Below are 263293 nucleotides of genomic sequence, written 5' to 3' on the forward strand. Positions count from 1 at the left end.
CACTGTGTATTATGAACATAAGTGTCGGTTACATCCTAGGAATGCAAGGTTGATTCAACATCAACAAATTAATAAGTGGTGCAGCACATAATTAGGCTTAAAGTCAGAGAGATCATGTGATCATCTCTGAATCATCAGTTGTGAATAAGCACTTGACAGAGTTCATTACCAATATGTAACAAAAATCCTGAAACACTGGGGCAGCAAGAACGTATCTCAACATAATAAAAACTATGTATAACTAATCTAGAGTCTACATCACATAAATGAAGAAAAACCAAAACCTTTCCTCTAAAATCAGAAATGAGATGAGGGTATTCATTTTCTCCATTGTATTCAATATAGCGTGTAAAATCGTAGCTAGAGAAATAAGACAAGAAACAGAAATGAAAGAAGCACAAGTAGAAGAGTATTTCAAGCTATTCTTATTTACAGATGAAAGGGTCCTCTATTTAAAATGCACTAAAGACCCCAACTAAAAGCTATCAGATAAAATAAATATAAAATTAATATACAAAATCAGATACTTTCCTGTAGATCATTCATGAAGGTGATAAGAAAGAAATTAGAAGAAGTTTCCCATTCAGAAGTCCTAAGAATAAACCTAGCCAAAAAGAAAGGTCTCATAAATTTTAAAACCCTGAAAAAGAAATTGAAAAAGAGATAGAAGAAGAAGAAAGAAAACATAGTCCTAGTAACTTAATGCAATCTCCCCAGAATCCTCAATTACATTCACCACAGAATTATAAGAGCCAATGCCCAAATTCATGTTAAGACATGAAAGATGCCAAATCAATTTTAGGCAGAAAGAATAATGTTAGAGATATCATGATACCCAATCTCAGTTGGCCATAGTAACTAAGACAGTATGATATTGGCACAAACAGACCCGCACACTAGTGGGATAGAATGGAACACACAAAATAAACCTATACAGCTATCACAATTGAATTTTACATTTCTATTATGTTTTTTTAAATTTCCATGTATGTGTTTTGGGACACAGCATGTGAATGTGAATGCAGAAGCCTGTGACTATCAGAGGTCCCTCTGGGGCTGTGGTAATAGGCAACAGCAAACTACCCAACTGAGCACACTGGGGGACAATTTGCCTAGCTGAACTAGGCAGAACTGGTATGTTCCAGGTTCCATGGAAAGAGGCTTTTTCAATCAATAAAATGGGAATCGATAAGGATGATACCCGATGTCAACTTTGGGCTTCTATGTATACAAGCAAATATACATGTATGTATTCACATTATATATGTGTTGTTGTGTGTGTGTGTCTAACCATACATAGACAATACATTTATGCATACAAAAAGAGAGAGGAAGGAAGGAAGGAGGAAGGAAGGGGAGGAATGAGGGGAGGAAGGGAGGAAAGAGAGAGGGAGGGAGGGAAGAGGATGGGAGGGAGGGAGGGAAGAGGACGTGAGATATAGAGGAATAGAGGAGAAAAAGAAAGAAGAAAGAAGTCCCCTTACTGGGAACTAATTCTACTGGACTCCGCTATGTTTTTCAAAAGTGTGAAGAAACACATTGCTGACTTGAGCCATATTTGTTGTTTCTGCAAAGGTTAATACAGGGATCTTCCAAAACCAACAATAGTTCACAAAACACTTACAAGTGAAACTTATGTCAGTCCCAGGGTCTTATTTCACGGTAAATGAGTTGCACAGTAGACACAAAGCCCAGGTATCCATCCATCTTTCCATAAACTGTGCCACTGGGAAGCATCTGGCCTGGCAGAATGATGGAGTGACCCATTAAATGTTCATCTAGGACACTGGCTGTGGACTCACAACCTGCTGAATTAAAGCATTTTCTCCCAGGATGTTGTATGTATTCTCTGAACCAAAAAAAAAAAAAAAATCAATATATGGTGTCATATTTTCAAGAGTTAAAATAAAACTAAATAAAAATAGAAGGAGGCCTGATTGACCTCACCTACTATAATGATCACAGTTACCCAACGACAGAATTTGTGCTTTCACAACTACAATTTGGGGTTTTGCTAGAACTTAGCTGTATGTGCAAAAAATTGCTTCTACCGCTAAAAGTTCCCACTAAACCTGAAGGCATGATTGGCATCCTAGCTTAGCCTGCTTGTTCTGATATAGCAAAATACCTAAAGTGGAGTAATTTAGAAAGAAGAGAAATTTCTATCTTGTAGTATTGGGATTGGAGATTCAAAGATGCAGGCACTGTGATATGGGTGGAGAGAACCTATCTGTTGCACATCACATGAGAGAAGGTAGAACCGCAAGTGAGCAAGTTAGCTAGATGTTGTTTGTGTGGTAATTTGATGTAGCAGGACCTCCTGCTAAGAGCAAATCAGCTCTCTTAGTGCTGCCTTCACCTCTGAGGAAGTTGGTGGCATTGCTACTGACTCCTGTGAGGATAGAGAGGGGGGTGTAGAAAAGGGAAGCTTTCAGTGAGCGATGCCCAGGAGAATAGTCACATGGATCTGGTGTCCATGGGTTTTTGATGAACAATGCCATACTATAATAGTCACATGAATTGGGTACCTATGGTAAAAGCCTAGGAGGATGTGGCACTTCTCAAGGAGAGATGGCTTTGAAGTGTCCCCCGGGGGGTTGAGAACAAACACTTGCTCTGAGTAAGGTTGCAAGAAGCAGATCCTAAGACAGCCTTTCAGTGCCGAGATGAACAGGAAAGAGAAATGTGGCTGTTTGAATAAGAATGGCCCCCACAGGCTCATAGATTTGAATATGTGGTCACCAGGGTGGGGCACTATTTGAAAGGATTAGGAGTGCGGTCTTATTAGAGGGAGTGTGTCACTGTGGGTGACCTTTGAGGTTGTAAGGATGCAAGCCCGGCCCAGAGTCTCTCTCTTCCTGCAGCCTTTGGATACTGATGTAGAACTCTCTGTTACTTCTCCAGCACCATGTCTACTTGCATGCCACCATGATAAGAATGGACTAAACCTCTAAAACTATAAGCAAGTCCCATTTTTGATTGTTTTTCTTTATAAGAGTTGCCATGGTTGTGGTGTCTCTTCGCAGCAGTGAACACCGGCTAAGACAAAAGGCAAGTAGAGATGTGCTCTGTTTCATTTTTAGAATGAGGGATTCTCCTTCAAAAATATGTTCCCAAGTGCTGAGCATAAAAACCAAAGACCAAAGTTCCTTCCTAAAGCTTTGTGTGTGGCAAGAGTGATGAAACCATATTCTGTTGGAATTAAAAAAGGAAATAGGAAAATCAATGGAGAAAAAGAGAGGAGAGACAGAGACAGAGACAGAGAAAGACTCACATGAACACAAGTGTAAGGAAATGGTGTTCCTCACTTGTGCCAGGTTATTCTTTGTGTTGTTATTGGTAACTGACATTTTACTTGAAAACAGAGTTGGATTTCACTTTATTCTTTCAACTAATTCTTAATAATTTATGGTACAAAAGCATTTTTCCTGTTTATTACTTTATTAGAACACAATGCTATATTATGCCAACATTTCATAATAACTTTAAGCTACTGATGATACTTCACAATTTTAAATATAGCCAGTGAACAACAGAATTATCTATAATCCTGACTATATCTATAAGATAACTCTTCAGTAGTTTAGATTGTGTCCAGTTTTTCGGGTTAAAAATATTTTTTTTTATTATATATCTGCGATTTTTTTAAGTAATATTCCTCATGTTTTCTATTTTCTTTTAATATTTTGCTTCTCTTTGGAATGTAGTGCCTTTCTTTCTTATGCTCCATTTGCTCTTTCTACTTATGGGTCCTTGTTCTTCTGTGTGCTTCTAAGTCTTCCTTGCTAACAAAAAAGGCCCCAGTGCTGAGAGTCAGGCCGGGTTTTCACTTTGAAAAGTAACTCTTCTCTTTTCTTCCTCTTTATTTTTCCTCAAGCAATCCTACTGTCGACTCTTGTAACTGCTTCGTGTGTTGTTGGAGTCCTCCTGAGAACACTCTTGCCCACGACTGTCTCTGGAGCTCTGTCCTCGCAGCTTCAGGGTGCCTGTCTTTACATACGGGCCTCTGAGCTATTTGAAATGGACTTTGTGGAGGGCAGAAGTTAAGATTTCCTTCCTTTTTGGTCTACAGACTTTTACTGGGGTTGGTTGGGGTTGGGTTTTCTCTATATTTTTACTAATTAATTTAGTCATAGTTATTGACAAGGGTCATACATGTATACCATGTTTTCTGGTCATTCAGTCCCGGACCACACTCATAATCTCTTCTCCCTTCACATCAATGTCCCCCACTCCCACCCCATCGCTGCTAGTTCCTTTCCCAAGATCCATCACCTTGGGTTCAATTTTGTGACCCATTTGATTTAATCAGGGCTGACAATTATATTGGAATGATCTATTGAAACCTGGTGGGTAATCAGTTTTTCCCCTCCTCATAGAATCTATCAGCAGCAAAGAATCCAACAGTGATGGGTAGGGTCCCTGGGCTCCTCCTGCATCCATGCTGACGTTGACAAGGTCATTTCTATGTAGACCTAGATCAGGCCTGTGCTTAAGTTGCTGTGTTTGTCTAGGAGATGACATTTCACAACTGTTCCTCCCTGTCTTCTAGGCCTTGTGTTCTTACAGCTCTCTCTCTCTCTTGCAACACTGCCTGTGCCTTTAAATAGTGGGTATAAATGGGTTTTTTTTAGGATTGATCAAAGACCTATTACTTATTCTCATCACCACACAAGCCATGAGTGTCTGTACCACCATCACTGTGAATAAAAAGCGGGGGACTTACCTGATTAATGCTGAGAATATCATGTACCTATGGGTATAAATGTAAGTATTTAAAAGACAACTACATATTATTTACATTTGCCAAAATTAAGATTAACTTCCCTGCTAAGCTTATGATTCCTTAAAACATGGGATTTTAAGCATGTTTACAAATACCAGTTGTGGATTCTTCCATTCCCTAAGGAGCAGACCTAAAATCCAATCAGAGAGCAATTGGTTACCTCCATGAAGAAATGCCCACTATCACACAAGTGAACATATCTTATCTGACAGGTTGATCTCATAGACTGTAAGATTCACAATTAGATAAGACATTTGAAACCATCCCTCTTCAAGCTGCTTCCACAGCACCTTCTAGAACTATGAGAGCTACCTAGCCGGGAGGTATGCTCCATCTCACTTCCAGCCTGATTTATATTTTTTAACTTTAAAAAAATCTATTCTCATTTTATATGCCAAATCAATTTTGACTCCCTCCCCTCCTCCTGCTCCAGCCTCCTTCCCCCCTCCCAACTCCCATCCCACTCCCCCATCTACTCCTCAGAGATGGTAAGGCTTCCCATGGGGAGTCAACAAGTCTAGCACATTGCTTTGAGGCAGGACCAAGGCCCTCCCCCCTATATCTAGGCTGAGCAAGGTATCCTCTAGATAGAATGGGTTCCAAAAAAGAACCAGAACAAGCAGGTAGAAATAAATCCTGGTCTCACTGCCAGTGGCCCCACAATCTGCCCCAGTCATGCAACTGTCACCCACATTCAGAGGGACTAGTTTTTGTCCTATGTGGATCCCTCGCCATCAGGCTGGAGTTGGAAGGCTTCCATTAGCTCACGTAAGCTATGTCAGTGGGTATCCCCCATGGTCCTGTCCTCTCTGCCCATATTCTCACTCCTCCCTCTCTTCAACAGGATTTTGGGAGCTCAGCCCAATGCTCCACTGTGGGTCTCTGCATCTGCTTTCATTGGTTCCTGTAGGTTCTATGCTGACATTTAAGATGTTCATCGATCTGACCATAGGGCAAGGCCAGTTAAGGCACCCTGTCTACTGTTGCTTAGGGTCTTAGCTGGGGCCATCCCAGCTTGATTTCTTATAAAGAGAAATGTTTGATAAACATGCATCCCAGATGTGTGGTATCTTCAGCATCAGCGTCTCATATTACTTTGGCAGGCATCCAAGAGGAATGACAAAGACATGTATTATTTGGGCGGCAGGGGAGCTTAGGTTTTATATATGAAAAAACTGTCTATCTGGGCATGATGCCACAAACTTTTAATTCTGACAGTCATGTGCAGAGGTCTGTGGGTTCAATGCCAGCCTGGTCCACATAGTGAGTTAGCACACTCAGGTTACAAAGTAAGACTCTAGCTCAGAAAACACAGGCCGGGGGGGGGGGGGGGCGCTAAAAAAGCCAGAGGAAGCAAGTCAGTAAGCACCGTCCCTCAGTCATCTTGCTTCAGTTGCTGACTCTGGTTTCCTACCTTGGTTTCTCTTGATTGTGTGATGGATGATAGCCTTTAAGCTAGAATGACCCTTTCCCCCCGCCAAGGTGCTTCTTGTCATGGGGTTTATCACTACAACAGAAAAGCAGCAGAAACAATATATATTCTACAGACAAGGCAGGACACAAGACGTATTTGCTTTTCTACTTTCCTTACTTTGTTGCGGTTTTCAATTGGTTGCCTTTGGTTTGCTTTGGGTTTGTTTGTAGAGAGAGTTTCACTATATAGCCTAGGCTGACCTCAAATTTGTCAATTTGCTTCGGTTTCCAGAGTGCTAGAATTGTACACATGCACAACCCACATGGCTTTTGGTGGTTGAGACGCTATTTTTATGCAAGAAGCAAAGCTTAGTATCAGTTTTACTTTTCAATACAATGTGCAATACCTTGCTAGGAGCTTTTGGCTGTGAAGGGACACCAGATTGGTAAGAGAAGAGAAAGTTTGTTTTTCAAAGTAAGACTAATATACTTTAGAAGAGTATATGTCAAGGTAGACAGGGAGGTGAAGGCATAAGTCACAAACAATCCCACACCAGTTTGGAATTATGATTAATAGAATGGTCTTTACACATCAAGCCATCTCACTGGTCCCACACTTCTTCTGTGTTTTTGCTTTTTAATTTGGTAGTTATCTCATTCACTTTCTTATTCATGTGATGTCTGGAGAAAATTTTTGTTGGTCAAATAGAGAAGAAAAAAAATTTTTGGAGGATTTTGTTGACTGGGATTTGGGTACATGGGAACAGTATACATATTTGCAATAATGAACCTTCTTTGCTTTGTGTTTTCTGATGTTGTTTTGTTGCTTTGTTTTGTTTTGTGCTGTTGTTTTGAGACAGTGTAGTCCAGACTAGCATTGAACTCTCAGTCTTCCTACCACAACCTCCATAGTACAGGATCTACAATCATAGGTTTCCATGCCCGGCTAATTGTGAGTCTTCATTTAAGTGTCATGGGACATAATTCCATTCTGTTGTGTTTTTGTAGAGCTATATTACTTTCTTCATAAATATATTGCTTATTTCATGTTAAGCCTATTCCTACTCATTTTATGGCTATTACTTCGAATTTTATGAGTGGGAATATTTTGGAAAAAAGGTGACCTATCTCAACCTACAGAGGAGGATAAATATCCCCTTTTGATTTTCCTAATAGTTATCAGATAGTTTCTAATGTATTTTAAGGATACAGTATTGATAAAATGCTCCTTTCTAGTTATCTTTTTCCCCAGTCATATACTTGCTAATTTGCAATGGATGATAACAAAATAGACCACTAGATGGCAGAGTAAGATACCTTTCTTGGATTTCACAAACTTCTGTAGACAAGAACATGATTCACAAACTCGTGTTGTTTTGTAGTTTCCAGCTTCCAAGATACACTAGTGTTGATCTTAAGATCAATAGAAAATAGAAAAATAACATGTCTGAAGTGATCATTGTGAATTATTACACTTTATTAACTTCACATCATAAAACGCAGTGGTTGTTCTCTAATTCTCTCCCTTACTTTACTCAGAGCAGTAGAGTGTTTCTTCTTTTAGTTTACTTTTTCCTCTCTAAATCAAGTATCTTCTCCAGATATCAAAACTGCATTTGTTGATTTAAATGCTCTTTCATCCTTAAGTTTAGCATTTTTCGTAACTGATCAAGGCGTTTGGGGACTGCCTATGTTCTTTCTTCCTCCTGAGCACATAGCTAACAGGTACTCACACCCCCTTCTAAAGACCATTTAGAAAGAGCTCTTCAAGCAGCACATTGTATTTCTACGCTGGCCTATTAAATAAAGCTGGTCAAATCCATCTATCTATCTGTCTGTCTGTCTGTCTGTCTGTCTATCGATTGATCGATCGATCGATCTATCTATCTATCTATCTATCTATCTACACATCCATCTATCGATCCATCTATCGTCTATCTAGTGCAGTAGAAAAATGCCAGAGTGCAAGCTTTAGGAAAAGGCAAAATTTTCTTTAGTAAATTATTTGTGTGTATTATATATGTACATTTATATGTCATGTATGTTAGGTTGTGACTTTTAAATGTATTTCTTACTGTGAGTCATGTCCCTAAAAAGTGCAAAAGTGAAAAACAAGCTGTTGAATTTCTCAGGGTGTGTCTCCTAGTGTATTGCGGATCCTAAGGCTCCACGTCCTAAACCATTCCTGAAACCCCACATGTCATCTCTTTAGGAGCTTTTGCAGTCTCCCCTGTTCTATATGCTTCCAGGGGTGTGGAGCTTTAAACAGCACCCAAAGTTATGCAGAAATCTGAGAAACCTCAGACACTCCAAAGGTGCTGAGCTGTCTCAAGTCCTTCTACTTCTCCCAAAATAGTGAGCTTCCAATTTTCACACGGCATCCCCCGAGATCCACGCCTGATGGTCTGAAAGTGTGGGTATGAAGTCTTGCTCTCCCACTGATGTCTACATAGATGACTCAGTCTCACTTGAGAGTGAGCACTGCTAACCTTAACTCATCCATATTCTTTGTCCCAAATCAATCCATATCTCAAATGTCACTGTAGCAACATCATCGTCTTTCTATTACCTGGAGTACACTTCTCAAAATGAGTCTTTAGATTTGAGGATATTACATTTATCTTAAGGGGAGTCTGACTTTGGAGACTGTGTTTCTCCGGTAGGTCTGTGTGAACATCTAAGACTTCCTTGTTTGTAAAGTAGGAATTATTATAGTAGAGGTCTATTAAATCAATGCTGGAAGACCATCTCAGGCTAATAGCAAAAGTATATCAAAATTAATGATTGATTCCAATAGTAGTAGCAAACTTATAGAAGTCAAGAGACTGCCCAGTTACCACTAATTTTCCATTTCCAATGTTCTCTAATTAAATATTTTAGGTGTTTTATCATTCTTCTAGTATTCTTAAGTATAAATATTTGAATTTTATATGAAATTATTTCTTTCTTCTTAAAGTGATGTTTCTCCTACAGTCTCCTATGGTATAGATTATAGTTAGTTGAGCAGTGTGGGTTTTTTTCTCCATCTCTCTTTTTACTAAAGAATAATTTACTTAAATACACTTCTACCAAGTAGTTCATGACTGTTGTGAAATGAGCAGGTGCAAAGTTTGAGTTTTTTGAAAACTACTCATGAAATGAATTCAGAACATATTTTCCAATACTTGATAGCCCTTGGAAAACTTAAGTGATCTTTCTTCTCTTGCTGTTCTGGCAGGTGAACTAGAAAATGAGCCAAGAACTTTGGAAACTCTGTCCCCACTGTAGAACTGTACATTGGTAATTATCTGACATGACTTGAAAAGTATTGATTGAAAAAAATAAAATTGAAAGGATCAAGCCTAAAATTTTTCAATTAATATTCCTACCTCAGTAAAGTTGACTCTGAAATTTAACTTTACTGTTCTCTAAATTGTGTGTAGAATGCCTTATATATTTATCATGATATAAAGTGTGAACTACATAAAATACAGGGCAGCTAGGAAGCCTGCTATTGGTTTGTGCTTCCACATGCTAATGGTCTAAGAAGATGTCAGTACACACTAGACTGACCCTATCGGTGGATGCACCCTGTTTACTATGGGGTTGGTTATGGTTGCTTTACATTTACTACTTCATACCTCTAACTCGCTCCAGGAAGGGATTTTAGGCCATGGCTAACACTGTTTCATTTTATGGATGTTCCAATCAAAACAAAGAAAGAAGTAAGATGCCCAAGTTCCCTCAGAAAGACAGCAGCAGGGTGGAAATGAATTCCAAATTTCTTCATCCTCAGAATGAGATACTTGCCATACTTGTCCTTTTCTTCCTCTTGCCTTTTCTTCTTCTCTCCTCTATCCCTCTTCCTTCCTTTCTCCTACTTTCTTTCTCTTATTGTGCTGTGTCCTCTTTCCTCCTTCTTTTATTCTACCAGGCAACTTTCCAAAGTTAGAGTCAAATGATCCTTGGCCAAGGGGTCCCAGTAGAGAAGACAGTAATACAGCAGCCAGTGAGAACTCAGCATCTGTTAATGCTTTGTTCTCATGTTCAACATCAACTAGAGACTTAGGATAAACTCTCTAGAATGGCCTGAGTTCTATGCAACACAGACAATAAATGCTATCCACCTTGGCTTTTCCAATACTTGGGCTTTGCTGAACAGCTGGGCAAAAATCAATACTTGGCAATGAATCACAGGGCAAAACTACAGTTCCATTAGAAATTGAGTATTTCTTCTGAACCAACATCCTCCTGGCCCTGGTTTTCCATGTCTCACCATCCCTGAGTTTAAGCAGGGTTTATGTCTTATCTTCATCTTGTACTTGTAGAGTTCAGTAGCCTTTTATTTTTATTTTACCCTTACTTCTGTTATAAATTCATGCATCCTTAGTATGGTAAAGGTATGAATTTGATAAATAAAATAGAGACTAAGAAGACATGTGTAATTGTTTCTATTCACTCAAAAAATTGCTTTTCTCTTTGTAGCTATATTTTAAAAGAAATAAGTTTTGTTCATTTAAACAAATCATCTTTTAAATTATTTCAGAAAAACTTTGACAACTTTATAGAAAATGTTTTTCCCTCTTTACAAGTTGCTTGTCAGTAGGGTTTCTTAGACAACTCCAAAATAGCTTATAGGTGTGACAGTTTGAATGAGATGTGCCCCATAGTCTCAGTCATTTGAATACCAACCAATTGGTGTTGTTGTTTGGTGACACTTGAGAAGCATGGTCCTACTGGGGGTAGGTGTGTTATTGGAGACGGGCTTTGAGAGTTTAAAGACCCATGCTCTTCTCATTGTGCTCTCTTTGCCTCCTGCTTGTGGCTTAAGATATGAGCTCTCAGCCTTCTGCTCCAGCTGCCATGACTGATGGTTGCCACTTCTCCTCACAGTGAGGGTGATGGACTCTTAACCACCTGGAACTTTAAGTTCAAACAAATCATTCCTTCTTTAAGTAGCTTTGCCATCGTACTTTAACACAGCTAAAGAAATGTTAATTAATACACTCAAGTATGCTCATTGTTTTTGGTTACCATCCAGAACATGAAAATAAGACCCTACTGCTAAAAACACCACATAGGATGTAGAGAAATCAAACGGATACCTACCTGGAAATTTCATCTCTACTGACTGGATTTCTTGGTGCTAAAGGATGCTAAGTGTGCTACTGAGGCTAAAAATCATCAAAAAGTCTTACTCAGCTGTGAAGATTGCAAGCTTCAATCATGACAAGCCTGGTGTAATAGTGGCATGTATAATATGGGAGAACCCAACTACTTTGAGACTTTTAAAGACTTCTAAGTTTTAGAAGGATTTTTAACATTTATAGATGTGGAGATTTTAGAGATACCAGAATACTTGAAGAAACCTTGGCTATTTTAGAGAGACTTGAACTTTAAAAGAAACTTTTGGATACTTTAGAGAGATTGGATCTTTTAGAATATTTGAATTTTTAATGACTGTGGAAACTTACAGCTTGGAATATATTTTATATATTGTGACTTTGATATTAATATTACATTTTGGAAATATCAAAAAGGGAACTATTAGAAATTAACACTGTGTCTGTGTGTCAGGTTAATGAGGGGTCAGTGGTGCTGGCTAGTTTTACACCAACTTGGTACAAATGTGAATCTTTTTGAAAGAGAGAACCACAATTGAGAAAATGACCCGCCAGATGAGCCTGTGAGCAATCCCGTGGTGTATTTTCCTGATAGATAATGCCTATGGGAGGGTACCATCTAACATGGGCAGTGTCACTCCTGGACTGGTGATTCCGGGTGCTATAAGAAAGAAGGCTGAGCAAGGCATGAGGGGAAAACCAGTAAGCAGCAGCCTTCTATGGCTTCTATGGCTTCTGTTTCAGCTCCTGCTTTGACTTCCCTGGATGACAGACTAAAACACTATATGATAAAATAAACTTTTTCCTTTCCAAGTTGCTTTTGGTTATCATGTTTATCACAGAAATACTAAAACATTAAAGTAATGAGGAAGAAAAGGAAACAAAAGAGATACAAATAGGAAAAGAAATCAATGTACCCTGTTTGCAAATAATACGATACTATATATGAGGCACTAAAAACTTCAGCACTTAGCTATAAGAATGAATAAATAGGTTCAGCAAAGTGGCAAGATACAAAATTAATATACAAAAATAAGTAGTCTTCCTGTTTATCAATTGCAGACATAAAAAAAAAAAAAGAATCAGTAACCCTTCCCTAAAAAGAAAGCTTGGAATAACTTAACAAAGGGAGTGGAAGACATCTACAACAAACCTTAGAGCAAGCGCTGAAGAAGCAAATTGATGACACTAATGGAAAGACTTCCCATGCTCATGGATGAGAAGATTAACATTGTGTAATGACCATCTGCCAAAAGTAATCTATACATCAAATGCAACTTCAATCTACATACCAGCAATATTCTTCATAGGCAATACAAAAATCTTAAAAAATTATATGGAAGCATAAAATGTACACATATAGCCAAAGTAATCTTAACAAAAATAATATAATAGAGGCATTATCATATTAGAGCCCAAGTTATAGTATAGAGCTATAGTAATAAAAACAGCATGGTACTGGCACAAAAAAAAAAAAAACCCTGACATATAGATCAATGAAGCTGAAAGAAGAACTAGATAGAAGTCCATTCAAACACAACTGCCTGGTTTTTGATTTTTAAAAAAACATAAGCTGGATAAAGCTTAGCATCTTCAACAAATGGTGCTGGAAATCCTGGATATTGACATATAGAAGAGCAAATCTAGATTCATATCATATATCTCATCTAATTATACAAGACTCTGAGTGGATTAAAGACCTTGGTGTAAGTCCTGGTGCCTTGAAACTGCTAGAGCACAGTGCACACTTCATCCCATAAGCTCACCTGAAGATTTTCTGATCAGAATGCTGGTAGTACAGACAATACGGCCAACAATCAAAAAAAAGTATCGCATGGAATAAAAGCTTCTGTCTAGCAAGAAAACTTGTCAGTCAGTGAAATGAGAGGCCACAGAATGCAGAGAATCTCTGCCAAATACCATCTGATAGCAAAAGTAACAGCTAGAATATACCAAGAATTAAACAAAAAAAAAAAAAAAAAAAAAACCTCCAAGAAAACAGCAACCCAGTTTTAAAAACAGACAATGTCACTAGACAGATAGTTTTGAAAAGAAGAGTCGGGCATGACTGAATAGCCCTTAAAAAGTGTTCAACATCTATAGCTTTCAGAGAAATGCATTAAAACTCTTAAGCTTCTATTTCTACTCAGTCAAGGTGGCGCAGAAGACAACAAACACTGGCATAGATGTGGGGAAAGGAAAAACTTTCTACAGAGTCACTGGGAGTTAAATGGATGCAGCCACTTTGAAAATCAGTCTAGTGTTCATAAAAAAAAAAAAAGTAAACCTAGAAATAGAACTACCAGGTGAACTAGTCATAAACTTCATAAGCCTGTACTCAAAAGAATTTATGTTACTGCAGACACGTTTGTATGTCCTTGTTCACTGCAGTTTCATTTGCAATAACTAAGAATTATAACCAGACTAGATATCTAGCAGGAATATACCTCAGTTTCAAAGAAAAATGAACTCATCAAACTTTCAGGTAAATGGATAGAGCTAAAGAAAAGTAATAGAGTAATGCAATGCATGTGAGGCTCAGAAAGACAAATGGCACATGACTATTTTAGTATCAACATTTTGAACCCAAAAACCAGAAAGGGGACAAAGAGGAAGGAGCTTTGTTAGGGGATGGAAAGCAGGAGTGCATAGGTAAAATGAAGGCGGGGAGAAAATATTAGTGGTGCAAAGATAATGGGGATGTGTGGGAGATGGGGCAGAAGAGAGAACGGGGAGGGGGTGATCAAAACAATAGGAGTGTGATAAGGCCACGTGGAAACTTAATATCTGGTAATCCAATTAAAAAACAAAAATGAGAGTTTAGAGGCAGACACCCTACGGGGCTAGATAATTTGGGTCCTAAAAACAAACGAGTCACTAAACAAAGACACACTTCCAGGTGAGTGCTAGTTCTCTAGAAGTGGAAGGACAAAGAAAACCTGGAAGTGCCCCAAACAAAATAGGATCTTTCCATTCCTCTTGTTCGCTCAGCAGAAGTAGTTGATACTGATGCTGAACCTCCCCTCAAAGACATACACCTTAGGGGTGAACTAGAGAAGTCAAGTCAGAGCTGTGCTAGAAGCTCCCTCTCCACTGACTAGCTTTCATACTACCTGATGGTGCTTTGCAGCTCGTTGGAGCAAAGTCATCAACAGTTTTATCCTGCTGTGAACTCTATTAACCCACCTGCCAGACAGGATGTGTCCACTAGGCCAATAATGGTACAACCGTTACAGGGATAACCAGTAATTCGCTGGTTGAATTTGAGGTACACTTCACATATTCCAACATTATTCATTAGTAATATGGGATCAAAATTCTCATTAATCTGAACCAGGAAAAAGTTGTTATTTTTCTACTAACCCTTAACTAAATTTTAACATGTAACTATGAGTAGTTACCAAAATATATAGTTATACTAAAAGATAAGGAGAGGAGTATATAAGAAAGTTAAGATGAAAAACCTACATTTCTCTACTGGCTTACAACATGGAATTAAATCTCTAACAAATGTTTTACAACAGGTTGCCCATAAGTTATCAGAAAGAACTATTAGTAGTGAACCGAGAGACATAGGAAAGAGGCAAAGGCACGAATGTCAATTATAGATAAAACGTTTAAATGCTTTAAATGGTGCAATAGAGAAGAGACAGAAGAGGGAGTTGCTACCACTCCCCAAGCAAACCATCAGGAATGGGAGTGTGACAAAAAGAGATATTTGAGCCCCCACCCCAAGTAAGAGAAAATCACCTTACAAACAGTTCAGGGCTAAGTGAGAAAACTTGGCAGGATCCACTTTGCACAAAAGTACTACGAATTGAAAGACAAGACACATTTGATGCTCTCCAAAGAGAAGTTGAGGACAAGTGGGCTGCCAAGGAGCAAAGTCTGAGGTCTATCAGGCGTTATTGGTCAGGGCAGAGCCAATAATGGGAAGTTTTTCAGTCTTTTTTCCCTCCCTTCCCCTCCTTTCCTTTCTCCACCTCCCTCCTTCATCCCTCCCTCATTTCCTTTCTCTTCTTTATTTTTTTTACTTTGTTTTTGATTTTATGTTTTTGAAACAAGGTCTCTCTCTCTCTCTCTCTCTCTCTCTCTCTCTCTCTCTCTCTCTCTCTCTCTCTCTCCCTCCCTCCCCAGCCTCAGCCCAGGGTAGCCTGGAAAACACCAGATTAACCTTAAATGCATGACAATAATACCCCTACCTGCTCCTCCCAAAGGCTGGGGTTACAGACCCAAGCCATTATTTCAGGATTTATAGAAATTTCAGAGCTTACAGGGCTTACAGGGCATGGGGGTGGGGGGCGTTGGGGGAGTGAAACTGAACTGTATCTTTCTCCTTAGGGGACTAGCAAGTGCTAGTTGGGTGTTAGGAACTGAATAGTAGTACTCTCTTTAGAATGCCCTGATATTAAGGACTAACTTGGGATTAAGTATGAGGTGGCTGATTTCTTGGAGGACCAGCTGTCACAGCTGGGGTTGACGGAGATGTCACAGGTCCCAGCCAGCAGAGCCTCTCAGTGTGGGGTCTTAATCTCTGGCATTCCAGCCATATGTTCTGACAGAGAGCATTTGTTTTCCTTCTAAACTGGTTCTCACTGTGTCTAGTGATAAAGACCCGTTAGACAGCTGAGCACAGATCTGGAAGCCAGAGAATTGGCTGGTCCTGGGGGACACAAAAGGAGAGAGATGAACCCCTTACCACTTCACAGCTTTGCTTTGTTCCAAAGATGACTGCAGATCGAAGCTGCTCCAAGAACACGTGATTCCTACAGAACACAAATGGTATTAATAGGGAGCAAAGATCATGTTTAGCTCAGTTATAGTACTTGGACCCTCTTTGTGTCAAGCACTATGTTCCACATTATAAAAACATTAGCTCATGCTTTCCTCAAAGCAGTCCCTGGAGGTAAGAATTGCTTTTCCTCTTTTACAACTTAGAAAGCTGTGGTAGCCAGACGAGGGGTCTTCTCAAGCTCAGCCCCCAGCCCACCTCTGAGGGAGCCAAGTTTTGCAGCTGGACATGACTAACACCAAAGTCAATGGTCTGAAGAGAGGAAGTATCGCACCCGGACAGAGCGCTGCATAAGGCGCCAGGCAGAGCCTACACCTCATTACAAAGTACACGCTGTGAAGTCTGTGGTGTCAGTGTCTCTTAGCTTCCGTAACCCAAAGGTGAGACACTATAAATGTATTTCTACCAATATTTCTTGTGGAAATAAATTAATTAATCCATGTATATGAAAGTCTGTCATGTTAGATTCTGTGTACAATTTGATGACTGTTTTGATTTTTTTCTTTGAACCTTTAATTTTCTTACCAGCATAAGATAGCTTTTTATCAGAATTCCCAATAATCTTGGGGGGGTGTTAGTTCATCTAGGGAAGCATTTTATAAACTGCAAAGCGCTGTACAAATGAGGTAATCTGTATGCAATCCCCTTATAATTCTAAGACACTGTAAGGGATTACAGCAGCTTCAGCCGGCTCCTGTGAGACTAGTAACCTGTACCACTATTTAAAATTGTTTAACTTTTATTAGCTTCCTGCAACAGCTATGGCATATATTTTCCAAGTAACTTGGCACAGACTTTCTCCTAGGCAGCACTCCCCTCACACCCTGGTGCCACTATAGAAAGAGATGATGTCATTCGGAAAGCAGCAGCAGCCTCAGCAGCAGCCTCAGCAGCAGCTCCCTCTGTGAATGAGCTGCTGAAGCCAGCACCTCATGCACTGAGTATCTTCAGCACTACACATGCATTGAAACTCTGAGAGCCTTCTGTGAGGGAGACAAACACAAACACATGAGGTCACTCCTTCCAGCGTGTAACAGGATGTAGACTCTTGGAAGACAAGAGCCGAAATGTCTTCTTGGAAAATTTTGTCTCCGAGTACAGAGCACATTATAAATTTTTCCAAATCTCTCCAACATACATCAGGCAGTGTGCCTTTTTGTTTAACTTTCTCTCCGTCCCTCTCTCCTGAAGTTGATCTTTTGAGGGTAAAGAAGAAAAGGGTGGCAACAGGTTCTGGTCACTAATGATTGCTTCTCTTAAGGTCAGCATCTCTTCAGAGAGATGAGCTTGAAAGCTGAGTCCCAAGGCTACTTCCTCAGCCAGGCCAATAGTTCAGTTTTTATCCATCTTTGTTTGACAAGAGGGCAGTATGACACTCAGTTAAAACACACCAAAATCAGGAGACCAGACTCAGTTAAGTAGTTCCACAAATAACTGTTACATCACAAAAGAACTACATCTACAAATGTCAAACATACTCAAACTAACAAAGTATGTGCTTATGTATGTGTATATGTGTGTATATATATATATGATACATACATACACACACACACACACACACACACACACACACACACACACACACACACTACACTTTCTCCTGTAGTTCTGCCCCTGAATTGCAGTGCATAACAACTGAAGAACTCTGCACAGGGAAAGAATTTTTAACTCTCAAAACAAAGCCCACATTCCAGAAGCTAATATCAAGCTCACAAAAAAATGTATTTCCCCCCTTAAAGACAGTAGTATGCTATTTCTTGAATGCCTTATTATAGGGGTTAGGTATTTGGTTACTGACTCTATATTAAATTAATCCATTAAATGTTCTCAGAGGATTGGCTGTGACGGGGTTGATCTGATGCTCCAGGTCCCTGCCAGAAGAGCTGGGAAACCGTTCACTCTCATCATTGTCCTCTTGGTAATTTATTAAGACCTTTAGGCTAGGGGGCTGGAGAGATGGCTCAGTGGTTAAGAGCATGGTCTGCTCTTCCAAAGGTCCTGAGTTCAATTCCCAGCAACCACATGGTGGCTCACAACCATCTGTAATGAGGTCTGGTGCCCTCTTCTAGCCTGTAGACATACACACAGACAGAATATTGTATACATAATAAATAAATAAATATTTTAAGACCTTTAGGCTAAAATTATTTATTTTACATGTTTTTCTTTGAGCCACGCTTATGTTTGACTACATATAAAGATCATCTGAGCATAAAAATGTCCAGACTCCCTTTTCTGCAATCCTGACTGAACTGGAGTGTAGTCTAGGCATTTTTAAACAGCTACTTAGAGCCTGGCTTGCTGCGGTGGGCCTGAAATAGTAGCTATGCATGAGGCTCAGGCAGGGGGATCACAAACGCCAAACCTGCCTTGGCAATACAGTAGGACCCTGTCTCGAAATGCCCAGGAAAGAGAAAACAGCAATGAAGTCAAATGGTAAAGTAATTGCTGTCTCCGTTAGGGTTTCTGTTGCTGTGAAGAGGCACTATGGTCATAGCAACTCTTACAAAGGGAAATATTTAAGGTGGCGGCTTACAGTGCCAGAGGTTTAGTCCCTTGTGATCATGGAGGAGAACATGGGAGGTGGGAATATGGCAGCATGCAGGCAGGCACAGTGCTGGAGAGAGAAAGCAGAGAGTTCTACATGTTGCCCAGGTAACAGGAAGTAGTCTGAGTGTCACACCAAGTGAAGCTTGAAAATATACAAGACCCCACAGTGACACACTTCCTCCAGCAAGGCCAACCTACTGCAACAAAGTCACACCTCCTAATAGTGCCACTCCCTTTGGGGCCCATTTTCTTTCAAAACCACCATAATTACCTAGCATGCATTTGGTCCTAGGTTCAATTTCCAGTTCTCCTAAACAGCTAAAGAAGGAAATTTTGGTGCTTGTGCTAGGCATAAGTGTTGGGGAGTTTTCTAGGGTAGAGATTAAAATTGCATCTGAAGACAGACCACTGTGGATCTTGGTAAATGGCAGAATCTGATTCAGTCGGTCTAAGGCAGGAGCTGACATCTTATAGTTCATCTTAAAAAAGTGTGATTTATTTATTTGTACATGAGTGTTTTTTCTGCTTGTCTATGTGAACCATGTTTCTGCCTGGAGCTTGGGGAAGCCATAAAAGGTAGATCCTGTAGAATTTAGAGTTGCATTGTAGTGAGGAGCGGCAGGCTGCATTCCCACCCTGCTCCCGGCAGCCTGGCTAGCTTATGCCCCGAAATAACAACACACAAATTGTATTCATTTAAACACTGCCTGGCGCACTAGTTTCAGCCTCCTATTAGCTAATTCTCACATTTTGCTTTAACCCATATCTAATAATCTGTGTGACACCACGAGTGGTGTTTTACCGTGAAAGATTCAGCATGCCTGACCTGGTGGCTGGCTTCATGAAGACACACCTACATCATTGCATAATTTATTGTATATAAATCTCAGGAGCCATACCAGAATTTCAAGATTAGACACAGGTCTTCAGAGAAAGAAAATCAACATGAGAGACAAACACACAGTCTATCCAGTAGATGGATAGATAGATAGATAGATAGATAGATAGATAGATAGATAGATAGATAGATAATAGATGATAGATAGATAGATAGATAGATAGATAGATAGATAGATGATAGATAGATAGATAGATAGATAGATAGATAGATAGATATAGAGATTTATTAAGATTAATTTGTTTGGATGATAGGTCTGAGTCATGAGTCTAACTGCTGGAACCAAGGGAGAGACACTTCTGCCTTGTGATTTCTTCATGAAAGCTTGCAAACCTGAGACCTGGGTGAGCTGAATTTACAGTTCAAAGGTTAGAAAAAAAATAGGATTTTGGCAGCTTAACCTACCCACAAGGCAAGTTACCATCTTGTGCAAAGGCTAAACATTTTGTTTTCTTTAGACATTCATTCGATTGGATGATACCAACCCACATTACAGAGGCCAGTTGCCTCTACTTAGTTAATATCTGGGGGTGGGGTGGGGTTTTTCTTTCCTTTTTTTCTTTTCTTATTTTTTATACACTTCTATTAAACTGGCATTGAGTCAGAGAGCTGCCTCCACACCTCAGTCCACTAAAAGGGAGACCAAAAGTCTTCATACATCTCAAGCTTGGGGGACCAAAAAGAGGGGTATGATAATTGACCAGCCAAAGATAGAAATGTATTAAGGCAGAATTTAAAAATAACATAGTACACAATTTACACAAAAGCTTTGCTTCAACTCCTCTACATGGAACCTGGTTGTGGACAGGGCCATCTTCCTTTGTGGAATGTGTGTGTGTATTGGGGGGGGGGGGTATCTTTGGGAAGCACATAGCAACAGTAGCACTGAGAAAGCTATACACACAGCTAGCATATTCAAGGTCTCCAGCATGACCAGTTCATCTGGGGCTCAGTGAGCAACAGCTGGTATTTCTTAGGAATCATATACAGACCACTGTAGGTATCTTGCCAGGTCTTCTTCATGTCATCTCAGGTGCTGACAAGACTATGCTCAATGGGGGTATTACACAGGCAAGATGTCTCCCTTTCTCTGAACTTCATTGTTAACATTGCCCATGTAGGAATCCTTCTGACTTATGCCCACCATCAAGCCCTGGTGCCATGGGGGTGGCTACTATGGAGGGAAAAATAGCCCAGAAATATCACTCCCTGAAATAGGTAGTGCTTTGCCCATGCAGAAGTCCCTTTAACAAGGGTAGTAATATTATCATCCATAGTGAATTGGGTGGTCATCAAGGATATGGATGGTCACCAAGGAGACCTATGCAGATACATGTGGACATGGACTCGATCATCTTGGTCAACTTCTTAAATGCTAATGTCGTCTGGAAATTTGCTCATGGCCCAAGAAAGAATAATATTTAGGCAAATGTTTGGACATCATCACAATCCTATCATGTTAACAAAACAAGCCATAGTACCCCTACCACACAGAGAGAGACACGCAAACACACACACACACACACACACATAAACAATCCAACTCATTATAATGAAGTATGCAAATGTATTCATATAAACATTAATGTCTGAGAAGAGTCATTCTGCAATCACAATTCTTGAACTTTCTTGACTCCTTTATATTCTTAAAAATTACTGAAAACCCCAAAGTGTCCTTCTTTGTATCAGGGGAATTGGTTTGGAGTATTATGAATGAATTGGGAGATTTTAGAATCATTTATTTATTTATGTACTACTCATTTAGCAACAAAAACATGATTTGATAATGTGGCATAACTACATAGTTTAATAAATTTATTTTATGTATCATTTAATAGCAAGAAGATGATGCTCACAGTCATCACTAAATTTACACTATCAGATATTACACTGACTCTGAAAACTCTACTCTCATAAAAGAATGAAAGTGAGAAAAGCAAATAACATTATTTAATGTGAAAACTCTTTATCTTCTTTATTTCCTTGTGCTCAGGGGTGAGGTGTCTCTGGTCTTGATCTTCGTGGTGCAGGGAGTCAGAGCAGTGACCTTCCACATCCTGTCTGTGATGGCTGGGTTCTGGTTTTCCCACCAGACCACACTGTGTTGACTAAGGAGTCTTTGATTATCTTAATGAACTATCTAAGGATCTTTGAAGCACACTTTGATATTTTTATGTTAGATAGAAGTTGGGAATTTCCTTCAAAAAAGGCTAATCTCAGTGCCCCCCCCCCAAAAAAAATGTGCCACAATTCACTGAATTAAGATGAGAATGGAAGGGATCAGACGCAGCTGCTTCTTGCTGCTGCCTGATTCTTATCAGTTCTTTACAGGATACTCCCAGAAGTCTTAAAGCCCAGTGTTAAGAACACCATTCTGAAAGTTTGTTCATCTCTCAGTAAAAGCAGGTTTCTCAGCCACAGTACCTAGACTTTCATTGCTGTAGGGAGATGCCCTTTGCATTATGGACTGTTAAGCAATTCCCTAATCTTACCCACTAATTACCAACCCCTTTCTGTAGTGGGAGGAAAAAACAAACAAACAAAACAGACAAACAAAAAGTACACGAATATCACCCAGTGTATTCTGTGTTTGGCTGAGAGCTCGTGTAATAGACTAAAGAGGTAATGAGAGTGGGTTCCATAGCAGGACTGTTTATTACATTTACAAGACTATGTAATGACATTGATGATAAGATCCTAATGACAATTTTTGCCCGGCGATCTTGTCTACTTCCAATATCTAGGAGGATAACTATATGTTTTTCTTTGGGTTCACCTTCTTATTATCTTCTCAAGGATCCTGAATTATAGGCTCGATGTCCTTTAATTATGGCTAGAAACCGATTATGAGTGAGTACATCCCATGTTCATCTTTTTGGGTCTGGGTAACCTCACTCAGAATAGTGTTTTCTATTTCCATCCATTTGCATGCAAAATTCAAGATGTCATTGTTTTTTACCACTGAGTAGTATTCTAACATGTATATATTCCACAATTTCTTCATCCATTCTTCCACTGAAGGGCATCTAGGTTGTTTCCAGGATCTGGCTATTACAAATAATGCTGCTATGAACATAGCTGAGCAGATGCTTTTGTAGTATGATTGGGCATCTCTTGGGTAAATTTCCAAGAGTGGAATTACTGGGTCCTGGGGTAGGTTGATCCAGAATTTCCTGAGAAGCCGCCACACTGCTTTCCAAAGTGGTTGCACAAGTGTGCATTCCCACCACAACCTCTCCAGCAAAGGTTATCATTGGTGTTTTTGATTTTAGCCAATCTGACAGGTGTAAGATGGTATCTCAAAGTTGTTTTGATTTGCAGAACTAATGGGAGATCACCAACTCCAGTTGGAATGGGACTGATGGAACATGCGACCAATCCGGACTCTCTGAATGTGGCCGACGGTGGAGGCTGACAGAGAAGCCAAGGACAATGGTGCTGGGCTTTGATTCTTCTGCATGGTTGGGCTCTGTGGGAACCTTGTCAGCTTGGTTGATCACCTTCCTGGACCTGGGGGGAGTTGGGAGGACCTTGGACTTAACATAGAGTAGGGAATCCTGATGGCTCCTTGGCCTGGAGAGGGAGTGGGGGTATGGGTGGAGGGGAGGGGAGGGAAGGGGGAGGAAGAGGAAAGGAGATGGAAATTTTTAAATAAAAAAAATAAACCATGAAAAAAAAAGATCCTAATGACAATGGAACATAGTGAAAGAGGGGGCAAAGGAATACTGTAGTCTGTGGCCTGATTTCTTGGGCTGTTGTGGAGACTTACTTGTTACTTGTTCTGAAACAGGAAAGCAAAGGAAGGAAAATTCTGGGAAGAGACAGAGAATCAAGGTTAATGTGGTATCACTTTTGAAATATCCAAGAGACAGCTGCATGGCAGGAACATAAATAGAGAAAGTAGATGAAGTGCCACACTGGATGACAAATGCAGCTTTTTGTTCTATGTATAACTGAGAAAAACCATAAAACTGTATCTCAAAAAGATGTAGAGATGATTTTCATTTATCCACTCTGTTCCAGCTTCTTCTAAAACAACAAAGAAGTAAACAAGCAGTGTGTGTGTGTGTGTGTGTGTGTGTGTGTGAGAGAGAGAGAGAGAGAGAGAAAGAGAGAGTCGAAGAAAAGCTAAGTAAGTACCCAAATAACACACTAACATCATCAAGAATTTTTTTTAAAAAAAAGGCAAGTGTGTTGATTCAGCAGATAAAAGTTTTTGCCACCCAAGTCATCTGATGCTAAATATCCACAGTGGAAGGACAGAACCAATTCCTGAAGGTTGTCCTCTGACCTCTACAAGGGTCTTAAAAACTCAGAGACATGGGCACACAAAACAAACCAACAAACAAAAACAAGTCCTCCGAGTGACAACATGTGCAGTGACACGGAAGTTCTCCCCACTACCTCTCCTTTCAGTCACTCGTCCTACACAGCTGACTCCTGTGTACCAAAAGCTGTGTGCAGTGCTGTCTTAGACTACGGAGAAGGAGAAGTATCTAAAACCATAAAGTTCTAAAATGCCAAAGCCACCAAAATGAACTGGAAATATAGTGTGTCACTTGCTATGACACAAGTCAATGTTTCTCAGGGTCCAAGACAAGATCATAATGAGCTGTTCCCCATCTCTGACATCCAATTGTTACTCAGGTCCAGGGCGATCATGCAGCTGGGCAGTGTGTTCAACAGCAGAGCCTACATGAGTTCCAGCCTGCTGAACACTACCCTGCGCCCTACTCAACAACGACATGGTGAAATTTTAGGCATATATTCAAATCCTAGCTCTGTACTTATCTAACAATGTGGCATCTCCCCCGTGACTTTCTTTTTCAAAATCATTTATGAAGTAGAAAGTAGTTGCAAAAAAGCATGGAGGGATGTGGGTATGGATGCCAGTTTTCATTAATAATCTATCTACTACCCTACCAAGACAAAGGATCAACAGGAATAAAGACAAAAATGTGCACACAAAGGACATATTTGAAATGGAGCAGAGAATCTGTATTAGTGGGAGCACCAGGACTGCAGGGGAAATAAATGGTTGAGCCGCATGCTTCAAGAGTTTGAAGTATCAGAAGGAAGAAGTTGGACTTAGTTTTTCAATTGAATAGGCAATTCATTTTATTGCCGATTATTGTTCTTTGCTACTTTACAGCAAAATCACAGTTCTGCAGAACTGCCTTTATAAACAAAATATTCGTGCTGTCATATTTGCTTCGACTTTATAGGCAGTCTACATGCCTCTGCTGTTTCCAAATGCACACAGTTTAAGCTAGGTTCCAAAAATATGTCTAGCATAGGAAACATTTGAAAGGCATGAAAAAGAAAAGTGAATATTAGGCTCCACTTCGAAATGTCTTATGATTTCCAAGAGTATGAAATGTGAAATGAGATTTTCCCAATAGTATGCCTGGGGAAAAGGGAAAGAGGCCACGTCAGCCAGAAAGATGATGGAGGAGGAAAAATGACATCGTAGTGCAGGAATGCTAGCATTGATCTTGAAAAAGTAATTGTGAATCAAGAGTCTGCAGAAAGGGGGCTCCTAGATGCCTTGGCATGTCAGACAGTCATCTGAGACCTCTTGAGAAAAAATGTACTGTTCAGAAGGCAGCCATAGAAAGGCTGTTCCTTATTTCCCAGTGCTTCTCCAGGAGAAGGTATCTAATGTCATCAAACACCCAGGATCCTGTCAGCAAAAGATGTGGTTCCAAGATCCAGCTTAGATTTGAGCTAAACTCTTCAGGTTATTTCACCTCGTTAAGATTCAGTTTTGTCTCAGAATAGAATTAAATTTCTTTTACTCTTACAGCTGCTTAGAGAAATAAATAATATAACTTCTTAAAATGTATTAAGTTATAGCCTAAGACATAATAGATAAATATAAATTAAATATACATAACATATAAAATATATATTAAAAATCTGAGAATTCAATTAAAATGTTATTAAAAGTGAGAAATTGGGGGAATGGTATTCAAGGTACATTTCACTCTGAAGCTTTGGCTAGTTTGAACCTTGGTATGTAGCCAAGGCTAGCCTTGAACTCTTCATCTTCCTACCCCCACTTCTTAAGTGCTGGAACTGCAGATGTGGCTCTTAGGTGGATTCACCTTTTGCAACAGGAGCTACTAAGTGATGCTTTGAACACTACTGGTGTTTAGAAAATATAGGACACTTACCCTCCAAGCTAAATACTCATCCTTTTTTTAAAAAAAAAAGTCTAAAGATTTCATCTGATAAATATAAACTCTCAAAGTTTAGAAAAATACAAGTATAAATCTATGACATCATTCATTAAAGGCACTCAGATGGGTTCAAGCACAAGGTCAACCATTGCCCAACTTTAGTTTTACAAAAAAGCATGATGTAGCATTTGGAACTCTAAGCATAAACAGTAAGTGCTTCTGGATAACAAAAGTAAAATTCAAAAACTACAAAAAATTGAATAGACATAAACATGTCTACTCTTCTATGTTTATCTTTTTATGTTTAGTTAGTTAAGCATAAATAAACTAATACCCAGAAGAATCCTGAAGGAAAGGAAGAATGCCAGAGGCATTATACCTGACCTCAAAGCTTACATAAGGTAACCAAAAAGCTACGTCGACGCATAGTCCTAGACAGAGCTGTGACCTCGTCAATATCCATTCGTATTTGTAGCTGTGATATTAAGTATTAGCTGTCAACTAAACAGGATCTGGAACTGGGGACAAGCCCAGGCACATGTGTGAGGAGTTCAACCTCTAGAAATGCCCGGGAGGGAGTGTGCAGATTAGAGCCACTGAAGAGGAAAATCTGTGCTAAAGCAGGTGCCACCATTCCCCGGGCTTGGGTCCCTGACTATATAAATATGAGAAAGTGAGCTAGACACTAACATTAGTTGCTCTTTTCTTTCTGATTACGGTTATGATTGTGGCTAACTGCTTCAAGTCCTTGCTGCCTTGAATTCCCAGCCGTCATGGGCTGTGCTCCAAACTGTGAGCACAAATAGACTTCTGCATTGAAGTCACTTTCACCAGAGTGTTTTCGTACAGCAACAGAAAAACAAGCCAGGGGAAAATATGATCAACTGATCTCCAAGCAGCAGCAAGTACGTGCATTGGAGAAATGAAACCTCTCATATAAATGATCCTAAGGAAACTGACTTTGCACAGGGAAAAAAGTGATATATAATAGTCAGGGTTCCAGGGATATGCATCACCTCAGATATCATTGATTTCATTCAAAAGTCTTCTTTATCAATTGTTTTTAAATATTTAATTGATTGTTAATTGTCATGGTTATTCCATGTACTATAGAAAATAAGAAAGTATACATATCAACTCCAAAAAGGTCAAAGACTCAAATGCAAAACTCAAAATTATAAATCCATTAGGAGACAATGTATAGGAAATAGTTAGGATATTGTCATGGCAAAGATATATAGATAATAGGTAGGTAGGTAGATAGATAGATAGATAGATAGATAGATAGATAGATAGATAGATAGATAACCCCACCGGCAGGGTCAGCTATTATTCAGGGTCCTCTGAAGGGGCACTACCTGGAATACATGGGCTGAAGAGAGGAAGGAGACTAAGCAAGATTCTATTTGTCAAGGTCTCGTTTATTAGGGTGAAGGTTACAGCTTATATAGCCCTTGAAAGGGGTAGAGGTAGGGGTAGGCAGGAACTTTGCCGGGGTAGTGGAAGGTCATCAGTCAGCACCTGGTGTAAGCCGAAACATGTGATCCATTAACATTTTTCAAGATAGTTGGAATAAGGGGCGGGTTCCGTTAACAGATAGTTCTCAAGATAGTTGGGATGTGGGGCGGGTTCTCCGTAAACATCCTTAGGGCAATGACCTCTGCTATCCTTTAGGACAATGGTCCCAGACAGACAGACAGACAGACAGACAGATAGATGATAGATAGACAGACAGACAGACGATAGATAGATAGATGATAGATAGATAAATAGATAGATAGATAGATAGATAGATAGATAGATAGATGATAGATAGATCAAGACCCCCAAATTACAAGAAACAAAAATAAATACGACAAGCAACACTGTATCTTTATTTCTAACAAAAAAGTTAAAACAAAACCTATAGAAGGGGAAAATATTTAAAAATTATTTATCCAACAAAGAATCCACTTCCAGAATATATAAGTGAATCAAACAACTAAACATTAAACCAAATTAGACAAAACTTATGATCAAAGAAAATAAGAAAACGAAATGAACAAACACCATTTACAAAAAGCCTATAAAATGGCCCAATGGCCTTAGTATACATTTTTCAAAAAGAAAATATACAAGTAACCAGAAAAATTATGAAAAAAATGCTTAGAGTAACTAATTATCACACAAATACACATTATAACCATGGCATCTTAATCCCACTTAGAACAGCTACTAGAAATAAGGGGGAAATAATAATGTCTGGTAAGAACGGGAATAAAATGGAACTGCTTAGATTGTGGAAAACAGCATGCATTTTCCTTTAAAATGTTAGAAATACAACTCCTTACAACCTACTACCTCTACTTTGCATGTCTGCCCAGAGAAAATGAAGCCAGTGGAATATTCTTTCAGTCATAAAGATGAGTTGAGATGCTGCCATTTGCAGCAACATGAGTGGAATTGGAGGATACCATCCTACGGGAAATAAGCAGCCAGAGAAGACAGCATAGCTTGATCACATGTAGAGAGGTTAAATCATTGGTCTTAAGGAACAGAAGGATCACCAGAGCCTAGGAAATGTGTGGTCAAGGAATCCCTGAAGGGATGCCATGTTGTTTAAACAGCACAGGGTGCAGGTGGGTAAGAATAACTTCTAATGTTCTGTACCACAGCAGCATAATTAAAACTAAGAAGAAAATCACAGTTCCACAAGGTTAATAAAGGATGTTATAGTCTCAATATAAAGAGATACATCTGAGGTGGCAGATGTGTGTGGTACATGGTTCTGATCTTGATACATTTGATAGTTATTGAAAGCCATATTGTACCTTATAAATATGTATGATTGCTATGCGATAAATAAAAACAAATATGCTTTTGCAAAAAGTGATACAGAATATTGGCAAAGAAAGAAGGATGGAAAAAAGAAAGAAGGGATGGAGGAAATGGAAGGAATGGGGAGAGGGAAAGAGAGGAAGGTTGTTTGAGTATTCTAGTACCAAATTCCAGGTTCTGTCTGTTGATCTAGTGCCATACCACCTTACAGCTAGCATTTAACCCTTGATTTCATCCCCATGGTATGGGCTTCTTTCTCCTGGAATTGGTATGCATACTTGGATCCATTAGCTTTGAGTAATGTTAATAAATGGTAGGGATTTGGCTCATGTCCATCATTCTGGTTCATTGCTTTTGGCTCCCTTAGGTAGCAAATATCCTTGGTGCCATAACCTTGTGCTTACTTCTGTCCTACAGAGTTGGTGTGCAACACTTCTCCTGCAGTATTATAAAGAAGCATGTGGATAGCTTAGGTAGATGATCCAGTGAAGAGTGATGGGATATGCCTCGCTCCAGGAAAATAGCATCTGAGCCTTGACTCTTCTTTTTCAATGGTATTCTAATAAACATATAAGATATAATTGCTCTACATAGCAATGATTTCTTCTCTATTATCTAAACATACCTCTGTTTAATTTCTATATATGATTCTAGTGGTATACAAAGCCTTTCCACCACCTCACTTTCCAACCTGATCCTTCCTTTAGACATTGTTGTCTGAAACGAAAAAGATTTACACTCCAGATTGAAGGTGAGGCTTCAGGATGAGATGGGATTTTGTCCCATCATCAAGTTCAATAAGCCAAAAGATTGAGGTCTCCATGTTTGAATTGTTCTAAAACCTCTCCCCACCAGTGATATTGGAGAGATATTAAGTTTCCTTAAGAAATTCCTGTTATGGGGCTGGAGAGATGGCTCAGAGGTTAAGAGCATTGCCTGCTCTTCCAAAGGTCCTGAGTTCAATTCCCAGCAACCACATGGTGGCTCACAACCATCCGTACTGGGGTCTGGTGCCCTCTTCTGGCCTGCAGACATACACACAGACAGAATATTGTACACATAATAAATAAATAAATATTTTTTAAAAAAAGAAATTCCTGTTAAACCTAATAGTTTTTTTTAATGTGAGCATGACCATGAAATGTACCAGTGAATTGCAAAACTCAGGAACGTTCTGCACTATGAAACTTTTTCACCAGTATAAAGCTTCATTGATGGTGTGTCCCCCTCCAACAAGATCAAAGAGAATACATCCTTTACCCAAGGGAAAACAAGTCATATGTTCACCAGACAGAGCTGTTCTCCGAGGCTAGGGACACTTCATGTACTTTGGTTGCATGTCCAGTCTTTGTCCTCCTTGTTGCCTGTAACTGGTCTATTTAAATGCTACGTTACCTATCTTAGTTTGAAGATGCATTGGAGGGAAAGAATTGCACAGTGAGGTTCAGATAATTTGTACGGAGCACCGGGCTGAGGACTCTTGGGCAGGCTAGCTGGTCTTTTATGCTTCAGTAACTTCCTTGTACATCTACAGGAGACAGTAGTAGGTGTCCTGCTTCCTGGGCTGACATCACTAAACTTTTGTATGTCAGGATGTCCTTAGTGCTTCTGTGTGTTTGGCAGTTCTCTAGGAGTGAGAAAGCAGAGGGAATGTGTAGTAATGTGGACATACATGCATTCTTGTATTTACACAGAAATACCATGGGTCATACAGGGCTGAGCTGGTCATCTCCACTGTACCCTTGAAGAGCAAGAGTCTTCTGGCTTCCAAGGGTCTCCCCAGGTCATGTTATCACTGCTCTTTGAGTCAATGCCTCAGCCTCAGGCTTGCCCTGCAACCCAGCTCTTCAGTCCACTGTCTCAGCAACCCATCTCTGTTACCCATCCCCAAGCTATCCCCTGCTACCACCATTGGGTAGTTCACCCCCGCTAACATCAGCTATTAAAGAAAGACAACAGGATTTTAACATTAATTCAAGCTTTCTATACCCGAAGCTTTGTTAACCGCCCCCCCCCCCCCATGTTTTGGTTTGGCTTCTGTGTCTGCAGTCTGGTTCCACTCCAAGTATCACACGTGGCGGAGCCAGACTAATCTTTCCAAACAGAAGCAAAACTGTGGCTGTTTCGCTGTCTTAAAACCCTTGACTTCTCTGGCTGACCTGTCCACCCCCAAAACAATCTAATCTCTCTCTCTTTCTTTAGAACACAGTTCAAATACTTGAGAGCGGCTTAACCAACTTTCAAAACTCTCCACCTTCTGTCTGAAGTAGTCATCATCTTCCTTCTCCCTGAATTGTACTCTGTGCCCCATCTGGACTAAACACCTTCCAGCCCACGATGACACTCTCGCTGGCCCCTCATACCACCACAATAGGCACAGTTCCTAACGCTTGTCTGTCTACTCTGCTCCCCATCCAGGTCTTCTTGCCCCTTTACCCTGATAAACCAGCCTCTGCTAACGCAGTAAGGCCTCCAGGAAACCTCGTAAAGCCCAGAAAAAGTGGGTTAGAGTTTATTTGGCTTTACAAACAACTGTGTGTACTCCTGACAGCACAGTTGTATTTCAGTGTGGGTTTCTCCATGACACGGCTGGAGATTTGAACGGAAAGACAGTGCTTTAGAAGACTTGGTGTAACTTCACAACAGTTAACGATAGTATTCCACAAAGCAGGGCCACAGCAACTACCAGCTAAAGACTAAGGCATCTAACTAGTGATGAAAGGTTGATGGCACGGTCGCTCTAAACTGGAGTATTGTCTACAGGGATTACACTCACTCCCCTACCCCTTGCCCGAACTACAGCAAAGGGGGTGGGTCCTTCTGTGTGACATCAGCGAGCGTTTGTTTTTGCTACTTGTCACTGGGAGTAGAGCAAGTGATTACAGATGGGGCCGTGATAAACAGGGCAACTTTAAAACCTTGGCATTTGCTTCCCCATTGCCTCTGCACTGGCTTCGTTTTAGGATTTTATCAACCAGTGGAGAGCCCAGCCCAAGTGTTTTGGCATTGGTTAAATAACCACATTTTTATTAAATGCACAATGAGTCAGTCTCTCCTAAGAGTCTATAAAGTAGCGTCTCGTAATGATTTGGACATGCTACTTTAGTATGTGTAAGAATTCTGAGAAGCCTAATCTCCCCCAGTCTCCATCCTCCGTGGTACTCGGGAGCTTTAAGAATCTGCATATCTACCAAGTTCTGTGGCTTAAGCAACAATCCACTGATATGCCCTGAGACGTTGCTGTGTGGGGTACTGCAGTTTACAACAGGGAAGGGGGATGTGTTGGAGTGTGTGCAGTCTCTTCTGCTCACTACTCCCCAGGTCCTGGCTCACACAGAACTCAGGCAAATAATGACACCTTTGCTCTCTGAGGGTCCCATTGTGCTGCTGCTGCACAGTCAGACTGTGACTCAGGCTATAGTCTTTGAGGTGAGTAACCTGACTCCTCTTAAATGTAGAACACAATTTAATATATATATATGAAATATGTAAATGTGTGTGTGTGTTTGTGTGTGTGTGTGTGTTCAGACAAGAAAGATAGTGAATGCAATCTTGAAAGGGAAATGATACCGACAACTCCCTGGAAGACTGAGAACAATATTTTTTTTAATTATAGCTTTCTTCATTCAATATATTTTAATTATGTTCCCCCTGTCCACCTCCTCCAACTCCGCTCCACCTCCCTACCCACCCAATGTCACGATCATATTCTCTCTCCTGCTCAGAACAAAACAATGCTGAAACAAAACAAACAAATAAAAAGCAAAAAAAAATGGAGTTTTTTTTTGGGGGGGTGGGGGTTGGTTGGGCAACTACTCCCGTGCATGGGGCCTGCCCTAGAAAGTGGTTGATGTGCCCAGTGAGACTTTCATGGTAATACAAATGGCCTCAGGATGGGGACAGGGAGCGTGGTCAAGATGTGATTGCTGTCACTCCCACAAGATACAATCAGCAGCATGTGGTTAAAAGGATCAGCGAAGTCATAATTTTAACACAAATATACAGTTCATCTTGGGCATAGCAGGACAGCTGTTGGGCACTCTTACTCCTCAGGATAGTGTCTGAGGTCATATGACTCCTAGGATAGGCTACTCCTTGAATTTTTTTTTTTTTTTGTGCTGAAATACAGGGATGGATCAAGTCAGTTTTATTTGCTGATGTGCTCCTAGCACATAATAAAGTTGCTGAGGCCTAATAGGTGTTAAGTAAATATATATTGATTGACTGCCAATCTGGAAAAAGCTATAGGCAACATATAGAATAATCTCTTCTTTATGAGTTCGTAAACACAGAAATTGGGGTCAAAGGAAGGACGGAATGAAACTGTGCATCTGCCTGGCAATGAGACTGGAAATGGACCCCACATGTCTGGACTTCCAACCCGTTCCTCTTGCTATCACACCACCTCGCGTTGTTAGGCTTCTATTTTTGAGCTCTGGATAATGAGGTACTTCTGTGTGACCTCATTGTTTTCTATTTGTCTGCCACAGGCTGTGATCTGCCAGACAGCAATTCAGTTAAGTTGTCTTCTTGCGGCCAGAGGCGCCCCTGATGAGAACGGCGAAGTGTGTTTTTTCTAGTCCATGTTCTGTTTAAAGTGGTTTGTTTCTGCTTAATTTGTGCTTCCTTACAAGTGAATCAGAGCTTAATTCTGCGGAGAAAAGAAGGGCCTGACAAACAGTGACTGCTGAGAGGCAGTCAAGTCTCCCCCTGCTACCGTGTTCATTGAAAAATGTATCACATGGAAAATACACTGAGGTCTGCTGGCCTGGCTTTATGAAGTAGCTGTGTGCAGTAAATGTTCCTGGCTGTGGCTGCAGTAAAGTTCATCAGTAAGTGTATTGTCTGGGTGTCAGAATATGGGTTCTGGGTAAAATAGAGAGGAGTGGAGCAGAAATACCAGAACTGGTAAAGGAACGTTGGCTAGACCCTTCTGATTGCATCTGTGCCTCCTCTGCATGTATGTTATAGTAACGGGGAGTGTCTTATCCCTAGACAAGGGAGAGCACCTGGTTACAATCCCACAGTCATACATGTTAGTCACTGCACACAGGGTGGTCTAGATAGGCACTCTCAGGATAGGCACATCATTTGAACACTTGGTCCCCAGCTAGTGGTGCTATTTGGGGGAAGTTTGGGGAAACTTCAGAGAAAGGATGTCACTGGAGAAAGTAGGTCAATGAGATTACATCACTGAGAGCATCTTGTCACTGGTCCTTCTTGTCTCTCTCTGTTTCTCTGTTTATGAAGAAGTGAAGATCAGCATCTGCCATGTACTTTTGCCATTCAGCTTCTACACAAGCATATATCCAAGCAAATATGAGCTCAGCCTTCTAAAACTGTAAGTTGAAAGAAATCCTCCTGCTTTTAAATGATTTTTGTTAACAATTATCTAGATACAGCAGCAAATAGCTAAGTAATGCACAGACTACACAAACTCAAAGTTACTTTGTATATCTGAGTTAATTTCTCCAAGTGTAAAGGGAAATAAAGCTTTGCTAATTTCTTAATTTCATTTAATGAGCAAACATGTAGGTAGCACTCGGGAATTCTGAGACATCATATACTTAAACATTTACAGAGAAACATGGTACCCCACCCAGATCTTTCTGTCTAGTTTTATAACTTTATTATAAGATATAAAGACAATGTCCAAGAGTATCAAGAGACAGCAGGATAAATGTTTATATTTCTATCCATAACCACTTGTATTTATAAGTACTTTCTGTATGAGATGGATGTTCATGAGTGTATGCAACTGTTAGGCAACGTTGGGATGGCTTCCATTTTGCAAACAAAGAAAACAGATTCCCAGGGGTCAATATCTAGCTCAACGGGCAATGCTAATCACAGAAGTCATAGCATTTTAAAACCATAGCCAAGTGCTAAGTGTGAGAAGCCTCCCTAGGAGCTGTTGGTCACAGGGACTAGAGTCCCTGTGCTAGTTAGTTAGTTTTCTATTGCTGAAATAAATTATTATGATCAGAAGCAACAAAAGGAAGAAAGTTTGTTTCGCCTTAGGGTTCCAGAGGCCTAGAGTCAATAGTGGTGAAGATGACATAGCAACAGGCAGTCACAAAGCCTTCGCGGCAGAAGCAGGAAGGTGAGTGCTCACATCTCAACCGTACACAGGAAGTGACGAAAACTAATGAGGCTGTCAACCCTGAAAACCTACTTTGTCCAGCAGGGCTACATTTCCTAAAGTTTCCATAGCAATCCCTGATAGTACCACCACCAACTGAAAACAAAGTATTCAAATACATGAGCCTATAAGTGACAGTTCTCATACAAACTACCATAGACCTTCAAAATTACACAGGTTACCACCATTATCTTTGTTGCCCTTCTACCGTAACTAGATAGTAATACCTAACCCATACTCCTATAAGTAATTCATTGGTTCATTAAGTTGGACTTTGGCACAGTCATTACCTTGGTCAGTCATGGGTTCCCTTACAGAGATGAATAGATGCATATGTGTCTTGTGGCTATCCAGTAAAAAGTCTCTCGTACAACACCATCAGTGAGCAATCATGCTCCAGTGGAAGGCTCCATACTCATGAGGAAAATATCTATTTTCAATAAAGGAAAAAAAAACTTCAGCTAAATGTGTTTTGCTCCTTGTGTTTCTATCAGCTTTCCAACGTCTTTCTTTTGCCAACTCTGCTGCAAATTATGGGTGTGTCTTCTTGAATAATTGAACCTTTTATTCCACAAAGTACCTTCATTATCCCTAAGGGTATTATTTGCTGTGAATGACACTTTATCCTGTTGTACTACAACTCTCAGCATTTCGTTCATAGTTGTTTCAGCTTTCATTCCTTTTCCTATCATTAAGGTTTAATCTGCAATTTAGATTTGAGTTTTATATATTAATACAATATGGAATAATTATATACAATATACAATAAATACATAATGTGGAGCATATATACTCCATGTGTACTGTAGCATGTAAATGCATATTATAATATATGTATTTCTATTCAATTTGAAAATCTCTTGTAACATCTCTGTACTTTCAGACCAATGACATTTAACATAACGACACTCGTACTTTGGTTTACATTTGCTTCATCTGGTTCTTTGCTTACTTCCTTTTCTTCTCCCTCCTCCTCTTTTCCCTAGATCTCTTCTTCATCTGAGATTGTTCTGATTTGATTGCACAGTCTTCATTCTCTTGAATGACCTCAATTCTGTTTTTCAGTAAGCTTTGACTTTACTGTATTCTGTGCTTTCAAGCACTTCAGAGATGTAAACACAAGACACTTTCCATCATATGCTTCTATTGGTTCTTTCCTGAATTTTTGTTAATGCTGTGTGTGTGTGTATGCAAAAATATGTGTTGCTTATACATATCATAAACATAAAGCTGTACTGGTATTTTTAATAGCTAAATTCTTTAAAATGAATTTAAATGATAATCTTGCAACTTCTTACATATTCAACCTGAATTATTTGAGTTTAATGTTCTTAATTCCTTTGTATTCAACTGGTATCATGTTTTTGTCATTCTGAACAGTTTTATTTACATTCCTTGTGCTGGTCTTCAGGAAAGGAAATTTTATTTTCCTGTCCTGTCTCTTTTAAAGTCTTTGTCTCCTTTTTTTAAAGGGAGACTTCATTCATATTGTACTTTGATAATTTTCTCCTTTAAATATCTTATCACATTAGGTTAATCATAGTAGATATTTGTGACCTTTTTCTTTTAGGACAAACAACTTTGCTTTTGTTAATTACTAATTCTCACTTTTACTTTCCTGGTGTTTGATTGTAATTGGTTTTCTAGATTCATAGGCTGCAAAATGAAGTCATTAATTGGACACCTTTCTTATTTTTCTAGTTGTTTACAGCCACCACATTTTAAGTGCAAACTTTGGAAATGTCATTGTAGTCACATGTTCTAGTCTTGTAAGCTTGAGTTGAAGGGTCTTCACAAGACGTGTTCTGTATCCTTTGGTTTTTGGTACAGACCTCATCATTTGTACTTGTCTGGTTTTTATGATTTTTTATTCTTAATTCCTGTTTTTGAGCAATTTGATCAGGGCAGTTGTTTTGTGACTATTATGTTTGAGACTTGTCCAACCTCTGGGATCTATAAGTTTTTAATTACAATCTCTGTAGTTTCTCTGCACATGACTGTCGGCTCTCTGACATCTTGCCACATACATTCTGTGGGCTTTTCTTTAAACTTGAAAAAAAAAACCTTGCCCATTTTTCTGCATGTCTTCCTTTCTTTTCTTTCCCATCAGGAATGTGTCTTTTATGCAAGCTCAGCTCCCTGGCATGCCCCTGCCATCAAGTCAGACATTTTTCAACACATATATCATAGTCATCTTTAAAATATCAATTTGAGCCATTTAAAATACCTTGCATTTATTTACTTAATATGATCCATGTTGACTTCAGCCTTTGAACATTTCAAATACATTTATCACAACTATTACAATTCCTTGTTTCAGGAATTTAAAGTATGCATCAATTCAGAGTTGGATCTGATGATGGGTTTTTTGTTTATCATTGATTATATATGCATTTTATTCTTGCAAGATAATTTTTGTTAAATGCCAGACATTGTGAAAATTTACAAAGTTGGATGTGTACTCTGAAGTGAATTGCCCTAGAGGTACAGAGGTACAAGTATAAAATTGAAAAACTCAAGGTGATCCTAGGGGATGCTGCCTAACCAAGATGATCAGCCCTTTTATAAGTGGGGGACTTTAGACAGTGATAGAAATACATAAGAAAGACCATCTGAAGACACAAACAGAGAAAAGCAGTAGTGGGGAAATGGGGATGGGAGTGGGGAGTCAGGGGGTGCCACATTAAAAGATGAGTCTCCAAGAAATGCACCTGTAATCCACTGAGTACCTGAGGCACCAGGAGTCAGACAAGATTACCTCCTGCCATGTACACACACACACACACACACACACACACACACACACACACGTGTGTGTGTGTGCACTGGGTAGGAACATACCCCCAACTGGACAAGACCACAAGACCCCCATCACCACCACACCAAGGAGCACAGAGTTTGAACTTCTGGCATCCAAATACTGTAACAAAATAAAATTCTCTTATTTGAATATGTCCAGTTTAGAGGTTTTGTTACGCGTTTGGGAGCCCAGCACACTGCGCGGAATGTTTACATTCTCATTTATAACAGAGCTTTGTCTTGGGGTTGCAGTTGAGCTCAGAAACAGCTTGGGCCTCGGGGGTTTTGCTATTAAACTTTTCTTAGAGGCAGTGGAATGCCTTTTGATTGATTTTACTCCCATCCTGAGGTAAAAAATCCCCAGCACTCAACATAATGCTGTATAAGTGAGGAGCTTTCTCTTGTGGACCCATATTTTTAGGTCCCACATTGAGGTACATTTCTTGAGATCCTGCTCAACTTATTCACCCATACTTGGGGGAAGTGAGGAGGATTAAGAAAGAAATAGACAAGAGACAACAGATGGAATTGGGAGGGCATTCAGTGAGCACTGTGATCAACCACAAGCTTATTATTTAAGGTTCTTTTTTATTTTTACTTAATTATTTATTTTTATTTTATTTTTGATTTTTCAAGACAGGGTTTCTCTGTAGCTCTGGAACTTGTCCTGGAACTAGCTCTTGTAGCTGGCCTCAAACTCACAAATATCTGCCTGGCCCTGCCTCCCCAGTGCTGAGATTAAAGGTTTGCACCACGACTGCCTAGCCTCAAGGTTCTTATAGACCCCAATCTAAAAAGAGGGGAAGGCAAAAGACTTTTTTGCCAATATTCCAAGATCAAACAAAGCAGTTTCCTCTTCACACTCCAAATATCAAGTAACCACACCCTAGGTCCAAATATCCTTTTGTCTAGGAAAAACATCTTGTAGCCACACCTTAGGTCAAGCAACCATCCTTTAACCTTGAAGGAACAAGAACAGGTCTGAACTCCCTGACCTTTAGTCAAGGTGGAATGGCTTCACTTCTGTGTTCTCCTACAGCTTTCCCAATCTGGTTATGCAAGAAAGGGCACTTTTTCCAGCCACTTATCAACTCCAAACTTTGTTACTAGAGATTCTGCCTCTCACCTTGACTGTGCTCTGCTGAATGAGCTAGGCTCTGCAGTTCCTGACACTTCTCTGTGCATGGCCATCTTCTGAAGGAGTCCTGTGACTTCTGACTTTCTTCAGTTCTCGGTCCAGGTTCTGGTGTTGATTGCTCTTCCTGGGGAGTCTGGAAGCTCTTCAGTCAACCACTTAGGTCCAGAGTCATTCTCTACAAGAACCCTCCTTCTGTGTTCATATTCTCTCCAGGTCCCTGCTCTAGTTGCTTGATAGCCATCTTGTTGAAAAGTATTGATTCAGGTGTACATGGTTGATAACAAAAAGGTAAATCCCTCCCCCAAACTTCACTGACTAAGTAGAACTGTGTGTGTATGTGTATGTGTGTTGTGTTGTGTTGTGTTCATATAATTGTTCCTGTTGAATAGGCTTAAAAAGAATGGCGTGACAACCAGTACTGGTACAACTCTGCCAGTGTCTAGACTGTAGTCTTTTCATAACACCAAAACATCCGATTTTAGAATTGGAGCAGAAAAATGCCCTATGCCACAAAAGCAACATCTGAGCCACCCAGCTTTATACCGTAGCAAGGCAGCTGAAAGGATATTGGGCTTATGACACAGGGGTATTCTTTCTGCAGTGACTCCAATTAACCAAAGGGGGCAACTGACAGTCAGTGAAATATTAACTCATGGCACAAGTTAATGATTGTTATCATCAGGAACGTATAGGCCACCTTGTGGAATGCTGTGGAAGTCCACGCATTTTTAGAAAGTTGAAAGAAAATGTAAAGAGTAAACATTTTTCCCTCAGCTTACGTGGTATGATCATAGCTGAAGGGGAGAACCTCCCTAGAACTCTTTTACTGATAAATGATGCTTCGGAGAATTCCAGTCCCCCAGATTTTCAGCCTAAAGAGGGAGAGATCGATGCTAGGATCTTTGGCTGCTCCTGACAATACAAAACGATAAAATGAGATAACGTACATCTGCCAGTGGAGAAAATGAATACCAGAAAAAAGGGTTGCAATTGAAGTTAACTCAGACTTGGCATGAGTATACACAGACACACACACAGACACACACACACACACACACACACACACACACAGGGGTGGAGGACACTAGAGGTTAATACACTCCCCCTTATTTTTGCAGTGGGTTTTTCAAGGAACATAAAGCTCACTGACTGGTTCATACATTTCAGAGATCTGCTTGTCTTAGTCTTCCACCCAGTGCTACAATTATGTTTAGTTGCCAAAAAGCTCAAATTCAGGTCTTAATGCATTCATGACAAACACTTTCCACAATGAGCCATGTCTGCAGCCCCCTACCATGTCACATGCTAGTGATGATTTTCATTATGCAGGAAAGATTGAGGGCTTGTTTGCAGTGAAATCCATGGAGTGCATCTCAGGGGGCCGGCTAAACATGCCCGTTACAAAGGTACACACGCTTCTCTTACTACAATGTCACCTTTCTTTCTTCCTTCCTTCCTTCCTTTCTTTTCCTTTCTTTCTTTCTTCCTTCCTTCCTTCCTTCCTTCCTTCCTTTCTTTTCCTTCCTTCCTTCCTTCCTTTCTTTCTTTCTTTCTTTCTTTCTTTCTTTCTTGTCTGTGAGAGAAATAAGATTTTATTTTGAATCATAATTTGAGTCCCTGGAGGGTGGGCACCCCTGTCTTGGGCCTGGGATAAATACAGCTACATGCTGATACATGGGGCAGTTGTTCACTCCATGGTAGCTGCTGGGGGGGGGAATCTCTTCATCATTTCAGGCTGGGGCTTCTGTGACTTATTTCTGCTCACTAAGCACAGCTCCTGTCTTAGGGTTTCTATTGCTGTGAAGAGACACCATGGCTACAGCAGCTCTTAATTAAATGAAAACATTTAATTGGGGCTGGCTTAAAGATCAGAGGATTAGTCCTTTGTCATTATGGCCCAAAGCATGGCAGCATGCAGGCAGACATAGAGCTGGAGAGGTAGCTGAGAGTTCTACATCTGGATCAGCAGGCAGCCAGAGAAGAGAGTGATAATATACCTGGTTTGAGTTTCTGAAATCTCAAAGTCCACCCCCAGTGACACACTTCCTCTGTCTTGTTTAAGTGGAAGGAAAATGCTCAGTCCCAAATATCCAGCAGTTGCTTCCCAAATTATCACACAGAGGCTTAATATTACTTATAAATGCTTGACCCATAGCTCAGGCTTATTAATTAGTTCTTACATTTTAAGCTAACCCATATTCCTTATTTATGCTCTGCTGTGTTGCAGTACTTTTTTCTCAGAATGGCATGCTTTTCTTGCTCTCTCCACATCTGACTGATTCTGCCCTTCTCCTTCCCATCATCCTTAGTTTAGTTACCCTGCCTATACTTCCTGCTTGGCTACTGGCCAATCAGTGTCTCATTACACCAATTTGACTGCAAAATCTTTACAGTGCACAAGATTATACTCCAACAAACATGGCCACACCTACTCCAGCAAAGCTATATCTCCAAATATTGGAGGTCATTTTCATTCAAACCACCAAATCTTCCAAAGTCCACTCATTTAGCTATGAACTCATTAATTCATTAGAACATCGAGGGAGATTATACCCACATATAATATACTCATATATAATAAACCCACATATAGTATATACTCTCATATAACTGCCATCAGCTGGGCACCCAGCCTTCTGCTTAGGAACCTTTGAGGAAGGAAAATCTACACCATAACATGTATCCAAGCATGTGCCTTTTTATTCTATTTTGCAATATCTTATGATAAAAGTGTCTTAGAAAAAGAATACACATCATTGAAGATGAAGTCGTATGCAAGCACAAATGCTTACTGAAAAAGAAATAAGTAATGGGACAGGGCAGATGTCTCAACAACTAAGAGCAACTAATGTTCCTTTGCAGGACCTGAGATCAATTCCCAGCACTCACATGAGTTGCCTTACAAATCATCTGTAAGTCCAACTCCAGGAAGATAAGATTCCTCTGGCCTCTGAGAGTGCATGCACATATCCACACAGAGACACATACACATAATTTAAAATAAGTAAAAGTAAAAATTGAAAAAAATGGTAATTTAATTTTTCAAGATACTCTGCATGCTAACAAAGAAAAAATGTAAACATCAACCCAGCTACAAACTCTTTAGTCTGTCATGGTGACCTGCCTGCAAGATACTCTGGTGCAAAAGAGGCACGAAATGTTGTGGGATTAACCAACTGCTATCTGATTTGATTTAAGGCCCACTCCATGAAATGGAATCCAGCCCAACATTGCCTGGGTGACCAAGAACCTAGTCAGACAGACTATGGATCTAGGGTAAAGCACAATACTCCTGTTCTGCCAAAGACACATAGCAATAAAAGACTCCTAATGACATTCTGCTACATTCACAGATCATGCTTTGCTCTGCTATCATTAGAGAAGCTTCCTCCTACAGTAGTTGGAAACAAATCTAGAGACTCAACACTGGAAATGTCCAGAGAGTAAGAGGCCTTAGAACAGTCAGTCCTACATGGAATGTCTCCATTAAATCCCTCACCTCGGGGCTTAGGGAACTCTGGAGAAGAGGATTCCGAAAGATTGTGAGAGCCTGGGGAGATGAAACACATCAAGGAAATGAGCCTTCTAGACACAACAGAGCCGACACACGTGTGAATTCTGAGAGACATCGTGTGAGCTCAGAGAGACTGTGGCAGCATGCACAGGGCCTGCACAGGTCTAAACTAGATGGGATCTTGGTGCTGAGAGCGGAGTAGATACAACCCAGAAGCTATCACCCAAATTGATAACTGGTTGGGAAAGTGAAATTAGTTTCACCAAACTGGGACTCACTGGGTATACAGCCACAGGGCAGGCACCGTGTCCAGCAGTAGATGGTTAGCCCAAAAGAAACTCAGTGGTATTTTTGGTGGTTCTTGGTCTCATAATGCCTTTCTTAAACTTTCCTTTTCATTTTGCTTAACTTACAACCCTTTTGCTTATATACTATAGTTTCAAAATTTTTGTTTGCCTGGAATTTCTGTTTGTGTGAATATGGGCCTCTGCATCTGAATATATGAATATATATTCTTGTGCTTTTTCTTTGACTCTTCTGGCTTCGAATTATTTTATTTTTTTTTAAATCTGTCTTACACATTGGATTTTATTCTTAACTTGAGTTTTCTGATGGTGACTGGACAGGTACCCAAATTTTAGTCTCTAGGAGCCCATTACATCCTTATGAAGTACTGATAGAGGCAGCCTGCTCTAGTGCAAAGAGTACTGGCTTGTTCACCAAAGGGCACCTGGCCACATCCTATCTATTAGCAGCCCTCACTAGGATGTTGAATGAGTCATTTTTCCCTCTGTGTTTTCTGGGCCAACTGGTGCCAGAACAGGGAGGGTAAGCGTGCTGCTCCAAGCACTTGTTGCCTGAGGGTATGAGAGTTCTTAACATCCCTGATACTGGGCTGCAATGCAATTACTAAATCTTATCAAACAGTTCACAACATTCTGCAGAAAATTTTATTTCTGCTAGACCTAAGGCACAAGTGCCTCATTTTCTATGTGCCTTTTCTAATAACTCACTTTCATTTTTCCGAAATTATCAGCATCTCACACATTAGGGACATACAATCCAATTCTGGCTCCATCTACAGAAACACGAGATGAATTGGTTCTCAAAGAGCATTTTTGTTCTAAATTACACAATTACGTTATCATTTCCAGAAAGCTCAGAGAGACGAACATCTGTCCAACCCTCACTTCCCTCTGCAGCAGGCGATTTATAACAGCATGGAAACATGGCTTCGGGCGAAGCTTTAGCCAAAGTTCTTTCCATTTGCCAAGCCCTTCGGTTAAGAAAGGGCATCAGAGCTCAGCGCACAGCAGCTAACTTGAACTTGTCCAGACAGAGTCAAGATGCAATGAAGCACTCTCTAGTGTCAAGAAATTGAGCAAAACACAGGCTCTTTCCAGCTATATTAAGAAAAGGTTTAGTTAATTCTAGTGCAGGCAGGAATCACACACTTCTAATCTATTTGGTAGTGTTTAATGCAAAAGTAAGAGAGATACTTTCTACCAAATATGTCAGACCAATGGTCTTATATGTTCTCATACTCTAGAAACAAGAATGTGTGGTAGGGATTTGTGCATGTACAGTGTTCACTTTGAAACTCGTCATCTTACGGTCAGAAACAGTGCATCAGTGTGGTTACTGTTTAAAGACAAAATCAGCATCCTGAAGTTTTTAAGGCTGATTCTGGCTTCATTTTTACCTCTCAAAGACAAAGGTAGACAGATAGTAAATGGTCTTTAGCAGATAATTTAAAAAAGGAACTATCTTCACTTTAGGATTACTTTGCTTTCTTGTTCTATAAATGAGACTCTCTGATCTTTATTTTTATCAGGCATAAAGCAATCATGAACCATTAAAAAGCCAGTAACTGCTCAAAACAAACAAAAATGTGTTATTCATCCATGTTAAAAGCTCTTGAAGCTGGGTGGCAGTGGCTCCCAGTACTTGGGAGGTAGAGGCAGGCAGATCTCTATGAGTTCAAGGCCAGCCTGGTCTACAGAGTGAGTTCCAGGACAGGCTCCAAAGCTACACAGAGAAACCCTGTAGCATTGAGACTCAAGACTAAAGCCTGAACAACCCAATTAGTGAATAATGATAATGACCTTTTTCATATTTGCTCTATTGTACTGCACTGGTAGCATGCACAGTCTACTGTCCTCGTGACCCTGGGGCCAGCTCTCTTGCCTACTGCAGGTAGCAAGGGGTGGGAGAGGGAAGCCATCTTTTCCTTACCCATGCCACCACATGGCAGATTGGGGGAAGGGATCAGCTGGTTTGTACTCATGCCCTCAGTGCCTCTCCCTACATCCCCCCAAAACAGGGTCAGCTCTAGTGTGCTGCCCAGCTGAGGCGCATGCCTGTGGTGAGGGGTGGGGAGGACCATCTTACCTGACTGTGGGGTCAGCTCTCCTTCTGCAAAATCCAGGGAAGGGCAGGACCAGCTATCCCAGGGTTAGGGAGGGGTAGGGCCAAGGCAACAGGGCCCTCAGATTTCAACACATTTGGTTCTTAAGATCCCCATGATAACACAGTGGTAACTCAAGACTTGAACATCATCTCAGACCCTAGCTGCAACAGGACCATGAACCCAGATGTGGCCCTTGGGAGCAACTGGGACTCAGGCATCACCATGATTCTGCTGGCAGCCTAGGCCACCCAGATCAGTATGGCCCTGGTAGCACATGGCCTTTGGACACAAGCATAGTCTCAGGTGCCTAACCAGATCTTGGATATCTATATGGTCCTTGCAGGTAATAGAAGTCACAGATGTCAACTCGGATCCTGTCTGCTGTAAAACCACAGACCCAGATATGGCCCTCAGCAGCATCCCTGGCCCAGGTGACACCATGGCCCCAGATGACAGTGCAGGCCATTCAGGTCAGCATGACCTTGGTGGCAGCATGGCCCCTGGACAGTCACATGATCACAGGTTGTGACCTAGACCCTGGGCATCCCTACGGTCTCTGGTGGCAACATGTGCCATGGACATCAACAAAGACACTGGCTGTGGCCGGACCAAGGACCCAGACATTGTCCTTGGCAGCAACCTGTAGTGAGGAGCTGCGGGCAGGCCTGCTTTTCATCCTGCCTGGCTCCTGCATAGTTAGCTTTACACCCGAAATAACAACACACAAACTGTATTCTTTTAAATACTTCCTGGCCCATTATTTTCTACCTCTTACTCACATCTTGATTAACCCATATCTAATAATCTGTGTAGCACCACAAAGTGGTGCCTTACCGGGAAGTTTCTAGCTTACGTCCATCTTGGGCTGGAGCTTCATCGCGTCTGTCTCCCTGAGGAGAGGCACAGTGGTCTGACTAACTTAGGAGAGGCGTGGCATCTGACTGAGCCATCTACCTCACTTCCTTCTTCCTGTTCTGTCTACTCCACCCACCTAAGGGCTGGCCAAGGCAGTTTCTTTATTAAAACAGAAGACCCTCCCACATCAGCAACCAGTACCGGGATGTCACCATGGCCCCAGGTGACAGTTTAGGCCACTCAGATTGACATGACCCTCAGATACCAACCTGGCTCCAGGTGGCAGCCCAAACCACAGGTCTCTGCAGAGCCTTTAGTGTTGACAGGATCCATAGATACCACCTCATACCCCCTCAGTTGCTTCAGGCCTTGCACCAAGATTGACCCTTGGCAGTAGCCCAGGTCCGGAAATGACCCTAGACTCAGGAGACTAGCAGGCCATTCACATTAACATGTTCCTCACCACCGTTACCTCTTCAGATCTGCCTCTCTCCCCAGCCCATGAACCGTTCCCCCCCGCCTCTCTCTCTCTCTCTCTTCCACCTCCCTACACTGTACCAGTTTACCACAACGGTGTCCTACTACCTGGTGCCGTAGGCGACAGGTGGTACTCGGTTGACACCTGCCCCGCCGGCCTCATGGCATGGCGCAGAGCTATTGCTGTTGCTATATCACAGCTGACGGCTAGAGTCCCAGGGTGGCTCCTGGTTGAGTCCTGCTACAGTCAACCCAATGGTATGGTGGATAACTTCCTGTGTCACAGCATTGAGTTAGAGACTGTGGATGGATTACCTTCACTTTTTAACTCTTAGATATCATGACTATTCTCCAAACACAGTCCTATTTTGAAAGGTTAGAGGTTAAAACTACAACACAAAAATATCACAATGGAGTAGCACAATTCAGTTCATAACCACATACATTGTGTATGCATTTTATCTACATAAGGTTCTAGAAAAGCCTATTTCCTGCATTTTAAAAATGTGTTCTTTATTCTTTAAACATACTCATATAACCAAATGCTGACCTTTTTCACCAATGCTTCATGGTAGGAATGGGTGTGGGGCGAACTAGCTATTTGTCCTTGTCTCTTCCTTTCTGCTATAATAGTTCACATTCAGACATGGGTTAGAACAGAAAAACTTCCATAACAGATAAACACACACTCACATGCACGCACACACACACACACACACACACACACACACACACACACACACACACACGGTTTACCTACACATTAGCTCTACTGAGAAATGATGGGTGGATACCATTTGACAAGATCTCTACTTCTTTCCCTTTCTTCTTCCCCTCCCCTTTTCCTCTGTCTCTTCCCTTCACTGGGCAAGGGTTTCTTCTTCCACTCTTGTACCTGGTATTACTATATTATTTCTGTTTATAAAAGTCTTAAGGGGGTTAGCATAATTCCTAAATGTTCAACTAATAATGATAATATTCATTTGTTTTATATGAAATGATCCTCTTAAAATAATTAAGTTCCCATATTTGAACAAACTAAGAGACCTTTCAACTCACTTTCTATTTGGTTAGTTCCTTGGGATTTTCCTGAATTAGGACTTAGAAAATATTAATCTCTTTCTCTCTGTAGCCTCTTTTGTTCACTTTCAAATTAACTGTTCTGAAGATGAAGAACTGGGCTCTATAAATCTGTGTTTTAACACACACTGCATACATCCTCTTGTTACGAGTTTATAGACCCCTGATTGAAGATCACTCCCCCTCTAGACTCTGCCCAGGCAGTGCACTAATAAAAGTGCTGTGCAGTCAGCAGCAGACTTCTCAGAGGATAGATAGCCAGTAGTATGGGAAGTGTCACTAAATACAAAAATGAAGGAAGGGAAAGGGGAGAAAAGCAGGGAAGCCGGAAGTTAACTAATGGAAGGAGATAAAACTGCCTCAAACCATTATACAAGACTGTCATTGCATTGCACTTTGCATTTTAGAAAGTTCCTTTTTCTCAAAACTTTGTAGATATTCTCCCTACTTTTATGCAAAAAAATAATTTCTAAAAATCATTTGAAACTTTGCATTTTCATGATGCATTTGTATCCATAAGTTTATTACAATATGATAAAATATCATGAGCATATATATATATATATATATATATTCAAAGGAAAATGTAAATTATTTGAAAACTGCTCAGAAATTAAAATATATTGCCCACGATCATACACAATCAGACAGTGCTATAGCTAAGGCCTGATAATTTCCTGCTGAAAGACTGCATCTCCCAGCTTCCCTTGAGAACTATGCTAGTCATTCCTTCCCTGATAAGGAGCCTCAGCCTATCTTCTTTAGGCTTTTGGTCTTCCACTCATGTGGGTGACAAGGTACACCCCTCTGTTGATGGATAAACAGGGTCCTGCCTAGGGTCAGATGAGGCCTCTCTTTCAAACTTGAGTCTATCTACAGCTGCCTTTAAAGAAAGTAGATCCATATCTATCACCATGCACAAAACTCAAGTCCAAATGGATTAAAGACCTCAATATTAATCTGAACACATTGAGCTTGATAGAGGAGAAAGTGGGAAGTACTCTACAACAAATGGGCACAGGGAACTGTTTCCTGCGCATAACCCCAGCTGCACAGACATTAAGGGCAACATTGAATAAATGGGACCTCCTGAAGTTGAGCATCTTCTGTAAAGCAAAGGACATTGTCACTAAGACACAAAGGCAGCCTACTGACTGGGAAAAGATCTTTACCAACCCTGCAACTGACAAAGGTCTGATCTCTAAAATATATAAGGAACTCAAGAGACTAGACGGTAAAATGCCAATTAACCCAATTAAAAAATGGGGCGCTGAACTGAACAGAGAATTCTCAACAGAAGAAGTTCGAATGGCCAAAAGACACTTAAGGTCATGCTCAACCTCCCTAGCTATCAGGGAAATGCAAATCAAAACAACTTTGAGATATCATCTTACACCTGTCAGATTGGCTAAAATCCAAAACACCAATAATAACCTTTGCTGGAGAGGTTGTGGGGTAAGGGGTACACTCATCCATTGCTTGTGGGAATGCACACTTGTGCAACCACTTTGAAAAGCAGTGTGGCGGTTTCTCAGGAAATTCGGGATCAACCTACCCCAGGACCCAGCAATTCCACTATTGGGAATCTACCCAAGAGATGCCCAATCATACAACAAAAGCATATGCTCATCTATGTTCATAGCAGCATTATTTGTAATAGCCAGATCCTGGAAACAACCTAGATGCCCTTCAGTGGAAGAATGGATGAAGAAACTGTGGAATATATACATGCTAGAATACTACTCAGCGGTAAAAAACAATGACATCTTGAATTTTGCAGGCAAATGGATGGAAATAGAAAACACTATTCTGAGTGCGGTAACCCAGACCCAAAAAGATGAACATGGGATGTACTCACTCATAATCGGTTTCTAGCCATAATTAAAGGACATCGAGCCTATAAATTTGGGATCCTTGAGAAGATAATAAGAAGGTGAACTCCCAAAAAAAGATATAGTAATCCTCCTGGATATTGGAAGTAGACACGATCGCCAGGCAAAATTGGGAACTTGAGGGTTGGGCGAGACTGGGCCAAGGGAAGATGGGGAGAGAAAAATGTGAAGGGGAGAATGGGGGGAGCTCGGAGGAATGGGATGCTTGGGATATAGGAAGGGTGGATATGGGAGCAGGGAAGCATATATCTTAATTTAAGGAGCTACCTGAGGGTTGTCAAGAGACTTGACCCTAGAGGGGTTCCCAGGTTTCCAGGGAGACGCCCCCAGTTAGTTCCTTGGGCAGCTGAGGAGAGGGAGCCTGAAAAGGCCAGTTCCTATAGCCATACTGATGAATTTCTTGCATATCACCATAGAACCTCCACCTGACGATAGATGAAGAAAATGACAGAGCCACACATTGGAGCACCGGACTGAGCTCCCAAGGTCCTGATGAGGAGCAGAAGGAGAGAGAACATGAGAAAGAAAGTCAGGACTGTGAGGGAAACTCCAGCTGGCGACAGATGGGGAAGGTGACTGAGCCCCACATTGGAGCACTGGACTGAGCTCCCAAGGTCCTGATGAGGAGCAGAAGGAGCGAGAACTTGAGGGAGAAAGTCAGGAACGAGAGGGGTGCGTTCACTCATGGAGACGGTGGGACAGAACTAATGGGAGATCACCAACTCCAGTTGGAATGGGACTGATGGATCATGAGACCAAACCCGTCTCTCTGAATGTGGCCAACAGCGGGGGCTGACTGAGAAGCAAAGGACAATGGCGCTGGGCTCTGATTCTTCTGCATGGATGGGCTCTGTGGGAGCCTTCTCAGCTTGGTCGATCACCTTCCTGGACCTGGGGGGAGTTGGGAGGACCTTGGACTTAGCATAGAGTGGGGAACCCTGATGGCTCCTTGGCCTTGAGAGGGAGGGAGGGGAGGTATGGGTGGAGGGAAGGGGAGGGAAGGGGGGGAAGGAGGGGAGGGAAGGGGGAGGAGGAGCGGAGGGAGGGGGGAGGAGGAGGGAAGGAGATGGAAATTTTTAAATATAAAAAAAAATAAACCATGAGAAAAAAAAAAAACTAGCAAGATCAGAAGGCCAACTGTCTTTCTAGTGACTAGAAGTGGCGTCTATGCTGTGTCATATTGCACACACTGACTTAAAGTACTGGTTACATGAATCTTCACAAGCCCAGGTGAGACAGAACTGTCTCTGCTGTTTTTCCTACCAGATGTCGTAGTGGTAAGGTTACTCACTTCTATGCCTGGGATGGTCTGACTCTCCCTGATGTATGAAGGATAGCTTTGTTCACAGTGATCTCAGTTGGCTGTCTGTTTAAAATCTGAGAGCTGAGTGTGCCATTTCACAACCTCCTTACTCAGGGCTTTCTGCTCAGAAGTCTGCTAGACATCTGTAAGGATTTTCTCTTTGTGTATAATAAACATCTTTCCTCTCATTTCTGTCTACATTCCTGTTTCCTTTGACTTTGACAACTTTAATGAATCTGGTGGTATCTTTTCAGTTAATATTTGTTTTCTGAGATTTGGGGTGTTTTTAGCAATTATTGCTTTATGAACTTTAAATAAGTCTTGTGCCCCTTTCTCTTCTTCTCCCTCCCTCCCCAGTCCATAGTCTTCTCCCTCTCCCTTTTAAAACTTCCGTCTCTCTCTGTCATCTCACTCTGCCCACTCCCTCTGGATTTCGTGTTATTATTTTTGTCTTGCTTTTTTTTTTTTTACTTATTGATGTCCCATTGTCCCTGAGGCTGCCTTAGCATCTTTTTTTTTCATTTTTTCCTTTCTCTTCCTCAGTTAAGTAACTTGAAATGACCTATCTTCAGGGTCACTGATTCTGTCTTCTGCTCTATCATGTCTGTCGTTAAAGGTATCTGTTTTCTTTTCTCATGCTCTTATGCAACTCCAAGACTTAGGTTATTGTTGGTCATTTAAATACTTTTCAATTTAAGTAAAACATCTTGCTTGTTTTATTGTTGTCCTAGACTCCTCCTTAGACTGATCTTCCAGGACCTAAGTGGATGGACCTATAAACTAGGGCATGGCTTGGCAAATGATTCTCCTGTTAGAACCAAGGTCATATAAGGTTGGATCTAAGTCCACAGAGGCTACAATCTATTTCTGACTCTGACCATGGTCAGCAAGACTGGTGTGTTGGATGTGAGCCCAACTTCCTAAAATATGCCTCTTCTTTCTAGGGCTACACAAGGATTTCACTACCTCCAGCTGGATCTCAAAGTCTCCAGCCACCCAGCCAACCCCCAACAAGCACTTTTTGTATGAATGGTTGTCAAATGTTTCTTACTGTGAGGATGCTTATCATCTTTTTGCCCCTGTTCTCAACCCCGTTGTTGATTAGTATAAACTCATATCTTATCAATTCACTTTTAAAAAATGTTTCTTTTTACAGCAAGAATGGCTATGCTTATATCTCAGTGTCTGATCATAGAAAAATCTAGCGTTGTTTTCTCTTCTCCCCCCAATCTTTTAGTTCCTCATAACCAAAGTCGATGGAATTTCCTTCAGCACAGTTCTCGTGAGCTTTGTGTTTTTCATGACACTAACTGAGCATCACTCTTGCCACGAAAGTCATAACTACAATATTTTTAAAAGAAATATCTATATTCCAATTTACTTGTGAAATTTGCATGGTATACTCCCCTCATGAACTTAGAATCCTTTGTTGAGTTGAGCATGTTGTAAAAATCCAAAGAAGCATTTCCAAACCGCCTCCATCAGCTCTTCTAACACCACTTTGTGTTGACTACTAGGCTGAGAGTGGATCATTGGACTTAGTTTATGAATTCTGTTGGTAAAGCTGATAATCTCTTTCTGTGGCGGGTTAGAATGGCGACCTGCTCATGGTACATTTAGAAGTAAACAGGAGGTAAGAGGGGGCCAAGCTTGTACAGGCTATTTTATAAAATAAAATAGAAAACATGGACTCCGTGTGAGTAGTTTTAAAGAGAAACTTTTCCATCTGATCAAGATTGATGAAAATGATTTTGAAAAAGTAAAATCTTTGAGACTAAAGAAATGTGATTCACCACACAGCCAGGACTTTAAATAGGAATAGGCAAGGGCAGGCGAGAACATGAGTTGTGGTATGCCCAGCTAGCCCAGCTATACTTTATTGGCTGTAAAATGACGGAGCCATATTCTAATTGCTTCTGCATTTTCAGGTGAATGCGGAAAGCAGTCTTACAGTATCAGAGAAGACTTGGGAATGTAGAAAAGGTACATAAGGGACTGAAGAGAGGTGGAGTGTGTATCCATTCACAAGTCTGGGTTGATAGCCTAGGATCCTTGAGGCATTCCTTTTCTAACCCTGATGCGAGCCAACATTCTCCAGGCAAGTTTGATCACTTAGCTGTGAACTTACAGTTATCTTAAAGCTTCTGTTTCCTCAGCCACTTCAGGGGCAAGACGAAGGTGCAGAGCATTGCTTTATGGTTGGTGATAGCTGTCTGCAGTACTGCCTTCAGTTAAAGAGGCCCGTGAGACCATAAGCCCTCCCCCGACTTCTTCTCTATCCTTACCTGTTACAATTCAGTCATGCAAGTTTTATTATTTGCCTTTAAAAGCTGGCATGCTCAGCTGTCCACTCTTAATTCTGGAATGTGAAGCTGTGGATGGAGGGCAGCAGCCTCTCCCCACGGCTATTACGCTGACTGTGACTCGCGGAGTGGCAGAGTGACCTGCACTGCTTCTCCATGAGGAGTTTCTTCTTCCCAGTTCTGCTGGGTGAGCCTCCACTAAACTGACACCTGCTATAAGCAGGATTTTAAAAGGCATTTTTGTTGTTGTTGTTGTTGTTGTTGTTTGGTTTTTTGAGACAGTGTTTCTCTGTCCGTCTTTAGGACAGCCCTGACTGTCTGAAAACTCATTCCATAGACCAGGCTCCCCTTGAACTCACAGAAATCGGCCTTGCTCTGCCTCCTGAGTGCTGGGGTTAAAGGTGTGTGCTACAACTGCCTGGCAAATGATTTTAATCATAAATTCAAAACACAGAGTTGAGAACTCTGTGGAAGACTGAAATTGCCTTTAAAAACTCCAAGGATTGATCCATTCCAAATGTCAACTTTGTAAAAAAAAGAAAAATGTCAATTCTTTGAATTTACTAGCAAAACTCAGAGGTGTAAAATAAACACAGCTCCCACCTCAGTATAAAACACAGAGGAACTTGATGAGATATCAGAACAGCAACAAGAACCATAAGAATAGTCCCAAGAGGTAAGGAGGATCCAAAAGGCCACAGACCACCTCTCCCTGCTAGAAGAGCCACCGAGGGCCAAGCCCTCAGTTTCTTCGGGATCAATAGGCTACACCGGTCTTCATTTGATCGTGTCTTCAACTTCCACCCTGTGTTTAATCTGCTAAAGACTGCTAACCACATTTTGGTCAGCCTTTTCTCAAAAGCTACAAACCACATAAGGGATTTTCAGGTCATCCCCAGCATTTCCTTTGCTTGAGTTAATGGAAACAACTTGAAACACAAGTGACTAACAAATTTCGCCAGCTCCTGAGTGATATAGCTATCATTGACTCTAAAGCCAATGTTAAGTTAACTAAGAAAAGGGACTTATTTTCATATAAAATACTTAGTTCCACGTAGATGAACCAAGAGTCTAACAGTGACATAGCAAGCTCATGTGTCAAACAGTGTCTACTGTAAATAGAGTAAGGTAGAGACAAGAATAAATTTTTTTTTAAAAAAAAATCAGTCATATTAATAACCTCACCTCAGACATTACTAATGTCTCTCAGACAAGTGATTTAGGATCCTTGGTGGTTTATTGAAAATCCCTAATTTCCCTGTGGAGGAGCCAGTTCGTCTCAGCACTCCAGCCAAGTTGTCCCGCCCATTGCAGACTCATTATCCCTTGAGGATGCACTGACAAAGGGCTCCTGTTTACACGATTGCTAGCTTCGCTGGACAAATAAAACTCTCTTCGCCAAAAGAATGTTGACCATATGTTTATTTATTCCTTACTATGAGTAGTAGGTGGTTGGCAGAAAGTTCTCTCTATGAGCACTGATGCTGTGCTCTCTCTTTCTGGTTCTTTCACTATGAACACTAGTTTCTTTTGAAGATTGCTCTCAGTACCAACTAGCCAATCCTTTCACTTCTGGCCATCGGTCTGTTTCTGAAACATTGATGCTAAGTTTTTAGAAAGTGGCGATCCTGCCAGTATCCCTCAATGTGGAGAGATTCATATGCGGAAGGAAAGTAGGGGACACTTCCCTGGTTCCTTCTTCCAGATGAACAGCTCTTCAATTTACCCTCCATGTTTCCTTTCATTGAATTCATTTCATTTTCTTTTAAAAGATTTGCTTTTATTTTGTCTGTGTGTCTGTATGTGTGTCTGTGTTTGTATGTGCACACGTGTGTTTTTGTGCCTGCGGAGGCCAGAAGTGGGTGTCGGTCCTCACGATGGAGCAGCAGACAAATTAACTTTCCCCCTCCATATTTCCAATGACAGCATTATTGAAGCTTACCCTTATACTTCAAACTTCTTAATATGACTTTCTAGTCCCTTTACCAACAATTTCCATTTCCATTTTCTGCTGCTCACCTCTATTGTTGCTATGATCCCATCTGTAATACTGAGCATTGTTATTAAAGGTGAATACTTCTTTTGTAATTCTATCCTTTATTTAGGGTGTTGCTTTCTGAACACCATTTGCCTGACAGCAAATAATTATTTCCAAGTTTCTCAGCTAATATATTCTATTTACTTTATAGGTTTTGTAGCTTTATTTTACTAACTAAAAACTTGATATCATATTTATAGGTCTTCCTATAAGTACTGATGTTTATCCACGTAACTGTGTGTCTGTGTGCATCTGTCCTTCAGGTGTTGTGAACGCCTTGAGCATGGACTAGCTGTTGTTGGCCTTTTGTTGCTATTAATGACCTACACAGTGCTTGGCAAATGGAAATCACCCAACTCCGAAAATACTGTGAAGAACATCATGCCTTGTTCTTTTCTCTTGTTGCTGTTTTTGGTTTCTTGTTATTATCTGCTCATTGAATTTTGCAAGGTTAGATTTAGGATCAATAAAGTCCAAAGAGGATATATACAATCATTTATTTTTAAAAAATGTGTTTATAAGTGATTATATTATTTAAAATAAGCTTCAGATTTAAAATTATAATGTGTATTGTTATAATATTTCAAAAGCCCACTGTCTATTCAGAATCAATTATTCTCATGGATATGATGAATACAGCTTGCATTTAAATACTTTTTAATAAATATGTATATATCAATGAATAAATTATGCTATTATTCTGTTTTTATAAATATTTAAATGCTATTATACTACCCTCCTTCTTTTAAACTTACATTTTGCTTATTATTTATAGTTGTCCATTCTTTTGCATGTGAATGTGTGGTTTATTCAGACATAATTTCTCTGTGTGGCCTTGGCTGTCCTGGAATTAGCTCCTATAGACCATGCTGGCTTCGAACTCCTATAGACCCGGCTGGCCTCGAACTCCCAAGCACTAAGATTAAAGGCATTCACCACCATTGCCCAACTTATAACTGTCAATTCTTATAGCCTGTTATTTATTCTAATTGCTATTACCTAATATAAGTTATATCTAATTTAGTCATTTGTCAGTCAGAGGATCTATTCTTAATCCCCACAATAAAATTTTAATAAACACAACTGTAAATATTTCTGACACATAGCTGAAAGGGTTTATCTCTATGTTATATTTATATGTTACAGATGTAACATTTTCTGATTTAGTAAATGAGGCTAGCTTGCTCTGCGTATTTGTCAATTTTGCATTGCTAGGGAAAATATACCAGAGTCAAGTTTGCTTTCTGTTTCTGTAGAAAAACAAACCAACAAACAAACACACAATGTGGGTGAAGGAACAGGTTTATTTGACTTAGAGTTCCCAGTCTATCATGGTAGAAATGCGAGGTAGGAACTGATAGACAGAAATTGAAGCAGAGACCATGGAGTAATTCTTCTTACCGGCTGTCTTTTCCTGTGACTTCCTCAGCTATCTCTCTGACATATCCCAGGCCCACCTTCCTAGAGATAGTATCCAGACTATGTTCAACCCTTCTCAATCATTAATCTAGAAAATGTCTCTCAGATATGGCCACAGACCAATTGGATGTAGGCAATTTCTCAGTTAAGGTTCCCTCTTCCCAGGTGACTCCAGATCAAGATGACAGAAACTAGTCACACAAAAAGAAAAGAAGCTCACTTGCTTACCAACTCTAGGTCAAAGGAATGGCCCTGACACCAGCTTGGCTCCAGCAAGGATCCTCTTGAGCTCATCACATTGCACAATGGCAGAAGCACTTTCCAGCAGAAGTGAGCACATTGTCAGATTTGGAGACTAAAAAAAAATATTCAGGACTCGGGCTCAGGTTTTTATAACAACTCACTTTCAAGAGTACTGAGGAATTCCACAAGAGCAGTGAGTGGTTCTCAACCTTCCTGATGCTGTGACCCTTTAATGTAGTTCCTCATGTGGTGACCCCCAACCATAAAGTCATTTTTTATTGCTACTTCATAACTGCAATTGTGCTACTGTTATGAATTATAATGTAAATATATTTAGAGATATAGGTTCGCCAAAGTGGTCCCAACCCACTGGTTCAGAACCATTGTAGTAGAGCCACATTAATCCTTTCTGAGAAACACTTTCTGAATTGCCCACAGACTTCCCATTGGGCGTCACTTCTCAATGCCTGCCCATGAAGAACCAAGAAGAGATAGCATTGGAGATTATGAAAACCATATCTACACCACAGCAAGCATCTTATAAACTACGAGAACATGAAGTAGTTATATCTCTGCAATATATAACTGATGGTTGGGCCACAATAGAATACCACTCACACCACTTCTATCAATCTATGCCAACCCACTCGCTGCCTGTCTCATCTTCTGGCTCATGACTGGTAACTGCATAGGCTTAAGACTATTTGAGCGAGACTTCCCAAAGAACAGCACTACTCTGAGGGATTTCTTTTAAATTTGGCCTCAGTCATTTTGGAATCATGTTTGGGGATCATCTAAACATTGGAGAGGATACTCTCACAGTTTTTGCTATTAACCCCTTCTTCTCTGTTCATCGTGGTTGGCTGTTGTATCTAATCGCAATGTTCTGCCATCTTAAAGTAACCAAACTGTGCCTAGACTGGATCTTGTCTCTTCTCTGTCAAAATGCAAGCAGATCCCTTGAGCTGTTCTTCCGGGGCCTTCGGATGCTCTTCCTGCCTAGCTCTCTCTCCTCCAGCAAGTATTTCCTATGAAGACAGTCTGAATTCCTAACAAGATTCTTTCAGACAAGAACAGACCTCAAGCTTGCCTGCTTCTGTATTTCCCCAGTGTTTCTCAGAGCTTCTTCTTAAGCATAGTCTGGCACTCCTGTACTGGTTAGCTGACTCATCACCGTCTCAGTGTTGGGAGCCCTGGGCCATAGACCTGGGAAAAGATTCCATCACTGCCTCCACCCTCCTTAGTCAGCAGCAGCAGCCCTGGCACCTGGGGCATCCCCCCCTCCACAGGTTCATCACAGACTCATGTCCTGGCAGCGTCTGTCCTCTTGACTTCCAGGGTGTTGGCCTTTTAACACCTGGATAGAAAATTTGGGTGGAGCGCATATACTATGAATCATCTCAGAACAGACACTCCCTAGAATGAGAAATACCACAGCCAGGCCAGGTTCCAGTTACCTGCTATGGCTACAAGCCCTTCAAAGAGCCACCACTATTTTACATGTTACAATAGCACGGCCACCATTGCCAGCACTATGCCTGGTAGCTCATGCTTGCGTGAGCAGACAGAAAATTGTCTAGCCTGGCTTCATATGAGGATCGTGGCTAGTGGTTTACTAACCTAGTTGACCATGAGAGTAATCCGGAAGGCTCACTAATGTTCAAGCATCTCTGTTAGAAAAAAAAACTAATGGCTGCAGGTAGGATGAGCTATGCTCTTTTTCCTCATTGAGGCGACCAGAGATACACTGTGAACTGAGAACAGAAAAACATGCATAAAATATGGATGACTACGCAACTTCAGGGAACTCTGGACAAGAATAGGAAATTCTAGAAGACCTGGTTTTATTCCAAATATCTGTCCCCTTAAATGCATCTATAACAGGGTATTGCTCAGCTCTCCTGACCCTGTGTGTGTGTGTGTACATGTTAGCCATAAGTGTGTTGTGTGTATGGGATGGACATGTATCTACAAATGTGTGTAGACATGTAGCTATGTGCATGTAGAGGCCACAGAACAAGCAGCTCTGGTGTGGTTCTTCAAGTTCCATCTTTTCCATCCATTTTTTTTTTTTTTTTTGAGGAAAAGTCTCTCCCTGACATGGAACTCACCACATAAGCCAGACTACCTGACTAGTGATCCCCAAGAACTGTCCCAGCCTCTCCATCACAGTTTCACATGCATGTGCTACCATGCCTAGATTGTTAAAGTGTGCTCTGAGGAGAAACCCAGGTCCTCATGCTTGCAATGCAAGCTCTTTGCCGGCTGAGCTGTCTCTCTGCAGGCCCTGGTTATTAATTTTTGCATAGCATGCAAAGTAATAGGTTTGAATGTGATGTTTTTATGAATCAGTGTCAATATACTTTATCTTTATTTGCTCTCCCACCACTGTCTTTCCCTGCTCCTCCTGTCCCACTTGTCCCCTGGTGACTCCCATAGTCTTGTTTTGCTTTCTTATCCACGTACTCAAATTGTTAGGTTTTTTTGCCCTTTCCTTCCCCTATCATCATTCCCTCCCCTCATATATTCTCCCTTACAATTTGATGATTTGATTTACAGATATATGCACATACTCTTGCACACCTGCATGTGCACTCTCTCTCTCTCTCTCTCTCTCTCTCACACACACACACACACACACACATTTAAATTTACATTCCGCATATGAGAGAAAACAGCAGATTTGTCCTTTTGAATCTGGTTTACAGAACTTAACGGTATCCAGTTCCATCCATTTCCCTATGAAGGTCATCGTTGAACGCAGCTCAGGATGTTTCAGAGGACTAACAAGAATCTGTGAGTAACTGGGCCTGCGGCTCCTACTGTTGTTCTTTATTAGCTCTTGCATTTCTTCTTTTGAGAATTCTCTATGCAGCTCATCGGCCTAATTATGGAGTGGATAATTTTTTTATTAAAACATAATTACTTCATTTCCTTTCTTTTCTTTACTTTTTCCAACAACTTAGAGGCTTTGGTGTTTAAGTTTTGATGATCTGCCAGGCAGTAGTGGCTCACACCTTTAATCCCAGAACTCAGGAGGCAGATACAAGCAGATCTCTATGAGTTTAAAGCCAGCCTGGTGTACAGAATGAGTTCTAGGACAGGCTTCAAAGTTACAAAGAAACCGTGTTTTGAAAAACCAGAAAAAAAAGTTTTGAAGATCTTTATAGACCCTCAATATTTATCGTCTGTCTGATGTCCATGCTCCAGTCCTCATCTGCAAATTCAGGGATGACCCACTGCCACTGTTACTTCCCTGACATAACATGCTAAACTTTGGAAGTGCAAATCCAAATACACTCTTTCTTAAGTTGTCTTTGCCATATATTTCATTACGGCAAAGAGAAAAGGAACCGCTGAAGGGATCTTGTGTGTGTGTGTCTGTCTTTATAAGGTTTGGGGACCAGGGTAATACTGAATTTATAGTGTGTTTGTTTGTTGTGTCCTTGCTGTTCTGTTTTGTGGAACAGTTTGAGGAACACTAATATGAACTCTTCTTTAAAGATTTATCTCAGCAATGGATTTGTCTGGGTTTTTCTTTGTGGGAAGACTTTACTACAACCCAAATAAGTCTTCCTGTTGAGGATCTATTTAATTTATTTCTCTATTGTTGATTCAATTTTCTTATGTTTCATATACCTGGGAATTTATTCATTTCTTCCAGATTTTCCAGAGGTTTTAATATAAATTTTCAAAATACTGTCCAGTGCTACTCTGGATTTCCCTGGTCCCTGACGTGGTGCCTTTTTCTTTCATCTGAAATTTTGTTGTCTTGGAACTTCTGTCTCTTTCTTTTGGTTAGTTTGATAGAAGTTTGTCAATATATTTTTTTTTTTACTCTTTTCAAAGAACCATCTTTCTTTTTAATTCCATAGATTGCTCATATGGTCTCCAGTTCACTAATTTCAGTCTTTAATATCTTTAATATTTCTTTCTTCTGATAGCTTTGGGCTTTGATTTGTTCTTGTGTTTCTAAGACCTTGTAATGAAAGATCTGGACATTTAATTGAGAACTTTCTGGTGTTTTAAATTTTTGTGCTTTATACTATAAACATTTATGTGCCAGAATAACTATGATTTGACATAGCTAGTTTCTACTTGCTTTATATCTTGACGCCCATCTTTGACTTTCATCTTTGGGTGCCTATGATCCTGATGAACCTTTCCTGGAAACAACACCACTTGGATCTTGATAATACAGCCAGTCTGCATCTTTCAAATGGTACACTGAGACCGTTTGCGCTTAATGCAGTTATTGAAGCTATTTGCTAATTACTCATTTTGTTAGCTGTTCCTACGCTGATTGGGTTACAGTTTGTTCTTTACTTTCTTCCCTGGTGGTAACAGGGATTGGCTGGTTTAATGTGTTAGAAGTGATAGGTTTCTTCCTGGTGTTTTCTTCATCTATTCCTCTTGTGAATTTAATTCTCTCATGTGTTTTCTTCTTCCTATGTGTACAGAGTTCCTTTATGTTTTTACTACAGTACTGTCTTGACTGTTAGAAATTTTCTTAGTTTGTAATCATTTTTGAAATAACCTTAGTTCTCCATCATTTATTTTTTTATTTATTTACTCTGTGTGTGTGCATGTGTGCTCATGTACATGTGTGCCATGACATCCTTAGGGCGATCAGCGACCAACATGAGGGCATCCTTCCACCATGTGGGTGCTTATGGGGGTCAGAGAACCACTTGAGGGCATCAATCCACCATACAGCTTCGGAGAATGGAATTCAGATTGTCAGAAATGGCAGTCAGCTTCTTTGCCCACGGAGCATTCATGTAGGTTCTCACATAGCTGCTGCCCAGGAATTCCCCCCAGGCAGGTAGGAAATTGCCACATCCAAGATGGAGCAAACAATGCCCTACAGCTAATCACCAGGTGGGGCAGAGGGAGCACAGGAACAAACAGGATGTTTTAGCTCTCTGACCAGAAACTGTCCTCAAGAGTACCCAGGAGCAGGGGTAGACCCACGGGCCCTACACTAGATACAGCACTCCTTTTTGGAAACTGCTTGGCTTGTGTTTTTTGTTAAAATTTTGTCCCTTTTATTGTTGTTTCTCTTGTATGTGTTAGTATGGGCACACATGATGGGCACACATGTCGTTTCAGGTACATAACATGTTCAGCATCCTTGTGGAGATCAAAGGACAAGTCAGGTTCTCTCTTTTAGGTAGGTTACAGGAATTTAACTAAGGTAATCCGGCCTGTGTGGAAAGTTCCTTTACATGCTGACTCATGTCCATTTGTTTACTTCTATAGCCTTAAATAAATTATGTCATACTTTCCTGATGTTTAGTTTGTTGATAAGAGATCTGTGTGATGGAGATCATGTCTTTTCCTTTGTAGTGAATTGTAATTTTTCACTTACAGTTTTTAATATTGTAGCCTTGTATTTTTAATATCTTGATGGTGCTGTCGTAGGCAGTTTTTTTGCTGGTTGTATTTTCTGGGTGCTTGTAAATGCTTCTTTTGCTTGGATATTCACTTTCTCTAGGTTTGGGTAATTCTCTGATATAATTTTTATTAAACAGATCCTCAGTGCTTTCATACTCTATCTCAACCCTCACCTTCTTCATTTACCTTGTAGATTCTCAGGTTGGGTCTCAAATGTATCCCAGAACGCTTGGAAGTTCTGATCATTCATATTTATTTATTTATTCTTTGAATGTAGCTGAATGTATTGTGGCCTGTGTTATTCTTTTGGCTGTCACTTTAGGAGGCAAGCCAAGCCCACTCCTGCTTCCTCTGACCTTCCTTCGACATCTTGAAATTCCTTCTTACTGTCCCCTCTCTCGTGTACACACATCTCTATCTATCCCTGTGTACTTCTCTCCCTCCCTCCCTCCCTCCCTCCCTCCCTCCCTCCCTCCCTCCCTCCCTCCCTCTCTCTCTCTCTCTCTCTCTCTCTCTCTCTCTCTCTCTCTCTCTCCTTCTCTCTTTTAATAAATGCTTAGCTTCATGCCTATTTTCTGTGTGTATGTGCCTTTTACCCGCTGCCTGTTTACACGTGCCTGCCTGCTGTTGGGAACCCGCTGCCGCTTGGCTCTCCCAACCACATGGCCCGCCACCGCTCTGGGACCGGCAGCTGTCTCTGCCTTGGGAATGGCTGCTCGCAGAGTCCGCAGAGTCCGCCACCTGCCTACAGCTGCCACCTGGGACTTTATAGCATTTGCTGCCTGCCTACAGCTGCCGCCTGGGACTTCATAGCATTTAGAAAAAGAACAACAGCCTGGATCTTGTCTTCCCTCCCTCAAATGATGTCTTCTGTTTGTGCTTCTCTTTTAATGATGCTTTCTCACTGTGTTTTTTACCAGGTTTGTCGACTTCCATTTTTAGCATTTCTGACTTTGGCGTTTGTTGTTGTTTCTTTGTTTTTGTTTGTTTTCATAATCTCAGTTTCCTTGATGAATATTTCTCCATGACTTTTTTCACTTCCATAATGGTTTACCTTTCCATCAACTTTGGCTGTCTTTTCTCATTTAGGTACCAACCTGATTTTCTTACTTCATTCATCTGCTCATTTGAATACTCTCTGTGATTGGTCACAGATCTCTTCACAAGTAGGATCCTCAGTGTTTATCTAGTATTTCAGTTAAGTCATTATCTTCAACCCCTCTCTCAACTTTCTTAAACAATTCACTTCAGTTAGCTCATCAGAGCATGACTTACTCTCGAGGTATTCCGCTTCACCATGTCGAAAAGCTTCAACTTCCTATGACACAAACTTCTCCAAAACAAATTTATCCCCATCATTGAAAGACTGACCTAAAATTAGACATCTATGACAGTTTGAATTAGAGTGACCCCATGTGTCCATATATTTGAATGCCTAGTCCCCAGGGAATGGAGGAACCCCTTGAAAGTATTAGAAGAATTAAGAGGCTGTGGTCTTGGAAGAAGTGAGTCATGGTTGGTGGGCTTTGAAGTTTCAAAAGCCAGGCCCAGTTTCTCTTTCTGCCTGCAGATTAGGATGCTCTCAACTACTTCTCCCGTGCAATGTGTGCTGCAATGCTCCCCACCATGATGATAATGGACTATCTCCGAAACTGTAAGCAAGCCCCCAATGAAATACTTTCTTTTATAAGGGTTGCCTTGGTTATGGTATCTCTGCACAGCAATAGAACAATAACTAAGAAAGAAGTTGATACCAGAAGTGAACCAAAGAAGCAATCAAGTAAAGAGCTCAGTGAGCTCTTCTGCAGGAGCTTACTGAATAAAATTCTTGAGAGCAGTGCAGACAATGGAGACTCCATTTGGGGAGTTTCAAAGTGAAGCAAGGACTCTACCCGGCCATTTGTGTGAAGAATCTGTGATGCCTGCCCAGCCAGAAATGAAAAATCAGCTGTGATTAACAAGCGATCACAATGACTGAAGCAAAACCTCTGCTTTGGTGGGAAAGTGGGCACTGATCAACAGGGACCGAAGAATCAGCTATGGTAAATAAAAAACATCACTGAGGTGAAATCTTCGGTCTGCCCCAAGACTGTATGTCTTCAGAGAGAAAACTTTTTAAAGTGTTTGAATATGTAAGGCTGTAAGAACTTTTAAGTTTATAAAATGTTTTATATTGTGATGTCTTTTTTAATGTGTGGTCTTGGGGATGAACAAAGGTTGTGGCTTGGCAGTGACGTGTTTGTGTGTCAAGTTGGCAAAGGTTCAGTTGTGCTGGCTAGTTTCATGTCAACTTGACACAAGCTAGAGTTGTCAGAGAGGAGGGAACCCCAACTAAGAAAATGTCACCCTAAAACTGGGCCGTAGGTAAGCATATATAGAGTGATGGATGGGGGAAGGTCCAATCAATTGTGGGTGGGGTCATCTACGGAATGGCAGTCTAAGAAAGGAAACTGAGCAAGCTACAGGGAAGAGGCCAGTAAGCAACACTCCCCCCATGGCCTCTGCATCAGCTCCTGCCTCCAGGTTCCTGTCTTGTTTGGTTTCCTGTCCTGACTTCCTTCAGTGACGAACAATGATATAGAAGCATAAGGCAAACACATTCTTTCTTCCACACTTGCTCTTGGTCACAGCCTTTCATCACTCTAACAGGAAATAACCCTAATTAAGACAGAAGTTGGTCCCAGGCACGAGGGTATTGCTGTGACATCCCTGACCACGCTGTTTGTTTCAGGACAATGGACGGTTTGGGACTTTGGGTAGAAAAGTGATTGGATGCTTTAAGTGAGGCTTAATTGGCTATCCTAGAAGGAGCATGGAAGATAGCCCTGAGGACTGTTTGAACTCTGGAGGCCCAGATTAAGAAGTTTTGAAGGTAAAGGATATTAGTGAGTGACCTAGAGACCATTCTTGTAGTATTTTGGCAAAGAATGTGACTGGTTTTTTGCCCTTGTCCTCAAGAATCTGCCTGAGGATAAATTGCAGCATTTGGCTTCATGGCATTGGCACCTCTGACGATAAGACAGCCTAGTATTGATTGTGACTGTGTTGTGTGACGACTAGTCACTCTTATGTAGGTCTCTAATGAGACGGAGCAAGCTGAGCAAGAAATAATTCAAATTATACAGTTTGAAGGGAAAAGGAGCACTAGAAAATATAATATTTGAGCCAAGTCCAGTGTTCAAGGAAGTAAGAAGATTAAAGAAAAGCCCGATGTTACATGGAATAAAGGGAGTGGTGACCTCAGGCCAAGACCCCACCCAGTTAAACTTCCATCTTGTGGAAAAGACTTAAGAAAAGCTTAAGCCGTGAAGGAAACCAGAAACAGGAAGCTGATGCAAAGGCAACTGAAAGAGGGGGTCATGGTCCAGCCCCATCAAGCAGTAGCACTTGGCAGTTTTGGCCACTTGGTTCTGGCGTTAGAGTCAAGGATACAAGAAGGGGTTGTGAAATCTCCCTCCATGTATAAGGAAAGCAGCTGAGGCCAGGTATGTGTCAGCAGTGTGCTTGCATGGAAGCCATCATTTATGCTTTCTCTTACAGGAGCTGCCTTGGTCATGGTGTCTCTTCACGGCAAGAGAATAGTGATGAAGACTGCATCCAAATCTTCTAATATGTCTTTTAAGATGCAATAGGGACTGGGGAAATACTCATTTCCGTCACTGCAGAAAGCAGTGGATCCTGCTGTTATTTATTAAGAGGTTATTTTGACAACCTACTGTGGGACATCCACTGGGAAAGACCAAAGATGGAGACTTAATTCCAATTTAGATTAAACCTACTTATTTTTACTGCTAGCAAAAGGGCAGCAGCCTTAGAGCCAAACAGCATGCTGTGCCAAAGGGAAAAGAAGATGGATATTTAAGGTGTACAATACAATCAATCCTCTATGGAATCCATAGCTGGCAAGAAAATTGTCTTACTCCCTTCTGTTTCTCTTTCCTGTTGTATAGTAATAAAAAGACCAATCAACCCAGACCCACAGTGATAAGGGAGTTTACAAAAGGAGAAAGCAAGTGGTTAAATCCCTCACAGCAGGAACACCATTATCCTATTTTTATCTGACCTGCCGGCCACTAGGATCTCACAGGCATTCCAGGGCAAAGTCAATGGCCCTAAGGAATGGCTAAGTTTCTTTAGCCATCGCAGGGGAATTATGTGTGAATTATTACACAGATCTGAGCACTCAAGGTGAACTGACCCTTATTGACTGTGATAGAACAGGCAGTAACACATTGCCACTAGGCTAGGACTGGCTGCCAGGTCCCCACACTATAAGTTACCCTGATGGTATTTTCAGGGAGTCTGTAATACAGAGAACCATTAATCTGAGTTAAATTGATTGAATCTCCTATTTCAAAGACGTAGAAATTGTTGTCAGCTGGAGGTAGATTCAGGCCCTTAGAAATCATGATGTAGCAGCCAACATCATCATGAGGTGTTTTGTATTTAAGAACAATGTTCAGAAGAAGTTGGATAGCATAGCAGATGAAGTAACAGTACGCAGGAGGGTAAAGTAGGGAATTAGTTTATTTTTCTTACAAGCAAAATGTTTCATTAGGATAATATTTTTGCGTATGGAAAGTTTCTAAGATAATCAACATCAAATATGTTAACTTTTGAAATTACCGTTGAAGACAAATGAGATCATTTCCAATTTATCTGTTTCTAAATGTATGTCCTATTTGATAGTAAAAGTCAAGGTTGAATAATTTGCTCAAATTCAGATAGTGTACCGAGGGCAGAATGAGCCTAACCCGCGTCTTTACAGAATAGAAGTTAGCAGTTATAGCTCCCACAGGAAAACGTTACTCACCGTTTCTGCAAATCTCCCTCCTTGTCTCCAAAGCCAAGCAATGGAGAAGAACCCATGAAGAATGATGGGGGTTAAGAACTTCTATTTTACACAAGATGAGCAATTGCTTCAGATCTTATGAAATTGAATAAATAGAGCATAGTTGCATGGAAAGAAAAACAATGATGATGACAGCCCCGCTCTAGGATTTGCTCTTAATGGCTCATAATGTTTTCTGGCAGTAGACTTCCTTAACTTGCAGAAGAAGCCCTTTGAAAAATAACAAGATCATCTCCGAATGCCAAAGACATCTATTTAGTTTTAGTTTGGGTGCTTTTCAGTGTGAATTAAGGCTTTATAATTCTCAAAGAAGAAGCTCGTTCTTAAGAGTTTGATACAAATCAACAGGAAAAATGCAGTTTTATGTTTAATTCTATGCTCTTTAGAAACTATAATTAAGGAGTATTATACATTTCTATGTAAAGACCCAACAGTTAATCACTTAGGTAACTGGCAGAATTAGAAGTTTCCAGTTCTTCTCTGTGAGTTCTAGACAAAAATGAACAGCTATCATTATCCAACAGCAATCCAGAGGCATTGACAAATAATATTTAGAATGATATTCTTTAAATAAACTGTCCTTGATTCCCGAGTGTGAGAATGAGTGTGTCTCTGCATCTACATTTATCTCTTGTGCCTTTTCTTGGGCTCTTTTTCTTCTCTTTGTTTTGTCTGATTTCATTGTTGTAGTTTTTGTTTTATCTTATCTTATTTTATTTTATTATTATCCCTTAGCAGCTTGTTTGCTTTGTAATGAGGAACAGAAAGAGGGTGGATACAGATGAGAAAGGAGGTGGAGAGAAACTGGGAAGAGCAGAGGAAGAGAAACCATAATCATGACAAATTACATGAGAAAAATTCTATTTTGAATAAAACGAAAAATTTTTAATAGAAGAAGAAGAAGAAATACTGCAGTTAGCATAGCTGGGAAAAAAGAATTTAGTTGTAATTTTAAAAAGTCACAACATATATATGTACAAAAATAATACACTCTGCCTTTAAAATTCTTTTCCCAATAAATGATTGCTTACAGAGGAAAAAATAAATTGCCCCTGTAAAATTATTATAAACACATTTGCTTTCCATTCTGAATGCAGCCTAGCATCATTAAACTAGCAGAATCAAATGTTGTTTTGGCCTGTTTTTGTTACACATTCTTTAGGCTTTATTAAGAAAATATTGGCACAGTCAATGGTAAATGGCATGTTTCTGGTTTTTTTTTTTTTTTTTTTTTAGAGTTTACAGGGACTTGTTTGCTATGTAGGGGTCAGTCATTTATTAAGCTACTACAAAAAAAAAAGTCGACCCTCCAGAGCCATGATTATGCAACTGGTCTGTTTCTGAGGACCTAATCATTCTACCTGCACTATTTGTTTAATTTTCAACCTTACTAAATGCTTAGAAAACAAAATTAAACAAACCAAAGTTCTTGTTTTGAGCAGTTTAAAAGGAAGACAGACATATAAATCCCTTTGCAGGAATGTCATGCATAAATCTGAAAACACAAAAACACAGGTTTCACCTCAGTGTCTTTGGAGGAAGTGGAGAACATATTTATTAACACAACATTAAGATGGTCAAGAAATACCATATATATGTCAGTGATCCTTTCTGCCACCAGAAACCATATGGATGTCAGTGGTCCTTTGAAGGAAACCATGTGGAAGTCCATAATCCATGCTGCTGCCAACTGCTATGGGTAGGGAATCTTCTTTTGCAGTGGTATCAGGGACTTGCAGACTCATAATTGAGAATGAGAAACATTGAAGGCTTCTGTGACACCTGCACCTCTAATGTGGCATGCCCCTCCATATGCTATGAATATTCTTTATTATTATTGGTTAATAAAGAAACTGCTTTGGCCTATGTTAGGGCAAAATATAGAAGGCAGAAAACTCAAACAGAGAAAGAGGAAGAAAGAAGATAGAGCCAGGCAGAAGCCACATAGCTGCCAAAGGAGATAGATGCCAGAAACTTACCAGTAAGTCACAGCCTCATGGCTATACACAGATTAATAGAAATGGGTTAATTTAAGATATAAGAGCTAGCTAGGAATATACCTGACCCTTTGGCCAAACAGTGTTGCAATTAATATAGTTTCTGTGTGCTTATTCGGGTCTGGGTGGCTAGGAAACCAAAGTGCAGTCTCAGTTAACACACCTTCAAAGAAGAAATAGTCTAGGCAAGAAGCTATTGAAGAGAGTCCTTAAAAGTTGTAACAAAGATGTAATAAAGATGCATGGTACTTCACAGTTGACGTCGTCTTATAGAGGACTCAGTTTACAGGGCTGGCCATTAGGAGTTTGACTGTGCTTCAATGAGTACAGGGGCAACACAAATTGGACCTGATGTGTTCCTTCTTTTTCTTTTCTTGTTTTTGGTAGGGGAAGTCACAAGGGTGGGCAGGTGGATCTGGTAGGAATGGGAAGTCAGTGTGATGGGGAGTGCATGGCATGAAAATCCCAAATAGTTATAAAAATATTATGTTCGAGAAAGAACAATAACCTGAGAAATGGAAAAACATGAATTTATTTTGAAAAAGGCAACTAGAGAAATGGCTGTGGCAGTTGGGAAGAAGTAATAAAAATGAACACTGAGTTCCTATAGCAAGACAGACATGTGTTAACTCATTTAATACGCCTCATATCCTGTTATCTCATCTAACCCTTGTTTTAAATGAGTGCCATTGGAGCGTGGTTAAGTCATCTACTTAGTATCACCTGGCCAGATAGTAGAGGAAATAGAGTAAGATTTCCCTTATCTCCAACCTAGTTACTAATAAGATAAACATTCGTTATCAAAACACTGCTGCAGTTTTGTCTTCAAAATGACATCTACTATGTATGAAATAGAACCCCAAGACTTGCAGGAAATTTTCTTTAGAAACAGATGGTGAGAGTCTAATTGTCCTTGTCTCTACCTGCCAAGGAAGACTATTAGCTTCTCACCTCTAACACAGGACAAAGAGATTTGAGGATATAACTAAAAGAACTATGGGTAACTTTTCCAGTAATTGGGACAGTGGTCATTTAATAAAAAAAATAAAAAAGAAAGAAACAAAAAGGAAGAAATAAAAAGGAAAGAAAATATCGATTGATCCCAGGTTTGGTGGAGGAAAAAAACTTATTATAGATAATGTGGGAGAGCATAGTCAGATGCAGGGACATTTGGGATAGTTATACTCAGACTGAACTGGCCTGTTGTACAAATTCTAATTAGTCTTAATAATAAAAACCTGGCGCTAGATAGCAGGGTAAATGCTGAAAGATCAGAGAGACAAAGGAGAAAGCCACAGCCAATTCTTATCTTGCTAACTTCTCAGATGAAAAACGATCAGCTCCTGTCTTCTCCTACCTTATATTCCTTTCTCCAACCAGTCATATCCCTGTCTGTACAGACCTCCAGACCTCTACGGTTAGCTATTGGCTAGCTATGTCCTCTGTCTTCAGAGAAGCTTTACTTGTCAGAGCATGAACAAAATATCACATTTCCCCTTTTTTGTCTAAAATAAAAAAGGTTATAACTAATATAAGAAAATCTATATACAATAAGTACAATAACTATATATAATATATATAGGCAATAAATACATCAATAATGGCTAGTCCATTAGCAATTGACAGATTCAGAGAAAATACTCCATATCTACTCTTTCTTGGTGAGTCCAAAAGGTTATACTTAATTCACTTTCTATTCTAACTTGCATTATCAAAACCATCTTTATATGTCTCTCAATCTTATATACTTTACAACTCTTTAGTGAATTACTTTTCCGAATCTGGTAACAAGGAAAACTATCACTACAAAGTCCATCAGAGACCTGAGAAGGGAATAATATTACCTGAGTAATAGGAGGTTCAAGCAAGTGCCTTTCAAAAATTGTGAGAAATGATAGAAACAGCTGGCTGCCTGGACAGTCATCCAAAGTTCCTTTGCAATGTTGGAGCATTTCTCTTTGGCCTAGAATATCTGACAGACTTTTCTGTGAAGCAGGATATTCTGAACAGCTGTCCTACCTTGTCTTGGCAGTTATTTCTTTTGTATCCTGCTTGTTCAATTTAGACAGCATTCTATCAGCAGTCAAGGCAAGGGCACTTTCTTTCCCAGTGCCTAATGTTTACCACAAAGAAAGCAAACTCCAAATGGAGTTTCTTTGATGCCCATCTTCTCTGAAGTAGATTGGTGTTGCCAGCAGCAGACATGCCTCATTGTCATTAAAAGAAAGGGAATCTATGTTATTAAAAAATCTTAAATGCCATATTATGTAGACCTCTGAAGTGTTTGAAGACAACCTGTGTACCTAAAATATATCTCTGCTTGACCTTAAAAACATGACCAAAAGTGACTAATTACTAACCTACATTTCCTTATTCCCCTAAATAGTTGGCAATAATAACTTTCAAGGACTAGAAATTTGCATTCCATTCTTAAATGAACTGTATAGGTACAATTCCTTGAACAAGATTAGAAAGGTAGGTAAAGAATGTTCTAACAAAATTAATCTCAAATTTTTATTAATATACAAAGATCCAGATCAATATAAAATATTTTAAACTAGTATTTGCTTTTTGATTTAAAAGTAGGCCCAGTAATCTACCTTTTTATCCTATTTTTATATCCCTGCTATTTCTTTTCAAAGTAGATTCAATGATCTACTCTTATATCTTATCATATCTATATCTCCATTTTTTCTTTTCCAAACAAGAACTCTAAATCTAATCTCCTTTGTTTAGCTCTTTTCCTGACCATTACCAATAAGAACTTGTAAACAACAACCCTAAACAATGATAAATATCCATTACTTACTAAATGACCAAAACCCACACACCCCAACTCTTGGGAATGTAGGCAATGTGTTCTTAAAATTACTCCCTGCTGTCTGGAAGTGACAGCATCTATAACAGATCCTGAAAGAAAATTTTTTTGTTAATTGTCAAGTCCTAGAAGAGGTAACTGTATCATTTGTTGTTCAGTCCCAGTGTAATGGAAAAGTGCAGGACTTGTTTCAAGTCCTGGGCAGAGTAATCTGTGAGACTGGATCATCTCAGCTAGTCACCTTGAAACTGTCCTGAGCAGTCGGTAGTCCAAAGCTGATCTTTAGGTGCTGTTTTTCAGTTTAGTGGTGTTATCAGTCCGGGTGCAATTGTCACTGTGGGGTCCCTTCACCGTTAGGCATGGTCATGGTTCACTACAGAAAACTTAAACATTTTCGATGTCATATGCAACAGATCTCAAAGAGGTTAAAGGATCAGACTTTGTTATTTATTCTTAAAACTTAATTCCTAGTTACCTAGAGACTCAAACCCAAAATCATACACAAAAAGCTAGAGGAAGCCTTTTTCTAGAGTTAGTGACCATTAATATCATGACAAAAAGTTAATATATGTGTGTGTGTGTATATATATATGTGTGTGTATATGTATGTATGTATGTATATATATATATATATATATATATTTGTATGTGTGTATAGACCTTATAAGTTTTGAGAAAATATTTATACCTTAAGAAAAGCAGTTAAAGAGTCAAAATAAAACCAAAAGTTTATGAGATTAATAGCAATAAAATAGTTCCTTAATTTTGGTTTTTCTTCTGTTCATATCAGGTGGCCCTTCTGATATGAGACAGAGATTTTTGATTTTAATTTAACAAACATCTTTGAGTTTAGAGAAGGAGAAATCCACACTCTAACTCCAAAGTCAACTTTAATTATAATTAGATTGTGATGGAAAATCTTTGCCAATCAATTATCTTTAAGAGGTGGGACCAAGTTAGGGTGTAGCTTTCTGGGTACCTGGAGAAAAATGCCACATGGCCAAGGTGTGCTCTCTCTCTGTGGTTCCTGCTCTACATAGCTGAGCTTAGACTTCTCATTCCTGTTTCGTGGGTTTGCCCCTTATAATAAAAATATAATTGCTCTATCTTTTAGCTAGCCTGGTTATTTCTCAATCTAAGATAATTCAACAAAACTAGGAGTACAAAAAGACTATTTGCTTTATATTTCTGGAGAGAACAGTAAAAAAAAAAATGGGGAAAGATTTATTCCTACTACTGGTCTTAGCTTCATCTTTCCAGCAGGACCTCCACTGTAATTGAGGACCAGACTCCAATACTTCTGTAACCAAGTCTCTCCAGTCTTGAGGGATAATTCTTTTATACGTTGACCACTAGTTTAACATCTGCTTTACAAAAGGTAAATACAAGCCATAGGAGACTATTGCTTCCTTAAATCTCCTTAAATCTAACATTTCCACAGGAGTCCATTCAGCTATTCTACAGCCTTGGGGATATCTACTATTTTGCAATTCCTGTAAGGTTACTGTGTAAATTAAAGTTGATTGTTTGAAAACTTTAGGTTGTTCCTCTCTAACATTAATGTGCAATGCTGAGATTGGTTCCTCTCTAAATTCCTGTCTGGGTTCTGAGTATCTCTATGATCTGTTTTAATAATTTTTCTAAAACTTGTATCTTAGCACTCATATTAACTGGCTTTTTTAGTGATAAAACAAAAATAATAAAACTGATGTTTATAATTGACTTTATATAAATCACATTTATATTAGTTATTTTCTTATTTAATCATTCCATTTCAAACTGCTCAGCATATTATCATACAGAGACCTAAATCTCTCATTTGTAATATTGTTTCCATTTTTTAATATAGGAAAAAAACTCTCTCTTTTAACTAATTCCTCCCTTTAATAATTCCCAATTTTCTCACCAAATCTGCCAACAATAATGGTGAAATGTGAGGTGTAGCATGGTCTCAGTGGAGAACACGGTGGGTGAACAGCCTGACTGAGGACAGCTGCAGCTGCTAGCCATGAGCCGAGAGTGGCATTCCGAGGAGAGTAGGCCTTAGGGGAAGCCAACAACCCATTGGGTAGAGGGAGCCAGCAATCTGAAAGAAAAAAAAACCACATAGAAGCATGTGTAGGGAGAGTCTCGGGAGGGTAAGTCTTCCAGCATTTGGAGCCCGGATGCTTCTGGGGTATGGGTGGCAGCTGGAGACTGTTGTAGAGAAACCGCAACAGGAAAATCCTAAACTCGTTCAGTGGCTTGAGGAAAAAAGAGAAGAAATCCTAGCTGGTGGTGACTCCGGCGGAAGTCCCCGCGTGCAGGGCTGGTGTGTGCCAGTGGCTGCAAAACCACAGGCAAGCAGCTTTTTCATGAATTTGTACCTTAAAGTTGAGCACCATTGTTGCATGAGTTCTAATTGGTCCTAATAATAAAAACCCGGAGCCAGATATCAGGGTAAATGCTGAAGGATCAGAGAGACAAAAGACCAAGACACAGCCAACTCTTATACTCTTACCTTGCTTACTCCTCAGCTGGAAAAAAAAAAAGACAGATGGAGTTTCTGTCATATCCTGCCTTAGATTCTTATCTTCCTGTCTATACAGACCTCCAGACCTCTATTGTTAACCAGCGCCTAGCTCTACCCTCTTATCTTCAAGCAAGTTTTATTTGTTACAGCACAAACTAAATATATAACCACACTGGCTCATGTGGAAGAAGGAGAAGAGAATGGAAAGGGGAGGAAGGAGAATCAGGTGCAGCAGCCAGCAGGCTAAAGGCCCAAGAGGGAAGTGTAACCAAAATATCTGGATTATAGGGGGACACGCTTCTTGGGGAAGGGCAACCCATCTTCTGGACTGGAGAGTTCAGGCTAGAGAGTGAAGTACACTTTGATCTGCAACCTGTAACATGTAGGAACTGAGGGATGCTGGGAGAAACCGGCAGCCAAGTCTGCTTTGATACGTTAAAAAAAAAGGCACCTCAACCTTTTGTCCCAGGCTGGAAATTTGACAGACATCCTGTTCTTCCCTATGTGAGTTAGCGTTTTTTAAGCAAAAAAATCAAAATAGTATAATCAAGAGATAGTGCCTGCATCCAAACTATCACTCCATTTAAGGGGTGCTTATGTTTTTTTTAAAGGGCCTGTTGAAGATGACAAGAGAAAATCGACACAAGTTTTTTTAAACTTGCCCGGTAGGGTTGTCTGGAAGGACAAGAGCTTTTTAAGAGCATCGCCAACAGAATGGTTGGAATTTTGTCATCTGCTTGCTCACACAAAAGCAGCAACTTCTCCCTCAGATTCCTGCAGAGCTGACACCATCCACCAGGCAAGCAGGGGAAGAATTCTTGTCTGCCTTTCTTTATCTGGCCAAACTCCCTCTAGAGAGTAGAACCTGAAATACAAGTGAGGGGCTGAAAAGAAAGTAGAAGGCAGAAAGGAAGGGTGTTGCCATGGAAACAGGACTGAGAGGCAGACATCGACACATACTTGACCAAGGCAGCAGAGGCTGGTATCTGAGAATCAAGATTCTGGCTAGTGTCTTAGGATATGATAGTTTCCAATTCAGACTGTGTCTTTGTTAGAGCGACTCTTGCTGCAATGAAACATGAAGACCAAAGCAGTTTGGAGAAGAAAGTATTTGTTTGGCTTACACTTCTATATCAGTGTTCATGATCTCCAGAAGTCAGGACGGGAACTCACACAGGGCTGGGACCTGGAGGCAGGAGCTGATACAGAGGCCAAGGAGGGGTCCTGCCTATTGGCTTGCTCCCCATGGCTTATTCAGCCTGCTTTCTTATAGAAAACAGGACCACCAGCCCAGGGGTTGCATCACTCACAGTGGCCTTGGCCCTCTCCCACCAATCGCTAATTTTAAAAATGTCCTATAGGCTTGCTCACAGCCTCATCTTATGGAGGTATTTTCTTAATTGAGGCTCCCTCCTCTCAGATGACTTTAGCTTGTGTCAAGTTGACATAAAACTGAGCAGCACAGATTGTCTTCACATGTAAAGTAAATAGAAGATTTTAATCTAAAAGCAATGGGTCTGTGAAGGGCTCATCATTGAACAGGGATATTTACTGCCACCAATTAAAGTGTAGCAGACAAGGAGAGGAATGCATGTTACATTAATTATACGTCTCAACCTTAGCTTTCAAGTTAGACCAGCAAAAGATGAAGTCATGGTGTCCAAATCTCTCTATCTCTCAAAAACAATCAGACCTCCAGATATTTTGTTGGGTTCCATCACCTGATAGCCCGAGATAATACCCCATGCATTATCTAATTTGCCTACATATAAATGATTTAGAGGGAACACAGCAGACAGAACTAGGGTTAGAGTAATTACAGTTAAGCCTGTGGTCATGAATCTTGGTAGTTCAGTTAACATTGCATCTGCAAAGGGCTATAAGCCCCTGTGCTGTTAGCTTTATATGGTTTTCTTTTCTTCTGTTTCTCTTCTTTCCTTTTTTGGGTATGATGCATATGTGGTGTAGTGTGTGTGTGTGTGTGTGTGTGTGTGTGTGTGTGTGTGTGTGGTTTTCCTGTGTTTGAACTCATATACGGGTCTGAGATAAATGTCTGAAATCTTCCTCCATTGCTCTTCTATATATTCTCCCATCAGGCACTAACTAGTCTTGACTCTAATTAGCTTCCACAATCAACTAAGATCAGCTACAAGCAGGGTGGTACGCCTGTAGATTCCCCTTTATTCTTTAAGGCCTGGCCTCTGTATTCAAACCTAGAGTTTAGAGATCAGGCTATTCTTAGTAGCCAGCTTGCTGTGGCGTTCCCTTCTCAGGCTGGAATAGGTGAACTATCATGCTCCCCAAACCTTATATATTTTCTGGGGATCTGAAACTCCAGTCCTCTTATTTGCATGCAAGTACTGACCACTGAGTCATCTCCCCACCCTGTATTTCCACCTGAAAATTATATGTTTAGAAAATGTGGTAGATAGTTGATAGAATGGAATAAAACATATGTGTAGTAGAACTTTCTTGGCCCGGAAACACCCAAATAATAACATGGAGACTTCTTATTAATTCTGAAAGCTTGGCCTTTAGCTTAGGCTTATTCCCAACTAGCTCTTATAACTCAAATTAACCCATTTCTATTAATCTACATTCTGCCATATGACCTTTTACCTCTCTTCAATTCCATATGTCTGACTCTCTAAGTATCTCACTGGTGTCTCTTGTGTGCCTCAGATTCTTCTCTAGCTCCTCTCTCTCCACGGAAGTCCTGCCTATTCTCTCTATTTAATTATTGGCCATTCAGCTCTTTGTTTGTTTGTTTTGTTTTGTTTTTTTCGAGACAGGGGTTTGCTGTGTAACAGTCCTAGCTGTCCTGGAACTTACTCTGTAGACCAGGCTGTCCTTAAACTCACAGAGATCTGCCTGCCTTTGTCTCCCTGAGTGCTAGGCTTAAATGCATGCACCACTACTGCTAGGCTTAGCTCTTTATTAAACCAATCAGAAAGTGCTTTAGGCAAAAACACATCTTCCCACAACACATATGTAATCTTAACATTAAAGAACCTAATGACATGGACAGTGGAAAACATCATAGAATTTAGAATATCACCCAAAATGCAACAGAATATTATGTAATGTTTATGGCAATATATGTATTATATATGTGTGTGCATTTATGTGTGTATGTATGTATGTGTGTATGAATATGTATGTACATATGTGCATGCTATTGAGTGTGAGGGGAGTAGACCTTAGGGATAATTTTAAAAATGTTTGATTTGAGCAATGGGGAGATTGTGGATAAATTTGATGATATGGGAAAGACTTTGAAAGTGTAAATAATTGCCAGCAAGATGGCTCAGTTGTTAAAGGTTCTACTCCCAAGTCTAACAATCTGAGTTTGAGCCTCTGAGCCCACATGGTAGATAGAACTGACTCCCACAGGTTGAACTTACTATGTATGCCCACACAGATATGCTTGCACACACACACACCACATCACACACACACACACACACACACACACACAAACTTTTAAAAATATGGTGGGTTTCGCTAGGCAAGGTGGCACATGCCTTTAGGAGGCAGAGGCTGGCAGATAGCAGATCTGCATGAGTTCAAGGCCAGCCTGGTCTACAAAGCAGTTTTAGGACAACCAGGGCTACAACAGAGAAACCCTGTCATAAAAAGCAAAACCAAACGAACAACAACAAAAAAAAGATGAGCTCTAAAGTAAGGATATGTGTCTGTGTTTCTCTGATGTCCAAGGCCATTAGGTTGGGACTGCCTCACAGGTCTGGTTTTGCTTTTGCAAGCCTGTTCCAGCTGTGCTTTGTATTTAAACGACTGTCTTGTGTCCTTCCCTGAGTCCTTACTGTACCGTACCACCACTGTATTTTTTCTTTTTAAACATCCTCCTGCAGACTCTGTTACTGGATCACAGTTGTTCTTTTTATTGTCTGTTTGTTTTTGCCTTTCTCATTCTTCTTGACTTACAGCCTAGAAGTGAGACTAGCCTATCCCTCGAAACTCAGAGCACAGCACACTCAAAAAGCAAAGTAAAAAACAAATATAAATTTAAAACTTTTCTCAAAAATTGTTGCTTTCAACTTTGGGGTCTTGGGAAGTGGTATATTCCTTCTTTGTCTGCAGGTGTGTTTTCTCCAGGGATTCTGCCTGCTCTTTCCTAAGGATAGATCGGCTGGGACGTGGTATGTTTTAAAATGAGAGGCTTTCAGAGCCTTCAAATAGGAGTAGCTTATCGCTTTTCTAACACAGAGTTGGCAAACAAAAGCCAAGTAGTCTGGTTGATGTGAGAGAGAAGATCCAAAGTGAAAGGTTTCCGTACCCTGATGTTAAGTCTCTCCATCAAGGCAATAAATCAGATCAGGCCAAATTAATAAGGCCAGGTTAATCTGTGCTAAGCAACTCCTGGGTGATAGATATCTAGGGGAATGAGAAAATACGTGACAGGTCCAGGAACCAGAGAATAATATCCTGTAGGCATGGTTTGAAGCATGCCAGGGGGAGGAGCCGCCTTTTGGCGGCTTTCTGAAGGTGGGACCAAAGTGGAATTCCCAGCTAAATATCTGGGCAAGGTTTAGAATGGGGGAGTGAAACCAGAGCCCTCAGGACTTTCAACAAACCTCTGAAAAGATCATACATCTTGCTCTCACCAAGATTTTAGGGAAACCAGTCAGTATTGTGTAGCAATTTCCTCTAAGATAAAATCTTCCATCTTGGAGGGCATCTCCATAAGAAAGGGGCCATCCCTTGCCCAAAAGGAAGTCAAAGTGCCCTACCCCTACTGTGCAGGGAAACTCCTTAAGCCTAGGAAGTAAATAACTCAAAGGCTTCAGAAAGACCTAAAATATAATCTGGTGGCTGGACTCCTCCATCCTTGACCAGACACCTGGAAGCAGCAGAGATTGGCCTAGCTGCCTGGGGAAAAGATAGATAGATAGATAGATAGATAGATAGATAGATAGATAGATAGATAGATAGATAGATAGATAGATAGATTAGATAAATAAAGACAATCTGCTTTGCTGCCTGAAAGTTGTACACTGAGATCCAGAGTTGCAGCTTTGGTGATGCAGCTGTCTTTGAGTCATTTCTGCTCCTGTAAATAAGCCCTCACCCATGTGCTTATAAGTAACCTCCATAATCCTTCCTCATTCACCAAATTTGACTTCCATAGTTGTTTTACTTTGGTCTGTTGTCAGTCTGCAGGAATAATGTCTCACACACTAGAAAGGGAGAGTGGTTTAGTCCCAATTAAGTTCATTCTTCTCCCCCACCTGAAGGACTCTAAAAACAACAATGGGCTTCCCATGTGTTAGTTCTGGTACCAAATCACCATATACTTGTCTGTTGAGAAGTCACCTTCCTACCTCAGCCTGGCGGCTTCCATTGGAGAATCATAAAGTGTCCTCGGGGACATCACAGACTTCTTCCTGTTGAGCTTCCTGTTCATGGTCCCACCTATTGAACAGCTCTTCTGAATGGCAAGTCAGAGACAGGGAGTCTAGCGGAAGGGGTCGCTGTGGTAGAAACGGACTGTGTCCTTGGCTAGAGGTTGTTAGAAAGGCAGCTCCTAGACCTCATTCACTGACAAGTCCAGATGCACTGTGACATGTCAGATATGCAGATGCTAATGTTGTGACATGCCGCCTTATCAGGAAATGGTTGAGAAGCTTCGATCTATACCCAAGGAAAAAAGCATGGACTATGAAAAACTATATAACCTGGTAGTGATGCTCCATTCTCAAAATATCAGATGAAAGATAGACACTCTTAAAAGGAAATCCACTGAAGAAAAAAGTTGAATAATAATTTATATTTGACTTTTAATGTTCTCATCAGAAATTCTTAGTTAATTTTGACACAATCTTTTTAAAGGGAAGGGCCATCAGTTTTGTCATTTAAAATGAGGGGGTGAATAAAATACAAGGATAAAAAGTCTTGTTTTTGTCTTTTATCCTTCAAAATTACAGAAGCAAGTCCCTGGGGAAATTTCACATTGTGACTCTGTAGTGGTCTACTGTACTATAGTCACACCATCTCACGGCCACTGCACTGTAGTCATGCCATCTCACGGCCACTGCACTAGAGTCACACCATCTCACGGCCACTGCAGTAGAGTCACACCATCTCACGGCCACTGCACTGTAGTCACACCATCTCACGGCCACTGCACTGTAGTCACGCCATCTCATGGCCACTGCACTAGAGTCATACCATCTCACGGCCACTGCACTGTAGTCATGCCATCTCACGGCCACTGCACTGTAGTCACTCCATCTCACGGCCACTACACTAGAGTCACACCATCTCATGGCCACTGCACTGTAGTCACGCCATCTCACAGCCACTGCACTGTAGTCACGCCATCTCACAGCCACTGCACTAGAGTCACACCATCTCACAGTCACTGCACTATAGTCACGCCATCTCACGGCCACTGCACTAGAGTCACGCCATCTTATAGAAGCATTTTTAGGAACAATTGAGTGAAACTTGTCTCTGGATGAGTCCCTAATTCCTACCATGAACTAGGTTCTAATTTTTAACCCTAAATTCCTACACAGTGTGACCCTGAGTTAAAGGTTAACTGACTGACCATTTAACTGTAATCTCTCCACGTCTTTAAACAATGCTTCCTTTCTATTTACATCACAACTATGGTTTTGCCCTTAAAAGCTCCAACTGGAGGTTAGACTGCTTTCTGCTAATCAGCTTGGACCCTCCCACTGGGGGTTAATGAAGACTCTAGTTGACTTCTTCAGGGATCTCCAGTGTTTTTCTCTTCAGTACCCTCTAACAGGACAGACTTGAAAGGCTTTTGGATGCACAGAGTGGAAGTTGATGTCTCTGACTCAATGGGCTATTGGGAATGAGGATGGAGACAGAGAAAGGAGACATTCTATGGTGACTCTTCTGTAGACACGAAATGTTATTCATTTAATTAAGTTTCTCTCTGAACATGGAGCAAACTCTAGAGAGCAGAGAATTTCTCCAAAACATGAAGAGCAATGCCTTAATGCGATTGTTTCCTCCTAGGTGGCTGTAGGTGTACTTAAGGAAGCCCACAAGAGCCCGGCATAAAGGATAATGAATACTTCTATAGGGAAAAACTCACAATAGGGGTAGAGAGCCGTGGTCCTCTGCCCTGTGGGTGCTGCGAACAGAATTCTGACCACTACCTAAAAGAGCAAGCACACTTCCCATCTGTGCTCAATTAGTCCAATCAGTTCACAGGTAGCACCTCAGACCACGCCCTAATGGGTCAGTGCCCCAAAAGCTATTGGTTGAAAGACTTCCAACCACAGGTGACAAATGATGTGGGGAGTTGGTGGGAGAAAGAGGAGACACAGACAAGAATTTCCCCAGCCTTACAAAGTAACCCAAGGGCTCTCTGCAGTAAATGCCCAGGAGGGCAGGAGATGACTGTCTAGGCAAGGACATGACTGTCTCCCTGTCATTTTGTGCATGCATGTGTATATGCTCTGATAACCGTCAAGTGTTCCAGAACCTGACGTGAGGCTATTGTTTACTAGACAGTATTCTTCCTGTATAGGGGATTATTATTCTGGAATCAAAGGGACAGCCTGTGACTTTTTAGAAGATTAGCTGTAATCATGCTTTAACGAGTAAGTCTGTATCTTTTGAAATGCATCCCAATTGAGGAAATATCTAAATGTCACCTAAACTTGGTTATGGGAAATAAGTTATGGAATATTTTTTTAAAAAAAATCAGTTTTGATTATAAATAACTGTATTAAAATTCTCTTGAAGTTCTTTCTAAAACATCAGTATCACCAGAGTTAGCATGCAATGTGTGAGTGGAAGGGAGAAAAGGTTAGAACCATCCACCTTCATTTTAACAAGCCCATTTACAACCAAGAGGCAGAGACGGGAGGACAGTGAATGCAGGACAGATGGAACTGGGAGGGTTTTAGGGTTCTGCAGATGGTGGTTTGCACACTGTAACTTGACTCAAAATAAGGACAGTTCCTTGCTCTGTTTTCGGAGGCTAGCTGAGATTTCCAAAGTCCTGTGCTCTGAGTAAACACGTCATAATGACTGTAGGGAAAGTCGAGAACTGGGCTTGGGAATCAGCATTCAGCTTCAGCATCTCAAAGCCCAGTATAGCAAGAACAGGGCAGTGCTTTGGCACTTCCGGGATCGTGATAATGTTGTTAGGATTCCCAGTGAAAGATCTGAGATCACAGAGAGTGGGGAGGCACTCGACTGTCAAGCTCCATTCATTCCTATGATACTGGTGAGGGGAGAAGGGGCCCAGAAGGAAACAGTCTACTGACCATATCAAAACTAATTTATGGCAGAACCAGTCAATCCAAAGTATTTTGACTTCCTGCCAGACTATTTATATAGGTATAGTTCTATAAAATGCTAAGTTTAATTTTAAAATTTGTGTGTATGTGTATGCGTGCATGCATGTAGACATGTTCAACTAGATGTGAATGCAATCGATGTATGTGTACAGGTACATGTATACGTGTGCACGCTGAGGCCAGAGCTTGGCATCAGAAGCATCATCGATTGCTTTCCAGTTCATTTATTGAGGTGTCAATAATCTGAGATTGATAATCCCACTAGTCTAGCTAGCTAGTTTATTATCCCTGCTTCTCAAACCCTTACAATGCAGTTTTACTGATACACACACTGGGCTATGGGTGCTTGATATGGGAACTTAGGTCCTCACACTTGTATGGAAAGTGTTTTACTTGTGTCTTATTCCCCAGCACCCCCAATTTTATTTTGTTTTCTTCTTACTTAGACACCACAGAATATAAACACTGTATTGAGATCTCAGCAGTCCCTTTTGTTCCAGGAGGTTATGGGGAGGACAATCATAAGTTTCTCTCTGAGTAGATTTCCAGTTGAATGAAATGCACTTGGCCAGATTATTGTTTAGATGCAGTCTGCAAGTAAGGGTAGAGGGAGTCCTTGGGAATGTCTGGGTAAAGAAGCCATAGGCCGGGTCCAATAGGTGGTCACGTGATCAGAAAGTTAGACTTTGTTTTCTAGAGGAGCCAAGAGAAGTATCAGAGTCAGAATTTAAAGCATCATGGATGAGTGAGTCTCATACTGGTGATGTTAATGAGTCCTAACATTTTTTAAAATGAATTCTCTGAAATCATGACATTAAGTAAAGTGCTAATTTTAAATACAGATATACATGGTACTTCAAATTTAACAAATTAATTTTGTTCCTAAGACTTTGTTGAATGGTTTAAAATTTTGCTAAATAAATTCAATGCCAATTTCTTTACTAAAAAGCAAAACAAAGCTGTTTTCTTTCTTCCTTTAGATTTTTCACCTGTATGTGTGTGTGTGTGTGTGTGTGTATGTTTGTATGTGTGTGCATGTGTGTGTGTGTGTTCTACTCTAATCTCATTACCTTTTATTCAAGCATTGATACTAAATCACACTCAAGGTTAATATTTGCAACAACAATAATATTTTGGCAAAATGTTAGGTAAGTAATTGAAATTATGCTTCTTCAAATAAATTTCTTCTAGGTTTTCATCAGACAAGGGTGTCTGTTAATGAGATACTGAGATTTCTAGAGGTGGAGAGGGACTTCTTGGGACTTGGAGAGTTTTATCCCGCGCGGACTGAGATGGGCCACTCAGACACTCAGCATTAAATGACAAAAGAGAAGAGAAAACTTAACAGCTGGAAAGGAGAGATGATAGAGCAAGTGCACCACGGGTTTCCTCATCTTTGTTGAGCAAAGTCAACAAGCTTGAATTGTTGACAAAGCCGTCTAGGAGGAGAGGCAGGTAGCTGGTGGTCCAGTTCAGGGTATCTTAGCAACTAAGGCTTCAGTGTCCTTGGCTCTTCCTAATTCTCTGTAATTCTACCATGTAGAAGTTTGGAGCCTTCCAAAAATGGTTAGAAAAGTTCCTAGACTTGATAGCTTGTGATTTGGAGGCATTCTTTCATTAGATTCTGGTACAGAAAGGAGACTCATATCCTCAGTCATGTGGGTTTAGGTTTAGATTAAAGCATAATTCTGCGACTGTTGTTTATAGAGTCTATCTGCTCTAGTTAATTTGTATTGCTTCTAGCAAAATGCTGATGCAAACCATTTTAGGGAGGGATTGATTTGGCCTGCACTTTCGCATTAGCATTCATTACTGAGGAAAGTCAGGGCAGGACCTCAGGCATTTCCTCAGGGATGAACTGAAGCAGAGACCATGGAGGAAGGCTGTTTATTGGCTTGCCTCCTCTGGCTTCCTTGATACCTTTGTAATATGGCCCAGACTCATTTGCTCAGGGGAAGCACCACTGACAGTGGCCTAGGCTCTTCCACATCAACCAGAGATCAAGAAGTGTCCCACAGACCACTCTGATGGAGAAAGGAAATTTTTTTGACTGAAGCTCCAGAAGACTCTAGTTTGTGTCAAGTTGACTGAAACTAGCTGGTACACTAGCTCTTCCTTTGTATACCTGGCTTAGCATCTAGAATCTCTATTCATCGTATCTGAACAAAGATGATAATTTAATACACCACAAGGGAACTTGATGGAAATTCTCCACAAATTGAGCGTTGGGACTATTCTAATGTGGTATGTTTGGATTTCTATCTAGATGCCGCCTCCCCCATGCAAAAACATTAAGCTTATTTATTTATTTATTTATTTATTTATTTATTTATTTATTTATTTATTTATTGGAAAAGGTTTCAAAACCTCATGATTTTGAAGTGGACTTCTCCATCCTTTTCCCACTGAGCCGAGACCAGAGAGGTACGTATTTCGGATTTGCTCTAGACAGACTCAGGACAGAGCCAGCCGGAAGTCCTGCCAGAGGAGGGCAGGCCAGCACCCGAGGGATGATTCTGACGTGGTTAGAAAAGCATGGGGCACCACACTTAGGCTACACCAGCAGCTGAAACCCAGGTGTCCAGGACAGAGATGTCCCTCTCAAGGTTGTCTTTTTCCTCCTTCTTTCCCTCTCTCCCTCTATATTTTCATCTCTTCTCTTTTCCCACTTAAAGTCCCTTCTCCCTTCCTCCCACTTCCCCTTTCACAGCCACCCCCCCCCCCGCATCTCCCTCTCTAGAGCTGCCTCACTCCATCCTTTTATGCTTCCTTAGTGTCTGCTCTGTCTCTGGGTTCTAATACTCACATGTAAGGATGCTCACAGCTGTGAGCCTCTTCCCCCTTGACTGGAGGTCAGAGAGAGAGAGAGTTTGAATTCATTTTTACTCTTTCAAAGTTGTTGCCAACAGCCGTGGCTACAAACAAGTTTCTGACCTAGGCTGTGGGTAATTCGTATTTTGGGTATAGAAATGGATCTTCTCCACCGGGACTGAAGGGCAGAGCATTCAAGTCTATTCCTTATATCCTGTTAATGAAATCTGTTGCCTCGCCCTGCCCCTTTTGGAGTGGGAGTATATAAGTGCATGTAAAATAAACACAGGTGGATTCAGTATGCACTGAATGTCCCTCCTGACGCTGTTCGATGTTTCTGCCTCTTGTTTCTCTCATATCTCTGTTCCTTTTGCTTAACAATTGTGATCTTCACGCTCCTGCCCCAGCATGTACGGATTTCGTTGAGGCTGGTCTTGAACATTACTACTTTGATTTTTATCATGTTTTATGACTGAAGGATGCAGTCTTCAGCAGTAGGTTCTTACCAGTAATTATACCCATTTTCTTTGTTCTTTGTTATTCCCATGAATCAGAACAGAAAGCTTTCTCAGTTTGCTTTCTTATACAATCCAGGACTTCCAACTCCAGGATGGCACTAACCACAGTGGGCTGTGCCATCAATCGTCAATTAATGAAGTGCATTTATTTACTTATTTATTTATTTATTTTTTAAACATCTCTCTCTTTTCTTCCTTTTGATTCATTTTACATTCCAACCACAGTTCTCCACCCCACCTTTTCCTCTGCCTCCCCTCCCTTTTCCCACAGCCCGTCCCCATCCACTCCTTTCAAAGAGTAAAAGGAAAAAAAATTCTCTTTAATTACAAATTAATTAATTAATTAAATGCCCTATAGACATGCCTACAGGCCAATCTGATGGAAGCAGTTTCTTAGTTTAAGTTCTCTTCTCAGGAAATGCTAGCTTGTGACAAACTGACCAAAAACAAAAAATAAAAACAATAAAAAAAGAACCCACGGAAAGTTACAGTAACAGTGTTTTGTTCAGAGACTCTTGAAAGTTAAGTGGCAAGGACTTGTACAAAGACTGCCCAGCTTTGCGGTCAGACTGCATTTCCCTGAGAGTCACGTTTGTTTTCAGCCCCTTACATTATCATGGGAATAATTAACATTGTTTATTTATACGCCTCCCTTTTTGCTGTTCAACAAAATATGAGTCCTCCCAAGGAAAGGGTTAGACTGTCTCCGTGACCTGAGCACAGAGGTGGAGTGTGTCCATGATTTGTTTAGTTTGGAATTTTAAAGTTCCATCAAGAATGAAGGTAAGCATAGAAAGGGAGTCACTAAAAAAACTGGAAAGAAACACTCAGTCTTGGAATGTGGCAGCCCTGTTTGATTTTAAATGTAGGTTAAATATTAATTTTTGCAAAAAAAAATGTCTCTCTTCCTCCTTGAGGAGGCCTTTTTCTTCTCCTTCTCTTATGCTGACAGACTGTTGACTGGCTTTTCACACTAAATTGGTTGGAGGAAAAAAAAGCTTCAGATGACCCTATTTGCGTAAGAAAAAAAAAAGTCTTCCAAACAACTCCCATGTCGCCAGCATCAACAGCAGCTGAACACGGGCTGAGTTGTTGCACAGTGAGAATTATTCCTTTCATTTCAAAGGCATCAGATGTTTGGGGCAAGTGAGAGCCCTGCCTGGTTAACCATGATCAAAACAAACTAGCATCCGCATTTGCTTATGGAACTCGTTGATTAAATCTCCTGCTGAGGTCTGAGGACACTTTTTGTTTCTTCAGAAAGGTTTTCTAAGAAGAAAGGACAGCTCAAACGTCTAAGTTGATTGGGAGAGACTAAGACGCATTTGAAGATCTTCTCTTTCCAGAATTCCTTTCTGCTGATGAAACCCTGCAGCAAGTGCGCCCAAGCTGTTGATGACTTATAAACAGAAGTCAAAGGGAGACGGAGCTTCTGTCAAGACCCATTCCAAATATAATAAAAAGGGAGATGATTGGATGTCTCTTCAAGGCTCTGGATGAGCTCTCTTGTGCTTTGGCTATTCTTTAAAATTGCAGGGAACAGGAATGAGGACTGAAGTTTCTGGCTCTATTTTGTTACCTATCTCGGCAGAAATGTCAACAGTTTGTGTTTGCGGTAGCTCTTGTCTCAAGCCATTGCTTTCTTTCTTTCTTTCTTTCTTTTCTTCCTTTCATGCATTTCTTAAAAAGAAGCAGTTCACAAAAGTACTATCACCCAATGTTCTGGGACACAGTATATTGTTATGCCCAAATCCATGGGTCCTCACAAAAGCCAACAAAGGAGACCGAGTCCCATATGTAAAAGCAAAGAGCCTTTATTTTAATCAAGTTTGCAAATTCTGTCTCTCCACATGTCCAACATATTGGAATATCCGGAGAGCCTCAAGCTCAGTTAGAATTGGGTTTTTATAGTAGTAAAGGTGTGGGTGAGGGGTCTCTGAGGTTCAGGACCCCTGATTGACTGACATTTGTCTAGAGTCTCCTAGTGAAGTGCTGGCAGGTGTTTCTATTTACAGTGCTTGGAATGCCAGGAATTTTCTTTGAATGGTCTGCTCTTGGGTGGGGTTCTTGTAAGATCGGCCTGGCAGGCGTTGTCTCAAGATAAACTATTGAGACTCCAGACTCCATTTAAATTTATCAATGGCCAGAGCCCCAGGTGATAATGGTTGGAAGTAAAGAACTTCCTTTGGATGACCTGCCCAGACTTAGCTTTCATGGCTGGCCCCCACATGTACATTTTATACTTTGTTATGTGTCATTAAGCATCGTTTTCCTGTCTGTGCCTGTGCTGTGACCTGCGGGTCTCATCTTCCTCATTTGTATATGGGAATTGGACAACGTTTGCAATGCTAAATTACTGTCCCAAGATTCCTGAAGTTTAGTTGTGGCCTTGATTCTTAAGGCCTATTACCCATTTTCTTTTTAAATGTGATACTAGTCCTGTACCTTACAAGACATTCAGCACCATTCTTTGCTTCTGCCTCCTAAACACCAACTGTATGATATTCTTTCTCACACTGCTGAGCTGACAGTGAAAACTGTCTCCATTGTCAAGTGCCCCTGGGTGGGGACATCATTCCAGGCTCTCAGAATTCATTGCGTATCAGAACATCCAGGATGTGAGTGCAAAGAAGGGGGGCCAGGCTTGATTCCACTTCAAAATGCTACGCATTTTTTTTTATTGTTGCTGTTAATTTCGTTTTTGGTAACACCATAAAGTTCAAAATCGATTCTTTATGAGAAATTAGATAATAAAGCATGGCATCCTGCATCGAAAGTTCCAGCATCAGCAAAGAAATTGACAGAAATGCAAATTTGAGGTCCTCTGGTAAGCCAGGAACTATCAAATGGGGTTCAAAACTTTTCATCCAACTTCAAAAGGTGAGTCAGATTGGGCTTGTTAGGGAAGCATATCATCAAAAATCCTGTTACTCCAGAGTCTCATGAAGGTAACACAAAATTCTGTTAGTCTCAGGAACATTCCTATACCACATGGAGCCCCACCTAATAGCCTTACTCCTCTGTGTGAGGCAACTTTCTTTTTTTCTTTCGAGACAGGGTTTCTCTGTAGCTTTGGAGCTTGTTGTGAAACTCGCTCTGTATACCAGGCTGGCCTCAAACTCACAGAGATCCACCTGCCTCTGCCTCCCGAGTGCTGGGATTAAAGGTGTGCGCCACTGCCACCTAGCACATGTGAGGCATCTCTAAAGACAGTGTTCTCAACCTTGGTTTGAGAATAGAAACATCAGAGCAACTTTGGCAAATCCCGTTGGTTAGGTGGTGCCATAGGTTAGGTTAGCTGTACCATACCAATTAAATTCAGAATCCCTCAGAACTGGGACCAGATAAAAATGTTTACATTAATCAGGTCATTTCAGTGTTCTGAAAAATCTCAGGTGCTACCTTGTAACTGGAGGTTTCTTCCTGTCCATCAGTTCCCAATTAACCACTCTGAGGCTTAATATTAATTACAAACTATTTTGGCTTATTAGCTCAGACTTATTATTAACTAGCTCTTACAACTTAAATTAACTCATTCCTATTAGTCTATGTTTTACCACGAGGCTTGTGGCTCATCTTTGCTTCCCCAGTGGCTTCTAGCATCTCTCTGACTCCTTCCTTTTACTCCCTGTATCTCTCTTTGGATTTCCAGCCTGGCTCTATTCTGCCTGGCTATTGGCCAGATCAGTTTCTTTTTTAACCAATGGTAATAAAACATATTCACATCATATAGAGAGACATCCCTATAGTGATATTTCATTTGTATTTTAATAAATAAAACTTGCTTGAAGTTCAGAGAGTAAAACAGCCCCATTAATCATTCTTACAGACTAGACAATGGTGACACACACCTTTGATCCCAATAGCCATGCTAGTTTGTCATAGAAACCATGCAGTAGTAGTGCACACCTTTAATCCCATCCCTAGAAAGAAATATAAAATGGGAGGAGACGGCTCTCACTCACAGTCTCATCCTGAGATTCCTGAAGGCAGTATAGTCATTTCCAACTGAGGTACAGGTAAGAGCCAGTGGCTGGCTGTTTTGCTTTTCTGGCCTTCAGGCTAGCTTTACACATTCAACACTACCTAAGTGAATTATCTGTCATTACACTTTGGCTGTGCACAAGTATGATACACAAAAGGCTTGAAAGCCATGTCCCAGGCGGGAGCCAGCAGTTTGTTTGTGTACTACTGACTATAGGCTTTTGATTCTATCAGTGTCTTTTCTCCCAAGGTCTCTTAGCTCTGTCATGCCAGAAGGTCCAGTTCCTCTGTTATTAGAGCACGCTGAATACAACTAAGTATGGTCCACATTCTTAACTTGTATTAGAGTCCTGTATTTTGTGTTCATATCTGCATAGCTCTGTAAACTCCCTGAAATAAGGACTCTGGTATGACCATCTCTTCTTTCCCGCATAATACACCAGGGGTAGGCACTAAAGATATTAAGTTAATGACACATTTAATGACACAAATCTCTCCTATGTAGAGTTGAGATATGCAAAAGCATCTTGGCATTTGGTCTGTATCCCAAATACTACTTCTAACTGTGTGCTTCTAAGCCTTCTCCAAGTGGATTGATAAACTTTAGACTCCAGTGTCTTTATCTGAACAGTTCATCACTGGGAGGAAAAGTCTATGCTAATTCTGGAGCTCCAAGCATCCAAGATAAGTCCCACACTGGAGCTTTGTCTTCAGCAGAAAGAGACAACTTAGACATATTAGAGAATTTGGTGAGAAAATAATATGTACAAGAATCAGTTATATAGTCAGGAATATTCATGGCCAAAGTGCCAAAACTCAACAGAACGAAGAAGGGAAATGGCATGACACTCTGGCCACCTTCTTGCATATTAGCCTTTGCACACAAAACCTTTCTTTGGAAAATTCAGATCAACTGGACAATATATATGGTTCTTTCCTATTGGTCATCCTCCCCGTATTCCAGAGACTATGATAAGATTCTCACAGACAATTCTAGACAAGCAGAATTCCTCCCAGGGAATTGCAGGCTGGACTCCAGAGTCTAGCAGATACACACATTTTTTTTTTTTTTCTGAGTGTGGATCCAAGGAGCAGAAAAGAGGGGAACACCTTGGCCATGAAGGTATTTATGACCCAGGAGAAGGGGAGGAGCAGGAAAGCCTCCAGCTAGTTCCCTGGACTCTGGCAGCTGTTTCTGTCAAAGTTCCCACTTCTAGATTGATGTTCATTGCTTAAGTCCCAGGGTGCTGGGTTTGTTAAACTGCCTCTTTGTTTAACTCTCACAATAGGGATTTATTTCCAAAGAGCACTGGACATGTTGGGCATTTGGCGGCTTAAGAAGAGGTAACTGAGGCTCTGCTGCACAGTCACACATCTGGAAAAGTGCCAGAAGTAGCTTCACCTTCCTCCAGCGGTCTGGACAGGAAACTCGGGTCATTCATCGTCCTCTCCTGAGCACGCTCTCCACACAGCGCAGGAACACACCCGCACACAGTCAAATGAGAAGGCAAGAGATAGGGAGACCCTGTCCTCCTAGAGGGGGAGACCCTGCCCAAGAGGAGAGCAGGAAGCTTCTATTCCTGTGGCCCAGAGTTAGGTCCATTCTTTGCTTATGCTTAGCTGTATAAACTTAGGCAAACCAAATCTACTCTCCTCAAATCTACTCAGCTGGCCTGAGCCCCCTCCCTCTCCCAAGTGCGTTCCACAGAGGCTGAAATGGATCTTCATGTTGCATCGGAGGGTGAAGGACCGAGAAGAGTAAGACTGTAGAAAACGACAGTGAACCTCACTCCCTCAAGGGCAGAAGAGAGAGCAACACTATCCTCTTCTGCCACCCACAAGGGACCCCACACGCAAAGCTTGTCCCTGGGGTTTGCCTCTCGTGGCGCTAGCTCTCAGGCCGCTGGAGCGCGGCTCGTGAGGCTCGGCGGGCTGCAGGAGGAGCGTGTGAGTTGGAGGCGTCCCTTTAAGAGCAGCCAGCCGGGCGAGCCTCCGCCTCCAGGACCGCAGCGCGCCTCCGGTCACCTGGGGCTGTCGGGCAGCAGGCTCGCGGTGGGACCGGCGTGCTAGCTCGGGGAGCCGGAGCGGGGCTTGGACGCGAGGTGCGGCGGGGGCAGGCACGGAGCGCAGCTGTTCCCGGGTGGGTCTGGCGGAGGATGCGGGAGAGCACGTGGGTGTCGCTGCTGCTGGTGGTGCTGCTGCCCGCGCCGCAGTGGGGCGGCCCCCAGGACGGCCGCCGAGAGCCGGAGCCGGAGCCCGAGCGCGGTCCGCTGCAACCCTTCGATCTGCTCTACGCCAGCGGCGTGGCTGCCTACTACAGCGGCGACTACGACCGTGCGGTGCGTGACCTGGAAGCCGCGCTGCGCAGCCACCGGCGCCTGCGAGACGTCCGCACGCGCTGTGCCCGCCACTGCGCGGCGCGCCGCCCGCTCGCACCCCCGGGCGCCGGCCCCGGAGCCGAGCTGCCCTTCTTCCGAGCGTTGCTCGAGCGGGCGCGCTGCTCCCGCAGCTGCCAGAGACAGCGCCTGGGCGGCCCCTTGTCCCGGCACCGCGTCAGCGAGGACGTGCGCAGCGACTTCCAGCGCAGAGTGCCCTACAACTATCTGCAGCGGGCCTACATCAAGGTACTGAGTGCGTGTGCGTCCAAAGCCCGCGCGTCCCTTCCTATGGCTGGCTCTGGGGCATTGCTCTGTCCTCCATCCAACCTTTCACAGTGGCTGTCCTGTGCGTCAAAGTAGACGCCCAGAGACTAGATGGACTTGGGCAGGTCCCCTTTGCTCTCTGCCTCAGCATCAGCTTCACCCGCAAAAGGGGGCTGGGCCAGTAACATTGTCTCAAAAGTGTGCTACACGTGCCTGCAGTCTACCTAAATGCTAAATTCCTTGACATACCCTAATCCTGATTTCTCTTTCTTCTCCTGCGGCCCCTACTGGTCTGCAATCTGAACCTACTAAATTTAACAAAGTTTTCTCAAGCTAAAAGGAAACATGGTCCCAAGAGAAGTTATTTCTCTTCAACTATAGAAGAGCAAAGAGAAAAGATGGGGGCAGTATGCTTGAGGCTGTATGAAGCAATCTCATTGAAAATATGGGCTTTTGGGGATACTGTTTCAGGTTTTTAGGGGTTCCTCCCGTCCCAGGCTGCTTCACCTCAGATGTCCAGTGCTCTCTGGTTTTATTTGCATCTATTTTACTTCCGCGAAGTTACTGTCAAGAGTCCAACTGTCATATTTTCCGCACCCACAGTTTAAAAGACCTAACTGGACGCATAACAGGCAGATTTAGAATGAATTCCTTAGCCTCCACTTCCACAAACTCATGTTTCTCCGGTTCTTCCTACCTTAAACTTTCTGTCGAAGTGGGTGGATATATCCAGGGCTTTCCCACAGCGGTGGGAGGAGTTAATAACGTCACAACAGAGACCTCATCTCAGGGCTCCAGTGTGCGCAGTGCTGAAGTTCAGGAGTTGACTAGGCTGGGTCAGGCAATGAGGAGAAAGCCAAATTTCTTTCCAGGACTTGTGAACTGTCTTTCTCCTGTTCTTTCGAAAGGCTTTGCTAAGGCGCGCATTAAGCATAACGTTGCTTTTTAAAAAGAGGGTGGCACAGTATTTCCTGTTGTTCCAGGTATCAAGTCAATTCTGGGAGAGGACCCCATGAGCGTCAATAGCAAAAATATTCCAAATTGGTTCCCAGAGCAGAGTGTGTGTGGTTGGGTGATGTGACCCTCCTCCCCTCCATGTATGATCCTCCTGGGAGTTTCAGGTGTGAGGGGAGATGATGTAGCCATTTGTTGAAGGTTCTGTAGTACATGGTAGGCAGATTTTCTTTTCTCAAGAAGAAAAGGAAAGGAGGGGATGTATGCTCATACTGGGTCCTCTGAAAAATAACCATGCATTCGTGCATGGTCACCATGGATTGCTGTGGTTCTGTAGTTATATATTTTCATGTAATATTAACATTCATTTTGTGTTCCTTTGCCCCTGTTCCCGGGATGGAGGTCAACGAAGATGAAACCACAGGCCTAACAGCCTTCAAATTTTGTAGTGACCTTCATTCACATAACTGACAATTTCTGAAGAAGGAAATATGTTCCCGGCTTTGGGAATTTGCTTGTTAATACCTAAAGGATACATTATAGTTCTTCTCTCCTCTGTGCTGCATGGAAACTCTAGGGAGAAGCCTTTCCTTTGCTTCCTAGACACACACACACACACACACACACACACACACACACACACACACACACACCAGCCCTACCATCATATAGGCTAAAACATCCAAAATAATAAAAAGCCATTCTTGAGCAGTAAGAGCTTTGGACTGTGGGATTCATTGGCAGGGTGATCATCTCCTGTGTACTTGGGTATGGTCATGGTATCATGAGTAATTCAATTGGATATAGTCATAAGGCCATGTGTTACTGAATTGCTTCTGATGTCTGTGATCTAGTTTGCACTTAGAAGTCTAGGCCAGATGTAACTCTGAAGAGCATAAGATGTCTCAGAGCTAAGGTAGCACAACTGTTCTCAGTTTGAAGATAAACACACCGCTCTTGCTCTCAGAAGTAATATCCTCCTATATTCTGGGTAATGAGCTGCTGGTGGCAACAGATTCCTGATGTTCAAAGAGTTGGACAGTAGGAAGAGTTGAGAATTGTAAACTCTTGACTCCTTGCACTCAGATTTCTCTTTTGAGAGATGAAGATTGGACTGTTCAGAAAGAGAAAGGGTCTTGGTCCTTGTCATGTGAGCGGTGTCTGTTTAGCAAGGTTCGGTGAGGTGAGTCCAGACCTAGAGTCAGCCTGGGCTCTGAGGCTAATGGACTCCAACCTGTGCTGTGCCCACAGTCTCTGGATGGCTCCGGGTTCTGTTGAATGCTGCACTAGCAGGGATTACGCTGAATAATCGTAATTATTCAGTAGTGGAAATCATAATTGGACAGTTCTAGGATGAGTAGGTCCTAGTTCCCTGAAGTCCCAGGTACTCCTCTGTAGTGGTGTTGTATGCAGTCTCCCCAGAAGCCTGGCCTGTGGGGAAATCTTCTGAACAGTTAGGTGGTGGTATCTCTACAGAGGGATGGTTGGTGTGCATGTTTGCAAAGACAGGGTAAGACTCCTCCCAACTTTTAAAAATCTCTCCTTTGTAAGATATCATTCAACCATAGCCTGAACCCTAAGATACACCTATTAATGTTACATTTCTTGTGAGAGTGCACAGTGGTTTCTCTTTGCTGCTGGCTAAAGCCTAAATAAAGAGTTTAACACAGTCTCTCTGTCTTTTCCCCTTTACCGTCCTGTTTCCTCATGTCTGACACTTTGGATCCTAGCCTTGTTATTCTTCCAGGGGAGCTAAGATTGGAGATCTAAAGGCTGCCATATACTACCCCAGCTTCGTGTCTCCACAGTTCTAAGGTGGGGAAATACTAGACTACCTGCTTGGTTTGAGTTTAGTTTATGACAGTCTGGGGCCTGACTCGTAACAAATACTACAGGCGCAATTATTTGCATTGTTATTCTGGAGGTCAAGGACTCCCCCTCTTTACAATGTTGAAGTCATCCTTCTCCTAACACCAAGAGAGATTTCTGTGAGGTTCTTGATGTCCTTCTCTAGCTCCCAGCAGCTGTAGTAGCTGGCAGAGAACTTTCCCCTTTTGTCTTTTTCTTTCATTTTATACTATTCTTTTTTTAGGGTGGGGGGTGGGCAGTGTTGAGACAGGGTTTCTCTGTAGTTTTGGAGCCTGTCCTGAAACTAGCTCTGTAGACCAGGCTGGCCTCAAAATCACAATGATCTGCCTGCCTCTGCCTCCCAAATGCTGGGACCTGGGCCATCACTGCCTAACCTAACTGATTTCTTGCTGTTCTGTACTTAGGAATTCTGGGTGTTGTTGCAAACTCCTTCCCTTTCTAGCCACTTAGTTGGCTTGATTATTTTTTCCTTTCTTCAAATTTATCTTTAGCTTTTATCACCTAAAGCTGTTACTGAAAATCCTCAAACCACTGTACCTACGTTATGAACATCTTTGGTTTTAAAAACAAATGCAAGAGAGATATTTTTCTGTTCTTATCTGTGTCCTGAATAGTCAGGGAATGGTTTTTCTGTATTTTTTTTCTTCCACTATTCCTAGCTGCTTAAAAAGAAACAGCCACAAACTAGTGCTGTTGTTTATTTTCTTACTTAAAGCAAGATCACTCTTGAATGTTTTGTCCTTGAATTGGTGCTTTGTGAAATTTGACCTTTGTGTTTCTTCATGGGATTAAGGGAAGGTGGGGGTGGCACATTAATTTAAGCGATTCTGCCCCACCTCCCGTCATCTTCCAATCTCTTTATCTGGACCCATAATCTATTTGTGATTTATAGAGAAAAAAAAAGTAAGCCCAAGTTATTTCCTCACTCCAGTTCTGCTTTGCAGCTGCTTTCTCTTTCTGGACCGAATGCCTTAAACAGAAACTGAAGGCCAGAAAGGACCACTTCATGCCAGACAGGACCACTAAATATGGCTGTTGTTGGTTCAGAAGTAAACTTTGTCCCGATCTGACATTTCAGTCTTTTTTCAAGGGTTTCTAGAATATGCACATTCACCCTTCAGCTATTTCAGAAGGCATGGGTTTATCTTCTTGAAACACTCTTCTGAAATATTAGTTATTATTCAGAAAATGAGGATTCCCCTGCCTCTAAAAAGCCTTTCATCTTTTGCCCTTGAGTCATCAAAATATGTCACCACCCCATCCCAAGTCCTATTTCTGAGGAAGGAATCCTGTGAAATTCATTGCGAAGCCAGTTGCTGGGTCCTGCGTGGTCATCCCAGATGTTTCCCCGTCAGGCTTGTGCATCCCAAGTCTGCGCACCTCTGCGCCAGTCCACACTTGTATGTGTTATATGCCACAGGGGCTGACAATTCAGTTAGATCAGAAGGGAGCAGTGACTTCTCAGCCTGGGCCTTCAGGGATTCCTTTATAGATGTTAATAAGGGCAAGTAATAAAACTACCCTCCTCATTTTTTTTTTTAAACAGAGCGTATCTCTGGTAATCAAATAGATTCTGTCAGTAATATTACTTGATTATTGATAGACTATGAAGAGATTGTCGTCCTGGAGCAAAGTGTGAATTTCTTAGAAGCTTAGGTCTCAGGGCTAAGGGACTCCAGGTGAGATTCTTTTAGTCATATGATAGTATTGGGGCTTGGAAGTAGGAGAGGTAATGGTATGATTCTAGAAATCCAATCCAGCAAAGGCAGAGATGCTGACTATGGGTGCTAAAATGCTTTGGCTGAGAGAAGCCCGAACGAAGACCATGAAGGATTCTGGCCCTTCAACAATGCCACTAGATTGGTCCTAGATTGGTAAAGCAAAGAAGGGCAGCCATTGGAATTGGGGTCTAGAATACAAGCATTCAACCCTTTCTAGTCCTGTGGGTTTTTTTCCAAGCTCTACATAAAGGGTAAAGTACATGGCTTCCTGTGGAATCCATGGTGTTGTGAGATTGACCTCTTGCCTTCAGAGGCAGAGCAGAGAGAGAGAGAGAGCAAGCCTTCCTAGGCTCCCCACCCCTAGCCTTTCCATTCACAGGGTACATAATTCATTCAGCCAACCGTCACAGTTGTCTGGTGGAAAATTTTGCATTTCTCATTAGGAGCAACAATTCTTTTCTTTTTTTTCCATTCCACGTTCTTCCACAATTTTTTTCTGCCTTTTAATTCATCCCTCCTTTCCTGCTGTCTGACTTCCCAACTAATTTCTCCCAGGCCTGTCCATCACTTGCCAGATGGATGATTGGGAAGCAGCTTTCCGCGGGGTGTACTGGGCTCGTGGGGCCTTCTGTGTTCAGTGCTACAGAGGACTGCAGACTCTGGTGGGGGAAAGAACTGGGTTTGTCTGAACCCTGTTCAGCTGAACTGTGCTGTGTAGCTCTCTATACTTTCCTCAGCCCTACCCAGCATTGTCTTCTTGTTGGTCCACAGGATAAAAAGCACATCTGAGAGGGGAAAGTTAAGGTGATTCTTTTGGGAATAGGCTAAAACAAGCAAGCTAGTCAAGTAGGCAAGGTCAGCTTTCTGGTTCAAGGATAAAGGAAAAGCATAGAGCCCCCTACTAGTGAAATGCACAGTCTGAGCATCTCTGGTGAGCTTCCCTTTCCTTTGTGTTCCCCCATGTGTTAGCCTTTAGCACAGACTGGACAAGAGACTGTCCAGATCTGCATCTTTCTGTAGAGCCTCCTGACACACTCATGGAACGCTGTGCTCCAGCCAGCTGTTTTTACAGAGGAGAAAATGAAGTCGGAGGGAGGACAGAGCTGCTCAGGTTCAATTCAGTTAAATAGAAGAGCTGAGAGCTGAACTGATGGACCCAGACTCCCTTCCTCCTTTGTGATATTGCCCTGACCATTGTGGGTGAGACCTATGCTCACCTAGGGTCCCCTCCTTCACTTCAGATGCATAAGACTTGAATGGAGAATGCCAAATTTATAATACAAGTGTAAAGCACCTACCACGATAGAAATTAGAGGACTATTTTTATAGTGTCCCTGTGTGTTCTACTTAGGATAAGGAAAGCTACTCAACTCTAGGGGTAGTAAGTATTTCTATGAGCCCGACTGTCTCCCTCTGATCTTTTGTCTGTCCTTCTTGGTTGCACCAACTCAGTTGTGTAGGTTCCTCCAGCTCTGAGATTCTGAGACAAAGGTTATCGAGAACGCTGTAAACTTTGAGAGCTCCTTTATCAGGTGGGGTCACATTAAAAGGACTTTTCCTGAAATTTGTGTAAGTTATCGGGAAAGGGAAGGTCTCCTCCAAGTGCTGAGCGGGAAGAACAAGGAAGGTGCCATGGAAGAAGAGATGACGCAGTGAGCCCATTCTAGAATGTTAGTTTCCAAGTAGCCATTTTGGATAAAAAGCAGCCGTTTGGCATAAAGCATAGCCATTTTGGATTGAAGCTGCATCAGGGGCTCACATAAATATGAAGGAGAGCCTTTGATTGAACAGGAGCAGATGGCCCTCCTCCCTACCAGTCCTCTCCTCAGCTTTCCTCAGTGATGCCCTGCCGTTTTCATGGTGCCCCAGAGCTTCAGCAATCCCATTTTACAAACAGAAAATAAGTCCCCAAAGAGATTGCAGCTGCACAAATTCGTGCAGAAACTCGATGGGAAAGTCAAAACCCAAGGTCTCAGACCCCTACTTCTGTGACCTTGCCCTTGATGCTGCTTACTGGACACACACTGAAGAGTCTAAAGTAGCAAAAGACAACAGCATGTCACGTGCATTGTCTGGTCAGTGGGAGTCACTACAAATAAAAGCCACGGTCCCGTTGTGCAATGATGTCGAGTGTGTTACTACTCAGCCTGTTTCTGGGGAAGTCTCAGCAGTACCACCTGGGTCAGTGCTGTTCCCTGGTGAGCGAAGCGAGGGATCTTTGCTGGAAGAGAAAGGAAGGAGTCAGAGCCAGAAAGGGAAGAAGCCAAGATGTCAGAATTTCCAGAAATCCGGGCTATCATAATGAATCCGCTGGAATTCATCATCTGAAAATAATTGATTCGGGTTTTGTGAAAGCGCCAGGCCACTACTGGGGATTGCAGCATGAGTGTGAGGAGACTCAGGAAAGGGTTGGATGAAGGTAAAGAAACAATACACAAATGAGTACCAACCCAAGAAGCGTATGGAAGGTAACTGAACCAATCTTATTATTCTTGCTTGAATGCTAAATATTTAGCCTTAACTCTGCCAAGATCAATAGTCTTGCCTGTTAAATACCAAAACACAGTTAAGAAGCCAGGCACAGAAAACCTCTCCACCACCAGATTTGTCTGTAAAAATCATCTCGAATTATGCTTTCGAAAGATTAACCCAGTAGACCATACAAATTTTCCCACAAAAGCAGGATGTGCTTCTTAATATTTTAAGGTTGAATCTTGGATTACTCTCAGATTCTAATAGATGGCACTTACAAATGACATCAGGGACAAAGACGTTTAGTTACTCATGGCTTCTATAGGATTTCTAAGGGGATTAATCCAGCAGTGGGACCAAGGGCAAATTTCAGGTCAGTAGTTTTATAAGCCAGGGACTCTCAACCTTTGCTTAAATGTTTAGAGAAAGGAAATTCCTCATACCAGGAGTGTTTCTCTTCCTCTTCTGGTGGTGAACAATATCTCTGGCCCTTAGCTACTTAGTAGTTGTCAGTGGCACACACTCCATCTTTTCAGTATGACAAGCACAGAATGTTCCCATACGCTGTATTCCGCAGAGGTCCCAATGGCCTCAGACTCAGAACTGCTGAAGTAACCCGAGCCGTATACGGTGTGACTGTACATCAAGGGTAGAAGATCTCTCAAGTCAAGTTGTGGCGGTAGATACTTGATGACCTTGTGCCCACTGATGAATGTTTATGAAAAAGTTGGCTACAGCTTGCCATCATGCTGAGGGAAATCCACTGGAAACAGACTTTCTCACTTAGCTGAGGGTCACAGGGTTGACGTATTCTGGATGGTCCTGCCTCTCTGCTCTATTCAGACAGGAGGGAAGAACAGAGCTTTTACATTTTCTCTGCTTTTCACCCCAATATGTTGTTTTAGTGATGCAAATGAACACCTCTTGGTTGTGAACTCTAGACTCCAGAACATACCGGGTGTCTTCCTACATACCATCCATCCATCCATCCATCCATCCATCCATCCACACACATGTCTCCTTTCTTTTGCAAGTTGCCCAAGCAGTATTCTACTGTGACTCTTGAATTTCTTGCGTTTAGGTGTGTTGTCTTAGTAACTAGTTTAAGCAAGCTGAAAAAGAGAAGTAAACTAACAGACGTTTTAAAGTGTGGAAAATCAGAGTCTGGGGGCTTGGGGAGGGAGAGAGACACAAACATGGTGGGGGCAAAGCAGGATGCAGAGAAAAGAAAAATGAAATGGAAGACATCGTAAGGCTGCAGATTAAAAAGTGAACCAAGCCGGGTGTCTGGGATAAGAGGAGGCTGCTCTAAGGAGCATATGGATGTTGCACGTTCCTATATGCCTGTCTCTGATAAAGGCAGGGACTCAGAGACAGGCATAGGGCTTCACCCACTATCTGACCACCATCTCTTCTCATTTGAGAGAGTTCGGCCCTGGTGAGCCAAACCAGAGTGGCCAAACCAGTTTCCTCTGAAGAGGGAAAATCCCCTCTTGAGGGAGATTCCATTTGCTCAGCGTATTTACCAAATAGCGTAATCCCCCTCCAGACAGCAAAACAAACAGTGCGGGGAAAGACTGATAAAAGCACCCCCCACTCCCGCCCCTCCAAAAGCTAGCTGTTAACTTACATTAAAATACCCTTCTTTTCCAATCAAAAATTTAAAAAAATATATTATTGAACCCTTTTAGTTGTAGCTTTCTCTTTGGGTCCCGGAGTTAGGAAGATTCTGTCTTCAAGAGGGTCACAACCTGTTGAAGGTTAAGAGAGGCAGAGGTGGCCCTGTGTGCAGAAACAGTGGCTGTGCACAGACAATGTATTTGGAAGCAGTAAGATTAGCTATGGAAAATGCTTACAAAAACAAACAAAACAACAAAATTACAAAAGAAAACAAAACAAAAACACAATGTCTTACAAGAACTAAGTTAAAAAGCAATAGCAATTTAAACATTAAATGAGATTCTGTTAGACGCAGAGAGAAAAAAAACACACGTGAAGAATTTTTTTTTTTTTATTTAGAAGTAGCTCCAGGCTGCACACAGCGATTTAAACTTGGGAGTCCTGAGCAGGTGAGACGGAGGCCGGAAGTGAATTTCAGGCTAGACTCTGATTCAGTAAACAAAACAACAAGCAAATAAACAAACAAAACCAAGATAAGATAAGAAGAATACAAGCAATTTAAAAACTAAATTTGCTGGGTCATTTTGCTTAAAGAATAAACGTACTTCTGTGGGAATTGGGAGGTGGAAAGAATCTGGAAAGAATTGGAGGAGGAGGAACAATGTCAGAATATATTGTATGTAAAACTATTTTCATTAAAAATGTCTAGTGATAAAGGATGATTTTTAGAGAATTTGACTTGTAATAATAGAATATATTACTTCAAAGTAATATATATATATCCCAGTGGAATATAGATTTAGTATTGTTTTTTAATTTGTTAAAGGGAATGCCATTTACCATTTCAAGTTTCCTTAGAAACTTGAAAATAGCTATTTTTCTTTTTATGACTTTTTTTCTTCTCTCTTTGTGAGTCTTAGTCTGTATCTTTATGGAGAACAATAATTTCTATCTCACAGAATAGATGGAAGGATAAAATGGGAAGGTATTTGAGGAGCCTATTTATGAAAGATATATATGATTATATATATATATATGATTATCTTGTGTGTTTATCTTGAGGGGGGAAAGGAAGGAATTAAAGGATATCATGTGCTATCCATAGTGATGCTTTGAAAAGGTGACCAGAGGGAAACCTGCCCCTGCTGTCTGCAGGTGAAAAGGCCACAGGGAATTCTGCTTTATCAAAGTAATCACGCAATTATTTTTGTGCTATGAAAAGGTGAATATATATTTATCTTGATATATATGCATACACACACATATATATGTACGCATTTATATATCTATAAAGCCATTAAACTGGTGAAAGAATCTTTTATGCATGTGATGCAGAATCAGGCCATAGTAAACACATAGATCAATTATCAAACTCTGAAAACCATATCAGATAATCTTCCTTATTTGCCTTGTTTGCAGAATAGTATATGAAGAAATCTAACATGACAAAACAGTCATAAGAAGTCATTGAAGAAAAACAACCAGATTTAGCTTTGAGGAATTTACGACTATAAGTTATTAGTAATACTAGATATGTTAGTAACTATTCCTGTGCTCCAGGTATGCTGCATTATTTCTAAGAATTTTCTTACAATAAGCTTAAGATAGACATTCTAGTGAATCTTCCCTTTGCAGTAAAGATACTGAGGGTGAAAGATGAAACAGCCCCGCCCACCAACCCTGAGATGGCAGGGCTAGTACTGAGCTGAGCTGGAATCTGAAAGATTCCAAGTATTTCTGGTCCCAAACTCTGAGTTCATGCACACCTTTTTTTTCTTTTTATTTATTTATTTTTCTTGTACAATACATCTAAACCTCAGCCTCCACTCCTGCTAGTCACACCCGCCCCTCTCCTGCCAACCTCCCCGTCCCCTGGATTTACTGCTCCTCCATTTCCCTTCAGAAAAGAGCAGGCCTACCAGGGATTTCAAACAAGCATGGCATAACAAGATGCCATAGGACTAGACATAAAACCTCACCTCAAGGCTAGATGAGGCAACCTGGAAGGAGGAGGAAAGGCTCCTGAGAGCAGGTGAAAGAGTCAGGACACCCCCCAATCTCACTGTGAGAAGTACCACAAAAACCCAAGCTAAACAACCACAGCTGTATGCAGAGAACCTGGCTCAGAACCATGTAGGCTCTGTGGTTGTCTTTTCAGACTCTGTGGCCCCCAGGGAGTGCTGCTTAGTTGATTCTATCTGAGGGCTGTGTACTGGTGTCCTTGACGCCTTTGCCTCCTACAGTCCTTCCTTCCCCTCTTCTGTAGATTCCCTGAGCTCCACCTAATGCTTGGGTATGGGTCTCTGCATCTGCTCACATCAGCTGCCAGAGTACGTCTCTCTGATGACGGCTGGGCTAGTAACCATCCACGAGTATAGCAGAATATCATTAGAAATAATTTTGCTGACCTTTTTTCCTTCCTTCCTTCCTTCCTTCCTTCCTTCCTTCCTTCCTTCCTTCCTTCCTTCCTTCCTTCCTTCTTCCTTTCTCCCTCCCTCCCTCCCTCCCTCCCTGACCCTTCCTTCCTCCCTTCCCTCTTTCTCTCCATCCTCCCTCCCTCCTTCCCTCTCTCCCTCCCTCCATTCCATTCTTTCTTTTTTTTCTTTGTCAGTTGGGTTTGGGTCTACCCTGGGTCTCTGAGCTATCTAGCTTCTGGTTCTCATCTAGGCAGAGTCAGGTGTGGGTTCCCTCTCATGTGTGGGATTTGAATTAGACCAGTCACTGATTGGCCACTCTCACTAGTTTTGTTCCTCCATTGCCCCAGCATGTTGTACAGGCAGGATAGATCATAGGTCGAACGCTTTGTGGCTGGGTTGTTGTCCAGTCCCACCGCTTGGAGTCTTGCTTGCTTATAGAAGATGGCGGGTTTAGGCTCTGTATCCTTCATTACTTGGCGCCCTTGCTAGGGTCACCCTTAGGTTCCAGGAAATTTCTGCTGCAGTAGGTTTCTACTCAATGACCCCCAATTCCAGTCAGCACTCCCGGAACTCTCTCCCTCTGTCCCTTTCTCCCCCACTTGATCCTGTCTCCATGCCCACCTGCCCTCAGTCAACCCACAACATCTATTCTATTTCTCTTTCCAAGGGAGATCTTTGCATCCCCTGGAGTTCTCCTTGTTACGTACCCACTCTGGGTCTGTGGACAGTGGCATGATTATCCTTTACTTAACAGTTAATATCCACCTATAGGTGAGAACATAGCATGTTTGTCTTTCTGGGTCTGGGTTGCCTGGCTCTGGATGGTTTTCTACTTCCATCCATTTGCTTGCAAATTTCATGATGCCATTTTTTTCCCCTAAGAGCTGAGTAATACGGCATTGTGTAACTATACCATATTTTCTTTATCCTTTCTTTGGCGGAGGGACATCTGGGTTGTTGCTCTAGGTGAAACTATCATTTCACCAACATGACGCCTATGACCCAGAAAAGAACCAAGACCATTTTCACGGTCATAGTAAATCCAAGATAAACTGGAAGCTGGAACCAGTGCTTCCTCTGTAGCAAAACATTATCTCTCGTGACACAATCGCCAGTGGTGCTTTTAATTCTTTATTGTGTGTGTGTGTGTGTGTGTGTGTGTGTGTGTGGAGGTCAGAAGAAACATTTTTCTCCCTGTTACCTCTGCATAGATTCTGGGGATTGAATTCAGGTCTCCATGTCTGTGTGACAAGGACGTCTGCCCACCAATCCACCTCACTGGCCCTGGTGTCTTTTATTGAGAATTGTTAGTATACTTGTAATGTTAACCAAGACGGTAGAGATCTATGTTTATTACTGCAGACATTGAAAGATAGTTTCTTAAATAGCTTCCAGCCCATGAATATATGTGGTTCTGTTAAGAGGCTAAAGGAATGGAGAACAGACTTCTTTCCAGCAAGAAAAGATTGATTTCCTAATTGCTTGACAAGTAATTACACAAGTTATCTAACCATCTGCTGCTCCTCTGTCTAAACAATTAAATATGTTCCCTGTAAAGAATTCTTTATTTAAATCTGCTGTTCCTTTTTTAAATGACTACTATATGTTTGCTTTTATAAAGTATTTGTTGTTCAATTTTAATTACACTTATTCCCTTTGTAAATTTGGAAGACACAGAAGGGAAAATACCAATATTTATATACAAAACTTATTTATGTGTTATTGTCATATTTGATATTTCTTTGATTTTCCATGTACTGATAGACATACTTCATGAAATACAACATGCCTTTATTTTGGTGACAACACTTTCCCTAACTTATTGTATCTCAAACATTAAAATGTATACTTTTTTGTTATAATTCCTTTTACAATTTTCAAAGCATGCAACAATGTAAGCTCTGAATTACAGGTTTTTCTGGGTAAGCCTTTTCATTGGTTGTTTTCAGTTACTGGCTGTTATGAATAATTCTGCTATGAACATAGTTTAGCAAGCATCCTTGTCGTAGGATGAAGTGTCTTTTGAGTATATGTTCAACAGTGGTATATCCGGGTCTTGAGGTAGATTGATTCACAATTTTTTGAGGAACCACATACTGATTTCCATATTGGCTGTACAAGTTTGCATTCCCACCAGCAATAGTGGAGCACTACCCTTGCTCCCAGCCAGCCTGAGCTGTCACTTGTGGTACTGATCTTAGACCATTCTGACAGGTGTAAAATGAATTCTCAACGTAATTTTGATTTGCATTTCCCTGATGGATAAGGATGTTGAACATTTATTTGTTTCTCAGTCAGTTGAGATTCCTCTATTGAGAATTCTCTGTTTAGATCTGCAGTCCATTTTAAAATTGGACTGAAGTGATTGACTGTCCAAAGATGAGGACTGAGTGGCAGGCACACTGTGAAGTCCTTTCTTTTGCTCTCTTAATGTCCTTTCTCTTTTTTGCATGCATAGTTCATGTAACATTAGCTCATGATTTTTCTCTATAGGTACATTTTTTGCTCCACATATCAGTACACTAAAGAATTTGAAGCTCTGGGGCTGGAGAGATGGCTCAGAGGTTAAGAGCATTGCCTGCTCTTCCAAAGGTCCTGAGTTCAATTCCCAGCAACCACATGGTGGCTCACAACCATCTGTAATGGGGTCTGGTGCCCTCTTCCGGCCTGCAGGCATACATGTAGACAGAATATTGTATACATAATAAATAAATAAATTTAAAAAATAAAAATAAAAATAAAAAAAAAGAATTTGAAGCTCTGGAGCTGGGTAAAATAGAAGAGCACTTACAGATCGTCTGGCTCAGAACCACTCTTATTAGGGTTTCTCTTAAAGCCCTCCCTTTGGATAAGAGCTCTTCAAGCAGCAGCTGAAAAGAAGATGTGCTAATGTCTAACTATGTGGTACTTGGATGCGGTAGACAAAGTAGGCCATTTTCAAGAGACAAAGCTGGAGTGATACCTGAGAACAATGGCACGGGAGAAGCTATTGAAATGGACAAGTAGGCCAACAGAAGACAAGGGACTACTCAAACCTCAATGGCTCCGAGCCTTAGTGACATTGAGGAATCAAACATTCTCAGAACAAGGTCCTGTTTAATAGGAAAGCTGCTCCCTAGACTAGCAGCTTTTCTAAGATATGACAGGATGCTTCAGAAGAACGTCAGACATGAGCCAGTCGGATGCCAACAGGGAGGTCATATTTAGGTCCAAAAATTTAGTGATATCAAAGTAGATGAGGTTTTCTAATGTAGCCTTAGCAGGACTCCATGGTTCTAAACTTTCTTCTTTACCCACACGTGGAATCCTTAAAGACTTCCAAATTGGAAAGGTTTATAGTTTTGTATCGCACTTTTCAGTCTGCTTAGTATAACCCTTAGATAAGTCACCAACATACTCTCTGCAGGTAATCTACAAACTTCAAAAAAGAAATTGGACAAAAAAATACCCAGACCTTAAAACATTCATAGGAATCTACCTTCTCAGAGTAGTAACAGGATCTGCCTGTGTGATGAGCAGAAGACCTTTGACCTCTGACTCAATCTTGATGGCATCTGAAGTAGTTTTAGTCATTACAGAGAATCCTGGAAGCTTTGGGTTAGATATGCTACATTCCCTGTAACAAACCAGACATTCCTGTGTAGAACTGTAAGTGTGTATACCCCTTTTCAGAACAGACTAAAAAAAACATTCCTAGTCAGACTTGCTTCCTTTGTGTGTTACGCAGATCTAAAAACTTTGAGATATGATGAGATTCTATGGCTCAGCTCCCACACCTTTTCCCCCAATTCTGATCAGTTTGACATGTGTAACAAGGGTGTCTGGAAGATAGTATGTATGGGAATATATTAAAAGAATATTTAAATGACATCCTATCTAGATATCAAATTTGTATCTAATATGAATTAGACCTTGTTAAAGACTACTTTAAAACACCAATATACAGAATTTTATGAGTGATATTGAAGTAGTATATTTGTTAGTCCCTTTTTATTCTCTAAAATTCTTCCCACAGTTCCAGTTGGGAAAAGGTAGATGCTGAATACCAGCATGGAACAGAGTGGGAGCAATGGCAGGAGGTAGGGGGAATGAAAATCGAAGAGAGAAGAAACATGAAACAAAGTTCTGGGAAGAAAAGTGGTGGGTGAATGGAACTAGAAACCCATGCTCTCGCAACCCCATGCTGACACCAACATGTGTTGGCACGCCCGCTCCCCCAGGTTATCTTGCTGCGGTGTGCTGGCTGTTTTAACATGTCAGAAGTTTCAGCAGCTATGACTAACTAGTCCTGGTCCTTAGACAGGAGAGGACATGTGTTGTGGAATATTACTTTAACTATGTAAGGATGAGTTACACTTGTTTGTAGAATAGTACTTTAACCATGCAAAGGTATGCTGCTTTTATTATGCTACATTTGTTTATGTAAAGATGTGTTATGTTTCACCTTGCCTGCTTAAGGTACTTCATTGATCTAATAAAAAGTTGAACAGCCAATAGCTAGGCAGAAGAGGGGTAAGTGGGGCTGGTGGGTATAGAGAATATGTAAGAGGAAGAATCTAGGCTCAGAAGAGGGGCAAAGGAGAAAGAGAAAGAGAGAGCCAGGGACACCTAGTTAGGCAGCTGCCAGCCAGCCAGAGGTGAAGTTAGACATGCAGGATGAAAGGTAAGAAGCCCCAAGGCAAAATGCAGGTGAAGAGAAACAGGTTAGTTTGTTACAAGAGCTAGTGGAACAAGATAAGGCCGAGCATTCATAACTAATAAGAAATCTGTGCTATGATTTGAGGGCTGGTTGATAGCCAAAAGAAAGCCTGCTGCCGGTATGTTAAGATGTTTTCCTCTTCAATCTTTTTTGCTGGCATTTCTAGGTACAGGCTTCTTCAGGTTTAAGATACACAAAAGCAAAGAGGAAAATCAGGAATCTCCCTCTCTGGTCATCAGGAGTTATGGTCCCTAGCAAGTCCATCTTGTTTCCCATTTTAGGTTTCTTTCTCTGATTGTACACTGTGCTTTGTCCAGAATTTTTTGCGTTACTTAAGATGAAGTCTTAGTAAAAAGTTGTTTTGTTCCATCATTTTCAGAACCAGAAGTCTTTGTACAGATTCTGAAAGGCTTGATGATGTTGATAATGATGATGATGACAACACGAGCGGGGGGTGGTGCCATTGATAATACTCTTTGGAATAGATTTAATTCTAGGATTCTAAATGGTTTACTAGTAATAGTTTACCACACACGCACGCACGCACACACACATCCACACACACAACCCAGTCCCAGAGTCTTTCTGATCTCAAATAAACTCCTCCAGCCAGCTGAGATCAGAAGCACTAAGCCAGCTCTGTGGAAGTGGATTGAGTTGTAGCTCATGTAAGGCTCTGAAAGGAATTCTTCCTCACTCCCGCTGGTGAAGAAATCAACTTCTGCTTTCACCTGCTTTAGAGCTGTAGACCAGGCTTGTCAGGAGTGAAATCTGTGAATTAATTCTTCACGAATGAATAAATATTTGACCGTACTGGTCTCTTTTTCCAACAGAACAGTTCACAAAGACTTGATAAGTAGGGTTGGTGGTATGGACCTGCATCTTAAGAGTCATGAGGATCACTCAGCTCAAGAGGCCAACCCAGGCAACATAAATCTGGTTACATCTGGGACATTGTTCTGTAAAAGAGTCCTTGTCCAGCATGCATAAGGCCCCAGATTCTATTTCAAGTACTTAAAATATAAATAAACAATAAATAAAGGACAATGACTCTCTGTGTATCTGCAACGGATAATGGCTCCTCTCTCTCTCTCTCTCTCTCTCTCTCTCTCTCTCTCTCTCTCTCTCTCTCTCTCTCTCTCTCTCTCTCTCTCTCTCTGTGTGTGTGTGTCTGCCTGCCTGCTTGCCTGCCTGCCTGCCTGTCTGTCTGTCTGTCTATCTGTCTCTGTAGGAGAGGAGTAAGCAAGGGCAGAGGGCCAAAAGAAATTCACCCTCAAACAAAACCAGTTCTCTTAATATATATGGCATAATGATTTAGATTAGGAATAAGAAAAATAATATTTCCAAGCAATGATTTCTAACATACTGTCTCATGGTAAATGTAGAAGTAGGATAATCAGTACTTTGTAAATTCTAAATTCTTGCACGTATTTGATTTAAATTGGTCTAAAGAGAGTCTTGGTACTTGGTAGAATTTCAAAAAATACTTACTGACTTTGAACTATCCATTCTCACAGAAAATCAATTTTTTCTATAATTTCCTGAAGAAGTACGTATTTTTAAATATTTAAACTAAAATATTCTGTGCACTTAATCACAGTTCTTAAAAGATCCTTGTTTAGTAGAGACAGTAATGTGGTAGATGGATTTTTGATTAATCATAGTGAGCTGGGTGAGATGCCAGGTTAGGACATTCTGACTCTGATTTTATAATATCTTGCCACAAGTTCTGTGCTGCTTTCTTGTACTTAACCATTTCATTACTTTAGAATCTTCGTTTATATTTGACTTTTTATAGTAGTTGGATCAAATCCAGCTCCTTGGACACGCTGAGTAAGTTCCCTGCCTCTGAGCTATATCCCCAGTCCATGTCTTCATTTACAAAATGGGGTAACTGGCCTGGATAATCTTGGGATTCTCTACCAAACTCAGGCTATTTTAATACTTGGCATAAGATTTCCTCTGATAAATAACTTTGCATGTTACAGATCTGTGCTCTTCGGTTTGATCTTAATAAGCCCCCGTATCCTGCCCTTTACAACATAAAAGTGTTGTTTAGATACTAAGAATAAGCAGAAAGTTATGGCTCGTCACAGTGGCAGCCAGCTGTGGAGCAGTACCTGTGCTCTAACCAGAGGATGGTAGAGGTCTTTCTCTATTGCACACACTGTTTTCTGTTGTCCGATGTCCCCCAGTACCACTTGGAAGAGGAACCCGTCTACAGGTTCATTCTTTTTGCCTTCTAATCCCAGTACATAGTAACTTTGTGATACTTTCCCCAAGCAGCTATGCAGCTTTCATTAACATAGCTATTTTTGCTACATTGCTGCCCCCAGCCCCCTCTTCTTTAGCCAGTTACACAATTTTTAGTTCTTGTATTTATTACTACTTTAGTCTCTATTAGCAGACTTCCAACTAAGAAACACTGTGTGAGTTTAATCAGTGTATATATAGCAACATATAGAGGTACTATTAACATTGCAAATTCTGAATATATAGAACTAACAACATAAAATGTTTCTTGGTAGTTAATTGGTGGCTATCAATCAAGTGACAATAGAAGCTACTGACGAGCATGTGTGAGTTTTAAAATGCCATAATTATTAGAAGCTAATGAGATTACTTTGAAAATCATAATAAAAGCATGCACATCAAATTTGTGCAGTATACCTGTGTCGAGTATCTCTTTACATCTGAAATTGTTGGTGGTCCATACAGTAAGCCGTGTGTGACTGCATTTGTTACACAAGTTTTCAGTGAGGACTGAAGAAAAAGGGTTTGACATGTTCAGGGCCCTCAAGCCTGCCATGCGACGTCGGAATGGTATCTCACTTATTTCACTGATAGCTTCTTCTACTTGGTAAAGGAATTTTGATGAGTTAATGAAATGTTCCTTCTCATTTTTCAGAACATCAACTTGCTCACTTCTACTTAAGTACACTGGTTAAAAAGTTCAATAGTTGTGGAATAATTTCCCCACCACTCCCTAGTTTACATAAACCAGTTATGGGTAATGTGGATATAAATGAACACAGCAGTTTCTATTTGCCATTGAAATACCCAAGGCCTCTGACCTCCTTTAACACATTCCAGACTCATGAATTCTTGAGGCAGGAGTAGACACTGTGTTTAGAACAGCACTTGGGGAATGTGTGTTGGGTGCGGGGAACTGCATAAGAAAGCCATTGGGTAGACTATCTGTAGCTTCTTGCTTTGAATTCCTATGGTAACATCCACTCCCCAGGATTATCTAGTGATACCTGGAAAAATTAGCAGTAAGAATTGGGCATTCAAATGAGTTGTTCTAGAGGGCATGCGTGAGACAGAGTTTGGAGATCTGAAAATATGCAGCAAGAGTTCCCATATTATCGTAATGGCCTCAGTTATCTTCAGATTGTAACAGGTGTGTCCTAGTTGTGTATGCGCATGCGCATGCACATGTGCCATTGTGTGTGATCATGTGTGACTGTATGTAGCCCGTTTGTGGGTGTTGTTGGTCTCTGACTAGCCTCTTTACCGCATGGTGCGTGAGAACCCAGCATCATCACTTCTGACTTTCAGGAGTCTGAAAGGATGAACATCGGGAGGCCCAGAGCAGTCACTGTCTAGGTCACACAGTCAGTGAGTTGGGATGTGAGCTAGGTGACTGAGCATGCAGATCCTCACTCATCCCAGGCATATGAAGAGTAATGGTTGGAGTGGATAAGACAGTCGCCTCCCGCATTTGCCTCGTGCTGTGAAATCAGGAGCGATGCTAACATAGCCATCTTCAGTGCCTCATAAGAGCCCGCAGAGGAGGTTGAGAGTCAGTGAGTCAGACCCTGAGTGCAGCAGAGGTGTGACTCGGGAGAGGATTGCAGACTCAAGACCAACATTCTCGCCAAAATGTCACAATTGCCATGTGTTCTGATTTGAAGTACTTTGTAGACACAGAGTGGCAAAGGTCGAATACGTTTCCATTTCAAGACTCTCATAATGCTGTTTCTGTGAGTGTCTATGCTCAATGTGGTGTTTCCATGCTACAGAGATCACAACTTAGTCTGCAAAATACCGTGCACTGAATGACTATATATGACTGCATGCCTATATATGTGAAACATCTAGAATGCACAATATAGAAAGACAGAGAGAGTAAATAACATTTTCTGAGCCTTGACTAGTGTAGGAGGTTTGAATCTGACTGCATACAGAGGAATAGGGTTTTTGATGAAAAAAATTATAAAATTATACCGCAGAGATATTGTATAAATCTGAGTATGCTGAGAAACACACTGAATTATACACCACAAACTGAAGCTCTGGTATATGGATTAGATCTCAAAAATACCCTTACTGGGCAGTGAGGAGGGTTAAAATCCATTCCTTCCACCCTGAGTGTTTGGAGAGCCTTTGGCTTTTTAAAGACATCTGTGCTTGCTGGGTGGTGGTGGCGCACACCTTTAATCACAGCACTTTGGAAGCAGAGGCAGGTGGATTTCGGTGAGTTCGAGGCCAGCCCGGTCTACAAGAATTAGTTCCAGGACAGGCTCCAAAGCTACAGAGAAACCCTGACTCGAAAAACAAAAACAAAAGACATCTGTGCTCACTGATCAGGGGCAGTCATAGGAGGAGCTGGTTAGGAGAATATTGTTTCCAACCAGAAGTCAGCACAGGCGCACAACTAAGTGTGGGATCACCTAAAAGCTTTTCCATCTGTAGCAGATAATACTGGAGCCTAGATATGATTTCCATTGGGCTATCGAATTTAGCAGATAACACAGCTGTCTAAATCCAGGTCTGTTTGTGCGGCTCCCGGTGTATACGCTTATGTTTTGCTTGTAAACGTCCCTGTTCTGTTCTGTGTAAACACTGATGGATTTCATCCTCTTGTGTGAGTTTCAGAATCTAAAATAGGACACTGAAGCAGTGGATTTGGATGGCATGTGACGTTAGTGCTGTTGTCTTTATATTGTGAGGGCTGGATCTTCTCAATCAGACTTAGATAGAACATGTTATCAACTTTGGTTTCTGCTTAACTTGGCATAGCCCTGTGGGTTTAACTGTCCCTTTAACCTTAGTTGACATGAGGATGTGAGAAAAATTTGAATTTTTATCTCTGCTCAACGTTTTCAGTGGGATGTGTTATTCTTCAGATTATACGGAATTTTGTGCATGCATCCCTATAGCCCAGATTTATCAATTATTTGGGGTTGTACAGACAGACAGAGACACCCAGTACCCATTGTTGTTGGTACATTGTACACAGGCACAACCAAACAGTTACATCAGGGATGTCACTTTGAGTCAGCCTTTCCAAGGCCACCACTGTCCCAGTGACTTATGAAACTATGTGTGAGTTCTTTGGAAATCATAGGAAAAATGTGAATCAGTGAGTTGTTTAACTTGGTTGCTAAATTTAGCCCAGTGCTTCTCAAACTAAGACAAATCTGTCTAGAATGGTTCTTGTTGCTACCAGCAACAAGGGTCATAGAATTGAAGGACATCAGATATACAAGCAAATGGAAAACAACTTCCTAAAGTAATGCCTTCCAGAAGAATCCCAAGGTTAGTTACAGTGCTGAAAAAAGAGCTAGCTAGGAAGTGTTGCTTATCTTGGGATTTCCCGTTGGTGGTTCAGAGCGGTAGTGGCTATAGACTGGAAGATGTGGCCCAGTATTTGGATGTAAGCTAACACTGGTAATGGGGTGTCAAATAGCATCTTTTCAATGCGTGAGCCACAGATCCCATCAATCAAGCCGAGCTTAATTTTCTTCCTGAATTCTGGCTGTCTGACATCCCAGGCTGCTGGACATTGCTCTCTATCCAAACATGTGAAATCACTAGAATTAATCAAAATTCTTTCAGTTTCTGACATGTAGCATTTTTCTTCTGGGGAGCAAGGTGACCATGTGAAATGATTCCTTTTATTATGCAAAAGGAAATCTAAATGACCATACTGGAATCTTATAAGCTTGGATTATTTTGCTTGTTTTTGTTTTTCATGACAGATTTTCTCTGTGTATCCCTGATTTGTCCTAGAACTCGCTCTGTAGACCAGACTGGCCTCCAACTCAGAGATCTGCTTACCTCTGCCTCCCAAGTGCTGGGATTAAAGACATTTGCCACCACCGTCTGGGCCTGCCCTTGCTTTTTATCTATTATAGCTACTACCTTCCTTGTAAATGCAACAGCCATGAGGTTATCTCTTCAGTAATCTTCCTATGTCTTACTTTACCCTTATTGACTTTCCAGCACCTTGGAACTTCCCTTCATGCCCTTCCCTTCTTGTCTCATCTTTCAGCCTGGGCCAGCTGCATGCCAGTGAGGGTACAGAGGCAGATGGCCATTTGTATTGCCATTAAGACTGACTGCTACTCTTCCCAATGTGGCTTGCTAGGCATGGTGAACTCAACTCCTGCCCATTGAACACTCCAGGAAAATGACACATAGCCTGTCTGTGATACTTGCTAGCTATGGCCGTGTGATCACAACTGTGGGATTCGAACTGGTGAGCACTTTTGCGCTACTGTTGCTTAATACAACTTCTCCAAGTTGATGTTCAGAATCATTCGTAGTGTGGTATTGGCATCCATGGGTGGTGCACCTTTATCTGCAAGTCTTTTAAGGTTAAGCTTTCACAGGGGATGTACATGTAAGATGGGTGTTAGGAAAGGAAGGGAAGGCACCCATTTGAGACACTAAGCAGGTAAGGTGAATGGGTGTTTGTATTTTCATATGTGCATCAGGGAAAGTGGGAAGGCCAGGGATGCACATCTGGATGATAGGCATACTGTCTTTCCATGAGCAGGAAGAAGAACCATGGTGGAGTGTGAAGAGGAGGGAGAAAGAATGTTACTCTCGTTTATCTTTGCCCTCTACAAAAATCTCATTGTTTGTGCCCAATGGCCTTTCATACAACCGAATGCATTATTGCCTCAAACTAATGGACTTTCAAAATAATAGGCACATACCGGAAATACTCAAAAAGAGTTCAGGTCCTGGCTTCCGGGACAAATAATCCTCTTACCCAGTATGCTCTGGGCTCTCTAATGACAGATAGCTGGAGTAGCAGGCTGTTTCTGGGCACGCTTGATCCTTCTCTTATTTTTAAACACACCCATTTAAGTAGGGTGCATCTCTGAATAGAAACAGTTTCTTGATTTTTGTGTCTGGCTTTAAACACATACTGTTTGACAGTTGACCCTCTTCTTGACAGGATCTGTGGAGGGCAGAGGCTGACAACTGGTGAAGGATGCATGGCATTGGGGTAATTTTCACTACCCATTGTTGTGTGTGGCCTTGCGTATTGGTTAAGCAAAAATGCTTTTCCTAGACATTGTGGCTGAGACCTACATAAACATGTGCAGTCTACAACAGGACCCCACATTTAGCATCCTATTAATAGAACTTAGCAACCGGGCTGCTCTTGGCCTAAAACATCAGGGCTCTGCGCTCTGTTGTCGACAGGGTGTTCTCCAACACCACTCCCTCCGCGCATCTGGACTTTACTATGTCACAGCGAGGTGAAAACATAAGAGATACCTTGAGCGGGCAAATGTTCTCTTAGTGCTACTCAGTGCCAGCTTCTGTGAGCCCTGGTGATCTTCATGTTATACCTTAGGCGAGAGAGCAGGGAGCAAATTGGAGCTCAGTGATGCACCTGGGCAAAGTTAAGTTAGTGGGAAACCTGTCTCTGTAAACTATGCAAAGGCTTGGGTTCTCTTGCCAGCACAATCAGTAAACCCAAACACACATAACCATACATGCCGTGGGACTGCCTGGCATTTTGATTTGTTCATGCTGATAGCTCTCTTTGCTGACACAATAAAAAAAATAACCTTGATATTTACAACCTGTAAATATCACTCAGTAAGTAATGCAGGCCCCCTCTCACAGGGTTTTCCAAAGAATACAGGCTTACACTGCTCCATCACACGTTGAGGAGGGAGTAGAAGACACAGGTATGGTCACCAGAAAGCTGAGCACTGGTTGGTGTATTCACATTGGCAAAGTTAATGAAAACTCAGGGGCATAAATGACTACATCCAAATGAGAGCTGTCTCTAAGACAGACGGAGCAGGGTGGGGTCCTGCAGGTGAAAGGACATCTATGTCAGAGACGTGCCGCTGTGCGGCCCATTCTCCGGGCAGCCCATTCTCTCAGGTGCTAAAGAACTTTAGGGTCTGAAATATGCATGCATAGTGTGTCTTGAACAAGTTATGCCTCCAAAATATTTGTCTGTCCACCTTTCAGTACCAATTAATATTTCCCTCCAGGGTTTTACTCGATGTTTTTCTGGCTTTGGCGTGGGTGACCACGGAAGGAGGAAGAAACAGGAAACAAATGGTGTGATCCAATTGAGAACATAGCTCTGGTGAGTTAGGTAGGAAATGTGTTTGACTGATGTTCATTGATACGTGAAAAGATGCTCTGGGGACATCCAGGCCGGAGCAGTCCTGAGGTCTGACAGCTCTGGATGAGTCCATCCATAGAGAAGGTTCAATGAGTAGGTTCTTTCCACTTTATGACACACAGACCAGACCACAAGTTCACTTCACCAGCCAGAGACTTCACCCGGGACTAGCAGCCTCCCCCACAAAGGCCCCATTCATCACGTCTTCACTCTGTGATTGAAATGTGATGTGGTATTGGTGTGACTAGCTAAATATGGAGTCAAAACCTCAAATTGCTTTAGGGTGGTGGCTTTGCGGCAGCCGAGTCTTTTCAAGCCGACCCCACAAACAGGACACCCATCTTGTCCCGCCAGTACTGTTACGACTCAGTGGGCGTAGCCAACCCCAGCGTGACAAGCGGCACTTGTCTCTCGGCTGCTAACATGTGTCTTCACACGTATATCAGATGCCTCCCTGGCTTCTTCCCACAGAGGCTGCATTCCTGCGCTGGCAGAGCACTGGAGGAGTAGAGCGGAGGGCGTGCTGGAAGGTCAGCAGTTGTGACCGCTCTCTGGTCAGAAGAGACCACCCAGATCTGCCTCCTGCTTGGAGGGCAGGAGCAGAAGGTCACAGGAAAGGGGCATATTAAACAGCTCTTAATAACCTAGCTTGAAGCCATAGAGGCCCATCCTGAGCCGCACATGTTTCAAAGATGACTTTGACATTTTTAAATCCACTTCAACCCATGGTGCACTCAGCTGGAAGCATTTTTTGTCATGGTGTGTGAACGGAGCTGGTAGAAGCCCTAGGAGATGAAATGAAAAGCTAGAGCAGGATGTGAAGTGTGGGAAAGTTCCAGGGCCGCGCAGGTGTCAATTGCCCTGACTCTGTGGATGAAGGTTTGCTGGTTCTCCACATCCCAGTTATTACAGAAATTGTTTCTCTTGTCATTGTGTGTGTAAAAATACTATCTAAAACTTTCGAGTTTTTTTCACTGTTATCCCCAGAGGCTGGGGTAGGAGGAATGGGAGTTTGAGACTAGCATAGGTTACATAAAGAGACCCTGACTCAAAAAACAAAACAAGACAACAACAAAAAGTTTTTCATTTAAGTAAAAAAGAATTTTAGCTGTAAGTTTTGCTAGGTATGTGTTCTACCTCTGAGTTGTAGCCCCAGTTTGTTGATTTTTAGTAAGAGAATGAGAATTTTGAAAAGAGAATCCTTCTGAACTTAATGTTCTTAAGCCGACAGCTGTTCTGAGAAGAAAAAACTGTACCCATTTATCTTCTTTTAAATGTTTTCATCCACGTTCAGTTAATTTTCACCTGAACACAGCACGAATCAGTATACACCAAGAGCGGAGTGTGCTACTCACTTCTTCTATTATTACTATTATTATTACTGTTACTATCATTATATTTTTTAATCTTTCCCCACCACAACTGTGACTCATTTTGGTAACACTCAGTCTAATTACATGTTTTCCTTGTTATTGCTGGTTCTTTTGAGAAAGGGTCTCACTGTGTAGTTCAGGCTTCCCTGAAACTCTATGTAGACTAGGCTGGCTTTGAACTCAAAGCTCTGCCTGCTTCTGCTTCTGGATTGCAAAGAATAAAGGCATGTTCCACCATGCCCAGTTTAATGTGATTCTTGTTCTTTTTTTTTAAAATCAGAGATGGAGAAAAGAGCCTAAACTTGCCTTGTGTTCCTGTAAAAGAGAACCTTTGAGCTTACTGATATTGTCTGTCATGAAAGAGTCTAGAATGGTCTGGCTTAGTTACTTCCCTCTGCACTGTGAAGAGACCTACACCCCACCACATGCTCCTCTAGATGCACTTTAGACTTGTTTTTAGCCTGAGTAAGAGATGAAGTAATTCAAAGATTTAAGAAAAACAAAAACAAAAAAACTTGTGTTAATTTAAAACGTACCCAAAAGAACATTTTTTAAAAGGCTTTAAGTTTTATTATAATTACCAACAAGCAAGACTACATCTTTTGAAATAAAGATTATATCCAGATGTTCTCTACAGGATTGGTTGGATGGCCTCTGTTAACCTTGCCATGAAAGTCAAATTGAAAATCTATTATGTGAGATGAGCCAAAAAATCTCCACTCTATAGTTCCTATGTTGAGAGATGAGAAAGGAATTGCTTTTGAGAAATGGTGAAAAGTCCTGTATTTATTCATTTTGTTTCTCAGTGTGTCAAAGTGTGGATTTTCACTGGGCATCCTTCATGTTTGTTGTCTGAGAGCGGAGGTGTTCAATTCTGCTGTTAATTTAGAAAAAGATAAGTTTGTTTGCAAGGTTCTTCCTTTGTTCCTGTGCTTTTTTCCCACCCATCCTGCTATCATTATCAAAAAGAAACTGAGAATAAAAAGTAACGTATGTTGGATCATTATGGAATTTTGTGTATCTGAATTTAGCATCCCTTAGCAATATTTTAATTAAACAATAGGTACTATAGAGGATCCAAATTTTTAGTATGTGTTGAGTAGCCCAGGAAATGATGACATGTTTCTTTTTCTCCTCCTCCTCCTCCTCCTCCTCCTCCTCCTCCTCCTCCTCCTCCTCCTCTTCCTCCTCCTCCTCCTCCTCCTCCTCCTCCTCCTCCTCCTCCTCTTCCTCCTCCTCCTCCTCTTTCTCCTTCTCTTCCTCCTTCTCCTCCTCCTCTTCCTCCTCTTCCTCCTCCTCCTCCTCCTCCTCCTTCTTTCTCTTCCTCTTCCTCTTCTTCTTTTTCTTTTTGGTGTTTTGAGACAGGGTTTCTCTGTAGCTTTGGAGTCTGTCCTAGAAATAGCTCTTGTAGACCAGGCTGGCCTTGAGCTCAAAGAGATCGGCTAGCCTCTGCCTCCCGAATGCTGGGATTAAAGGCATGTGCCACCACCTGGTGACACGGACCTTTTCTTAAAAGTAGTATTAATTCAAGGGATACTGGTGTGTCAAGAAGGAGGATAGAACTTGGAAAGTGGTTTTTTTTTTTTGGTTGTTGTTGTTGTAAAGTTATACTACAATGCACAGATGGAATCTGCTCCATGTGGTGGCTTATTTTTGTTTGTTTTGTTTTGTTTTCAGTTGATCTGAACTGGATCTGGACCCAGAGCATGAGTTTGCAACATGTTCAAGATGAAATAAATCTCATTTATAGATTCTTTAGTACTGCTCACATATGCAAATAATTTGAAGTTTACTCTCCATAACAAATCAAATTGTCCATACCAGTTCCCTTCCTACTGGGTAAGGTGGGCCAGAGGCTGAGCAGTGGAGAGGGCCTTTGACCTACTAACTAATAACAAACCATAGCTGTTTCTTTTTTTTTTTTATTGCTTGTATTTCTTAAATCTTTTTTTTAAATACCATCTTTCAGATTTCTTTTCTGTTTGTGTGCTCCTTTCCAGAACAATGTCTCAATTTTATATGATTAGTTAGTGGCAAGATTCCTTCTGGTCTGTTTGCAATCCTCTAGATCTTGTTCTGGTATAAAATTTGTTTTCATCCCTGAATTCTGTGGTCCCTCTTGACCTCTAAGGGCTGGAATTCATAGATTTTTAGTCCAGTCCTTCTGTGGCATTATTTGTATACACTGAAACCTTGTCACATGACCACATAGCCCTGCACATCTGCACATCCCCAGTTGTATGAGCTCAGAGCTGAGGCCTTTATAATGGGACTCGTGCATGTCCTTCCAGCTGCACACGGGGTAAGCAGTCCTAAAGGACAGCTGCAGGATGTGTGGGGGGAAGAAGAGCTGGGCTGGTGGAGCCAGCAGTGGATCTGGGAGACAGCCAGGAAAGCAGACATGTCCTAGTGTGTGACTTAGGCTCTGTTAGAGAACTCTAGTTGATTCTACAGACATTCCACTGGGCTCTTCATCTCCTTTGCTTTTTTGGGAGATGCCTTTCTGGTACACCACTTAGGTTCTTGGCAACAGAGAGTGAGATACAAAAACAGGACATTGACTTTGTAGAATAAAGATCCATTGATCCAAGATGTAAGGAAGAGGAGGAATAGGGTAAGACCAATTATGTTTAGAGTTGGGGAGGCAGTGGATAATTCAGCATTACCTCAATATTTGTTCCTCGAGTGATGGAGTAGTTACTGATGCCATGAGTCAAAACAATGCATTTCGAGGCAATTTAGCAAAGGGCAGTTTTGGTAATGAAGAGTAAACCTTAATAAGATTGTTCCAGCAAAGCTTTCTGTGTCTAATGTAGTATTTTCATCTCATTTTTAACTGTCCAAAGAAAAATGTTACCCTAGAAAAGTCTGTAATGCAGAGCTTATACTGCTGTCTGCCTTTACTTTTGCAAAACTATTTGTAATATAAAAAAGATAGTAATTTAATTAATACAATTTCTGTGTGGTAATTTCGGGGGTTAAGCTAGCTGAGCCCTGGGAACGTCGCCTGCTCCTCCATACTACAGAGATACAATAAGTTAAGGAAGGTATTGTCGCCAAAATAAAGGCATATTGTATTTCATGAAGTATGTCCATGAGTAGATGGAAAATCATAGAAATATTGAATATGGCAATAGCATATAGGTAAGTTTTGTGTATAACCATTGGTGTTTTCCCTTCTGTGTCTTCCAAACTTTCAAACAAAAGGATTAAATGTAAATAATAGCGAACAAAAACAATTCTGAAAAAGCAAGCATACAGTAGTCATTTAAAATAGGAACAACAGTTTTAAATAATGAGTTCTTTACAAGGAACATGTTCAATTGTTCAGACCGAGGAGCAGCAGATGCTTAGATAATTTATGTAATTACTTGTCAAGAAATCAGGAAATCAATCTTTTCCTACTAGCAAGAAATCTGTTCTCCATTCTTTTAGCATTGATACATATATTCATGGGCTCGGAACATTTCAAGATGTTAGCTCTCTTTCAATGTCAGCAGTAATAAACATGGACATGTTACCATCTCTACCTTTATGGTTAACATCATACTAACAAGAGACAGCAGGGCCAGTGGGGTGGATCCGTGGGTAGAGGTTCTTGTCACACAAACTTGGGGACCTGAATTCCCAGAAATGATGTAAAGGTGTAACAGGGGAAAAAATCAATGCCATAAAGTTTCTTCTAACTTCCACACATACACATACCATACACATAAATACACTCACAACACAGACACATACGTACACACATACATACACACATACTCATACCACACACACAACTACACTCATAACACACACACCAATAATGAATTAAAAACACCACAGGCAATTGTGTCATTAGAGGTAACGTTTTGCTATTGAGGAAGCACTGAGGGTTCATATAGTCATGGCTTTTATCTGGGTCATAGATGTCATGTTGATACAATGACAGTTTCACCTAGAACAACTCAAGAATAAGCCAAAATCTACTCCCTCAATAAGCTTCGCTAGACCATGGTGGCATTTCTATGCTACCTGTCTGGGATCTAGTTGCTAGTGTTTTTAAGCCTTCGGTAACAGTTGAGAAAAAGGATGACCTAAGATAAAGTGCCCGGACGTGTATGTGCACAGACTCACCTGCAGCTCCCTCCTAAGAGGTGCTTAGCTTAACATACACAGAGGAAGCTGGATAAAACCTCAGTTCAGAAGATGGTAGAGCCAAGGTCTGCATTCCCTCAAAGCTTGCATGTTTTGCATTGCCTAATGTTTTTTTTTTTTTCATTGTAGGAAAAGGGAAGAAATGAGGAAAAAAAGCAAACACTTTTATGGAGTTAATGTATCCATCTGTATATATGCACATATTTTACCTTAACTTTATATTTACTACTAATTAATTCTATTTACTCAATAATGAATTTTAACTGCCCAAAGAACATTGCCTCTGATGATTTATTTATCAGAACTGCTGGCAGTTTAGCTTCCAAAAAGATGATCTTTTTATTGATTCCTTGAGGAGTCCATGATGTATTTTGACATATTCACTACCCTTCAATAATTCCCTCCAGAATCTGCCCCGCCTTCTCGCCTCCTTCCCATTACATCTTCGCTTTTATCCTCCCCTTTAAACATGCGTTTAGGTTTTACAAACGATACCAGTTAAAAGGAAAGGCTGTCGTCTACTAAGAGACAGAAATAAGACATTACAAAAAATCTTATAGGCAAAAGAAAGGTGTTAGTGTGCTCTTGAAAAGGATGGCAGAGATTTGTGAAGACAGCCTAGTGGCCATCTGCATCCTCTTTGTTAGCAGAGATCTCTTACCTCTCTATTCTGAAGCTTGTCAGTTCCACACATGTGGAAGAGATTCTGGAGAGTCAAGGAAGTGTTGGGCAAGGAAGAATTCAGGAAGTTCTAGCTGTATTCATAGACTACATGCCATACACAATCAGGGTATTGGGGGCCTAACTTTTGGAGTAGATTCAAATCCCCAGTCTATCCTAACTCCCCTTCTAAGTTTGGCTAAGCCGCTGAGAGAATGTACTCCTTCATCCCACTCCTTCATCCCACTCCTTCATCCCACTCCCCATCACTTCTTTTATCATCTCAAATGCTTTGAGAAATGTTTGGTTTCATCCCCCCCAGAAGAATGTATATGGAGAATATTAGTCTTAGAACGTGATCATTGTTATAATAACAAAAAGATTCTAAATTTCTCTCAAAAATCTAGCCAAGTTTGTGGTTCATGTTCATTTGCTTATTTTTATTATGCATCACTTCGAACACAACTAAGGGCCCAGTAGTAGCCCGAAGAATATGAGTACTGTTCTTCAGTATACTTAGCAAAAAAGAAAAAAAGAAAAAAAAAAGGTTTGTGCTCATCTGAACTGTCTCTGAGAGGTTTCACATGATGTGAGAGCAGATTAGACATCAGTGGGTATCTGAGAAATCATTCTAGTTGGTTAATGTTAGAAGGAACTTTTCAGTAGGACTGTCTTTGCACCTGAGATCAAGTACACAGCTTCAGAAGGGAAGATCATCTAGTGACAGGTCATTTTGAATCCTTCATTTTCACCCAATGAAAAGAAAATGGTGTGATCTGCATCAAGAAAGGTCAGAGACTTGAGGGGAATTCATGTCACTGGACTGTCTGGTCAAGAACACCACACCAGGGGTCTGATCCCCTTCCAAAATAGAAAGGGTGAATGGGCCTTCCTTCTTTGATTTATATGAGGTCCAGTCTCGTCTCAACAATTTTCAGGGCTCCAGTGTTTCTTACTAATGGACTTCGCGGGTGCATTCAGTCCCTCTGTCTAGGGTTCCTATTGCTGTGAAGAAACACCATGGCCACAGCAACTCTTCGAAAGGAAAGCATTTCATTAGAACTGGCTTACAGGTTTCAACGTCCATTATCATCATGGTGGGTAGCATGGTGGCATGCAGGCACACATGATATTGGAGAAGCAGTTGAGAGTTCTACATCCAGATCTGCAGGCAGCAGGAATAGAGAGTGCCACTGGGCCTGGCTTAAGTATATGAAGCCTCAAAGACTGACCCTAGTGACATACTTCCTTCAATAAGGCCACACCTACTCCAATAATGCCACACTTTCTGATCGCACCACTTCGTATGGGTCTGTGGAGGCCATTTTCATTCAAACCACCCATACCCCCTTTTCCTGGCTGTTTTACATTTCTTAGGCCACTTGTGTGCTTGGATAGTTATGCTGATGGAAAAACTGCCAGTTATTGTCATAAATGTGTTGTTATAATTTTGTAGAATTTTGTAAATTTAATGGATAAGACTTGGACACACTTATTTCCTTTTTCCTATGGTGGTGGTGGTGGTAGTGGTAGTGTGTGGGGTGCTGATGACTTCACATGAGTGCAGACACATTCTTCCCTCTGTTATGGGTTTCATTAACCTAAACTAGGAGTCTTACATTGCTTCACCAAAATAGGATTATTAGAACACCCCAAATTAAGTTAAAAAATAAATGCGTATAACGTTTCTACAAATTGATTGTTCCTCTTGCCCTTGTAATAGTGGTGATTGATCCTTCTTGATCTTTGCTCAATGCAAACACTTTGCTAAGGATAATACCTTCATTGCCTTATTTATTCCTGCTTCACGTTCTAGGATCGGTGTTTCTAGACTTAGAGATGTGGAAATTTGGACTATATCATGTACGCTCATAGAATTACAAAATTTGGGACCTGCATCCGGGTTCATCTCAAAACAAAGTTTCAACCTCACTTATCCTCTTCGGCTGAAAACTGTAGTGAACTTTAGTTCGTGCTTCAGAAAGCCTCAGCCGTTCTGAACATTTCTCTAGTCCATCAATGATAATGACTCATGTTCGAGTGAGTGCCTGAGTATTCCTCTTCGCTAGCCTCACCGCTGCCTGCTCTATGACTTCAGGTTCTAGTTCATGTAAGGTATTTCATGTTCGAAAGCATGGAAGTGGCTTAACCACAAGTGGTTTAAAAGTTTTGTCATTAAACCTTCTGAGGATGATAATGGAACACGAAGAAATCTTGTCTTCGGCTGGCGCAGAGAGAGTGCTGAGGCTAGCAGGTTTGTCCTCATGTCCTTGCCTGACCAGGATGATTGCCTTGAAAGAGTCACTTGTTCAGACTGCATGCTATTTCACTTTAGGGATGATTCATTTCCTTAAAAATGATCAAAGGGCCTTTTCCTTTTTTTTTTTCCAAATCATTTTTTCTTCTGTTTATATTCAATTTCAAATTTGGTAAAGATGCAGAAGTGACTGTAGTAAGCTTTTCCATTATAGATGCTTAATTTGGTATGAGTTATAATATGGTTGGCTTCAGGGATGCGTGTTTACAGTTTAATGGTCCTTAAGGGGAAGAGAAGCTTGTTTCGTTGTTCAGACTGTGGTGTTCATACAGCTTGATGCAGGTGTATGTGGAGGGCTATGCTGCTGAGACATTGACAGATGAATTGTTTGGAAGTGTGTGTGTGTGTGTGTGTGTCTGTGTGTGCGTGTGTGTGTTTGTACGCATGTGTGTGCATACTATAGACTACTTAGTGTTTTATTACCAGAAGTGCGTCTAACCCAAAGCCAAGTGGAATCCTAGATTTGCTAAGTTTTTCTTTATGCCTGTCTTCCTCAGTAACATAAATGTCAACTTTCGCATCCTAATACTATGTCAAAGTAAGAAAATTAGTTCAAGAAAATCTTAAATATTTCTACTTGTTAAATATGTAATTGTGTATGAATTTGTAGTCTTCCATGTGCAAAAGTTCTTTTTTGAACTTATTTACAAGAGTAAAAATAGTACCATAAAACCTATACTCTCTCTAGTTGATAGAGTGATTTATTTGGCCATATTCATAATTTCTTTAGCTTTGTTAGAAGCCAGGGACATGTGTGCTGTCTCTGCTCTGGAGATGGACAAGCCGAGTGCTTTTGACCTAGGCGTCAAATAGCCTTTACTGGTGTGTTTATCAGTCATAGCTGTTCATGTCTGCATGCAATGTAAATAATGTATTCATTTCTTAAGTAAATCGTTGTCTGTGTAGAAAAGAAGTACCAACTGTTCTTATTAAATTAAGAGGATTCTAGAAGCCATGCCCATCCTGCAGATCTTGAGCTGAATTTATCTCAGAAGAGCTATGAATGCATCTCAGTAAAAGTAATTATAAACTTACTTAAAACATTATTAGATTTCTTTGTGATTCTTTTTATAACATGTTTGTGTGTTTCTCAAGAACAAACTTTGTAAATGATAGCACCATATCATAAGGCCCAAAGGTTGGGCATGCCTGTTAGCATTCCTGAATCTGAAAATGGGAAGGCCGTTATTATTTACATTTTTTATTTCTTTGTCGCTTGTTAAGTGTTTGCTGCTGTTGATATTGTTGTAATTTGTGTTTCATTGATTATAGAGATCACCTACTATGAGGATTAGAGAGGTTGTTGAACTCTTTTTCTCTCCCTTCTTATCAGCAAGCTTACATGTTGGGTGAAACAATGAGATAAAGACCAAAATGTTTGTTGTGATACCCCAGGTTCTTAACACAGTATAGCCCGAGTCTTCTTGTGATACCCCACATTCTTTAATGCTTGTTCTGATTCCCCAGGTTCTTCACAGTAAAACCTGAGTCTTCCAGCCTTACAGAATACCACTTGTGCACAGATTGTCTGTAGTCCTGTCCCAATGTTTAATTAGAAAGTGATCGAATGTTCAACCATGGTTCTCATTTTTTTTTGAGTTTCAATAAAATACCAGATGATTGAGAGCATATTTTTGAATAATAATAATAATAATAATAATAATAATAATAATAATAATAATAAATATATGAGTTTTAAACTCAAATCGCTACCACAGTTCTGGTTACAGTATTTGGTCTATTCATGACAGTTAAGGTGAAAAGAAAAATAAAAACAAATGGAACAGAAGCATGAGCTCTGAGTTCTTAAAGCCCTTAGGCCAGGGACCTTGAAAGGTGAGCAGTCACACTCCCTGTTGGTCATTACTATATTTTTTTTCTGTCTCCTGATTAGACTTATGCCTTATTACCCAAGGAAGAAGAGGGGAAGGGCATTTAGATTTATTACCATTTGCTCTTCTATAAACTATTGAGCCATAGGAGAAACACTTGGAAGGGCCACTGATTCACTTGCCCTGGGCCGGCAGAAGCAGTCTGGGCCCTTGTAAGGCTTGCCTGGTTCGGTAGCATTTTGATTTGGCTGTCTCATTTGTCTCACTAGTTGCCTGCTGATGCTCTCTGGAGGTCCAAGGGATGTGAGGAGCCCATAAATCTCAATACGACTCGAAGAAGAACTTTGACCCCAACAGAACTATGATTTTCTCTCAGTTGCATCTCTTCCTAAAAACACATTGAAGGGACCCTCCTTCTAATTATTATTAAAATGGATTGATGAGGTAGTAGGTACCTCTGTGTGGCCTTCATGCTTCATATCCATTTACCATTCGTTAACATTCTTTGAGTTTCATAATAACACGTGGAAAGCGCTTTATATGGCAATGTAATCAAAATGAAAAGCAGATACCTAGTTTCTAAATTCACCAATTGGTTAGTGTCATCAGACTTTTTTGGGTTTTTTCTTTCTTTTTATTTCGTTTTCCGAGACAGGGTTTTCCGAGTAGGTGTGGCCATGTTGGAGGAAGTGTATCACTGTGGGTGGACTCTGAGATCTTAGATGCTCAAGCCAGGCCCAGTCTCAGTCTTTTCCTGTCGCCTGCAGAACTCTCCAGCACTATGTCTGTCTGTGTGCTGTCATGCTTTCTACCATGACAACAATGGACTTAACCTCTGAACTGTGTAATAGTATGCTATGAATTTTTTTATAAGAGTTGCCATGGTCCTGTTTGGATGCTCACCTTCCTAGACCTGGATCAAGGGGGGAGGAACTTCGACTTCCCACAGGGCAGGGAACCCTTACTGCTCTCTGGACAGGAGAGGGAGAGGGAGTGGAGGAGGGAGGGGGATAATTGGGAGGCGGGGAGGAGGCTGAAATTTTAATAAAAAAAAGAGTTGCCATGGTCATGGTGTCTCTTCATAGCAATAGAAACCCTGGGACCACTTTGGCCAACAGCTTAATTGGATATTACCCATTTTCAGTACTGGAAACTTCATTTGGTGACAGGAGATGTCCAGTTAGGTTTCTGTCTCCCTCATTGTTTGGCAATTTCATTTAAATAGACTTCATATATGTATCTATTTTAGGAAGCGTCTGCTGTATTAGGTTTCCATACTGCCGCTCAAATGGCCCTCAGTTTTGTCCTTCCATGTATCTTCTCCTCTGTCGCCATCTTCCTTTCCTTCCCTGTTTGATCTTGCTGTTCCAGCCTCTTCCTCTCCATCCATAACTATTTATGCTATTTTCCCTTCTGGTCCCTCCCCACTTGTCCTTACTCTCTACCTAACTGCTGTGGTTTTAAGGACTGTAGACTGTTTATTAATGACTTAAGAGCAAACCTCCCCATACAAATGAATACACACCGTAGTTGTCTTTCTGAGTCGGAGTTTTCTCATTCAGGATGTTCCTTTTTTTCTAGTTTCATTTACATGCAAATTTCATGATTTGATTTTTTTTAAAAAAAATAACCGAGTGATGGTCCATTGTATAAACGTACATGTTATCTTTTCCTTACGTTTCCACTTCCTCAGTGTGGTAAGGTGAGGACTGAAGATTATAATACCTTGTGAGACATTTTACCTCATTTGGATCTATGTTCACTAACAGGTACCACTAGCTTATGTTTAAGCATGGCTACTTGTTTGACAGACAGACACGGAGAGAGATGTCTGAAGAGTGACTGACTAGTCCTCTCTCTTTGCTGGAGCTATACTGATGGCTGTCTTGTGTTTGTGGGATTAGGGTAACTACTTCTTTTGAAGAGTTGCCCAGCATTTCACTTTCTTCAGCCAGGAAAGAACATTGGGGAATGTTCTAACTTTTGATAGTTTATGATCAAGCACACTCTTTTTCTTGTCAAAATTCCAGGACGAAGGGAGCATTCGGCTGTCTATGTCTACCATGTGCTCTTGCCAAAGCCATGCGTATCCCCAAAGTAAAGACATCATTCTTAATTGTATCAATGTGTCTCTATATATTAGATATTTTCATATCTGAAAGGACTTGGAAGCCATCCTTGCTGACTCTGAAGCTTGAACTCAGGAGTAAACAAAGTTGTCCAAGAACTAGGAACTAAAGCGTTGGGTTAAAGCCTGCTCAGTTCATATCTCAGTCCCTGAAAAGAGGAGGATTGCGCTGCTTAAACAGCAGAAGATACTGAAAGCTGTTTCCAGGCTTCCTTGGAGAATTGTCTGTGGAAGATAATTGTTGTACATGCAGCAGAAATGTGAATTATGCTGAAGTACAGACTGTGTGATGGGACCCCTCCGTCACTCACGCTGCAATAATCACTACATGGGCAGAGTCTGATGGTCTTTGTCTGGGATCCGTACCTCTCAGCCTCTGCCCTCGCCTGTCTGTGTAGCCCTGATGTCCCGTTAATTGTTTCTTCGCATCCTACACACCAAGTGTCTCTCTCATTTCCCTCTTCCTCAGTCTTTCTCTACTTTTATGTCCACAGGTCTGCATGTCCACTTGTCCAAGTCCTAGACATTTTCCAGAGGTCTTTCTTTTACCCTTAAAATTCAGAAAGAAACTTTTCCTCCTCAGAAGTCCCATGTGATGTTATGTGTTATACCTCTTCCACACTTACTCTTTGTGGTTTGCATGGTGGGTATGGTAGGTATCCACCCTGACTTTTCCACTATGCTATGAGGTCCTTGAGACCACCGACTCTTTCTGACCCCTTCTCTGGCATTGTGCTCTTCAGTATGCTCAGTAGAGTGGGAGTACAGGGGAGTGGAGGACTGACCTCTGCAGGAAGTACAGGCTGCCAGGGTTCTAATGCAGGTGAAATTCCAATTGCAGAGAGAGAAGACAAGACCCTAAGCAAGAAGGGCTTCAAACTGTGGCTGTAGGGGGTGGCAGGATGGCTCAGTAGTTAGTAACACACACAATTCTAGAGGACTAGAGTATGGTCCTCAGCACCTTCCCTTGGCGGCTAACAACCACCTGCAACTCCAGCTCCAGAGGGAGCTGACACATCCGGCCTTTGAAGGCACCACAGTATACTCGTGTGCTCTTACTTCCCTCTACACACATATATAATAAAATATAAAAGAAATATATAATTTTTTAAAGTTCTGTTTGACCAAGGATTTGACTGAGTGTGGTCCCTTTCTCAATTACGCTTTAAGATTTTTTTTCATAACTGAATTTTGTTTTCTAATTAATTAAAGGGAACTGAGGTTTATGCAACATTGAAACGAAAGTTATGAAATGAACAGTTGAAAATCAGAGGCGAGACTGGTTACGGAGCCACCAGGCTCTTCAGTTTTCATGTGTACTTTTCATGTCTCGTTTGGTCTTTTCCTTGGTCATTTTGTATATTCCGTAGTTTAAAAACTAGACTCTGTATCTACAATGATGCTTTGAGAGTGTGGCCATAAACAGATCTGCAGTGTTTTCCACTTAAATTCACAGTGATTTAATGAATGAGATCATACGATTCGGTGATCTAATTACGTTTTCCTAATTAAGAAGCGAGAATGGCATTCCACTGAGTGCTAGAGAATCATGGAGCTGTTCACGGAGACTCTGGGGGTAAAAACCAGGGCTCTGACTTACATCTTAAGTGTCCCGTCCTCTCCCCATGTGTCACTTCTTCATCTAATTACAAGTTCTGCTTCTGTCGCTGGTCTTCTCTCAGAAGGAGTGGATGCTCTTCCAAAGCCTTCTTTGTAAGTCCTGTTTATCACTTAGGGTCGTCTGGCAAAGCCCATGCAGATGCAGACATGATTCACCCAGCAGTCCTATTTGTAGCTCATTTGAGGTATGGCTTTGCTACAAAAAGATCAAGCCTCTTGGGCTGTGTTTGGCACTCTTCCTTCGGTCTACGTCAGCTGGGCATTTCCACACCACTGGCTTTGAAGATGAGATTCCGCTCATCGTGAGCTGAGCCTTCGAAGTCCTGGTCTGACTGTTTGCGCCTGTCCCACTTCCCTTAACCACAGAGCAGTTCCAAGGCACTGCTGTCATGCCCCTCAGTGATGCTGCGGTAGCCATCGCCTCCTGGCTGAATAGCAGGGCTCTGTGTAAGCCTCGCTCACTGGCGTTCTTCTTACCATCCGCACATAAGCATGGCTTTGAAGACTAGGGCAGACTGCCTCGGGTGTTCACAAGAGGCAGGCTGCTGGAGGTTGTGAGGAGGAGCAGGAGCAGGAGGAAGAGGAGGAGGAGGAGGGCTTTATCAGTGCTGTACAGCGGTGCAGTGGCCTCCGAGTTACAGCATTTATCTGTGCACTCAGGAAGTGTCGTGAGAGGCTGAAGTGAAGGACCTCTCCAGTGTCCTGACTCCCAGAGAGTCTGTAATAAGCCAGCCAGGGTCACAGGCTGGGGTTATATTAAATCTGTTTAATTGTAGTGTACTGCAGATATGGAAAAATTAAGAATATTTACCACCCCCTGACATCCTTTCTAGACTCCAAATAGCTGTATTCATCCACTAGGGCTGAATTCTAATAATGTATTTTGTATTTGTGTGTGTGGGGGCTTGTGTTTTCATGCACATTTGTGCACATGCAAAATTATAATAAATTGATATATATGTATGTGTAGATATATATATATATGTGTGTGTGTGTGTGTGTGTGTGTGTGTGTGTGTTTCTTGCTACAGTCTGTTAGTTCTACAGCATCATTAGCCTTTCTGTACCTACCAGGTAATATAAGGCAGTGCATACTTGAAGAGATTGGCAGGACTGTGACACCCAGGGATGAAGACAAACAAGAGAGGGAAAAGAAGGAAATGTGAATGGATGTGTTATTAATACTACAGTGAATCTCTGTTTGGCTGACTAGGTGCTGAGGAGATCCATTTATTGAGGGAGTTTAACATGTCATATGAAATAAGTATGCTATTTCATTTCCTAGAGCTGGGGAAGATTTCCAGGTCTGTGCACCCTCAATTTCTAACCCTTAAAATGGTGATGTTAGTAAGCTAATTAGGCCTTATGTTGAAAATGGCAAATGATTTTATTAAAATACAAATCTTAACAATGTCTTCGAAGGGAAGTCGAGCAGAGGTGGCGCACGCCTTTAATCCCAGCACCAGGAGGCAGAGACAGGCAGATCTCTGTGAGTTTGAGGCCAGCCTGGTTTACAAGAGCTAGTTCCAGGACAAGATCAAAGCTACAGAGAAACCCTGTCTCAAAAAAAATCAAAGAAGAAAGAAGAAGAAGAAGAAGAAGAGGAAGAGGAAGAGGAAGAAGAAGAAGAAGAAGAAGAAGAAGAAGAAGAAGAAGAAGAAGAAGAGGAAGGGAAACCACACATATCTGAAGCTGGTGCTATGTCTTAACTTCACATCATTGTATTCTGCCTTATACAGAAGATTTGGATAATTACGCTAGATAATAGAATTTTGTTGGACCTCTTGAAGATGCCACCTAATGAAATACTCACCTCATGGCTTCAGTATACTACTAGGCATAGTATGTGTATGCACACATGTGCGTGCGCATGTTTCTGTCTCTGTGTGTGACAAGCTGATCATTATAGAACTGTTTGTTCTTTTCCTCTCCCCTTTTCTTTTTCTTTTCTCTCTTCTTTATATTTATAACTTTAACGTAAATTATAATTATTCTTTAGATTAGATGTATTGGATTAAAAACATCTACATGTAGGAATTGAAAACAGTATTGCCAAAGAAGAAAATAATGTCATGTAGATTGACAAATGGCTTTCCACCAAGCACAATGGTTAGTTATAAGTGATAAGCCTTCTCACACATAAAACTGTGTCTTTGACCTTCATGAATAGCCTTGTCTGTGCTGGAAAAATTGCAAAGTGAACTGAGTAGTGAAAATTTTTCAAAGAAAAACATTTTCCATATATGATTATAATCTGTAATTTGGCTAGCTTCTTAGAATCACGGAATCTGCTATGAGATTTTCTGTTCTAGAAGTAACAGGGAAGCTATACCCATGATACTTCAACAGTATGACTGCCTAAGCAAGACCTGAGAGATGCCAGTACCAATACAGACTTGCTAACATGGATGAAGGAGATCTCATAGGGCCCCACAAAGGCCAGGGATAATCCCCCTTAAGTGGTTAACCAATGCCAAGTAGTCAGTCCTAAAATCACATACATACAGGCAATAAGGAAGTCATATTTATATATTTATTTTTATATATGTGTATATATATGTACGCATATATATATATATGTAACAATACTAATCAAAGACAAAGAGATCATCAATTTGAAGTGGAGGGAAGGAAGTTACAGGGGGTTGGAAGAAAGAAAGGGAGTGAGTAAGTAACATAATTAAATTTAATTTAAAAATTAAAAAACTAACAAATAGGTAGCTGATTGGGTATGACCTCATTTAGAGTTTGAAATGAACCTAGCTGCCCGACTCTGGCAGTTTTAAAGACTCAGCAACACCGCTGAGTGGACAGAGTGGCAGGCAAGGTTACGAGTGTGTGTGCAGTGCCTGCTACAAATCTGTCAGAAACAATTGAAAGTTAATACTGGGTACTGAGAAATAACACAGAAGCATTGGTTATGGAAAAGAGAATTTTCTAGAGAAATGACGGATGTATGAGTGGAGCTGGGGAGATGACACAGCGATTAGGAACACTTGCTGCTCTTTCAGAGGACTTGAGTTCCGGTCCCAGGACCAAACGATGACTGGTACCACAGTCCGAGAATTCAACACCTTTTGATCTCCACTAACACCAGGTATACACGTGGTACAAATATGGATGTTCAGCAAAACACTCATAAACTTAACATAATAAAAACATTCTGGAGGCCACGCAAAGACTCTCACTCCTGTGGAAGAAACTACAACTAGAGATCTCATGGTTCATATTCCTCCCCCTTCCTCTCTACCCTTCCACATCTCTTCTTTCAGGTGCCTCACAAATTCCTCCCTGAGTGTCATGAGTTTGAGAGGTGGCTCAGACTCCAGTCCTGTATACAGGCAGATGTGAGTGTGTGGTGGAGATGTCTATCAAAATAAAGAAACCACAGTGTACTTTATGCGTAAACTACTTGGGATTTGTTTGAGTAAACTTCTGTCCTAGTAGCGTCCCTCAGGGAAGGTTTTACGCCATCAGTGACTTGGGGCTGGATATGGGAAGGTGAATGGGAAGGACAGGAACTAAGATGAATATACCCAGAAGAGGGGCTCTTTGGTCTGCTTTGAGGGAGTCATGAATAAGAAAGGCAAAGGCTGCACATGAGAGACAGAATGTCCACGAACTTGGTGCCACATCAAGACACTCAGAGGCAGCCACATACTGAGGCCCCGGGCTCATGGCTCTGCTAAGTAAACTCTTTCTTTTTTTCAGAAGTACTCAGGAAAGAGAATGTTTCTATCTCTTTTTTCCTGTACTGGGCAAAGCCTGTGAGTGTCCGGCTTCTTCACTCTTTCTCTGAAGGCCTCCTGACTGCTCTTTGACACCCACCTGCTCGTCAGTTGTATAACTGCTTTGCGAACCTGATCGCTAAACTGCTGGCCTAAGCAAAAATAGTCAACCAACTGTGTAGGTCGAGTTTTTCTGTCTAGACAGCCGATCAGTTCTGACCTGACAGCTGCTCCCCAATAACCATGCAGAGACTAATTAATAATAATTAATTATAAATGCTTGTCTGATAGGTTAGGCTCATCTCCAGTCAGCTCTTACAACTTAAATTAACCAATTTCTATTAGTATATGTGCTGCCCCAAGGCTTGTTTACCTCATCTATGAACTTCCCAGCATTTGCTTTGCTCTGAAATTTCTGCCTAGCTAATGGCCATTCAGGTTTTTATTTAACCAATCTGAGTGGTAAATTGTAACAGTCTAGAGATTAAAGATTCCTCCACAACACAGCTGACCAAACAACCAAACAACAACAACAACAACAACAACAACAACAACAACACCTGGTTTTCTCTCTTCTGCTCTGGCAGACTCAAAACCCGAGGTGTATATGAGATGAGATGTTCATCGCCTGTCAATCAGGTTACAAAGTATGGCTTGCTGCAATCTGCCAAGTCCACTCTTATTACAATTCATGCCCTGATGGTGTTTGAGTGGCAGCTGTTAAGCTTGGCTCCTCCTGCAAAGCCTTATCTGCTAACACATTTGGCACAAGGAATCAGAAAACAATTACCCAAGTATATCCTAGGATTTTGTTATTAAGACTGGATAGTCTAAGATTATCTTGTTTTGATTTTATCTAAGGTTGATTTAAATTTAAATCGATAACCACATCAGCCTGTAGTTATGTAGTTAAATGTAAACACTCTGATAGCATGATAGAATCCCCCAAATTCTTACCTTCCTGGAAATAAAAAATTAGATGTCCCCTTTAGGCTTCTACTTCGCCCCTCCTAGTCCTTATTCTGCGTATCCCGGGAAGAGAGATTGCTTCAGATCCAAAATCAGGTCAAGAGGTCTCTGATTTCCCATCAGGCTTCACCCCAAGAATAAAATTAATTCAAATACCAACAAGGCCTCGAATGGGTGGCAGGACATGGGCACAGGTGTGTATCACAGAACATCGGAGTTAGAAAGCTTTTGGAGCACTCTTGAATCACATGGGAGACACATGCTTATTAGTGTACTTAACAGCAAAACAGAGCCTTTCAATCTTAGAAAAACATAAAACAGGAGCCTGGAAGCAACTGAAGAAATGACTTTTAAAAACAACTTTAGGAGCTAGAAGTGTCTGGTGTGGTTGTCTTATTCAATAAGGACCATTAATCCTGTCCCGGAATGCAGCGGCCAAATGCTTTAAACAGATGCGGGTTAGCAAACCTCCCGGAGCACTCACTTCTGCCTTTGGCATCCTGGGAAGTAGAGTGCTCTGTCCAGACGTGGAAATGATTAATTCTGTCTCTTCATGTCAGACTGCCTGTTTACGCTCTAACCATCTACAGGCCTTTACAATCCATGCTATCTGTAAAGTATCTACAGCTCATGCTATCCGTAAGCTATCTACCACAAACAAACCAGAGGCGGCCTGGGCTAAAGCCCAGTGGCTAACTTTCATCATGGTAGATTTTTCATAGAATATGAATCCATTTGCAATGGCAGAATGCCTAACTTGATAGCAAAATATCCCAGGCAGTACAAGGAATGATGACTCAGTGGTTGAGAGTGTGTACTGCTCCTTCAGAAAACACCGGTTTGGCTCCCAGCACCCATGTCAGGATGTTTGCTACTGCCTGTAATTTCATTTCCAGGGGTGTCAACTCCTTTTCTGTCCTCTATATGAACTCACATACGCACATGAACACACACACACACACACACTTATGTATTTATAATTAAAACTAAAATAGTAAAACCAAAATATCTCAGTGGGTTGGAGGAGGATATAATTCAAGTTCAAATGCTCAACAAAGCATGGCTTGACTTAAAAAAAATATTTATTGATCTGTTTTTTATGTATGGGTGTTTTGCCTGACATGTATGTCTGTGCTATGTGCATGCAGTACCCAGAGGGTCTAGCAGAAGTTACTGGATCCTCCGGAGTTACTGATGGTTCTGAGACCCTACGTGGGTGCAGGAAACCAAACCCAGGTCCTCTGCAAGAGCAACAAGTGCTCCTAACACTGAACGGTGTCTCTGGCTCAACTTTATCTTTTTAAGAGAGTAAAATTTTCACAATGACAACTTGAACTAAATAGACACATAATTGCCCATCAGGATGTGCACAGGGATTTTGTTTATTACGCATGTCTACTTTTTTCCCATGAGTGCCGCCCATTATGACAGGGTCTCACTCTTCGCTGTTGGTAGTTGAAATGAGATCTGTATATATGATGAGTTATGTTCATGGAGGAAAAGCCCCCACATAGAAGCAACATAGTTTTCCCAGCTTGAACTTATAAATGGCAAAAAGACAGACAGACAAACAGATTAAATTACTGGCCAAGGTGACATAGCGCATAAGATGCAAAACTGAGATTCTATTATAGGCCATCAGATGTGGATTTGGGAGCTGTGCATGTAGTCAGGAGGATTCTGAATTTGAAGACTAGTTGGTTCTGGCTACTCAAAGAGATCTTGTTTCATAGAAAAGGACAACACGGTGCTAACACCTAAAATACTGCTGTATTAATAAGCAGTACTCAGAAGGCACCTACTAAGCCAAGGCTTACATGCATGGAAAGTCTACCTTCAGTATGCAGCGTGATGAGGCCACAACTTGCCTTTTCCACTAGAGCTGAGTCATGTGAGTGTGTAATAACCATTCACTAAATTTGAATCTATTAAATGGGAATATTGTGTGCAAGGCATTTTGAAACTAGAGAGTGGAATAAAAGATATTTACATCATCGGTTAAACCCCCTGGGCATAGGAAGATGGACTCAAGGACTCAGAGAGGAAGATGGAAGCTGACAGCAAGAGGAAGGATTTGAGAGCAGCGCTAGTACTGCAATCTAGTTTTGTAAGGTACCACATGAATACAAGTGGCCTCAGAAGGCTAGAGTGAAGGATGAAGGATATTATGATGACTGAGGTTAGTTTTTTGAACTATTTGTTGCATTCAAACTGAGTTGAAAATAGAAAACGGGCATATCACAAAGTCATCTGGGAGAACGTAAATGCTCAATCATTTACCGAGTCCCTGATATATGCCGAGCACATCAGATACTTTCTTCATGGAATTTCCACAACCGTAAGTAGCTGTGTTTCCCATCCTACCAGGGGAGAAAGGAAGTCTGAATAGAGAGACTTTCTTATGGTCAGTTAGTAATACATGAGGGAAAATCATGGTATTTGGGTTCTAGCATATGCTCTTCCCAGTCCTTGGTAATCTCCTTCTTCTGCAGGCAAGAAGGAGCCATTAACTATTTCGCAGGAAGAGTATGCATGGTAACTGACACCTGGCTTCTTAATAGCTGAAGCAGGCAAGACCAACAGGACCAGAAGTCTTAGTCAGGGAATTCATTGCAAGTGGAATAGAAAGTAAAACCTGGTCAGCAGAACAGTGCAGAAGTAAATCCACTGCACTGCGTGCCAGTCTCTGGAATAAAATACTTCAAGTATAGTGTTGTTCAGACTTTTTCTGGAAGTACAGTAGAAGGCATTTGTAAACACAAGCTGCATGACCTATTTCTATGTCTGAAGATGTATTCAAATCCGTATGACTAGCATACTGCTTGACCTCGCTTTCTTTTGGCACCGTTCCTGCTTCCACCTCTCTAGGAGGGCTTCATGTTAAGAACACAGAAAATAGCTGTACTGCGTGAAACTTACCCATGTTATCAGGCTTCAACTCTCTCTGAACAATGGCTGTTCTTCCACAGTTCAGATTAGTTCACAGGGAGAAAGTAAACTAGAGATGAGAGTCTCAGGACATTGTTGAAGAAATAAAAAGAGCGGATAGGGAGGAAAGGCGTTTTAGGCTTGTGCTTAAGTGCAGTTCAGGCTCACTCTGTATGTGTCTTGTTTTTAGGAGCAGTGGCCTTGGGATACTCAAGAGCATTTCTCTAAGGATGAAAGAGGCTGCTAGCGTTCTTCAAGGGTGGTCAGAGTAAATGACATCATTCATTCACTTTGCTTTCCCCACTGTTATAATACTATAGCATAGCCTGGCTGGATTATGTTTTACACCCCCATTCTCTCCTCTGTCTGAAGGTTTTATGAGCATGCTCACCCAGTGATGGAACAGAGGAACAAAAATAGGGCCACACTGTAGTGTGATAAGAAATCTTTTCTTTGTCCCTAGGGAGTATAGCTCATCTTAGGAAGTAGAAATCAGAGCATAAAATTAGGTCACAGGACCAAGACACGGTGCACTAGCAAACGAGCTGTGACTCGGCTGAACACTGACAGCCATAAAAGCGCTGGAAGCTGGAGCAACTGAGAGAAATGTGTCTTGGTCTCACTGATGACTTAAAACAGTCAGGAAACATCCCTCCGTTCAGATTTGGCTTTCATGGTTCCTCTAATCCCCACATAATGAGTCTGTGGATTTGAGCTGTTCTGTGTTCGCGTCTAACTTTCAGAAACTTGGCCCTGTTGGCCACTGAAGGAGTTGCAAGCTCCTTGCCTCACAAATCTTCGGTTTCCTTTTCAAATAGAGTCCTTGGTTGCCCGGTCCTTCACTAGCAGTGGAAGATGCTGTGTGTCTGAGGTCATCCTCATCTCCAGGAAGCGTAAGAACTTCAAAGCTGTGTGTTGTAGGAAATGTGGGGGCTATAGCATTGGATTCTTTATAATTTCCAGATCTTGCTTACAAAACCTAGGTGTGTCTCAGGCATTAGATTAGCCTTACGTAAAAATGTCCATAATTTTGGAGTATAAGTGACTTAGATAGTCATTGCTTCAGAAGAAATTAATTTTGCACACAGTCTCAGTTTCTTAGCAATCTAAACATTCTTTGAGTTTCTTCCTCTTTAGTCTCTTCTACCTGAAAGACTTCCTTAGTCTCCCCATGAATGAATCACACTTCTTAGGGTTTCCCAAATATAATTTACATAGCGTCAGGATTGTATCCTGGGCCTGGACAAATCTCAGATTACAAGTAGGACGATCCTTGCAGCCTCACACGATGTAGAAACAGAAAGTCAACTGAATGCCAGCACACTTAGGGTCTTTGCAGGGTACCACAGAACCTTTGTTTTCACCCATTAGCTGGCCTTTAACTTTTCTCGCCCATCTGAATGATGCTCTTAGAAGGAGGAGCCAGACCTCAGTGAAAATGGTTAAGTGCTGTTGGAACGGTGGGCAGCAGACAGAGTGAGGGAGACCAGTAGTGGAGGTTGTGGGGAGCAGCAAAGGAGCCAGTGACAGAGGGAAAAGTTCCACCTTCTCCAGTTCTTTCAGGTCATTGCTTTCTCATCGCTGTGGCCTCTGTTTCCTTCACTGTGACTCTGTGGCTCGTGGCCATTCGGTTCCCTGCCCTCCTTTGTTGTTGCTTGCTGTTGTTACAGGGCGGTTGTCTATTTTGATGCTACTGAATGCAGCAAAAAATAGCTTCCTGAAATATTTTTGCCAAATGCCTACTATGTAAAAGTATGGATTTTGTAGAGACCTGTGAGGTTCAAGGACTTCATACTCAATGAAGATAGCAGCTTACAGACAGCTATGCTATTGTGGCACAGGTTAGACTAATACATGTCCTTTAAGGGACTATTGAAACCCGATATGAAGCCAGAGCAATTTGGCCATGTGCCACAAAGTAGCTGCTGCCTGTCAGTCCTGACCTCCTCCTCAAGGCTCAATCCTTGTCTAAGTTCTAGGTAGCAGAAAAGCACCCAGAAAAGTGGGTCTGAAAGCAGAGCTTCCCCACGGCAGTCCATTGTTGTGAGCCAACGGTTTTTCCATCCATTAAGTTAGAGGATGGCAGAGGAGGAAGGAAGCCACAGAGTACCACTGTAAAGACTCTGGCAAGAGTCGGTTGTTTTCTCCCTGAACTAAATCTGGCCTTTGTTTAGAGAATTTCCTTTGGTTTTGTGACTTCTCTGGTCCTTTCCCAGCATCCTTTTATTATCAGAGCGAGAACACCATGACCTTTTGCTCGGGGTTAAAATAACAGCAGTAGCCCAAGCGAAGGCTGGATTGTGCTGACTGTTTATATCATACCCTATAACTTACTGTCTGCATCAGCAAAGCTGGGGGCCCTGCTCCCCTCAGCTTCCAGCATGCTGTTGAACCTGTCAAGGCAATTAGGCCTCTTTGCTCCTTTAAGTTGACATAAGCATTTCGCCCTTTCCACTCCCCTCTGCTCCACTCACTCCCACGCCGCTGCCAAACTCATGTTAGCATTCCTGGGACTCCGGACTCCCCATTCCATCCCAGAACTTTGACCTTGGTTTTCGTCTTCAAGAGTCTGGCTCATTTCCATCTTGCTGGCTTTTTCCTTCTTTGGCGGGCGCTGAGGTCATCAGAACTCATTGTCTTCGCCGAGAGGTTGGAGGCATGGCCACGAAGAAGTGTGATGGTTGCTGCTGGCCCGCGCGTGGGAGGGTGGAGCTCAGCACCACTTCCTTGGAGAATGGCTTCCTCAACAAGCTGATCAAGGAACAGGGAGGAAACTCTTCAAGACATTTTGTTGGCCTCTTGAGGGTCCATGTGGAGCAATATGTACTTTTCATAATTAGATCAAGGGTGAGTGCAGGGGGATTCTGGGAAGTGCCATACTTTGGCTTCTGCATTTTATGTGTGGGGTAGGAAAGGTGAAGACCTTTTTGTGAGCAGCCTCAGCTGCCTCTCTCCCCTCTAATTGTACCGTCTTCCAAGGCCAGACTCAAAATTTTTTTCTCTCTTATGGCTATTCCAGTTTGAATAGAAACCAGAAGTTCCTGTTAGAAGTGCTTGAGGAAGAGAGAGGAAGATGGGAGAGAAGTTTTTGGGGGGTGACTCTTGCCTCACTTTTCTCCTGCTTGGGAAGTAGGCTTCTACTGCTACTGCTTTCCTGTTCCTTTCCTGTCTTTCTCTTTGGTCCTTCATTTCTACGGAAGAACGCTTTCAGCCGTCAATCTTTTCCTTTTCCCCCTGAACTGTCTGTGAACGTAAAACTGTCAAAAAGGAAGACCTCCCACCCCTACCACCATACGCTTCCCCCACCTTTAAGTCCTTAAGAGTGTGCTGGGAGCTACAGTGCACCCTTACGACCTCCGGAGTGTTCTGGCAGCCAGAGTGTATGTAGCCCGTGCTGCTCAGTCATCCCAGAGATAGGTGTGGGGATGGTAAAGGACCCATGCTTCCTTCCTGTGCAGGAATAGAGAAGGATTCCGTTCCCGGGAATGGGATAGGAACACATCCCTCAGCAGCGTGTAGGCGGGGGAAAGGGCTGAGATGGAAAGAAGCTGGTCACTCAAGGTCTGATTAGGGCTCAGAGCCAGCGAGTGCTCACGCTGCTGTGACTCAAACCCCAGTGACCTTTCTCATAACAGAAAACCCTCACTGCTCTGACTTTTATCACTCCTGGTAGCTCTGGGATGGAGTTCTAGAACACGACTCACAAACCAGCTCCCAACTGATGTCGTTGCTTGTCTTCCCAGGATCATACCGACTTGGCTCCTCTCATCATTCACCACAGGCACGCTGGACTCTGGTTAACACTTACAAACTGTTCAAAATTAGTTTATAGGTGCTACAGACACGCACGTTAAATCTAATCTTCCTTCTCGGGTTTCCCTTTCTCCTTCCATGTCTGCAGGGCCGACAGCCGCTCCTGGGACCTCATTGCTATAAACGAACCTAAGTTACCCTGGGATGAGGTCACATTTTCCAAAAGCATGATTGCAGTCTGTGGTGAAGGGGAGGGTCTGTTTGAACAGTTGAGACCAGGGAAGCATGTCCTTCCTAAGACAGAGTAGAGTCTGGGCCAGGCCGGATTTGAGGAGATTCCCCCAGGCAGAGGAAATGGGGAGGCCGGAGCAGCTGAGTGTGCTTTTGTAACCCAGATGCTGCCGGCAGATCCAGGACATCCCAGGGAACTGCTGCCGGGAAAGGTGTCCGTTACTTCTATCAGTATAGTTAAAACGCTGGGAGAAGGATGATTAATCTTGTGATCATCCGTGACTTCTCAAGCTTATGGCCCTGACTGGCAAGGTCGTTCAGAGAGACTTTCAGTATTAACTATACTGAAGTGATTAAAAATATTAAAGCCTTCCCCAAATTCATCTTTGATAAATTGAGTTTAAAAGTCCCTCTTCCTCCACAGGGTGCTTATTCAACGCTACGCCCCTTCTGTTGAGCTCTGATGAATTAATTTAGTGCTGAGTGGAAGTGAGGGGACAGAGGCTCTCACTGCCTACCTACTGTCTATGTTAGGGAAAGGGCCCGCTGGGCTACTCCTGCCATGGGAACAAAACCACAGGGATCGGCCTTCTTCAACAGTCTTCATTCGTTTCCTTACGTCCCAGAGCTCGGAGTCCAAGGTTGGGAAACCGGCTGCTGTAGTTTCTGATAAGGAGCTCTTCTTGGTTTTAAATGGTCTCTTCCTGTCTGGAACAGAGGCACTGGCCAGGGCAAAAGGACTCGCTGACATGTCTTCTCAGAAGAATATTAGTCCTGTCAGAACCCTCTGCTCATGACCTCGATTTGAGCAAGCTTAACTTTCCTAGAGGCCCCCTCTCTCAAGATAGTTGTTGGAGAAGGAGTTCAACATATCAACTGAGGGGACAGACACTCGACCCCTAACTAAGATAAACACACAAATAAAATCTCAGTTATGAAGTATTGAAAAGATGAATGCCCTGGGTAGAGCTGAGGTCACTGGCCTGGAATTGTTCTTAAATATTCCAACTATCCATGACAAATAGAAATCAAAAGACCCAAGAAAATTTGAGACTTACGTTGTGTTGTATAATTCTCAGAACCCTGTTTTGTTCATACCTGCCCTCTACACCCAAAGAGTAATCTCTGACTTTCTTGGAAATTGTCTTATCATTTTCATAACCTCATTCTGAAACTGCAGCTCCTCATTCTAAAGAAGTAGTCATTAGACACCTTATATGTCAAGTACTGGACCTGCTGATATTTGGTAAAATCAGAGGAAGAGAAGAAATGGATGTTCTGTATTCGGCAAGCATTCATTTCCCAGTTTCCTTTTAATTTTTTTTGCCATTTAAATGTTCCTATACAGAACTGAAATGTTTTGTGATTGTGACTGTGATTTACACAAAAGAATATACAAATGTGGATTGCTGTTTTCGTACTGCATGTCCTAAAGTAAATACAATGTGATCCCAGTTTAAGACTCTGGCATAAGAAAATCAGTTTGGGAAATTTTAAAAGTTTGCAAACCAAGACAAGCATGAATGAATAAAGAGACCATTGATTGTAGGCCTGTTTATGGCATTGTTATTTGAAACGCTAAAAGGCGTTATTAAAGTTCACTTATGAGCACATAGGTCAAAGCTAAACCCCGCTGGGTCTATTCGGGAAGAGGGATGAAGTTTTTTGATGGATGGTATCTCTCCCTAAAGAACAAATAAGTGTGCACCCATTTCAAGTACTAAGGGGTGAGGAAGGACCTGGGCAGGCCTCAGAGCACAGACATAGGCTTTTCTCTTATTATTGAATCGTTTTTACAGAAATTTACTTTGATACTGATATTTTAAAAAGGACATAGAAAAACATCAGAGTTTTTCAAAATGGAGAAGAGGGTGGCAAGGTGACTTAGAGCAGCCTAGTTCTCGTAGTTTCTGTCTGCAGTACTGGGTAGACTGGGAATAGTGGTCTAGTGCATGAGCGTCTCTGGATATATGATGCCAGACATGTGGATTCCATGTAGGTTTATAAAAGTTGGATTCAGAATGCTAGAAGTCACATTGTGAGGAAACTTTAAATCAGCACTTTTGTGAGTGACTGGCTGTCTTGAGTAGATGCCAGACAAGATGGGATTCACCTCTTCAAGGTCCAGTCAGAGCTTGCTGGTGGAGGATAGGTACTTAGATGATAAGCATGATTTCAGATCCAAGGAGATGGACCACAGCCAATACCATTCCAGGCAGAAGTAATAGGAGAACCTCCATTTCAAAGATAAGGCAAGACTGGATATTCCTCTGAGGTGGGCTGTCAGGTCAGTCTGGCAGGAAAGATGGCTTCATCAGATCCCCAGTGATGCAGCAGCTTTTGTATTATTCAGGTACCTGTTTCTAAGACTATGATCATTATAACTATGTAAGCCAAATCTCTTTTACTGGTTAACTTGCTTTATTGGGAACACATTAGGAATGAAGTAATTAAACCTTGGTGGTGGAGGTGTCAAGTTCTGATCAGGCGATACTTAGCGTTTCCACTCATCAGTAGCTGTGGAGTGCTTTTACCATAGCTGTGGATATGAGAATAGCATCCACGTACAGCCCATAAATGTCAATTGATTTTCACTTATTGTTACGAGGAATGATTGTTTGAGCAAATGACCACGAGAACATCGGATAGACAAATGTGAAGGAAAACAATGAAGTTACATCACATCACATAAAAACTCAAACATGTTTAGACGTTTGTATAAGAGCTAAAATTAGAGACCGGTTCCACAAAATGGGACAATCTAAACACCTTGTTCATTTTTTAAAATAGGTCCTAAAATGTCAACCGATTGCTGCCCGTTAAAAATTAAAAATGGTTGCTCTTCAAAAGATGTATATAAAAATGAACAGGTAGTCACAGACTGGAAGAATATACTTGGGAAATATAAGCTTGCACAAGGACATGCATCCAGAGAACATAAGAAACTCTTCCAGCCCAGGAACAAGAAGAACACACAGATGAAAACGCTTGAATGGGTAGCTCAGCAAAGATGATGCTCAGTTGGCAAATAAGTCGGTGAGAAGAGATTCAGTCGCACTACATACATGAGAGTTCCTATGATTTAGCAGCTTTGTTGGAATGGTTTAAACCCTAAAACACATTTATGAATAGGCATATATCACTACTCGGCGGTAAAAATGCAGAAACTCTAGCTGTGTAGTCATGTAACATGTAACAAATACAATCTCATTTTGGTGAATGAAAGAAGTTAGATAAGAAGAACATGCCGCGTGATTCCTTCAATGTGAATATCTAAGACGTTTGCAATGGAAGCAGACCGATGGTTGCCTCAGGATGAGCACAGTGCAAGAGAGAGATGAGAAACGACTGAACAGACTCTGTAGCAACAACAACGAATATCCTTATCATCCTGATCGTGGCTTCTGTTCATACTGTGACCACATACGTCAACACTCCCCAGGTTCTGTTTTTAACATGCCTACTTTATGAGCAAGCAATAAAACTACTTGAATGTGCGCATGTGTGTATTAGCACCTATGCACCTTCATGCAGGTTCGTTCCCATCTACAGGGACATATAGTCTTTGATCACTTAGTGAGTTTTCTATCCTCACTTTGCATTTGCATGGCCTAGAAACACAGCCTCACCACTTCATGGGGGACAGGATTCTGAGCGGAGGAGCGGCCTCAACCCCCATGAGCACACGTGTATTGTTGCAGTGACTCACTTCCCCTAAGCTTGATTTATATATATCTTGTTTCATTTCTGTTTTTCACGCTGTCCGTTACCAGTGTTGAGATTGTACACCCTCGGGAACCATCTCCTAGCCCCGTGTACTCTTATTGTCTTTTCAAGGTCTGGTGCCTCTGGAAGTAACTAGGATGGAGGGTGAAGCGGTGCTCTGAAATATTCTTCCCCCTCGAGGGAGGTCCTCCTCTTGGAGTCCCCTGTCCTCCACCCCCACAGCTCAGGTCCTCCCTGTGCACTTGTGCCCTTTCTGCCGGATCAGCTCCACTGCAAGAATTCACTGTGGGCTAAAATCTGGCAGATCAGAGCTGAGGGAGGAAAAGTGATTTGAAAGTAATATTTGTTCTTAAAATGACAAACAAGCTTTGCAGGTTTCTGTTATTTTTCTGTGTTCCAATGAAATTGTTGGGGATTTTGAAAATTCATCGAGACGTTTCGATTTGCCAAATAGTGGGCACTTTTGCTTGTTATAAAACTGCTTTTTTTTTTTTAAAGAAAACAAACTTAACTACAATTTTAAAGGCCATTTCTTCTTCAAGTAAGCTCCTACCAGAACAGCCACTAAATGTGCAGAATTCACGCGTATTTACTTTCTAACAGGAGTTCCCTCTCTGTGCCACAGAGTTGAACAAATTACCTCACCTTTTCCATGATAAATCACACCAGTTGGGCAAAGGTTAAAAATGACATTGGGTCATCTCCATGACATAAATGGATAAGTCATTTTCTCCTCTCACACATTTTATAGAAGGGAAACAAAAACCAAAACAGGTTCTGCTCAGTTACGGCTCCAACCGTCCCCCCCCCCCCCCACCGCCACCGCCCAGCTTGGCCATGGTGACTTTGCCCTCCGTGACCTCCAGACACTCCTGTGATGTAAAGTCACTTGCCTGCCACGGACAGTCTGTTCTACTCCACTGCTGTTCCACATTGATGTATCATGGTACTGTGGACACCCTTGTATATAGAGGGGACACGGGGTACTCCAACTTGCAGGTCATACTTACTATCTTAATTACAAAAGGAATTTGACATGAACTTCCATTATTATGTTTGGATATTCATTACCAGTGTAGAAAAGTGTTTCTGATACTGTGTGGGTTGGTACCTCCCTGGAAGACCAACTTGCTGTCAAATCATGATGCTCTGTCCAGCTGGAGGAGGCCTGTATAAGGGAAGTTTTCCACATTTCCCAAATTATAAAATCTGCATGAAGCTGAGGTAGTTTTCTAGGAGGAAGCATCTAAGAAAAGACTGAACGATTGATCCCGAGGTAAAGTGTTGGTAAGGGAATGCAAGTGAACTACAGTGGATTTGTATTTGTGTAATAATCTTTATACACTATGCTAGGAGCCATAGATAGAACAACTCTAAAGAATTAGATACCATACTTGTGGATACTCCGTAGTTCTAATAATTACTTAAAATTGCAGCGTAGTCATGTTTGCCAGAAATAAACAAATGGGTAAGGGTCAGGGCTGCACATCTATAGATGTGAGTTCAGTTCTTAGTGATGTACCTTAGAGAACATGTTGCCAAGTAGGTGTCTGGTTGGTGGTTTGACTTATCCAGTTAAGAGCTACGTGAAAGACTGGGCATGATTGTTGCTCTCAGACATCTGAAAGGCAATCCCAGCAAATCTTGGTTCTGTTCTCCCAAAAGCATAGTATTGGGAACAATGGCAGAAGCTGTGAGGCAGTAGGTTAGGGTTCTGTGTAAGGAAAAAAAGAGAATGTTATGATTTAGATACGCCGTATGATACAATGCACTCTTTGGAATTGGTAGTTTTTCCCCACACTGGGAAAGTGTATCCAGAGGCTGCACAAACATCTTGGGTTAGCATAGCTCAACATTTGTTGTCTGCAGATCACTTCTCAGTCAGGCATGGAAAGACTCAGGGTCAGGTGGCTTTGAGGGACACTATATACTCCCTAGAATATTCACTGTATAATAGCACATGAGAGGCCTTGTGATGAAACCTGTTTAGCATTATGTGAGCCTGTATTTCCCACATGTGTTGAAGCTCCAGACGTTTTCCCCATATCATGGAGCAAGCATGCTTCAGCATACACGTTGGAGAACGCAGCCCTAGGACCAAGGCCAGATAAGTTTGGTTCCAAGAAGCCCCTCTCTCTCCATATGTCTGAGTGCAGTGTTGAATGCACGCTCAGGCACACACGTGTGTGACAGAGCATGGGTATCAAGGCTTATTTATGTGTAGCTGACAATTTTGAAAGAATTTCCTGAAGAAATTATAAATTGATAGCACATTGAATAAATAATCCTTTAAGAATCCTAACTGCTTCCAAAACACTGCAATTTTTAACTTTCCCTTGGAGAGGGTTTTAAAGCCAGCTGTATTCACCACACATCAGCAGCCACTCATCAGCGGGAGGGTAACGCTACAGCCTATAACTATTTTCTTCTTTCATCTAGCCCTCCTTTACGTTTAGGCAAACAGCCAATTTCTTGAAAGTGGTACAGGAGGGCCAAAGGGGATGTGAGAGAATACAGGGTAATGGTTGGGCCACATCTTAAACATCTGGTTTTAATTATGTGTCAGCACCATGCAGGGAACGTAATTAGTGTGACTGAAAATAACCACGTGTCTGTTGAAATGGTAGGTGTGTGCCTCTTACCCTTGCGAAGACGCCTGCCCAACTCAGCACACGCCAGCACTGGGTGACCAACGGCGCTCCGAGTGTGCAGTTTCGCTTCCTCGTCCCTCTCTTGGCTCTCTGTCGTTCCTTTCCTGTGGTTTGCTATCTGGAGAACTACTACTTTGGCAAGGGCTGAGGACTGACTCACAGACGTGCCCTTGCTCACGTCTTCTGTAATTTGAAGGCAGGATCTAACTCACATCCCTGCACAGCTGTCACGGACAGCTGGTTCCGTTCCTGAAATGCTATCTCTGCTCACACTCAGACACACCTGCAGGGCTATTTTCACCCCCACTGCAAGGCTCCAGTGCCGGGAGGACAGGATGATGGAAAGCTGTGTTGGGGGTTGGGGGACTGGGGTGTTCCCTAACTCTGTCAGCACTATTTTTTTCTTATGTGCTTTGAGGCTCGCTGTAGATTTTCTTCCTTACAGTCCAACAGGCACTGGGTCACTTCAGTTCTGATAACTCATTATTTAAGACGACATACCTTGGTCCAGTTAGCCCAACAAAAGAGGTAGTGGCTTTCAAAATGACCCAGGGATGACAAGTGCTGTTTCTCTAGTCAAACTTAACTTTAACTTGTCAAGTTTATGTTTACAAAATTTTTTTAGTGTGTGTTCTTTATTAATGTACTGGCTACTAATATGATTGTGACCTATCAGCTAAAAGGAATCTCCATTAAAACAAAGAAAAACCTATGTAGCTATTTTCAAGCTCTTCTTATGATGGGAGTCTTTTTGAAATGGGTATCTCTTGAATTATCATGATTTTTAAAAAGAAAAACCATATGAAATGAATGAGGAGCGGTGTCATGGTGGAATCTTCTCATCCCTCTGTCACTGACACTCCTCTGGTAACTGAGGGTGGACTGGGCTGGAATCCAGGAAGCCAGAAGATCAATCCCCGTTGTTATGGAAAACATGAGGTTTCTATGATGAAGTTGAACCTCTCACATGATAATAATAACACTATGGACTTCATTGTTCTGTTATTCTCTTTGTCACTTTTATCCCAAACAAGTGAAATATATAAGAATCTGTTATTTGTAAGACTTCCCAAGGAGTATAACACATATGTGAGGCACATTCCCGAGGCCTTAGATTGGAAGGTTTCGTGTTGGACTTTGCCACTTGCTTCTAAAGAACTAAGGTAAAATAAGTCACAAACCTATATACATTGTTTTCTATACTTCCAGATTTGGAAATTTGTAGCTTTAGATTATCCCCTATAACCATAACAAAGCACAGAATTTGAATCTCTGGGGTTTTTTTTCTGATCCAGTACAGTCAGTATGTTGTTTGCCAGCATGATACATGAAGAATAACAGATTTTTTTCTCTTATAATTCAGATTATTATTATTTTGTTTCTTGATCTTTGGTATTTAACATGGAAAAATACTTAAAGTATTGAAAATGATGATTCTAAAGAGGAAGATAGACAAACTAGGCCTTGTAGGTAGAATATTCTGTCCCCAATAACCACACAGAGACTTAAACTAGAAATGCTCAGCTGATAGCTTAGACTTATCACTAACTAGCTCTTACAGCTAAAATTAACCCATATTTCCTTTCTACACTCTACCACATGGCACAGCACCTTTCCTCAGCACTGCATATTCATCTTGCTCCTCCCTGTGTCTTCTGGCTGGAACGTAGGTATTCATCTCTTCCTTGGAAGACATGACCCCAAGTGTTTAATATTCCTGGTTTCCCAAGTGCTTATGTTTGAGCACAAGTATCTTGTGCCTTCAAGTGTCATGACATGGCATTCATGTTGTCCTTATGGAGAAATCGCCCCAGGTCTTTTACTTTGTCCACTCGTGTCTTGATAGTCCAGGGTCCTCTGCTCTCAGCTCCCAGCCCAACACCTTGTCCTTAGGTCTCATATATCTTGATGCTTTGCTAAGGTTCTCAAATACCAAAAGCTCCCCCAGAGTCCCTTTGTCTTAAATGCCTGCCTCCTAGTTTCCTCCTTCATAGGCTTATGACTGAGCTCTCAGCCAAGTCTTAGCTCCCCAAGGAGGTCTTCTTGGCTACTGTCCTTCAAGGAGGCTCTTCATCTTCCAATGATTTCCCCCTTCAGTATAACTTTAAGTCTTATGGTGGCAAATTGTGCCTGCAGTGATCTCAGTGATCATCCGTTTTCTCAGATGTTGCATGTCTTTACTTTGTCTGCATCTTTGAGAGCAGAAAATCACATTGTTCTCCACAAAATCACAGTGGCAAGAATCTTACCTGCCAAGAGTTAGACATGTTTCTGCTGTGTGTCCTGAAAACATGCCTGCCAGTTCACTTTCCAGGTCCAATCCATCACTCCTGTTGTTCTTTCTAACCCCATGTTTTCTGACTCTGCATCTTATTGTAAACTTCCTTAAAATAATATTTTGGAAGCTGTTGGCACATGCTTTATTGATAAACATGTCTTTTGCAGAATATTAATCAAGTCCCTAGAGCAGAGTTTCATAATCTGGTATTGAGTGGACTATAATCTGTCACGGTCATAGAATTCTTCTGGAGACCACAAGGGTGGCAAATGTGCGCACTGTGCTCAGTGTGCAGTTAGGTTTGGGAAACAGAGAAGCAGCTGCGAGGAAATGGAGAGCCTAGGGAACGTGCCTTGGCTAGCGCTTTCCGGAGCACTCCGCCACCCTGATTTCTCTGTATTGTAAGATTTTCTCCCTTTGGCATCTGGTTCAAGTGAAGCTAAAGCCATGTGTTGGGGCTAAGAAGTGTGGTGGGAAGGCTGAGGACTTCTAGCAAGTGCAACAGGCAATACCAGATGAAGGTCTTCAGAGTGCTGGGAATGGAGTTGGTGATTATTTCCTCCCTTGTTTTTGCTTTTGTTGGGTTTTTGTCTAATAAGCTGCTTATTTGACCTTTCATGTATTTTAGCAGATGTGTCATATGTGAACTGAAATGGAAGTAAGATGTGACAGGTTTGCTTTCATTTTGTGTTTATGTACAAAGTATGCATTACTACACAGCAGATTCGGGAAAGCAATATGTTTCTATTGTTTGCTTTAATCTTGATTTCCATATGGAACTCAGTCAAATAGCTTCCCCAAGTCCTTAATTCAGAAAAAAAAAATGTATTTTAAAGCCAGAAACTTGCTATTAAAGTTCTTTTTAAGAAGAAAATCATTTATGGCACAATTTTTCCCTTATGTTAGATGCGTTTATTAAAACAGCTATTCCTTTTTAAAATTTTTTACTTTATAATCTGAAAAACATAGGTAGCATGTGACATATTCTGTAAAAAGCATTTTACTCTTCTCGCTGTTGCCTTTCCTGCTGTGTGGGGAGGGCATGAACTCGCTGAGAGCTGAGTAGATCACTGGGGCAGATGTCAGTAATGAATTAGGGATTACTTCCGCTTGAGGAATCCATACATGGGAAAGCATTCTGCAGAACTTCACTAGTTTCTCCTCTGATAATTGTAACAGGATGTGCAATACAGCAAACGATAGGTGCCACGTATGATTAAACTCTGAAGAGCTGATGGTGTTTGCTAAAACGTGATTACCAAGGAATAATACTCATGATTAAGAAATAATGTGATTTATTGCTCTCCTGCAGATGTGAATTCTCTCGTTTCAGAAGGAACGCATTTTCTTAGATGTCTTGTGCTTTGGTAAAGTTATTCTTCTAAGACTATCATGTTTGGTCTGTATCTTAAAGTGCTGAGACCACCAACATCACTAGTCATATTTGGATTCCAGAATAATTTAGTGACTGGATATCATTTCTTTATGGGGTATTTTTACATAGAAAAAGGCTGGCTGTTCATATTAATGGACATGATTTTTTTATTTTCATTTTAGTATTTAGGAGGTCGGTCAGCAGCTTTGCAGTTCCCAAAGGAGTGTCGTCTGTGGTTGAGGCTGGTTTAGTAAATCTGAACCTATAAGACTAATTGCACAGAGGTCCAGATTGTAGCATGTTATCCAGACCAGTTTAGGATTAACTGTAGACAAGATTTAAAACAAACAAACAAACAAACAAACAAACAAACAGCAGCTCCCTTCCAGCTGGCCTGACTGTGTTGCAGCTGTGAACTAATGACTCGGGCTGTCAGTGGTTTCTCCTGACCCCGTGCTTTACAGTGAGACCAAGTCAGTTATAATAATTACCAATAAAAAGAGGAAATAAAACACTCAACCTAAAAAAAAAATCTACAGTTTAACCCAAAGGAGAAATCACTTGAAGATATGCAAACTGTTGTTATATTCTTTAGTTTATTATTTTCATTTTATAGTTTCTGTGTGTATACATTTGTGTGGAGGCTAGAAGTGAACGTCAGTGTCTTCTTTAGTAGCCTCCATTTCCTTTCTGAGTCTTATTTGGTCTCTTATTGACTCCAGAGCTCAAGTCTAATTAAATAAGATTCCTTTTTTTTTGTTAAAATTAGCATTGCTGGTTATCCACTTATCTCTCCATCCCGAGTGCTGGGATAACTGTCCTGTGTCATTTCACAGGGATTTTACATGGTGCTGGGGATCCAAATTCAGGTTCTCATGCTTGCAGAGCAAGACTGAGTTGCTGGCCCTGCCATAATGTTCTTGAAAGACCATAAGATTTAAGTGAATGGCTGGGAAGTCAAAAGCAGAACAAACGGGAGGTTATGGGTTACAGTGACAGAATCCAGTCCGATCCAGTGGGTACGAAGTTTGTCATTTTTGAAGATTTCATCCAAGACCTGAACAAACCAGGTATAATAAACATGCAAACACATGTGAAGAAACTGGCTGGAGCGTTTATAAAGCCATAGGCTTCTAGGCATCATGCCTCTTTTAGGCGCTGCTATTTTCCGAGCACTTACTGTAGGATCATGATTTCCATACAAGCCAGGGACAAACTGTATGCATCCAATTTATCCTAGCAGAACGTCAAGCAAGTAAAGCTCACAGAGGCTTAGTATGTCATCCCGTCATTAATCAAATAGACTTGATGCTTGGAGTGTGGTTTTGAGGGTTAGTGTGTTTTTCCTTGCTCTTGCTTTCCACGTATGCCTTCTCAGAGTGATTGCTGAGACAAAGAGAACTCTAGAAGACATGGACTCTGGCCTGCTCACCTTGGTCACCCTCACTTTTCTGTGTAACTGAAAAGAGATCTGAAGATAATTAACTGTAATTATGTTGGAGGGAAAGCCACTTGTTGGTTCCCAGCCGCCTGGCTAGCTTAGACCCAGAATAATCACACAGAAATTGTTGGCTAACTCTTAGTTTAATTTAACCCATTTCTATTAATCTGTGTATCGCCATGTGGCTGTGGCTTACTGGCTAAAGTTCCCAGCATCTATATCCGGTGGTAGCTCCAAAGCATCTCCCTGACTCCGCCCTTCTTTCTCCCAACATTCAGTCCAGTCCTCCCTGCCTAGCTCTGTTCCGCCCTTGCCATAGGCTCAAAGCAGTTCTTTATCTCTTAACCAATAAAAGCAACATCTAGACAGAAGGACCTCCCACTCCATACACACATTTCTGTTGCTGGTATGACCGTGGTGATGCGAGAGTGACTTTAGTGATGGGCATTCCTGCTGTTTCTAAGTACTTCCCCAGATTCTCCACAAGTCTTCACCAACAGGGCATCTGTCTTAGCTAGTTCTCCCACTGTAGACTATGTCAGGGCAAGACTTAATGAGCATCTTTAACAGTTACACTTCTACTGACAAGACCTACTGTTTTCATTCTCAGCAGTAAATAATTCATTTTCTCTCCTACTCTGGCTTCCTACCAAAGCGCTTTCTGATGGGGGTAAAACAAATCTAAGTGTTAGCTTGGCTTCTAATGATTAAAAAAAAATGGTGCTGTGGGGACAGATTTCGATTACCTCCTTCCACCTCTTGTTGGTTAGAACATAGGCAGTATGCTTGAGTCCCGCTTACCCTTAAAAGGGAACATAACGATGCCAGTGTCCAAGAAGAACTATTCATCTGAATTCGGGCCAAAAGCTTAGTGCAGGACCAACATGAGACACTAATGGAAAGTACAGTATTTACAACCGAAGGGCTGTTCTGAAGGAAGAAACTACACTTAGTTTTTTTGTATCTTTTCCTGCAAAGGTAAAAATCTCTAATATGCTTGTAGTATGGGTAAATATACTCTGCCATATATCATAATGCATGTATAGATGAGTGGCTACAACATAAATATATTGTTCTCAAGAGACAGAAACGTTCTTCCATAAAGAATAAGCAAAATTTTGGGAGAAATTACTTCACTTAGATCTTACCATGATAAGAGAGCAACAGCAAAACCCACAGCAGAAGTCCAGGGGCTGAGCTCTGTTTAGGTCCAGGCTGCAGAATGGGTTGCACTGTTGCTGAGCGTTCGCAAGTCTGTCCAGGAAGCCTATAGGCTGGTTTGCATTCTGCAGCTGCCACATGCAGAAGCCAGCTGGGAACCTCTCAGAACCCACTTACTGGAGTGAGTGAGAGTCTAACATTTTGCCGAGTAGCCAGAAAGTTCTTCTTTTTCCTTCCCACCCTCTTTGTGAAAATTCGCTGTAAACTTAAAGGAAATGGGAGATGAAAATAATAAAAATACAACTTTGTAGTAAACACAGATTTTAGTACTTAAAGGTCACGCACCCCACTCTATTGAACTTAATTTGTTGTGACTGCATACCAGTTTTGCAGTATTGATTACATTAGCTTTTGCATGGAGTCCAATCTATCTAAAAGTAAGGAATCTTCCCACAGATCATAATGTAGTTTGTCTTAATAAGGGACATTGTGAGGCCATGAAACCAAGAAGCATGCATTACACAAAGCAAGACCATCACCATTCCTAGAAATCATCATCATGCCTTTTCTTTAGGCTGTAGTCAGATGTCCTTAAGTGACCAGGCAAATCACCTTCCTTGCCTTCAGGAGAAGATGGGGCGGTTCATATTGATTCTGGTGAGACAGGCTGGTTATCGAGAGCTATTGGGTAGACAGCAGATTCTATAAGCATCAGTTGGCATTCTCTCTTAAGAGCCTCAGGGAACCTCACTGCACACACCTGGACTGTGAACTAAATGTGTAGCTCAGCGGTTTACAGCCCTAACAATAAAACTATTTGAATGTCCAGTAGCGCATTGTGAATGTCTATTCCAGATCCTTCAGGTGTCTGCCAGAACCCCTGCTGCCCCATGAACTGTTGTCTTCCAACTGGTGGTGTCCTGTGTGTCATTTGAAAACATAAAATAAACCTCTGTGATACCCATTGCTATGAATCGTGACATGCAGTAGAAATCAAAGCTCTTGGAAGCAGCTAATAGGCTATGATCAGCATCATTGTATATTCAGGGGCCTGGAAGTTTTCATTCTGTGCATTTCCGCTACAGCGTGGAATACTTATTGTAGTAGTGGATATCAGAAAACAAACAAACAAAAACAAACAAACAAACAAAAAACAAAAACAAAAAACAAACAAAAAACCCATCAGGGAGCAGAGAGTTAGTGCATTCATTAATTTACTCCTGCCAAGCAACGTTCGCGGAACCCTAAGAAAGCATAGACACTCTATGAGAATCATAGTGAATGTATACATGCCATTTCCACCCTTACTGTCTGCACGATGAGCAGAAAGTCATCTCTCACAATCTTCTACTAATCTCTCTCTTGCTTGACGTCCCATACATGTGAGAAGCTTTGGGGAGATGTTTCATACTCTCTGTGACTTGACAATTCTGTCTTGTTTCTGACACGCTCTCCTGTAACCACTGAATTCAGGGAAGGCAGAGGGCATCTTTCCATCCATCTCCCTGTCCATCTGTGCTGTTACTGGTACATACTTTGCACTTAGGATGTGTTTTTAAGACAAGAGACGGAGTGATATAAGGGTTTTGCACTAAAACTCTCTAGTTACTGGGGCCTGTCGGTCATCTGGGAGAATAATACACTGTTGCTTCTCCAAAATGTATGACACTAAGTGAACGTTTCTGAAAGTGTGTAAACTGAGGAGTGTTGTACTAATCTCTAGAGTCACTCACATTTAATTGATAGTTTCCTTGATGTTTAAGGGATTCGGGGGGAATTTATTCAGCTATCATGTGTCCCCGTGGCGTCAAGCCTTTAATTGCCAAATTGGCACAGCTTAAGGTCACCCAGGAACAAATTCTCAATGAAGGGTATCCTACATCAGGTTGGCTTGTGGGTGTGTCTGTGGGGGGCTGTCTTTTTTTTTTTTTTTTGGTTTTTCGAGACAGGGTTTCCCTGTAGTTTCTAGAGCCTGTCCTGGAACTAGCTCTTGTAGACCAAGCTGGCCTCGAACTCAGAGATCCGCCTGCCTCTGCCTCCCGAGTGCTGGGATTAAAGGCGTGCGCCACCACCGCCTGGCTTGTGGGGGGCTGTCTTAATGAAGGTAATTGATGTGAGAAGACCCAGCCCACTGGCGGTGGCACCATTACCTACGCAGACAGTTCTGAGCTGTGTAAGAAAGGAGCAATGCAGCTGAGGGCAAACAAGTGAACATCTACTCATTCATTGCTCTCTGCCTGCTCTCGATTGTGGATGTAATGCCACTCAACTGTTTCTGACTCCTGCCTTGACTTTTCCATAATGATGAACTGTAACCTGGAACTGTGAGCTGAAATAATCCTCAACTTGCTTTCTGTAGAAGGTTCCCCCACCCTGATATTAAGCCTCTAGCCGGCACAATAATCCAAATCAAACCGAATTAATAAGACCAGGTTTAATAAACAGAACAAAGCAACTCCCAGGTGAGCCTCAGGAAAAGAAAGCAGGAGATAAATCATGAGGTAGGTGCAGAGACCAGGTCTTAAATACCCTGTAGGCATGGTCTTGAGCATCTCAGGGGGAGGAGCTGCCCTTTGGTGTGCTTTCTGAGAAGGGGCGGGTTACGAATGGAGAGAGTGAGGCTGGAGCAGAGCTTCCAACTAAACATCCTGTCAGGCATTTTATTGTAGCAATAGAAAAGGAACTAGGACACCCCCAAGTTTCTGTCCTTAAAATAGCTCAACTATTGAAGAAAAATGACTGAAAATTAGTCTCTAATGAAATACCAAGCCTCATTTATTTTTAAACTTTTAGTTTCCGTTTTGTTTTACAAAGCGTGAATTATTCTGGTGTATGTTTCCATTCATAACATGGTAGATCTGAGTGGATGTCAGGAAGAAAGCTGTAAGGGATGTTCCTGTCTTGTCTAGAGGGAGAAGTAAATGGCCCATGTCGTGGTTTGCAATCTGGGTTACGGTGACTAATGTGTCCTGCAGGAAAAGGTTGTTCGAGTAGTAATTGCACTGTCTGTCTATGTCATTCCTGGAGTCTTAGGTGAACTCAGAAATCAACAGCTTGTATTTTACGTGACCTTTTCCCACCTCTGCTTGTACGTGTATTTTCTTTTCATTCTGCATTTCGTCTTCAGTGGTCGTATCTAGGGTTTTAATCTGGGAAGGTGTGAGGTTGATGGTGGGGGTACAGAGCAGTGGTTGACTATCTAGAGGTCAAGCACATGCTGGGCATCCCAGAAGAGACCACAGCAGCCCTCGTATCCCAGGATCTGAGCATCTTACCATATCATCCTCCCAGTCTTTAGGAGCCCTGGAACCAGTGAAGGCTCTTGATTGGGGACCGTTATTAATTTGACATGTTTCTTAGACATGGTAAGAATAATATATAAAAGACTGACTAGGGATAAGCCAAGATTTGCCCCAATTGTCTATTGTATAATATTGTTACAACATTGTAATCTTCTAACTCAGTTTCATTTTTCTTGTTTCCCAAGCACGTATTTGCTATCACCAGTGTGTTTTAAGTGTATTTACCAATTCAGCTAGGAAGTAATGTAATTTTTTTCAGTAAAGAAATGTAAATTTAGGACAGGTTAGAAAATGAATTCTTATGAAAATCATGTTGGTAATACATTCTCGATAGTATTTGAAGCCATATATTGATTGTGTTGTTATAGAAATAATCTATTCTCATGTTGTAAATACTAATCATAATTTATGGGATAAAATTGAGTTTTGGGATATATGACACTACAGGTAATAAATCATACTGGACATGTTTTTCAATAGTGAAGTGATTATGTGTTTTCCTGCCCTACCAAGAAGTCAAAATTTATATTTCAAATCACTAATATATGTTAACTCTTTAAGGTAAGTTCTAAAAGCATGACTAGAGGTAGCTCAGTGGCTGAGTATTTGCACAAGTTCCTGGTTTCAATACCCAGACTGCACTCATCTGTGTGTGTGCATGTGCACACACGCAGTGGTTAATAATTATATGAAGATATATCATGTAGATAACTGTCATAGCTTCAGGGAACTGAGGCATTGAGGCTAAGGGAAAAAGATGGATGGAAACTTACTAAATCAATGTAGTGTGTGTATGTGTGTGTGTGTGTTTCCCCATAGCCTCTGTCTGGAATAGCAAGGTAGCAGTTCCTCCCTGAAGCTCACATCGAGAGTTAGTGGTTTATGACACCTATAAACTTTGTGTAAAGTTCTGCATACATGAGCATCTTTCTTGGAAGGAATTGCAGTCTTTTTTTCCAGGTCATGAAGTGATAACCTAATGCTGTTAGAACTCACGAATCGCTGTAAGTGTTTTGATTTGTAATTTGCCTTTTCTTGTAGGAAAGCCAGTGTATTTAGGGTCAAGATTCTAGGATGAGGCTAAAGGCATAAATCTATAGTTCCCTCCTTCCCAGCTCACTTACAATGCACTTATGTATAAAATAAGCAACAAAGCTAAGCCTTTCAATTTTTATAGCCAAGTCAGACAGATTATATGAATGCCCAGAATAAACCATAAGTTATTTTTAATTGGAGGCTATTAGTATTGTTTGGGCATACGAGCCTGCCAATCCATGATATCCTGTATTACATTTTTCATTCATAATCATTTGAAATACCCTCATATCGTGCCAGTGTCTTTCACCTGGTGTTCCCAAGAACGACAAATGGTCCAGCATTCTCTTGCCTCGTCTCAGACCTAAGTGTCTGAAGTGCTTGGCTGGGGCCTGCTCTATATCAGTCGGGAGTGGGGGGGAGGGTCACTGGTGCCACCGAGAGAGACAGCGGTGACCCGGCCTCAGTCTGGGGGATGTTAGAAGAGCTAGTTTTTGTTTTCTTTGAGTTAAAGTGAAAAGTGGAATAGAGTTGAGGACGGAGTGGAAAGAATGAGAATATTTGTCTTGGCATTATGCTGGTGGTTACATTTAGTGCCTCGCCAACAAGGCAATCGTAAGCAAGTCCTAATTCCTATAAATCTCAAAGTTCTTGCTCTTAAAGTAGATTAAATAGAGTTGTCTCATGAGAAGATGTTAAACCTGAAATAATTCTGTCTGTGGGATACAGTTTATTAATTGTAGAATGACATGCCCGTTTTAAGCTTATTAATTATTATTTCAACCACATGCTGAGGAAAACAACTAATTGGACACATACGTGAATGAGAAGTCACTGCATTTTGTTTAATCAAACATGTGCTATTCTGCATACATGTACAAGTTACTGTTTATTTTTGGAGATTATCTGAAGATACTCTTATATTTGGAGATGAGGAATGTGTCATTCATGGAGAACAAATTTTTCAAAGAAGGAAACAGAGGCTACCTAAAACGTTGGAAAAACTGGGAGAAAAGTGGAATCTTGTGATTTTTATCACCAACTCCAGTTGGAATGGGACTGATGGATCATGCGACCAAACCCGTCTCTCTGAATGTGGCCAACAGCGGGGGCTGACTGAGAAGCAAAGGACAATGGCTCTGGGCTCTGATTCTTCTGCATGGACGGGCTCTGTGGGAGCCTTCTCAGCTTGGTCGATCACCTTCCTGGACCTGGGGGGAGTTGGGAGGACCTTGGTCTTAGCATAGAGTGGGGAACCCTGATGGCTCCTTGGCCTTGAGAGGGAGGGAGGGGAGGTATGGGTGGAGGGGAGGGGAGGGAAGGGGGAGAAGGAGGGGAGGGAAGGGGGAGGAGGAGGGAAGGAGATGGAAATTTTTAAATATAAAAAGAAATAAACCATGAAAAAAAAAAAAAGTCAGAGACTGCCACTTGATCTTCAGGAACGCAGGAAGCGGGGAGGAAGTGGTACTGGCAGCGAGGACTTTTAGAGTGGATGCGGAAGAATGGAAAGAGAGCCGAGTGACAGAGGCAGAGAAGTGAAGACTCTCACAGAAAGAAAGCATTGCTCCAAAAGGCTCGTTCCACACGCAGTTTCCTGAGACCCTCCCTACAGTTTACATCTGTACTGGAGTTCACATACTCAGCAGCCCTGCACAAATCCTGTCTATCCTCCCTGTTCCTTGACTCCAGATCTGAAAATCTGCCTGCTGACCAGCAGTGTGTGCCCCAGGAAGAAGTCTAGGAGACATTGCAATTAGAGGTGTCAGGTTGGTTTACGACCTGTAGTCCCCTCCAGCTCCACACAAGGTCTGGGCCTTGGCATCGTGTCTAAATGGGCATGAACATGTCAGTAGTGTTCCCATCGTGTTGTCTTGTACTGCAGATTAGAAACGGAGAACAGCAGAAATGGATGGCAACCTAATGGTTCGCAGAGACCCGCTGCTGAAGCCACAGCTGGCAGATTAAAGGGAAGTGGCGGTGAGTGCATTCTCAGATGCCAGGGGAAGGGTTCGGCAGTGTGGAACGGTGCTTTTCCAGGAGGGAGGCCTCTTTGATGTGCAATCGTTGGAAATGGTTTGCCATTGTGAAATGGATTTTAGATTCATGTAAAATTTTGCTGTGATTTTTATGATTGACTGATTTGCCAAGCATAATGCAGGCCGGGCAGCAGGCTTCCCTACAGCGTTAGCGTGATGTACGAGGACCCAAAGAAGTGACGGACTGTCCCTTGGGCATGTGGCAAACAAGTGGCAACGCAAAGTTCTAAAGCTGATCTCGTCTCAGGCCATTTGTTCTGTCCACTGTTCCCAACTGTGGAAGGAGGACCATGTCCACGGCCATTTGCTGAGATGCTTGCAGGCATTTAAAAAAATTTAAAAAATTACCTCCTTGGAAATGTGCAGATATTAACGTTCTGTTGTCGTTAGCGTGCATGTCTGCTACAGGAATGCATAATCAATCATCTACAAAACATAATGATGCGGAAGTTTTATCACTGCCAAGGCTTCCCCCGTAAAACCCGTTTAAAATTACCTCTTCTTTCCCCTTCAGTCTCCAACAATTAAGGTCTCTCCTATATACCTGCCTATTTCAAATTATCTATCAATAGGAAGCTTTTTGTCTTCTTCCCGTTGTCCAGCCTTCTCTCCACTGATGGTAATCATGGAGTGTGTGCCAATAGTTCCCATATCTATTTCTGCTTATATCAAGAAATGTGCAGTCCTATAAAATGTGTGAATTCCCATGTGTATTATGAAAACTTGATATCCAAATTCTGAGGCAAACTGCAAATCCCATCTCTGAGAGACCGTGTCAAGGGTTGACAACGCCAGATTTGGAAGTCCATCTGTCACTTTGAGTGTCTGTCGTCATGGCTGACCCTAGCCGTTGCTTGAGTTTATGAGGAATGAGGATTGATACATAGTTAGGATTTTCAACTAAGTCTTTATCTGGCCTGCTCAGCATTGTTTGTGCAAGAGTTCTCTGTAATGTTTTCGATGCCTCTACATGGTGATCAGCATCCCTCGAACCATGATGGAAAGCCCCAGTAAGGGTTTTAGGACATTGTGTTGATTCTGAGCATCTTCGCGGAAAAGTATTTTGTAACATGAGCTTGAAACTGTAGCCAAACTGCTGGTAGCAAAGCAAACTTTTTTTAGTAGCCGAAAATCTGACCCCCAGTGTATGCATACACTCTATGCAGATTTCTGTTCGTTAAGTATTTGTCTCTAAGAACAAAATTGATGAAAAGAAGAGAAGCTTTTAAACTTAGTTGACAGACAAAATATGGCTATGATTCATATTTTGGTTCAATTAGTGAACAATTCAGGATTTCAGGTTAGATGTATTAACTCTTCTAAATGGCTTGTAGCTACAAGGACCCTTATAATAGTATTCATGGCATGGTTAGGTGGGCACAAAGTCCGTGTCTAGGAAAGGAACCATTGACAACTGATGGCTACTGAGAGGGGCAGAGTCAGTTTTCTTTGAGAGTGAAAACTCTGGTAAATCTTCTACGCTCTTATAGAAAGATATCTGAGGATATAGAGGCACAGCAGAAATTGGACTTGATGGATATTGTTAAAAAGGAGGACACAAAGTTGGGTGGATAAGGAAGGGGGTAAAAGTCTGTGAGGAGTTTGGGGAGAGGAGTGTATCTAATCAAAATACATTGCATGAAATCCTTAATGAACTAATAAGGTTTGAAATGAACAGTCTTTCTTCCAAAGGGATTTTAGATACCATCCATATGTAATGTAGTGTCTGCCACACAGGACATGAAAGGTAGATATTGTCCCCTGGACCAGCCCTTTTCAGTTTCTAACCGCACACACTCAGTATAAGTTCATCAAGCACAGATAAGTCACATGCATGTCTATGATGGGAAAGCCACCTCTGGATGTGTGAACAGCCAAGTCCTGTATGGTGTGGTCAGTTCACACAGCCCTGGTTGGTTTTTCTTGACCCTGAGACAATCTACAAGTAAGAATTCCTGGGAATCCCCTTTCTGAGTGGAAAGACTTTGAGAAATAAGAGCTTTGTTCAAGTTCATGCACTTCCTGAGAAAGCTGGGATAAAACACTTTTACATTTCATTTGAATAAAACAAGATCTACAAGTCTGTATAAAGGGTCTGAGAAGAAGTCTGTGATGAAGACCTCTTACAGAGCTGGAAAAATGTCAAGGATGGAGGGCAACAAAAATAAAGTCAAAGTAAAGATTGCAGCTCTAAGTGGCATATTCACTCACTGAGAAATCAAAGATATATTTTATCTTTTTGTTTTTCAATGTACTTTAAATTCTGAACTTTTAAAATTAGGTGTTTGCAAAGAATCTTAAGTAGAGTTTTTGTGTGTTTGTTTGTTCTTACTGTGTGGGGTCTGGATTTTGCTCTCATCTTCCAAAGGGCCTTCAGTCATGCTGGAAGGACCAGAAGATATCCCGGGCATCCTAACTCAGACATACTCTGTCTGCTTTCGTAGCCATTGGTTTCACCATAAAAGTCTGGATTCACTCTCATCTTTTCATTCATATGGACACTGTTCATCTGAGAGCTGCAAAGAGAAGATAGACATAGATACAAGCAAGAATTAATACCTCTCAGCAGTGGGGAAACTGAGGCACAGAAAGGCTTTCCACTGTGCCCAAGGCAACAAAGATAATTACTGACAATTTAAGATGGAATTCAGCCAGTTGAGAATGCTTGGTTTTAACCTACCAAGCCTCCTAGCAGTGACTAAAAGTTGAAGGATAAAGATCTCTGAGGAGAAGGAAGTTTGACTTCTGTCCTAGTTAGGATGACTATTGTTATGATGAAACACCGTGACCAAAGAAACATGGGGAAGAATGGATTCATTTGGCTTACACTAAACAGATCTGTTCATCATTGAAGGAAGTCAGGACGGGAACTCAAACAGGGCAGGATCCTGGAGGCAGGAGCTGATGCAGAGGTCATGAAGGGGTGCTTCTTACTGGCTTGCTCCCTGTGGCTTGCTAAGCCTCCTTCCTTTTAGAACCCAGGACCACCAGCCTATAGATAGCACCACCCACAATGGGGTGGTCCCTCCCTTATCAGTCACTAATTAAGAAAATGGCCTACAGGCTTTCCTGCAGCTGAACCTCATGGAGGCATTTTCTAAATTGAGACTCCCTACTCTCAAGTTATTTTAGCCTGTGTCAACGTGACATAAAACTAGCCAGCATGACTTTTCAATCTAATAAAGATGAAATAAGAGAAACAACTTTATATGCTTGTGGTCTACAAGGGCTAACTCCCAGCTTACTAGAGAATCAAGACTCTTTCTGGGGACACTACTTCTGGGGCAGAACGGAAAAGAAACTTCTAGTGACTATCAGTGAAAACTTCCACGGAGGAAATGGTTCACCAAGCAAGGAGCAAGGGGCCTACACATGTGTGCTTTCTTTATCCGTGGGTCTTTTTAACTGCTGAGACAGCATATACTGAAGGCTTGGTGAGCGCCTATTATATCATCTCCATTGCTCTGTGTGTGCCTGTGTCTGGGGATACATGCACATGGAGGTCAGAAGACAACTTGCAAGCATGGGTTCTCTTCATGCACTGTGTAGTTCCCACATACTGAACCTTAACCCTGTGAACTATTTCAATGGTCTTGATACACACACACACACACACACACACACACACACACACACAGCAGTTTTTGTTGGTTTGTTTTCATCTTTGAAGAGTCCATCTGTTTATTGACTGTTGGTTCTTTTTGTTTTGTTTTGTTTTCCCTAGTCTCAAGCACAGACACCCGGTGCAATTGGGTGGCAGCTGTTGGGGCAGAGGCTGTGTCAGTGAATGGCTCTGTGTAGCCCTACTCAAATGACTCCAATTAGCAGCGTCTTTAGGAAAAATACCATTCTGGGCTTTTTCTCATCCAAAGGAAATTTGTTTAAAATCTTTGTCTTCTGAAATGTCTTTTGTTTAGGAAAACTAAGTATTTCTCCACCGCTGTGTAGTTTGACGACTCTTCAGGCACAACAATCAGAGAATCCCAGGGCACAACACACATTTGCCAAATGTTCTGTCAGAGCAGATAAAAAGGGGAGATGCATTCCCAGTGTTTAAACCATCACTTCTCAGAGAGAAGCTTTGAACAGTACATTCTTTGCTAAAGTTTATGTGGTGGATGCCTGCTCTGTGCACTTAGAGCACTATTGGAAATACTCTGAAAGTTAAAAACAATTGTTTGTACATAGTTTTTTTTTTTTAATAAGTAGAGTGATTACACTTAGTGTCTTCAGGGGTGTTGGGCACCATGTCCTTATCTCACTGGATAGAATAATTTGTCCTTTGAAGTAAGTTTATTTATAAGCTTTGTTTTGTAGGTTATTAAACCAAAGAGCATGGCAGTTGAATCGCTTGCTTTATATCCCACCACCAGTAACAACCACCAGGGTTCTTGACAGTTTTCTAAACATCATGTTCTTTTGAAAACACCATATAAAACTGTTTTATCACACCCAGGGGAACTACATGCAGTTTATCAGAGTCCCAATCTTTAGCTTTCAGGGCAAATCCAAGAGCTGGTTTCTTTGATCACCACGAATAGACCTGAACTCTCCTTTTAGTACTTACCAGTGAATCTTATGCATCTGACTTGGTTCTTGTTGCCCCCATAAAAACCGAAGCATCTGTGAAGCTCAACCTTTGTTGCTAAGATTATTAGATTCATTACAGCCCTTCCATCTCCTGTAGCAGGCATTCCAGGGGTGTCCGTAGGTGCATCATTTGGGAACACGTTAGTTCAGTTTTTCTTATCCCACCTCAGATCTGCTTTGTCAGAAACTTTAGGACCAGGCATCTGTTTGCATATGATACCCAGGTGTTCTAGAGGCATCCACAAGTTTGATAGCCACTGTTGAATGGTTCTTCAAAGTGCCTACCTGTTTATTAACATTACCTGACTATAAGGTTGAGAGATATCAGAAGATAGTTTGGGATGGTAATGCAAGTTATGGTAGGAAGTAAATTGGGTACAAGACTTTGGGCTCACTAAGATAGGATAGATAATGGAATGTTTTCTCTGAATTTGTCAAGTGCAAATGGACTAGACATTGTTGATGTACTTATTATATATTATAATATATATTATATATAGTTATTGTACCTCTATATAGTTTTTCTTATATTAGTTATACCTTTTTTATATGAGACAAAAAGGGGGAAATACAGTGATATTTTGTTTATGATCCAACAAATAAAGCTTACCTGAAGATCAGAGCGCAAAGCTAGCCACGCTAGTCAGTCCTTTAATCCCAGCACTAGAGAGGAATATAAAGTGGGATGAGACCGGGACTCTCTCTCTTTTCATTCTGAAGATTTCGAAGAAGTCGTTGGCTACTTTGCTTCTCTGATCTTTCAGCTTGAACCCCCAAATCTGTCTCTGGGTTTTTATTAGTTCTGCTACATCTGGCTGGTCTCCAAATGTATTTGAGCTACTAAGAGATCTTCAGATGCCCAGCTTTGTAAACAGAGAAGTGTGTACATTCACAGTTCTATTTATAAATTATGTTTTGTTGGGGGGGGGATGATGAGTTCAGTAAATATTTGTTTATCTCTTTTGTTTAAAGTACCAATTTTAGCACATTGACTTTTAGTTTGAAAGATCTAAATATCAAATCCAGAGATTAATTTTATTAGTTACTGTAAATTTAGAAAAACAAAGCCATGTTTGCCTGAGGGTGTGAGCCCCTTCTGCACCCACTTTCCTGTGGGCCCCTCGATGCCCCAGCTTAGTTACAGATCTACTGCTTCCTCAAGGTGTTTTAGTCATTCCCAGGGACCTGGAGCTATGAGTGTCACAGCTATAAATTTTGAGGTTCTACAGTTTCTTTTATAGTCTGTAATTTGGAGGGTTCTGTTTGATGATTCTTATGAGAAAAATACTAACTCCCTAATAAAATTTGTTATAAGTTATTGCGAGAAGTCTTAAAATAATCATTTGCTGCCAGGGGTGATGGTTAGTACCAGTCAACGTCACAGATCCTACAATCACATGGAAGGTTAACGTTAACCTCTGGTCCTGTCGTTGTGGGATTATCATGATGGCATGAGGCAGGAAGACCTTCCCACTGTAGATGGGGTCGTTCCTGGGATAAAATCTGTACTGTGTAGGGGGTGACTGAGTAGCAGCATGCTCTTGTGGCTCTGTCATGACTGTAGATGTCATGTGACCAGCCGTCAGCTGTCTCAGGCTCCTGCTGGTGTGAGTTTTGCATGACGATGAACCATCACCTGGAACTGCAAGCTACAACAAACCCTGTCTTCTTCATGTTGCCTTTGGCACAGCAATGAGAGAGTAACTAAAACACCAGGATATCTCCAGAGGTGTTTAAACGCAGACACCATTATAAACTGTAAAAGGACCACATTAGTTAATGTATCCTGAAACCAATCAAAAATCAATTGACAGCTGTTAATGCTCTCACTAAACATTTGTTTAAGGGCTAGCCAGTAGAGAATCTGTGACGACTTTGGAGAACTATCCTATGACGTCCATTACATTACAAGAATTTGCCATCATATAACATCATGCAATAGTTATTTTTTAGTGTCACTAAGCTAGATGAGGTCAGGGATGTCTTTTTTTTTTTTTTTTTTTTTTTTTTTTTTTTTTTTTTTTTGGTTTTTTGAGACAGGGTTTCCCTGTAGTTTCTAGAGCCTGTCCTGGAACTAGCTCTTGTAGACCAGACTGGCCTCGAACTCAGAGATTCGCCTGCTTCTGCCTCCCGAGTGCTGGGATTAAAGGTGTGTGTCACCACCGCCCAGCAGGGATGTCTTTTTTTACACACTTGGTTTACCCATCACTAGCACTAAATGTGGTACATGAAACGCACTCACTAAAGTGCATTTGCTGAAGACAAGGAGTAGAGAGATGACTCCACGGTGAAGAGCACTTGCAGCTCTTGCCGAGGACCTGAGTTCAAGTCTCTGTACCCTCACAACCATGTGTGACTTCAGTTCCTGGGGTTCTGATGCCCTCTTCTGGCCTCCTTGGATGCCTGTGCCCACACGGTGTACATACATACACTCACAGTCACACACACATTCACACCAAACAAAAGAAACTTAAAAGAAAAGAGGACAGTGAATAGCTTGGTAAATAGATGTACTGATGGGTGGATGGATGGTCAGACAGATGAGGAGCCAGGACATCTATTATAATGACTTTTACAAGTTTCTATAATTTATGTCTAAAGTAAGAATTTTATTTTTAAAATGTTGGATGAGAAAAGCGTTATATAATTGAGGGAAAAGAAAGTATTTTAAAAATAATATGAAAAAAATCATACTTGGTTTAGATTTGTGCATTAAAACAGTGTTGAAAACACGAGTGTTGTAAAAATGAAGAAGGAGAAGAAGGGAAAGAAAAAAGGCTTTAAAAACAAAGAGGACCGGGCCAATTGTATTTCAACTATGTAGCCTTCGGACAAATGCCAAAAAAATCTACAAAGACAAATGCAAATTTGATGAAGTGGCTACAGCGGTAAGGAGGGGACAGCATTTGTTCTCCCTCATGGTGTTTCTTTGTCGAGCAGACTCAAGCATCTGCGTCAATAGTGTGAAATCTCAGAAATCACCAAAACCCTTGTGCTGTATTGGCTTCTCAAGACCAATATTGTTGTTTGTGTGGAAGCGGTTCCCGTTGTGTGCTCCTGAAGACAGATTTCCAGATGTCTGTAGTTTGCTGTTGTTTAGCCTAAACATCGGGAAGACGCTAGCGTGGTGACAGGCAAAGCTAATCAGTTACGGTCCTCAGAACTGAAGATTCTCCATTCTCAAGCAACTCTGTTTCCATTTATGAGTCTCAGTTTCTCCTCTTAGTAAACTGAGAGATGTAGACTAACATTCGCCTGACTGTTCCGCTATCCTGTAGCACCCAGTTTTCCCTCGCCTGGTAATAGAATCCTGTTTGCTTTACATTTTGAGGGTGTCCACTCCTCCTTGGAGAGTGGCTGCTTGGGAATCCCTTCTACAAAGCCTGCGGGCACCTAGGCAGGCTAAAGCAATCAACCCGTGTGGCAGCCACCCAGCCAGACCACTGGGAAACCACCCCACCCCTGGACTAGAGTCCCTCACTGTTACCTTGTGTAACTGCTGTGTCTCTGTGAGGGCAGCAAAATGGGATGCTTTCATGGCCGGGAAAGTTTTGGCTTTAAAGATGAGACCTGGAGGTCAGGACCTCTGAGACTCAGACAGGTACTGTGAAAGCCGGCACTGGAAGGACTCACTGTGGCTTCTTTGAAGTTGCCACTGATACTATATTTGGGGATCCAACCACTCAGTAGCTTAACATTTTCAAAAACAGGAATATTTTTATAGTCTGCATTGAGATGAGCAAACTTAGCTGTTAGAATTCTTTTCTCCCAAAGGAACATTCTAGTTTACTTTACTTTTTAAAAATAAATAAATAAAAATCTGAGGTTTGCAATAGTTTAGTCCATCACAGCTCACATTTGTGTGCTAAAACTTTACCCTATTTTCACTGCCAGCTCTGTTGGGATGTCTGGTGTGGATTTCCTAACTTGCTATGTTTATTCTTACCAGCGGTCTGGTATTGGATATGTTTTAGCCTTAGTGAGAGGTAGTAGCCCCTGAAACCAGTGCAAGAGACTGAGAGACCTTGGTGAATTCCATGTTATTCCAGAAGTCTACCCGTTCTATGCCTTCCTAATAAAACTCTCACATTATGCCCTCTTCTGCTGCCTGTGATCATGACTATAGTCAGAGCTCTGCCCCCCAGGAAGGTATGTTAGACTTCTTTCTCACCATTATTATATTATCACTATTCATATCTCTTCATCCTTAACACCGCAGTAACGTGAAACATATAGGATGCTCATCACTGCAGTCAGGGAGAAGACAGGCTTACCTAGAGATAACCTTGTGGATTATCTCTTTTGTGGGTGTACTAAATGCTTTTCTTGATACATTTTCTGTGTATGCTGCTTTCAAACCAACATCATGGCTTTCTGCGTTCGTTCCTCCTCGCTAGGCCTCCTCGCTAGTCCTGGATGTCCTCTGCTGAGGTCACCACTGCTGATTCTATTCATGAGGCTTTGAGAGTCAGAGAACAGCGAAGGAACTTGGCTACAGTTCTGTAAAGAAAGGCATTCTGAGGCTATCTGTCCCTTTATTTTTACAAAGCACCATATTATTGTGCTCCAAATGAGGGTAAGCATCCTGGAATGTTTGGCTGTAGCTAGAGAGGGGAATTCTCATGGATGAAGATTAGCGCGTCTCTCAGTGACTCAGGATCCCTGAGTGTCTCATGGTCCCAGAGCTGGGAACTGAGCTCACTGTTTTCAGATGTCTGATTAAGAGGCTCTCACACTGCATTTCGGCAATGGAAAGAAATAGCTTGCCATTTGACATAAAAATAGACATTCATTCCAGGAGGAAATTTCGGTTAAAAATAACATCAGGACCATTAATCTCCACTGCCTGTGAGGACACTGGGCGAGCCCCTCCCCTCCTTTCAATTTCCCTTTAGGCTGTTTGCCTAAGTAGCGCTCCATGCCAATTCAGAAAAGTGAAGGTGTTGAATCTTCCCTGTACGTTTTGGAGAGAGAGGAATGCTCCATAATCCAAAGCTTTTTTCATATGTGTATACACACACACACACACACACACACACACACATATATATGCGCCACAGTGGCACCAAGCTTTCTGAATGTTTTTTACTAATAGTTTGTGCCTTTGCATATAAGGAATTTCAGATGGCTATATTAGAAGAAAACACATAATTTTTTTCTGATAATGAATCATTTAGATGAGAGAAGCAAAAATCCCAAGGAATACATACAGAATAAATAGCCACCTATGCCTCATCACCTCCTTATGTCCACATAATACAGATTGGCAGTAGGAGTAGATGTATCTGTTGTATCTATCACAGGTCTTTGCCTGCCGTTTATTAAAAGAGACTGCACCAAGTGGTGGTGGCGCACGCCTTTAATCCCAGCACTCAGCCTGCAGAGGCAGGTGGATCTCTGTGAGTTCGAGGTCAGCCTGGTCTACAAGAGTTAGTTCCAGGACAGATTCCAAAACTACAGAGAAAGCCTGTCTTGAAAAACAGAAACAAAAAGAAAACAAAAAGAAACTGTCCATACCTGTCATAGAGTAATATTTGGTGAAATATGATAATGTGCTTAAAAACTATGAAAACAAACCAAAAAGCCAACCACCAATTAAAGAGATATAACTTATTTCTGCTAAGTCTGTTTAGAGTTAGTGTGCGTGCACGTGTGTGTGCATGTCCTTTGTCTGTGATACTGCAACTTTTCCCTTACACCAAAGCACTATTCTGCCCCCTTGGGTCCAATTTTCAAAATTTTGGTGTCCTAAGTATTTTGGCTTTACGTTGACAAGATCATGGGAACTATAAAGAAAACCCTTCCCGAAAATGGACTGCTGACTAACGTCCATCTGTTTGCCTGTGAGTCCACACACAAGCTTACTTCCCACTCCAAGACCATGGAGCCTGCAGCATGGGCGGCTTTCTGCATCTCAGATGGGGCCTACTTAGGGGTGCGGCTCAGCGGCAAACAGGAGCACAGAGCTTTGTGCTGCTGGCGATGAAAGCGCTAAGGAGAAATCCAGAGAGCTTGAGAAATAAATCTATTTCCCATTGCCCATTCTTCTTTGGAACTTGCCTTGGTTATTGTCAAGATTCAGATATATTTTTTACCATGCTGTTGCTGGCTCCTCAGAGTCAACAGACCTTACACATCCCATGTGTGTGCTAGTTAGCCTCTGGAAACAATATCTGGGTTTTGTTTTGTTCTTTTGGTTTTTGTTTTTTAAATATTTGCGGAATGATTCCCAAACTTTTGTAACTGGAGAACTACCAGCAAAATGGTTTTGGGTGGTTTTTTTTTTTCTTTTCTTTTTTTTTTCCTGCAAGAACAGCTGAGCTGGCTTCAACCTGTATTAATAAATAGAATTTCATTGCTCCAGTCACAGCTGACTTGCGGAGAAAAGCAATGACATCACCTGTACTTGACATATCACAACTTCCTAGAACAAAAGTCCTTTATGATTTTGAGACCACTCCTGCCTGCCAGGATAGCTGCGATAGATTCGACAGACACAAAAGGGATATGGTGCGTTCCAGGTGCGGAGAGAGGCACACCGTGTGTGTGGATTGAGGCTCAGCTGTGGGCTGCCCAGGACACAATGCTTCTTTTAAAAATAACCTCAGTGTACACACTTGCTGAACTGTTTTATACTTAGCTTCAAGACCGTGAGCTGAAGACCCATGCGCAGCACCGAAAGAAGACAGACTGTAAACAGTGCTAGAAAGACCGAGGTGTGCATAGCTCAATAGTGCCGTTTTGGAAGATAGTAAATTTTAGGTCAGTTGGCTGTATTCAAGAAGTTACAGAACAATTGAAAGGTTTTTGCCGAGGACTCAAACACGCTGTAAAAGGTGGGGTTTGGCCAGGTGACAAATGACCACTCAAGCGCGAAGATTGCAATAGAAAAAACAATGGGAATCTCTTCAGTGCATAGATGATTTTTAATTTACAAACATGATTCTGTTCATAAATTATATTCCACCATAAAAATATTATGAAAGTTAAGATCTGAGGTTAGGGTTCTCATTATATATACATGGCAATGCAGTTTTAGAAGGTAAAGATTTTTCACAACCGTGAAATAGAAATATGGTAAGAAATACCACTAATGGTGTAAGCAATGGATTTCTTTTGTCCTCCATCATGAAGGGGACAGGAAGTAAAGACGGACAATTGAAGTAGAGGACTAAGAGGCAGAGGGGCCAAATGAAGATCAGGGATGTTTTCACAGAGAATGTTTACCTGCTATTATTCCCTACATCTTTAGGCCCTTTCTTACCAGATCTGTCCTTAGAGGATGGTTGCAGGACAGAGTGCAACAATTGTGATCATGCCCAAAGCAATTTCCAACAACACCGATCCAACTATGGTTTATTCAGACCATATTTAAAGGGTTATAGTCGGGACCCTATCCTTTGCTGTCCATATGTTCTGCCCATGGAGATTGCAGTGATGGTGACGGATCTGGATTCTGCCACTGCCAGGTTGGGATGGACCAGTAGCTCTGGAACCACTCTCATATAGATTGTTTTGTTGTGGGGAATAGCTTAAGGTGTCGAGACAAGATGAGTGAGAGGGACAGAGTTCATGAAGTCCCCAAGTCTGTGCTTTTCACACAGAACTCTGTCACTTGCTGTGCCAGAGGAAAGGCTTCGATATAGAGACCATTGGTTCTTCAGTAAGCGAAGAGGGCCGAGAGGTCTCTAAGCCAGGATTGTTATGTATTGAAGCAGCCTTTCTGAATGTCCATATTCAGATTTTAAGATAAATTAAGCAGTTATACCAGTGACGCTTTTCTCTGTTAGAATTTGTACAAAGTCACTATGTGTATGTAGAAGTTAGAAGTCATAATGGGGATTATTGGCCCAATGCAATGGCTTCACATGACCTCATGACCTAGCTGATCCTTAAAGTATTGATAGGTTTAAGAAGATGGCTGAGCAAGCCATCAGTGCAGCAAGAGCTGTGTCCCTAAACTCCTCCTAGTCTTATGAATCGCTTTTTCCCAATTCTGCATCCATTCTTTACGAGTCCAGTTAAGAAACTGCTACCTCTCTAAAGATTCATTTGAGTGTGGGAAGAGTGACATGAAGAAAATGAAAGATTCAAGAAAGCTTCCATACTGATGGAAAGGACCCAGGAAGGACACAAGGCTGCTGGGAGTGGTCGAGAAAAATCTTCAGATGCCCAGTTTGACTCCAGCTACAAGAGGGCTCAGCATTGACATTGGGATCCGAATCTCCCTTCTCCCTCAGTTTCCCACTGTTCCCCAGTCCTCAGCTTCAGCTGCCATAACAGCTCTTCCCTAGGGGAGTCTTCCTGCCTGGCTCCCTGCTTTATTCAGTTATGGGAGCACATCTCAGTGCCCATCATCGTCAGCTATAAGCCCCTGTTCATATGTTGGGGTGGGGTGGAGGCTGCTGCTCACTTGGGGTTTAGTTTAGCTAGCCTTTACTGAGCATGACTCCTCCACTCTACATCACAGTTCTTAGTTAGGGCTTCTATTGCTGTGATGAAACACCATGACCAAAGCCATTTGGGGAGGAGAGGGTTTATCTGGCTTACACGTCCACAGCAGTGTTCATCACTGGAGGAAGTCAGGACTGGAACTCAAACAGGGCGGGACCCTGGAGGCAGGAGCTGATGCAAAAGCCAAGGAGGGGTCCTGCTTACTGGCTTGTTCCCCAGGGCTTCTTCACCTGCTTTCTTATACAGCCCAGGACCTTCAGCCTAGAGATGGCATCACCCACAATGGGCTGGGTCCTCCCCATCAATCAGTAATTAAGAAAATGCCACAGGGCTTGCCTACAACCCAGTCTAATGGAATCATTTTCTTAATTGGGATTCTGTCCCCTCCAGGGACTCTAGCTTGTGTCAAGTTGACATAAAGCTTGCCAGAACTACTGATTTTGTAAACATTGCGTTCTTCTGGATCCTTCCCTAACTTCTCATGTGCGTAATAAATACTTCACACAAATCAACTATTTATTGTTTATATTCTGAGTCAGATTATTTCCTTAAATAAGTAAAAACAGTAACCCCCCAGTAGTTTACTTCAGAAAATTACCAAGAAAAGATAACACATACTTTTTTTCTTATTATTTTTTAAAAATAAGAACCACGGAGATACTGATAACTGCTCAAACCAAATTTTGGGTCTCAGTGCAATATTGTATTTGCCTAAATGAGGAGGTCATTATTTAATTGAATTTTCATCACATTTTCGTCCTTTGTGGAGCATTTTCAAGTCATTAGCACGTGGCAACCAGGATTGGTCCATTACTCTCTAGTCCTGGAAAAGAGATTTGAAAACCCAGCAGCAGGCAAGCCAAGGTTGTTAAAATCATCATTTCCCTAAAGGATGTCAGAAGTCCTCATGGGAACTATTTACAAGGAAAATCTGTTTTCTCTCTGGAATTTACAAATTTTATTTGCCTATTTTTCTCTTCTTATATTTCTACTCTTGCCCTATCCCACGTGGCAAGAACACAGATCCACCTGCCCTTGCACAGAGGTCCCTTTCCAGCAGCTAACTCAAGTTTGCAGTTTTTCACATAAATGCTTTTGCATTAACCCAACTTTGCAAGTAAAACCTGAGCCACCCTGGGGTCTTTCTGATTTTTAAGAATCATAAGAATGATTTACTAGATCCAAGTTGTAATTTTTTAAGTAGCTATTAGAAGACCACCATGTTTTTAGCCAAATACTGTAACTTAAACAATTTGTTTATGTAGTAAATTCTGAGTCACTTGTCACTTTCTTTCCCGTTTAGCCAACCACTGAACTGTTATGTTCTTGCTACAGCCTTCCCAGTGCTATGTCATCTTTTTACCTTAATATTGATTTAGGTTAAAAGACCTATTCATCTTTAATGTTCTTATCATGTACAGTCGGTGACTAGTTCACAGTGGTTTGCTAGCAACCCGCAGTGTTCAATGAATGGGCAAGTGATATGGTGATATCCGGTTCCTTTCTAGGGGACTGTTGCAGGGGAGTGGGCTGCTTGTTCTTCCCAGCTGCCCGGCTAGCTTAGCCCCGAAATAACCACACAGAAATTGTATTCATTAAATCACTGCTTGGCCCATTAGCTCTAACTTCTTATTGGCTAACTCATACATATTAATTTAACCCATCTCCATTAATCTGTGCATCACCACAAAGTTGTGGCCTACCAGCAAAGTTTCAGCACATCTATCTCTGGTGGTGGCAGCTTCATGGTGTTCCCCAACTCTGCCCCTCTTTCTCCTAGCATTCAGTTCTGTCTTCCCTGCCTGTTCTGCCCTATCAACAAGCCAAGGCAGTTTCTTTATTCATTAATGCTAATCACAGAGGGGACTCCCACATCAGGGGACTCTTAGTCTTGTTAATAAAAGGATTTAAGACTGGCCTTAAAAGGAAACTCAAGAATAATTTTAACAGAATTTAAGAGATAAAAACCAAAGGGGCAAGCTGGAGATCTCTTCAGCTGCCCTGAAAAGGGAGAGAGAGAAGAGGAAGGGAGAAAGCCATGCCCTATGTGTTAGGCACAGAGGCCAGCGACATGGCAGGCAAGTATCCACATCGTGGAGAAGAGAGCGTTAGTGAGAGAATAAAGCCTAAAGTATTAGGGAAAGCATGCTTGGAAAAGAGATGGAGAAAATAAATGGAAAATTTACCCTATCTGAGTAATTAAGCAAAGTGGGCAGACTTACAAAGCTTCATGCCTTTAGCCCTCTAAGAAATTGAACTACAGGATGGGAATTCTGGCAAGAAAAGTACATTATCTCCTTAAAGGCATAGTTATTCCTCCCATCTCTTTAGCATGGCTTAAGGTGAACCCACCATCCTAGGGGTTGGTTCCTTGGTCAAGCAACTAAACCTACACAACGAGATTAACTCTTAAGGGACAGGACAAGAGTTTATCTTCACCTAGACATTCTTTATACAGCACAGCTTCATGAACAAACATTCATCAGTATCTTACTTGAGTCTTTGAGAACAAATTCCCAGAATGAAGCTGTGTGTGCATGACTAAATAATGGATGGACTAAAAGTTCAATGAACAAGGAGAGGTTGGGATGTCACTGTTTAAGAGCCTAAATTAGAGTTTATCTAGGTGATCTTTAGCCTACCAAATAGCCATTCCTTGCTCACCTGAGTTATACCTAGCAGCCTGATAACCAGATAAAAACCTAAGCAATGTGTTGACTTAAGAAAACCCTGTGCCCCACCAATGGTAAGGCTGCAAATGATGCCAGTCTCTGAAGTGCCCACCAATGTATTTTAAACTCACGTTGATTTATGAGATTTTTTTCTGTTCTGCTACCATTAAATGTCAGAAATTCCTTCCATGTTAGAACCTGGAACCTGGGGTGACCTAACTCTGTCTTGTCAGGTCATAGTCATCCTTGGCTCTAGAACAAACTGTCCCTATTCCCTTCGAGGCGAGAGGTGTGCATTTTGCATCAACAAAGCCCAAAGTATGCCAAGGAGAATTAGTCATTGGAAAGAAAGAATCAGAGACATTCGAATTGAACAGATCATTACTATTTTGTTTTTCTACAAAGTATTTCATTTATTTTTCTGTCTTTAAAATTTATTGTTCTTTTAGTTTTGTGAGACAAGAAAGTCTCATTCTGTAACCCAGGCTGGCACCAGACTTACAATTCTCAGTCTCCCAAGTGTTGAGTGCTTTTCTTATGGGTGTGTGCCCTGCTGACTTTATGTTTAACTTGCATATTTTTCAATTTTCTTCTGAACACTGGTAAACAGTACCCTTAAAACATTATCCCAGGAGGCTCAGGGGAGAATTCTGAAGTCGAAGATGATATCAACCCTGTTGGAGAGGCACCCCGAGGCGAGCTTCAGAGGTCTTTGTGAATACAGGATGGCATTTGGATCTTAGTGCAGGCCATAGCAGAGGAAACGATGTAGAGACTAACCACTCAAGGTAGTGGAAAGGGCAAAGCTGAGATTTGGAAGGGATATTTTCCAAGGAAGTGGATACAGATGGAGAGCAGACAGTGACTGACTGGGGCAAGACTACATGAAGCTAGGGTAGAAAATGAGAAAGAAGTAAAGTAAGGTTAGTGAACCAGACTGGGGAGAGGAGCTTATCAACCATGCAAAGGAATCTGCTGCATCTTCTGGCCAATGGTGGCTGTGGAAGCTTTAAATCAGGGTGAGAGAGCCAATTCTCACTGGAGAAAGCTCATACTGGCTGCCATTTGGTAAACAGATTAATGGGAACATGAGTTCACAGAAAACTCCCTATGCTGTTTTCCTTTATGCATTCAAATATCATGTCTTGCACACACACACATGCACGCACACACACACTATACACACACCACCACCACCATCCCTACAAGGCCCCCTCCCATGGAGTTTCCCTTTCCTTGTACAAGTTATGTAAGCCATATCCATTTGAATCATTGCTGGACTTTCTTCCTTTCTTTCAGTGTGCCTGAAACATTTTTTTCATATGGAAAATCATGATGGATTTATTTACATATTCTGCATCCACTTTGTTTTCTTCATATGACAGCAATGTATCTTATGTATCATTCTTCATATAAGAACAAAAATTAGTTAAGTCCCTGTCTCTACCCGTGCATGTAACTGTTAACCTTTAGAGTATAATCATGTTCTTTAGGATTTATATCATGATACACACTGTCACCGATTCTGCTTTTTCTGCTGGAAAGCACTCTGTGAACTTCTTCATGTCTCATTCCCAATGGACATGTAATAGTCATATGATTGTGCCTTATTTTAGTACATCCCTATTAGAAAAATCTGCTTTTAATTTAATTAAGAGGTTTCTACAGAGTCTTAGAACTCTGACTCTACAAAATTAGGATGACATTTCCCAGGCTGCCCCCTTTCTCTCTCTCTCTCTCTCTCTCTCTCTCTCTCTCTCTCTCTCTCTCTCTCTCTCTCTCTCTCTCTCTCTCTCTCTGTGTGTGTGTGTGTGTGTGTGTGTATGTGTGTGTGTGTGCGTGCGCGCGTGCTCTGGGTTTCCAACATTTTTCAGGAACTTGACTAATTAATCAAAATCATGCCAAGAAAGAATCTTCCCCTTGGGAGACTTTCTGTATTAGAAAAATCACTTACAAGAAAATGAAAGGAGGTGCCTAGAGGAAGAAGATCTTGATTAAACACATTTTTAGAATAAATCAAAATGGGAGGTTTAAATAGCATAAATACAAAACAGATGTATCACTCTAGAATGTCTGCAAGAGTGCAAGAGAATTTTTATCTGTATTTTCCCCTTCATTCTGAGAGATTATAAAGGAAAACAGACATTTAGCTTTTGTTTGCACCTTCTCCCCATTCTTGTGTCTTGCCGTTTTAACATTATAATGGTTCTACCAAAGTCATCTGAGGAGGAAGAACTCTAAATAAGAGTATGAGAGACAGATACAATGGAATCTTATTAAACCATGAAGAAAAACAAAATTAGGTCACTTATAGGAAAATTGTTCTAACTGGAGATTGTCATATTAAGTGAATTAAGTCAGTCTCCGAAGACGAATATGCCAGGTTCTATCTCATTTGTAATTTTTAGCCTTACTATAAATTGGTAATATCATGTATGTATAAGACATGAAACTAGAAATGAAAGCCAATTGAGAACAAAACATGGCTAACTGGAGGGAGAAAGAGAAAGAAGGGAAAGGTGAGAGAACATGTCCCAAGCACACTATATACTTGTACAAAGCCTTTAGGAAGTGCAGTACTATATTTAATGGATATATGTCACCAAAAAAACCAGCACAACCTAAGATCACTGCCAGCTTTGTCATTGATCATATCATTGGAAGAATACAGCATATAGATTTCAGACTGAGTTCTGGTGCAAGACAGCATTATTTAAGGTCAGATTCAATTATATATTGTTTTAATCTTCTCAACTGCAAAAGAAGTTGTTGATCCAACCCCGCTATTACTTCTAGCTTTAAGTGTAATTCATTGTTTCCGAAGCTCTCCATAACAAAATACATACATTGCATGGCTGAAACAACAACCTTATTCCTTACAGGTGTAGAGGTAGAAGTCTGCCATGAGGCCATCAGGAGTGTCTGCTCCCTCCAGGCTTCTCAGTGGCTCACAGGCACAGGCATCCTCACTGGGTCCAGACTTGGTCTTTCTTGGGTGTATGAACCTCTGTGCCTTGATCTCCTCTTGTACAAATACTAGACAGATCATGTTAAGACCCACTACAATGTCTTTATTAGAACATAATCTCCACTGTAAAAGTCCCATCTCCAATCACAATCACATTCTTTTTGCTCAGGTGTTAAGAATTCTTTAAATTACATTTTTAAACTTTTTTTAATTTTAAGAATTTCATATATCTATACAATGAAATGTGATCATATATGTTCCCTATGCCCTCCCAATTTCATATCATTGTCCCCAACCCGCTCTCTTAAAACCCATTAAGTTCCATTAGTGCCTATACGTGCAAGGGTAAAGGAACCATCCACTGGAGCATGGGAAATCTATCAGTGGTCACATGCTCAGAAAAGACATGTATGTGTCAGGAAAACAGCTTGTGGGAGTAGTTTCTCTCCTTTGTCTACCGGGGTCCCAGGGATGACCTGTACATTGGTCCATCAGTTTTGGTGGCAGGTGCACTTACCTGGATTCTGTAAGTACAACCACATTCTCCAGGATAAGGATTAGGGTATCGTTGTATGCATTCAGGGAAGGACTCAATTCATCTTGTAACACATAATAATATATAAGATGTTTATTTCAGGTAGTGGGCATAGTAATTGGTGATAGGAGTGACTAATAGCACTTGGCCGCTGATATTTATTTTTTCTTTCATTTGAGAAATTGATATAGCAATAAATGATCTGTCTATATATGACAATGCCTTGAGATAACATCCATGGATGTTCTCTGTAAAAGTAATTGGTAGGAAATGGTTCTTTTTATATATACTTATATAAATGCATACATATGCATATATAGCCCTTTTCCTCTTTAACAATATGTGCATTGTACTGAGGAAGTTGGCATTAGCTTCTGTCCATTAAAGCTGATTTGTAAGGTAGTATTTGTGTGCCTCTTGACCTTTGCATGCTTGAAAGATCACAGACATCCTCATTTCCTACCACAGGAAGACAAAAGGTTAGGCACTGGCAGCCGTCCAGTCTTCCGGACAGCAAGGCTCAGTGAAAGTGTCACGGAATTACCCCTCTTCACTCCTTCAATAACAGAGAGCGGAGAGTCCCTACTGTCTGTAGATGAGCTTGCTTGAAAGAACAATGGCTGCTTGGACGATTTGTGTTAGTTCCCCATGGTGGTCTGGGCAGGAGGAGGTGAAGTGGCAACTGGCAGATGAAACTCTTCATTTTACTGTCTTGGCTGAAGGTTTTCTAGTTTAAAATTGGATGTAACAGTCCTGTCCTTAAAATGTAAATTCTCCCTTTCTCTTTCTTTCTTTTTTTAGATTTTTTTCTTTTACTGAAGATAGATTCTTTTCTCATATAATACATCCTAATTATAGTTTCCCCTTCCTCTTCTCCTCCCAGTTCCTCCACACCTCCCTCCCCTCTAGAGTCATTCCCTTACTCTCTCTCTTGTGCTCAGAGGAGAGGGCTTTGATGGAGACTCCCAACTTAGACTCTCTCTCCACATAATGTCTGGCTGTGGGTCTCCACATCTGTTCCCATCTGCTGCTGGAGGAAGCCTCTCTGACTAGATAAAGCACTGGTCTATGAATATATCAGAATATCATGAGTAAGCAGTTTGGCTATTTGTTTATTTATTTAATGAGCAATGTTTAATTTTACCCTAGGTTTCTGAGCTATCAAGTCTCTGGTTCATGGTTACCAAAGCAGTGTCAAATACGAATTCCTTCTCATGGGCTGTAGGTCAAATCAGGCATTGGTTGGCTGCTGCCACAAGTTTTCTGCCATCATTGCCTTAGAATATTTTTAAGGCAGGACAGATTGTAGGTCAAAGGTTTTGTGGCTGGGTTGCTGTTCCATGTTTCTCTTTTGGTACCCTGCAGAGCACCTTCCCAAAAAGATACTAGAACAAAAGATACTAGAACAAAAGAAAGATACTAGAATGTAGGGGTGAGGGAGCCATGTAGTCATTGGCTTGACTTCCTCATGTTCAATGAGTCGTGCGAATGGTGTCCTCAGCAATAGGGCCCTGCTGTCAGTTTCCATGGAGCAACCTTTTGTCTTAGCAGCAGTCTGGGTAGCTGGGGGTTTCCATGGGACCCCCTTGGCCAACAGCTCAATTGAAAATACCTTTGTCCTGCCACTGGAAGCCTCACCTCTCTACAAAATATGGCCAAATGTGACTCCATATCCGCCATTATTATGAGTCCTCATTAAGCTCACATTCATAGTCTCCAGAACGTTTCTCTTGCATTAGAATGCCCACAAGTTTCTGCCTTCTCTTTCTCAACCCCATTTCTGCCCACTTGTTTCTCCCACTTCTGTCCTACCTGCCCCCAGCACACCTGTGAAATCTCTTCTATTTCCCCACACAGGGAGTTCTCTGAATCCCCTCTAGAATCCTCCTCCTTGCCTAACCTCTCCATGTCTACAGATTGTAGCTTGGTTATTTATTTAATGGCTAATACCTGCTTACTAAACGAAAACATACCATATTTATCTTTTGTGGTCTGGGTTACCTCACAGGCTGATTTTTTTTCTTGTTCTATCCATTTGCCTGCAAATTTCATGATACATTTTTTTAACAGCTGAGCAATACTCCATTGTGTAAATTAACCACATTTTGCTAATCCATTCATTGGCTGAGGGATATCTAGGTTGTTTCCAGTTTTTGGCTATCATGAGTAAAGTCCAATGAATGTGGTTGAGCAAATATCTTTGTGGCAGGATGGGACATTCTTTGAGTATATGTCTAAGAGTGGAATAGCTGGGTCTTGAGGTAGAGTGATCCCCAATTTTCTGAGGAAATACCATATTGATTTCCATAGTGTCTGTACAAGTTTACACTCCCACCAGCAATATAGGAGTGCTCCCCTTGCTCCACATTCTTGCCAGCATGAGCTATCACTTACGTTATTGATGTTAGCTATTCTGACAGGTATAAGATGGAATCTCAAAACACCTTTGATTTGCATTTCTCTGATGCCTACGGCTGCTGAATATTTCTTTAAAGGTTTCTCAGTCATTTAAGAATTCCTCTGTTGAGAATTCTCTGTTTAGATGTGTTGACAGAGGTTTCTGTCCTGCCCAGTTTTTACAGTCGTTTAATCCCAAATAAACACACAGAGGTCTACATGAAATGTAAACTGATTGGCCTATTAGCTCAGGTTTCTTATTAACTAATTCTTATAACTTATATTAGCCCATAATTCTTGTCTGTGTTAGCCATGTGGCTTGGTCCCTTTTTCTACGAGGCAGTCACATCTTGCTTGCTCTATGACTGGGTCACAGCAGCTGACTGAGCTTTCCTCTCCCAGAATTCTAATTGCTCCACCTCTGCTTCCTGCCTGGTCAACTACCTATACTTCCTGGCCAATCAGCATATTAAAATACGACTGACAGGGTACAAACCATTGTCCCACAGCAGATATGTACCCCCATTTGAAATTGTGTTGTTTTTTGATATCTCGTTTCTTGACTTCTTTATATATTTTGGGTAATTAGTCCTATATCAGATGTTTGGATGGTAAAGATTTTTTCCCATTTTGTAGGATGTCATTTTATCCTATTGATGATATTCTTTGTCTTAAAGAAACTTTTTAATTTCATGAAGTCCCATTTATTAATTGTTGATCTTAGTGCCTATAATACCGGTGTTCAGAAAGTTGTCTCCTGTGCCAATGATTTCAAAGATATTCACCACTTCCTCATCTATCAGGCTCAGTGTACCTGATTTTATGTTGAAATACTTGATCTACTTGTACTCAATTTTGTACAGGGTGATAAACATAGATCTACTTGAATTTTTCTACATGCAGGCATCCATTTTGCCCTGCATCATTTTGTTGAAGATGTTCTTTTTTATGGTGCTTTTTTTCTGGCTCTTTTCAAAAATTAGCTGTTCATAGAGTGTAGATTTATGTTTGGGTATTCAGTTCAATTCTATTGATCAACATATCCATCTATGTTCATGCCAATACCATATGGTTTTTATTAGTACAGCTCTGTAGTACACCTTGAAATCAGGGATGGTAGACCTTTCAGCAGTTCTTTGGTTGTTCAAGATTGTTTTTACCTATTTTTGTTGCTGTTGTTTCCATATGAAGTTGAGTATTGTTCTCAAGTTCTGTAAAGAATTGTATTGGAATTTCGATGGGGATTTCACTGAATCTCTAGACTGCTTTTGGTAGGATGACCATTTCAACTATGTAAATCCTGCTGATCCATGAGCATGGGAGATTTTTACATCTTCTGATATCTTCTTCAGTTTCTTTCTTCCTTGTTTTAAGTTTTAATTATACGTATCATTTATTTGCTTGGTTGGAGTTACCCCAATATATTTTGTGGCTACTATGATTGGTGTTGTTTTCCCTGACTGCCTTCTCAGTCTTTATTATTGGTGTATAGGAGGGATATTGAATTTTTTTGTGTTAATCTTGTGTCCAGCTACTTTGCTGAAAGTGTTTATAGGAGTTGCCTGATGGGGTTATTAGGGATATATATATATATTTTTTCATATAATCTGCAAATAATGATACTTTGACTTCTTCCTTTCCAATTTATATTCCCTTTTATCTACTTCATTTGTCTCATTGCACTAACTAAAACTTCAAGTAGTATGTGGAATAGGTATAGAGAGTGTGGACAATCTTGTTTTGTTCCTGAGTTTATGAAATTGCTTCAAGTTTCTTTCCATTAAATTTGTTGTTGTTTGTAGGCTTGCTGCAAATTACCTTGATTTTGTTTAGGTATGCCCCTTGTATCATTAATCTCTCCAGGATTTTTATCATGAAGGGAAGTTGGATTTTGTCAAAGTTCTTTTCTGTATATAATGAGATGATCACGTGGGTTTTGTCTTTTAGTTTGTTTATATGGAGGATTACAGTTACTTATTTTTGTATATTGAACCACTCTTGCGTCTCTGAGATGAAGTTTATTTGATCATGTTGGATGATCTTTTTGATGTGTTCTTGGATTCAGTTTGCAAGTATTTTATTGAGTATTTTTGTATCTTTCTTTTAAAGGAAATTGGTCTGTAATTATCTTTGTTGAGTCTTTATGTGGTTTGGATATTAGGGTAACTATGATCTCATAAAATTAATTGAGCAGAGTTTCTTCTGTTTCTATTTTGTGTGCTAATTTGAGGAGTATTGTGTTAACTCTTCATTGAGTAGACTAATAGAATTCTGTGCTTAAACCTACAGATCTTGTTTATGTTGTTGTTGTTTTGGTTTGGTTTTGGGGGGGAGGGAGACATTTAATGACTGTTTCTATTTTTCTAGAGGTTATATTTTTACTTAAATTGTTTTTCTCATCTTGATTTAACTTTGGTAAGTGATGCCTTCTGAGAAAATTATCCATTTCTTTTGGATTATTATAATACAAATACACATGCATTGCTCTTAGGTCAGAGGCATGGAAGAGTACATAATTTAAAATCATAGTCAGGCATTATTTAGGTTATAAAACTTGATGGCAGGGAACTAAAATGATCTAAGGCAAGTATGATTGGTTTGCTACATTTTTCTCTTACAGGAAGGTTAAACAAACAGGCTGAGTATAGAGTAGGATGTCAGTCTTAAGTCTTCAGTGATCTCAAGATGTATTATTAACCTTGGCTGGGAGGTCAGGCAGAAGTTCCAATCTCTTGCCTAGGATTTCCAAAGCAATCAGCATTTATAACCTAAATAGTGCATAGCTATAATTTTAAATTACATCCTCTTCCATGCCCCTGAACCAACAGTCATGTGTGTGTGTGTGTGTGTGTGTTTGTAAATGTAGGAGAATTTTTTTTCTTGTAATGGATTGCAACACAATCCTGCCCACCCAGCTGCAGCACATAGACTTTCTTAAATGTTGACCAGTTTGGATTCAAAGACGAAGTTGAGACTGAACCTCAAACATCTGCAAATGCAAAGCCAACAGCACCGTGTGCAAAGTAAAAACTCTGCAGTAGCGAAATTTTCCTAGCAAAAGCCCAACATTCAGCAGCTAACCTCTACCACAGTGTCCCATTGCAAGGGGGTGGGGGGAGCGAAGCAATGTCAACCCACAGTGTATACAAACTCAGAAAACTTAAGGTTTTTTTTAACTACTGAATATAATTTCACAGTCTGCTTGATATGATTTTTTTTTTCCTGGCTTCTTTTTTTTTTAAAAAAAAAAAAAAAAAAAAAAATTCAAACCAGCCTCTTATTTTGAGCACTCCCTTAGTCTTTTTCTATAGTCATTTGCAACCACTTTGCAAATTTAATTTGGCTTATTCTGGGTGGTATATGGAAAGCTTCACTTTGGCTTATTCTGACTGTCATTGGCTCTTAAGGGATATATTTTAGGTTTACCTTTTTAACATAGTCATTGGTTTAAAGCAGCAGATAGCTCATCTTCTTGATGAAAAAGATGGTTTGGCCATTTCGATGTAATGGCACACTACCAAAGCCACTGACTTTGGAATCAGAAGAAAGATGATGGGGGTTCCAGCTCCTCTGTCAGGTGGATAGATTGTAGGGCTCTTCTCACTCAGACCTTCGGTTGTCTTTGTCACATAAACATAGATGGGGTTGAGGTGTTGAACGGGATGGTTGTCAAGGAACAGTGGACTGCATTTTAGTATTCTGGTATCTGTTTGGTGACAGTTTTATAATAAAAGTCATCCTTTAAAGTTAGTGACATTGACCTTAGTCAAACAGAGTCTCAGAAACTTGATTAGTCTTTTGAGATACTCTACAATGAACAGAAGTTTTTGGTTAAAAGAGTTAGGAAAATGTGGAAGGCATTCTTCCCCTTATTCATAGTCTAGCAGTACAATGAAGACTCCAGATACCCTGCCCTAAGGAAAGATGCTCTATTTGCAAGTTAATCTTACACTTTAATATTAATGATAAAGTATTTTGCAGGTCTTTAATCACCCAGGGGCAGGGAGGGGTGCGCTAAGAGCTCTCTGTAGGTCTCCAATCATTTCTACTTCCTGGGTCATACTGTCACGTGATGATCGCCGATGAGACCCTCACCTCAGAAGATTTTCTTTCTGCCTTCCTTTGGTACAAAAACCTCGAGTATGTCTCAAGTGAATACTTGCTAGTACTCCGTTGACCAGATCAAAGTTAAAGTTCTTCACTGCTTAGAGAAAACACTTCTTTGAATGTCTCCAAGTTGCATCAAACATAAACTTACTCAAAACGAATGATGATTTTTCCAACCCACAAACAGCTGTGCACCCACACAAAACTATTCTAATGTCTTTGCTGTTTCCATCCTATTCCTGGTCTATTACCTTTGACATTTTAAAGTGACCCTTGATTTTATGTTTCTCTTGGCTAACCTGCTGTTTTATTTTTTAAAAGGGGAGATTTCCAGTTGTTTTCCTGAGACTCTTAACTCTTCTCCAAACTTTCTCTTCTCCCAGTTAATCCTTTGATAGCCAGGCTCTTCCCACAACTTGGAGTATCATCAAGTTAATCAGACAGCCCCAGTCTCGCTCCCTTCATCTGATTTAAGATGAAGCCATCCATAGCCAGCACTGATATATTAGTTTATATTTTTCAAAGCCTTTAAAATGAAACAGGAGCACACTTGCTCCCGTTTATACATAGACCCATGCATAGACCAATCACTTCCCCTTTTCCAGGAGTGAAACCTCAGGTCTTAGCTTTGTGTGTATTGCTTCCAATTATCTAATTCTATTCAGCTGTGTTTCTATTTTTTCAACACGTAAGCATCACTCCTGTTGCTCCTCATCTTGTCCTGCAGCCTATGTACTCACATGATTTCTGTTCTTCAAGACCCTCAATCCATCCTGCCTTCCAGGATGCCTTTCCATCTAGGTAACTGTGCCTTGACATTTCTGTCTGTAGCAATGTTGCTTGCTAACTATTCACGCTGCCACTGATCCTGTACAAACTTAGTCTTTCTTTCCTTCCTTCCTTCCTTCCTTCCTTCCTTCCTTCCTTCCTTCCTTCCTTCTTTCCTTCTTCCCTCATTACCTCTCTTCCTTCCTTTTGTTCTTTCTTTCTTTCTTTCTTTCTTTCTTTCTTTCTTTCTTTCTTTCTTTCTTTCTTTCTAGATGTAGGCATCTATGTGTGCACAGGTTCATGTGCACATGTGTGGATGTATGTGCAAAAGCCCGAGATTGACCTTGGATATCTATCTATCTATCTATCTATCTATCTATCTATCTATCTATCTATCTATCTATCTTTCTTTCTATCTATTTTTTGAGACAGGTTTCTCTGAGTAGCTCTAACTGTCCTGCAACTCAGTCTGTAGACTAGAATGGCCTTGAACTAGGAGAGCCACATGCGTCTGCCTCCCAATTGTTGGAATCAAAGGCATGCACCACCCTGCCTGCCTGAATGTCTTTCTTAATAACTCTTCATTTTACAGATTTGAAGTTTCTACTTACACTCCAAATTCACCAATTGCACCTATTCTAACTGCCCCCTTACCCCTAGGATCCATTTCTCTGCCTCTTGGGTGACAGGATTACAGATGGACAACATATCTACATGATGTTTATGAGAGTGCTGGGATCTGAGCTTCAGTGTGAACCTCTTGAATGGTAAACACTTTTTCTACCGAGCCATCTCCCTAGCCCAAGAGCCTTTTTTCTGGCTACTGGCAAACTATATATTCCCAATGGGATTGTATTTAATAAAAGACAAATACCATTGTTGTTGTTTGAAAAAAAAAGAAAGAAAGAAAATGCTGCCAGTGGGCTCATGTACTTGAACACTGGGTGTCCAGTTGGTGGCGCAGTTTGAGGAGGCTTTGGAACATTTAGGATGCGCAGCCTTGCTGGAGGAAGTACTCACTTTAGTCGGGCTTTGTGGTTTTGTAGCCCCATCCTACTTGTTGTTGCCTGTCTTCTTCCTGTGTGTTGTGAAGTTACAACCCCTCAACTTCCTGCTCTCGCTGCCTGCTGCCATGCCTTCCTGGCCATGGTGGATTTTCTCTCTTTAATAGTAAACCAAATTAACTGTTTCTTTTATTCTAAGTCACTTTTGGTCATGGAAATTTATGGCAGCATTAAATAGTAACTTAGACAACCATGCCACATTTCTTTTATGTTCCCCAAAAGTGTTTATATGCATAAGAACCACCAAAGCTCTTTTGCTGAGAAACATCTTGCTACACGGATGAAATTTGTACTAACTCACCTTGAGTTTGAGAGAACAGCATGTCAAATCCCAAACATGTGTTTGTGAATGGAAATTTTAGTTAATATTTTATCCCCCGACACACACATTTTTATTTTGTGTGTATGTGGGGATAACGGGCTGTGGAGATTTTGCCACGGTTTTTGTGCATGTGGAAATCAGAGGCCAACTCTTTAATGCTGATTCTCTCCTTCCATGTATCTTCGAGTGCTCAAACAGGTTTTCAGGCTTGGTGGCTGAGGCCTTTGCCACCCAAAGGTGTAGATCCCGATTACCATCCTGCTACTAATTTTCTGGACAAGTCTCTTACTCCCTTACAGTGGAGCAATGGGGACTATATGTTTGAAAATGTTTTCAGGTCAATTTCCCTGGTCTTATTGGAAGTCAGTGTTCGTACGACCAGTGACAGGATTAACATTACCCGACATGTTTAGACCATAAGTATATTTTATAAAATTTAACACTGCCAGAAGTTCAGATAACCTGCCATTTTCTTTCCGATAATAGACTCTCTTGGCTGAAGTACAGAGAATGTTTGTATTGATATATCACCTGTGGATATGGTGGGGGTATTTCATTAGCTCCCTTGTCCCAAGGTCATTGCTGTGGCTGGCTACTTGGAAAGCAGCAGTTGTGAAAAGTCAGGGGTACTTATGAAACAATGAGGCACTCTGTCATAGACACTGCTTCCTTAGGGAGACCACGTGACCCAGCAGATTTAGACCACATTCTAGGCAGCTTGACAGGTAAAGTTCTTCAGGGCCCTTAAACTCCTTTAGAAGCTTTCTCCAGGAGAGATCTGGAAGTGAACGTCTCATTGGCAGTCAGCCATGGCACATTCCTTCGCATATGCTGAAATGAGTGCTTGCCAATAAGTTTTGAGGGCAATCTCCCCATTCTTATCAGAGCAAAGGTTTATATATCATAAAAGAATGTGGCGTCTTTGCCTTACCAAAGAGGTATGAGTAGAAAAAGCTTTTGATTTACTGGTTTGCTTTTTCTGCATCCCCTGCTGAAATGCTTGTGGAAGAACATTAATTTTGCTTCCTGAAATAGGGAGTCGAACACATTAGAAATTGTAATGCTGAACTTATTTATATATTCACAAACCTTCAAGGCCTTGTCAAGAGATGATGTTGACAAAACATCCCAAGTGTTGCTCTAACACTGTTCCAGTGATCAGCAGCCCAGTATTCAACTGGTCATTTGTTTTCTCTGGCCCACAGGCCTCCCTTTGCAGTCGCCCGGAGAGTTCCAAATGGTCATGTAAAAAATAGGATAATAACGCCACGCTTTGCTTCCTACTTCCCAGCCTTCCATTCCTTCTTGCCTACGACTAAGAATTGAGCCTGTCACTGTGTTGTTTCATAGACCGATCCCACGGGCACATTAAAACAAACAAACAAACAAAAACAAATCCTGTTTTGTTTTCAGAATAGTCTCAAGACCAGAAAGGCCAGTACCAACTCTGTATTAAGCTAGTACACTGTTGGTTGTCATGGAATATTTCAGAAGCAGGAATCTACAGGTGATTGTTCATCAGATGTAGACACAATCAAATCCCTGTGACAGAGTGCAGTTTCAGGGAACTGGGATATGGATCTAATACTGCAAAGCATGACCCAGAGTGAGCAAGTCAGAAACTCCACAGTGGGTCACCAGAAACCGATAACACACATGTCTGCTTGTCGTCATGAAAAAAAAAAAAAAAAAAACCATGTCCACAACACCATGACATTTATCCAGAGTGCTTCACCTCAGCACAGCTTCCTACTTGGTGCTAAAAATCCCTGTTTATATGATTCAGTGCCCTTCTCCATAGTGATCAGATACCTCTGCATTCAGAGACTATTTTAAGGCTAGGGATTTATCTGTAGATTCTTGAGTTTCACATTCCTACTGGGGGACACCCAGTAAATGTTCACTCTTAGCTTCATTGTAATGTGTATTGCAAGCTATATCACAATATACAAGGATCAATTATTGTTATCAGCAACTTTGCAGCTATATTCTCCCTGCCACTGTCACGATCAGAGGAGTCCAGTTATGTTATAGTAGAGAGGGTTATTACCAGATCACTATTGCGTTTTTTAAAAATAAACTAAAGTGAAATTGTTTGTACTTTGAGACTGTGGCTCCTGCAGCATTCACAGGACACTGACGGAAGCGTGTTATGAAATGTGCAGCGTATACTTCCAGAAGAAATTTCCAGAGAGCACTAAAGTTCCGCATCCAAGAACAGTAGCAGGAAACAAATGTCAGAGAGGTCTTGGCACAAGCTGTCTGTTCGGTAACCATTAGTCACCCTCGGACACCTCGGGGGAGACTGCTGGACAAACACCACAGAAATCGAGATGCCTGCCTCGTTGCTCATTCCATCTCTGCCCTGGTGTTTAGAACCCAAACTGACAACCTCATAGCAAGAAGCCACATAGACTGATTTCACTGTAGCCAAGGATGACTGGTCCACATTCCATCACCAAGACAGATCTGTGCCCAGCTGTCATCCAAATTTTTTACTGTTCTTTTTTCCTTTTTGTTATTGTTAGAAAGCTAGACACTTTGCAGATGGCTTGAGTAATGTTGTCCAATTAAGCATGCACTTAATTTTGACTAATATTCTGGTTTAATTTTTTTTTAATGTCAAGAGATTTTTTGTTCTGCTTCTTGGTGCTTGCATTGCCAGGTAACACGGGCCTCCTTTATGTAAGAATTTCCTAGAAAATGTAGCTGACAGGTGGCATCTGTTTAAATGCGTTGACGGGGTATCACATTTTTGGTGGCGGGTCACCATCAGTGTTTAATGTTAACGTGTAAGCTGAGGACATCCCCATGTTGTGGGCACCAACAGGCGTCTATTCATCAAACACTGCATATTCAATAAAGGAAGGAAAGCACAGACGTGGCTGGCAGAAGGGAGCTCTTTTGAGAGCCCATCCCTTTCCAACTCATTCCACAGGGGAAATCTACTCTTCAGAAATCTCCTTCCCCTTCCTCCTCACCAAACATCGCTTTGAAAGCCATAAATATTTACTCATAACCATGGATACCTTCTTAGCCTAACATTCCGTAAATACAGGGATAATTCATTTTCTACACTAGCATGGACACCTACTTTCTGGGTTACCGTGAGAACTTGGACACCAGGCGTTTCTGAATACTGTACATGGAGATGTAGGAAAGAAGCAAGATGTCTAGAAGTTGAAATAATCCCTGCGCCCAAAAGGTTTTTGAGTTTCCTGACTAGAGCAACTATTTTGATAATTATATTATATTCTGTAGTGGAAAATACAAAACCAAAAGAAAAATGCTCCACTTTCAGTTTGTTATACTACAGATTCAATCTATTGTACCTCTTGTAAGTGATACAAAGTTTAGTGTTAAGCTTCCCAGAGTCAAAGCAGAAAAATGGCACAAGTTGTCACGTGTTCCCAAGGTATGCTGAAGTTAATTTTATAAATCTGTCAGGGGAGGCTATGCCTGCACTGAAGTTTGAAAGCAATTCTATACGCAGATATTTTTTAAATTATGGTAGTAACATGACATCACGGGGAAGTAAAATGCTGAGTCATGTCAGACAGTTGCTTTTTATTCTCCAAATATCTGATTCTATTCTACAAGATCTTCAGGGCTCTCCTAAAATAAAATGTGATCTTCTTATGGAACTTGACTTTTGCGCTTGTTAGACTATAATGTACAAGTTTACTTTAACTTATTAGTTCCAAGAAATTACTAAATTTTATTTCAAAATTTGTTTTCTCAAAATTGCTCCTTTGGGTTTATTTTTTTCAGTGTTTTTGAGGTGTCAGTTATCTATTTGGTCCGGAAAAGAAAATCAACTGAGGTCAGTAACAATTGGAAGTAAATTTGGAGACCAGCAAGTGAAATATTTAGCAACAAAAAAATTTCGTTGGCACAGACTATATCTTGTAGGTCCATTCATTATCAGTGGGACTGCTGTGGCTGGAGAGGTGGCTCAGCTGGTAGAATGCTTACTACGGAAAGACAAGGACCTGAGTTTGATCCCCGTTCCGATGATGTGGATTGAAACTCCGGTGCTAGGAAGGCAGAATCAGGCAGAACTCCTGAACTTAGGACATGGTCAGCGCTCATCCGTAAGCCCAGGGTCAGTGACACACCAGTCTCCAAAAAGATAAATAACAATAGAAAGACACGCGGTGGTGACCTCTGGCCTCTACATATGTGTGCACACACACGTGCACACACACGGCACTCAAACTTGTGCTTCTTCTAATGGTATGCTTGCATTTTTGTTTCCTTTTGTCCTGTCTTGCTCCTGAATTGGAAAACAGTGTTATAAATAGGATGGGTGAAGGAAGAGGAAAAGAAAGGAATGAAGGGCATAAAGGGAAAAGGTGACTCGCCTCAGCTGACTTTTGTTTATTTGGGGAAAACCCTGAACTGGCCTGAGTTACTGCAGTGCCTTTCTGACTCTTCTGAAATCCCTTCTCCAGATAGCAGCCTCAGTGGGTTATCGTTTCAAGACGTGTGCAAGATCTTGTTACATCCCTTCTTGAATTTCTTTAAGAGCTAGCTTCCTGCTGCACTTAGCATGGCATTCAGACTTTAGCATAACCTCTCAGCCATCTGGTTTCCGGCTACTCATCTCTCTCTTCTTCCTCTTCCTCTCTGCTCTGCCCTGCTTTTCAAACACACTTGGCTTTTCCACTTCGGGGCCCATGTATACTTCACTTTCCTTTCCCTGAGGTGATCCTTCTCCTCTCATCCTTATGTCTGGATGCCCTGCTTTTAGTTCCCAGCTAAGAAGCTGCACTGCAGCTCCTTTGAGGAATTTATTCATAGGACTCCTCCTCCAGCCAGCATGCGCATGCTCACACCAGCTCCCTTGAGGCATTTAGTCATTGGACTCTTCCTCCAGCCCAACATGCGCACATGCTCACACCACTCACCATTGGTCATTTATACCTGTTAACACTCAGGAAGGGCATAAATTATTTTCATTTTCACATGAGATTTATCTCCTCCTGAAATCATTTAGAAAGTGGGGTCTTTTATTGCTTCGGGCCACATGGATCTTTTTGTCAACTCTCTGGGTATGTAATAGAGTGGGCAAAATGAATGACTGCCAAATCATGTGTGAAAGAACTTGTATGTGACTGGATTACGATATTTACAAGTAAATTATACAGTGTATGTAAGAGCAGCTCATCTGGGCAAATTTGCTTAGCGACAGAGTTAAACTATGAAGGCATATACCTCTAACTCTGTAAGTTGTTGAATGGCGTGATGCCGTATCTGAAGTCTCTCTGCGGCTGGTAGATGGCTCCTGAAGGCGCGTGCGCATTCCGTGCACACTTGGCAATGTCTTTAGGATGACCAGTGGACCATGACCTGTGTCGGGACTGTATTCCCTCACTAGCCGGGCAGTGTGACTTCCGAATGTTCACAGGGTGCTGATTCCATCATTCATTTCTTCTTCCACACAGCCTGACTGCCCCATACAGCCCGACTTCTAGGCTACTTTTCCTCATTCTGTAAGATCTAAGGGAAGTGAGCCAGCGCTTTCAGAAGGACGTTCTTCCCCATGCTTCCCGCAACTCAGTGGGCCGATCAGAGTTAGATAGCCTCTTCTTGTCAAACCGTTCAACTTTTCTCAATTGTTCTTTAATTTACAGTTTATTTTTCTACTTCCCAAAGTGAACCTCACAGCTATGGTTTGTTGTAACTGTGTCTTAAAGGAAATCCCACATGGGGCCTTTAAATGCAGTTTGGGTTTGTAGATAGTTCATTCTTCAGCGAAAATCTGGTGCTTAGGGACCTTGTTATAATCTCCACACAATAAATGGCCTTGTATGTAGCATTTACATAATCATTTGTACTTTTATTACTATATCTCTCTAAAACAAAGTACAAATACATACAGCCTACGGTTACTTAGATGGTTGAATTTATAGAGTCTGGCAGACAGTTTTAGTTTTATGAACTGGTTTACAGTAATTCAAAAGTCAGGAGCAGCACATGAAGAAATTTTATGGTTCAGTGTTAGGTCGCAGAATCTCCTTCATATGGACATATGCAGAACGGTGCGTTCTGTTCCGGGCTGTGTTACAAGGATTAAAAACAAGCAAGCACAGAGCCACTACAATAAATCCAAGAAAAGAGCTGGACGCCCACCACTGAGGAACTCGTTATGAGACCCATGTTCATCTGTGATTATCCGCAGCTGGAACATGAGTGTGCACGGGGACTCCAGAGGTGTCGTTGTTACATAGCGTATCTCAGCATATGAGCCACCCTCACACAGAACACATTTTGGCCGATGTGTTAAAGATACACTTTATTTTTCTCTTTGTGTAGATAATTGTGTATGTGAAACATAGGTAGACTATATGAAGAATGATAAATAAGTTGCAGGCTCCTTTCCAGAAATCCATTCATGCAAATATACTTGACTATCCCAGGGCAGTGTGTGCTGTAAGTTCCAGTACATGGGGTAAGATGATACTGATATTCTTTTTCTGTCACAATCGTTCTGAGAAAGTATTTCTCCAAACAGTCTTCAAGCTTGACCTCATGGGACAAGTTATATTTCAAAAAGGAAACAAAAGCAAATGGACAAATATTCTTTGTATCGGCGGACCCGCCTGAGTCAAGATGGAGTTGGGAGGGAGGGAAGTGAGGGATATAAACAGCAAACAGTGTTCATGCCTCAGGCTGCAGGTCCAGGGTGTTGATGCTAATTCATCACTAATAGTTGGACTGTTACTCAGAGACAGTTTCCATGGAGCAAAGGAGCATGCTGCATCCATATACATGCTGCGTTCATGGGTCCTCTACATTCTATGCATTGATGATGGGAGCACACCCACATCATTGAGTTGATAGATCATTTACAAATTGTGTTATTGTTTCTGAAACATTCACACATAAAACAGCTAATCTATATGAATCCCACTTAGTCTCCTGGGGTTTGGGATGAGCAGAGTCTTTGCTCACTATGTGACTAAAGCGCAAACATTTAAATAACTTTTTCTGCATTCACTTGAACAATACATTTGGATTTATGCGCAATTGAGAACTTTTTCATCTTCCTGGTTCCCATAGAAATATCACCATGTAGATGCCCAAACATTTTATACTTCTATGTAATAGTGCCTTTTTTTTAATTGAGAAAAATAGAATTGAACAAGAAAGCAGCTCCAAAGTCAGTTATATGGATGGCCAAAATATTTCTGGGTGTACATCATGACCTAATTTCAGGTAATAGCTAAGAGAAAGAAGTTCCACAGTTTATATTAAAAGGAAATGAACATGTTAGTGGGAAAAAGTAAGGACACCAGGTCATAAGTTAGGGCTGCATATATTTTCTGTGGTGAAAGTTGGTTGTTTGTGTATTTCCACAGTGCAGTGGCTAGGAACCTGTGAATTCACTATGTCTTTGTATTTCTTCTTTTAAAATTGTTTTTATTGAGTTACATATTTTTCTTTGTTCCTCTTCCTTCCTCCCCCTCCTCTTTTACCCTTTCCTATCGCCCCCCAATGCTCCTAATTTACTCAAGAGATCTTGTCTTTTTCTACCTCCCATGTAGTTTAGACCCATGCATATCTGTCTTAGAGTCAGTCCTCTATATTGTCTAGGTTCTCTGGAATTGTGAATTGTAGGTGGTTTTTCTTTGCTTTATGTCTAAAAGCCACTTATGAGTGAGTACATATTTTATTTGTCTTTCTGGATCTGGGTTACCTCAATATGATATTTTCTAGATCTATTCATTTGCCCACAAATTTCAAGATGTCATTATTTTTTCCAGCTGTGTAATACTTCATTGTGTAAATGTACCACATTTTCCTTATCCATTCTTTGGTTGAGGGGCATTTAGGTTGTTTCCAGGTTCTGACTATGACAAATAATCCTGCTATGAACATAGTTGAGCACATATTTTTGTGGTATGATTGAGCAGCCTTTGAATATATCCAAAAGTGGTATTGCTGGGTCTTGAGGTAGGTTGTTTTCTAATTTTCTGAGATGATTTCTGAGAAAACATCTAATTTTCTGAGAAATCCAAAGTGGCTGTACCAGTTTTTACTCCACCAGTAATGCAGAAGTGTTCCCTTTACCTCACAATCTCTCCAACACAAGTTGTCATCAGTATTTTTTATCTTGGCCATTCTTACAGGTCTAAGATGGAATCTCAGAGTTGTTTTGATTTGCATTTCTCTGATAGCTAAGGATGTTGAGTATTTCCTTAAGTGTCTTTCATCCATTTTAGATTCATCTGCTGAGAGTTCACTGTTTAAGTCTATACCCCATATTTTACTGGATTATGTGATCTTTTGGTGTCCAATTTCTTGAGTTCTTTGTATATTTTGGAGCTCAGACCTCTGTCCAATATGTGGTTGATGAAGATCTTTTCCTATTCTGTAGGCTGCCGTTTTGTCTTGTTCTCCATGTCCTTTGCTTTACAGAAGCTTCTCAGTTTCAGGAGGTCCCACTTATTGTTTCTCTCAGTGTCTGTGCTACTAGAGTTATATTTAGGAAGTGGTTTCCTGTGCCAATGCGTTCAGGTATACTTCCCACTTTCTCTTCTATTAGGTTCAGTGTGGTTGGTTTTATGTTGAAGTCTTTGACCCATTTGGACTTGAGTTTTGTGCATGGCAACAGATATGGATCTATTTCTATTCTTCTACACGTTGAAATCCAGTTATGCCAGCACCATTTGTTGAACGTACTTTCTTTTTTTTCCATTTTATGTTTTTTGCTTCTTTGTCAAAAATTATGTGTTCGTAGGTGTGTGGATTGACATCTGGGTCTTTGATTTGGTTCCATTGGTCCTTCTGTCTGTTTTTATGCCAATACAAGGCTGCTTTGCTACTTTTTTAGAGAAAGACACAGTTGAATAGTTTTATGATGTTAGATGACTTCATATTTATGTATTCGATAACAGTGATTTTTATTGTTCATATCTTATGATAGATCAAACATTCTTTTGGTTATATTATAAAAATAACTAATATAAATGTTTACTTCTCTGGTATGAAGAAAGTGAATCTTTATGTAGGGATTCTCCTTAACTCAAGCAGAAACCAAAGTGTTTTTGCATTGAGTGATTTTTAACTCCCTTTAGTTACAAATATCTCTTTATTTCACCATAAAGAGGCTTAAGAATGCCAGAGCAATAATTATTCAAAATTTTCACTTTTGATGCTGGAGAGATGGCTCCATGGTTAAGAACATGTACGGCTTTGGTAGAAGACCTCCGTTCAGTTTCTAGAACCTAGTCCAGGCTGCTCACTACTGTTTATAATTCCAGCTCCAGAAATATATCACCCTTCTTTGGCATCCATGGACACCAACACTTATTTACATGATTAAAAGTAATCCACTTTTTTTTGCATTAATGAGGATCTCCAAGATACAAAGTTAGCCTCTTTTATGCATTGGACTAGTTTGCTTTTTTCAACTTCCTTTTCTTTGTTCTCTAAAGCTAAAGAACTAATATTATGAGTTCCATCATTTAAAAAGTCACAGGGGTGTGTCTGTGTACGTTTGTGTGTGTCTCTGTGTGTGTTTCCGTGTATGTATATTTCTCTGTGTGTCTATATGTGTGTCTGTGTTTGTGTATGTTTGTTTGTATGTGTTTGTGTTTATGTCTGTGTGTGTGTGTGTTTTATCTGGAATCCTATCCTAACTACTTCCTTACTTTGAGACCATAGAGCGATCACTTTAGTTCTCCAAGCCAAGTTTAGAAAACATTCCCTTGATTGCGTCCTTTTCTTCCACAGCTTAACCAGCTAGAAAAGGCCATGGAGGCAGCGCACACGTTCTTCATGGCCAACCCTGAGCACATGGAAATGCAGCAAAACATAGAGGACTACAGAGCCACAGCAGGGGTGGACGCCTTCCAGCTGGTAGACAGAGAAGCCAGGCGACATCTGGTGAGTCCTGGGGCCTCCGTCCCTGCCTCGTAAAGCTGACTGCACCTGTTTCGTTGGCTCCGAGCTGAATCGTATAGTGGGTTCATATATCAAGTTCAGTCTCAATGTACACTAACTTTCATACATTTGAAAAACATGAAATATTGTAACTAGTGGTGGAGCTATATTTGATATTCTATATTAACACTTCAATAACTGAGAAAAATGAAAATTCTCTTAGAAAAATCAGGCTATGGTGAAGCCTAAAACTCCATGAAGTCATCTGTCTCTTCCATGTAGCCTCAGTTCTTACTTGGGACTTTTTCACGTCATATTTTTTTAATTAACAATTTATTCATTGACAGTTTCACCCAATGTAAATAATGAATACTGACCACATTTACCCCAGAGTTTTACCTTCTTCCTCCTACCTTGTATACCCCTCTTTCCTACTTGAGTACCAGCCTCGGAACCCCATCAGGGCTCAGAATTGGATGCCTATGACAGGCGAGGATCTGAGGATAAAACTTAACTCAAGTACATGACCTCTGCATCTTCTTTATTTTTTTGTGCAAGGGAAAAAAAATGAAGTGAAGGGGGTGTGGAGGAGAGGAAGAAGAAGAAGAAGAGGAGTAAGGGGAAAAATAAGACGAAAGGAGGAGATTAAGGGGAAGAAGTAGAAGTAGTGAGAAGAAGCAGAAGAAGAGTAAGGGCCGATTTCCATGAGGTTTTTAGTTTTTACAGACACAGTTGGAAAATTCCATGGGCAAGGACAATGACAACAAGCATATCAAAAAGGGCAAGTAGAACCTGACAAAGCAGTACTCTGACACAGGTGACCCGACTCAGGAAAGAGCCAGCATTCAAGGGGAAGTATCTGACATTCCAAACCATTAGATAAAGTTACTAAACATCCCTGAATCCCGGATTCACCCATTCTCCTCATCTAATCTCTTTTGTGATAACCAGCTTTGAGGACACCCAGATTTGTTTGTTAGCAAAGGTGGGGCATGCTCAGTGCCTGTCTTTTACAGAAATTTCTATGTGGTCTGATAGCAGGTAATTTTGTGGGATTGACTCTACATAAATTTAACTGTTAGACCAAAGAGTGACTGCCAAGCTTCAAGGCCACATGTTGTGGGGGTGGAAAGGAGCAAGGTCATTCCATTGCCTGTGTAGAATTCACATTGCAACGAATCCCATTTAGAAGGGAAGAATCATGGCTTCACAAGGTTTTTACAGATATGACAGTGACTTTTCCAAAAGACAAGTGTTCCCGCAGCTCTGCAATGGGTTGCTCCATGTGGATGGGTATGTATACACTTCCCGTGGATCTGCCTATTGGTCTGCCAGCTGTGCATTCACTGTATATATAGTCCTGTGGGCTCCAACATACAGATCTCTTTCTTACATTTGTGTTCATGTCTACATGTCTTGTGACCCTGAGTTTAACTGTGCCAGTCCTCCTGACCAGGGTTTGGAACTTTCTGTTGGAGACTGAAAACAGTGGGTGCACAACTGAAGGTAACTGATTCCCCATCTCAGAATCCATCAATAGTCGGGAGTGCATGCCTCGCTCCTATGATAGTTTCATTTCTAGTTTCTAAAACGATATGCAGACCGATTTCCAGGGTAGCTCCAATATCTTACATTCCCACCCACAGTGGATAAGGGTTCCCTTGTCCCACATCCACCCACCCCAGCCTGTGCTGTTGCTGTTGCTATTTTTAATGATGGTCTTACTGACTAGGGTAAGATGGAACCTTAAAGTAGTTTTATTATGACTTTTCCTGATTGCTAAGAATGTTGAACATGTTTTTCAAGGTTCCCTAGACATTTCTTATTCTGTTTCGTGCTGTAGTTTATTTTTAATGCAGTATTTTGTTGATTTCTTTGAAAATGCTGTACATGCATACAGTGATTTTGAATCGTTCTCACCCCTATTCCTCCCATCCAACTCCTCTTGGATCCATGATCGCCTCCCCTACCTCCCTCCTCCCTCCTTCATGTCCTCTTCATAAATAAACCACTGACACCAATTACTGCCAGCCATATATGCTTGGGTATAGGGTACACACTGGAGCACTTACCAACAAGTGACCACATCTCTAAAGAAAGCTTGCTCTTCCTCCCCCTAGAAGCTATCAACTCTTAATGATTCCTTAGCTAGGGGTGGGAGAACAAGTGTCCCTCCCCAATTCATGGTAGAATGCTCAGTGACTTGATCTTGTGCCGGTCTTGTACAATCAGTCACCAATACTGTAATTTCATGAGTGCATTGGGCTTATCATGCCTACAAGACACTACTTCTTCCCAGTCCTTCATGATTTCTGTTTCTTGCAAATCTTTCTGCCTTCCTATTACTTGATGTTTCTTGAGCTTGGCAGGAAGAAGGTATGATATAAATAACCCACATGGTGTATTGTTCAATCTCAATGAGTTTCTGAGACTTGGCTTGTTTTTCTTGCTGTTGATATCTAACATTATTCCATGTGGTCATATAGAATACAGAATGTTATTTCAATTTTCCTGGATTTGTTGAGGCTTTTATTTGTATCCTAATATAAGTCCTGTTTTGGAAAATGGTCCCTGAATTGCTGAAAAGAATGCCTACTCTTTAGTACTTAGCTAAATGATTCTCGAGATGTCTGTTAGTTGATACCTTGTCTTGCCGTGTTACTGTGGCTGGTTCAAGTAATCCTCCTGCCTCAGTCATTTTAGTGTCTAGGACTATAGATGCCAACGGCCATTCCTGATATTTAACACACTTATTTTTCACCTAAAAGTGAAACCAGTGTGAGTTATTAATGGCTACAGTATTTGTCTCTTGCTTTCCAAGATGGAGGATTTCCCTTTGTACCGGAAGTGTACAATTTGGAGTTTGAAAAACCCACAGTATTCTTCTTACAAAAAATTATCATTTGAAATCACACATGGAAAGGCCTTTCTGCCTCAATTTTTTCGACCTCACCTTTCTCAATGTGACCTTCCAAATTACTGCCAAGAAGAATGATAGAGAAATATTGCAGAAGGAAGATTTGATGGACCAAGGTTTAGAAGTGATGGCACCATTTTAACCATGTTTGCTATCCCACATGCCTTCCCTACAGCAGAGAGATTATAGACTGTCCCCATGTGTATGTGCAGAAAGAAAGTAAATTGATTGACATTGCCATATTCCAGTTATGCAACAGGTTCTCTTTCTTTGACATTTACCTGAACCTGTGGAAGTCACAATAGACAGATCAGAAAACCTGTCATTACCTTCTGCGGCACAAAATTCCACTCTGACCTTCCTAAATGATCCTGAGTCTGTGTTCATCCCACTCTTGACAAACAAGACCATGTCTGTGTCCTTGCAGGAGAGCTATAATGCAGGAGTTAAACACTATGAGGCTGATGACTTTGAAGCTGCCATCAAGTACTTTGAACAAGCTTTAAGAGAATATTACAATGAAGATATGGAGTGCCGAGCTCTATGTGAGGGGCCTCAGAGATTTGAGGAGTATGAGTATTTAGGGTATAAAGGCGGTCTTTATGAGGCAATTGCAGGTAAAGCTTGTTTTTGTTCTTTGTTTGCTTACTCTAAAATGCTATGGATATTGTGTAAAAAGTATTCTGACAATATAGTGCTTAATAGTAAAGACTGTAACATGTTAACAATTCTCATGTGTCTATTCCATCCTGTCCTTGGCAGCTAATTTTTATAGTTAAAGTTTTAAGATTTTTCTTCCCGATTTCTTCTGATGTATTTGTTCATAATTTGTTTTTATTTATTTCATCAATGTAAAAATAGGAAGTACCATGAGTATTTCTTTTCAACATATTTTTTTTGTTTTATTTTATGCCTAGCAACAAAATGTGGACTTCTCATGTAAGTACATGTGGACTCACTTTGCTGTATGTTGTGGCTAGATAACACCCATGATACAGGACCATCACCATTTTAAACATTAGTCTTTACTGAGGGCTAGTGAGATGCTTGCAGTTTTTCAGTATTGTAAGTAATATTGCAATGACCCCTTTGATACAGTCTTGTACAATTCATTGGCAGATTATACTTGAGCATGTAGTTTAAAAGAATAGGCAATGTGTGATATTCAAGCCTTTTATTGGAAGAAGTGAGTTCTCTGTTCATACCCTATTTGAAGATAAAGAGTTTGTATTAACAATATAAGTGTAAAAACACAACTGTCAGGAGAAACTTTCAGAGTGTGTTTATACAATCCAAGAGAAGTAGAGTGCTTTCATACAGAACAAAAGGCAAGAGAAGGTGGAAACCATAGTCTTCGTAGAATACTATAGAATTAAATTGATTACAAGGACAAGTAACCAGTATCTCAAATAACGTATAGAGAAAATTTTAATACCTTTCATAGTAAAGCGAGGTTATAAATTATTATTAGTAGTAATTTGTCTATCAATTAGTAGTAGTATCAATTACCAATGCTTCTTTAGCAATTGTAACATAAAATGCACCCATTCTCTTAGTTTTACTTTTTTTGTGTATATACTGAGGATTGAACCCACAGTATCATGCAAGTTAGGTAAACACTGTATTACTGTGCTATAACTTTATCCATCCTCTTATTTTTTTTTATCATGGAATTCTAATCTAAGTTCCCAGGCTTGTCTTGAACTCTCCCTAGCTAACAGGCATTGATTCTGTAATCCCCTACCTCAGATGCCCAAGTACCAGCCCACAAGACCATAGGTCTTTCTTTGTTTACATCTCTAGTCAGTGAAATGGAAATATAGGGTTATGGGGATTGTAGAGAAAGTAGAGGTTCCTGGAGGGACCTTATGTGACCTTAGCTTAATGCCTCTGGGTGTGTACTAATCAGTTGGGTCAGTTGGTCACAGAAGTACAGGCAAGCATACAGGTAGGTACAGCGGGCCACTTTGCTGTGACTGTATTTTAGGGGCTGGCATGGAGAAAGCTTGAGGAAGCCCCTGTATATATAAAGCACAATGTATAGGATAAATGTCACAGTTATCACACAAATATCAGATGCCCCTTGCTGGGTGGAGGGGGTGGGTACAATTCTAGTCTTGGCTCTTGGTTTTAATATTCTATTTTTCATTTTATTTTTTGAAAGTTCCATGAATTTATACAGTGAATTGTAGTCATTTTAGACCCCCACCCCAGCACCCAACTTCCTTCTCCAACTGAAGAAAAAATGCACTTGTCAACAGGTTCCCTCCTACTCTCTCTCTCTCTCTCTCTCTCTCTCTCTCTCTCTCTCTCTCTCTCTCTCTCTCTCTCTCTCTCTCTGTTGTGGTCCAGTGAGTTTTATTAGAGTTTTTTGCTGGAACATGGGTGGGATATTACTTACTTGACAAGGAGAGCTGTCTAGTAGGTACATTAAGATGACACCACTTCCCTCAGCAAAGACCAACTGCCAGTATCCTGACAGGTCCCTCCTCCAGCCTTGATAAAATTTCAATGAACTCGGTGCTGGACATGTCTTGTGCAAGTAGACACAGCTACAGCGATTTCATAATTACATCTGCTATGTCATGTTCAGAAAACATCTTTCTACTCCTCATCTCCCTATCCTGTTTCATATATTCTTTTTGACATCCCCCATGTCCTCCAGGATGTTTCCTGAGCTTTGGAGGAGTTCTATGATTCTATCATATACAGAGGAACAGGATTACATATTGTCTACAGTTTAGCCACTCGTGGGTTCCTTCATTAACCACCCCATTGTAATTAGAAGCTTCTATGAAGAGAACTGGCAGCAGCACTAACCAATGAATATAAGCAGTATTTAGAGGGAAGTTTGACAAAATAAGTGTTTTGCACAATGTAGTAGGTTTGATAATAGCAAGTTCCTTACCTGGGCCTGTGGTCTCCCCAGTCGAGGGCTGTTTTTATTTTTCTTGATGGTATCACAGGAGCCTCAAGGGTGCTGAACTTTTGGGGAGATTTCCCACACAGATCTGCATCTCTGTCTGCTTCTCAGACAACTCACTGAAGAAATGCTGCTCCCTTTAAGCGAGGAATTTGTTAATTAGGACAATTGAGTCAGGTGGTTAGAAACAAACTAAGAATCCGATGCATAATTTTTCATCAAGAGTTCATACTTTTAAAGTAAACATAATCAAAAGCCAAGTAAAGAGTAGCTTATACAATAGCAAATCTTTATCACATATTTGTTGATGATATGTGATTTTTCCAAGACATACATAATGAAGAAATGATGTTCAAATGAAATGGAAGTTACTAAAGTCAGTTTACCTTCCCGGTTCTAACATTTCCATATCTCCCTCAAAAGCACTTACTTAGTAGCTCAAACCAATTATGTGAAGTGGCTTTTCAATCTAACATCTTCCTGAACTCTTAAGTCCATATTATTTGTTACCAAACTTGGACAAATGCCCCTTTTACATGGCGCTTAATACTTACTGAGTCATTTTAACCAAGTCCCCATGATAGCTTCCTTCCTGTTCTTGGTGTGCAGGTCAGACAGAACTGTAATACAGAGCCCAAATTCTGTCCTAACTCTACTGTATATAAACCTCCTCACTTTATGGCTTTCATCCTACTTGGAATAAAGACCAATAACTTTGAAGGACTTATTTTATGTATATTCATGTTCTCCATTGCTGCCTTCTCAAGTTATTTGAAGGTTTTGGATGTGCCACTACTTCCCTCTCTGTTCTCCTTGCGAATCAGGTTTTCCATACCACATAGCCAGTGTCCTATCTTATTCAGTCCTTATTCCTCAGGGACTGCAGATCCCTAAGCTACTTAATAAATATTGGCTAAATGAATGTGTTGATGAATGTGAGAATAAAGAATATGGTATATGCACAAATAACTATGTATAGATAAATGTATTAACAATGCCTTGTGCTTGTGATAATGTTGGTCATAAATGAAGGTGGCGTTTTGAAAAGCTAATTAGAGAATAGCTACAAAGTGTAAACTAGAATCAATATATCTATTATAGTCAAAGTCACTACACTAAATTATCAAACTATGAAGTGCTCTATTACCAAAGTAAATTTAAATTATCCAAAATCAATATACTTGTATGAGTTACTTTGAGGATTTATTTCTAAAACTTCTCTTTCTTTGGGCATCTGCCAACTTAACTTTCCTATATTTTTGTGAACATTGTTTATCTAAAAATAAGTTTTGCATGTCTTTTACAGTAAAATTACTGAATTTTTCCTTAACCCAGTGTTTTGCAGGGAGAATGAGCTAGCATTTTGTTTATTATTTATAGTAATATATAAATATGTTTACATATGTAAATACATATAAACTCTTTATTTAATAGTTTACTATGCTGTGGTTTTATGCAATGATGTACACTACCTCCAGCCCCACATTTGTCTGTGTACCTGTGCTGTCAGTGTCCATGGAACAGATTCAGCAAATGGTCTAGATTCTGTTATTACAACTGATATCTCTGTAGGTTAGTATTAAGTGCTGGTCAAGTTACCATAACCCATTGACTGTTGGGAAGGGCAGACATCTCCACACTCAGTTTCTTTGATTCTTTTTTTTTTTTTTTTTTTTTTTTTTTTTTGGTTTTTCGAGACAGGGTTTCTCTGTGGCTTTGGAGCCTGTCCTGGAACTAGCTCTTGTAGACCAGGCTGGCCTCTTTGATTCTTAAGTACCGCAACCAACATCCCAGCTCCCAGCAAAACACTGTTGAGTAATAGTCATATTCTCTCTAGAGACAGCCCAAGACCTGCAATTACAGAACTATGGTAAGATTTCCTGGAAATCTGAAACATGCTCACTCTATGTAGCAAAAGAAAAACAACTAAATGTATTCTCACACAGTTGTTCTGAGCCTCAGTCTTATTAAAAAGCGCATTGATTGCACAATGACACTGAAAGGGAAAGAAAACAACAAATATAATTACCATGTTGATTTCTACCCTGCAAATTCTTGCATTGCTAGGTGTCCTCAATTCGTAGTTAAGCTGGCATTCACAAAGGAGAATGTGTTAGGAAAACCTTAACGCTTGAATGTAGTGAGGAGCTGCTTATTATCTCCCGGCCACTTAGCCCCAAAATAACCACACCACACAGAAACTGTATGAATTAAATCGCTGCTTAGCTTATTAGCTCTAGCTTCTTATTGACTAACTCTTATATTAATTTACCCATTTCTATTAATCTGTGTATCGCCACGTGGCAGTGGCTTACCAGCAAAGTTTAGGCATGTCTGACTCTGGCTGTAGCTCCAAGGCATCTCTCTGACTCTGCCCTTCTTTCTCCCAGCATTTACTCCATTCCTCCCCACCTAGCTATGCTCTGCCCTGCTGCCCTGCTCTGCTATAGGCTCAAAGCAGTTCTTTATTCATGGTACTCAGAGCATACAGAAGGAAATCCCACACCACTTGAATCGTAGCATTAGAAGAGACTAAATGTTGGAGGAAAACACAAATGGCTGCTTGATGCAAGTTTTCCTGCGGTTAGCTCTGTTTGTGAAACCAGAAGGCTATCTTTGTTGTTCTAATTTGCTGTTTATACTCTGCTTTGAAAATATATTCCTTCAGATTTTGAATTGTCTGTTGTTACATCTTTTTCATTTTTTCTACACTTGTCACTTGATATTAGAGTAGTGGCTCTCAATCTGTGAGTCACAGCCCTTTTGAAAGTTGAAATACCCTTTCCCGCAGGAGTCCCATATCACTTATTCTGCATATCAGATATTTACATTACAATTCATAACAGTAGCAAAATTACAATTATGAGAATTATTGCATTTTTGTGATTGGGGGATCACCACAACATGAGAAACTGAAGGGTCACAGTATTAGGAAGGTTGAGAGCCACTGAATTAGAGAAGAGATTGATTTGAAGGTTAAGAGAACATTGGGCTATGGAGGAGAGAAACAGTTGGTTGTTTTCTGTTCCCCTAAGATATGAAATGCCGCTAGTGTTTTATTCCTAACTGCAGATTATACATGTAGACCTCATTATTCTCTCCACATTTCCAGCTGGAGGTAGAAAGCAGTGGACTGTTGTTTTGATTCTGTTAGCTGTTCTACATGGGCTCAAGTTAGCCAGGTTATGGAAAACGTTTGCCCCACCCTCCAAATATTCCTTTCCTTCCTGTGTCCCAACCTCACTCTGTAAAATTGTCCAGATCCAAGATGAACTCTAACTCAACAGAGACCCTTTTGAGAGAAGCTGTTGTGCCCAATTAAATTGTGCAACCATGAAGTCAAGTGATTTTCTCCACTGCCAGGGAGACTACTCAGCCCAAGTATGAATGAACCATTCTCTCCCTGAAAAACGTTGCCCCATCTTTGCTATAGAATTCAAAGTTAGACAAGGAGGGAGGGAAGTTTTCCTTGTGATATTGGCTGCTTGTGTTTCTACAGCTCATGCTTTGGTAAACCAGACTAGAGAATCTGGAATCCCCTGTACTTCAGCATCTTACCTATTAAAATAAGAAGAGCAGCCAACGAAGAGGGCACAAAGAGGACTGTGCTTATTCTAATTTTTTAGCTGTCATCCTTTCTGCCATTTTGCCACTCTGTCAAAACAGTATCCCATGTATTAGGAGCTGTAGTGTCTAAGACGTGCGAGCCTGGTCTATAAGTGGATAGATTCTGGTCCTGAGCAATAGGCATCAAGAAATATCATTTGAATTCCTCCTTTAAAATAAATTGACAGGGAAGTGGAATTTAAGTCCTCCATTTCCCCTGCTAACTTTCTGTGTGGATGGCTGTTCTGTTATCTGAATGGCTTAACATCACTAGGATGTCAATGACTTGTCTTAGTTCCAGGGCATCTCAGAACCTCTGCAGTAAACCAAAAGCTCAATATGTCTGGTGAGAAAGTTACAGAAAGTGTGCTTTATGCACAGGAAGCCTGATGTACTACAGAGGTTCAGGACCCAGCACTGTCCAGTGATCATGGCTAAGATGGTGTCGCCAGCCACTGTTTGAAGTTTTCAGGCTAGGAAATGATAATACAGAGCTCTCTCTCTCTCTCTCTCTCTCTCTCTCTCTCTCTCTCTCTCATCTATCTATCTCTGTCTCTATCTCTCCGTCTATCATCTATCTATCTATCTATCTATCTATCTATCTATCTATCTATCTATCTATCTCTCCCCCCTCTCTTTCTATATATATCTCCCTCTCTATATATATATCTATCTCTCTCCCTCTCTCCTTCTCTCCCTCTCTCCCTCTATCCCTCTCTCCCTCTATCCATCTATCCATCTATCCATCTATCTATCTATCTCTATCTATCATCTGTCTATCTATCTATCTATCTATCTATCTATCTATCTATCTATCTATCTCCCCCTCTCTCTCTGAGTGTTGTGTGACAACGCATGCGCTGCAGAAGTGCTGCCCTGCCTAAGGTGTGGCCTCAGCAGCTGGAGCACACACTTTCTCTCTTGCCTTCCAGATCACTACATTCAGGTGCTGGTCTGTCAGCATGAGTGTGTGAGGGAACTCGCCACCCGCCCAGGCCGCCTCTCACCAATCGAGAACTTTCTTCCCTTGCATTACGACTATCTACAGTTTGCCTACTACAGAGGTAAAGTATGGACCATCCATGAAGACCTTTGGGGTTCTTCTTTATCCCTGTTGGCATCTTCGCCATGCAGACCCCTGCTTTCTTTCATTTCACCGCCAAAGCAATGCAGGTGTATGCCCATTCTTCTCCTTGCCTTTTGGCTGTGGCTCAGAGCAAGGAAGGCAGTGAACGAACCGCAGGATTTACTGTGATATCGTCCTAAAATGTACACTAGACTTGCAAGATTTCTTCTTCAACCTGAGCTGCTTCTTCAACTCATTTTTAATAGGATTGCATTCCCATGGTTGAATGAACCAGTGTTTTAAAATAATTCCCCTCTTTCTCTATCCATAGTCCACTTTCATGTCCTTCAACTGAGTGTCTTATACTTCCAAAATTATATATATATATGTATGCATATATATATATATATATATATATATATATATATATATCATACAAATCCACATACAGAATTTTCCTTCTTTTACGTGAAGACAGCATTTTATTTATAATATTTTCTGGATCTTTTTTATTTACTACATGTCAATTGACTTTTAGTAGGTTAAGTATAGAAAATTAGCATATTTTAGGTAAAAATTAATTTCTAGCAATTTATTATTCAACTTTAATAGATGAGTGCAGAGAGATCTTTCTGATCTCTCTTTTTTAAATGCCTGCATACAACTGAATTAGAACTCATTTCATGTGTCTTCTTATTGAGGGACAGTTGTGTTGTTTAGTAATCTTTTGTGACCGCAGTGAACTTTCAAGTGGATAACACTTTACACATGTCTGTGAACATTTGTATAATATTTTGAAGGATAAAAATCTGAAAGTTCATCTACTGGGTCAAATAGTTTATTCGTTTGTAATTTTGATTCACATTGCCAAATTTTCCTTCATATGGGTTGTATTTTCCAGAGTTCATCATCAGAATATATTATAAAATGTTTAGATATTCCACAATCCCCTAGGCAAATTTAGTAATTCAAAATAGTTTTAGTTTCCGTTTTTATTGAAGAGAAAATATTGACTCCCCTCTCTTATACTTGGAGCCATCTCTGAGAATTTATGTACACGCAGAGAATATATGTATATATATATATATATTTATGTATATGTATATATATGTGTGTGCATGTATATATGTGTGCTTACAAAGAGAGAAGAAGTTTTTTAAAAAAGAAATATAATTGTGAGACCTATTTGCAAAGGTGGCACAAAGCATTTCAGCATCCTGTTCCTAAAAGTGAAACATTATTTTTTGCAATAGCTAAATTTTTCTAGAACAAAGAAGTCACATGAAACATCCTGGGCTACTCCTTGTAACAGCTGGATACGCTCATGTTGCTCCCGCTGTGTGGGCAGGGGCTAGAACAGACCATCTGCAACTCAAGGTTACCCCATAGAAGCAAAAGTATACAACACACTTTCCAGTAATAAGAAATAACATTTTGAAATCACTTCTGCACTCATATTTTATTTATGAAGGCTTCACCGTCATATTAGAAGGCCATGCTTACAGTATTTACTTAGGCCAAACAGCACAAAACAGTCACAGTCAATTCACACGGTTTTGCTGTGTCTTACAGCAATCACCAAGAAGCATTTTCAGATGAGACTATGCAGGGTTTCTGCAACGTGCCCAGCACCAAAGCAAACAAAAGGTTTTCCCATTTGAGGACCTGAAATCATGTCTGTTCTCCTGTGTAAATGCTTCGGACCTATTGGCTCAGCCTCGGTTTGTCTCCCATCAACGATGATCAGTGCTAACATCACTAGACACACAGAAGTCTTCCCCTGAGATCCTCTGGGCAGATCTAACTGACGCAAATGTGGCAACGTCTTGTGTTTCCAGTGGGTGAATACGTGAAAGCCTTGGAGTGTTCCAAAGCCTACCTGATGTTCCATCCAGATGACGAGGATGTCCTGGACAATGTAGACTACTATGAGAGCCTGCTAGACAACAGCATTGACCCAGCATCCATTGAGGCCCGAGAGGTGAGAGCAGAGTGCAGAGAGAAATCTCTACTCTGAAGTGTGTTTCAGGGAGAGGAGAACTGATTACGAACCAAGAGACAGACATCATCACCAACAACAATAAAACACATAGAGACTTAGTGGCTGTTCCAGATCTTAATTCTTTCCAATGTTTACATTGCCAGAAGCACGTTTCTCATAGGAGCTAGCTTATGAAAACCTGTTGCCAAGGAGGCTGCTTTTGCAGCTCTGATCTTTATGTTAGCTCATTGGCTGTTATAATGTGAAGGTTCACTTGAGCATCTATCACATCCCTTAGGTGTTATTGAGATCTAACCCCATCTTTTCTCCTAGGATTTGGCAGCATTTGTCAAACGTCACAACCTTGAATCTGAACTGATAAAGTCGGCTGCAGAGGGTCTGGGATTTTTATATTCTGAACCGGTAAGAACAAAGAAGGAAAATGAAGTGCTATTAGAGACCTTCTTGGTGGATAGATATTTAAGCATTAGTGCCCCTCCCACATTAGTTGGAGATTCTAATAACCTATTTAAATTAATAACTGATTAGGTCATATCTTTATGTTATTAACGTGGTGAACTTGAAAAGATTTTGATAGATTCCCATCATGCTATAGTCCAAAGTCAAAAGCAAATGTTTTGTCTATGATTCATTTGCCTCAGTATGGTTTTATTTTTCTAACCTTTAGATGGAAAATTTTAATGCGTTAATGACTATTGTTCTTTAAACAACATAAGATACCTTCAGGCTGTTCTTTCTCTGCTTTTCCCACTGTCCCGATCGTCCTGGGAAGACACACCCTTTACAAACCTTATCAGTGCTGTAAATAAGTGCATTTTATTGTTTTTATTTATCAAGATGCCTGTGGTCTTCATTTTGATAAGGCCTTAAAATATTTGTACTACATACCTAGAATTAATATATGATTAACGCCTTTGATGCTTGAATTATTTCTGGGTTCTTTCAAACACTCATAGTACAGTGATCATTTTTGTTGAACCTTCAAATAAATTCCACCCTGCATGAAAACATGAGGCTTGAAAGTTCTTGAAACTTAACTGCCCTCCTCAGAAACTGTTTCTGATACCTTCGTTGCTTCTAGGGATCTATGAAAGTGCCAATCCACCAAACTTACAGGAGGACAAACTCCTCTACTACTCATATCTATTCAATGCCAATTGCTATATTATTGGTATTCTATCTTCTGTTCTTTTGATGGCAGTTTACAGTATTCTCCCTTTTCCTCATTGAATTATATGGCTATAGGTTTCTATCTATCTATTGATGATTGAATATTTTCACACAATACCCATGTTAATACGTCGAGGAAATCACTAATTGCAGCATAGTTTCAATTTGTTATTAATTATGACTTATTGTCCTTGGCACATTTTCTAAATTAGGTTATTTTAAGGAAATATTTCTGGCATAACACTTAACAATATGTTTGTTCCTACTCAGTGTTTCAAAGAATTGTGTTTTCCTAAGAGGCACCAGAATATGACACCTACATTATGAATCTGTACAGATAAAGCACCTTGGTTTCTTTGTTCAAATTTGACTCATGATCCACAGAGCACTTGTACTGAAGGATCTCTGAAGCCCTTTCTGTTACCAAATTTCAAGTCACTATCAAGAGCAAAAGAACCAAGGCCTTAACTAATTCTGTGCATTTTTAAAATTCATTTGTTACCTGTGGTGCCCTTGCCAAAAATCGCACCAACATTCTCTTCATTGATACACAGTGCAAGTTCCTGAATATTTCAAGCCTTCTTAATATTTCATTGAGAATATTTTATTTAAATTTTATTTAAATTTTTATTCCTCTAAATTGTGTTTTATTAATAAATGTATACCTCTTTCTCAACTGTAAACAGAATTACTGGATCAGTTATGGAGGACGGCAGGATGAGAATCGGTGAGTTCTCCATTTGGGAGACAAACTACAGTGGTACAAAGTGCCTAGGGGGAGAAGGTGGCACACGGAACATGGCTCCAGTGGATTAGCAAACAGAATGTAATTACAGCCTTTGAGCTGTGCATTAGGAACCGTGCCCTGGTCCCAGCTCTCCCACTCTCTTCTGTATGGTTTTGAGTAATGATTTTTCTCCTTGGGTGTGAACACTTTTCCTTAAATTAAAGTTAGACCAGAAGGCTCCAAATGCTAACTACCTGTGATTACTTATTTCACAAAGTTGGATGCTATTTCCATTAACAAGTTTTATGAAATTTGCTTTTTAAAATGGTTTTCAGCCTTTGAGAATTGCATACAATGCATTTTGATCATAATCAAAACTTCCTTTCTGGTGATAAATTCTCTTATGATATTCATTTGAAATCAAGACCAGAAAATTTTCTGCATGGTGAACTGAATGTTATTACTGAACAAATTAAAACTAAGAGAACTCACTTTTAATACAATTGTAATCAACCCACATGTTTTAAAATAACTCAAGCTTGTCACAAGTGTGACTGACCTATTTGTGATCACACAATCCAATAGATCTATTTTTAAATGAGACAGACCATGCCAATGGAAGGAAGGGACTTGTTTATGACTTTGGTACAATGACCTGGAAGATTTCAGTCTTGGACTCTTGCAATCAATCAGCACTTGAGTGACATAAGATTACTGGGAGAGAATCTAGGATGTATAGGAGAGTTTGAACGTACCCAGTCTGTGTCAGTTAAAAGGCTGTCTACTCCCACTCATGTATCTGCGAAGCTTGAGACAAACTGTGTCTTTTTTCTCAGAATAGTCAAGAACCAGCTCTTACTTTAGGACAGGATTTGGCTCTGCTAGAGCATTATTCAGTGATGCAGTCCATGTTCAAGACATAGTAGTACAACATGGAGAATCATGAAGGTGCACGCAGTCACTTTTTCCTGTTCTTTGGGACAATAGACCTATAAGAAGGGAGTGAAATTATAGCTGCCATTAATTTTGATGAAAATTGCAAAGAGAATGTAGAGAGAAATGGCATCCTGAGGAAGCTGAGAGAGCCGCACAAAGACATGGGCATATCATGTGATTTAGAAAGCTAGATGAATGGTCTACAACTCAGAATCAAACCTGTGTAGCTGCAGTATTCTTTACCTTTGAACATCTTTATTTAATGGAAAATTTCAGTCTCAACTCTTTTGAATGGACAGGGTCCCTTCAGGAGTCAACGTGGAGGGAGCAGAAGTTCATGGATTGTCAATGGGGAAAAAGTCACCACCCAAGATACATCGAGACCTAAGAGAAGGTATGTACAAACAAGCTTTTATGTCTATGAAGACAGAGGAACAGGGTATGGTGGGGAAATCCTTAAAGTTTTCTTAATTTTCTTTTCACAAGTTGGAAGCTTAGTTGGGTGGGATCTTGCCCTGAGATCCTTTATTCCATTTAACGCCACTATTTTGTTAATCTGTTTATCTCCTTGAACACTGGACTTCACTCTATTCCACTTCCTAGTGCCCCCTTCTCCTCAAATTGTACATTTTGTGTTTTTCCTTGCAAGATTTGCTCCTTTTCATTATAAACCTGTGTAAGAGAGAACATTAATAACCACAGGTGGTGTCAATGCCAGGCTGTGTTGATGTTTCCTCTGCTAATGGAATTAATTCAAAACTCTTCACTTTAGCCTCAGGCAGATCTTTTGAAAATATCACAATAGACTCTAGGTCACATACCAAAATTCTTCTCTGAAACTGCTTGAGCCAGGCCACCACAGTTCAAATTGCCCTCAACACCACTGTCTTCCATGTTCCCATGAGGACAGCCTATTAAGCACCATTTAATGTTCAACTGCCTTTCTGATGCAAAGTCCCAAAGTCCACATCCCTCCAAACAACAGTATCATACCTATCACAGCAATTCCCCAGTCCCTGGTACCAGTTTCTATCTTAGCTATGGTTTCATTGTTTTGAAGAGACACAATGACCATGACAACTCTTATAAAGGAAAAGATTTAATTGGGGCTGGTTTACAGTTCAGAGGTTCAGTCTATTGTCATCATAGTGAGAAGTATGGTGGCATGTAAGCAGATATGGTACTGGAGAGGTAGCTGAGAGTTCTACATCTAGCTCCACAGGCAGCAGGAAGTAAACTTGCTTGAGCTTCTGAGACCTCAAATCCCAACCCCGTAGTGACACATTTCCTCTAACAAAATCACACCTACTACAAAGAGGCCACACCTCCCAATAGTACCACTCCTTATAAAACAAGTACCCAAACACATGAGTCAATGGGGGCCATTCCTATTCAAACCACCACAGAGACTGAGGTGGAGATCATTTTCTCTTTAAGATTAAGAATAAATCTGCAGTTGTCTGAAGTCAACACATAAACAGAAGAATGCCTCAGATCTTTATGTCAATGCAAAAATTGTTTGCAAATACTGCCTCCCCCCCAGACTTGAAATTAGACAAGAACTGTGTGGTCCTCCTCATTCTCAGTAGAATACTTGAGGCTTAGAGAGGTCACTAGACTGAATTCTGTTGCCCAGCCAGTTAGTGAATATTAGATAGTGTGGGATGGACTGCACATACAAGGATCATGGAGAAGACAGAGGTCATGTGGGATAGTAAGTTAGTTTACCTAAGGTACTTAGATAATTAAGATTTGAGTAAAAATGGATTTCATTTTTAGTTTTTAAACATGTATGATATGGTAGAAGTTTAATACAGTGTCTTGTGAATGCTGGGTAAACAGCCCAGTACTGATCTAAAACATCAGCCTATTGTTGTTCATTCGGTAGCTGCCTCTTAGTAACTGCTGTCCTAATCGGAAGTTGCAACTCCAGTTGCAGCTACCAGTTCAACTACACTGGCCATTGCCAGGCATGAAATCTGTTCCCTTAGACACCAGCTCTATAGTGGCTGCTAAAGGGAACTTTACCTAGATCTCTATCCCTCTATAGAACTAGGGATTCAGTGGTTTAAATGAAATCCTCCGAGCTCAGAGAGACTGAATAGTAAATAGCTAACCTCTCCTAGCTCTCATCTCCCCAAGAAATCAGGTGTCCTTCTACTCAGCCCCTAGCTACACATAGTTTTTCCCTACCACTTCCTGTGAGCTAGTTGCTGACTCTGCCTCTTGACCCCAGGTTAACTTTATTTAATCAAACAAATGTAACACACCTTTGTATCGTCACACAAATTCCACAGCATAAACAAATGTAACACATCTTAAATTAATGTTTTACCACATCAACCCTAAAGGTACTTTAGACCAACTTCCTAGGAGTGTACAGAGAACTGTTCTAGTGGGTAAGACAATTGGAACAGAGGCATAGAGACAAGAGAACAGAGCATTATACCAACCTAAGAACAGAACTGGTGGAATTGCAGACTCCTGACAAAAGCGGGTTTTACACATAGTCAAGCATTGTTATAGTAATATACTATTAGAAAGAGTACTGCTGACAAAATTGATAGTACTTCTTAACAGCCATGATTGCATATATAATTCTTAAGCGATTTCACATAGCCTTCATTTGACTCGTAGCAGTCTCTCAAGTGGGAATTTAGTTACTTCTCCGAAGTCTCACATGACATCCAGCAAGCACGTAAACCCTATAGTCATGTCCAGAAACAGATTGTTATGTTTTCTTCAATACCTATTGCATTGATCACAAACAGTTGTACCTAAGGCATAGCCTAAAGTATAAGCCCTGAGGACTAAATACAGGTATAAGTGTCCATGATGATTAGACCCAGGACTGACCTTGTCTTAAAGATATCGAGTCTGGATAGGCTTGGTGGTGGCGCATTGCCTTTAATCCCAGCACTTGGGAGGTAGAGGCAGGCAGATCTCTGTGAGTTCAAGGCCAGCTTGGTCTGTAAAATGAGTTCCAGTACAGCAGCCAAGGCAATTACATAGAGAGAACCTTGTCCGGAAAAACCATAGATAGATAGATAGATAGATAGATAGATAGATAGATAGATAGATAAGCTATCTTTGGATTTTGTAAATTTGACAGATGTGTTCAGAGAACTCAGAAACAAGAAAGGATACTAATGAGCAACCAGATGATGTAGTCACAGGGCACAGATCTTCCTGTACTCTCTCTGCACGTTCATCTCCCAGTACCTCCACTGCAAGCTTATATATCCCTGGTGTTCAAGACTTTGACAAAACCTGACTTCCACCTCCTCCGTGCCCCAAGTTGCAGGTTACAATCCTTGGTCCTTCAGGGACTGGCCCCATCCAGAGTCTAGCTATGGGATACATGATGAATCGCTTCATTGGCATAATAAGCTCAGGTGTGATAGTTTTACAGAGACTATGAATGATAAAATACACTTCTATTATTCAGGAAACTTCAAGTGTTTTAGATTGCTGAACTAGGAACTGGTAACAGAATGCAAATGCATTTTTGATTCTACCACATGGGCAGTGCCCTCAGACACTTGAGAATAGTGGTAAGCTATAAAATTACCAGGCCCAGAACATTCCCATGGCTTGGCAGAAAGCAGATGCCAAGGGGGCAAGGCTCCAGGAGGCATGTGCCTTAAAATACAGTCTCTGTCATTTTTCCTCTTGTTTGCAAAGGGTCTGTCATCTCCTCGGGTTAGTATTTAATAATACTCCCACAGCACGGTCACTGGGGGTCACGTCCCAAACTAACTGCAGCCTAGGAAACACCCGTGCTGACTCACAGAAAACACCTCTGTCACTTACTCATTCTTTTAGCCCCGGTTTTCTAAAGACCACGCTGACTAATGATTCCAGGGTCACTTGGGACAAGGCCAAAATAATGTTGAACTTGGAGTCTGGAGGCTTGATTTGAGGATGTGTTATGACAGGACTCACACTATGACATGTCTCTCCTTGGCCCCTCTGTGCCTTGCAGCCATTATCTGTGAAGGAAGATGGTAACTATGCAGGAAATGATGCATGCGCTGTCCTTTGAAAACCCTAGAGGCTTGGGCTCCTGTCAGGGCTTATTAGCTTGCACCCCACCCCATGCCTAGTGAGATGTGATATTTACGAGAATACCATTGCTCTTGCCATGAGCCTCAAGCAGTATGCACAAAGAAACCCTTGCCTAGATGATCTTTGTTGCGACCAGGGAGTGAGAGCCAGGCACATACTTTATGAATGAGAGAAGAATTAAGTTATTTAACCAAATCTCCCTGCACGCTGCACAGTGGTTAAAAGTTGGCTGCAGCCATCAAACCAGGCCCCGGGAACCACAACCTATTGGACTACATTTTTATTTTAATTTTCACATTTTCCCCTGTCTGGTGTGCTACTGTAAGTCTTCTTTGGACTGGTTGCATCCACATGGATGGCAGAGTTCCTTCCCCACCCCCTTCTTTCTTTTGTTTGCTTTTCAAGTGTGATAAATTTCTGCTTAAAATTCTATACATTCTGTGGTAATTTTAATAGCTCATGAAAAGCATATGTGAAATACCAATTCTCTCACTCTCCTTCATTCTACATATTTAGGAGTATGTGGTGCCCAGCCTTTATGTGAATGTTTGAATGTTATTTGTTGCATGGCTCAGGGTTCTGCCAGTATCTCAGTACTCCCTTCTAAATATACTCCATTAAAGCAAGCTTAATAATATTGACACTAGAATCTAATATAGTATTCTAGCACAGCTATACAATTCAATAGTCATGATAACAGCAACAAACACTCATGCTGAGCTTGGGTGATAAACAGCTTTTTTTTCCCCTCAGTGCTTTAGCATGGTAATGTTAAAATACATATTTTAATAATAATCTTATTATAATTAAGTAAATTGCTTCAAGCCAAAGAATAATGAACACTTGACAAATTACCAACCAATCTAGTTCGCTAAACTCTGTGTTCTATTTATATTTGAATTTCATATTTACAAGTGGTTTTCCGTGATTCTGCAGTGATCTTTCTTGCTTAAGGGAGTAGTTTTTCATTTCTAAGTTGGAGTAGCTACGCGGTTTTCTGAGTGTGAAGGGATGCGCCTCAATTTGACTAGGAATTCTCATTGCCTGGAGAGACTGGGACACCGTTCCCAGACTACATGAAGAAGACCTGTAAGGGCTGTCACTGGCTTTGTTTTATCTAGTTTCATCTGCTTAGGACAATAGACATGTATTATTATCTTATCTTTTCTGAGATTCAGAACCCAGAGACATCCATGATCTCCCCCAAAGCTTATCCCAACATCTCTGTGGAGCCTTGACTGGTGTCTTAGTTAGGGTCCCTGTTGCTGTGATAAAGCACCAAGACTAAAGGCAACTTGTGAGGAAATGGGTTTATTATTTCAGCTTGTAATTCCACATCACATTGCATCACGGGAAGGTGATGCTCTGTCAGGGCGTGGGGATCTCTGCGGCCACCATGGCCAGTAGGGCAGTGGTCTGCAGGAGGCAAGAAGGCAGTTCATTTCAACACAACTAAGACCAGATGTTCATTCAGATTTGGGGGGTCAATTTCGACCCCCCAAGTAGTTTATTTTAGGTATGTTTAAGCACAACACAATTTGGCAAAAACTTTCCTGGCCATTACTCAGTCCCATATGCACAATAAAGTATAACAGAGTAAGAGGAACAAAGATCAGACACGAGTACACGGAAACTCTTCATAAAGTACATGTAGCACCTTCCATAAAGATGGATTCTATAAATTGACTATATGCAACTGTCCATAATGAGAGATTCTATAGACTGACTGAGAAAAACAAGCTGATGATATGGGTCTGAGAGAGGTTCTGGTGTCTCTTCTCACCACACAACAATGCAAAGATCACCAGTTCTTTAACATGCCTGTTCCAGCCTTCCGCACAGATGACTGGTTATACATTCGCTCCTTTGAAGGAACAGGCCTGTGTGTGTGTGACATTCCAGGTTCTGCTAATGCTTATCTGTAAGCACAAATCCCCCATGCCTCCTACAGCAGGGCAGGAACCTGGAGCAGAAACTGAAGCGAAAGTCTTGGAAGAGTGCTGCCTATTAATTGCCTGGCTCATATGGCTCACTCTGACTACTCACAGAGCCACCAAGACCACCAGCCCCGAGGTAGCATTGCACTCAGTGAGCTGGAGTGTCCCCTACCAATCATCAATCAAGAAAAATGCACCGAGGTTTGTGCACAGGCCAATCTGGTGGGAACCTTTTCTCAACTGAGGTTCTCTTTCCCAAAATGACTGCAACTTTATATCAAGTTGGAATAAAACTAGCCAGCAGAACTGGGAAATACTTCCGGTTCAGATGGCAGAACTCATTTGCTAGAGAACTGATGGGTGTGGCTGTGCAGCCCTGGCTGGTTCTCGGCCAGAGGACGCTCTCTGTTTCTTGCCCCATCGGTACTCATAGAACCGCTCGCCTAGTCAAGGCACACAAGCCGAGAAGACAATGAACTGGGCAGGTGCGCCTGGGAGAAGTCACAGCCTCCTGGAAGATAATCGCAGGCCTGGCCTCCCGTCTCCTTTGTTGTAGTCTGTGAATCAGAAGCGATTACGCAGCCTTGCTCACACTCACAGGAGGCAGATGGCACAAGGGTAGGGATCGCGAAGGTGGCGAGGATTGTCTTAGAGCCTGCCAGAGGAAGGAAAAAGAGGCGAGAGGGGAGGATGGAAGAGGAAGACAGGAGTGTCGAGGGCAGGAATTGTGGTGGCCCAAGCCCGGAAACTACTGTGTAGCATTGAACTGCCTGGGAAACTCATGAAGCCCACCCCTACATTTCAAGTTTCAAGTGGTATTTAGATTCTATCCAATTCTGGATTTTTCTAAAACTTTAGTGCAAGAAATCTTAAGGAACATCTGTGAAAGGAAAACTTATTTTTCGACATATCCAAAAGATGGGATCCTGAAAAGTAGAGTTCTATGTGTGTATTGTCTCAGAATCCAAGAATTCTACATTTATACGTTTTGCTGATAAGTTTAGAATTAAAAGAAGTGATGACTAGGACATCTGCTGCTGAATCCTGCTGTAGACGTGTATCTCGATGGGGCGTAAAGTCAGTTCACACTGACTGCTTGATTGAATGAGTTAATATTAACAATCAATCAAATTGAAGGCTTATGAATAATGAAGCAAGGCCAGATTAAAACTAAAACAGATTCACTAAGACTTCATTGTAGTGTTAAATTTACATTTGCGATAAAAAACAATGCAGCACTAGATAACAAGATACTACACTAGATAACATGATACTACACTAGATAACATGATACTACACTAGATAACATGATACTACACTAGATAACAAGATACTACAAGGAATGCTAGTTTTATTCTAAGCAAAATAATATCAACCTTCTTCATTAGTGTTGTTGACTTGGCTGCAGTTTCTTTTACATTCCTGCTCTCCTGTTACATCATTTTGGGCATCAGGTTACATGAAACATAATTGTACAAAATACAGCCCTGTCTCTTGCATGGGAGAGTTCAGGGTCGGGGACAGTATGTCAGGTACCTGGAAAGCTGAGAGACTGGCAGACAGGGTCCACTTTGATTTGTTAATGGGCATCTCTGCTAGCAGTTTGTTCCCAGGTTTGAGACCTAACATACATCCCTCTTTCTAATATGTGATTGTTCTTGTACTCCTGTGTCCCCGCCTCTCCTGGGCTATCTATTGCAGACTGTTGGTTTTCCTGTGCAGCATCTTAAAGGGTGGAAGCAGCAGGATGGACACTCTGCTTTGTCCCCGCAGGTGGCCCTCTGCTCTATGAGAACATCACCTTCGTGTACAACTCAGAGCAGCTGAACGGGACTCAGCGGGTTCTCCTCGATAACGTCCTGTCGGAAGAGCAGTGTCGGGAGCTGCACAGCGTGGCCAGTGTGAGGACTGGAAAAGGGGAAACGTCAGTGCTAGCCCAGCTTGAGCCTGGAGTCAGTGGTGTGGAGGAGAGAAGCCCCTTTGCAGTCTATCCTCAGCCTCGGGGGCAATGTCCTGGAGGAGGACAGCCCCTGTCCCAGAATGTTCTGAGCCTGGAAGACAGTGTTAGGGCATTAGAATTTCGCTTACTGAGGCAGAAGAAGACATCAGAGGTGCTTTTATAACTTTTAGGCTGGAATGATCTGAAAACTCCCACTGGCTTAGTTCTTATGATGGTAGCCATCCAGCGTGTGCCCTGCCTACTATCGAAGTTGCTGGAGAAATCCCTCTATTTTAACCAGCAATTAGCCAATAATACATAGTTTGTATTAAATGTCTTTTTTAAAGACATATATAAGGAAGATAAAGAAAAATACCCCTATTAGAATTTGTTATCCCTGTACCCTGGGATTACGCGGTGCTGAATGAATTGTTCCTTGTCACTGACAGAGCATTTGAATGCCTTTTGTCCCCAGGGAATCATGTTGGTTGGTGATGGATACCGAGGAAAAACGTCACCCCACACACCCAATGAAAAGTTCGAAGGAGCTACTGTCTTGAAAGCTCTCAAAGTAAATCCTTTGCTTCCTTTAAGTTTGGGTTCCTTGGGATGGTGGGGGAAGAGGTGGGGCTGGGTCAGGGCTTGTAAGGGCAGAGTGGGGAGGGAGAGTTTAGAAGGAGCAGCTGTGGATGGACACTCGGTTTTGTCCTTTGTTCCGGGTGCTGAGGGCCATTGGCAGCACACGCCACGTCTCTGCACGACACCCCCAGCCACTTCGCTGTTTCTAATGATTCCCTCCATTCTGGCGTCCATTTACCAAGCCTCATATTTCTAAGTTTGTATCTCGCCAAAAGCTATGCAAGCACTGACCCCATGAGCTAATGATGGAAACAGCCCTAAATCAGTCATGCTTCTCATCTCAAGAAGTATTATTAGAGGAGAATGAAGGATATGTCCTGGGAGAAGGGGTAAGTGGGTAGTGAACTTTTTCCTTCCCTCTGCCATTCAGAGGAGCTGTTTCGTGGCTCACCGTTCTACTTGAACACACAAGCGTGTGCTGTTTATCATTCCCTTTGTTACTGCATAGATGGCCAGTCTGCATTCTTGTCATGAAACCGAGAGCCTGTTTGTCTCGAGCCCTCCAGTCAACCCCGCAATCTCTAATGTCCTTGGTGTTTTGATTTTTTTTTTTGTTGTTGTTGTTGTTTTCAGTTTGGTTATGAAGGCCGGGTGCCCCTGAAGAGCGCTCGCCTCTTCTATGACATCAGTGAGAAGGCCCGGAAGATTGTGGAATCCTATTTCATGCTGAACTCAACCCTGTATTTTTCCTATACACACATGGTCTGCAGAACAGCCCTGTCTGGTAGGTTTCCAGAACCTGAGCTTGTCCCCTTCTTCCCAGAATGCCACAGGAAAGAGAACAATCCAGCAAAGCTCTATTACTGTGATGCTCTGGAGTAAGAACTTATGAGAATGCCAGATTTCTAAACCAACAGAAAGTTCTTCTTTCTTTTTCCACCTTTTGGCTCCTAAAGTTCTGAGAGACCCCATTCTGTATAGTTTCTGTTAATCCATTTCTCATTATTGCTAAGACACGCAGGGAAATAATACTTCTCCGCTCTGTGTTTGAGGCACCCAGGAGGCTGGAAACTGCAGTTATGTCCGCAAGCACAGGGTGGAGGTGCAGACAGCAAGGGTCTCACTAGAACGTGTTCTGAAGGGCAGGCGCCCCTCACTCCTGCTGCATTTTGGTTTTCTCCTCCACTCACGCTACTGGGGGTGGAAGGAGATCTAGGTCAGAGCACTTTGCACTTGTGGAGAGTGAGTCACAGTCTTTGGTTACCTTTTCTGTTTTCTCCGTGGACTTTCGCTATCCCACATGAAACTCAACCTATAAAATTCCCGAGATTTACCCAGATCCATGCATTCCGTCTTTTATATCCAAAAAGACAGGCGTGGCTTGACCAAAGCTTCATGTCCAGTTGATGGTCAGCCACAGGGGTCTCTCGCCTGGTGGTCTCTTTCTATAACCGCGCTGCCTTCTCTCTCTCTCTCTTCTCACGGGGCTGAAGAAGGCTGGCAAACTGTGCTTTTAGCTGCTGCACATTGGGGTGCTTCTCTTCTCCTTCTTCTTCCTGCTCTCATTCTTGTCCCTTCTTCCTGCAGGGCAGCAGGATAGACGAAATGATCTCAGTCACCCTATTCATGCGGACAACTGCCTGTTGGATCCAGAAGCTAATGAATGCTGGAAGGAGCCTCCTGCTTACACTTTCCGGGATTACAGGTAAGGCTCCTGCTCCCGGTGGAGCTTTTGTGGAAAGCCGGAAGCTGCTTTGCTTAGCTTGCTATCTTGTTCATCTCTGTGGAGTAGAGATTCCCAGGAGTCACCTGGAACAGCAGCCATGACCAAGAACCAGCCTTCCCATTCTTTTCTTAAGTATTATACACAGATTGCCTCCTTTGAAGTAGACAACTCGCTTTGTAAATCAGTGTGTTTCTCTAAAGTATCATTTTGCATGTTTTCCCCACTCTTCCAGCATGAGGATGTGGTCTCCCAACAAACATAGCACTTTATCACATACATGTGTATTATTCATACCCTCCAAGAACTGAGTCTGCATTGTTTCCATAAGGAACTAGAAACTCCAAAGGGAATACTGTTGTATAGTGTGGGGAGACATGTTAGCACATTAAGAGAAGCTATCCCAGGATGCAACAGCATTTCTTCGTATGTAGCCACTGTGTGTATTGAACAACATGTCAGTTGTCACTATATTGTAATTTATTCAAAACGTTTAGAGAGCAGTCCTTATCTGCATGGCCAGGCTCGGTCACAAGGAATTCATTAACTAAGCTAAGGAAAGAAAAAAAATCCATCCTTTGGGGTAAATTTCCTGTGCTGGAGGAAGAGCATTACAGACCATGTGGGCGAGCTGAGAGGGCTTATGATCAAAGCCTGATTAGGAGTTTACAGTGTGAAGTGAGTTTGAAATGAGATGAGAACCATATGCTAGTGGAACCAATAAGCGTCAGGAATATAACCCAGGCTATCCCTGAGCTTAACTTCAGGGGTATGGAGGGTCGGTGTCAAAGACAATTTACCACTCGGGCTGGTCCAGTCGTCACTAGTCTTCAGTGTCTTACAGCGATGCTGGCGAGGACTCTGTTGTCACTGGAACAATGTGTCCCCTTTCCTTACAGCGCACTCCTGTACATGAACGACGACTTTGAAGGCGGAGAGTTCATCTTCACTGAAATGGACGCCAAAACTGTGACTGTAAGGAAAGCCGCTCCTAGAAAGGGACTGGGGATTTTTACATCAGTGTCACGGTCGTCCCCACATCTTGCTGGTTGTTGACTTTCTACTATTTCTGAGCACAAAGTGCAAGAGACAAAGTGGATCGCGGTGATCTACAGATCATAAAAGTATTAAACATACGTGACTGTTTTTAGCCCATTTTAAAGATGAGCAAGTTGAGAAAGGAATTTTTAAGGATTTGATTGCAGTCATATAAATGTTAGACTTGGCTTCAAAACCAAGAGCAGTGGTTCTCAACCTTCCTAATACTGTGATCTTCTTGTACAGTTCCTCACGTTCTGGTTAACCACCCCGCCCCCCGTAAAATAATTTCCTTGCTACTTCATAGTTATAATTTTGCTACTGTTAGGAATCATAATGCAGCATCTGATCTGTGACCCCCGAAAGGGTTGCACCCCACAGGTTGAGAACCACTTGCTTAAGTTCTGGGCCTCTTTGAAACAGTATTTGAGAACCTTCAAACAGCATTCCTAAGGCCCTCAGGTCTAGGACAAATCAATGACATCAAGTAGTCAGTGTGCTTAGATTGAGCATGAACTTCCAAATGTGTGTGCAGACAAACTGGTCTATACAATTAAGAATAACCCATGATCTTTCACCTCTAAATGGATATGTATACTCACAAATATTTAGATCAAAAGTTATACCAACCATTTTATTCATAAACGAGCCAACACCTTCAGAAACTAACCTCCTTAGCACTTACAAACAATAAAGTTAGAATCGTTTGATCTTTAAGCTGAAGATCAAAACACTATAAGAACACTATATCTCAAATGAAGAACTTAAGAATTATGAATTGATTGTGAGGTGTCTACCTTGCTGAAAAATCTAAGTAGTCGGGACATGCATGTGATGAACTTCAAAGTGTTAGCATTAAATAAGCAATTTTCAGAACTCTTCCCGTATTTTGTACATTCAATCTCAGTTTGCACATTTTTTCCCAATAGTGAAACTTATACATGATTGTTCAGGGAACACTACATATATGTCCCAAGCTGTGTATCATTGACTTAAAGGGATTATTATGAGGATTGTGGGGACAAAACATGGAAGCATGGTTATAACAAAATACTTCATGAAATTGACTACAATGTTTAAACAGACATGTTGCCTCATTTTTTATTGGAAAAGAAAAATCAGTAAGTGCTTTGAGGTTTCCTATGTTGAGAAAAAGAAACCAAGACTAATGCTCTGGACTGGAGTTTAAATCCCTCTAAAGGACTCTCACGTTTAGACGATCCGTGTGCAGAAAGCATTTTATTCCCACGCTTTGAAAACATGGAAACTGAAGAAGAAAAAAACGTTCCCATCTTAATTTGGAAGAAAAATAAAGTGGTTGACGATTTCTTTGCCTCTACTCCATCTAGTGGCCGTATTTGGAAGTGCCCAATGATTATTGGTGTGGAGGCCAGCCGTAGCTCAGTCCGGTTCTTCACTGAGTATGAGTCCACCCTGCTCCTTCTATGTGTGAAAGCAGAAGCCATTCTTATTTCATAGTTCTACAGGTCTAGTAACTGAGACATCGCACAAAGTCCAGAACCTACTTCCCACCAAAAAGTGGATGAAAACCTGCTAAGCTTTCAATGGAAAAGCTCAATAGCACTTCCTGTTTGTAGCAGTTTTAGGGCTTTTGTAGATGATTAAAATGATCAAGTGGGAATGATTAAAAATGAGGAATTCCCACTTCCCTCCTTTTCTATAACTAACAAACTTATTCCAGTCTCGGGAAGTGGCAGGTTTCCTCCCTCCCCCCACCACATTGGATACTGAAGAACACAAAGTTTAATTCCCAGCACCATGCCAGGTGACTCACAACTGCCTCCAACACCAACACAACTGCCTCTAACTTATGCCCTTTTCTTGCCTCCAGGGACACCTGCACACATGTGCATGACCCCCTCCCACCACATACACACACACACACACACACACACACACACACGCACACGCACACATGCATGCATGCACACGTGCACACACATGCACACACTTCTGCCTACTTCTGGCTTCCTACACACAGTCACAGGATCAGAGTAAACCTATGTAGCATCCAAGGACTTCAGAAAAATTCAAACATGTCCTGCAAAGGTTAGAAGAAAGAGTCTCCTAGCTGTAAAATGCAGTCATCTTCCCCCCCGCACACACACACACCACCACCACACACACAATGGTCGGGGACACAACTGTACACTGGCTGCACTTGTCCAAGCTCAATGGAGTGAATGAGCTTTCCTTATTTCCTGAAGGCTACAAAGCGGTTTCTCTTCCTGCTACAGACCCTGTAATACACAGGATCGTGGCCTCACTAATGCTCAGTTGCCAATGCTTGCTCAGTCTGAAGAGCCTCCCGTTGATTTTGCACTGCAGCCCAGTGCCCTCGGGAGTGTATTCCTTCACTATTATGTCCTGCCAGAAAGTCAGTGGAAGCTTAGGAGTGCGCAAGCTTTGACTTGCTGTATCAGTGATTTCCAGTCTCTGGAGCCGTGCATAGGTCATCCCAGGGGCTAGTGTGTTCTCATCACTGGACATAGCCAAGTGATGCCTGTATGACCTCTGGCCACGAGTAATGTAAAGGAAATGAATTCAGATCTTCATGTTGTGGCAACTACATAAACCATAGGTGCACACCCACCTTAAACACCAACGAATTGCTAGTACCAAAAGCTACAGTAGTGCATTAAAGTGCAAGGCTTGTGTTCTTGAATGGGCGTGTTATCACCAGAGCACATGCCAGGTGACGCCCATGTGCATGGGACGTGCCATGCATGTTGCTTAAGTGGTTTTATTATATAAGGTAAATTACTTTGAGATCCCATCCCAACTCTTTGCTTTATAATTTAATCCAAATAAGTAATTGCACAGAAGGAATGATAAATGGACACATGGTATAGGAATTGAAAGTCTAATTTTTATTTTGTTATCAGGCCTCTATTAAACCAAAGTGTGGGCGAATGATCAGCTTCTCTTCTGGCGGAGAGAACCCTCATGGGGTGAAGGCGGTCACCAAAGGCCAGCGCTGTGCCGTGGCACTGTGGTTCACCCTAGACCCTCTTTACAGAGAATTGGTGAGTTTGCTGCCACTGCAAAGTGAGCCCTGCTCCCTGTATCGACCTCTCTGAGAAGTCCTTTACATTGTTCCTAAACCTGTAGTAATTTCTGCAGTGACATTTGGGGAGGAGAAGGGTTGAGCCTGGGGTGACTTCTGCAGTGACAACTGGGAGAAGAAGGGAGGTTGAGCCTGGGGTGAGATCTGGGAGAAGGAGAGGGGTTGAGCCTGGGGTGACTTCTGCAGTGACATCTGAGAATGGGGGAGGGGGGGGGACTTGAGCCTGCAGTGACATCTGGGAGTAGGAGGGGTGTTGAGCCTGGGGTGACTTCTGCAGTGACATCTGGGGAGAAGAAGTGGCACCGAAGGCAGCTCTTACCCAGTTGAGTTCTAACCGTGAAGACATTTGCAGAAACAGATCCATTTGTGCTCCCTGGCTGTAGAGACAGATGTTGAGTATTGAGCACACTGTCACTGTGTACTGTTGGCAGCCAAGAACTTTCTCCCAGTCACTAGAAAGGCCAGAAAATCATCAGAACATCACTGACTAGTTTATTAAGCATGTGTGTGGAAGGAAAAAGAGACATGGATTCTCGTTATTATTTATTACACTATTAAGTTGAATGTTAAAAAATTTTATATTGATCCATAATGTAATATGGCTGGGATGCTTACTGTTTCCATCTGTCAAGAGTCCTGAAGTTGAGTGCAGTAGACAGAGCAGAATCTCCTGGGAGAAAACAGCCAGGCTCGCTTTTTTAGCGAGTCACCTCCAAGTCCTCACCTTGGTTCAGTGGGATTGTCAGTTTGCTCACAGTGAGCAGAGATCCAGGCAAGGTCAAGAGACTGATCACAGTGGTCACTAAAGGTTACCTGAAGCCAACAACAGAAGTCTACAGATACCTTCAAAGTCTACTCCAGCCCTGAGTGTGGATGAAGAGAGGAAATTCTACTTTCCTCCTTAAAGATTTTCCCTTTGCTGTTGTGGAGACAGGATCTCTCAATGTAGATAGAACTGGCCATTCTGGAATTCACTAAGTAGACCGGGTTGGCTTTGACCTCACAAGATCTTCCTGCCTCTGCCTCCCAAGTGCTGGAATTAAAGGTGCGCACTAAGCCCAGTTCAAGATGAACTTAGTTTTGGATTATGCGTGTATGTGTGATTATGTGCATGTGTGCGTGCTGGTGGACTTCTGATGGGGACATGGTAAGTGCCTGGAGCAAGAGTGAGCCAGCAGACACGGCAGTTGAGAACTAAACACACGTCCTCTGCAAGACCCCTGAGCATCTTAACCAGGGTCAGCTCCCAGCCCCTGAAACTCTAGTCTTCAAATGATGCTGGATTTCTCCCTTTAAACTTGTAAACCGAATCCAATCCATTGTCAGCAGCAGCGGTTTAGAAACAGCCCCATTTGCATGATCAGAAAGAGCATTTTCTTTTTTCCACACACTCTTGCAGTCCTTTCTTTGCTGCCTAGGTCAGGCGTTCGGGTGCAGAGGTGAACACGAGAAGCCAGACCTCAAGGAGCAGAGAGGTCTAGCAGCTAGGGAAGGAGAAAGCAGCAGTCCTGTCTGAGGTGCGACAGTAGGGACAGCGTGTGTTATCTCACTCACAGAGACCCTGACAGCCTGGCATAGAAAGGCAAGGATGGCACTGGTGGGGAAAACCCAGCAGAGCCCAGAAAACTTCCAGGGGTGCCCAAGAGCCCCCTTCATCTGTAGTTTCTCTTTCCTTGAAATTTTAATCTACAAAATGCCAGCACCACTCCCCCTATTGTAAGGTCTAGACAACAAACTGTAGAAAAATCAGCTGCATACTTTTAGTATTAATTTGATATCATTTTATTTCCATCACGCCCTCACAATGCATTATAGCATTTTATTAAAATAATGAATGCAAACCAAGTTCTCTGCTCCTTCCTGCTCAGGATACTTCACCACCACTGTGCGGGCCTCTCGGAAAAGTACTAGGAAACTTCTCCACCCTGCAGGCTGTTGCGCCATCTAGTGTTCTTTGTAGGAAACGACAAGAGCCTCTTAGTTACTAATCGAAAATTTTCTCCTCTGCCCCATCTGCGGGTCTGCATGAACGCTAATGCCTGATTCCTACTTACAAATCTAATTAGGTAGGGAGCTGTCTCAGTACCAGGGGTTTAAAACTCTCCAGACGGTTCTAATATGTAGCAAATTTTGTGAATCTTTGGCTTAAACCTCGACTTAGACTGGATCCTGAACAAAGCCTAAGAACAGTGAGTGATGGATTCATATGTGTGTGTATGTATGTGTGTGTGTATGTATGTATGCATGCATGTATGTATGTACGTATGTGTGCATGTATGCACACATGCATGTGTGTATATGTACATATATAGACTTTGTTTGTTCATGTATATATGTGTGTTTATGTGTGTCTTTATGTATATGTGTCTATATACATACATGCATCCATCCATCCATACATACATACATATTACTGAATGGGTAGTAGTGGCCCACACCTTTAATCCCAGTACTCATGAGGCAGAGGTAAGCAGATCTCTGAATTTGAGGACAGCCTAGAGGGAGTTCTACAAAAGACAGGGCTACACAGAGAAATCCTGTCTTGAAAAACCCAATAATAAGTAAGTAAATAAATAATACTCCTGATCATCAAGAAGAATTTAGTCATATACACACATAAAATGTTAAGAGGCCTTCCAGACATCTGTCCCAACACTTGGGTCCCTTTCTCTTTAAGAGGCACATACGCTGATCGTCTCTTGTGGCCATCAAATGTGAAAACTGTGTGTCTGTCAGCTTGCTAGGCACTGTGCTTTCTGATGTCACTATATAGTTTTCTATCATTTTGTGTGTCTGCTCCTTTTAGTTGTCTCTGTGTGACATCATGATTAGCCTTGAGCTCCTGCAAGGGAAGAACTTTGTTTTCAAGTCAGAATATAGTTATTCCTATAATTTAGTGTGCTAGACACTGGACCAGTGACTGCCACTGAGGAATAAAAATTGGATGGGGCACAGCCCCTACTTTTATGGAACATTAAGTCAAACCAGAGAGATGATAACTGGGAATCAAATTATTAAAACACTAGGCAAGTTGCAGAGGCATTGTCTGCCACAAATGACGATTTGGGGATAAAGATTCAGTTAAAAAAGGGTTAATTTTAGGGGCAGTGCTGGAAATAAGCTTTATAAGATGGACTCTTCTAGGGAGATGCACTTTAGGCCTTCATCCACATAAATGGTTCTTCTTAAAGATAATAGCGCCCTTGACAAGAGGTAGTAGCTTTTACAAGCACTGGAAATACATCAATGATCAAAAAATTGAGATCCCCCACTCTCCTGGACCTACATTCTAAAAGAAGAAAAGAGACAACCAATAAGAAAAAAAGCAAATGGTCAGAAGATTTTTTTCAACAGCAATAAATGACATGTAGAAAATAGGATGAAATAACTGAGCTCACAGGAGATGGTGGACCAACAATGAGACTCTCCAAACGTGACATGTAACCTGCAACCCGGCTGACAGGAAGACCAATGAGAAGGAACGCTCAGGGGAAAGTCTTCCAGGCAGAGGACAACTTGCAGAAGACCAGCGATAAGAAGACATTTGGAGAAGGGTAGCCAAGAAACAAAAATGTGCTGCGGGGAGGGGAGCTCCATCTCAGAGCACACACCTTGCCTGCTTGGGCTCCTGGGTCCAACTCCTAGCACCAAGAAAACAAACAAAAAACACAGCCCACACAAAAGAAGGTCACAGCAGCTAGAACAGGAGGTTTTAAAGAGAGTTAGATTAATGCAAGGATAAAAAGGGCCCACATTCTTGATTTCATATCAAGGCGCAGTGGATTTTATTCAAGCTGCTAAGAAGCGTTTGTGCCCGCCCCCGACTCTCCACACGGCGTAAGCTCCCTAGGCTAGGGAGTGACCAGAAAGAAAAGATGGCTTCAGCCAATGTGTAGACTTATATTAGAGGAATAACGCAGGTAAACCATGTGGAAGGTTGCCTGTGAAGTCTGGGGGAAGACACGCTGGGGATCCTGCACTGGTGTGGGGAAAAGGAAGTGCAGGGGATGCTGGGAGCATCCAGGGGAGCATTTTGCCCAGATTAGCGCTGGGAGTCTATTTTGAGAGTGAACAGCCAGAGGAGACTGTGAAGTAATACAGAGTTGCAGGTTAAGGCGAGCAGGGAGGCAGGACACAGGAGAAGACCGGAAGGTGTGGATTTTTAAAAACCTAACAGCCCCCCAAGAAAACAGAACCTGCAACCAACTGGAGTTGTGAGCCCCACATAGGACAGTGTTGCAGACAGACTTGGGGGACGCATGCCCACTAGGAGCCTGAGTGAGGAGGCAAACCTGTTTGGAACCTTCCAGAGCACTTCATGAGAAGGATCTGAATGAGGTAGTCTTAAAATGTAGCACTTGTCTGTTTAGGGGACATTTTGCCTATACACATTTTTAATTCTCACAATGTGGGGACATCCTGTATACCAGGGAAGTTAACATCTACAGTTCACAGGAAGATCCTCTACACACACATATGCACACACACATGTACACACATGCACGCACACATGCACGCACATACATGCATGCACGCATGCACACGCACTCACACACATCCTAAAATGTTGGTAATGCCATGACTGAGAAACTCTGGCCTAAAACAAGCCAATGGCCATGCACCATGCTGCCCTAGGGACAGAAACGGCATACAGAACAGCTAGGGCCAAGAGATGTACAAAATACAGGAGCCCAGAGCCAGGTGTTGCAGGCAGAGGGTGAGCCACGATGGTCTTTCTGAGAAATAGAGTCTTGTAGAAGAGCATGACAGGTCTGAAGGAGGAGTAAATGGTGAGCTGAGTCTAAACAGTGAGTTGAGCAGGAGATAGCAGTGGGACCGTGAGACAGAGAGGGTGGGAAGCAGTAATTCAATGAGGCTTCCTCCAGCGACATCTCGGAAGGTAACTGCTTAGGACACGGGGATGTACGGAGACTCTGCCAGTTTGGATGCGGCAGGCTTCTCCCTGACTGTGCACAGATGGCTGGCTGCGAGTGTTGGGGAAGCATTTGCTGCCGGGCCTGGTTATTACGCCTATACCACAAATGTGTCACTTGCCTTTTTGCAGGAGCGGATACAGGCCGATGAAGTGATTGCCATCTTGGATCAAGAACAGCGCGGGAAGCATGGACTGAATATTAACCCCAGAGATGAGCTATAGAAAAGAGAGTGTTCTATCAAATATTTATTTAAATTGTTAATCTTATAAGAACCTTTTTATTTTTGTACAGAGCCATGGTATAAATTAACAGGATATGATGAGACGCTAGGTTCCCCCTTCTGTCCCTGTCTCTGCTCGCTTCGCCCTCCTCGTGCCCTTGGTTTTCTTCAGTTCATCATTCAGGGCCCAGGCACATCCCCAAACACACATCTCACACACTCTGCATGCCACACAGTCACACGGGTAAACATGCATCCCAGATATATTGCAGAAGCACACATATGCCACTCACACACCACACAAACTCCTAAACATGCCACACATACACACACTAAACACATACCACCCAGATAGACAATCTTTCTCTCTCTCTCTCTCTCTCTCTCTCTCTCTCACACACACACACACACACACACACACACACACACACACACACACACACACACACACTACACATGCATGATTAATTTGTTGCGCATTCAGAATCTCAACACAACAGATTGTTTCAGCAACCCCACAGTCAGAGTGTACCCCAGGTCTAGACTCAGTGTGTGAATTGCTCTCGGCCCTCCAGCTTGCTGCCTTTCCCCGGCTTCTCGTGGTGCTGATGACTGAGAACACAGACTCTTCCCAGCAAGCTTGGCTTGAATCTGAGGAGCCCCTGACATGGTCTCTGTAGCCCCAAGAGTCACAAGCAGCGGCATCTTTCAGACTTGAGGAAGCCACCACTGGGATAAGGACAGTGACACAGGGTGCCCTTGCCAGGGCCTTCATGGACCGTGAGGACTGGTGTTGTACGGGACAGCCTCTGAGTTGTCCTTAAACAGTCACACAGAGCTTCCAGCAGCACAAGTTCATCCCAGGGATGATGGAAGAGCATCTTTAATCCCCCATGCATCCGGCGCTATTGCTCAGCTGCTGGCGAGGGGCTGCCGCTGGTGAAAACGTAGAATCCTTTTCGCAGGCTGCTGCCTCTGCTGGGCGGCCTCTTCCCGGGGCTGCTGTCAGCTGACAGAGGCATGTCGTGTCTGAGTTGTTCAATAAAAAGGAGCCTTGTTGCAGTGTTTGTCTTCTCGTAGGTGTCCCTTTCCTCTTCCGGCGTGGTTTGTAACCATTCGCGACAGTGACTACCCCAGGAGCAATGGACCATGACAGTTTTGTTCGCAGGCAGTGAACTGCAAGAAAGCCGGCCATTTGCTTTGGAAGGACCAGACCTGGCTAACAAGTTAGAGTGTAAATCCAGGGACCTGGAAGACTTGGGCTCTGCGCAAAGTCACTTCTTAGCCGTAGGTCTTCTTCTAGCTTCTGGGAGCCTGTGGCAAGTCTAGCCAATGGGAGACCACACCTACTAGTGCAATGGGCCCTAGTAAAGGTGAGGTTTGCTTTCTGCCCCTTGTGAGCTGCTTAGTGATATGAACATTTGTTCTTGGGAACTGAGACATTCAGGTGCAGGACTGTGTGCCCTGTGCCCTCGGCCTTTCACCGCCAAACCACAATTCTGGTTGCTTCTCTGCCATGGAAGAACGGAAAAAGCACGAGACTCCCAAGTGACCTAGAGCCACTCCCTTCCTCTGTATGGGCTCCAGTTTCCTTTTCTGAAAATGGTGTAATTAATCATACTTGTTTCCAAAACCCTATGCCTTGCTCAAGACACAAACCAGTGGGAAGAAGAATTTTAGAAATACTAACCAATACGGGCAAACATTTCTGCTAACATCTGACCGGTAGAAATGAGGTCACTACTGGTGTATGCCATTACGAAACTTTAAACCTAACTAACTTTAGGTTAACAGTTCGTGAGATGCGAAGAAGATGGTTATTATTTGTTTGCTCTCCACTGCGAAGCACGGGCTGGCACCCAGACTCCATGATAGGCAGATCCGGGCAAGGATCTCATTTCTGTTTTCTGGTAACAAGACATCAACAAAGAAACCAGTCCTTGGCTCCTCACAGTTCTTGCTTCCTGGGTGTGCTGATGGCCGGGGAGAGGCAGCAGCTTCAGCATGGGGTGTGCCATGCAGGCCGCAGAAAGTGGGCACAGGCCTCAGTAGACACCGCTGTTGTGTGAGATCTCATCTTCTGCCACGTTGACAGCAGGGAGTGGCTGTTCCCGTTCTGCTGGTTGGCCGTGTTGCTTTCCACCTGGAACATCGAGGATATACTAAAGCATTCATTTTTTTAATCTGCTCCACATCAAACCATGCATAATTTCATTCAAATATTTAAGGAGTGCCGTCAGATGACTTAAGACAGCCAAACTTAGAAGTTCGAGTCTATGTGTTCCTTAGCCCTGTTTGCAAAGGAGTGGAAAAATCCCATTCGAATTTTTGTTGTTTTGAGAGTTGAAGAAAGCCGTAGAAATTGCAGTTCAATCCCCTCTTTTTCTTGGGGCAAAAACTGTGGCTCAGATATGATCCTGTGGTAACTGAATTACAGCTGACCAGACTAAAGCCAGAGTTGCTGGAAGGGAGGATGGAAGAATGTCCACACACGATGGCTGGAATCCAGGCACAGGTCTTCTTCTACCTAGAAATCTGGTGCCTATTTCTCTTTGTCTAAATATTGGACTTGCTCACTCATCCATAGTTCTGCAGGTCTGAATCTGCCCACCAGGGGTCCCTTTTTGTAGTTTACACAGAAGAACTCTGTGCTCCAGGCAGCCTAAGCAACCAACGGACGTAGGGACCATTCATCCCTTCCTTTGTCAAAATTCTAACCCTCACAAGGCTTTTGGTTTTCATCATACTACTGTTGTAAATGGTTTTAACAACGAACCTACTCACACCTGAGGAATCCAGGGGTTTTCTGAGCGTGGGATATGATGCTCAATTAGCAGGTAAAGATAAACAAAGTGAGGGGTGAACACAGTACGGTGGCTTCCTATAGAGAGTTCCTTCTGACCCAGAGCATGGGGCCTGAGGGAGCAGCATGACCTTTCCAGAGAGAAGAGAAGCAATAGCAGCCGTTGCTCCCTCCCTCATCTGCCTAGGCCTGCCAATCTAATATGCTATCAGAGAAGAAGGTTTGATTTTACAGAATCAAACACCCCCCCTCACTTTTTCTGCTAACAACTGTGTGACAACATACTTTGCTTCTGTCCCCTGAGATACATTGGACACAAGGCCCTAATTCAGCTTGATTCCAGACATACCTTGGACTCCTCAAGGCTCATGACAGGCATGAAGATAATGTCTGGGCATCTTTTTTCCTGTCCCCCAAAGGCAGAGAGATGGTCTTTAACTGAAATTTAGAAGAGAGTGACCTGGGACGGTGCCCCCTGGGATGTAAGGTGCTTTCTGCACAGCCTGCCTTTCAACTGCAGGGAACGCTCCATTTTCCTGGCTTTTCATCACGTAAGTGACATTTCTTTGGCACTCATTCAGCTGAAGAGCGGCCACGGAATGAGTCAGTTCCATTTAATAATATATACCTATGAATTTTAATTGAAGTACAAATGCTGAATTATTTCACATAAGACAGCCACAGGGAACAACTCCCTCACTGACGTCAAGGGGGGAATAATGGGGCCACCTCAGCAGCTCCTCATGCCAAAGCATTAAGCAGTCTGAGAAGGCTGACAGCTCTGTAGCTGAAAAGTGGGGGGAAAGGTGGAACTGATCCCACATCCCCAACTCTTGGGGGGTGGGGGGCAAACAGCAGCCATTTGGAAAAAATTCCAAACCAGGAGGCCATGGTTCTCCTCTACCTGCTGTCAGGAAGCCTGGGATGCAAGGGGACCTCGTGACATGGCCCCAGCAGCCCACCCACAACTCTCTTTGGCTCCCAGATAATTTGATATTTTCGATCTGAGGCATAGGGCCTGTTGTATTCTGTTACCTGGTGGATATCTCCAGACGCATCGAGACAAGTCGCACCAACCTCCTTGGAGCTCATTGTTGGGCTGAAGCTGTGGAATCGGGCTGTCAGAGTGCCTGTCCCCACAGCCAGGCCTCCTTGCAAATCACAGCACGTTCTGTGCCCTCCACTGCCCCGACCTCTGAGACCAGACGATGATGAGATGAACAGTCTGATCACTGACCCTGGTCTGCTGGGAAATGTTTGCATTAGCGAATCATCTCTGGCTTCAGAAATCTTCCTAAGAAACCATAACACAATAGCTTGAGAATTTATATTCCTGCCCTCTCATCCAGAAACGAGGTTGAGGAGGGAGGATCTGATTGATCGTTATTCACTGATGAACCTACTTTTTTCTGGTCACAGTTTTCGTACTTCTGGGGGAAGGAGAAACAAAGAAAAGATACATCCAGCTTCATTTTCCTTCATAGGCCAGTACCAGAAAGCATCCAGGAGCAAAGCTGGGAATTGTTCCTGCTAACTGCCCTTCTGACTTGCTTTTCTGTCCTTAATAAATAAGAACAAGCAATATTTTCATCTGAGCCTTCATTTCAACCCCAAATTGAATGTTAATCTTATTTATACGTGGAAACCCTTGCCTAGGATCCTCTTCTCAGACTCGGGTGCCTTTCCTCATGATGGCAGTTCTCTGACGTAGGTTCGAGAAGTTCTGTAGACCTTAGTTAGAGCCTTGTTCCTTTAAGGTTCATGTTTTCCCCTTTGAGTTCCTCTCTGGTGGCGGGTGGAGTAGAAACAGGGACTGGGCAATAACTGCTGGCGTGTCTCATCTTTTTCCGCTCGCTAACCATATGTCCCATTGTTTCAAAGACATAATCACAGTTGGCATTTATGAAGTATTTTATGGTCCTGAAGCACTTGGCATTCATATATAAGTACATAATTATGAGAGACATTTAATGCAATCTTTATTCTCTAAATAGGGGGGAAAGGGGACAGTCTCAGGGAGGATGGTGGCACAGAGTTCTCAGCATCAATGAGTTCAGTTCTCAGATAGTTCTGAGTGGCTAAGAAGCCAGGCAAGTTATTCAGAAGGAATGGGGACCCTCAAAGTAAGGTGAAGAAAAATCAGTGTACATGAATTGGCAATATAAAATAAACACTGCCGTGCAAGGGTTATGCTAGGCGTGGGTAGGGAGGAAAGGCCAGGCGAATTTCAGAGAAGGGAGCGGTTGGGCTGGTGCAAGGTTTGCAGCGGTGACAGCGGAACTGGTTGTTCCGTCCCCATTCTGCTGTCTAGAAGCAGATGTTGTAACCTGAGTTCTCACTGCACCACCATCCTCAAGCGACAAGTCCTGATTGTGAACAGGCCACCTTCTGGAAGTTCACATTGGAGTTGTTGAATAGGGGGTAGGGTGGAATAGGGTGGGATAGGGGTTAGGATGGAATAGGATCTTTCCTGCAGATTGCCTTAGGAAAACACTTTAATGAGCGCTGTGAAAATCCAAATAAATACCGGGGAAGGAGGAAGTTTGATTTCATTCCCTGGCGAGGGAGGTATTATTTAAGTGGGTGGAGTGGAGCCCTGGGGGAGCATGCTTCCTACCCAAGAGGAGAGGAGAAGCTACTGTCGGGAGTGGCTGAGAGAGGCCCTCACACAGCCAGAGCCCAGGGCCCAACCTGCAGTGTTTCCTCTGCCTAGGAACCCATGGAACGCTCTGCCCCTCACCCGCCGGGGCCTGTCTCCTCACACAGCCCCTTACACTGTCTGTCAGACTGGAAATAAGGGGGACTCACTATCCCTCAAGTATGATGTCTGAAAAGCTGAAAACCTTTGGTAACCTCAGGGTGGGGGCTTTTAAAGAAAATCAGAAAGCCACGTGTTCCTTGTTAAGGGACATCTTTCCCGGTGGCACCCAGAGAACAGCGTTGCAGAGTCCCTGGGAAACATTAGAAGAAAATTATCTTCAGCCAGAGTTAATGGGGCCAATTTGCCGTATTTAAAACCAAAGGGTCAAATGGGCCATTACACAACTTGTGTCCAATCAAACCTTGTTTGTTCTCTCTATACCTGTCTTTGGTCTATTCACCTTTGTGAATGCCTTTGAAGGTCTTAGGCAATAATATTCCTTCGGTTTAGAAGAAATTACAGAGTGAGTCCCTGAGGCTCAGAAACCAACTTCAAGGCTTCTGGTCACCAGGACAACGTCTTGGTTTCTCATGAAATCCAGGGTTATTTAGCAACATTTACTAAACATGTGCCTGCTACCCCACCCCCATTTTTAAAGTTCAGAGTCTCCGGATATGTTTTTCTTGTAAGATAATATGAAGATGAGTTAGTTATGTTTCTTTGAAGATAATGTTGGTAATTAAATTACAACTGTATTTCCCACCTCCCAGTGTTCGACATAAACAGTGTCACATCTTCTTTATACACTTGGCTTCTGAGAGGTCAAGGTATATTTTATTCTGCTCTTTCTGTGTATCAAGAGCTGCCCTTCAAGACTTCTCTGACTAGAACGTGCAGATTCCAGGGATAATGTTCTGCTTACCTCCTTCCTTTAGCAATGGGTCACTAAGCTTTCCCCAGCATGCTGGTATGATGGGCTGTTACTCTCATGTAAGAGAAAAGAAACCAGGCACAAAAAAAAATCATCTGCTTTAAAGTCAGTTGTCAGGGCAGCACCAAGAGGCTGTGTTGAATTCTGACAGTTTGGAGTTATTGGGGTAAGTAGGAGGCAGGGGGATGACCCAGAGTTATTTGTCCTTGGGCCTCACCCACTTCTGCACACTCCAGTAGAGATCCCGAAGGGGTGACTCCTCCCAAGATGGCAGCCTCCCTGGCTGTAAGCCGTCAGTCTGGCTGCACTCTGCCCAGACATGCCCTGGTTTCCTCACAGAGCACTCCCTGCCTTCTCTGAACTTCCAGGCCGCAGGGCTGAGTGTAGGGTACAGATTTTTCCTTCTAGACATCTGGCTTCTGAGTGCAGTATTTTGTCTCTAAGGGTAATAAAAGCACATCAGATGTGTTCCCTGTACCAGGAACTTTGCTTTGAAGCACTGGTGAGCCACTTCAAAGGCTCAGGACCAGAGGGGGCCTGTGTCCTGAGGACTCAGAGGTGTGCCTATCCACCGGGACGCGTTGCCCACTAAAACCCGACTGTCACATATGACTAACTGTCATGTTGAAAACTTTAAACCACTCTGTCTTCAGAGTCAGCATGGACCGTATCATTATATCGAGAATCCTGTGAAATCAAACCTTCCTGTGTGGAAAGATGGGCAAATTAAAGAGAAAGCTGCCTGGCCATCTGCGCTCAGCAGAACGCTTTCGGCTGTTGAGCTGAAGCCGGTGTCTGGCTCTCTACATGTAGTCAGTGGGCCTTAAATCGATCTAGCCCATGATAGAGACAGCAAGGAACAGTCATTGCTGTAATAGTGCTCACTGTTTACGGACCAGCAGAGGAAAGTCGGGGCAGATACTGGCTGGAAGTTCTTCTCTGGACCTATGCTACCTAATTTACAACATATTGAAGTTAACTAAAGGTTCGTAGGAGAACATGAGCTCCTACTCCGGCCTCCCTTGGTATCTCTGGCTGCTTTTGACCAGCTCTTAACTAATGGACATTCCTACTCCTCTCTTGGCTTTTAAGTATTTATCTGTGAAGAAAAGCCTAGCAATACCTCTCTCGTGGGATACCCAGGAGGCTTATGTGAGCATGTAGATGATAATGCCCTGAGCTTAGGTGACCTCTGGAAGGCGGTGGTGGTCGTTTGACTATCTAATGCAAAGCAGCAGGGAAGGGAAAAGGGCTGGAGGGGACCCACTGGCACTTCGACAGTTTCCTGGAGATGTTGTTGATTGTCGATGCAAACTTTGTAACCTCAAATAAATTTTCGTGTAACAACATGCAGATGTAAAGATGTGTAGAACTGGTGCAGACACAGGGAAAGAGAAACTCGTTGCATAAAATTGAAAGGTATTCTAACTACAAACTAGATGCCTATCCCCTGTAGAAGGAAGAACCCAGACTTTCCCAAAGACCTTTTGACTGCCTAGATTCATACAGACATGGCGTGTCAGCTTTTATCGTCCTACTCAGCCTCACACCCCGTGAAAGGGAGGACACTTTCTGCCCACCTTGCCTCCTGTCCTTCTACTATGAAATCTGCCGTCTTCTCTTCCACTGCCTGGAAAACATGGACCCACTGGTCAGCAGCAGAGGGCACTATCAGCATATTTTGCACAGCCAGGTTGGAAAAGAGATGCCTCTGCCTCCCTACGTTCACTCGGGCATTCCCGTCATCAAGACTTGATTTAACATCCATGCTGGGGTTTCAATTAGGAAGGCTGTTAAATAAACATAAGATGCAGCACTTCCAGACCAAGAGAGATGACCGTGCACAAAATGAGACGAGATGCTGGTACCTGCCTCAATACAAAGACGGTCTTTGAGAGGTATTTGGTTGGGAGGTATTTAAGAGCAGGGTTCAGGGTGGACTTGTAGAGGATATAGGGAAACCTTGCAAGGCAGTTAGGCCACAGCGTGTCATCATAGGGTGTAGGGTATCTAAGATGAAAGGCATCGCAGGTAAAATAAACAAAACACGCGAAATCAAAGAGTCTTGCGTTGTGAAGAACCTGACTTCCACCATTCATAGTCGCTATCGTGGCTTACAAGGGTGGCGGCTTTCACAGCCCTGATGTCACTTGGCTCGCCCTGCAGTCCTGTGACTTCAGCTTTGAAGGTATTATATTAACCTGACTAATGAGAAATTGAGCCTCCTGGAGGGAAAGTGACTTGCTCAAAGTCATCCAAGTGATCACTGGTAGGGTTGGAGTCAAAACTAATTAGCTTTCCTTCTTGTTCATGCAGAAGGTATCATGAATTGGACCAAAGATTTCTATGGCTCACACCGTCTTATAAATTAGGGTTCTGGATGGTGCGTAAACAGGACATGTTTCAGCTGTTGTTTGGGCCTTGTGGTATTGACCAAGTTAGAGGAAGATACTGAGGCTTTACCCACAGGAAGACTCTGAGATTTGGGGAAGCCGGAGATGGGTGCTTTTATGCCTCAGTTGTCATACTAGCAAAATTTGCATTTGTGGTATTGTAGGGGAAAGACAGGTCTTATGGAGATCAATGAGGAATCCCTTACAGTGATTCAGGCTAGGAATGGGGAGCCTGGGACTGGTCTGCCCCAGTGGGAAGGAGTTTTACCATTGTGGTTATCTATGCTTGATGGTACATGGAAATAACAGAGCAGACAAACTTCTTTTAATACTTGGTTTTAGGGTCTCCATGAGCACCTCCACTCCCATCCTATTGCCTGCCTTCATTTGACTCCATGCCTACTGATCCCAACACACATCTTTGTGGGCATTCAAATAGCCTGAATCACTTGGGAATCAAGGACAAAATGGAAACATTTTAAAAGAAAGAATCATCAAGGAGAAAAGGACAAAAGTCAAGAGTCTAAGATGCAGAGGCAAGGAGAACATTCATGCCATCCTTGTAAACAGGCACCAATGGAAGGCTTCATTGGCTTCAGAGCAGCGGTTCCCTACCTTCCTAATGGTGGCACTTTAATACAGCTCATGTCAAAACTGTTTGTATTGCTACTTTATAATAGTAATTTTGTTACTATTATGAATTGTAATGTAAATATCTGTAGTTTTCAATGATCTTAGGTGAAACCTCCCCCAAAGGGGTCATGATCCACAGGTTGAGAACTGCGGTTTTAAAAGACTGTGACCTTGCTGGGCGTGTGAGCATCCACGTGGCAGCAGAACACTTGACTGGATAGTTTTATCACAAATACAGTTTCTACTCTGAATCTTGACGTCATTCTTTTTCCTTTTTTAACCTCACCTGATACCTTTATATGTGATCTTTAATACACACTTTTATGTAAATAAAACGAAGGTCACGGTGACTTCTTCAAGTTGTTTGTGTTGGTCACTTCTCTCTTAAAATGCTTCCAAAGATGTCCAAACACATCAAAATATTTTTCTGGTGTGAAGAACTCCGCATAGCGAAGCCTCTGTCTACTTTACCAAGCCCTTCCCACTGTCTACCTACGTCCCTTTGTTCTCTGTTGCTTAGCATCTCCATTTTCATCGATGAAATGTTTATAGTCTGCTCTGTTCTATTACAAGGGTGGCCAACCTTTTGGCTTCTTCAGGCCATATTGAACAAAGAACAGTTGTCTTGGGCCACCCATAGACTCTGGAACATTCTCGTCCTTCCACCACTCCTGCTTCCACAGAAGGGAGGTGTTAAAAATGGCACAGTCCTGAGAGAGCATGGACAGCTGCTTTACTCTGGGATATCATTTTCCTCTAGGAAGCTGTACTGGCTGGATTGTGGGTCAACTTGACAAAAGCTAGAGTTATCAGAGAGGAAGGAGCCTCAGTTGAGAAAATGCCACCGTGAGACCCTGCTGTGAGGTATTTTATCAACTAGTGATCCATGGAATACTGCCCGGCCCATGGTGGTTGGTGCCATCCCTGGGCTGGTGGTCCTGGATTCTGTAAGAAAGCAGGCCGAGTGAGCCACTGGAGCACCCCTCCATGGCCTCTGCATCAAATCCTGCTTCCAGGATCCTCCCCTGTTTGAATTACTGTCCCGACTTTCTCCAGTGATGAACAGCAGTGTAGAAGTGTAAGCCCAATAAACCTTTTCCTCTCCAACTTGCTTTTTGGTCATGGTATTTTTGTTACAGAAATAGAAACCCTAGCTAAGACAGAAACCTTCTAATATTGCCTAAACTCTTATGCTAACTTCAGATTCTCTCCTTAACAGGCTGTCCTGTTCCACCCTTCTCCTGTCCATGACCTTCTTATACCCATGATTCCCAAGTCTGTGTCTACCTCTGCCATCTAAGGCACTACTTTTGAGCTACCACCATTCTCAGCACCTGGTGCCAGGCAACCAACATACCTTTTCAGAAAGTCACCCATTAATGTGTCTCTTTGCCTCTGCTCTTGTCTCTGTTCAGCATGTTCTTAGCACAGAAATGGGCAATACTTAAAAACAAAACCACACAAGTCAAATCACGTTACTCTACAAAATCATTCCCTATTTTCCCCACTCCATGGCCACGTTATTATAATGTCCCATGACACTGGAGCCAGCTGTCTCTCTGCTCTGTTTCCAATACCCTCTGCCCTATATTCAGTGGGGCTGGTCACCTTACTGTCCATGATATTGACTGGTATTCTCCTGCCTCCGGGTCTTTGCATTGACTTACTTACACCTGGACTATTCTTCCAGGTACCCATATATCCCATCTGTGGCAAGTGGGAATCCCAGTCTACCTTCATGTGGTAACCAGTCATGATATCAAGTTACATTTGAACTTCTGCGGTCATTGACACCACTGTCTTTCTCTGTTTAACATGCATGCACTTTTATTATTAAACTTTGTACTTACAGTTCACCTGATTCACTTTGTTTTCTGACTGCATCCTTCCGAGAGAGTTTTTAAGAAGGGAATCTTTCCAGAGTGTAAAAAGGTACATAACACAGAGGAAAACCGGAAGTGCTCACTGAATGAATACGTGAACTCACGCATGCAGGATAAAAAGAAAAAATCAGCGAGCAGTATGAGGGGCAATTGGCTGAGAGCTACGACTTTAATTTGGCCACTCAGGACTTGAGAGGCAAAGGCAAAACCACATTCTCGTTCTAATTCTGACTTTGTCCAACTCTAAAACAGAGACATCAAACTCAAGGCTACGAGGAGAATTCTCCGAGTCTACGAGGCAATGGCAGGCACCTCAATGGAGTCCAAACGCCAGAGGCCTTAACACAGGGAAATGAGGGATTGCACAAGCTACATCTGAGCAGAGGATATGCACAGACGCAGGAGAATGCCTCATGTGGAGCAGGTGACAGCTAAGCTGGCAGAGGCATTTCACAACAGGCAGGAATTGAGTCACTGCCCAGGGCTAAGCTAGCCCAAGAGCCTGGAAAATGGTACAGAGGTAGGCACTCACCTGTCATGTCAAAGTCCTGTACGGATGCATCTTATGACCAGGGAACTCCCTGGACATCTCCCTAATACCAGCCCAGGGGTCCCCAAAGTAGGTGGCTTTAGAAATTAGTCATGAGGACGGGAGCTTTAAAGAAAACAAAGGAAAGGTTCCAGTTGGTCCCTTTGGGAACAAATAATATCTGTCCAGAAAAGGGGGATTCCTCATCATGTCTATGAATTTCTGCCCACTGCCATGCTATCTCCAGGGTGACATATGTGTCCTCCACTCTCTCGGACATGGAAAAGGGGCATGAAGAGATGAATCCATACATTTCAAGGAGAATTTTTCAGTGCTGAGGCTGCCACGCCCTGGCTCAAAGAATCAGACCGGTTCATCCACTTCCCCTGTCTAATTCCCCGGAGATACAAAGAGCTTGTAAGGTCAGCTCCTTACTCTTCAGTAACCAACCCGCATGGGGCTGTGTTATCACAAGGATCTCCTCGCTGTGTGCTCGAAGTGAACTGCGCTGTTGTCACTGTGCTTGGTAACACCGCAGAGGGCAACTGTTGCAAGTGTAATTGTTGCTGTTGAAATCTCCTCTGGGAAGTTCCCCCTGTGTGTGCATGCATTTGTGTGTAACTCTCTCTCTCTCTCTCCTCTCTGTGTGTGTGTGTGTGTTTGTGTGTGTGATATGTGTGGTGTGTGGTGGTAGTGTGTGTGTGGTATATGTGGTGTATTGTGTGCATGTGTGTGATCTATTGTGGTGTGTGTGCTTGTGTATGTGTGTGGTGTATGTGGATATGTGGTGTGTGTGTGTGTGTGTGTTTTATATCTGTGTGTGTGTTTACCATTCTCTTCATTCTTCACAGACCTGCACCGGGGACGATGTTTTCACCTTAGGGAAGGAGGAACCAAGCTCCAGCTTGATGGCAGATACTTGCAGCTCCATTTGCTGAACTTCCAAGAACCTCCATCTTTGTCCGAGGTCTTTCTGTTGTTCTGTAGCACATTTACTGCAGAGTGTGCTACTGTATCCCCACTTTGATAGGCCATGGTAGTAGCCTCCTGAGGCCATCTTCCTATATCCAGATTCACCATTTACAAAACTGTAAAGGAAGGTGGACAAAACTTTAGGAAGGAACAAGCCCACTAAATCCATGGGTTTATTGCTCCCTGTCTTCCAAAGAGGTGCTACCTGCAGTGTCTAACAACCAATACATTCTACCCACTCAAGACAAATAAAAGCAGAGTCCACAATCTCTCCATGCTTGCCCTTGCCCCCATCTATTCAGTCTGCATTGTGGGGAGGCCCTAAGAGTTCTAGAAAAGAAATTGTGGCAGTTGAAGCCACAAAGGGTGGGACAGCACCGGAGTGGAAGTGAGAGAACCAGAAATTCATGGAGCAGACTGGAATTACTTAACCAGTGGGTCAATGTGGTCCAGGTATAGGATTGAGGAACAGCAGTTCGAGCCTTCAAGCATTTCCTTAGCGGCGTATGTAAAGTTGCAGTGTCTCTTGTTATCCAGAGCTCATGCAAGGTCTCTGGGCTTTGGCCAAGGGCTGTTGCTGCTTTCTATTCAGGAGGGGAAAAAGAGACAGAGATGAGCAGACTTTGTGTCTACACAGGCGCTGACACCCGAGGGCCATTGCCATGCAGATAAGCTGTGTCGGGTAATTGGGTTGACATCACTGAGCCACCTTAGAGGATTTGAATGCCTTCCATGACTCCTGTCACCTGCCATCTGATAGCAACCCCCCAGGTTTGCTGGTGAGTGATTGATTATGCAAAACAAATGAAGGTCATGGTTCTTCCACAGGGAAGCTTTCCCTGAAGTTACGGCCCAGCTTTCCAAGCAAAAGCAAAGAGCTGAGGCCCCCGGTACAGGAAACCGAAGACCCATAGCATTGAAAACCCATGAGTGCAGAAGGAACTTGGCAAGCTATCCTGTGTAAGACTTCATCCATCAAGATGAATCCCTGAGCTCCCTAGAGGATGGAGAAGCGCTGTGTTCCTAAAGGAGTCCCTCAGTCTCCCTTGCTCTCCACCTATCTGCCTGCAATGTGCCCACCTCCCCAGCTTCTGTCTCTGTGGGTCTGCCTACTACTTGCCTTCCTCCAGCTGTCATTTTTGATAATGTTGCTGTCAGGAAGTCTTGCTTCCCTTATCCTACACCGAAGCGCCCTTTGGCACACTTCTGCTGAATTTCACCCAAGAGCATTCCTGGTGCTGATGTGTTCACTCAGCTTCCCTCCTTTGGCTGTAGGCTACACTAGGATGCGGGAAGGGCTCTGTTTGGCTTTTACAATAGGCTTACAGGGCCCGATTGGACAAGGACATTCAAAATGTGTCCATTACCGCATGTGGAGAAAGCATTCACACAGATTGTCTTACTGCCATCGCCACATGATTAGAAAGAAGGCGAGTTTGCAGGCTTAGAGGAAATAGCATCTGTGTTCCCATTTTACAGACGAGGGAAACAGGCTTAGAGAGAAAAGGAAGCAATGGCTATATTTCTGGGACATACTTGGATCATTCATTCTGCTTGATGCTTTCAAGTCTATTATCGTCCTTATTCTCGTAATGAGCTTTGTGATTCCATCAGCTTTTAAAGGACATCATTTTGAGTTTTGCCTTCTGCAAAATTCATGCATCGCAAAATATAGCTCTTTGCCTTGGACAAAGGCATTGAGTCATTTGACCAGCAGTACCATCCCAACACGGACCTGTTCTACCCAACACGGAACTGTTCTACCCCAACACAACCCTTTGGAGACATGCTTTCCCTGCTTGATGACGGTGACTGGATGGCTCTTCATCCCTATGGTGTGCGTAGCCACAGTTTTAGCAAACAGTCGATCAAGGCTCAGAGAGTTTAAGCAACTTGCTCCTGGTAGGCCGCTAATAGACGATTCGATTTCATCTTTGAGCCCAGCACTTTGGACTCCTTGTGAAGGTGGAAAGTGTGAGGGCAGAGCCAAGGAAAACAGCTGTCACGTTCCCCAGCCTGCCTTTCAGAGAGGGCTCTGTCTCTTCGGGGCTCTCTCAGAGGCAGGCAAACAACCTCATTACCAAAGGCAGTATCTGATCCCGTTCCGCCTCTGATCACTGGTAGGGTGCTGAGGGAAGACTCCGTTCCTCCGCAGTGGAACAATCTGAGAGTCATTCCTATCTGCAGGCTGCTCAGTAGACTGCGGTGTAAGGGCTTGGTCTTTTTCCAGGTCCTTTCCTTCTCTGTAAGACAAGAGGGTACTGAGAAGAGGTCACTGGGAAACATTCAGTCTCTCAATTCAGCAGCTTCCCCACTAAAGCCTGGGGGCCCTTTGCCAGACGGGTGAGTCTGCAGGTGAGCCTTGCTTGCACAAGGTGGGTGCCGCTGCTAATTGGGTTGATGTAATTAACTGTCGTGGTTGTTCACCCGGGAAGCCAGCCATGGTCTCAGCATGAGCAACCTTGCTGGGCCAGCCCAGCCGCGGCATCGAGCACAAACATTTTTCGAGCTCCAAAAGCAAACAGGTTTAGAAGCAACTTCAAAGTGAAGAGCAGGCTGCCGCTGGGAGTAGGCCATTTCCCTAGGGGGATGGGGAGTGTTGGCTGCTCAGGCCAGGAAGGAGAGCGAAATCATTTTATCTTCATTCTGCTTTTAATCAGGTGTCAGGATATGGCTGCCATTTCTGTCTAATGATAATCTCTTCTTCTCAAGAAGACGTGTTAGAGGCTGGGGGAAGATACGTGAGTTGTGATCTGCCCCAACAGATCAAGAGAACATGTACAGGCTTCCTACTTCTACAGTAGGCCCCGGGACAGCCTCTTCTCCCGCCATCTCTTAGACGATAGCGTAGGAAAGGATAATTCCTGGGGGCAGACCTTTTGTTTCGGATTTTGCTGCAAAATGTCATTCCTTCATGCCAGCCAAAATGGTGGCGCTCTTTGTGGTGGCTTTTTCAGCACTCCCATACGAAACAAAAGAAGGAGCAGAGAAAGAAATGTCACTGGCTAATGACTAGGTGAGGGATTTCAGAAGAGCGTTGACCTTCTGTGTAAATCCCATCTTATGTGTATGTAAGGGAAGAAATGAATCCTAACTTTTACAGGGTTCTAGAGAAGATAATGGAAGTCAAGCAGCACAGAGAATACGTGGAGGGCAGGAACTGTGATCCTTTCTGAGCCTTTCCATCTCCACTGTCATGGTTACTCAGCAAACTTGAACTAATACTGTATGGGTATTTTTGCCAGTTACATGCATGGGCCACTCCCCACCTATTTTTTTTTTCTTTTCTGCCAACTCACAGTACAACGCAATTCAATCCAATATGGGAATATTCCCGTCAGTGCCAAAGCCTTGTTTCTGAATGGTACATGTGTTCCAAAAATTCTTCTTTTCCTTCCTGAGAAGACTTACATGCCAATAGAAGGCAGAAGCTGCCCATCTCTCCGTGGGTTCAGAGTCCACAGAACAGAGCCCAGGATAAGGGGAGAGGGTTGCTGCTGTTGGTGGTGTTGTCCATATAATGATTCTCTGGTCCAATTGAAGCAATGTTCTTTCCTAGATTGAAGGCAGGATATGGTATAAAAACTAAACATCAGCTATGCAAATATAAAGCCTATAAATTCCTTGCATTCCCCCCACACTAGCTTTCCCAGTCGGAAGATGTATGTAGGTACTAAAGACGGGGTCTGTTCCTGGGAACCACGGCATTTTTTTATTTCCTTCAATATTTTTCTACTTTAGGAAAGTTTTCCTGTCCTGGTGCCTGGGCATCATAGGAGATTTGGCCCGTGGGCAATCTGAGTTTAATCATAAGATGTGACATAAGTTGAATGTTGAAATTACCTTTACACCACAACTGTCTATTAGCATAGGCATAGTGGATGTTGCGATCCTCTTTCCCCTGTTCCTGGATTGGAGTGAATGTAGATCCCTCAAGACCGCAGTTAGTGTTAACTTGTCTTGTGCCTTTTGTTGACCTCAGCAATCTAAGAGCACAGCAGTAATGGGCTTGACCGTGGACCAGGCAAAGAACTGGCTTCAAAAGCAGTCCTTCGTTTACAGGAATCCTGGCCGCATACTTGGAGTTGAGTTTATACGGTGTCTCTGATCACTGGGTAAATACTAACTTTGCTTTAAAACAACACTTAGAATATGTGGATAAGCTTTCATCTAAAGGCATTTGACTTATATTAACACTGGATCTGAATGCTATTGCTTTCTTTAAAGGCAGAAATGAAGGCCTGGGAGAAACTTGAAGCACCAGAAAATTGGAAATGAGTGACTAGACCCTCACTCTGCAATCTGTGAAAACTGCAAGCTAAGAATTACTGAATCCGTCCGCTCCTGAATGATTGCTCCAGCCATCTTAGCGATCCATTCGTCCTCTATCAAATGAAGTCAAGGCTCTCTTTCAGGATCTGAGTGCTACATTAAAAAAATGAAAGGAAAATTCCAAGTAATAAATAGAATTTTTTCCTACATGTTAGAATTATGAATGAATTTATTATTCAGTATTTTCCCTTCCTGATTTTATGTTTTAACACTCAAATGTTTATTGACTTTATACTAAAGATATATGCATTAAAATGCATCCTGTATGCCGTGGCATATGAAACTTTGGGTGGCTGTAGACCGCCATGCCTGCCTGTCATGACTCTTAGGTTACTATTCAATCTCTTAACCACTCTGTAAGTTCTTGGGTTTTTGCCTCAGCCTTTTCCTGGAAGGGCAGCTCTGCCTCAGAGATGTGAGGGCTAATGGGCGTTCCTGAGCCATTTTGTCCTCTTGGGACATTTGAAGAACATGTGGTCTAACACCGAGTAGAGCTACCGTGCAGTTGCAATCATGATGTAAAAGATTTCATATTCTCAAAGTCCAGCTCTGGCTGAGTGAAGAGAGCGGGTGGGTGAGAGGCCAGGGGTGGAGAATAGAGTTCTGAGTCATGAACTTCTCACCAGATGTCAACTGGAAGACGTCTTCCCACCCAGCAGCCTCAGGCAAGATCTCTTGGCCACTGTTACCCCATCTATGGCCCTTCATTCTGACCAATCGTCCCCTCTGGCACCTTATAAGGGAAAGCTAATTAGAAAACTCACCTAGCAAGAATGCTACAGAGAGACCTTTCACACGGAGTGGAACCACAGAACCCAGAGGCACTGTGACTCAGGGGTGGAGCTGTCTCCCAACCCAGGCTGCACATCCCTCTCCAACTCAACAAGAGGCTGACCTACATGGCAAAGGCGAATTCACACAGGGCCAGCAGAATGATAGCCCAAGTTAGGAACAGGCTTCACAGTGTTTTAGAAAACACAAAATATTCCCATAGAGTTAAGGAGAAAAATGACAAGTGGCAAACAGATCAGGTACCATGTATTTTTGTTTTTGTTGTTTTGTTTTTTAATTTTTGTGTTGTCTGCCCCCTCATCTATTGTGTGTTTTGAATGCACCAAAGGCTTCATTATTTGTTATAGGGAAAGCAAGAAAGAATGAGGCATCCCTGATGTTCAGGGCTTGTGGTAGACAGTGTAGACCTAAAAGTACAAAATGTTTTTGAATTGCTGAAGGCAATACATAAAAGGCAAAGAATACAAAGACGGAGAAGGAAGTCAAGGGCTTCTAGTTTGGATTCCAATGGACAAATAGGATCCTGCTAGGCAGTATAAATTGGACCAGTGAGAGGGACAAGCATCCATAAGTAAGTAAATGAGTCAGCGTGAGCCACACAGCTCTCCAATTTCCTACTATTTCCTAGATATCCCGTGGTCCTTGGCCATGTTACTGTGCAATCTCACTACAGATTTTACTGGTGCCTTGAAAAATCAGTGAAGCTGGCCTAAACACAGCTACCCAACAACCCAGCAAAGGGAAAACAGGAGTTGAGCAAAGTAAGACCTAAGAACAAACAGAGTATTCAGTGCCCGTTCTAGATGTGTCTTTCACTCTATTCTTCAAAGTAATCACTTGACAGACCCTTTTCTGAGTGTCTGGGAACCACCTACAGCTGTCTGTGTGAGTGCCCCATTTAGCCTTTAACGTTTACTTTTCTTATTTCCTAATGCCCTCTGACTTGGGTGTGCAAAATGGCCTGCATTTTACTGCCTGGGATTTCTGGGAGATGGTTCCTTGTCTACCACTGCCTTCTCCTGGCTGCCTTCACTCTACCAGAGCTCATTGTTTCCCTTCCCTCCCAAGAGCATGGCCATCTCTAATAGAGCCGCAGTGTCTTCCCCATTGTCCTCCCCATTGTCTCCCTGCTCCACTCTTATTGAACAGCGGTGCAGGAACAACCACGGAGACAAGAGGGAATTAGGTGTGGGGAGCCAATACGCCACTCATTTTCCTGGAGGTCAAATGTGAACAGACAGGCAAAGATGCCAACACAAATTGTTTGGAGCTGACTCTGTTGTGGCTCGGGACTGCAAACAGATAGGTGGGAACCATGAAGTATAGGTCCCAAAGTATTCTGCTACTGCATCTTCTAGACTAGGAAGAGCATCCTTGGGAGGTAGGTGTGGAGGGACAACCCCTCCCTGCACTAATACCTTGGTGCCCTTCGAAGGACAAGGTCACAAGCTATGAGGAATAGTCTGTGAGGAACAGTTTCATCTTCTGTATGCAGGCTAAAGCAGACTCCCAGGCACACTTTGTCTTAGCCTAGTGAAAGAGGTCTTGGATTCCAGTTCTTTCCTCTAGCATCCATGACACTACCAGAATCATCCTCCTGGAAACAGCATCCATCATGATAATGCTCTCTTTCTCATTTTAATCTCCTAACTTCCCTCTATTTTCTAGACATAGTGGCGGCTCTCCATTTCTGCAGTAAGAGCCCATAGACTCTTATCTAACTGTTAGTGTCATATGTTAGAAACCCCAGCTATACATGGACATGCCCAAACACAACAACACTGTGCTCAGGATGCAGCAGTGCGTACTCATCTTCATCACTGGAGAAAGTGAGTCACCCATCCTTCTTTCCCGAGTTGTATTTAATATGAAAAAGTATATACTAATCCTTCCTTCAGTGATGCCTCGGAATCCAACCTATCTGCTCCGTCCTCTAGCAGGAGGCATTAACCTTTTACCTCTTTCTCATGACACTCTTTGGAACGTCTCTCTTTCAGTACTATTAAAACTTTTCTACCTTTAGGATAAAAACGACTGGAAAGCAGAGTCCTAGGATTGTGTCTTTGGCTTAGTTATATACATTAACCTAGAACGGCATTTGGCAATTCCATAAATACTTTTAGAATCAATTGCTTGACTACATTTAAGTAAATTTCCTTGAACAACTTTGTTAGAGGAATAACTGCACTTGGTTAGAAACTACAGAGGAATTTTCTTTCTGCATTGACTGCACATGCATGTGAGAATTGAGGTCTTTGATGTGCTCAGCATGGTACCCAGAATGGGCTACGAACGTCATAAACACATGATCAGCAAAGGACATCACATGGGCAGGAGTATACTTACACATGGCCAATTCTTCCCGATATCCCCGTAAGGTAGAAACAACTGTCATCTGGGGCTGGAGACAGCACATCAGTTAAGATTATTTTGTTCTCAGCACCCACAATATAACCCCATTTCCTGGGCAGCCAACACCCCCTTCTGTCCTCTTCAGGTACTGCATGCACATGGTGTCCATAAGTACATGCAGGCAAACACTCATTCACATAGAAAACAAAGAAAAAGACGTGCCTTCTTTCTGCCACTACTCTCCCGATCGCTGTGTAAGGTTCTGTGCTGTATGTGAGTGGATAAGCACAGACCTGCCTAACACTATCTGAAGCACACTACTGCCGTCGCTCCATTCACACTCTCAAGTATCTATTTCAGTGTCTACTGAGGAGTTGAGATAAGCAAACGAGGGAAGTGGGGGAAGGGAAAGGAGAAGTAAATTAAATTGAGTGATTAGGAGAAATTACACATTCATTACCAGCCAGCTGTACTCTTACCCCCTTTGTCTGCACAACACATATGCGTCGCATGCCATTTGGGATGTGTGAATACCTAGCATTTGTACCAGGCAGCTTGGTTTTTCCTCTAAGTATTCAAACCAGAGACTGTTGCTGGCCCAGAATTACTTTGACTGGTGTGGTCAAAGTGTGGTAACAGTAGCTTCCATATACATAATGATGCAGCGTTTCTGTGTCTCAAGTAATGTCTGGATATACTAATAATGACTTGGTCCAACTTTATTAACTTTTGTGTTGTTGATAATGAGCCTAATTCAAATACAGAATGGGGATTAAGTATGTACTTAATTGTTGCACAGTTGAGGATTCAGTTGATTGATTAAACAAGTAGAGATTTAGTAATGCTTTGCTGTGTGTCACATCATATGGTAATTTGTCTCATTCTGGAATAATACAAAACAAATACATCGGGGCTGGAGAGATGGCTCAGAGGTTAAGAGCACTGACTGCTCTTCTGGAGGTCCTGAGTTCAATTCCCAGCAACCACATGGTGGCTCACAACCATCTGTAATGAGATCTGGTGCCCTCTTCTGGCCTGAGGGCATACATGGAGGCTGAACACTGTGTACATAATAAATAAATAAATAAATCTTTAAAAAAATACTTCAATTACTGCTGAGTTTCTCACAGTCTACTGGGTAAGTGCACAATAGATTATAAGGAATAATTCTACCATATATTTTCTCTTACAGTCCTGAATCCATAAGTATTGGATTCTAAAATAGCAATATAATATTGGAAGGTAATAGTAAAGTTGAAACATTACTCCTACCCAACTTCAAGATGGATGGTAAAGTTACAGTCTTTAAGACAATGTAGTGTGGGCCAATGAGAAACTCATCAAGGAGATAGATAAGAGGACCAAGAAGTAAATTCACACAGAGATATATACACAGACACACACAAAGACAACAGGGATACACACACAGATACCCACAAACAGAAACACACAGGGATTCACACACAGAGAGATATACACACAGACACGGAGAGACATACAGAGATACACAAATAGACACACACACAGAGACACACACAGAAACACAGACACAGACACACACACATAGACAGTTACAAAGACACAGAGACAAACACAGATAACATAAACACAGATACAAACACAGAGACACACAGAAAGACAGACGGACACAGACACACACTAGCACATACGCAGTCAATACATCTTCAAACATGAAACAGATGAAGCATGATGAGAAAGTATATTCTTTTCAGTAACTGTCCGTGAAAACACTGGATACTCCTACATCCTCTCAAATTTCCACACACAGGTCTTTTGCTCCTTATTAAGGTTAATTTAGAATGGAGCATATACCAAATGTATCCCTGGAAAAATAATGTAAGAGAAAATTTACCTTCCCTTGAGCTTGTCTGTGGCTTTTAAACCACAGCAGAAGTGCATTCTATGAAAGATTAAAATGGAACGTTATTCCTCATTATAATTAAAATTTCTCTGTGAAAGTCATGTCCACAGAATGAAACTACAAGCCACAGACTTGAAGAAAGAATTTATACAAAATAGACAATAGACTAGTATCTTAAACCATAGAGAGAACTCATTAACTGCAGCCATGAGGGGAAACAGTCTTAGGAAAACAAAGAAGATGCTGGGCAGTGGTGACAGGCATCTTTAATCCCAGCACTTGGGAGGCAGAGGCAGGCAGATCTCTTTGAGTTCGAGGCCAGCCTGGTCTACAGAAATATTGCCAAAACAGGCTCCAAAGCTACACAGAGAAACCCTGTCTCGAAAACAACAACAACAAAAACATATAGAGAAGCATTTATTAATAGACACCCAATCAGTGAAGGAGCAGAAACCACAGACAGTAATACTGGAAGGTGGAAAATATCACTGATACAAGGAAATCAAAACTACAGGTAACAAAGGAGAAGCCACCACCTGTCTGATAGACTATATAAAAGCCAAAACTTTAACACTACACTTTACTGGTGACTATGTAGGACAACAGAAAGCCTCATTCATCAATTCTGGAAATGCCGTGTATGGTACTTTGGCAAACAGTTGAGTGGTGTTTTATAAAAATAATTGCACTCTTAACAGGCTCTGAAAATCATGTGTCATGGGATTTATTAAATAAGTTGAAAACCAATATCCATACAAAAACTTACACATAGGTACTGATAATAATATAATTTGCACTTTGACACGACAGCAATCAATTTGAAAGCCCTACATTCTGTAGCATCCTAGCCTTATGGCATTCAAGGAAAGATGGCATAGTTTGAAAGGTTGTCTATGGGGAGAGTGGACAGATCTGTGGCTGCCAGGGGTTGGCGAGAGGAACTAGTGAATAACACACAGGCTGTGCAGGGTAGAGAGGATTGTGGCTACACGTCACCACATGCCATGAAAGCATATGCAATCTATAGCACGAGAAATTAGCCCTGATGTAAACTGTAGACTCTGATCGACCATGTGATTTCGGCTGGCCAATTGCAACAGATGTAATGCTAATACAGCTTAAGTAATAATATAGAAAATTAGAGGATGGAATGGGAAGAGAGACACTCAGAACCTAAAAATAGCTTATATTTAACAAGGAGCTAACAAAGAAATGGAACAATTTACTAAGTCAAATGTAAGGGAAAAATATAGAAGTTATTGACCATAAATAATAATGTTTTTCTTAGAATTTTTCACCCAAAATTAAATCTCCCCCACAAAAAATTGTGTATATTGTTTTTGTAAGATGAGTATAATTTTGTTTGGATGATTTTCTTATGCAGATCTTAGAGTAAATGATCTTTATCATTGTGTCATATCATAGAATTTATCAGACAATACTTGGCAAAACAATATAGTTTTTGCGCAGACAGTAGAAGTAGGAATCAGGGGGGAGGAGGAGTACAAAGAAAGCAGATATGTTGAAAAATCCTGCAGCATGTAAGATTGCTTAGACAAAGAGGGGGTCTTAACTCTACAGATGAGATAATCTAATACTGTGGTTTCTATTTAATTAAATGTCATTCAATGAGAATTTTGCTGACAACTCAAATGTCTACGGGAATCAGAGAAGCACCAGGCATGATCCTCTTTCCTGAGAGCTCAAAATACAGTCATAAAAGCCTGTAGGCAAGAAGGTAATAGGTATTATAAAATCAGTTAACCCTTGACAGATTAATGATACCAGGATTATTCCCAGGTAAGAGGAATCTGGAAGGGATCCTGGAGAAGTCAATGATTAAATCATGACTTACTGAGGACAAAGGAACAAGACGTATAAGTCAGAGGCATAGAGGAAGAAGAGTTTAGGTATGGAAGAGGAAGGAACAAAGATTGGGAATGTAGAGATGAAGGAGAGGGACCATGTGGAACCAGAGAAAGCAAACAAACCAGAGATGAGTTTCTAGAGCAGTCTGGAACATTCTGTGCTGGATAATATGAATGAACCTTTCTGGAAGCAGAAGGGTGTAGCAGCATTTCGTGGAACCCTCTAGGAGGAGAGGGGGTGAGGCATTAATTAAGCTTTTTTCAGAACAAATACAAAGGGAGAAAATGCATTTGAGAAATATTCTGAATGAAGGGTGGTTGGGGCTCGGGGGCTACTCAATGAAGCTGTGTTTAGAGTCAGGAGATCCGTGTGAACCTAGGGAAGAACAGGAAGTGGAAGAGTCAGGCAGAGAAGATTTGAGTTCAGGTACCGTGAATGTAATTGTTTCGTTGTTATGATCATTTAGCAACTAAGGGAACGCTAGGAGATATCTAGCAAGGATTTTGTTATCATAGAAATGGAAAAGCAAATAAAGTTATTAATGTCATTGCACATAGAAGCACAAGCCTGGAGCTTATACTATGTCATAGTAATATTAATGTTTAATATTAATATTTCATATTAATACATTCATGTAAGCCAAAACTTGGCAATTGTATGTTTCTCTTTAATAAAAATGTGTAGAAGAAGAGCTTATTACAGGGAACTTTGTACTACAGATAACTTCTAGAAATCAGTACCATGATGCTGAAAGGAAAGCTTAGTGAGGGCGACAAAGGATGTGGATGGACTCTCTCTTGAAAGTCAAAGGGGAAAGCCAGACTCACGCTTCAGGAAAGAGAGAATCCTTAACCAGAAGTATATTGTTTATGACTCATGCAGTGCCCTACCTTGTAGTTTGTAGTCTGATATGTGTATGCGTGCGCATGCCCCCACGCACGTGCGCGCGCACACACACACACACACACACACACACACACACACACACACACACCATGAAAGACACACTTTTTTTTTTAAATCCTAGAACGCTAGAACCTCATCAAAAGACAGGCTGACTGGATGTTAACATACTGTTTCAGTGGAGAAGCACTCCGGCAATGTGAGCGCCCTGTAACAATTTCACAGTTTAGAACAGTCATCCCCAACTTTCCTAAAGCTGCAACCCTAATGTTCCATATGGTGTGATGAACCCCTAACCATAGAATTATTTTCATCTCTACTTCATAACTATAATTTTGCTACTGTTTTGAGTCATAATGTAAATATCTGAAAAGCAGGATATCTGAATCATGACTCTTGTGAAAGGGTCCTTTGGTGGCTGTCACCCACAGGTTGAGAACCATTGGTTTAGAAACTGTTCCTCCACTTTAAATATCTTCCAGTAACTGATAGAGCCAGATTACTAGCAAACTTTGCAGATTAAGGAAAGGGAAGCCAGCACATTAACATTGATACTCATACTGCTGGACAAAGGTGGCATGTAAGAATTCCTTTTTGTGTTCGTGGTGTTGGGTTCAATTTGAAGAAAATGAGGCAAAGAATCCATCCATAATATGAAGTTCCCGTGAGAATTAATGGTGGGTCTCATTGTTTCAGTGGTGTGCTAGAGACAATCCCAAAGAGTCATGTTACATTGGATGAATGAGGGGAAGGTGTGAGCAGGATAAGCCTTCCAGGACAGGTCATGAGGAAGATGACGAAGGGCTTTGGAAACAATTGAAGATATCAGAAAGCTGATTGGAAAGAAGAATCCTAGAGAGGCATTTTGGTTCTAATACTTCTTCAGCCACATGATACCCTGCTTCTTTCTTTCTGTCTTCCTTCCTCTCTTGGAGTGTGTACCCTGTATGTGTGCGCATGGATGAGGGAGCATGCTGCCTACAGAGGTCCTAGCCTGAACTAGGTATACTCACCTATCCTTCCTCTCCTTCTCACCTTATCTTCTGAGACAAAAATCTCTGACTGACCTTAGAGCTCACCAAATGTTTCATCGTCCTGTCTCCAATGCTCAGTCCTGAAATTTCTGAACCATACCTCTGTCTCCTAGATTTTTGCGTGGATGCTGGGGATCTAAACGTGGGTCCTAGGCTTATGCAGCTGGAGCGAAACCTCCTGAGTCAGTCCCCTGCCCTCACGTACCATTTCTTGGCTGGTCCTGCTTGCTATCAGAAAGAAGGGATTACATTGATAGCAAATGAATCTTTTACGAGGCAAAAGACACTATCTAGTTTTGTACGTGAGTGGCTTAATGGTTTTCTGGGCTAATGGTACCCAGAGGCATGCATGTTGAGTACATTAAGGGAGATAAGCTATCCTTGCAGTGGTAACATATCTAGTCTCTCTACCATCTATGGCTGTCATTCTGGAAAAGTGAGTCAGTTTTACCTCAAGGGAAAAGGAACTAAGTGCTTGGTAAGGCGGATGACAGGTCTGATGACTAACTCTTCCCAGAAATGAAGGGTTGATCTTTCCCCAAGGCAAGGTACAGTATGGCAGCTTTTTTTCCTGAGACTCCCCTCACTTGGTTGCCAACTTCCTTAAGTGAAGGCCAGTTGCTACACAGGAGAAATCATGTTGGAGGATAATAAGAAAATGGTCTGGTTGGCAGCTTTGCTTAGCCTATGACTGATTTATGGTGAGAGTGGACTTGATCACAGAGAATCTAATGAATTGGCTTTACAGCAGGGATTCATAAGGGCTTTGTCATTTCTCCTGAAACCGAATATTTACCAAGGTGGGAAATAGGGATTTGTCTAATCTCCTGGTTCCTGGCCTTGGCTGCATATTTGAGTCTTTGGAGCAAGTATTAAAAAATATTAGGAGGTAGGTATCAGACATTTTTAAAAGATCCCCAAGTTCTACTATAAATAGAAAACCAGTTTAAAGTTCAATAATCTTATAAATACCAATTTATGTTGTGGTTGTTTTCCAAAGCATTCACCACTTGATCTTGGCCGAAAGGCAAAGAGGCAATCTATGTTTCCAAAGCATTTCTATGTCTGTTATACATTTGAATTTCTATAAGAACTGCATACATTGGTATAAGCAGGGAATCTATTTATTGAATATATAACATCAGCAGTCAATGCTCTGATTTCAGTTTCAGCAGCTTCTTCAAGATCTTTTTGGGGAAAATGAAGTAAAATGGTTATACAAAAGTGTTCAAGCACAAGATTATATGAAAGTTCGTATTAAGAGGCATAACTGAAAACTGAATCATTTTTGCTGTTTTCCAAGGTTCTTACACTTTAAAACAAGTTCACTGAATTTCAGAACATGATAATTTCTTATTTACTGCCCACAGTGAAATGCTCTGGGGTTTCTGAGCAAATGTGTAATCTAAATAAAAACCCAAGAGAATTTGATGTGGTCAGAGATGGGCCTTGAGGGCACATGGGATTCAAAAGTCATATCTGATGACCTATAATTCCCTTTCTATCAATTGTGTTGTGGAATAAATAAGATAGAGGCCTACTATGCCAATATAATTTAGAAATATTTTAAGCTTTAATTGCTGTCTCAAGATGAAATGACATTATCAATGAATGTATTTGGTACAGCAAAGCTATTATGGTTGATCGAATGAGTTCTTTGGTAGTCATACCTAAGTTTTTTTTTCCAGTGAGTCCTTTTTATGGTAGAATCATTGTATACATCTTGAAGACACAATTTCTCTGAATATTTGTAGATTCTTTTGATTTTATGAGTGTGACTATTGCCTGCCTGTATGTCTGTGCACCCATGCATGCTTGGTGTCCGTGGAGGTCAGAAGAGGATTTTGCATCTTCTGGAACTGGAGTTATGGATGGATGTGAATCACTATGTGGAGGCTGAGATCTAAACCAGGATCCTCTCTACAAGAGCAGTAAGTGCTCATAACCACTAAGCCATCTCTCTAGCCCAGCCTGGGATAATACTTATCAACAACATGAGATAAATTTGAGATATTTTCTTGCAATTAATTTTTTTACATATAAAAATATTGTGAGAGCATTTAAGTGTATTTTCAAAGGTAAGCAGACATTTTCATGATGATAGATTCTGTACATATATATTATGCTAATATTAAACAACACATGAAATATGTAATAAACTAAAAAATGTAGCACATACTTGACACTCTAGTAAAATATCCTTACTGTTTTTGCTCATAAGTCTAATAGAAAAAAGCCTATTATATATTTATACCAAAAATTGCTAAGCCCACCTCTCAATTGTAGCTATTTTTGCCTTCCTTGTTGCTGTTATTTCAGCAAAATCCACCCTAATGACAGGATCTGTCATAAGCTCTTTGAGAATGCAGCTCATAATTCTGTAAGAATTTTATGTGTATTTATGTTTGTGTGGAAAAACAATATACACATTTCACATTGTTCTATAAATGTCTATGTACATCATGTGTGGTGTGGACAGTCTTCCAAGCTATTTTAAAGGCAAGTAACACAATGATTGAATGTGTTTCCTTCCTCTTTCTGGGAAAAGCAGAGAGCAGCTCAGCTCCTAAGTGGTTTGGAAACAAATTGTGTGCTCTAGAAGGAAAGTTGAAGAGTCTTCGTTATCACAATGGTAAAGTTCAGGGCCAATTCACAGTTCAACAAACAAAAACAAAATGTTCAGTGTACTTTCTTATACATAAATATTTGCCTATTCCTTTGATAAGATTCTCTAGCAGATTTTAATATGTGGAAATTCTAGGTCAAAGGATATGACCATTTTTAAAGATCTTTGATTCTGTTTTCTGCCCGATTTCTAAAGCATTACACTAATTTATATTCCCATGAAGACTTTTAATGTCTTTAATCTATCTGGCATGTAATAGAGTATAATTATCATCAGTTAATAAAGTCCCAATCAAAGAATTGGCCTTAATTTCTTCAAATCTCTGCTTCAAGTCTATAATTTTGTCAGATTTTTTTCATTGTTAGGAATAAAGCCAACTTTTGTTTCTATTGAATGCTTTCCATCAATTTTTAAAGAAGGCTGTATAGTCCTAGTTTGATGAGATAAGAATTAGACTGATATAAGTGGGTACTGGTTTTGCCAAATATTTCTGTTTTTAAAATAATCTGTGTATATGTCTCTCTGGGTGTGTGAGCCTATGAGAGCAGGTGTCCATGGAGGTTAGAGATGTCAGATTCTTCTATAGCTAGAATTAAAGTCTACTGTGAGCCACCTTAGTGGATGACGAGAACCTTCCTTAGGTCCTCTACAAGAGCAGGGGACACTCATTGCTGAGGCATCTTTCCAGCTCCCTATACATTAAAAAAATATTCCATCATTTAGTCTGCTTCTGTCACAATTTCCATTTATTACACGTCTCATTACCCAGTATGCTTACATTCCTGGGATTAACTGCATTTGATTCTGTGTCACATGGTTTTTACATAGTGCTGGATTCAAGTTGCTAACATTTGATGGAACTTTTGCATAATGTTTCTCCATACTGCTGCTTTTTCCAATTATCTTCTTATATTCACATTAATTTCATCCAGGATAATCCCAGGATTTCATTAAAATGACTTGAGACATTTTTATCATTTTATCTGAGACTTTGTATAGAATTTACTTTTTAGCTGTAGGTTAAGAGGAATTCACTAATGAATCTAAGACCATGAATCCAAATCTTTATGTAGGTGAAGGTTTTTAATTCCAAATTCATTTCCTCTAGTATGTTTGTTTGGGTTTTCTGGGTTTTTTTCTGTTTTGATAAATCATATAAGAATATTATCAATGCCATCAGTTCATAGAGCAAAGAAAATACACTAAGTGATACATGTACCTCTGTCTACAAACATTTCCATAGCCATAACTTAA

At 41.6% G+C, this 263293-nt stretch overlaps 1 protein-coding gene across 1 annotated transcript; it reads left to right on the plus strand.

Annotated features, from left to right (window-relative positions):
• Positions 1–91389: 91389 nt before the first annotated feature.
• Positions 91390–233789, plus strand: P3h2 (prolyl 3-hydroxylase 2). Its single transcript, XM_038345593.1, has 15 exons — positions 91390–91975; positions 198439–198591; positions 201933–202122; positions 208967–209098; positions 210939–211081; positions 211415–211504; positions 212959–212999; positions 214235–214329; positions 221714–221841; positions 222355–222450; positions 223092–223242; positions 224046–224163; positions 225081–225156; positions 228126–228266; positions 233373–233789. Exons 1-15 carry the CDS (start codon positions 91508–91510, stop codon positions 233463–233465), a joined length of 2115 nt encoding a protein of 704 aa, XP_038201521.1. The 5' UTR covers positions 91390–91507; the 3' UTR covers positions 233466–233789.
• The last annotated feature ends 29504 nt before the right edge of the window (positions 233790–263293 follow it).

This window comes from Arvicola amphibius, chromosome 10 (assembly GCF_903992535.2).
Source record: "Arvicola amphibius chromosome 10, mArvAmp1.2, whole genome shotgun sequence".
Classification (NCBI taxonomy): Eukaryota; Metazoa; Chordata; class Mammalia; order Rodentia; family Cricetidae; genus Arvicola; species Arvicola amphibius.

What these genes read in the sequence shown, in the direction of transcription:
- P3h2 (XM_038345593.1), top strand. Translation starts at nt 91,508, where the DNA reads ATGCGGGAGAGCACGTGGGTGTCGCTGCTGCTGGTGGTGCTGCTGCCC. An exon ending in GAGAAGCCAGGCGACATCTG is followed by an intron (nt 198,592 to 201,932) that starts GTGAGTCCTGGG and finishes GTGTCCTTGCAG; the next exon opens with GAGAGCTATAATGCAGGAGT. An exon ending in GGACGGCAGGATGAGAATCG is followed by an intron (nt 213,000 to 214,234) that starts GTGAGTTCTCCA and finishes TTGAATGGACAG; the next exon opens with GGTCCCTTCAGGAGTCAACG.